The sequence below is a fragment of the Macaca nemestrina genome, chromosome 7, assembly GCF_043159975.1.
Source record: "Macaca nemestrina isolate mMacNem1 chromosome 7, mMacNem.hap1, whole genome shotgun sequence".
Taxonomy (NCBI): Eukaryota; Metazoa; Chordata; class Mammalia; order Primates; family Cercopithecidae; genus Macaca; species Macaca nemestrina.
In genome coordinates, this window is record NC_092131.1 from 71,629,166 (window position 1) to 71,917,523 (window position 288,358).

The following is a 288,358-nucleotide window of genomic DNA, read 5'->3' on the forward strand; positions in this document are numbered from 1 at the left end:
CCATTTTTTACACTCAGGAAACAGGTGCTAGGAGGCTGTGTTTCCTTAGCATTTCTCGAGGCACTGGGGGGGGGGGGGGTTAAAGATAAAAATGGGGCTCACCCTCAAGGAGGGAAGCCAGAAAACACACTGGTTTACTCTGGCTGTGATGGGTGTGACTCTAGGGTGTGGCAGGAGCCCACAAAGGCGGTACTGCACGGCTGGAAAGAGGCAAAGCCAGGGTTCAAACCTAGGACTGACTTCTACTCAGGGGCTCCTCTCACGACCTTGGAATGCTGGGAGATCAAGAAATGATGCAAAAACACACACACAAACCTCCATTACAACCCTCTCTATCTCACTGGATCCTGCAGTAACATCTGTCAGAAAGTAACTACATATTATTTGGGTGATTTATTGTGAATGTGTAAGCTCCGTGTGAGTAGGAGCTGCACCTAGATTAAGGCTGAATTTTCAGGCCTAGGGTAGTCCTTGGCACAGAGCCCTAGCTGAATAAATACTGTTGAGTGAATCAAAAATGGTGATAAAACTTGAAGCAAAATAACACTACCAAGAGACAGAGTCGCTCAGCGCCCTAAAGAGGAGAGGACCACCACAAAGGGAGTTAGAAAAAGCAGTTGTGGAGTGGGGCGGTGAGACAGGTGGTTCCTCCTCAGTTCCACCCGGTCCAAGCTACAGACCCCAAATTAGCCTTCTGTATGAGCCCTCTGTTCTTGTCTAGCAAAGTGACACTGGAGGGACAGAAGGGAGTTTCCCTGTGGCCACGCTGGTGTAAGCAAAGGCTGATGGCGATTCCGCGCATCTAGGGCCGATCCTGGGCCTGCGCCCCCTCAGATTCCCGGTCGAGCCGCAGCCAGCGAAGCAGAGCGTGGTCGGAATTGAGGCAGCGACAGTGTGAGGCTGCGCCAGGGAAAGCTCCGCGAGGGGCCAGTGTTGGGCCCTGCCCTGACCTGCTCCCCACTGTGCCCACTCCACCCCGGAGCAAGTTAGTTGCGGGATAAAGGAAGACGCGCAGACTTCGCGAAGTGGAATCGGGGTTATTCGTATTCATGGAAAAAAAAAAAATCACTGGTTAGCCGGGGTCTGCCCTATTTAGCATGAGTCTAGGAGGCGGCGGAAAGAAAGGACGCTCTTCGGTCAAAAGGAGGTGTTTTGGGCCATGGGAGGGACTCTCGAGGTCTTTGCTTGGATAAGCTCGGAGATACAGATATCCTTCTCTTCCCCACAGGTGCCTTAGTCTCCGGGCTTATTTTTGGCAGTGCAGCGGTACTGGTGAAGAAGGCAGAGCCGCGCGTTGAGAAGGTTAGGGTAGGAGAGGTGCTGAAGCCTGGGCGGCAGGGCGCTGCAAAGGCCCAGGCGAGGTGGAGACGAGAGCTTGCTGGTGCGCGCGAGAAGCACCCCTGCAGGCAGAGGTTGAAGCGCCGTTCCAGTTGGTCCCAGAGTGAAGCGGGAATCTTTGCCCGCCCCAGCCACTTCGAGCTCCGCTCCAGTTCAGCTCCCAGATTCGCCACCTGGCTCCAGTTCAGCTCCCAGACTCGCCACCTGCTGCGCGGTTCTTGGGGAGGGGGTTCCTTGTCCAGAACGGGGAGGGGGGTTTCCTCGAGAACTGCAGGCCCGGTTGCCCCGGGACTCTCAGAGCCGGAGGCCAGGGAGCTGCCAGCCACGTGCGCCTGTGGCCTGCTGAGAGGTTGAAAAGCTGCCGAGGGACGAAGACCCAGGGGCTGTGGAAGATTCACCCAACTCTTCCTTTTACTCAGGTCTGGGGACCTAAAGAGGGGATGGGGATCGTCATGATAATAACTACCGCATCTTCAGTGCTGGCACTGAGCTGAAAAACATTTAAAGCTTTCAAAGCACTTTGATGTGCTCTATCTTACTTGAATCTCACAAAAACATTGTGAAGATTGATCTCCATTTCTAAATGGTGTTGAGACTGGGAGAGATGTACAACATTCTACACTTGGTGTTTCTTAAACTTACCAACAACTATGAAATAATGGCGAGTCAGAGAAAGAAGCTGGGTGACAGGGAAACCCACCCCGCCTTCGAAATCAGACCCCATTCGGGACGCAGGCCCGGCCAGGTCGCGCCTGCAGACAAGGTCTGTATTCAGCGTTGCCAGTTCTCATCTGTGGTTCGCTTAAGCCCGGCGTCGCCTCCCCTCCTTGCTTAGCCACCACAGTAATCAATGCTCAGTTCGTCCGGTCCTGAGAGCGCCCCCCAGAGAAGCCCCTGGGAAGGAAGGGCAAGGAGCGGGGCTTCGCGCTGGTCTTTCGCAACACAAGCGGCGAGCGCGTCTCCCTGCGCAAACGTAGAGTGGCCTCCCCAGCACTGCCGTGGGGACCGCACAAAAACGCGGGCGCAGGTGGGAGGGCGGAGGGTGCCCTGAGCTTTCGCCTGGTAAAGAAGGTAGGCTGTGAGAAAAGCCAATGTTAGTATAGACGTTGGCTTTGTATTGAGGGAGTAAGAGCACTCTTCAAGGACAGGGCTGAAATCTTTAAAAACAAATAAAACTTTCTCTACTATAATTGCTATTAATAATTTTAAAAAGGGAGCCTGGATGAATTAAGTAGCTCAAAACTGCCTGTTCATCATCATCAGGAGCTCCCTCTCTACAAGGAGGGGAAAGAAAATGTGAAAACAAAAACTAAATTCGAGAAGCTCCTTGACCAGCGCGGTTGTCTTGCAGGTACCCGCCGGGCCCGGCCGAGGAGCGCTCTGCCCTCCCAGCCCCCGGCGCGCAGAGGAGGCTAAAACAACCAAAAAGAAAGCAAAACAAAAACAATAATAAAAACGTTTAAAATCCACGGACAAAAACCGGAGTCGGTCTCAAAATCCGCGCCGTTCAGGGCTCCACTCGGTAGTCGACTCGGCTGCAGGCCCCGGCCTGGTCCGAACAACGCGGGGGACACCCCCGACTCCGCTGGGGATCGCAGCCCACAGCTCCCCCTCGCCAGGCGCCCAAGGACCCTCAAGGCGCGGGGCCCACACTTGAAGCCTGGGAACGCGCAGACAGGAAACCCACTTCCTCCTAAGCAGTTTCTTGCTCGTCGGATGAGAGGCGCCCAATTGAAGCAGAATGATCCTCATCTACTAATATCCAGCGTGGCCACAAAGCGACTGGCCATTTACGCCACCACTTTAAACAAAGATATTTGGTTATTCCCGGGAAGCAAGTGCACTTTTGCATGGCTGAGCTGCGGGCGGAGGCGAGCCTCAGCCCAGCCTCCCGCCCGCTGAGCTTCCCGCACCTCGGCATTCGCCCCCTCCTGGCCAGCGCTCCCGCCGCCGGGGTTCAGGCTCAGTTCCGCCCGGCAACAGACTGGCGGGCACTCACTCCGCTCCCTGCCCGCGCCCTCCCTGAAGCATCGGAGGGGAAAACAGCGTGGCTCTGGGCTCGGGTGCTGGGGCTGTGATGTCCTCGGAAAGTCAGCTTCAGCCCCAGAACCCCGCGTGTCTGGGAGATGGGCGAGGGTCAGGGACACCAGGTTTGTTCGAGGTGGGGCAACTTCAGTGACGGACCCTCCCGTGAGACCCCTTCCCATCATCCCAGCTCGGGGGGCCAGTGCTGTGTTTGCTCGGCCGGGGGTGGGGGTGGGGAAAGACCTGGGGGGAGGCGTGTTGGTGGGGGTGGCCCACTGAAAAACCACTGAGCTGCGGGGGCGGGTGGTGGCTCGGGGATCCGGGACAGCCTCCGGGAGGCAGTCGATCCCCTACTCAGCGCCCCCTCCGCCCGCTCGGATTCTCTCGGGTAGGGGGAAAGGGGGCGGGGAGCAGAGGTGTCCCTCTGACGGCGGCAGAAGAGAGGCAGACAGACTGACAGACACGTAGACCAACAGTGCGGCCCCAGGGTTCGTCCCCAGACTCGCTCGCTCATTTGTTGGCGACTGGGGCTCAGCGCAGCGAAGCCCGATGTGGTCCGGAGGCTGTGGGAAGGCGCGGGGCTGGGAGGCCGCGGCGGGAGGGAGGAGCAGCCCCGGCAGGCTCAGGTGAAACCCCCACCCCGTCCCTCGGCCCTCTTCTCCTAAAGACCTGTTCATGTCCGGGGAACCCCGACCGAATTGGAAAGTGGTTCCACTTTGTAACTCCGCAAGTTGGTTGCAAAGCAGCATTCACCTTCCTTCCTCCCAACCATCTCTCCTCCTCGGTTACTCCCCCACCCCACCTCCTGCCCTCCCCGCTCTCGGTTCCCTCCTCCTTCCCCACCCCTCCACCTCCTCCCCGCGCTCCGCTGGTACCCCACAAAAAATGGGGGTGGGGGTGTCCAAGGGAGGGGGGAATGCTTTGGGTCTCGTCTCTGCCTCTCTCTCTCTCTTTTGAGACCTAAAAATCCTGACAAGTGAAACTTAAAGGTGTTTACCTTGTCATCAGCATGTAAGCTAATTATCTCGGGCAAGATGTAGGCTTCTATTGTCTTGTTGCTTTAGCGCTTACGCCCCGCCTCTGGTGGCTGCCTAAAACCTGGCGCCGGGCTAAAACAAACGCGAGGCAGCCCCCGAGCCTCCACTCAAGCCAATTAAGGAGGACTCGGTCCACTCCGTTACGTGTACCTCCAACAAGATCGGCGTTAAGGTAACACCAGAATATTTGGCAAAGGGAGAAAAAAAAAGCAGCGAGGCTTCGCCTTCCCCCTCTCCCTTTTTTTTCCTCCTCTTCCTTCCTCCTCCAGCCGCCGCCGAATCATGTCGATGAGTCCAAAGCACACGACTCCGTTCTCAGTGTCTGACATCTTGAGTCCCCTGGAGGAAAGCTACAAGAAAGTGGGCATGGAGGGCGGCGGCCTGGGGGCTCCGCTGGCGGCGTACAGGCAGGGCCAGGCGGCACCGCCGGCCGCGGCCATGCAGCAGCACGCCGTGGGGCACCACGGCGCCGTCACCGCCGCCTACCACATGACGGCGGCGGGGGTGCCCCAGCTCTCGCACTCCGCCGTGGGGGGCTACTGCAACGGCAACCTGGGCAACATGAGCGAGCTGCCGCCGTACCAGGACACCATGAGGAACAGCGCCTCTGGCCCCGGATGGTACGGCGCCAACCCAGACCCGCGCTTCCCCGCCAGTAAGTGAGGCCGCCCCACTGCGGGGCCGCGGGCTGAGCTCAGGAGATGAGGCGAGAGCCGTCCAGAAGGCGCGGCGCCGGCAGGCTGCGCGCTGGGCATCAGGGAGGGCGGCCCGGCAGCGGCGCCAGGGACTTGGGTGCGGGAGCTGGGGATGCTTCACGCTGCTCGGCTGGGGATCCAAGAGCAGGCACTTGGTAGCGCTGGGGTCCTGCGGTCAGATGCGGGTACTCGGCGTTTCCTAGGCGCGGTGGACTGGCAGTTCTGTTCCGCGCAGAAGACCTCGGGGAGCCGAGGGAAGCGTCCCCGAGCTCAAGGAGCAGGGGCGAGCAGAGCGCGGAGAGGCTAGGCCCGGCCAGGAGGGAGGCTGCCCTGTTGGGAGGCACTCGAGCGCCCGTCCCGGCCCTCTCTCCAGCGGAGTCTGGGCAGGTGGGAGGACTCGCAGTTCCAGAGGGGACTCTAAGGGGCCGAGCAGGTGCCCTCACTGAGGCCGACAGGAGAGAAGCCAAGAGGCAAAGCGTCTGGGGGCTCCAGCTTTTGGAAGTCAACACCCCCTTTCCTAACCTCTCCAAATTGGGGTCTACCGTCGGACCCCAGCTCCCTGCCTGAGCCCAGTTCGCCGCCTGTGGCCAGCTAATCCCATTGCTCTGACCTGGGCTGGGCACGAAAGGAGCAGAAGCGGCCTTTCCCCCAATGCGTCTTTTGGTTCGAAAGAGGGAACTGAGACTGAGGGAGGGCAACCAGGGTTGAGGCTGTGAGCGCTCTAGTGCAGCCCTCGACGGCACGGCCTGGGGCAGGCGCTGGCAGATCCCCGCGGATGGGCCTCTTGGGGCCCAGCGCTAGGCTGCCTGGGTCAGGAGGGCGCCGTCGGGTTGGGGCGGGCCGGGCGGGCCAATGGCGCGGAAAACAGGGGTGGCCTGGCTCGGCCTGGCCCCGGCCGACGCTGTGCGTTTGTCGCTTACAGTCTCCCGCTTCATGGGCCCGGCGAGCGGCATGAACATGAGCGGCATGGGCGGCCTGGGCTCGCTGGGGGACGTGAGCAAGAACATGGCCCCGCTGCCAAGCGCGCCGCGCAGGAAGCGCCGAGTGCTCTTCTCGCAGGCGCAGGTGTACGAGCTGGAGCGACGCTTCAAGCAACAGAAGTACCTGTCGGCGCCGGAGCGCGAGCACCTGGCCAGCATGATCCACCTGACCCCCACGCAGGTCAAGATCTGGTTCCAGAACCACCGCTACAAAATGAAGCGCCAGGCTAAGGACAAGGCGGCACAGCAGCAATTGCAGCAGGACAGCGGCGGCGGCGGGGGCGGCGGGGGCGCCGGGTGCCCGCAGCAGCAACAGGCTCAGCAGCAGTCGCCGCGACGTGTGGCGGTGCCAGTCCTGGTGAAAGACGGCAAACCGTGCCAGGCGGGTGCCCCCGCGCCGGGCGCCGCCAGCCTACAAGGCCACGCGCAGCAGCAGGCGCAGCAGCAGGCGCAGGCCGCGCAGGCGGCGGCAGCGGCCATCTCCGTGGGCAGCGGTGGCGCTGGCCTTGGCGCACACCCGGGCCACCAGCCAGGCAGCGCAGGCCAGTCTCCGGACCTGGCGCACCACGCCGCCAGCCCCGCGGCGCTGCAGGGCCAGGTATCCAGCCTGTCCCACCTGAACTCCTCGGGCTCGGACTACGGCACCATGTCCTGCTCCACCTTGCTATATGGTCGGACCTGGTGAGAGGACGCCGGGCCCGCCCTAGCCCAGCGCTCTGCCTCACCACTTCCCTCCTGCCCGCCACACAGACCACCATCCACCGCTGCTCCACGCGCTTCGACTTTTCTTAAGAACCTGGCCGCGTTTAGACCAAGGAACAAAAAACCACAAAGGCCAAACTGCTGGACGTCTTTCTTTCTTTTTTTTCCCCCCTAAAATTTGTGGGTTTTTTTTTTTTTAAAGAAAATAAAAACAACCAAGCGCACCCAATCTCTTAAGGAATCTTTAAGCAGAGAAGGGCATAAAACAGCTTTGGGGTTGTCTTTTTTGGTGATTCAAATGGGTTTCCCACGCTAGGGCGGGGCACAGATTGGAGTGGGCTCTGTGACATGGCTCTGGACTCTAAAGACCAAACTTCACTCTGGGCACACTCTGCCAGCAAAGTGGACTCACTTGTAAATACCAGGATTTTTTTTTTTTTTTTTTTGAAGGGAGGACGGGAGCTGGGGAGAGGAAAGAGTCTTCGACATAACCCACTTGTCACTGACACAAAGGAAGTGCCCCCTCCCCGGCACCCTCTGGCCGCCTAGGCTCAGCGGCAACCGCCCTCCGCGAAAATTGTTTATGTTTGATGTGAACTTGTAGCTGTAAAACGCTGTCAAAAGTTGGACTAAATGCCTAGTTTTTAGTAATCTGTACATTTTGCTGTAAAAAGAAAAACCACTCCCAGTCTCCAGCCCTTCACTTTTTTTTATGGGCATTGACAAATCTGTGTATATTATTTGGCAGTTTGGTATTTGCGGCGTCAGTCTTTTTCTGTTGTAACTTATGTAGATATTTGGCTTAAAAATAGTTCCTAAGAAGCTTCTAATAAATTATACAAATTAAAAAGATTCTTTTTCTGATTAAAACCCTCCTTTTGTTTGGTTTTGATTTGGCTTTAAATGGCTTTGAGGGCGGGGGCTTGGGAGGATCTTGTCTCTGGTCTGATGAGATTCAAATTGTTTGGGTTTGAGCTCAAAGGATTCTGAACCGGGTAAGGAGGTAAGGAGGCCAGGCGGAGAGTCCTTGCCCCACAGGAAGAGGGAGTTTTGTTCTTCTTTAGAAATTGTGTGGAACCAAACCTGGAGCAGTCCTGAGACTGCAATGGAGGACCGAAATACCAAACTACTTCCACCAAAAGGGAGAGGGAGAGAGAAAGAGAAAGAGACCAAAGAATTCATTTTCTGAGTCAGGCTTCTGTTGATAGGAGTTTCAGAAGTATCTACTGTGGTCTCACAAACCTGAGCCAAAGTTCTAAAACAGTGAGAGAGGACACCCATTTTAAATAACTCTGAGTGAGTTATGGTTTTTAGCGAATGGATCGCCTCTGTAGATTTGAACATCAAATCTTTATTTCTAATCCGTGGCTGAGCTCCTTCACAGAATTCGGTGGGAGGCTGTTTTCAAAAGTGAGGAAGTCATTCTGGGGTTTTATTTCTGCCCTAAAACAGGGATCCCTCTCGGGGACCAGCAGCAGACACCCACAGCCCCTGCTGCTTTTGGCTCCTTTGGCCTCCAATGGAGTAACACTGGGTGACAGGCCTGAGGACGTCCCAGGAAGGACTTTGTGAGCTGAGATTTCACTCTTTGTTGTACCGGTTTTTCTCTCTGGGATCCTAAATTTTTGTAGTAATGAATCTTTCTCCTGTTTGCAGTTCTTCATCTCCCAGCCACTACCTCCCATGCCAAGCAAAAAAAAAAAAAAAAAAAAAAAAATTCATTTTTGATTCCTTCTTCCAACCTCTAATTTCCTGGTTTACTCAGTGCTTAGGGTTTGTGTTGGGAGACCCATCAGGGATGAGAGGGAGGGGAGAAGGAATGGTTTTGAACATAGAAAAACTGTAGTCCCTGGAGGGGCTGTAGCCTCTTCCGGGTCACCCTTGCCAAATCTACGGACGAAAGGCAGCTGAGCGAGCTGAGCGAGCTGCGGGCAGATGGCCCTCCCAGCACTTTCCTCTAGGCCTGGAAGTATTGGATTATGGGCACTTGATTCTTATTTGGCATGTACTCACTTCTCGCCTAGATTTTCAACTTTCTTTTTCTTCCTCTCTTTCCCTCTTTCATTTCATTATGTCTGCATCTCTTCCCAATCCCTCCCTCCCGCTCACCCACCAACAGCTTGTGAGGAAAGCAGACTGGCCGGAGTCCTCGCTCCGGTCCCAGTAGTCCTCTTTGTTGACTTCCTGGAGGCTCCTCTGGGGTGGTGCCTTAGGACTGGGGGCTAGGCCGGGCTTTCTCCCTCAGAAACCTGGGCCTCACTGCTGAGATACAGTTTCCAATATCCAGAGGGACTCGAAGATACCCAAGAGGATGGTTGGGTCTAGTGAGTGTGCTGGTTGAAAGGCGGGGAAGGGAGATTTTAGCAGGTCTCACATTTTGGAAAACAAACAAAAACCCGTAAAGTTTGACCACTTGCGTTGGAATGGTCAGCTGTGGTTCCGGGACCGGGAGTGTAGGTGGCTAAGGCACCCAGCTCAGGCCGGCCGGGAAGGGGATGTGGATACTGCAGCTGCTGTTTGGCTCTAGGTCCGGATCCCACGGAATTGGAGCTTCGCTAAACCTGCCCCAGCTTAGCCCAAACCCGGGCGGGGACCTGGCTGGCAGTGCCTGGCTGTGGTCCAGGCGGCTGCCCCGCACCCCATTCTAACCGGGAGCAAGCCTTTGGGAGTCACAATTTGAGTAGGCTGTGGTACCTTCGGTCTTATCATCTTTGCACTGGATGGAGTTTCCAACAACTACATTCTTCTCCTCGACGTCTAGAGTCGGCGTAGTTCGAAGTCTGTTTACTTGTCCCGGGGAAAGGTGAACTCAGTTGGGTTTGGGGACCGAGACAAACAGGACCTCAATCTCTTTCTCCCCATCAATCACGATAGCTCCATCCGCTCCCGCTCCCGGCTGGGGGACTTGTAGCAGCTGCAGGAAGAGACCTAGAATGCATTCTGAAGCGTTTCATTAGGGAAATAGGTGGCGCTGGGAGCAGTGCAAGAGGGTTCCGCAACCTGGGGACACCCTCCGCCCCTACAGCACCGTCGGCTTCTGGAAAGCCGACCGTCCTCCTTTCCGGGAATCTCCTGCATCAACTCGTGCCCAATTTCTGGCCTCCCCTCTCGGAGAAATCGGCCTTCTGAGGATGCCCCTGGCGCTGAGGTGCTTGGAAGCTTCTGAGGTTTGGGAGCAAGTACAGTTCACCCCGAGATCACTGCGAAGCTTTGCCTCCGCTAAAGTACCCTACCAATCCCTAGGCCCCAACGGCTGCGAGGAGTGGGGGAGATTTTGCACACTGCACCCCCCCTTCCTCCTCTCCCCACCCCCACTTCGCCATGTAAACACGAGGACTTTCTCGAGAGCCTTGGAGAGCCGCTCTAGTGGCTTCGGGCCCTGAAACCCCAGACTGGGCTTGTTTGATGTTTAGCATCCCAAAGCGGCTCCCCACCCTGGCCCCAGCCTGGGAACTGGGAGCTGTGGGCAGGAGAGGAAGGAAAGCAGCTCTCTCAGCTAGCAAGAGGGTCAGGGACTGGGCCAAGCTCAGAAGAGGGGAGAAGAGCCAGACAGATACGCTCTGAGTAGGGGAGACAGGGATCCCGGGCTGTTGCGACTACCAACAAGGGCACGCACTGCGGTCCTCAAGGCCAGGAGGCGGATGGGGGCAGGGAATGCCTCAGCCAACAGGGCAGCGGCTCGGCCCTGCTGCTGGCCCGGTGGGAAGTAGCCTGGGGCCCAGCGAATGAAATCCGAGTCTGGCCCGGGCAGTCTCCGCTAGAAACGCTCTGGGCGCGCACTCCTGGAGACGCGGATGCCCCGGGCGCTCCAGACCAGTGTCCTTGTAGGAGGCTTCTTCCCGAAGCTTAGAGTTTGGCCTTTCATAGGGAAAGACTTGCTGGTGAGCCTTCTAAGGAATTTTAAATCTTCCTGGGCCAGGGCTGGGAGCGAGCTCTAGTGACAGTGTCTTGGTCTGGCATCCAACTCTCCAATTTTGAGGCCGCAGGGAGGAATTCTCAGACTTTAGAGGCCGCACAGCCTTCAGCGCGCTCACCGCGTCCAGGCGTCAGTGAGGGGCTATCTCGAGGCGCGAGTGCACAAAAGGTAGCGCGAATCTCTTCTCAGGCGATCCAGATAAGAGGAAATGAGAGCGAGGTTTTCTGACTTCCAGCTCATTAGGGACCAGGTAAGGTCAATGCTTTCTCTATTATGTCTTTATCTTAAAAGCGGGTCAATTTAAGATAAGGGAAAAAAATCCAGGATCTGTGTGAACCGTGCTGATAAAGACTGACCCCTTTTCTGAACTAAAAGCAAGCCAGGCAGACATTCATTTTCTATAAACAAGAGAGTTGTTAGAAGCTGCCTTGAATTCTGATCGTATGTCTCCAGACATCGCTCTCCCTTCCCTGCTCCCCACCCCCCAATTATTAGCGCGAGGAAGCGGAGTAGACGATTTTATTTGTGGAGAACTAGGAAGCCCATTGGGAGATGAGAATCTGAGATGATATGGTTCTTAGGCATGGGCTACTGGCTTGTTTAGTTCAACTAGGACTTTCTTTTCGAATGGAAGGAAAGTGACAGACACGGGTATTGGGAGGGAGGAGGCTGAATGTTTTCTGTGCTGTTAGATTCTGGTTAGGAGACGCTGGACACCATGTTCCTCTTGCTCTCCCTGCCTTCCTAGCTGGCGCGTTCCTCCTCGTGCAGTTGTGTTTCTGAGACTTCAGGCCACCCTCTGTGGGGCCCAGTTTAGTAGCTTACCTCAACTTGGAGCATAGGAAAGTTTTCTGGTGCCCCTTCGGCCAGTTGCTCCTAGAAGGAGTCTTATTTTCAGTCACCTTCTCTGGAAAGTTTGTCCACCCAAGCTGAGGGAATTGGATATGGATGGGAGTAGATGAAAGTAAGTTTTACTGAAGGGGGTCTGCATGTGCCCTTATCCTCACCTCATGTAGTTGTGTTTCTGAACTTTCTTTAATGAATCTCAAAGGAATGGAGAAAGAGCAGACTCAGCAACTTGGCAGCACAGCTCTTGCCTCAGCTGAAGCCATAGCTGAAGTGGCTGGCTGTATTTCTCTCTGATAGTGACCTAATGCCCAACTTGGTGGGCATCGAGGCATGATCCTGGGCTCCTGTGCCTCTCCTCGTTTGATAATGTTTCCCGTTTGACCTCTGCTACCTAAGCATTTATTACCCTTGTTGTTATGAGTTGTAGCCAAGTTTTGGAAAGGGTTAGATTTAAATCCATTTTGCTGTTTTATCTATTTTTGTTATTTGTAGGACACTTCAACATAAATTGATCACTGTTAGTGTTCTGCCTGAAATATAAATAAAACATAACATAAATGTGGCAGGCAAAAGCACTTGTTAAAGAAAACTCTTGCCTCCCACATAAAATCCACATCCGATTCTGCTTACTCTGTAAGTGATTGCACACAGATTTCTATGTATTTATATATATGTGTGTATAGAGGTATATATACATATGTATCTATCTTATACACACGTATATATAAATATCGATCTATCTTACAAACATATATTTATTTTATAAGACATTCAAAACGAAAAATTGTAGTATAGAATTCTCAGAGATTTTACAGAACCCGTTAGATGCAAGAACATTGAATAAATTCACTACCTCAATTAAGGTGTCTCATTAGTTTCCTGAAAAATTCAAATAGACCAAAACCCTTTAGTTTTACCCACTTTAAGTTAGAATATTTATTTATTGTCATGTGAAACTCTGGATAACTAATTATGTTTTAGGAAATATTAAAATTTTTTCCTAAAGAATTTGAACTTGGTGTCTGAGACACAGCTGTGGATAAGACTTCTTGAGGCATTCTATAACAAAAAAAATATTGTCCCTTGCTGAACTTACCCACCTATAAAAATCATTGGTATAAATACTACTGCCCTGGGGCAACAACAGCAACAAACAAATGAAAACTGTTTCTGCTCTGCATTGGTTGCAAACGTCTTCTTGATTTCAGCCTTTAAGCCTTCACATAGTAGTGGAAATAAGAATGCAGGTCTGAGTGTTGTCTGACAGCAAGGAAAAAGGCAAACTTTTTTTCCTCTCCCTTTTCCCCTCTATTTCACACATTTCCAGAGAATCCGGTCTTTAATTGTTAGACCTTGCTGTTAGTAACAGCAGGCTGTTGGTGGAGTGTTAAACATTCTATTTCTAGAGTATTGGTGATTGCTGATCGTTCATTTCTATAAAATCAGAGATATCAGGCCATGAAGTATCTTTGGATATCCTTCCCCTGTCCCTGTGCTCTGGATCCAGTCTATGGTAAACGACCCACAACAGGTTGGCCTCTACCTTGCCTGTATTCTCCCTCCTAATACTACTGCTCTAAAGGTCCAAAGCTCTAGGAAAACAAGACTTCATTTGGCTCGCGTGCTACTGATTTACCTGATCTCTCCAGCACACGCGGGGCTGAGTGCGCGCGCGCAGAAGTAAACCTGGGAATTACCGTAATGACACGAAGAGGACCGAGAGCTAGTTCCTTTGAGCTGACTGCACGCTCTGCCATAAACCTGGAGACTCAGTCAGTGTCTAAGGAACTGGATATACCTATGTGTAAAGCGAACCTCGCAAAGTTATGGTCCCAACAGAGGCTTCCAGAGCATTAGGTCTCTGAAGAGACTTGCAGCGACAGACTTTTCTAGAGGAGACTCAAGCCGCAGAGGATTAAATCTCTCTCTCTGCCTGGCCACTTGATGGTGCCTCAAGGTCTGCAAGACCTGGGTTACGACTAAGGGCCTGGGGGGCTGTGCAGTGACAGCTTCTTCCTTCCCTTCTGATTCTACTTCAGAAAGAATTGCAACTCTCAAACCACCGTGGTGCACACAGCACACATTCCTACCGCAAGCCACAGCAAACAGAAGTTGTAGCTAGTTCATTACTACCCACTGACCCAGCAGTATTAACTGAAATGTTGATTACTGCTCCCTGGCAGTACTGTTCCCTGGCAGGACTCCTGCGCCTGGGCCTGGGTGCAGTAAACTTTGGAAGTGCTGCGTTGTATCATACCTACAACTCACACAATAGAGAAAGCTCAGACATCTCTCTACACATCTACATAGTCCATTCACTTCATACTGAAATCAAACAGAAAAACTTTTTAGAAGTATTTAACAAAAAGCCAACCGACCTATGGCCATCATTTAGCACTGGGTGGGGGTAAAGAGAAAGAGAAACCCTTTGAGATATATGGTAGCATGCAAACATGTTCACATTAACCTTCCTGTATTAACCATTTTCTATCAATTACAATGCCACATCAACACAATTAGTTGTTGAAAATTCTCAACATGGCTAAATACTTAGATTGCATTGGTGGTGCGCCTGTGAAAGCTAGTTGGGGGTTGTGTATGTGGTTCTGCTCATTGGAAACACAGAAGAGAGAAAGGGGGCTGGAAAGGGGACTGGGAGTAAAGAGAAACAACTGTTCCTGGTGAAAGTGTGTGGGCTTCTGACGGAGGCTGGGGCAGCTGAGAAGTGCTGGTTATATACAGCTAGGTCAAAGTGATGGGGAGGTGGGGGTGATGGTGGATGACTGTGTATATACTGTGCCTGTGGTGTTTAGGGGGTGATCCTAGAGGGAAGGGCCTGGGAGACGGCTGGGAGGTGGTGTGTGTACCATATCTGAGCTTTGGGCCGGTAACACAATGGCAATGTAATTATCTGGCTGAAACACTCTCAAATGGCAAAAAGTTGCAAAATAGATCGGCCTCCCAGAGAAGAGACAGAGCTGGTTACAGAGGTCTGCAGCCATCATCCTTTTTTCAATACATTTTAAACAAGAGGATCTAGCTAGTGATTCTGATTCAATACACATAATCAGTTTGCAAGTCTTATTTCCATTTGAAAACAGGGCCATTTGCAATCATAAGAGCCGGACACGCTGAAAGATACCGAGCGCATTCCGAGCAGATGATGGGTGACAGAATCTGTAGGCAAGCACTAAATATTTTCTTCCAGCTTCAGACCTTGGGCATCAGTCTTCGGTCCCGACGTATTTTAAACGGAATATTACTGTTGAATATATAATTGCTTAGAAAATGGAGACTCCATGGTTGGGAGGAAAAAACCGGCAAGAAAGGTGACAGAGGAACCTTGTTGATTGTGCTTCTCCTCGGTACTGGTTAACAGTCATTTAATGAAGAGTCTACCCATTGGGTAGAAAACTTGATAGAAAAATTGAATTGGTTTTTAAGGGAATGGCCGCCAGAAGGGGTTGCCGGGGTTAACATTCTCAGGCTGGAGCTGCGAATCCCTGGCTGGGTGTGGCCGGGACTGGCAGGGAGTCTGCGGGGCCTTCAGGGAAGCCCAGGGACAACTTTGCGACCTCCCAACGACGCCGCCAAAGACCTGGGGGCCCCTCGCGGCCCGGCTGTTCCAAATGGGTTGCCAAGTGTCTAAACTAGAAGTGTGGGCACTTGAAATCGCGAGCTGTCTTAGGGTCTCTCGCTGCGAAAGTTTGATTTCCAGGACCAAGAGAAGCAGCTGTCCCAGGCGCTTAGTTTCCGGACCCGCAGCCTCATCCTTCCCGCACCCCCCACCTCTCAGTCTCCCCAGTCCCAGTCCTTACCCCGCCCACCCGCGGCCTCTCTCCAGACACCCAGCCGGCAGTCTGGCTCTCGGCCCCCGCCCGCCCCGCGTCCCCGCGTCCCCGCGTCCCCGCGTCCCCACGTCCCCGCGCCCCGCCCCGCCCCGCCCCTGCCCAGGTTCTTCCTCCAGTTCCCGCGCTGGGAACAGCCTCGGCCGCGCGCCCCCTGCGGACGCGGCCCCCAACCCCTCCTGGAGATCACAGCGGCAAGTCTGGTGTGCGGAAGAGTAGAAACTTCCCGGGAATTTAGATCCCAGAATATACAAATATTAGTTCACTAGGTAACGACGATGATGCAAACTCCAACTTGTAGGGCTTTAAAAAAAAGCTCTTAACGCACAATCTTTCTTTGTACAAATAAACGAAACCAAACAAAGCCAGCGAGGTACTGCTGTTTCCCTGGTAAATTTTCTTAAGGAAAAGAGAGATTCCGTCTCTGCCCAGATATCAACATCTAACGAATTTTCTAGGAGACTGAAACTCAAGCTAATAATAGTATGTGCTTAATGCTAATTCCATTTTTATTTCAAAGGGGGGTAATTTATCAGCCTCTTCAAAGTGGTGCCTCGTAGGCAGGTGCTGTGTTTTTGGATATCCTTGTAAAGCATTTTTGCTTCTGGGAAGATCTCAGAAGAACCAATAGATAAGATGTGTGTATGTCGGGGGATGGAGGTGGGATTCTTTACAGCTCATGGCCCTGCTTGTTCAATTTCCTGCAAAACTCATTCTAAAAGCCCCAGGGTTCTCTTTAATAGGGGCCAAATGGCAAGAACCCCAAAGAGTTAAATATTTCATTCTTCCTCCCTATACCTCCTTCATTGCGCCTTCCACCCCCAGCTATAAATTCTAGATTTTTTCTTTCGTCTCTGGAACCCATCCTGTGGATAACTGAGAGTGACCCAGAGGCACTAATCTGCCCTGGGGTGAGGTGGGGGTGGCAGTGGAGGTAAGGCCTCCCACAAGCTCCCTGGTTCTGCAAACTGGGAGGACAGAACTCCTATAACTGGCAGGAGGTGAGGGGGATGCTGGGACCCACAGGACCTAGTCTGCTAGGGGAAAGGGAAACAGGCTCCCATGACTGAGGACACAGCCTCAGACCAGGCGTGGCTGGGTGGACAGGAATGTGGTGCCCAAAAGCAGCAGAGATCCAGGACAGGAAGTTGCAGTCATCTGACAGCCCCATAGAGATATATTGCCCACATGACTATTTCTAGAAGTGGTTGTGATTTGTGTTGATCCCTTCACACCCTCCCGGGCCCAGGATGCACAGGCGCTCGCTAACCCAAATCTTCAGGTGCAATCCTGGTCAGAGAGAAGAAACTTCAGCCTGCCCTTCTCAGGGAGACCCCTTCTGCCTCCCAAGTGTAGGTGTGTGAGACCCTCATTATTACCCCAAGATCATGTGCAGAAGCATCAAGCATCTTATTCTTGTATTTACAGCCTGGTGCGACTTTATTATCTACTTTTCATCTGTTTCTTCATCCTTCCCTATTTTCCATTTCTTTATTGCAATGCCTATGTTTTCTTTGCTTTCTTGTCCAATTCCAGTCATGGCTGCAGTCCTACTTTATAGGTAATTCGGCAATGTTTATCCTAATGTCAGTACTAAAAGGAAAAGTAGAGAAAGTGGATGGGCTAAGTAATAAAGAATGAAAGCCAGTAAGGTCCATATGGGAGACCAGTTGGGGAGTAAGAAGACCAGAGAACAGCCAAGGTCAGCCTATCAGAGGACTAGGGAGAAAAATGATGGAAGCAAAGAGAAGCCGCAGCCTGGAGAAATTCAATTAATGTCAGTAGATGGGGAAGAATGAGTACAGCCGGGACCCAAGGCATATGCCTCCCCTGGAGGGGCATAGAGAGGGATAAGGAGGAAGCAGATGTGTGTATGGCAGTCTGTCTCTGAGCTGAGGGGCAAAACCTAGAAAAGCTGGCCTTCCCTTCTTCCAGGCTTTAAGAAGGGGAACTGTCCTGCCAGAGCAAATTAAAAGGCTGGGGAGTCCAGGGGTCAGGACCAGGAGTTCGCCTGCCGAACCCCAACCTGCTCCTCCACCTTGGACAGCGCCGGGTTCTGTACCCTGTGGAAGAACAGATTCAAGGGAACCTGGGGGCAGAGGGCAAGGCCAAGGGGAGAGGAAATAGCTTCTAGAAACTTCTGTGGAGACAGGCAAAACTCTTTTTCTGCACACGTGTCCCATTCCTCCTCCCTGTAGTTTGGAGAGGGCATTTTAGAAAAAGAGCCCCTTGGTTTTCCCCGACCCTGCGGTTGGACAGCGCCCCCTTTATTCTCCGCGAGCGCGGCCTGGACAAAGGCGTCACTTGGAGGGAGCCTCAGCTGCCTGGGAGCTCCGAGCGGAACCCACCCCGCTTCCCTAACCCGAGTCGTTTCCCAGGATGGAAGGCGGATCCCGGCTCCCTGTGATCAGGCTAGGCCGCAGGTTCTGGCTGGGCTGCACCCCCCAGGTCCCCGCCCCCAGCCCCCACCCCCTGCCCCGCTGGCCGGGCTCCGCAGGGCTCTCGCAGTTTCAGAGCCCGGGGACCCCGGCGCAGGAGGAGGCCTGGGCTTGCCCGGTGGCTCAGCGTGGAGAGAAGGAGAGGGGAGTCCCCCGCCCCCCACCCTCCAGGCTGCTTGGGGACTTCGAGGGGCTTGGAATCCGGGTACTCCTTTTTATGAGGTTCAACACACTGTGAGATATTTTAGCTGCAACACAACCCTTTTAATACCCAGTATGACACCGACTGTGTGAACGAGGCCCTTATTTGCTTGGTGAACGCCCGGGTGCACATCAAGACGCTTCCCTGCCTGGGAGGCACAGAACCCTCTCCATGGGCCCCGAGGCGGGCAACCGAGGTAGCTGAGAGGGACCGCGGCCCAGCACCGGCTAGTCTGGGTGGGAAGGCGGCAGCCCAGACTTCATGCGGTCGACACCCTCTGCTCGGCCCCAGCCTAGAGGCCGCCAGCATTTGAGTCCCCTCCCAGCCGCGGCTCCGCCGTCGGGGCTTTCCCCGGAAAGGCCCAGGCGCCACCTCGCGAAGTCAGCTTGGCCAGCTCCTGAGCCCAGCTCTGTCACCCCAAAGCAAGGGGCGGCACCCGCGTCCTTCCTCGGCGACCTGCGCGCTCCCGTCCCTCCCGGTTAATATTCTCCGATAATTTCCGAGGCAAAGATTTCCATCTTTTGGGCGAATTTGTTTCATCTCTCTTGAATTCAGAAACAGAGCCTTCAAAAGTCTTAATGTGTGTTTATTTTTTCTAGCATTCAAATGAATGCGAAGCCACGGATCGAATCCCGTCACTCTTTGGGGGTTAGCTTCTCCCGATATTTCACACGGAAAACAAAACTGGGTCCCTCTTATTTGTACTTGTCCTTAACCTTTGCAGCAACTGCTGTAGATGCGGCTCTGTCCATTCTCTAATAGATTTTACCAGGGGCTGGTGACAGAGAACTGATTTCTTTTCTATTAGGGTTTAGCACATCTTTGTTGAAGGCCTGTAGAATGACCAGGGATTAGATTTGCATCTCTTAGACGCCCTGTGTGGTCTTTGTGCGAAGCTTGTAACTGTTAAAAATGACTTGTTAGGAAGCGTGTGGGCTCTCATCGCTCTCCTTTTGACAGAATGATTGTGAAATTCAGATTGGCCCTGTAGGATTTAGCCCGCAGATTCCACCTGAACCCTAAGCAATTAGACCCTAATCTCACTGCAATCATATTTGAGTTAGGATTTGTTGCACTTTGTTTACTTCAATTAAAAGCAGTGGAATAATTTTTTTCCAGCTTTTAAAGTGAAATCTCCAGGCATAAAACCTTAGGACTTCTTAGAAATGCTTTTGGTAGTGATGGGGATTTCTTTTCCGTGTGGTTTCCTCCAAGTCCTCATGACCACCCCCTTCCTTCTCCTATTTAAGTGACTCCTTTTTTCCCCCTGTTGCTCGCCAAAGCATCTTCACAGGGGGCTGAATTCGCGGCGCTTGGGAAGAACCGCGTGGAGATGACGTCCAACTGGAGGGGCGCCCAAGCTCCAGCCGTCGCCCAGGGCCCGGATGGCGATCCTATGTCCCGCTGCCGCGCGGAGCTTTCCCGCCCCGGCCCACTGGCTGACTGGCCCCCGCGTGGGTTTGGGCAGTGGGCGCCAGTCGGGCGTCTTTCTTCCTGCGGCAGAGCAGGCGCTTCTAAGGCGCTGGCCGCCAGCCCCCCATACGGCGACTGAGGGGGCGGCGTGGTCAGCCTGACCTCAGCGTGTGTTCCGGTAGCCTCCCGCCCGCGCCCGCAGAGCTACCCGCGGGGACCTGCTGCGGCCCTAATGCGCAGGGTCGGCTCTAGGGGTGGGGGCGAGCGCTCTTTTTGGCAGGGTCTTCCTCTGAGCCAGCACTGGCCCGGCGGCCGTCTCACCTCCGGAGAGCTGGAGACTTGAGTTCTTCATCTCCTCGCTGGGCCCCAGAGGCCCAAAGCCCAGGATTCTGGGCGCAGCCTCCTGCCGGGCGGCACAGGGCCTGTCGCCCAGGTCGTCAGGATCTCTGTCGTTTAACCCCGATGCAGTTCTCAGAAGCTGCCTGCAATTGCTGTCAAGTCAGGTCACCTTAGTAGTATTTCTTGATCTGTGGCATCTATTTTCTACATTTGTTTAGGTGGTACGACTTTGTCACTTTTATTTACCCAGAACATCTCTTCATCTGGGAGACTTGACAATGACTTTGGGTTATCGTTTATTCCATTTTGATTCAGGACCACTTATTTGCTCGTAGTGAGTTTGATTCGATTCCCTAAATTACTGCTTCACCTTTCTCAGTTAATATTCATGAGCGAGCGAACTGCAGGATTTAACAAGAGAAACGGAGGACTTCAATGCCATTTATTGTTGAAGGGGGAAGAGGGAGACACCGCTTTTTAAACTACTCAATAAACTTTTAAATAACAGGTGCTCTCATGGTCACTTGACTCAAAGAAGATATTTTAAAAAAATTCTTTGTATTTAATTCCGTAAGAATAAAGTCAGCCTGCAAGCTATCTCTATCTGTATTCCTGACTAAAAAATTTTGAGGAGGAAATACTTTGCTGAGACTAAGTACTATGTAAATGCAGAGCTACTGTAACTGATTTAAGCAGGGAGTCCTCTCTTCCAATACTTTCTGAGGTGCAGTCTGCTTAAAAACAGATCCACCTCTTTAGATCGTTCTTATAGCTAGTTACTCTTAACTTTATTAAGAATCTTTAAGAATTCAAGGGAATAAATGAGAGAGGTTCTGTCTTGAGATTGGATGGTGGGGAGGTGGGAAAGCGGTTTTAGAGAGGAAGGGGAGCAAGGCCATGGTGTAATAATCTCTTTGAGATCTACCAGGAGAAGTCTTGGTCTGATTGAGGATTCCTGCTACAAACCAATCCTGTGTGCAGTTTAGTGCAGTTTTTCATTCGTGAATAGGAACTGTATCAAAACCCTAGTGTGACCATGACAATTGGGTAATCACACACAAGGCATCTGTGCTAATGGAGAGATTCTGTAAATATGTTTCTAGTGAATACACAGATAACAGTCACAGTGGAAGGGTCAGGTGCCACAAATCATAGATTACTCTGCCAAGGGTTGCCAGCCATCTGAGGAAGGACATTAACTGCCTTTGCATTCTCAGAATACTCTCCTCAGTTCGTGATTTCACTTACTTGACCCTACTTCTGTTATTAAAAAGCTGGCAGGCACAATTAAGGGCAAGCAGGTTGGCTACCTACCCTTCTGGCAGCTCTCCAATATTCCCATTTAGCTGCCAGGAGACATGGAGAGGAGTGAATCACTCATGAAATCCTGTGGGAGCATCTAAAAGGTACGAGGAAAACCAGTGGCAGTGGGCAGGTCCACCAGTCGGCCCCATCTCTAAGTCTGCTATCTCATATAATAAATCACTGGGGGAATTCACTCTGGGAAGGGCAAGGAGGGGAATGATAAGAGGTAACTTAGGTATAGGAGCTCTCACTCAGTTTCCTTGGAAAGTAAGTTTAAGTGCATTACTTGATAGTTCCAGTTTTGAAAACTGTCACAAATAGAAGTAGGATTCTCATTACTAATACGGAACAAAAATCAGGAAGAGTTTCCCTTATCAGACAGTAATAAGGGGAAAAAATCAAGAGCTTTCAATGAAATTTGGAGGACTATCACTTTTTTTCACAGAGCAAACTTCTGGCTTTTAACAATTATACTAATAGAGAAATTATTACTACATGGATAAGATTCAGGTACTCAACTTTCAGAATAATGTGAAATTGAAATTAGATAAACATAGTTCTTTTCTTCCTCAAATTAAAACAAGCAGGTATCTTGCATACAGGGGCATTGCAAAAGCAAAACACATCTCTCTCAAATATTAGCGTTGTGTTCTTGAGGATGTAAAATCTGGGAATGTAACATAAAAGAATCGTAAGGCTGAGACAAGACATCTTGGGTTCCCTTTGTTGGTAGATAGGCTCTTTTCTCATACTCTTACATTGGAAGTGGTTTGGGGATCTAAAATGAACTACCACCACTAAAGGCAAAGCCGTAACACTTATTATTAGGTACCATGGAAAGTAGGCTGGTTTCATCAATGAAGGGGACTGGCTTGTATGAGAGGCCTCGTGGCACTTTTTGAACAGAAAAGAAAGGCACAATTTATTGAAGTATGAGTGGCCAGGATGGCTAGCAAAATGTATTTTTAGAAGAATATTATATTTTCTAATATGCCAAGGGGTCTTTAGATGTGAGATATTAAAAAACTAATTTTTCCCCAAATTATGTTATCACATTATCATATTCTTTGAAGAATAAAGATAGACATTAGTCATCTACATTACCAAGGGAGAAAAATATTTTAAAATCAGATGACAGATTTGTGCCTTGTAATTTAAACAATACTGAATGAGGAACAATCTTCCAAGTTCATTTAAGCAGGAATGAGAGGGAATGTCTATACAAGTGAATTTAAAAAGACCTTATTGTACAAATATGCCTAAACCCCCATTTTATTAGCTTATAATACAAATCATTACTTGCTCTTGCTACTAAAAATCATTTTAATGTAATGGATTCATTTCAGACCTATAAGAAAACCAAAGCCCATTTTTTTTTACATCTTTACGAAGAACTTCAAATGGCCCCACCCAAGTTGGAGACACAGATATACTTTTTCTTATTAAGTTAGAAAGTTGAAACTTATCCTAATGAATAAGAATAAAGCTTTTTCTTTTATGAGAGTGGAGAGAAAGTAGACAGAAGGAAATTCCAAGACTATGTGATTTGATAGGTGGTCACATTTTACATTCTTAAATTTAGAGCTGTAAACAACCGTATTCTTTCTCTCTTTATCTGCTGTAAATCAGATAGTTAGTACCTTCTTATAGAGCCTGGCACATAATATTTGCTCAGTAAATACTTTCTGAATCAAGGAAGTTGGAAAATATTTTTCAGTACTTCTCTTGTTGTAATCCTTTCTGATACACAAAATGTAAAGATAATGAAGTATTATTAGCATTTTTCTTCTTTTTATGTAAACAAACATTATTGAAAGTCTAGATCAGTTTGATTCAAATTGACAGAAAAGAGGGCCAATTCTTTGTTAGTTAGTAAGAGAGGAGTCTTTTATATTTCTCTGGCTACACAAATTAAAACTATGTGAGGTGATGCTGTGCTGTTTAGAACAAACAAAATCCCAGATACAACACAAAATAAATTCTAACAATAACTTGGAAAATCCTTAGAGTTCATCTCTTTCTACATTCCAGACTTAAGCTTTCCATAACACACCCACCATTCAAGACCTTTAAGATTCTAAAGGGTAACTGTCTTCTAAAATGATGAGGGGGTCACAAATCCTATCCTTCTGTAGGCAGTAAAGGTGGGAATTGACAATTTCTTTTCATCGACCAGAAAAGAATTTAAAAACTAGTGTTAATTGTTAATGATAATGCCACATAGGGCTGCTCTGTAGAAGGTGATCTGATGACCAAGGGGAACTCATCACACAAGAGCAATGTCTACTATTACTGTCCTCCTAATTGCTGTCCCTTGGTAAACATTCCTCACATGTGAGTTGGGGCTATTGCCTTGGGGCACAATGGAGCCAATGTCGTGGAGTTGGACAGGGGGGATCATAAGATTGGAAGTGGCTTCAGGATTGAGATGCCCTGTGCCTTATAGTAACCTAAACAACTGAAGCATTTCTTCATTAACTTGGGGGCCTGGTTTAAGATTATCTACATGTCAGAGGAAGAATATGCTGGCAAAATCTTTTTAATTTTAAATGCAAATTATTTTACCAGTAAATATGAGGGTATCATTGCAAGTGGAAAGCGTGTGTTTTTGTATCAAGGGCATCCCTGGCTTCAGCTGAGCAGGCTCCTTTAGAAGACATTTGTATCATTGGCAGTGTCTGTTCAGCAAAATGCGGAAGACTGGACAGAGTCAAACAGCAATTGAACCTCAAATAAGCTAAATCTGAAATCTAAGTTCCATTAGTTTAAATTAAAAATTCTCAGCCAGTCATGGTGGCACACCCCTGTAGTCCCAGCCACTTGGGAGGCTGAGGCGAGGCAGGAGGATTGCTTGAGCCTGGGAGTTAAAGTCTGAAGTGCACTGTGATCACACCTGTGAATAGCCAATGCATGGTAGCCTGGGACCCTGCCTCTAGTAAAAAAACAAAACAAAACAAAACAAAACAAAACAAAAATTCTCTTTTAAAGCACTCACTTGGCATAAAAATTCTGATGCCACTTCATGTTTATACCTAAATGTGCATTTACAGTCTTAATGGGTTGCAGGTTATCCTTTAACTTGTGTTCCTAATAAGAAATGGAGCCGTAAAAGGCAATTCTCTTTTTTAACATCTGGAACAACAGTGGCCCACTGTTTACCTGAGAATTCTCCTCTTCGTTCACATGAAGATATCAAGTCATATTTCACTACCAACTTGATGCCAAAGTCAAGTCAATTCACTATAAAGCAAGAGTGATTTAAAAAGTGTACTTGTAGGCAATGGTTAATATAACAGAAACCTTAAAAAGAGGTTGGTAAAAATATTCTTTTGTCATGTGCACCCATTTTAGACCCATAAAAAAGAGCTGGGGGATATCACCCCAAGGCTTACAGATTTTGTGACAAGAAAACAAAATTGGTGGTCTCTTTACACTGATCCATTTATTTAGTCAGTAAACATCCACTCAGTGTTTACACCAGGCAAAGTAGTAGGCATGGAGGGAAAGATATGTCTTTAACCTCAAAGATAATGCGTGTGGAAAAACAGGCATGTAAATAGACACTTACAGTTCAATGCAATGGGTGGACCAATGTGAGGTCTGTGCAAGATGCCGTGGAATTCCAGAAGTATTTATGTTTGGCAGGAGGAGAAAAGGTGGTGCTTGAGCTCACTCTTCAAGGAGGAGTAGGCTTTTATCAGACATTGCAGGTGGAGGGAACAGCATGCACAAAGGCCCAGGGGCAATGAGAAGGAATATCATGTTCAGGGAATCATACCTAGTTTGCATTGCCACAACATAAAATGTGAGGAGAGTGTTAGAAGTGAAACTGAAGGGGTGGTACAGGCTAAACATTTCAAAGAGCCCTGAATGCCAGCCTAAGAAGTGTAGATTTTATCTTATGTAGCAGATGGAAAGCCAATGAAAAAAACTCAAACATAATCAGATGTGCATTTTAGAAAGGCCAGCCAGTCAGCAGAGTGAAGAATGGAATGGAAATGGGGCAAACTAGTGACAGTGAGACTATCTGGTGATTGTTTTCACCTGCCTGCTTGGTGTAAGTGTGCTAAAGAGAACCACCTTCCATCAAATAAATATGAATCCTCAAAGCCTGGCAAGAATGAAGGCGTAAAGATATTCTCCAAAGAAACATCTTTTTAAAGAAAAAGACTTCACACTGGGTAAAGATGGCCAATTAATTTGGTAAGACCTGCACATACCTTTTACATACATACTTGTTTTGCTTAATTATATGACTGACACCACCTGAGGACATTTTTGTTACTGTATTAAACAAAAGAAAGACTTTGTAGTATTGTAGAAACAGTATTACCAGGACTCAAGAATTGCCTGTAGTTTAACTTTACACCTTCGTCTTTGTAAGACCTTGGGAAAGTCACTTTACCTCTTTTAGCCTCCATTTCCTCAGTTGTAAAATGAGGAGCACAATGTAAATTATTTGTAATGGCACTTTATTTATATTATTGTATATTGGCAGCTTTGTTTGCACTTATTAATCTCTCCTAATGTTTATTTCTTACTCCATCTTAATGATTTTTTTTTCTTTTACAATTTTAAGAGGGACAGAAATATTTGGAAGATAACTTTTAGAGGTGTTATGTGGGGTAAAACTCTGTGTTGACTGTACTCCACTTTATACAGTTAGCCTTTCTCCTGGAAAGAGTAAGGGTGTTGGTAGCCATTTTGAAACACTGGACTGCTCACGAGTCACATTTTATCCTTACATGAACAAAAAGACGACTATTTAATCACTTTTAAGGTCTACTAGGCTAATGAATGATTTAGCTCTAATTTTTAGATTATAGATTTTCCTGTCCAAAATGATTCTATTTCTCAAGACAAATAACTGCATGTTCTCAAAAGGCTAGTGTATGGATACAGTTGTGACCCTTAAAATCATAGAAAGTGTGCTGCTTCTAAAAAATAGCCTCCTTATTTTAAATTCTGCATTTCTTTGGAAATATCCTGTTATTTAATTTTTTTTCCACTTAAGGGCCTGTTTACATTAGTAATATATCTTCTAGAGCCCTGGGAGTTTATAGGGTTTGTACCTAGAAAACATCCCAGCACTATTACTATGCTTCAGAGACATACAGGGGTCCCAGGGCAAATCAAAATGTTTTTAAATGTATGACATGTGTGAAGTTGATGAAAATTCATGACCTCTCTGTCAGAGCTGCTTGAGTTTAAGTCATCAGAGAAAGGTGAGTGCAAAGAATTTTATTTAATACTTTTATTCTGGAATCCTTCTCATTCCTTGCTCATGGTCCCAGGTTTTAGCTCTGTTCTACTTAACAGTCTGATTACAAAAATAAAAAATTAGCAGTGTGTTCTAAATTGCTTTTCAGAATTTTCTGCTTAAACCACTGCTCAGATATATAACTTTTAAAGAGGGATTGAAATGTAGTTCGAGAATATAGTCACATACTACAGAACATGCAAAATACATGTGGAAGACCTCACGAGTGCTGGTAATTCAACTGGTTATACTTTATGATTTAGAAATATTTTCAAACTTGTCTTTTAAAATTGAAAAGAAAACATTGCAGGGAAATTCACAAAAATAAAAAATCCCAAAATACTGTGGTTACTGAGATCAGCTGTTTTTAAGTAAAAATCCATTCAAAGCAAAATAAAAGGCATTGTGTGGTGTATGCCGGCTAAAACTGAGAACACAAGAGCATTGCAGTTAATTAGAACCAATCAACAGGATGCTTTGCAACATTTCTCACATCAGTGCACCATCTGATCTTCATAATACACATTTCCCACAGTCTTGATGCAAAAAGGACTGGAAATAAATATTTGACTCATCAAAAATATATGATGCTTTTTAACTGTGCTTTCTAATAATTATTTTCAAGTTACTGTTATGAAAATAAGATCTTGAAAATCCGCAAAGGCTGTTCTATTTGCATTTTAAGGGGGATAATCTTAGTTACCTTTTTTGTTTTGTTTTAATTTTATCTGTACTTGAACCTGAGAAAAATACTGATTTTTAAGAATAATATTTAGGGCATGAATTTGTTTTATTACATGTTTTATATATGGCTGTTGTACTTATGAAAGATAACTGAGCTTTTCTTGGGTAAACCATCATATTATGAATGATTAACTAGTACACTATAAATAATGAAGCTCTACATTATAGCTGTTTTCATATTAACAGAACACTGAACTAAATTAACTGCATTAACATCTACATCATAAATGTTTTAAACGAATATGCAATATTTAACACTATTCTGTTTCTACAATTTATTCAATGCCTGGTTCAACCCAGAAAAGTTTTGCTTTAGTTTCATTTATTATACTCACAAATTGTTCTACTAGGAAAAAATATTGTATAGATTTTGTCATATTTTTGTTAAGTTCATAATTTGTTCCTTATAGACATTTGTTTCCTTTTTTTTCTTCCCTGCATCTTACTTTTTTTTTCTTTTTTTTTTTTTTTTTTTTTTGAGAGTCTTTGTAACCTTGTCTATATATTAAAGGTAGAGCTCCCTCTGGGCCGCTGAAGTGCTTCAAAACAGATTCACAAAACAGTTTGTTAAAAATATGTTTAACTTGAATCAGAAATATATACAACTTGACAATAGTTTGTCATCAAGTTTTGCTTCCTCTTAAAAGCTAATTTATGGATGTCTAGCAGGTATCGTTTTTAGAGACAAAACTAGCTGTGAAACTGTTGCTATTAAAAAGAGAATTATCTTCCAAATGAGTTGATGATCCATTCTTCTAAATTTATAAGGTACAACTTGCTGATGGAAGTAATTTACTCTTCAAACTCTGCAGTCATCTCTTGCCAAAAGAAAATGTTTGTTTATTTCGTTGTGGTCTATATGTTTTCTCCCTTTACATCACACAAGATGTTTTTCTCCTCCCAACCCCCAAAAGCCCATTGCTAAATATTGTCTTTCTTGAACACTCTGGTTTCCGTAGGAAAAAAAAAAATAGTTTCAAGAAACTGTCTTCACGCTAGCAAATAAACTTTGTTCTTTGTCCTTTTCTTTGAACAGATTTGATCTACTTCCATTGCAGGAGGTGTCTCTTAGCTAGGTTCTCTTTAGAAAAGTTACTCTTTCTACTAATTTACAGAGACAGCTTTGATGACAAATACTTTATTTAGAGCACTCATCTTACAAACACAGAAAAAAGCCCATGTTAGGATGTAAATCTTTTTCTTACTAACTAGCCTTTTAAAGGCAATAATATTTGTGTTTATATTTTAAACATTTGATATATTTGCCCATTAGGATTGAAGCATTAGCCCCAAATGTTAACTGCTCCAAAGAAAAGCAGTTTCAACAAATAACCTGAAATTGGCTCTGTTACACCAGTTTGATTTATAGGAATTTAAATAATAATGGCCTAAAATGCATATTACAATAACTCTGCTTATCTATAATATCTTAAGCAAACAATTTAGGTAGAAAAGTCATTTGATAAAGATAATTGGTTCAGGCAAAATAGAACTCACATTCTTCTGCCAGATAATAATTCAGCGGCTATTCTAACTTCAGTAGTGCTTTATTAGACCCAGTTCTCATTCTTCTTAAAGACTTAAGAAAAAAGACACATTCTTTATCTTTAAACAATAATTTTAAAATAAGTAAACAGCAGGAATGGGATAAAACTTCTCTATCAGATTTACTTGCTGTTATTCAATTTCTGAAAAATTTTCTTAGGGGACAGGAATGTCATATGTTTAGTTTCAGGACAAAGGCACCTTTTAAAATGAAGAGCTTAAACAAAATCTATAAAGAAGTTTGCTTAACAGATAGTAGGCTGACTAAGCTTTTAGTTGTTAAAATTATCAAAACCAGGGGGAAAAAAACTAACATTTAACGAACTTTAAAACTAATGTGAGGCTAATTTTTAATAAAGAACATCTTTTAAAAATAACAGAAGCAATTATGAACAATTTCTGGAATTCACTTTGGATAACATGTCGAGCAGGCACATTGTTTTACTATTCTTCTGTGATTTTCTTAACTTCCTAATTAAGAAAAATTATGTAACTTCAGAATGTATCCTGCTTAAGGAAACATTTTTATGCAGGATGGTACCCAGTTAAAACAAGACAAGACAAAATCTTAGAGTCAAACAACATTAATTAACTCATTTGGCAATTATGTATTATTGTTGCTATTATTATTTTGTTTGATTAATGACCAAGCTATTAAATAATTCAAATAATTCAGATTTCTAGCTGTGTTATAAAATGTTCTTTTAATAATTTAGCAATTAATTATAAACCCCTTGCATGTGATTCATGAATATTCACTTTTATATCTTGAGACATGTATTTAAATTTTACAGTTTATTAATTGCTTTTAGCTGCATGTTGTATTAAGGTGCAAATAATCTATTGTAAGTTGGTTGAGTTCATTTAAGAGAGTGTTTACATTTAATGTTGATTTTTAATAGACAGAAATAAAGTTGCTAAATTCAATACAAGGCAATTGTTAATTTGTTAAAGTTGCAAAAATTTTGTTAAAATGTTTTGGCAATAAAAAATTTCATAGATATTAATAAATCTTCACTTTATGACTTTCTATCCTATACACTTTTTAATTGCTTTAAATATATAAATATATTATTTATTTTTAAAGGAATGAGCAAATTAGAATTCCAATTCACTCTAAGGAGACAGAGTTTAAATTTTTCAACAGGATAATTAACTATTTGCTTGGCTTCAATTTATCTGTCTTGTACATACAGCGATTTGACAGAACTGACTAGTGAAAACTAACCAAAGCTAGAAATCAACGGAGAGAATAGTCAAGAATGGAAAAAGGAAGAGTTTCAGGAAATGATATTTTCCCATCAGTGGATAGGCATGCATACATTAAAGGCATAAAAGGCCGTGGGAGGAGAAACAAAAGCTGTAAGCTAAGGATCCTGCAAGTCTGAATTAACTAAATGGGGAAAAAAATGAAATCATTCTGCTTAAACCTGTTCACTAATAAAAGGAGAATCGCTTTTGTTAAATATGCTTGGTGTGATTATCAAGCAAAATTTTTTTCTCCCAGACATCTATGAATAAAACATGCATTTGAGCACTAGGTAAACAAACAATAAATGGATGAGTTCAGTTACAACATAATAACATTTTATTTGGAAAACATATATAATCATATTTGTATTGGCAATCCAAATTTAATGACTTCTTTCAGTAAAATCAAAGTGCCTCACAAATAACATTTAATGCATAAGGATTGTTTATTATTTGCCCATTTTTTTTTTCTGTTTTCTCAAATAAACAGATTTTTAAGGTCTCTGCTGAACCATACATAAACTAGGTGAAATGTGATTTTTCAGAAAAGACTTTCTTTTGGATTTTCTTAATTTTAGGTTACAGATGCTGTAAAAATAAATTTAAAAACACGTTTTTGAGATGGGGAGAAAATGTTTTCAGTCTGTGTAGCCTGGGCTGATTTGAACAAGACTCTGTGTGTAACCATAGTCTTTGGCTTATTAGCCATTTCATCAACACGACATCATCTTCTGCAAAATATGAATGAGGAGAAACCATTTACAATAAGAAAAGCAAACAACAGAATGAATTTCCTCTGTTGGTGTTTTGTGAGACTGTTAAACAGAAAATGGAGGGAAGAACTCTCTTTAGACGATATCACTTAATTAAGTAAAGCATCCTAATCAGAGTCCCCTCCAATTGTAATGACTGTAGGGAGTCAAGTACATTTCTGTCTATATTAGAGTATCTAACTGCAATGATTTATTGATATTTATTTTAGAAGTGCAACACAAAAGCAATAAAACAGAGGAAGCAGGGAGAGAGGGAACATGCCATTGCTTACTACAGTTACAACCAGAACACAACAAACTTCCTGATTTTCATGTGGGAGGTTTTGCTTTCCAAAATCAGAGCCCACCTTTATAAGAGAATGTTCCTTTTCCTCATTTGATTTTTCCAAATGTTCACTGTGGCGTTTCTTTGTCCATTAGATGAATCATTGATTCACTTTCCTCACTGCAAGAATCACTGCAAATGAGTGGATGAGCACCTGCTGTTTTCTGCAGTGACATTACTGGATTGCATTCTACCCTGATTTTAGTCTTAAAATACAGCTTCTCTGTATGAGAGAGAGATTGAGGAAGGAGAGTAAATATACAGTATAGGCAGACAGACATTGGCTGCCCTCCAAGTTGCACACAGCATAAACCTGTTTATCTGCTACATTTCACAAATCCCAAAAACATGTGAATAATCAGGCAAGCAACTGGATAAGTGATTCACACTAGGGAACCTAACCAATATTCTGATGAGAGGACACTATGATGCTAAGATGTTGAGGCAAATAGGCTTGTATTGTAGAAACTGCATATAGTAAAGTTGATTAGTGGTTCAAAGGAGAAAACAATCTGTACTAAAATGAAGTTGAGGCAGTATCCCACCCTGTGGTCTTTGGTTTGTTATATTTATGTGCAAGTTACCTGGATAATTGAGTTTAAAAATATACATTCATTCATACCATTCCAATAATTGGGGTCAGTATACATCGATTGGCCTTCATGTTAGTTGTCAAGGTAATTTATTTCTGGAGACCAAGATCTAAATATTGAGGGCTAGTGCCTTAAAACCCAAATTATACCAACACATCTATTTGAAATTAAATTACCAAACATACTTAGAACCTATTCATTTTGAAGAAGCAACTTTTCTTGGAAGGCTACAGTCAATTTTTATTATTGTAGAAGATGAATTGTCTGAGAATAAGTGAACTAGGCATGTAAGGCTCTTGTTATAGCTACATCACTGCTTTCTCTATTTTTCTCTTTGTTTCTTCCTCATTTGCTGATCATTTAATCTCCCTTTGTCTTATTCCCATGATTATTGTGCTTTAGCATTTAGCTGTGAAGTGGAAGCTCTCAAAGGTTTTGAGGCTAACCCCAAAAGTATACATTGTTTCTGAAAATTTCATGAGGTTGTTTGTGAATTTTGGGCTTAAATCACTTCCATAAACTATATTTGGTTAATTACAGCAAGATGAATTATCAACTTGCTTGATATATCTGTCTATTCGCTTATATGGTAGACCTGTCATCACAGGTCTATACCAGGAAAATGTAGGTTTCTCTACATTTGCAAACCCAAAATACTATTCCAGAAAGAAGAGCAATAATACAACAAGGCAATTGAATAAACATTGCACATCCTACAGCTTTTTTCCCCCTGCATTGCAGAAAGGCAAATTGCTAAAACTTTTTGATACTAGAAAACTTTGTTAAATTACGGTAACCAAAGACATAATCATCTTAGCAACAGAAAGTCTTGGAGAAGGTAGGTGACCTGGAAATTGATGTTCCAAACAATATTCTGCTACATTTGAGCTTCTTCATTAAAGCTTTGCCTCAAGAGAATGTATGTTGAGTCTACTGCCAATTGCATCTGCCAAATGCTTTTTATTGTCTGAACATTTTCTCATCTTCTTGCTTTTCGTCTCAGGTTCTTTTTATTCAGGATCAGGCACAGAGACTGACTGAATGGCTCCAATTATCAGGATTTGAAAACCCAGTATCAGAATCTACCACTTTGTGTAAGTCTGCCCTGAGCAGTGTTTTCTTTAGCAACAGGACACTTACATAATATGGGATCATCTTTTCTTCTTTACTTCTCTCTGACCTTGTAAAATATGACAAAATTTTTTCATGATTAATAAGTCCACTGCATGGGAGATTTTGCAGGAAATGCAACATAAGAACCAAAAAGCATTCTTTAAAAGATATGTTCAGGTAAGTGACAAATGGAAGTTTATGGGTGGTCAAGGGTGTTACTAAAATTGTTGACAACCTAATCAATAGTCTGAAGACTCAACACATTGATTTTTTAATCATAGAAAATTATACTAGGCTTTCTGTGTGAGTCGGGTTTTGAGTATATGCCCACAAAGCTGAAGTTGGTTCTGTGAACCTCAATTAAGGTCAACCACAGATGTTTTACGCAGCCAAGAAGAACCTTTTAAAAGTTTTTTTTTTTCTTTTTTTTTTTTTTAAAGTGATAGCTATTCTGATTAAAAAATCATCACCAGGGGCCAGGTACAGTGACTCACGCCTGTAATCCTAGCACTTTGGTAGGCCAAGGTGGGCAGATCACCTGAGGTCAGGAGTTCAAGACCAGCCTGGCCAGCGAAGTAAAGCCCCATCTCTATTAAAAATACAAAAATTAGCTGGGCATGGTGGCAGGCGCTTGTAATCCCAGCTACTCAGGAGGCTGAGATAGGAGAATTGCTTGAACCCGGGAGGCGGAGGTTGCAGTGAGCGGAGATCGCACCATTGCACTCCAGCCTGGGCAACAAGAGCGAAACTCTGTCTCGGGGGGAAAAAAAGACCAAAAACAATCACTAGAGCTGGGCATAATGACGCATAACTGTAATCTCAAAACTTTAAGAGGCCGAGGCGGGCAAGTCGCTTGAGCCCAGGAGTTCAAGACCAGCTTGGGCAACATAGTATGACCCTTAGCCAGGCATGGTGGCGCACACCTGTAGTCCAGCCACCTGGGAGTCTGAAGTGGGAGGATCTCCTGAGCCTCAGACGTCTAGGTTGCAGCAAGCTGTGATCATGCCACTGCACTGCAGCCTTGGTGACAGAATGAGACCCTGTCTCAAAAAAAAAAAAAAAGAAAATCACCAAATCCTACATAATCTACATACCACAGGAATCTTAGAAATAATATGTGGGCTGCAAGTGAACTTTTTAATTCTCAAAGGCAATACAAAAAGGATATGAAGTTAAAAAAATAAAAAGTTGTTCCTTTCTTTTCCCCTAGTCTCCTCAATCCCATTCCCCAGTGGTGGCCTTAATAGTCTCTCATATATTTTTACCAATTTTTAAAAATTCATATGCAAGCACATCATCTTTTAAATCACAAATAAAATCATACAATATATTTACTATTTTAAGCTTGTTTTTATTCACCTCAGTGTATGTGACTGTTGCTCCATGCCCTACACATGGGTTTATCTCATTCTTCTAGAGCTGCAAAAGATATTACATAATATAGTATTATATATATAACCACTACCATGTTGATAGATATGTAGGTAATTTCTATTTAATTTCTTTGCTTTTACAAATAATACTTCAGCAAATGTATGTATAGTTTTTTTTTGTTCTTCTATAAGTGTACTTGCAGAATCAATTCCTTGAAGTAGAATTGCTAGATAAAAACACATTTACAATTTTTGAATTATATTGCCACATTATTGACATAAGAAGTTGTAACCATTCATTTTTCACTGACAATTTTCGAGAGGTGAGGATTTTGACAAGCACTGAAACGAGTTCTGTGTGTGACACATCTGCCTTCTAGTCCATGTCTTCAAACTTGGCTAAACAGAGTTCAGTGGCAGCTGGGAGGCTTAGTGATTATCTCGTGGAAAGAAAGAATCTTCCTATGGCCTATGTGCTCGGAATAGCAGCTGTGGCTGGGAGGAGCAGCACTGGGATGGGGAGAGAAATAGCTAAGGAAGTATGGCTGCCATCAGTTTAGGACTGGACTTGAGTTTTCACCAAGGCCACTTCCTAGAAGCCTTCCTGACACGGGTGGGGGCTGAAGAGCAAAACCAGGAGCCATTCCCACAGGCTGTCATGAGAGTGGAGAAGCAGCTACATTAGCACCATCTGCAGCCTCGCTTTCCGCGCACACTCTCCATCTCTGCTCAGATTCTAATCCACGTATGCATTTACCTTTTCTCCATAGCTCATCCTGGCTTTTAGGGAAGTGCTATTCTCAGTCACCTGTGGCTGCTCATCAGCAGGCAGGAGTTCTCTAGGCTTCCTCTCTATTTTACCACTTAGTTTGTCTCTGCGTGATTAACCCAGAAAATTTGCCCGACATTGACCCAGTTCCCTGATTTGAAGAGACAGCCTCATCCTTGAAACTTTGACTCCTTATTCAATACTTTTATCTTTATAAGTCCTGTTTTCATCTTGAAATAGAAACTGGGAAGTGCCTCTTAATCTACACCTAGATCGCAGCCTTTACGTTGAGGGGTTACTTGAATGTTCTCAGGGTTGCAGTTACACTAGAAGTTTGGTTTGTATTTAGCATTAACATGCTAGGCACTATGGTAGCCCCTGTGGGTGCAAAAATGCATAAAACACAGTTCATGCCTTCAGAAGTGTATACCATAGTGAGGAGGAAGCACTAACAAACGCAAGCCACTCTGAGAAGCGTTAGAACAGAGGTATTTAATTAAAAAATTCTATGAAGTCTCAATTCTGGAAATTTATCCTACAGACATACAAAAGGACTTATAGACAAGTTGTTCACTGCAGCATTGCATGTTATGTGAAGAGTTAAGAAACACCCTGTCAACAAGGACATTTTATGAGTCCTATATACTGACATGGAGTGATCTTTGGGATATATTTTATATGAGCAATCAAGCTGCAGAAGATGTATGGTATATGTTGCTTTTTGTGTAAGAAATCTAGGAAATAAAAATATGCATTAATGCTTGTATATACATAAAAACATTGGAAGAGCCCGGAGGAACACAGGGCAAGTGTTAACCTATAGGGGGCATCAGGGATTAGTGGGGTGGATAGGAAAAGGGAACATAATACAGCTTTTCAATGTATATGTTTTAATGTCATTTTAATTCTTGGGCTATGTGATTGTGTTATCTAGTCAAAAATAGCATATTCGAAACTTACATAGTAAAATAAGATTTCCCCCTCTTCAACCTCTGCACTTCCCGAGGTGTTTGGAAGTGCTTGGCTACATTTATCTGGGATAAAGAACATTACATGGGACTGGACAAGGGAGGCTCCGAACAGGATAAAGAAATTTTCTTAGAGTCCACTGAATTTTTCTTACCACATTCATAAATCTACTATCTCATGGAGATGATTTTGAGCAGAGCTAGGAGAAAGAATAGATATTCTTCACAAAATTCTGAGAGATGGAATTTCTGGGTTTTTGTTTTGTTTTGTTTGAGACAGAGTCTCCCTCTTGTCACCTGGGCTGGAGTGCAGTGGTGCGATCTCAGTTCACTGCAACCTCTGCCTGCTGGATTCACGTGATTCTCCTGCCTCAGCCTCCCAAGTAGCTGGGACTACAGGCATGTGCCACCTCACCTGGCTAATTTTTTGTTTTGTTTTGTTTTTTGGTATTTTTAGTAGAGATGGGGTATTGCCATGCTGGCCAGACTGGTCTCGAACTCCTGACTTCAGATGATCTGCCTACCTCGGCCTCCCAAAGTGTTGGGATTACAGGCGTGAGCCATGGCACCCAGCCTGAAATTTCTTATAAACAGGACACATGTAAGATATGGGAATAATTTCGGATGTTTCATTTTTTTAGCATCCTATAGGCAAGGCTGTGAGAGTGGCCACTTCAGGTTTCCCATGATGATGTGGTAGGAAAGGCATGATTTACCCATACCTTGAGTTGACCTGCTTAAGTCATGAGGTTGAGCAATGTGAAACTTTTCTTCCTAAAGCTTTAAATAGGCTGGGCATGGTGGCTCGCACCTGTAATTCCAGCACTTTGGGAAGCCAAGGTGGGAGAATCACTTGAGCCCAGGAATTAGAGACCAGCCTGGGCAACAAAGTAAGACCCTGTTTCTACAAGAAATCAAAACATTAGTGGGGCGTGGGGGCATGCGTCTGTAGTTCTAGTTATACGGGAGGTGGAGGCAGGAGGATTGTTTGAGCCCAGGAGGTGGAGTCTGCAGTAAGCCATGACCGGGCCACTGCACTCCAGCCTGGGTAATAGAGCAAGACCCTGTCATACACACACAAAAAGCTTTAAATAAAGGTCTCATGCTGATCAATGAATAAGAGAAATTGGCTGCCTTACCAAGTAAATGCCTCTTTTATTTAACAAAGATGTGTCCCATAAATTTTCTAGAACATCACATTAAAGTGATTTATAGAAAGGTTGTGGGATAGAATTAGATCTTGAGAATTCTCTGGTCTCTTCCATAAAGTGAAATCAGGAAGTTTTGAAAGAAGGTGGTAGATAATAAATAATTTGTGAGGAAAAATGTTTATGATGATTTCATGACTCTAATGTTAGAAGACTGTTAAAGAGTGATATAATCATCACAGGAGCCACACAAGGACATAAAAGGCCCTTGGTAGATGAGGAGGACTTTACTTCCCCGTACATCTCTGCACCAAAGCTCATTACTACTATGACTTCCCTGACTTTCCAGTTCATTTTAGTCCTTTTTGGCCATAAGACTATACCTAGGTGATAAGCTCTGGTTACCCAGGAAGCATGGGGGTAGGTGAGCATGAAGGGGTGATTCCCTGCCTTCCATTCACCAGTTTCTCTCATTGCTTCCCTCATCCCCCACAAATTTCATCTCTCAGCTGGTCTCAAATCAGTCCTGTGACAAGAGTCTGAAAAATCCTAGTGATTTAGGAATGAGGCTTTCAGATATGATAAAGTGACCACATAACATATCTAGCCTACACCTAGTATCAGTTTCTTTTTTGAAGTACTAGTGAGTCATTTTATTTTTTATGTGATTATCACACAAATGTGAACATGTTAAGCAAGTTATTGCTAGCAATCAGGACCGCTTGTTACATAACATCAGTAAGAGGGACTCAGGTGAGAAACAACTCTGATTATAGGTATTTAGCCCAAATGTACATCAGTTGTAACTCCTTCAATGTATTCTTTTAGCAGCTAATTGAAATACTTTATCAGTGAAAGTCTTGACACAACAGTTACACAAACATACACATAAGAACATGAGGAAATTAAATAAGACTTATAATATACACCTTAACAAAATGATGGCTTAATTTGTACTCCTTTTGTAATTTTAACTAAATATTGTGGTGAGTAGTTCTTACTTTACATCCTAAGTATATGGGCATTTATTACACACAATATGAAAATACTTCAGGAGGCTTGTGATTAACGCTGTGGTATTCAGGCACAGTTTATAGCGACTTTCAATCAAAGACAAAAGGCCCAAGCAGATGATGAAACACTTAAAAAAGATGTATGTATACAACCAAGGACTTAATTCAGACTTTCTCATTTTAGCTCAGTTCTAGTTCTTGGCTTATCAAGGATGGCCCCAAAGAAGTATTCTCTGAGCCTGGCTCAAGGACGCCCTATGGATTAGCCCCTAGGGTAGGTTGACCAGAAAAAGTACAGGATGTTCAGTTAAATTTAATTCCAGATAAAGAGTGAAAAATTTTAAGTATAAACATGTCTCAAATATTGAATGTAACATACTACATTTAAAAGTTAGTTGTTTATTGGAAATTCAAATGTAATTGGACATTTTTTATTTTCATTTTTTCTAAATCTGGCATCCCACGGGCGCTGAAGAATACTCAAATACCTCCTTTCCCTGCCCACCATGACTGAACTTGGATCTTTCAATCATACGGACACATGCTTAAACTCTTATGTACTCACTCTCTGAGATAAAATGCCTTACAGATGTGAAATCCTCAAATACAGAATTTCTTTTTTTTTTTTTTTTTTGGAGATGGAGTCTCACTCTGTCACCCAGGCTAGAGTGCAGTGACGCGATCTCGGCTCACTGCAAGCTCTGCCTCCCGGGTTCACACCATTCTCCTGCCTCAGCCTCCCGAGTAGCTGGGACTACAGGCGCCCTCTACCATGTCCGGCTAATTGTTTTTGTATTTTTAGCAGAGACGTGGTTTCACCGTGTTAGCCAGGATGGTGTCGATCTCCTGACCTCGTGATCCGCCTACTTTGGCCTCCCAAAGTGCTGGCATTACAGGCGTGAGCCATTGCGCCCAGACCAAATCCAGAATTTCAATCTAGCTCCATGGTCTGGATCTCTTATTGGATATTGCCTACTACCTAAGCTTGTTCCCTCCCCATATAACATTTTGTTTATACCATATATTTTCAAAGACATTTTTAAACATTTGTTTTTGAAGAGAACATCAATTGCCTTGCCGCTAAATGCAATACAGAGAACATTTGAACATCTAAGTTCTTCTCTCTCTCTCTTCCTGAACTTAAATGCAATTTTGATTTTTCTTTCTTTTTGTTTCAGACGGAGTCTCACTCTGTCACCCAGGCTGGAGTGCAGTGGCGCTATCTTGGCTCACTGCAACCTCTGCCTTCCAGGTTCAAGTGATTCTTATGCCTCAGCCTCCTGGGTAGCTGGGATCACAGGTGCATGCAGCCACACCTGGCTAGTTTTTGTATTTTTAGTAGAGATGGGGTTTTGCCATGTTGGCCAGGCCAGTCTTGAACCCCTGACCTCAAGTGATCCACCTACTTTGGCCTCTCAAAGTGCTGGAATTACAGATATGAGCCACTGCGCCTGGCCCAATTTTGATTTTTCAAAAACATGTTCTTATGGTTTGGTGCTTACATTTTAAAGAGTAGAGAGATATGAAACGAGATAGGAGAGTGCTTTTCAGACTAAGTTTGTACCTCTAGATTGGTCTCTTGGAACTGTGGTAAAGGTAGCTACTCAAAGGTTTAATTTAAGATTTTCTAAGTCAAACCAAATGCCACTACTACTAAAATACAGGAACTAAAGAAAAGGAACAGCAATTTGGTAGGATAAAGAATAAAAACTGTAGAGTTAGCAGATTTGAGATCAAGTCCTAGCTCTGTACCAGAAGTAGCTGTGAGATCCTAGGTAAGTCATTTAGCCTCTGTGACTTGCCAGTTTCCTCCTCAATACAACAGGGATAGTAGGGCCACCCAAAACAGACATGCTATTTGTAGAAATGATTTGTAACCTTCAAGTCCAATCCAGATGCTTGCAGTGGTGATGATGAAGATGATGGTCAAGACATAAACATTATACAAGTCAATTATTAAAGATATTTAAATTTTGACTCTCAATTTTTTTACTACCTACTTGGTTCACAAGAACTATATATATAAGAGTATTGTTCTTATATGGGTTGAGAAAAGAAAAAAGACACCAACAACTAACCCAATTTCATATACTTTTAGAAAACAGCTAACTAAAATGTTATGTGTCTAAAAATGGGATGTTTAGAGTAAAATATTTAGGATCACATTGAAATCATGGATAACAGAGAAGAACACTGAGAAACATTTTGTTTAAAGCCATTTACTTTTATTTTTGGGTCAATACTCATTCGATAGCCTATTTATTTTATAAAAAGCATTAGCAAGGTCTTTTCAGACTCATTTATTATTATTATTGCCATAATCAGCTTGGAGTTTTCAGTGCATAGTGAAGGCTTTGAGGAGATGTTGAGTGTATCTATTTGTTCAGTGATAATAGAGAGGATGGAGCAAGAGAAGAGGTGGGCTGTATGCCCTAGGGTTCCTTTTTGGCACTTGTGTCCTATGCTCAAGGAGAAGGGTGGAGGGAGCTCCCAGGCCAGCTCTGGTGAAGACTGCGGGGGTGCTGAGCTGTCTGAGCACTGGGTGCCAACTCTGATTGGAGAGTATTTATCCTTGTTGAATTTTACTTCAGGCTTTATGATATAAACAACACATACATGTTACAGAAAACTAGTGAATATAGATAAGCAAACAAAAAGAACTTAACAGTCACCCCTAACTCTTCCCCGTCGAGAGGTTTGGAATGCTCGTGAAATGCTAGTTTGTGTTGCACTGTATCCCCACGTGAGTTGTGAGCTCTGTGAGGGAACAGAGTTCATCCTGCTCTGTCAGAATCCCCAAAGAGGCCTATTATGGTGGTCTGCATGGAGGTGTTACTCAACACACGCATTTTAACCAAGGCATCTAGGTTGGCGCTAAAAGTCTTTGTCACCAAATCCTGAGCTCCATCCTTTACAGGGTCTCGAATTGCTTCTCTTTCACTTCCACTTCCCACACTTGGTCATAAAAGTAAGGGAGTTGGGGTTCCAGCGCTACATTAAAAGTGTCTACCTTTAGAACTCAGGATCATCTGAGGGACTGAGTGGAGAGGGATCAAGTGGGATAAGCCTGGCGCAGTCATCAAACTTTACTTGTTGGAGTGGAGCAGTTACCCTAAGTACCTCAGGTTGTTTGCCTTTGCCCCAGGTGCAGATTTCCATGGACTCAGTTCTGGATCCTGGGACAAAGAGGGGATGGTACATAAAAATCAGAAGACACATCTTCACCCAAGGTGAGGCAGGCAATATTGCTTTGGAAATAACTCGATGGAGAGAATAAATAGAAAGAGGCATTCTTCTCCACTGCACCATAAATCGCTGAGCAGCATTGGCCCATCTGTGCTCTGGGGTATTGGTGGCAGCGCCAGTAGAACATGCAGTGGTGGTGGCCAGCAGAGGGGCAAGTGGCCTGTTGCTATACAGGAGGCAGTGGTTTCCAGAGAGGCACAGACATGGTAGAGCCCTGAAGTGCAGTGGGATCTAGAAGTATTCCAGTTTACAGTAGATGTGGTTGTACCTGTAGGACACAGTGGTAATCAATAGAGCAAAACAAAATCATAAGAATGGCATCTTTCCCAAGAATTATAACCAAGTACTTGCAAGATACAACCCAAGACATGTGTGTTCCATGTGTGTGTCTGTGTGTGTGCGAAGAAGGGCAAAAACTCTAGAGAGGGCTCCATTGCAGACATCTGACCTGACTTCCTCTTTCCTAAAACCAGTCCTAAAAGGTGTTACTAAAGTAACAAAATGATTGTCCTTTCCAGTCATTTGACTAAACTATTTTTGAACTCACAGCCTTCCTCTGGTGTCCTATAATACTTGAATTGGATTAAGGAATCTCTGACTCTCTCCCTAGAATTTCTGGGTTAATAATAATATTGACCTTGTAGGGTTGTTAAGAGGATTAAACAGTGTAATACTTGTTGAGAGCTCAGCACAGTGCTAGGCACATAGTAAGCACTTTTCAGTATTAACTCTAATATGACTGCTGCCTCAGTTCACCTCCCAGACAGGTCTCATTTTCTGCTTAGTGTGCTCACTAAGCTTAAATTGTGACTCATCATTAATGTCCTTGGACATATTACTTAATTTCTGGGTAATCTGAATTAACCCTACAAATATGGAGCCCACTGTGTGCCAAGCATTGTGCCAAGTACTGCAGACCCATGTATAAACAGCTCGAACATGCCCCTGCCTACAAAGCGTGCAATGTCTAGGAGGCAGGGGAGGCAGCGAAATGAGCAATTTTAATACAGAGCTGCAAGGAAATCAGATGTGCATAGGCCCACTCATCCAACTTGTGTTGGACCAATAGTTAATAGACTCATCCAAAAAGTCAGTAAAGTGGAGAGTCATTAAAAATGTTATCTACATGCCTTAAATGTTCTATTTCAATTTAAAGAGAGTAGAGGTTGTTAGGAGATGGGAGCAGGGGAATGTGGAGTGGTTACTCAAGAGTACAGGGCGTTTTTCTGGGGAGATGAACACGTTTTGAAACTAGACAGAGTTGGTAGTGACACAGCATCATGACTGCACTAAATGCCATTGACTTGTATATTTTCAAATGGTTAATTGTACGTTATATAAATTTCACTTCAATAAAATATAAACGTATATTATTTTGCCAAATTTTTGATGCAAGGCTAAGGACTTTTCCTTAAATATATGTCCAGTAATTGAAGTCCCGGTCATCTTTCTGATATAAACCACATCCATAATATATACACGTTTTATTTCTATTTTAATTTCTTTAAATTGGAGCAAGAACTTAGATACTGACAAATCTATGTCAGAGTAGAATCTGTTTAGATGTTTAATGATTTCTTTCCATTTCCAATTTTATATCCATGAGAGTAACTTTTAGAAGCTTACATTTATGTCTTTGTACATTATAGAAACAACTTTCTGTACTTATATTTTATCAATTTACATAAGATTTCCTCAAACAACATAGCTATAACCATAGTAAAACTATTATAAAATAATTTAGACCAAACACATCTGACTCTTGGTAGGCATACAATGCAATTCAACTGGTGAGAGCAGTAGTAAGATGAGTGTATAGATAGCAGCTTATCAGCTTTGAGCGTTGGGGAGGGCAGGGCTGTAGTCAGTGTGCTTTACAAACGAAATTACATGTATCAAGTAAGCTGGTTAAATAGAGGCCACTTTAAGAGCATTTGTAATACAGTGGATGTCCAGAAGAAGGATGCTTAACCTGGACTGGGGGTTGAGAAACGTCTTTCCAAGGGAAGTGACATAAGTTGAGATCTAAAGGCGTGGAAGGACTTACCCAGAAGAAAAGTCAGAAGAACTGTTTCAAGCACTGGAAACAACCAGAGAGAGAAGAGAGGAGCATTGGAGGAACAGCAAGAAGTATTGCTGGAGTGTGGCATGCAGAAGGGGATGTGTTGAAGATGAAACTTGGAGAGGATCATGTTAACCATGTTAAGAAGTTTAGACTTCATTTTAGGGACAGTGGAAAGCCATGGAAAATTTTTAAGTAGAGGACTGACAAAATCAGACTTGTGTTTTAGAAAGATCCCCTGGACTGCATTCCAGGGACCAGAATAGAGATGGTGGTAGGGCAGTGGAGGGGTGAAGGGTAGGGAAGTCCAGTGATGGGGCTACCAAGGGAGTGGTGAAATGAGCCTAGTACTATAGGGATAGAGAAGAGTACACATCAGCTCTGAGAGGCAGGTAGGGGGTAGACTGTACGGGGGTTTAGTGACCAAGTGTATTTGGGGGTGAAGGAAAGAAGGAAGACCAGCTTTGGTGATGGTGTCATTTGCTGAAATAGAGAACATGGAACAAGAGTAGCTTTGGAAAGAAGATGAGGTAAACTTAGAATATATTGAATTTGAGGTCTAATGAAGCTGTGGGATGTCCATTAAGTAGCTAGACATGTAACTCTAAAACTGGATCTCAGCGGTTAAAGGGGCCAAAAAGTCATATAAGGTAAGGAATGGAAAGGATGCAATGAGTTTTATCAATGACGAGGTCCCTGGTAACATTGGTGAAAGCAGCTTTAGAAAGCAGGTAGGCACATTAGCCCAATGGTAATGGGTTGGGGAGCATGTGGGCATGAGGAAATGACCATGGGTACTTAATCATTTAGAGAATTTGGGATTTGAAGGGGAGGACGGAGTAGGGAAATTTCCAGAATAGCTGAAACAAGAGTAGGGGATGAAGAACATATTTAAGCATTAGTAAGATGAGTCAGTAGAAAGGTAAAGGCTGCAAACGTAAGGGAGGAAATAATGAGGGGGTTAAACACAGAAACCGACACTTAGTATGGAACGCTGTTGTGAGGGGATAAGTGAGTAAGCCCATGTAAAGCATTATGCTCTGCCGGGCACAGTGGCCCATGTCTGTAATCCCAACGCTTTGGGAGGCTGAGGCAGGCAGATAGCTTGCGCTCAGGAGTTCAAGACCAGCCTGGGCAACATGACAAAACCCTGTCTCTGCAAAAAACACTAAAATTAGCTGGGCATGGTGGTTCACGCCTGTAGTCACAGCTACTTGGGAGGCTGAGGCATGGGAATCCCTTGAGCCCAGGAGGTTGAGGCTGCAGTGAGTGCTGACTGTGCCATTGTTCGTTCCTTTCATTCTCTATGCACTGCCCATCCCCCATTTTGTTTCATCTGTGCCCTGATATAGTTACTTTGGCCTGTGCCTTTTTGGCTGCATACCTGTGGTTTTGGATAGTTACCCATGCAATTCTGGATGGACATCTAGGTTTAGAAACTAGTAGAGACTGGTCTAATGACTTGCCTGTCCCCTCTTCCCATATATGGCCTCAGCAAATCCCATTTCTCAAATGTGTACTCTCATTTTCACTGTCATGTTTAGCTGCTCAGCAGAGGTGATGGGCTACTAACCACACCTGAGTCATCTCATGTACTCTTTCAGACTTCAAAGTATCTTAGCTTTCCATTTTTTCAACTAAGCTAAGATGGGAGGTTTCTCTTCATTGTGGAAAGAGGCTCTTTTCTCCTCATAGATGTATTCCAATGTTTATCTTTAATTATTAACAAGAATTATTAAATGCTCAGTTCATTGCTTGCACACGGTATTCAAAAAACTGAATTTTCCTTTCCTTAGTTCTGTTTGACACATTTCATTTCCTCATTGCTCACCTCTTAGCCATTTTTCTGCCATACAGGCCCTCCTCCTCATGCCCTCTTTTTTTTTTTTTTTTTTTTTTTTTAGCATTTCGATATGTTTCTTTCCAATTATTTCTATGCTTTGGAAAATATAATTGAAAAATTACTGCATGTTCTTTTTTCACTTGCTATTTTAACATAACTATTTTCCTGTTAAAATTATTAACTATAATTTTGATAACTGCTAGATATACCAGCTATATCAAGCTTCATCTGGCCATTTTCCTATAATCAAACATTTAGGTGCTCATTTGTTTACACATATATTTTTGTTCACATTGTTTATTATTTCCCTACCTGAGGCTTCTAGAAGTGGGATTACAATGGTAAGCATTTTAAGAGAAATACAAAAGCTAGTTTCATATTAAGAACTGATATCACATTAAGAAGTGATACTGCTGTTTTCTCACCAGCAGACTACTAACTTTTCAAGTCCCATTGATATTACAGCAAAAAAGAATGGCTTTACGAATCTCATTCATTTTATAAGTAGCATCATCTTCATTTTAAAAATATAAGTCATCTAATTGTTTACAGTGTTATACACTGTTCAGAGAACTACATAGCTCTGATTCCTTCATTCCAAAAATGTACATTCCAAGGAAGATACACCGATGTGAAGATTCACCAAATGCAGACAAGAACTATTAAAAGTATCCCATGGATGGACCTCCAAATGAGTTTAGGGTAATTGCACTTAAAATATTAGGACCAAAGTACATTTATTTTATAGATGGAGGAGGGGAGGAGATGAGTGGGGACCAGCTGAGACATCCAGTCTTCACCTGGACATATGGAAAGAACAAATGTGTGATCTGCTCATTCTCTCCGAAGGTCTCTGTTGTTACATATTTCCTCCTCTCTTCCAGAGCATAATAACCAATGACTGCTCTCAGAAAGGTACTGTGACCACCACTTGCTTGGCTCTCCAACCTCCTCCCCCATTTCCCTGTTGATTCCTCTTTGCCATATCACCTTCTGTCCCCTAGCCTTGCCTCAGGTCCCTGAAGAATCCTGCCCTTAATCTGTGGGGGTGGTAGGTGGCACTGGTTTGAAGAGCTTACTGGATCTCCCTCAGTGAGTCAGCCTGGAGTTGTGTTTGAAAACCACAGGCCCTGACTGTGGCTTTCAGACCTCCCAGACACCACCTGCTGCTGCCCGTCATCATCTTCAGGAGCTGGGCTCCCCTGTGGGCCTCCTCCTCCCGCCTCTGCTGCAGCGGTCCCATGGGTACCCGCCCTCTCTGACACCACACGAGAAGCCATCTAGATTCCAGGAACAAAGCCATCTTTATTTGCCTCCTTCCCACTGAAGGTAAAAGCAACATTAATAACCACAACAAATAGTGAGTGCTTACTATTATTCATTTAATTGTTGGCCCTTCCATCCCTGGCCATGATGAGAGATGTGCCATAACTTACTCCTAAAGAGACCTGAGGACACACGTGCACAAACATATTGGGTATATCATCACTGGCATCAAAACTGATTTTCCCTGTCTACCCAGAACAGGCCCAAGGGAGAGGGAAAAGTGGATACCCACCTGTGTCGCCATTTGTGTGCCAAGTCCAGGAACAGTCCATGCAGCCCTGCGGCATCCCACGACGCTGTCACAAAGAAGTTCACCCGAGGCTGAGGTGTTGTCATCAGAATGTTCGTTAAAGTAGGAACGCTGACCTTGTTCTTGGGCAGATACTCTTCCTGTGGAGTATCCAGCCTGTTTGCCTAGTTTCCTTGTTCTTCCGGGGTCTGATCTCTATCTGTTTTACTGTATTGCAGCTACCAAAGTGGTATAAGTAAAATTGAAAGAATTCTAAACAGCTTTTTCCCCCATGTTAGCTGCCTCACGTTAATGTGGTCTTATGGTCTGCAAATAAGTGTTTTGATGATTTGGCGACTGCAGTTATCCATACTAGCTCTCCTATCACTGACTACTGACAGCTAATTATTATCGAATACCCACCCACCCAGGGTGAGTTATAAGTTATACCAGGTGTTTTGCTTAACAATACTAATGCAATTAACTTTACTGTTTACTCTCTCATCTTAAAGTAATCAGCTGGTAAAATAAGATGGATTGGATAGGTACTTGAATTTTTTTTGTTTGTGAGGCTTTTCTCCTATTCATATTAAATTTAAACTGCTTTTCAAATTTATTTTGCTATTCATATTTCCTGTGCATGAATCATATAATCATGTCCTTTGCCCATTTATCCGTTGGGAATATTATTAGTGTTCACATGTATGTTTGAATAACTTTTCATATACTTGGTGCTGATAATTCTATTTTTCATGTATGTTGATTTTTTTTTGGTTTTTGTTGTTAGTTATTTCTATTACTTAGAAGTTAAAAACTTATGTAATTATATTTGACCATTTTATTTCATTTCTAATTTCTCCATTTGCTCCAACTGTAAGAAAATTATCACTTTAAATTGAGACTAAAAGCCCTATATATTCTTTTAGGTCTCTATTTCCCACCATCCCTGATATTTTACTCTGACATTCTCTAGGCCTTACAGCCCAGGCCCCATAATTATTCAACACATTATTTTCACAAAGGTTAGATGCTTGTGTTATGACTTCAACTAAGCAGTCACCTTAGAGTCTACTACCTACCCATTTATCCTGTCTTTACAACTATTTGTCATGTCTTCTGTTGTCCAAGGGGCTTACAACATTCACACCCAACTTCAATCATTCACCTACTCATTTACTTATTCACTCACTCACACTTTCATTTATTCATTCATTTACTGTATTTGGCACACAAACTCTAGGATGACCACCAGGGATCCTTGCTTCCTGGTGTGTTCACTCTTGTGTGCAGGCAGGACCTGGGACTTGCTTCTAACCAACAGAATATGGCAAAAGTGGTGGGATGTTCTTCCTGTGATCATGTTACATAATATAAGATGCTGTCTTGCTAGTAGACTCACTCTAGACGCTCTCCTTTTTGGCTTGATGAAGTAAGCAGTCATGTTAAGGAAGCTCTAATGGTGAGGAACCTTGGGCAAACTCCAGCCAGCAGTCAGAAAGAAGTCTGGATCCTTGGTCTTAGAGCAGCATGGAAATGAATTCTGCCAATAACCTGAGCGAGCTTAAAAAGGGGTTTCTTCCTCAGTCAAGTCTCCAGATGAGAACACTGTCCAGGTGTCACCTTGATTACAGTCTTGTGAGACTCTAAGGAGATGGCCCATCTAAGCCATGCCCTTACCTAGAAACTGTAAGATAATAAGCAGTTGTTGTTTTGAGCCACAAAGTATGCAGTAATTTGTTATGCAGAAATAGAAAACAAATACACAATGCTGTGCTAATGATCATACGCATGATCTCTTAGTGCTTCAAGTAACAGTCTTAAGCCTGATACTAATATTATCTTCATTTACAGATGGAGAAACTGAGGCCCAGAAATTGATCTCCAGAATGCTTTGCTCTTAGCCACTATACTATTATGGCATATTTTATCTTTATGTATTGCATTATTTCATGGATTCAAGTTTATCAATGTCCTTTGACAAGTTTAAAACTCTGTCTGCTCACATGCACACGTATGTTCATTGCGGCACTATTCACAATAGCAAAGACTTGGAATCAACCCAAATGTCCATCAGTGACAGACTGGATTAAGAAAATGTGGCACATATACACCATGGAATACTATGCAGCCATCAAAAAGGATGAGTTTGTGTCCTTTGTAGACATGGATGCAGCTGGAAACCATCATTCTCAGCAAACTATCACAAGAACAGAAAACCAAACACCGCATGTTCTCACTCATAGGTGGGAATGGAACAATGAGATCACTTGGACTCGGGAAGGGGAACATCACACACTGGGGCCTATTATGGGGAGGGGGGAGGGAGGAGGGATTGCATTGGCAGTTATACCTGATGTAAAGGACAAGTTGATGGGTGCTGACGAGTTGATGGGTGCAGCACACCAACATGGCACGAGTATACATATGTAACAAACCTGCACGTTATGCACATGTACCCTAGAACTTAAAGTATAATAATAATAAAAAAATAAAAATAAAAATCTGTCTGCTAAAGCCTATCAAATGCATTAAGGAAAAATCCCACTTGGCACATCTCCCAAACAAGGTAGATGTTTTTATAGGTTCAACTCTATAAAGACATTTCATGTAACTGTTTTGTGCTGTACTTATACCATACATCTTGTAGAAATAATATTAGATTCATGAATAGGAAATATTTTTATTAAAAGTGATGGGCTGGCTGGGAGTGGTGGCTCACGCCTGCAATCCCAGCACTATGGGAGGCCGAGGAGGGCGGATCACGAAGTCAGGAGTTCGAGACCAGCCTGACCAACATGGTGAAACCCTGTCTCTACTAAAAATACAAAAGATTAGCTGGATGTGGTGGTGCAGACCTGTAATCCCAGCTACTCAGGAGGCTGAGGCGGGAGAATTGCTCAAACCTGGGAGACAGAGGTTGCAGTGAGCCGAGATGTTGCCACTGCTACACTCCAGCCTGGATGACAGAGACAGGCTCCATTTCAAAAAAAAAAAAAAAAGAAAGAAAGCGACGGATTATGAACTATTTAGAAGAAAGAATAATCATGACAGACATGAGTCCTAAATGCTTTGAATTTATCTGGAATTAGAACGTTCAGAAAAACATTAGTTAAAATGTGCTGCCGCTTGGATTCTGTCTTTAACTTTGCTGTAAGACTAAAACATTTAATCTGTGTCTTACTGTTAACATTTCTGATCAGGTATAGGGAAAAACATAATATAGAGAGATTTAGAAACACTTTTTTTTTTTTTTTAACTGCTAAAGTCCTATTTGGTTCATTGTTCTGAGGAGTTAAGGTGGAATTGTGATCCCGGTACCATGTCTTCTAATAAAAGACATTTTTGCTCTGCATTTATCAGATGTTAATTATTCATACTGCATGACTGAGGATTTTGGAGGCAGAGAGAGATTCATCTGCAATATTTGGAACACCAGTGGAGGTCTACATCAACACAGAATTTATACAGCAGCTGGTGCTAGTCAGAGCTAATGATAGAATTTCAGTTTAATAAAAAGACCCCCAACTGAGCATACCATCTTGAAAAAAGTATACTTATCAAACAGCTTTCAATCAGTTCAAGAGAGAAACCTTAATTGGGAAGAGGAAGAATTGCAGAGTAGTTTGTAATCATGCCAATTCCAGATCAATAACTGCATGTCTGTTCTTTGGTAGACAGCTTTTGCTTTATATTAAGTAATCACTTATATATTCTCTCTATTTGGATAAGGAAACCTTTCCTTTATTTGACAATGTATAATGATATACTCTTTTAATTCACCTCTGTGTCTTTGTAATAAACATGTGAAAAATTTAGACATGTGATGGTAAAGGTCAATATAATTATTTGTTTTTAAAATAAATTTTGTATCTAATAGGAAAACGGTGCTTATGAAATTTTTATATTTTCAAAAATTGTTTTGTTGAAATAAAATGTTATGAGTAAAGTTAAATGATGGTTTAACTATAAGAAGAGTATACTGAACACTGATAATCTGATTTGTATGAAATTACTTCGGGGAAGGCTGTGTAATCTAATAAGAAACAAAAAGAAGACAGTTTACTTTTTGCAGGAAGGATTTGGAACACTAAAGAAGAATATGATTCAGTCATTAAGTCTTAGTTTTCTTTTGTTAAAAGGAGATAGTCATTCAAACTGGTGGCTTTCAACCTGTTTATAGGCTACTAGTCTCAGTGGTGCCTTACAGGGCAGTATGGGGCAGGCAGGGCAGGTGCAGAGGGCAGTGAGGGGAGGTATGGCCCAATAGGGAGGTCGAGGCAAAGCCTGCAGGTGAGGGCTCTGCAGTTCCCTTTCTCATGTCAACCAGGGCATATCTTTTCTTTCTGCCTGCCTGCCTTTTTCCCCCTTCCTTCATTCCCTCCCTCCAAACTGTATCTATTTACATAGACATACATTTTTGAATGGAAATATTGGGCTTCTATATAAAATTTCTTTTTGCAAAATAGGGTTTCTCTGCTAAAATACAGTTTGAAAAATCACTGGACTAGACAATTCTAAGTTTTTTTTCCTTCTATGTTTCAATTACTGTTAGGATTTCAAGATCCAGGAACAACATAGCAAGGGAGATTGAAAATCTTTTAGGACACACAACAAACACCTATCTTGCATAAATGGTAGTTCAGCTAAGAGGCAAAGCTATGGGTGAAATGGCATCTTACAATGCTTTCAGATATACGGGACTGTCTTAGTCCATTTGTGTTGCTTTAAAGGATAACTAAGGCTGGGTAATGTATGAAGAAAAGAGGTTTATTTGATTCATGGTTCTGCAGGCTGTACAAGATGCATGACACCAGCATCTGTATCTGGTGAGCATGGCAGAAGAAGAAAAGGAGCCAGCACATACAGACCACATGTCAAGAGAGAAGAAACAAGAGAGACGGGAAGGTGCCAGGCTCTTTTTAACAACTAGCTCTCAGGGCAACTCCCATGGGATCTAAGAGTGGGAACTCGCTGTTTACTGTGAGAATGGTACCAAGCCATTCATGAGGGATTCAATTCCATGATCCAAACACCTCACACCAGGCCCCACCTCCAACACTGGAAATCAACTTTCAAAATGAGATTTGGTGGGACTAAACAAATCTTAATAGAAACTATGATTAATAGGTTAAGTTTTGTGGGTTTTTTTTTTTTTTGAGTAATTATGTAGAGCAGGGCCATGTTCACTTAGGCACTTAATCTACTCAGTGATGTTTGGGCAAAGGAAGACTATGACCTAATTTTAAAAATAAAAGCCTTTTGCATTTAGAGAATCATATGCTGTTAGAGCTGGTAGGATATTTGAAATCATTTTTCTCATTTTATGTATTTATTTATTCATTAAATTGATAAATTTTTATTGAGTTTGAATATGTGCCAGCCATCATGTTAGGTGTTAGGGATACAGTATATTGTCCCTATCTGTATAGAGATTACGCTTTAGTGGAGGAGATAGGCAATTAAACAATCATACACACAAGCATATAATTACAAATTTGTATAAGTTCTATTAAACAAAAGAAAAGGGTTCCTTGAGATCCTGTGTTGGAGTATACATGAGAACGCTGGGCTGTAGAGAGCAAAAGTGACTTGCCTCAAGTCACTGAGTGTGTGCTGTAGGGCTGGCACTAGACTTGGTCACATGTTCTCTCTGTCTCATTAGCTTAGCTGTGAAGTTTAGGTCCATAGTAAGGGTTAGATAGAAATCAGAAAGCCATGAACTCCCCTCTGGCTTGTGCACTACTTTGGAACCTTGGGAAGCCTGTGAGACACCTTGGAAGATGCCCAATGATCTGCACTAAGAATGGAAACTTCGAACTTTTGAAAATGGTTTTCTTCATTGGTTAAGGTCCCCGTGCTTACGATGTGGTTGACTAGAGGCTGAAAATTGCCTGCAGGGATAGCAATGTCCATGATTAAAGAAGAGCAATTCCTTAGTAGCTACAGCAAGACTATTATTTATTTAAAACTTTCAGGCTGCAACCAGGTTCAACAGCTTTCTCAAATCCATGTTGCTGTGAAACAAGTGGCTTGTTCCTTTTACAAACTTTTGCCCAGATAAGTTTTCCAGACCTATCAATTGGAAGAAAACCTAAGTTAAACCATCATTATTAAAATTATTAGCTAAGAACCACTATGATGAAGCCATTCTCCTATTTGAAGACAGCCAACTGGCATAGCTTTCAGCCCATGTGGCTAATGAGGAGTGTGAGGTTATTTTCTCTGACAAGAATCTGAAGAGTAGAGACAGAGTGAGTCTGGTTGATTGCAGAGCCATAAACTTTGGAGATCCAAAAAATACACAGCCAAACTGGTATCCTTTCATGAGCATTGAGAAGCTTTGCCTGCCTACATGGATGCCATCTACCTCTGGGAGGCACCTGCCATCAGATAGTTAAGAACAATTTAAGTCCTTCCTAGTGTTTGCTGGGATAAGCGATTGACCTTCCTCAGTCTAAAGCCTAAATCATAGTCAAGTGAGCACTGCATTAATGAATAGATGGGATTATAGCACACATGCTGGGGCCTTTTTTGTGCAAACTATCTTTTTTCTTTTTCCTTTTGGCAAACCTCCTCCCTCCCCGTCTCCTTTCCTGCTGCCCCACCCCTGCCACAATCCATGCTACAAAACTAGCATGTATCTTCAAGTATTTTAAAAATCTATGCTCACATAATCCCATCTAAGCATATATATGTACAAAAAAATCTATATACATTCCCACACATAGAATTTTGGGGCCATTTTTTTGGAAAGCAGGGTTATATCATACACTCTTTTCCCAGATTTTTCATTTTCACAAGGAAATATAGTTCTACTTCATTTATTGTATGGATGTATTATAATTTACTTTGTTTCTAGTTTTCTACTACATTGAATAATGCTCAGATTAACTCTCTTGCACATGTGTCCCTGTGTACTGGAACTTTCATTTTTATAAGATAGATTTTCTTAAGTGTAAATTCTGAGTCAAAGAGATGTGGATATTTAATTTTAATAAACATTGCCCATAGCGAGGGATAGTGGCACATGCCTGTAATCCCAGCTACTCCAGAGGCTGAGGAGGGAGGATCACTTGAGCCCAGGAGGTCAAGGCTGTAGTAAGCAATGATTGTACCACTGTACTCCAGCCCAGGCAATAGAGTGAGACCCTAATGTCTAAACAAATTAACAATAATAACAAAATAAATGTTGCCCAATTGTTTTCCAAAAAGGATTGTAACAATTCTTATTTCCACCAGCAATGAGAACACCATTTTCCTCCAGCAGCCATACCAAAATGGATATTATCAAACTTATATTTTTACCAGACTGATGAGTTTAAACCTCATTGTTACTTTATTTTCCATCTTCCTAATTACTAGCAAGTTTAGACACCTTTTCCCAAGTTTGTAGGCCACCTGGCTTTGCTCTATTGTGAGTTGTTTTCTTTTTATTTTGGGTTGTATGTTGGAAGAGCTCATATATTAATATTGTATTTTCCATCTGTGTTAAAATATATTTTTAATTTATCACTTGTCTGATTTTTATTACTATGTGAAACAGACATATTTTAACATATCTAAATCTGTGAGGGGTGTCCAATCTTTTGACTTCCCTGGGCCACATTGGAAGAAGAATTGTCATGGGCCACACAGAAAATACACTAATGCTAATGATAGCTGATGAGCTTAAAACACACACACACACACACACACACACACACACACACAATCTCATAATGTTGTAGGAAAGTTTATGAATTTGTGTTGTGCCAAATTCAAAGCTGTCCTGAGCTGCATGTGGCCCACAGGGTGCAGGTGGGACAAGCCTGCTTCTTTTACTTTTTTTTTTTTTTTTTTAAAACAACTTCTAGGTTTACTGTTTTACTTATGGAGACTTGCCCATATATGTACATTCTCGAAAAACTTCTCTTATTTTTAGGTCTAAGTTTTTAATCCATCTGAAATTATTTTTGTATATGAGTTCAACTTTAGTTTTCTATACTATTTTAAAACAATCACTTTTCCTACTGAATTTAACTATCATTTTCATCATGTATTAAATCTTCATATATATTAGGATCTATTTCTGGGTTCTATGTCCTGTTCCACTGATTTGTTTATTCCTCTGCAAGTACCTGATTTGTTTTTAGAGCCTTTATAATATCTTCTGATATTTGGTAAAGCATGTCCTTCCTAATTATTCTTCTTTTTCTTTTATTTAAAATGATATTTTCAGGCATTTGTTCATTTAAGTAAACGTTAGGGTCAATGAATGTGAGCAGAAGTTATGTGTGTTTCTCCTGGTCAGAAGCTTTAGCAGCAGTATGTGATTTGCTTCCCTCTCTTTTCTTATCTTAGTGATGACAGAAGTACTTGTTGGGATAAAACTTTCAGCTTGGGTTTTTGAGTGACAAAGATGAGCAGAGCCACCCTGATTACCTATGTTGGACACACAGAACGAACAAGAAATAAACTTTAGTTGTGTTAAGTCACAGAGATTCTGAGTGATTTGTTACTGCAGTATCACCTAGCTCATTCTGAGATGAGAATGCTGTGAGACTTATGTAAGATGACATACATAAAAACATATCCAAAGTCACAAATCAACTTACATATCAATAAATACCAGCCAATATAATTAAAATTATGAGCAAATAACAACAATAATAAAGCTACCCTTGTGTCTGGAGACAGGACAGGACTTTCCTGCCGTGTGGTTTAATTTCAGGTGGTTAAGAAGATACATGTACCAAAAGAAGTATCTGCCCTGCCTGCTCAACATTGCTCTATACTGTAGTTAAGAGTTTAATTCCTGCTAAATGCGAGCCACTTCACCTTGCTAAAATGAAAGTCCATGAATATAAGGAAGGAAACTTAAAACACATTTGAAGATAATGATTTATATTAGGAATTGCAAACTAGTAGCCTGTGGGCCAAATCTGGACCATACATGTTTTATTTTGACGGCAGTATTTTAAAAATCAGAGAAGCGCACACACACACACACACATTCACACTCACACACACTCTCACACACACACTTACTTCTGGCTTCTCTTGAAAAAACTCTAAGATCTTACAACCCTAAAATCACATTTCTGCATGACCAAAATCTCTGGAGCCAAGTAACTGCATTGTCTAGTTCACCAGAGTTTCCCTACCCCGCACCCTGTACCCCCTGCTTTTTTTTTTTTTTTTTTTTTTTTTTGAGATGGAATCTTGCTCTTCCACCAGGCTAGAGTGCAGTGGCATGATCTCAGGTCACTGCAACCTCCACCCCCCAGGTTCAAGCGATCCTCCTGCTTCAGCCTTCTGAGTAGCTGGGACTACAGGCACGAGTCACCATGCCTGGCTAATTTTTTGTATTTTTAGTATAGATGGGGTTTCACCATGTTGGCCAGTATGGTCTCGATCTCTCGACCTCGTGATCCACCCGCCTTGGCCTCCCAAAGTGTTGGGATTATAGGTGTGAGCCACCACACCCGGCCCTACCCTTTACTGTCTTACACCCACATAGTTCACCTCACCTGTTTGCATTTTCTATTGGTTCAGAGTTGCATAGGAATAGGTGACCCCTGGGGATGAGTTTGAGTCCTTTGTAGGGACTTGGATGCAGCTGGAATCCATCATTCTTAGCAAACTATCACAAGAACAGAAAATCAAACACCGCATGTTCTCACTCATAGGTGGGAACTGAACAATGAGATCACTCGGACTCAGGAAGGGGAACATCACACACCGGGGCCTATCATGGGGAGGGGGGAGGGGGGAGAGATTGCATTGGGAGTTATACCTGATGTAAATGACGAGTTGATGGGTGCAGCACAGCAACATGGCACAAGTATACATATGTAACAAACCTGCAAGTTATGCACATGTACCCTACAACTTAAAGTATAATAATAATAAATAAATTAAAAAAAAAAAAGCCTGACAAGGATAATAAACACCCCTAATTACCAAGAAAAAAAAATTTGATTACAGTGCTCCCCCCTTATCTATGGGGAATAGGTTCTAAAACCTCCAGCGGATGCTTGAAACCACAGATAGCACTAAGCCCTACATATACTATGCTTTTTCTGTCTGATAACCCAGTTGACTAAGTGACTAACAGGCAGGTAGCTTATACAATGTGGATAGCGTGTAAAAGGGATGATTCATGTCCCAAGCAGGAAAATACAAGATTTCATCATATCACCCAGAATGGCTCACAACTTAAAACTTATAAATTATTTATTTCTGGAATTTTCCATTTAATATTTTTGGACCATGGTTGATTATGGGTAACTGAAACTGCAAAAAGCTAAGCCCAGAATAAGGGAGGACTATTGCGTTTCTTCAGCAGTTGGGTATAGTGAGCTCTAGGTATAAAGAAGACAAAATGCTACAATGGAGGGAAAAGTAGGGTACTGATAACTAAGCCATTTGGTATTGTTTTGATAGAACCAGTCAGTGGAGGAAGAGACATTTCTCTTCCTGCAGAAAAGAATAAAAACAGGTCTTTGATACCTCAGCAGCAATTTTCATCATCAAATCAATTACAGACCACACAGGCTAATTAATTCTCTTGGCCCCCTCATAGGGTGAGAATCCCAGAAATACCATTAGTCAGAAATGAACTTAGGAAAACAGTTGCAAAATATCTTGTTGCCTAGGAAGAATCTTAATACAACAAGCTACTGAATTGCTTTTTAAAGTTGCAAACTGACCCTCCCTCATTTTGTTCATTTAGGAAGAAGGATAACAAAAAAGGGATTGGACCGAAAGGTCTAGAATCTAGATTGTTCAATGTATAATTTCTTATGCAATTGCTTGAGCATTATCTAAAACCTTTCACATTCATATCCCTTGAAATCCCGCTTATGTTAATCACATTCATCATCTGGCTCCATTTTCATTAAAAGAAAAAACATCTTCATGCCACTCCCACCTTAGGGTCTGCTAACTGACCCAGTTTTCAAAGGCAGAGTTTCCCAGTACAAATATGCCTCTTGTTTTATGTTCAACCAATGAAACAAAAACAGCCTTTACAGTTTGATGTAATCTTCCTGCAGATTTCCATGGTACCTATCACAATTTTATTAATATCCTAAATTAATGTAACGCATTGGAAACCGAAGGTGAGTGTCAGATAGTGTGCCAAGGTAATGATTGTGTCTTCTGAATTATCTGGCACTGACAGTGGGTTTGAGAGTGGGGCATCCTAGGATCTTCAATGAGATACGTCTTTCTGTTTCATATTTTAAAGGTCATGAGGAGTTGGCTGAGAAAGAAAGGGACATGAAGTATCTGGTTTTAAAGCACCCAAAACTCAGATTTATCTCATCAATAAAATATCACTTCAGCTCTGTTTCTTTGTTGGACTGGAAAGAGGCAGACATTTAAAAAGGCCTGGAGTAAACTTATAGACTGAAAAGAGACCTCAGATCAGAAATGAGAACTTTTCCAATGACATTTTTCAAACACAGACGTTTTTTTAAAAATCCCCTTAGAAAATTGCATTATTACTGGTAAATTATTAAAATAACTTTTTCTTTTTCAAACAAAATACAGATTGTTTTATAGATCTGTCATATAACTTCAAATGGAATAAATAGAATAGATAAGTGAACATTTTATTTTCATTCTAGTTATAGTGGAGGCATTTTTTTTTTATTCTGGGTTAGCAGTTTCCTTTAAAAATACTCTGGAAACCCTTTATAAATGTAAGGAATGTGTATAGTATGTAAATTCAAAGTGTGCTGTCCTCATTTACCCAGTGGAATTCAAAATAAGCCTCAACTTGTGAACATATTAAAGCAGATTGAAATGGATATTAGCAGGATTTGTAAGGAGAAGCACTCCAGTCAGTCAAACATGCTATGCACGAGAACTTTGATAATGTTGTTTTACTGATAATTACCTGCCGGCTGTCACCTCAAAGTGGGATTTCATGCAGGTTCCAGTATTTAAATATTACGTTCACAGCCAAGCTTGCAAAGACACTTACACCAATCTGGCCATGTCCATTTTATTTCACAATTATCTCTGTCTTTCTTCATGAAAAGCAATGCACTTAACTCCCTTTTAATTGTGTTTGAACTGTGTAGGCAAGAGATCTTCAATATCATGCTCTCTCTTCCCTGCTCCAGAGCAGGTTCTGCACTCTCTCCCTCTCAGATGTCAGCAGACATCAGAATTACTGGAAAGCAGCGCTTTCTAACTTGCATGAATATTCATCTGACCTCAGAAACTAGTCGCTGGGCAAAGTAAACACCCCACACATTAACTAAAGGTGGTTTACGGAAGGACCAACTTATGTAGTCCTCCTGGGCTGCTAATGCCTGCTGGTCTTCCAGCCCTACAGAGAACTTCCTTTTCTCTGCCACCATCACCGTGCACCGCCCCAACAACACTTTTTTTTTTTTTTCTCATACTGAACTCCTAATTAAATTTAACAGTTTCAAGAGTTTAAACTGTATACCTTTTTAATTGTGTCCTACTTTGTATTGGCTGATGCACAAGTCTGAAAATGGATATTACAGCTTTTTATGATATAATATCTTCCTAATTGGTGCTTCATAGGCCGTGACTGAATTCTTTTCAATTAAGCTCTAACATACAGTAACTGTTTCTCTCTGCAAATGCTGGAAAGCCATTCACAAGAGAGGACTGGTACTGCACAATTCCAAAGCACCTTAATGTGTCAAAAATGTTTTGTGAAAAAAGCTACACTGTAAATGCAATCACCTACATTGGTGTTCCCATTGTTAACTGGGAGTGAAAGTATTGCTAATTGTCCTGCGTTTTAGCTGGGTTTTTAAAGCATTATGTAGTAAGTACACCGGAGGGTCAATTTGTGAAGTGAAATACTTAGCATGCAAAGCGTAATACAAGATGCTGTGTAATACTTGACCTCTCAGCATAATAAATGTAGCAGTGAAACGCTGTGCATTCAGTATTCACTGAATAGAGCCTTCGCAGTGGAACAAAACCAGAAAATGTTCTCTTCATTCCTTTTTTTTTTCACTAAGCGAAAATTATTCTTTATAATGGCCATTGCAGCAATTAGCTGGCATTTGGTAGAATAAATGTGCAGAAATAGCAATTTCTTATTTTAAATGAGATTTTGTATGGAGCCTGCAAATTACTTGAGGTATATGAATAATTGTGCCTTAGCTTTATGCTACAGAATAGGGTGTGGGTGGGTATAAAGATTTCCTATTTGCAGTTAAATGTTTAGACATTTTATTATTTTAATTTCACTCACAGTCTGCCTGGATTGACCTGCTTTCCCATTGATCATTTCATGTGTGCCTGGAAGCAAGTGTGCAGATGGCGGGAGACTCCCAATTAGTGCACCATGTTTTTTATGAATGTGACATGTAAGTGCAATCAGGTCTCCTTTGGAGGCAACAGCAGTGTTTAGAGTTTGGGATCCTAAATCAATACAATTTAATAATCTGCATGGAGTGAATACTTATCAATATTCTCTGTGGTCAATTGGAAACTTCATTAAATTTTTATCAAAAGTTTTTCACCTTATTGAAATGCAGTCTTCCAGGCATTCATGATCCATCTAATTAGCCTTAAGTAGGGTATTTTTTTCTCTCTCAAAGTGATTCAGTTAATTATGTCCATATATTCATAATTACAAGGTAGATGAGTTGGGTAAAACTGAAATTATGAAATCTGCAGAGAGATTTTATGAGGCTTAGAATGTGGAATAAAAAAAAAGGGGAGAGTAAAAAATTTAGAGCAAAGAAATACTTTTTAAAAAATCCCCCTCAGCCCACCCTACTCTAATAGCCTTCTTACAAGGTTTTGTGTATTTAATTTTTCATTTATCATTTATAATCCAACAACTTCTGAAAATTGATTTTAGATAAGCACATAGTAAATAAGAATTTAAAAGGCAAACCTACAAATACCAGGAACATTTGACTACCGCCTTGAAAGTTATTTTTAATTTAAAATAATTTAAAGATGAACTATTCAAACAGTTTTTTAAAAGTCCCTTTTGCCCACTGGCTACCACTAGTCCCTAGTTCTACCAGTCCGCAGTTCTCCTACAAGATGTAATCACTTCAGTCAGTTTCTTGTGTTTTTTGTTTCTACATTTTCAAATTCTTTCTTCTTATTCCAGTCCCTCACACATTCTACTTACATATTCTAATTTCACATATTCTGCATCATATCTTAAATTTCAAGAATTTAAAAAAATTCCCTAGGCAACTTTTCTAGCCCAAGAATTATTTTTATCTCTAAACTTACATTTTTAGTTTTTTTCACAAAATTAATTTGTCTATCTTAATTTTCATTTTACTTAAAAGCTAAGCATATACAACTTTTTACTCAGACTACTTTTCTTTCTACAATTGAGTGGTGCCAAAAATTCCTCTGCCAAATGCTATAATGAAGTCACCGATTATCAAATGATGAAACTCATCTGTTAAATCCAACCTGTGTTTCTACAAAATTGGAAATAACCCCAATTAGTCACTGTTAATTTAATCTGGGTAAAGTGAGGTTCTCACATAGTAAGCAGACACCAATCCTTCATTGCTCAATAAGCAAGGCTTATCAACTGGACTTCACATCAGGCCTCAGGGAGGGTGCTGGGCCATTATATTACTGTCTTTGCCTAATGATCATGCTCAAAATCTTCAGAAAATTGCATAGCCACTGGCCAGAAAGAATTGTATATGATTTCTGTCCCACTTTAATGCCTCAAGATTTTTTTCCAATGGGGCAAACACCAAGTCACAATCAATCATATTTTTAACATTTGAAGTGATTTATAGTAGACTCAGGTAGTTGACTACAAGAATAAATTTAATTTTTAAAATTATATATGTGAAATTAGAGAACATGAGATATAACATTTTTCTTTCTAATTATTCCTTTCTGAAATGTTCCTCATGAAACTTTCCAAAGGAGAAGAATGTAGAGGACTAAGAGCAAAATTTCCTCCACATATTTGTGAGGTATAGGTAAGTGCAATATAGATAACTGTATGGGTAAAGATATTGGTACGTTAAAATACAGAAAGAAATGTTAACTGTGTTTTCATATTGCTGCTGTTAAGAAAAAATGCCTTGGATAATTCTTTTTTTTTTTTTCTTTTTCTTTGAGACAGGGTCTCACCCTGTGGCCCAGGCTGGAGTACAGTGGCATGATCATGGCTCACTGCAGCCTTGACATTCTGGTCTCAAGAGATCCTCCCACTTCAGCCTCATGGCATGCACACACCTTTAGAGTGGCTGGGACTAGAGGCATGTGCACGCCCGGTAATATTTGTATTTTTTGTAGAGACAGGGTTTCACCATCTTGGCCAGGCTGGTATCAAACTCCTGGGCTCAAGAGATGTATCCACGATGGCCTCCCAAAGCTCTGGGATTACAAGTGTGAGCCATATAACTCTTTTCAAGATACTTCAGGTCATTTTGGTCACCTAATAGCTCTTTAACATATCCTGAGAGGTAAGCAGGTGATTTTAAGGATAGTTCATTTTAAAAAGGGATGGTACAAGTAGTGAAAATTGGTTGTACATTAAGCTATTATTCTCAGTATCATTGAAAGTTTTACATTGTTGCTATAAAATTGGATGACAGTATTCTCACCTGGAACATTTACTTGGGTATAACCTTTCTTTTTCAAAAGTTGAGCAGAATACCTATATAGGGAGTGCTTCCTGCTTTGAGTGTCTACTTCAAAAAAGAACCTTACTTTTTCTGTACCAAGGAAACTCTAGGAAAGGGCTTTATTGCAGTTTACCCAAATTGAATGGCTCACCATTTCCCCTGTTGCTTCTTGCTCTCCTCATCCTGCCTTCCCTTAGGAGGGATCTCCACTCCGGGAGTGTTCTCTTCATTCCCACCCATGGTTGTCCAGTTTCTTCTCTCTTTCAACACCTAGGTCAAATGTTCTCTCCCCCATTAAGCTCTCTCTACTGTCCTAGTTGGAAGGAATTCCTCTCCTAAACCAGAAGAGCAATTTACCTTTCTTCCTCTTGTATTTATGTACACTTGATAACTCCCCTGCTTGACTACTGGGTTCCTGGGAGTAGGATTCAAGTCTGCACAAATTCCAGTGCCTTATACTTTGTGAGTGTATACAAAATACTTCTTGAATGAATAAATTGGTAAAATTTAATGGGATCCATTATCACATATGGTGAAAAGCTCCAAACAACCAAGGAAATACAAACATGCCAGGAATGACTTTATCCAGTCTCTAGAATACAGCATTGAGCTTTTCTAATATTCTCATAAGTTTTCAGATAGCAGGCAATTTCCGGTGCTTTGGATTTATCTGGACCAAAGACAAACTCAGCTGGAACCTTTTGATACAGAGCTGCTGTGCAAGCAATTCAAAACATAGATTAACAGTTATTTTCAACCAGCCCTCAATCATGAATGTCACAGAGATGGACCTCTGTGACCTTGAACAAGCTATATATCTTGCTAAGCCTTAGTTTCCCCAGCTATAAACTGGAGACAATAATACTTGTTTCACATGGTTAAATTAGATTAAATGAGATAAAAGTGCCTAATGGATAGAAAAATCGTAAAATTATGGCAAGGCTGTCAAAAATAAGTTCCAGGGAATCACCCACTTTTGTGAATACATATCTCATTGTATTATAATAATCTGAAAACAGTCTGTCTCTATCACTAGACTATGTACCATGTGAGGGCAAGGCCAAGCTCTTATTTATTTCTGTATCCCCAGTGCCTGAGTCCTGGCACATAGTAAGTGCTCAGTGAAATCTAGTTAAGTGAATGAAGAGTTGAGGTTGTGCCTCTGCCACAATTTAGATACCTGTTTATTCTCAATACAAGCAAGAGGTAGCAGTTGAGATGTAATTATCAGAAAATAAATCACACCCACAAACTATTATACATCAAAGTGAGAGCTCATTCACATACAATCAAGAAATACAATTTATTCTGTTTTAATCCTGGATTATTGAGAGATGGTACCATTGGAGGAAATCAATCTTCTTTTGTATAGCGTATGCATCCTGTGATTAAAGTATTTTTTAAATGTTTACCAAACAACCACAGGCTACTACAAAGGGCTGTGAATCTCTGAAATTAACATCCTGAATTTCTGCATGGTATCTAGATAGGGATTTTGTCACTTCATTGTCTTAAGGGGAAAATCACATTTCTCTTACTTTTGGCTTTCTGGTCACTTCTCGGAGGTGAGATTTCTGGAAAGAGATCAGAACAAGTTTGTGGTGCATATTTCAGAAGGGAGGCTGTGGAGGTGTGCAGATGAGGCTTATCAAATGGTCTTCCCATTGGACTAGTGTTCTAGGCTCTGAAAACATTTCTAGAGGAGGCTTATCAAATGGTCTTCCCATTGGACTAGAGTTCTAGGCTCTGAAGACCTTTCTAGACTTGGCTTTTCCTTCCCTCAAAATTTTAAACATTTTAAGCAGCAATTTCTATATATTAAATAACAACAAAATAAATCTGAACATTTTTCAATTCATTCCTGATGATTATGCTTTATAGAATCTGGTTTTTCATGCTGGTTAGAGTCTGAAAGTTTCAATTGTGCTTCTGTTACGCTCCTTTCCTCGAGAAATGGTCAGGTTCTAAAGTGCCCCTCTTCCTATGGCAAAACAAAATTGGTGTACAATATGGGGTGACATTGTGGCAGTCTCTCCCCATGGTTTGTTGAAGGCAGACAAACCCTAACAAACCCTAGCTTCTTTCATGAATGTTTATTTGCATTCTGGTCATCTGGCAGAAAATATCATTTATTAAAAAAAAAATAGTAAAAGTTACCTAACAGTGTTTGAGGGTTATGTGGCAGGACTTTACAAAAAATGTCTCACATGGTACTCACAACAGTCACAGGAGGGAGAGATTATTCTTCCTCACACGTGACTGGTGAGTAAACTGAGCCCAGAGGTTGGATGGCTTTCCCAAGTTCTATGGCGACTCTGGGAGAGAGCAGTGCAGGCCACAGGTCTGTGCAAACCCAGAATCTAAGCTCTTAGTCCTTACTCTTCCTTCTCTCTGGTTTCAAAATTTTCACCAACTCCAGTGGCTTATGGGCAATAACACATGAGGAAACCAGGAAAACAACACCATTTTCAATGAAAAACAATTGTCACAAAATCTCATGTTTACTTAATTCTGTGAAGGGTGAGTTGTGTGGGAGGGGCAGTTAGGAAACAAAAGGAGACGAACCAGCTGCGGGGGGTGGTTCCATAGCCCACAAAGAATGAAGGCACAGACATTTCTCTCCATGCCTGAGGGACAGCACAGTCACCCAGATGAGCAAGAAATGGGTTTACACCAGAAAGGAGGGCCCAGGTGTGTAGGAGGGGACTCCCTAGACCCCCTAGCCCAGCTATGGCTCTGAACCACCTGAGGCCCAGGATACTCCAAACCCTGGTGTGGCCAAGGTAGATCCATGCTGACCCACGGAGCCCAGAACTCAGCTCCTGGAGAGGACTTCTAGGTATTAGGAGATAATACTTAATACTTAGAGCAGGTAGGGGGAGGAAGCGAAAACAGTGACGACCTTTGCCCCAAAACACATTTTCCAATATGTGGGAGGGAGTGAAACTGAACAATTCTCTCAAAGAAATAGGTCAGACCCCAGCTGGTAAACCCTGACACAATATTCTCTTCAAGTTTTATTTATTTAGCATTTATACTAGCAGTTCTCAAAATTGAGGGAGCAAAATAACCTGGGGAATTTGTTAAAAGGCATTTACCCAGTTCCTATCCCCTAAAATTCTGATTCTGTGGGTTTGAGGTGGGTTCCTGGACTCTGTTATGGACAACACGCAAAGAGATTCTCATGTCCCTTATCAGAGAGGTAAATGCTGAGAAAACAACCCTGGAGCTGGTGAGTCCTTGGAGAGCTGACATTCTGTGGGACTAAGGTGAAGCCTATTTATTTATTTATTTATTTATTTATTTATTTAGAGATGAGGTTTCACTCTGTCACCCAGGTTGGAGTGCAGTGGAGGGATCATAGCTCACTGCAGCCTAGACCTCCTGGCCTCAAGGGATCTTCCTGCTTCAACTTCCAAAGTAGCTGGGACTACAGGTCCATGCCACCATGCCAGGCTATAAAGCCTAATTAATTATATTATTCTCCAGGAATGCTCGTTTTTGAAGAGCTAGCAGTGGTTGACCATGTCTGTGGCTACTGCCCCAAAGTTTCCTACATTCCTTCAATGTCTACTTGTAGGAAAAGTTTTAGGCAGGACTGAGGGTGGGTGAGATGATACTCTCATGTGTCCCCTGCTGGTCTTGGCTGGGCAGGCTTCCAGGCACACTCTGAATGAGGCAGCACCCCTTAACTTCAAGGAGGACTGTCTTGTGAAGGAGTACTCAGAGTATCTTAAGTCTCTGACAACCAATCATTCATTCATTCTGCAGTTGTAGAGAACTTCTTTTGTTTGCACTATGTTTTAGTACCTGGGCCTTGCTTAAGCTTCTCTTTCTTCCTATCTTCCAGCTTTACCCAGTTAACTTTACTCCTTTAGGTCTGCCCTTCCTAATGAGGTCAGTTCCACCAGGCTGTGCCCTGATGGCATCATAAACCTCTCAAATGTGATTCCTGAGTTAATGCCCTTCTCCCCACTGCTTGTAAACTCCATGAGGGCAGGGATCACGTTATTTTTAACTCCAAGTCACTTAAAAAGAATTTGCTAAAATACAGTTTTCTAAATAACACTTTGCCACATTTAGCAAGGCACCAGTTTAACAGAGTAGATTATTTTTCTGTTTATAAATTAAACACCAAACTGTATTGGATAGAATGTTTTAACAGCCTTTGACGGTTTCTGTGAAGGTTTAGTTGACTGGTTTTAATTTTGCCTTCATAATATCATTTTAAAGAGGTTCATTTGTTAACAGCTAAGAGTGATAAAATGGTTTAGCCTTTTAGAGTACATATTTAATAGTTCAGGAAAGTGTATTTAGAAATCAGTACTAAAAAGTGTACTCAAGATTAGTATCCCAATTCTGATATTTATTTCCCTAAGCATTAAATTACTAAAGAATGATTCAGAGCAACTAAATCAATGTGAATTGCAGAGATTTAGGGTATTAATTATTAGTAATATAAAATCAAGGCTTGGTGAAAAAATATAAAAGTGCTAGAAGAGAAATTGTAAATTACATTTAAAAAGATAGGGAAAAACTCTAAGTCTATTGAAACAATCTCATTCCATGTGTCATGCTGAAATTTAAAATTTTAATTGCTACAGGCTAAAATTAAGTCCACCAGCCACTGAACAATTATGAAAAGCATATTAATCATTGTTATAATTTGAAAAAATTAGAAAAGAAGTAGAAGCTGAAGATGAAATGCTCAGTTTTTATTTTCTAACAAGGAGAAATTGAGATATTTTTACCTGGTTTTAATGCACCAAAATATTTGAAATGAAAGGGCACACATGTTTAAAATGCATAAAAGAAGTCAGGAGAATCACAGGAATTGGCATAATGAAATGAATGATAAAACCTCAAATTTGCTTTATATATTACCATAACTCTAAACTTGCAAAAACCAAAAAAAGATTTTAAAAGATTGGTTTAAAATCCTAAAAATCCTAAAAGATAAGCAAAATGAGAAAGAACCAGGAAACAATGAAGCAATAATATCATATACTAAGGCCACTATCACTCTCAGCAATTAAAATTAAAAATTTAAAAATATTAATTAAAATTAACAGAAAATAACCGTATAAGTGCTAAGTAGTTGACAAAACTGTAAATGACTTTAAAAAGAAATCTATTTAAGGCTGAATATTTCTAGAGAAAATAATTATAATTTTGGGTAAAAATATAAAATATTTTATGACTATAAAATATATTCAACTCATAGGAGTAGAGAGTAAAATGTTAGTTATCAGAGCCCAGAGGAGTGAGGTGGATAGGAAAAGGGGAGACGTTGATCACAGGGTACAAAGTTTCAGCGAGATAGGAGGAATAAGCTTCAGTGATCTAATTACACAGAACTGTGGCTGTAGTTAATAATAATGCATTGTATCTTCCACAACTGCTTAAAGATTGGACTTTAAAAGTTATCACCACAAAAATGATAAGTATGTGAGGTGATGGGTATGATAATTAGCTTGATTTAGTCATTCCACAATACAAACATATAGCAAAATATCACATTATACCACTTAAAAACACGTATATTATCTGTCGATTAAATATATAATAAAATAATTTCATAAGAAATAAAAAATAAATAAAAATAAATAAAATTTATTCATAAGAAACTATTCTTAGTTTTGACAAATAAACTATTCCTTAAAATGTTGCTAAAGAAAGCAAATAACAACTGGTCAACTAAAACAATCCTATACAAATTGTTGCAAATTTTAGACATAGTTAAAAGAAACATGTTTTTGGTAAATCATTGCATTTGGTAACTTTGACAAATTAGTGATTCAATAAATTGATCACTTACTGATTTTGTGTGTTGATTTTTGGCCAACTGGTCAAGTTCTTTTATTTGGGATAGGGTTAAGTTTATTTACCATTGTATCTCCAAAGTCTGCTGTAGTGCTTGGTACAGTAGGTACTCCATAAATAGTTGATGAATGAATGAATGAATGAATGGTTTTGAGTGAGGCGAATACAAAAGGAAATATAACCACCAATGCTCCTGGCTTCATAGAGCTTACATTCTAGTGTAGAGTGAGTTGTAGTCCAACCATTTTTCTGTTATTGGTTACATAACTATAGTGCAACTTCTTCTATATGTTCACTTATTCTTGGATTCATAGGAACATGTTAACTTTACTGTTATACCATATTTGGGAACTATTTGAATGAAACTATAACTCCATTCCATAAAGAGATGAAAACACCTTTTCAAATAGGCCAGAGTGAGGCATTATTCCACAGGGTTGTTTGAGGGTAACATTTCTTTCTTTTTTTTTTTTTTTTTTTTTGAGACGGAGTTTCGCTCTGTCGCCCAGGCTGGAGTGCAGTGGCCGGATCTCAGCTCACTGCAAGCTCCGCCTTCCGGGTTTACGCCATTCTCCTGCCTCAGCCTCCCGACTAGCTGGGACTAGAGGTACCCGCCACCTCGCCCGGCTAGTTTTTTGTATTTTTTTTTTAGTAGAGACGGGGTTTCACCGTGTTAGCCAGGGTGGTGTCCATCTCCTGACCTCGTGATCCACCCGTCTCGGCCTCCCAAAGTGCTGGGATTACAGGCTTGAGCCACCGCGCCCCACCGAGGGTAAAATTTCTAATACAATGTTTAAAACCCTAAAGGTAAGTTCGTGCATACGTGACATTTGCACAGCAATTCATTCTGAAATGATTGCCAAGCTGACTTGCGTGAGAAAAGCAAGCAGAGGAAGGAAGTGCCTGGCTAGGCCCATCTACCTCTGTGAATCAGAGGAAGTGCTCAGGCAAGCATCACGAAAAAGTCATGGCGGGACTTTTTCTTTTATTTTCTTCTACCCCTTCAGCTCACCTCCTTGTCCATGATCAGAAATGAAAGGAAATGAGGTAAAGGTAAGTCCATCCCTAGCTCACAGAGCTGACAGAAGACAGGTTGGTTGTAGAGAGAGCTGGTCACTGTGGGCACAGCCCATGTTATTGTTAGCTGGTGTGCAACTGGTACAGTAAGGGCAAGCAGCTTTTCCTGTGCAGTGAGTTGGAATTAAACATGCTAATTTGAGGTCTCTTTTAAGTATTTTGTTTAACTCCATTGGCCTTTAATTCCTTTATATTACATCATTTAATGTAATGTTATTTATATATGAAGCATGTTATGCTTATTAACCAATGTGCAAAAATCTAAAGTACAGATTTTCTATAATGGGCTAATTACAGGACTTTAAAGCCACCTACTGAGTTTTGCTGAGCTTCACAACAGGTTCACTGAACTGGATAAATTTATTCAAACGTGTGGAAATGAACCCCATTCTAAGTGCAAGGGTACTGGGAAAACACACAAATTATACCTCAATACCAGTTTAATGGGTCAAACAGTGAACCTGAATACTGAACTTATCTACATCTTAAAATAGTGGGGAAGCCAGTGGTAAAAAAGGAAGTGCCCATTCAAGGGAGTTTCTCCCTGTTTGTAAACAGTGGCAATAAAACAATAAGCGTGGCCATTAGGAGCAAGTTCCCCATGCTCAGAAAACAGAGGTGGTTGCCTTTCAATGACCTTTGAAAATACACAACTTTCATAACCAAACCCAAGAGTGGAACGAAGTGACGAAAGCTCGGCAAACACATCCCAAGTGCAGCCCTTTAATCTTTCCTGAGAACAAGAGGCGCGTTTTCTTGTGTCATGGCTTAGGAGGAATTCAGTATGGAGTGTTCAGAGTTAGAAATACAAATAAGGCCTAAATATGCAGTGAAATTAAACACTCTCTTCAAACCAGTTTTTTCCCTGAGCTTGATCAAAACAGAGATATGTTGATCAGTTAGTATTATTTCTTCATTAATTCATCCTCAAAAGTTTTTTTGAGAGTTCCAGAGAACTTTAGACTTAAGCTTCATAGCACCATATTTAGAACTATTATTCTATTATTAATGTAATATGGATTATGAAAATACAAAGATTGGGAAGAAAAAAAGAAAATGGAGGTAGACAGAAGTCTGAGAGCCAGGTTACGAACAGAGGTGAAAGGAAAGACCCTATTTCCTATACTGTATCTTTGTGGATGAAACTTCAGTTTCCAATTTGACATATTCTCTCTCTCTCTCTCTCTCGTATGTGATCATATATGCTATCAGTGAAAACAGATACTGCTTTTATGCTTTTATAGCATCTTGTAGCAATGATCTACTAATTTTGTCATGAAAAGGAAAAGAATGTTATTTCCAAGGCTGCAAGAATTCCGGTACTGTCCTTGGGGCACCCTATTGACAATGTACACTCCACCCCTTGACTGACAGTAAGTAGGGTGTTGATAACCTAATCCATGCTTTTCTCTTCAGGGTGATGCTGGCATGCCTAGCTCTGGAAGTGGTGAAGCCTGGATTTATACAGCACTCTCGGCAAGTGTCACATACACCAATAAAAAGAGAGTTCTTCAGGAAATGAGGTGTGACGCAGGCCAGCTTCGCCAAGACTCTCGGACCAAGAAATAAGGATTTAAATATGAAATACTAAAATTTAACACATGACTGAAACAAAATAAATGGTGTACTACTGAAAGCATTTGAGGTAATTAATCAATGCTGTGTTTGTACATATCATTAAATATATTATGCTCAGTTTAGATTTGATTTCTATGCTCCTTTTATAAAGAGTTAAAAGAAAATACATTTGAATTCACGCTGATACCGAAAACATGCTCCTAGCTTCTAGTTTTTTGGATTTCAAATCATTTCCATTAACAAACAGCTATTTGCCCTCTAATAAAATATGTCATTATGCTTTATTCACATTGCACAAAAGAATCACTGAAAAATCGCCCCGATGATGGCCAATAATTACACATTTTGCTCCTGTGCTAGCGATGAAGAAATCTGTTCATTGGAGAAAGCAGGTGCTAGGGCGTCAAGCTAATAGTCAATGTGTGCCACGGTAATTAGCCACTGCGATCGCTAAAATTAACAATTAGCTAACATGCAATTCTCTTTTTTGCAGGCTGCAGTTTACTTTGTAGAATCCTTGCATGTTCTTAGTAATTATTCTGACAGCTTATTATTTTTATTTTTTCTGGTTTGAACACAGCTTTAACATTTGCATCGGGCGACCCAAATGTTCAACAGGCAGAAGTGAAACAACTGCTTGACTAGGCATTTTTGTGAGGCACACATTTGGTTGTTTTCTGAACTTTTCATTGTTGGGGAGGGAGTGGTAGGGGCGAGATCTGTGATTCTCTCACAGCTATTGTCTTCTTCCCTAGGGCCTTCCTCCCCGGCCGGCACACTCAGCCATCCTGAAGCTTTTAGAAGAAAAACTGCCCAGTCAGCGGCAATTTAGACTCTAGGGAACAACTCCAGGGATGAAGTGCCACAGTCAAGCTGGTCAAAACATCTTCCTTTCATTCTTCTTCCCTGGAGTGTGTCTTTGGTTAATGCATTCACTGCCCCCGCACCCGCCCTTACTGAGAAAATGTAGCATCCTGTGTGGCTTGTTCTCGTCAGGGGTGTATGCTGAGATAATACTGCTAGAGCCTTTTAATGGATAGAATAAGGAAGGCCTCAGCCTACATGCCGAAGGAAAAAAATTAAAGGCAAAGGAATCATTTGTTTCCAGAAATCCTCTGGGAGACAGAAATGTGTTTAAGGCACTCACAGCATTCAAGTAAGATAAATTGTGGCAAAAAAATTTAACAAACTGTAATTCCAAACTATCGTGGCCAAAAAATTACTACAGATTTAGTGGCATAAACAATACACATTTAAGAGCTTACAGTTCTGGAGGTCAGAAGGCCAAAACAGGTCTCACTAGGCTGAAATCCAGATGTTGCCAGGGCTGCGTTCCTTCTTAAGGCTCTGGGACTGAATCTGTTTCCTTACTGTTTCCTCACTCCTTGGCTCAAAGGAGTCAAACACCACTGCATCTTCAAAGCCAGCAACATTGCATCTCTCTCACTATTCTGCAGCCAAGCCTCCCTCTGACCACAGCTGGGAAAATTCTCCAATTTTAAGGACCTTTGTGATTACATTGGGCCCACCTGGGTAGTCCAAGCTCATCCCCTCCTCTCAAGGTCCTTAATTTAATCATGTCTGCAAAGTCTCTTTTCTCATGTAATGTAATGTAACAGGTTCCAGGGATTAGGACACGGATGTTTTTGGAGGACCATTATTCGGCCTGTCACACAAACCAATGAAAATATACATAGAGTAAGTTTGTGCTTTTCTACCCTAGGGAGTCAGTGCACATTTAATGTCAGGGATTGAATTACTTGGAAGTGGTGGGGTGAGGGTGGGATAATGGATTTCCATGGTTTCCATAGACAATAAACTCTTTCTGGCCTTCCTGTGCCAGGTCCCCCAACTGAAGATGGAGCCAGTGCAGGTCGTGTTTTGTCCTACCGCTCCCAGGCTCCTGAGTTTGGAGGGCCTTCTCACCCTCTTCTTGGAAGTGGCACTTTTCAGAGTGCAGGCTTGGCCTGGCTAAGAGCTATCATCATGTGTTCTGTGCTTTATTACAGTGTTGGGCTGCAGCACTCTGGCGTACTTACTGTGAGAATGAGTGATACAGGCTGCTGCCCACAGAAACCCTGAACAACAAAAGGAACTCTGCCCGTTGCAGTCCTAACTACTAAAATGTAGCGACAGAGAGGTACAGCTGCATTCCTGAGAAGTGCTGCCACCTTGTCCAGGTGTGAGTTGATTTTCAGGGCTCAACACAGCTTTGACAGATGTTTCTCAGCAAGGCCCAGAGAATCTGGACCTTGGGACCTGCTGCAGGCTGCGGAGACTCAGGAGGGACCGGCTTAGCAGGAGAGGTCAGTTTGAAGTGAGCTGTGGAAGAGGCTGGAGCCAGCCTTGTGGTGAGAAAGCACAGCAACACATTCTGTTTGTTTAAGTGGGAGGAAACTGGAATGAGTAGGATCTGCCCAGAAGAGGTAGGCAGGCATCCTGAGAGCTAATCACTACTGAGTTTCAATAAGGTGAGACCACACTGCCTAAGATGGTCCTTGTTAAATGGCAAAAAGACATGGGGTATGGAGGTGTGCCTTGTTTTAAGAAAACCTACTCTTCGAAATAGAAATGTATTGGATACTTTGATTTATAAAATAATTCACCACACAGGTTGTTGAAGCTGGGGGTGATGGCTCACACCTGTAATCCCAGCTACTCAGGAGGCTGAGACAGAAGGATCACTTGAGCTTGAGCATGAGCTCGAGACCAGCCTGGGTGATATAGTGAGATGCTGCTTCAAAAAAAATAAAATAACATAAATAGGTTGTAGATACAGTGAGCTTCTCTTATATGTGTAACACAGAATTCCATACACATACAAAAAATGTATTGTCCACTCCCAAAAACACATCTGTTGCATAAAGTGAGCTATCCATATATCCATATAAGCTAAGGTTCCTGAAAAACAGTGGGCCAAGAGAACTTTTGGGAAGGATGGAACCAAAGATTCAAAATGTTTTGCTAAACTCTCAAGGTGTGTGTTGCAGCTCAAGAGGCTGACCAAGGTGTGGGAGGAAAGTTTGGGAGAGGCTACACCCCTCCAGTGGTGAAGCAAGGTATTAGAATGATGGCACTAAAGCAGGGCAGCATGTCTAAGGAAACATGTATTCCAGTTTGAAGGTACCTTACCAGAGGATTTTCATTATCTCACATAAGAACAACTGTGGCTTATGTAGAAGAGCTACAGTGGCTTATAGCATGCAGACAGCCTTTTTCATTCTCCAAGAACTAGCAGTGTTTCTTCACTGGTGACATCTTACCAATATTCCAAGTCATTATTATTATTATTATTTTTAATTTATAGATAGAAATGCCAAGACAGTGGTTTAGAAAATACTTTGGGTTCCCAGATGCTTGGAAGAGTTGGGAAGAGAACCTAGAATTCTCAACTTGTATTCTCATACTGGTCTCTTTGGGCTTCATGTTCACAATATGGGGGTGGAGGAGGTGAAGAAGTTCAGGGTATATGGGCATGTAAGGTGGGGGAGTGGCAGCGGAGAGGGAGAGGATAGTATTTAGGAAACAATGAACCATGCATGCTTTTTCCAAAGCAAGGGGCCATGCAACCCCAGGTCTTGGGGGGTTACAGAAGATTCTTAAAGACAAGCTTCAATGGATACAAATGATTAACCATCCACTAAATGCCACCTTGTGGTCAGGGATGGCTGAGGAGAGAAACTACCAAGTCACTATAACTTGTACACCATAAATATACAATCTGTATTTGTCAAGTAACAAAATAAATAAGTAAAGTAAGAAAATAAAACAGAGGATTCCATTCGGAAAGAAAACAAAAAGTCACCATGAAGAACATGGAAGGACAAGGGGCTAAGTAGCCAGAGAAGGGACCACTCTCCCCACTCTAGATAGTTTTTGTGAGCGCAGTAATAAAAGTCAAGTTTATTCATCCTCAAATAACTTAACTTGCCTACTTGTCAAGTTCAGCACAGGACATAGGCACAATCCCTAAAGTTCTCCACCATAGAAAACTTTGTACCCAGCCTACAGCAGTTTGTTGGGGGACACCATGCTTCCTAGGTATGCACCCAGAACCACTCCCACCTGTGCCCCTGCCCCCACGCTGTTCTGCCATCCTCCTTTAGCCCTGTTATCTCACCCCTCTGCACCAGGAGCTAGTTCACTACGTGGGGACACGGAATGGAACTGGGTAGGCCACTTGAGGGAAAGATGCAGTATAAATGTGTTATAGATCGATTGTGGGTCAAGAGTACCCAGCTCAGGGTGAAATAGCAAATGGAAAGAAGAGGCCAGGTGCAGTGGCTCACAACTATAATCCCAGCACTTTGGAAGGCCGAGGCAGGAGAATAGCTTGAGGCCAGGGGTTTTAGACCAGCTTGGGCAACAAAGTGAGGCCCTGTCTTTACAAAAAATACAAACATTAGCCAGGCATTGTTGTATGTGCCAGTAGTCCCAGCTACTCAGAAGGCCGAGGAAGGAGGATCGCTTTGAGCCCAGGAGGTTGAGGCTGCAGTGTGCTATGATGGCGCCACTGCACTTCAGCCTGCATGACAGAGCAAGACCCTGTCTCAAAACGAAATGGAAAAAAAAAAAAGGAAAAAAGGAGAATATGAAGGAGGGGTGTGTGTGTGTGTGTGTGTGTGTGTGTATTAGGGACTCTCAGAAATGCTTGTTCTCTTGATTCTTTTTCGTCCAATGTCAATCTTGGTTTTTATGGGAGCTTAGTTTTCTCAACTTCCACTTCAGACACAGATTGACATGGCTGCATTTGCTCCTTGGTTTAAGCCAGAACGACAGATAATGTTTTGTCTATGTACATCACTTTTAACCAAGGCACTCTGCCACTTTCCCCTCTTCCTCCCAATTACTACTGTCAGAACAAGATATCCAGCACTATGCCATATCCTCAGGCAGGTTCTCCACATCTTGAGGTTACCTGGGGTGAATCAGGGCCAATGAGGTCACTGGGTTCCTACCTGCCCCATGGTTTGTTGCTCTGTGACTGATGGGCTTCCAGTACCTAGACTGTCCAAATAGTGTTCAAGAATTCTGGAGATTAATGAGGAAAATAATATAAATGTATTTATTACCACTGAACTGTACACTTAAAAATGTTAAAGATGGTAAATTTTATATGTGTATTTTACTTCAATAAAAATAAATAGGCCAGATGTGGTGGCTCACGCTTGTAATTCCAGCACTTTGGGAGGCCGAGGTGGGTGGTTCACCTGAAGTCAGGAGTTTGAGACCAGCCTGGCCAACATGGTGAAACCCCGTCTCTACTAAAAATATAAAAATTAGCCGCGCATGGTGGTGCGCACCTGTAGTCCCAGCTACTTGGGATGTGGAGGCAGGAGAATTGCTTGAACCCGGGAGGTGGAGGCTGCAGTGAGCCGAGCTTGCACCACTGCACTCCAGCCTGGGTGACAGAGTAAGACTCTGTCTCAATAAATTAAATAAAAATAAATAAATAAATAAAATTAAAAAAAATAACCTGGGTTCAAATGAGGACATATTCACTTCATAATAAAGTCATATTGGAAGGGACATCACTACAAAATTTGACCACTGTGGAAACAGGAAGTATTATTACATTATATCAGGAAAAGAAAATTAGAAATTGGCATTAGAAATTTCTAATTGGCCTTAGAAATTTAGTCCTGGATGCACTAACTCCCTATGTCCTCATTCAAGTACAACACATGCAGTGTTGATCAAAGGTGATCTCATTTCATTTTTGCAATAGCACATCGAGAAGCTCAGAATTCTGTCACATACAAAAATCCTGTTGATTTTATATCTCATTTTAAAAACTTTTAGGTAGTTGGGGTATTTTATTGAGATTCTAAATCTAGAAATCTAATTTTAAATCTTACCATTAAATATCTCCATACTAGTGTTTTGGATGATTTAATGAGTGGCACCATTTAGAGGACACAAGGTTCTAATCTGAATTTATGAACTGTAAAGAAAGTGCCAGTATGCTGACTAACTAATGAGCTTTTTAATGATGAGAAATAGATAAAGCTTTAAAATGCAGAATGCTTATCAAGGACCTCAGACAATAGCAAAGTGGAGCAATTTAGAAGTACTTACCAGTGCAACTGCTGTGACAGCGAGAAGTGAACTATTTTCTTTCATTTTAAAGCACTGCTTTTCATATGTGGGAGTAATTTCTATATTTTCTTAACTGAAATTAAATGCCCTGGCATAATCCTCTTTTCAATAGGGTTCAAAATATAAATAACCTATTGATACCACTTGTAATAAAGCAAGAAAAAATGTCTCTACAAAGGGGGGAAATGTCTGAATATCAAATGGGATGATGGGATCCAGGGTTTAGATAAGGTCAGATGGTTGGAACTTCACTCAGGGGAGCTTCTCCTTGGAGCAGCTTTAAACACAGGCATGCTCCCTGTGGGAGATGGCAGGGCTCTGGCTGGGCTGACCGCACATCACATCCAAGATGCGAACACCTATAAAACACCTAAGATGACCCCACATCATCTTAGGTGTTTTATAGGAAGTCTGGACTTCCAAAGAGAAGACCTGAAGTGTGCCTTTACTCCTGTGCTCTGGGGCATAAAAAGAAATAATAAAATAACACTTTCCCTTGCTATAAGGGGATCTTTATTTTGGGGCCTCTAGAACCTGTTGTTCCAGATATCTCTATGATGCAGCACTGGCAAGGAAGAGATGCCCACAGATCCACCACCAGCTACTGAGATCTAAGACTGCCCTCCTCATTTTTAAACTCTTAAGTTTTAAAGTTCACAAGACCCAGAGGTAAATGAAAAGCTGGGATATGTTGGCACGATGTAGCTTTGCTTTGTTGTGGTTGTTGCTAATAAGGAACTAGACTGAGCTTGTCTCTTCCTTCCCAGGAAGTGAGCTTTCCAGCTGATTAATTGAATTGCCCTCCCTTGGACAATGGAAAGGCCCCCAGAGAACAGGGCTTTCAGAGTTTTTGACATGTGGTACAAGCCTATTGGGCCCTGTCAGTTTCCATCCTCTATATTAAACAGGAGAGGTGGCAATAGAAGGAGTAGGTTAATAAATCCTCAGGCATTAATTGCTACAGAGGCAGCAAGATACTGTGTGTCAGCCCTGGATTTGAATCACAGCTCTGCAACTTCCCGGCTGGGCAACTTCTGGCAAATTGCTTAATGTCTCTGAGCCTTGGTTCCTTTATCTCTGAGAGGATTAAACAGAAACCCAGGCAACATCGGTTTCCATTTCAAAAGAATCCGGGCAGAGTGGTGGTCATGAGACAGGAAGTTAGTGAATAAGGTGCTGCCAGAAGCTGGCTTTCCCTGGGTTTTTGGTCAGGACACTTTTCTATGCTTGTTTCTAGCTATCCTCCGTCCTGCTTTTTGACGAACCTTATTCTTCCTTCTCACCCTTTAACTCCCTCTCCTCTGTTTATTCCTTCAATTCTCAAAGTCCTCTTTAATTTTTAACCAAATCATCTTTCTTTTTACTTGCACAGTTTTTACTTGCTACTTCTGAATTTAGTTCAAATTATTTGACTGATAAAAATTCTCTCATGTCACTTAATTGTAATCTCTGCTTGGGATTTACTTGCCACATATAATATGTTGATTTAGGATTTCCAGATAAAATACAGAACAGCCAGTTAAATCTGAATTTCAGATAAACAAGAAATTTTTTTTAGTATAAGTATGTTCCATGCAATATTTGTATTTTTATCTACTAAATCTGGCAACTCTCGTTAACTAAAGTGAACTAAGTTCTCCTTGATAATCTCTATATCACTTTCACATTTTATTAATCTCTGCAAAGATTTTATTCATTGAATTGTAGGTGTTCTTGTAAACTTGCAGGAGTCTTGTAATCAGGTGCCTATAATGCAAAGAAGCACAATTTATTGCTTGTTCTGTTTTGCTTTTGCCAGTCTCTCCTCTCTTCATGTATCATGGTGCATGTGCTTGACTTACATAGACATGAGTTTTATAGATGGGGGGACAAGGAGAGGAGCAAAAGCCTGGGAAGATTTGGTAAAAATCTCTGCTCCATGAAAGTCAGGACAATCATAATGTGGGATGGGGTAAGGTCTAGGGCATCATCAATTGGGCACCTCCAATGCCCATTTCTCTTGGGTTTCTTCTCCCTACAGCTCTGATGACAGTCACCTAATGGAGCACTGGAAGAGGCTAGTACTGCAGGAGGCAGAATCCTGTGGGTTTGTAGACAGAACTTAGGGGGCCCATAAATTTAGATGGAAAAAATTCTATTTATTTTCATAACTTTTTTCAATTATGGATATGGGCAACGAAAACAATCATTATCAGTACCTGTGACTATGTCACCAAGAGAAATCACAGATTTTAAAAATAACACGTAAAGTCATTACAGATATTAACATTTAATTACTCACTCATTCTAACTTCAAAATTCTGGGAGCTGCTACATCCATAGATCTTGTTATTTAAAGCAATAAATTCATTAATAACAAATAACAATAAAGAACTTGCTGAATATAAATTTGTTTTAAAAATATTTTAATAAGTTTATTTCAATACAGTTGGTTTTCTTTGTAATTCTGGGTATTTTGTTTTATGCATTTAAAAATATTATTCTGAGAAGGGGTCCACAGGCTTCACCAGATTGCCAAAGGATTCCACGGCACACACACACAAAGTGAAGAACTTGCACGAGAGAAAGACCTGAGCTCACGTATACATAATTTACTTTCCTATCTCTAAGGCAAAATGGGCATAACTATCCTCATTTTCTCTTTTCAATGCACACTTCAAACTGCAGGCTGCCCTGTCATGACTTCCAAGGAATCTTGAATATCTTCTTAACCTAAATTTTACTTGCTTTGAGTATTTTTTTTTTTTTTTTTGAGACAGTCTCCCTTTGTCACCTAGGCTAGAGTGCAGTGGGGCGATCTCGGCTCAATGCAACCTTCACCTCCCTTGTTCAAGTGATTCTCCTGCCTCAGTCTCCCGGGTAAGCTGGGATTACAGGTGTGCACCACTATGCCCAGCTAATTTTTGTATTTTTAGTAGAGATGGGGTTTTGCCATGTTGGCCAGGCTGGTCTTGAACTCCTGACCTCAGGTGATACTCTCACCTCAGCCTCCCAAAGTGCTGGAATTACAGGTGTGAACCACTGTCCCAGGCCTGATTTATTTTTTTGGAGTGGATTTCTAGAGAAGTACCAAGGCTTCGGGAAGACCCACAGGAGTAAAACTCGTAAAAGAAAAGTAATTAAGACCAGAGTCCAAGTTAACTTTCACTGATTGGCTCCATTTTGAAACCCTTGGCAATCAGTATCATTATAAAATCCAATTCAGGTTGAGCATCCTTAATCTGAAAATCCAAAACCCAAAATGCTCCAAAATTTAAAACTTTTTGAACACTCACATGATGCCACAAGTGGAAAAGTCTTAACACTTTAAAAAGGCTTAATAGCACTTAACACAAACTTTGTTTTATGCACAAAATTAATATTGTATTGTCTAAAATTACCTTCAGGCTATGTGTAAAAGGTGTATATGAAACGTAAATAAATTTTATGTTGAGACCTAAGTCTCATCCCAGGAGACCTTGTTATGTATATGCAAATCCAAAAATATCCAAAACATGTCTAGTCCCAAGGATATTCAACCTGTATAGTACAAAAGCTATATTAAAGAAAGATATTAAATCTATAATACCTTGGGTAGTATGTTTATATCAAAAGTGTGTTTATTTGATCAATTTAAATGTAATCCCTGGGTGTTAGCTACTTTGCAATTTATCAGGAAAAGGCTCCTCTCTATAACCAAGTCAGATTTGAAGCACAGGAAAAGATGGGCTCAGGCTTAGGAAGGAGGTAACTGAAGCAGAGAGAGGGAATCTTTTACTGCCCACACCCCTTTGTTATTTGTGAGCTTCCAAGGGCTCTGGGAAGGTCGTGGGGAAGCAAGGGGCCTAGAGATGGGGGACTTCATGCTGGAAAATGGGCTGCTTGCTGGGTGGGAAGTGGGGGTGCCTGATCCTGGCATGGGAGGTCGGGGGTGAGGGGACTTGAATGAATGCCTGGGGGTTGGACTGGGAGAATAAAGCCATGAAGGGACTGTTCTCATTAAAGAATCCATTTCCCATTTTCAGCAGTTTGCTACATTAACAAGCTGAGCCGTGAAAGGATTAGATCCGCTAAGTGAGTGCCTGTTCTGTGCACCATTGCAAAACACATTTCAGAAAGCAGTGGATTCGTCTTAAATGAGTATCTGCTGGAGGAGCAAAGCCCTAGGAAAACAAAGGGGCACGCCAGGGTAAGCTAATAATTCCTGCTGTGCTTTGAGGGCAATGAAATGACTGCAACCCTGAGAACTTTTTCTCCCTCCCCTGCAGTTGGTATAAACATAAGAGCCATTTTGATGATCATATCGACACCTCAGCAACAAGTGCTTCCCAGGTGCCAACAAAATGTCACTTTCCAAAGGGTTAAATGAACCAAAAGGCCTCACCCTCAAATATTCTTTTTCCGCACCCAATTAGTATGCATACCTATTAAACAAAACAATGGGCATAGATTCATATCCTGTCTACAAATAATCGAATGATACAAGAACAAATCTACCACCAGCTGCTTTGTCCCATGCTATGCTTTGACTGGGAGGGGAAAGCCAAGTTTTGAGCTGGGTCTAGCCTGACTCAGGCCTTAACTTGTGAGTCCTGCTATTCTAACCCTTTCTCTTGATCTGCTTTTCAGCCTGTCTCGGAGCACACAGCTCAGAGCAGCAGGGAAGTTGCTTAGCAAAGGGCCACCCACTTGCCTATTATTTCTTCCTCGCCTGTGACATGACACAAGAACAAAGTAGACATTAACCGCTACATTAAACCCAGAAAGAAAGTAATCAGTAACCTGTTATTCCCTTAATAAAGGGAAACACATGCAGTGTGAAATCCAGAAGACTAATCAATAGCCGCAGACAATGCAATGTGCCAAACAAATTGCAAATCAATTAGAATCCTTGTTTTCTTTGAAATGGTTCACTATATCTAAAGCAATTACTCCTTCATTAGACCTAATTTAACAGCATGACTGCCCTGGCTACAACTGGCAGCGTCTGGCTATCAAATGGAAGAATGGCAGCTTATTTCTGTCTGTCTGTGAGTCTAGCACTAATCAAGAAAAAAAAAAAATGAATTCCTTTATATGAGAGAAACTTTTAATGAATGGGTGGATATTTGTTTTAATCAAAATATCAGTACCAGAATGAGAGTTTCCTGCTCTCCCCAGGGAAGTTAAAAGAGAAAAGAACTAAAGAATTTTTGAATAAAAATCTGTACTTTAAAAATGTAGGTCCTTCCAGCTCTTCAAATCTAACACAACACTTGGTACTAGTTTTTGGACTTTTGAAAAGAGAATCCTGGTTCTTATTGAATTTGGAATATTCTTGCAAATGATCACTAAAAAAACACTAGTTCACGTATTACTAAAGCTATTTAAAAGTAGTTTTATTGAGCAATGTACAACAAAATCCACTCATTTTGATTGTACATGTAGTAAAGGTATACAATCATGTAGCCACCACCTTAATTGTGATGTGGAATCTTTCTGTCACCTCAGTAAATTCCCGTGTGCCCCTCTGCAGTTGATCCCCTCCCCCCAGCCCTGGCGGCAACCACGGATCTGCTTTCTGTCAGCCCATTGCACTTTTAAGAACAGTTTCCCAGATTCTGGAAGTATAAGACTAGAAAAAATAATTGAAATAAGGTTTTTCTACCAGTTTGAGAAAGGTTTCATTCTTGTTTGAGGCAGTAAGCAAAGAACTGAAGGAAATTACAAAGCTTTCTGAAAGTAGATATGCTTAAAGAAAGAAAACCTTTTCTGGAAGCCAACGTAAATACTTCTGAGTAAACTAAAAATTTTAATAGCCATGACTTCTTTTACTTGCTAAACCTATTTGATATTCCTACTTTCTTCTCTTTGAGAATAGTCACAGCTCTGAAGCTTTTTTTAAAGTTAATTTTTCTGAACTGATTTTTTTCTGACTGTAAAAACAATACATTTTGATTATATGAAATTCAAACATTAAAGAATTACAGAAAGTAGTAAGGAAGGCTCTTATATTTCCATTCCCTCCAGTAATTTTCCAAAGTACACAAAGCTATATGCATAAGGATGTTCTTTACAGCATAGTGAGAATAGAAAAAAAAATGGGAAACACTAGGAGTTTGAGCTTTAAATTAAGTCACACAGGAGCCTGTTTCCCTTCTTCCTTCCTTTGCTTCCCTTAAACAGCTTTTACTGCCTTCCCCTCCCCCTAATCCTCCCTCTTCACCTCACATCAAATGGCTTTTTATTCTCTGTATCCTTTGCCTTTCTTCTTTTTTTCTTTAGAGCTCAGTGAAGAAAAATTCTTGCACTGAGGGTACCCGTATCTTTTGCAGGCCAACCAACCCATTTTCCTTCTTCTCCTCAAAGTAAAATATTCTGCCAAAGCTTTCACATTCTTAACATAAGAATCTGTGTTACCTCATACTGCACCCCATCTTGCCCTCTTTAACCTTTCACAATTAACACTGTCACTCAGTCAAATTATTTTTTGTTTCTATTGGTTAGGCTAACACCCATACTTTACCCTTGTCAATCAATCAATTAATCAACGAGCATTCACTGAAGGCCTGCTTCCCAGTAAAACCTGATTGGCTGGTTTGGGGGGGTTGATTTATTATTCTAATGAAAAATATTTGCAATGATGGAGGGTGGGATAAGGAAGTTATGAAGTTTAATCACTTTCTAAAGTGCCTTAGTTTGCAGTTTAGGTTAAGCAAAAACTGAGGTGAAGGTAAGTAACAAAGAGTGCATCCCTCCTTTAACTCTCTCTTTGCTAACTCAAGAGTGGAAAACAGCATTATCAGGGAGGCTGCAGCTGCTCCAATCCCAGGGCTTGGCTAAAACTGGAGTGGCCCTGGGAAGATGCTATAACTATCAGAAGAGTATTTTTTTTTAAACCTAGATAAAATATTCATAAACTTATTGCTATTTGTGCTTTTCACATTTGTATGTGTAGAGAATATTTGTGTAAAGACACCGTTGTTTTAATTATTCTTGTCCACCTCCTCCACTTGTCAGTAGCTGAACATTTAGGCTAGGCCCAGGGGAGTTTCCACATGGTAATTAAGGAAGGGACAAGGGTTGGGCTTCGATCCTCTGACAACGTGGTGACCACTAGATAATTAAAAACTGAGTAAATTGGCCGGGTGCAGTGGCTCACACCTGTAATCCCAGCACTTTGGGAGGCTGAGGCAGGCGGATCATGAGGTCAGGAGATTGAGACCATCCTGGTCAACACGGTGAAATCCTGTCTCTACTAAAAATACAAAAAAATTAGCCGGGCGTGGTGGCGGGTGCCTGTGGTCCCAGCTACTCTGGAGGCTGAGGTGGGAGAATAGCATGAACCCGCGAGGCGGAGCTTGCAATGAGTAGAGATGGAGCCACTGCACTCCAGCCTGGGCGACAGAGTGAGACTCTGTCTCAAAAAAACCCAAAAAGCAAAAAACAAACAAATAAAAAACCTGAATAAACCAACATGAGCTCTTCCAAGGAGAGGAATGGCAAATTCTTTACTTTGTGAGGTAAGGAGACAAGGATCTTTTGGTTGTCAAGCAGTTTCCTAAGAGAGATAAATAAATTAGATTTTTAAAGTTCCCACTAGGGAGTCTTGACAGAAAACTCTTGACTCATGATTTTATGTCCCATTATCTTCACTAGTTAAGTCAGTCCTAGCAGTATTCGAATTGTTGGCAGTCATTTAAGTGTTTTTTGCAAAGCAATGTCCTGCCCAAAGGAACTATCTGGTGGCTCTGGTCCATAGACTACACATCATGACTACACATCATGACTGCACATGGTGTGGAGACCTCATTCTTGCTAATGCACAGATAAAAGTCATAACAGAACAGTGACGGAACAAATGAAGCCTGTCCTTTAAAGTAAGCACTGCCTTTTTGTTTGTTCTGCTATAGAAAAAAATGAATAGACGGGTCTTTTGCAAACTTTCAGGGTGCTGACTTTTTATTTCCTACCCCCACTTCTGGAAATAATCATTTTGATTATTATTTTGTTTCCCTTTAATCTCTTGTTGACTATTAATATGATTGTTTTATCCACCATGAGTGAATGCTTAACTAACACAGTTCCTCATGCAAATGCAAACTTCCTATTTACCAGCCTCTGGTGCTGCGTCTTGCACCAGAGTGGTATCATTCAGCTTCAGTTGCTATAGCATTTTCAAGAACCTCTCTGTTCTTGTCATAAATTATCTTTAAGTGAAAAAAGCTCAAAGGAGGTCTGCAGCAAACTGTATCAAATAATGAATTTGTAAGCGGTGGAAGAAAACACTTATCTTTCTTATGCTCTTCTCCCATCGATTGTTCTGTGACCCTTCTTTGGGATACAGATGAGCATAACCCTGAAAAATGTTTGTGTTGTCTTTCTTTAACTGGCAGCCTGCGGGCTGCATGATCTAATAAATATTGGCAGGGCCAAATGAAATAATATAGAAGAGCTTCTCTTCTTTAAAGTCCACAGACCAAGAGACTCTTGTCACTTGTTAATATCTCCATCAAACACTGAAGTGTTAACATATGTGATACGACCACGCAATCAAGTAAGGACCGATTTGTTGACTAATTAAACCAACACAACAAGCTCTTTAGCACCTACAAGTGACAAGTTTAGAGCAGGCAAGTGGAAACTCTCAATTGAGCCCCCTTTTATGAGACTATCATGCCAAATTCAATTCTGACTGAGTAGTATTTGAATGTACTTGACTTCCACCATGTGCTGACATGCTTACAATAATTCATCAAGGGTGACAATAGCCCAATATTAGAGATTTATGATATATACAAAACAGTTACAAATGAAATGTAGCCCTTACATGGGTCTGCTTTCCTTACCCACTGCCTATTGATATTATAATTAATGGTCAATTACTTAGGGAAAAGAAAATAGAAAATAGTCATTACTGGTTTCAGTCATCATTGGACTTTTTTTTTTCTTTTGGCAAATTCTGGAGGTAAGTGGAACCATTTCCACAGGGTTTGGCAGTTGCTTCAAAATAATAAATGGACACTGAAACCTGGTATTCATGACTCATTTTGGCAATGAGAATGAGCTAATAATAAAATTTTAAAGGAAACTGAGGATACATTAAGTTGCCTGAGAAGTGGGAAAGCACTCTAAGATGTATCTTTGAGTAGACAATACATACGTGTTCTATCTCTGTGCATATGTATACACCTTCCTTCACCAACTGCATGGATGTTCTATATTCGGTTTCCTCATTTATAAAATGAAGCAGATCCACTAGTTGATTTCTAACATCCCTCCAACACCTAAACTTCTCTGGCGTCTGATCTGACCTCTCCATATCCAGGTTAATGAAAAGGGAAGCAGAACTCTTTCTATTGTTTTTGGCATGCAGTTAATCCCTCTCTCCTTCCTCCTCAGTACACTCACTTTTTTATCCTTCCTATACACAAATTCCAATTTGTCATATCCAGCTCCAACCTTCTTCTGACTGACCATATTCTTGCCAGCCAGACAATTCCACTTGTAGGTAACCAAGAATTGACTATTGATATAAACATAACACATATACCTAAGGGTATATGAGTCACATTTTCCAATCTTTTCGTGCTCATGAACAAGTAAGGTGCAGTGGCAGTAGTAGATTCCCTAGGCGGTTTTGAATTAGCAGGGGAAGCTGCAGGTCATGGCCTCTTAAACTGGAAGTGGCCTATAATCTGGGCCCAGCTATAGGTGCTCTGTTTTAGACACATCCCAGGTTCTGTGCATCCCAGAGTTGCAGGTCAGTAGCTTGTATCCCAGGCACTACATGCCTTTTTGGCCTCTCTTGTGGAGAAGTAGCTATGGGTCCAAATACCTGGCTGGCAACAACGGTCAGAATCTGGTAAGATGCCAAATAGATTCCCAGCATACTGTGAGGTTGACCTCCAGACCCTAAGTGACCACCTCCACATCCCATCCATCAAAAGAACCCTCTGATAATTCCCCCACGTTGTGATGAAAATGACTTGTGTTGAAAATGCTGTGCCACCTGGAAGTCCTAGCCTCCTGCTCCCCATGTGGGATTTCTGAGAGATATGCACATGGCCATCCCCATCAGAGAGATAATTCTTATTTTCCCCCTAATCTTTGGCAGAATTTTGTTTATTTTGAATAGACAAAAATCAAAATGATATAAAGATACTCACTGAGAAAATTTGCTCATAGCTCATAGCTGCATCTCTGCCCACTCTATTTCCCATCTCCCCTTTGATAAATCCTTTTATTAGTTTTTGTATATTATCTCAATATTTCTTTAGGGAAATGTAAGTGTATATGTATATTTGTTGTTATTTTGTTTTTCTACTTTCTTTCTTAGCCAAAATTAGCATACTCTACGTTGTTCTAAGCCCAATTTTTCTTCCTTAACAATGTACCCTGGACATATTTCCAAATCAGCACAGAAACATCTGCATCAAAGACAAAAACTTCATTTCTGAACAGGGCTTCTGCCAGAAACCCTGGCCTTCATTCCTTCTCAGAAGAACCAGTGGGAGCATCCTTGAGGGAAACCAGAGTTTCTCCCTTAAGCCCAGGGCAAAACTTTAAAAATCTATATCCTGCTCATGGGCTCCTAGCTCTCTAGACTGTCCTTGCTGCCCAAGACAATTTCCTTGAAGAGATCTTCTGAGAGGTTACTGCAAGAAAGGATGGTGTAGATTAAGATACTACAGATGGTATGAGGTGAGCTGAAATAGAGTCCTGGTCTTTAGAGTAGTGTGACATTCTGAAGGATTCCTCCAGGAATTATAACTTGTTGTTCTGAAGACCTTTTTTCCCTTGATAAATTTCACTAAGTTCAGTGGCAGAGCTCACGCAGTCCTGAGTTTTCTCCATTTGGTCCCTAAAGTCTGGACTAGTTTTTAGCCACCCAGGACACAGTCTCTCCGAACCTACGACCACTCTACTTTTTAAAAAATAGTATTTATTGCTTGTCTAGTTTTCTTCTGATTTTAAAATTGCTATGCTTATCATTTGGAAATTTGAAGAATGTAGAAATATATAAAAAAGAAAATCATTATCACTTGTAATACTGGAAAACCACTATTAATATTTTGGTAATATAGGCCAGTAGCAGTGGCTTATGCCTGTAATCCCAGCACTTTGGGAGGCTGAGGCAGGCGTATCACCTGAGGTCAGGAGTTTGAGACCAGCCTGACCAAGGTGGTGAAACCTTGTCTCTACTAAAAATATAAAAATTAGCCTGGCATGGTGGTGCACACCTGTAATCCCAGCTACTCGGGAGGCTGAGGCAGGAGAATTGCTTGAACCTGAGAGGCGGAGGTTGCAATGAGCCGAGATTGTGCCACTGTTCTCCAGCCTGGGTCACCGCAAGACTCCGTCTCAAAAAATATATATACAAAACATAGACTTTTGACTTTATAAATAGGAATCATACAAAACATACTGCTTTGTAACATTTGTTTATTTATAGTTCACAGAGTTTTTAAAAAATAATAGAGTTTACTTTTTAGAGCAATTTTAAGTTTACAGAAAAATAAGTAGAAAGTCTGGAGAGTTCCCATATCCCTCCCTGACCTTTATATATTGCTTGCTATGTCATGAATATTTTTGTAAATGCTGTAAGTTGATTTTTGAAATATCTTCATAATATGCCATCACATGTATGAACAGCACTTTAATCAATCTCCTATAGTTCAGATTGTTTCTCACATTCCTTATGTTCACTGGTATAAACAATACTGCAATCAACATCCTTATAAATTAATATTTGTCCAAATGTCTGATTCTTTCCCAGAACAGAGTCTTAGAAATGGAATTGCCCAGGAGGCTGAGGCAGGAGGATGGCGTAAACCCAGGAGGCGGAGCTTGCAGTGAGCTGAGATCCGGCCACTGCACTCCAGCCTGGGTGACAGAGCAAGACTCCTTCTCAAAAAAAAAAAAAAAAAAAAAAAAGTGGAATTGCCAGGTCAAAAAACATGTGCATTTTCAAGGCTTTTGATACATATTGCCAAGGTCATTTGGACCCATTTTAAAAGAAATTCAAGGCAATTCCAGAGATCTAGAAAAGCCGACAACTCTAGTTTTCCGTATAGACCCAAAATCACTATAAGAAAGTGAGACACTTGTCCGAGTAAGTGGGACTCCTTGTCCTGAGCAGTGAGAAGCTGCAGGTGTGGAGAACTGCAGGTAGTATGCAGAGCCCACTCTAGGAATGCTGGGAAATATGGTCTTTTATACCAAGACCTCACTGTGGGCCTCTAGCCCAAAGACGGCAGACTGAATTGCAACTCTTAGTTAACTGTGGAAGGTTTAGGACAAGGCTTACCCACATATGCCACGGGCAAACAAGAAAACTCATGTTACTGTTGAAGAAAGGCAAGGAGATACAGAAGTAGCTTCTCAATGCCAGCATTTCCCAAACTAGAATATGTATATCATTGGTTCCTGAGAGTATATATCCATGAAAATAATTATTTTAATGGTTATATCTTTATTTTATTTTATATCAGAAGAATTAATAATGAACATAATCAAACCCATACTTTCATGGATTTTCTTAGGATGAGTCTAAGTTACAAAACAATAACAAAAGTGACTTTGTTTAACAGCCTTTTAAAGAACACCATAATGCAAATAATAAATGACTGATGTAAGATATGGCAAAAAATGTATGCAGCAGGGCCCAGTGGCTCACGCCTGTAATCCCAGCACTTTGGGAAGGCCAAGGCGGGTGGATCGCTTGAGTTTAGGAGTTTGAGACCAGCCTGGCCCACGTGGTGAAATACCCTCTCTACTAAAAATACAAAAAAAAAAAAATTAGCTGGGCATGGCGGTGGGCACCTGTAACCCCAGCTACTTGGGAGGCTGAGGCAGGAGAATCGCTTGAACCCAGGAGATGGAGGTTGCAGTGAGCCTAGATTGTGCTACTGCACTCCAGCCTGGGTGCCAGAGCGAGACTCCATCTCAAAAAAACAAAAAACAAAACACACACACACACACACACAAAAAAAACGTGATATGCAAAAAATGGAGGTTTGGGAAATGTTGTGTCACACAATATATGTATTTCTAAAAAGTACAAAAAGTTTCCAAATTAAATTAAATTGCTTTAACATTTTTAGGGAAGGTCACTAATTTTAAAAACTATAATAAATCTTTTTGTAACTTGAATTATTAATACAATATAATCACTTTATAGTAAAGTCTCAAATTTTCATATTTTGACTTGAAGTTGCTTTAAGAGAAGGACATATGCATTCCAATTTAGAGTCCTAATGTAGGGTGGAAGGATACCTAATGAGTCTCTGCACCGGCACATTATAGTTCCTTTTCTAAAGTGTATGCAAGCCGGGGGCAGTGGCTCACGCCTATAATCCTAACACTTTGGGAGGCCGAGGCAGGCAGATTGCTTGAATTCAGGAGTTCGAGACCAGTCTGGGCAACATGATGAGACCCCCGCCTCTATGACAAATACAAAAATTAGCCAGTTGTAGTGCCACATGCCTATAATTCCAGCTACCCAGGAGGCTGAGGTGGGAGGATTGCTTGAGCCTGGTAGATTGAGGCTACAGTGAACCGTGATTGCACCACCACACTCAAGTCTGGGTGACAGAGTGAAACCTTGTCTCAAAAAACAAAACAAAGCAATACAAAAGTATATACTTCACTTTTTAAAAAGTATATGCAATTCAGAGAACTTCGGAGTTTGGAGCTGATGAGCTATTTCAAAACATTTTTTAGTATGTTTGAAAATATGGCTATTCTCTTCAGTAAATAGAGAAATCAAAAAATTCAGCACAAGGTAAGAGTGAAGTATTAGGTTTTTTATATGTACAGACACGCACACTTTCACTTTTGTTTTTAGATGCAAATTACTGGGAGGAGGGGTCTTTTCATGCTCAAAAAACTGAGAGCTTAGGTTTTTAAAAATCCATTAATTTTAGTTATTTTTGAGGTCCAGAGGATTTTTTACAGACTGCTGTTGAGATCAGATGGTCTCTAAAGAAATCAATCCAATTTCAACAGAAGAGCTATGCCGTGTTGGGATTTTTCATATAATCCAATTGCTAAATGATATCAAGGCTACTTTGATTTAAAAGAGGAAACACAGACATCATTGTTCTTAAACCTCTCCATTCTCACAAGATCAGCTGGCCAAAAATCCTTCCCTAAAGAGAAAGACTGCATTTCCCATGATCAAGAACAATCAAGATTAATAAAATAATATCTGTATGAATATAGAATGTTATTTATTTGATGATATCAAACATAGTGCTAATGCCCTAAGTGAATGCCATGAGAGTAAGGATAAAGCATATGCAACTCATTTCTGCATTGTTCCAAAGTATCACTCAACTCCTGAGAACTACAGGTACTTCTTTAGCCTCTTGACTCAAAGGAACCCATAACTATACTCTCTAGATGTGGCAGAAAGCAAGAGAATAAGGTCATGAATAAAGAAGACCGGCAGTAAATCTAAATCTAAAACTGTGCTTCTATTACAAAGGGAGATGGAAGTTAATTCTTATTATTACAAAGCTTCCTAAATAAAAGTTTTTAACAGTTCAATCTATCAGATTCAACCAAATCTCTTTTATTGATGTGTTGTTGCTCTGGTTTATAAGATTAAGATAAGTACAAATAAGAAAAGGGTTTCTATTTTTCAGATTCCTCAGTTATAATTTTTATTAAAAATTCTTCACCTCCTTCACCTTTGCCAGCCCTTCCTTCCCCACTGCAATGTATTTAATCAGTCTTGTTGCAAGGAGTTTTCTAGAAAGCTTTCGATAGCCGTGATTTGCAATTTTGAAAATGTCTAGATCGGGTTTCACAAATTGGATTTCTTTGAACCCCAGTCCTTGATGATGTTAATAGATGTTTTATAAAAAAGAATTCAATGTGAGATTCCAGATGGCCAAAAGGCACTCCTCAGACCCCTGTCACACACAGTGGTTGAAGGAACCACTTGGGAGGGTCTCGGCTGCCTTTTGTAATAACTCATCTTGCCTGATGAGTCAAAGTTAAGATAGCTGGTGTAAAAGATAAATTTACCATATTAATGTCTTCTTCATTAATTTTTTGTGTCAAGCAGTAAAAATTATACAAACACATGCTCATTATACACAAATATATATATATACATTTTTAGAATAAAGCCCTTATATTTCACCACTTAGAAATAACTACTGTTAACAATTATCTGTTTTTCCAAAGCACATATGTGTATATTTACATTTACACATACATACACATTAAAAAAAAATAATAATCATAAAATGTCCAAGGTTTTACAGTTTAAATTTGTTTCCTCAATAAATGTTTTACAAAATCATCTTTAGTGGCTATATTGTATTCCCATTACAGATGTTCCATAATATAGTTAATCCCCTAGTGTTACATATTTATGACCTTTGAAAGTTTCAATAGCTTGAAAAGTAATTCCATCAGGTTAGTGACTCTAAGAAATTGTCCATAGATCAAAATCAAAAGGAAGAAGACTGTTTTCTCTCTATTTTCTCCCCTAAGATACCAAAACTATATAACAACTAAAAAATCAGACATATTGGACATTGTTATTTATAACTTATGCCTCATCTAGGTCCAACAAGAATTACAATAAAGGATCAATATCTTCCATTATTACTCTTAAACTAAAAGCAATCAATTTAAGTTAAAAGGTTTCTTATGAAATGTCCCCATGGCAGGGCATATATTAGTGTTACCTAATTTTTTTTTCCACTAAGGACCTCTTTCACTTACTTTCCTGGACAACATCCACACTGCCTATGGACACCATGTTCTGAAAGCTATGTACCAAACAAACAGCATTTAGTAAGTGTTGGCGTACTTTCCACTTAAATATCAAGTCAAGTTTTCATGAATAACCAATGGCTATCAGAGTTGCACAATCATGTAAAATAATTAACCTACAATGTGAAAAAGCAATGAAGTTATTGCTTGTGAAATGCTCTGCAGTGACTGCCAGCCTGTTGGTAGGATAACACAGCCAGGTGTCCCAATCCCATCTCACAAATGCCTATGAAGCCAGTAACGGTCAAGCCAAGCTTTTCCCAACAGGATCTAACCAGAGTTTCCCTAAGGAAAAGGTGATACATAATTCTAACCAAAAGCAAAAGAAAAAACTAATGTTTTAAACTTTCTGAAATAGTGAATATAACTCACAGACTGAAACTATTCCCCACTACCTGTCCTCCTTTATTTCTTTTGTGTGTGACAAGAAATTCAGAATTCAAACTGTGAAGAACACATTGCCTATGCTAACCCACTCCTTAGCATTCCAGATATTCCACAAACTGGCTCCAAACTACTGTTGGAGCTCATTTTTCACTCTTCTCCTTCAATGCTCCTTCCATGCCAGCTAAATTCGACAGCTCTGCATTCCTGCATTTTCACCTGCCAAAGTCACTGGGAAGTATTCGCATCTCCATGCTATTCTTCCTGGGCTCCATTCATCAGAATGCCTTTTCTAACCCCATCTGCATCCTGCATTTGTATCTAAATTCCACATGTTGTTCGAGACTTACCACTGTTCCCACAAGTTTGAGGTGAATAACCACTGAGCGTAGGTATTACAAGTGTTGTATGCTTGGATATCCATAAGGCTTAGTACTTAGCATTAAGCACTTCGCAAGTGTCTTTGCATAAGATAATTTCTCCTTTCTAAATTGATACAACACTATGACTCCTTTTCTCTACTTCTCTTTTCTATTGTATCATAATAATTTATCTATATCTCTTATCTCTCAATATAGTATGAACTCTGGTGGATAGAGACTGTCTCCAATTCACTTTTGGGTTACCAGAGCAACTTAAGATTTTTAGGGGCTGAATGAGTATTCAATGAATCATCATATTATTATTCTAGCTCTGCAAAACCTTCAAGGTGCTGCATGTACTTGTAGGCCGAGGTGAGGGGATGGTGATGACTAGAGTCAAGAAGGCCTGAGTTGGTAATCCTGGTTCTGGGTAAACCTGGGCAAATCTATTCACCATTTTTAAGCCTCAAATGCAAGTTTTTTGTACAGATTGAATAAAGGCTGCACATGGATGTCCCAACTCACCCTTGTCTCTACCTGAGTTCATCTCCCTTTTCCTGAATGAGTTCCTCCTCCCAAATTCTCTGTATCAGTTTGGGCACCAATATCCACTGAAATTCTCTCCTTCAGCCCCTAGCTCCCATTGGTTACTTGGTCCTAACAATTTTGTATCTTAAATATTTCTTGGTTCTTTCCCTTTTTTCCATTCTGTATAGCAGTCCCTCCAGACCCATCTCATCCTCTCTCCTCAGGGTCACTGCAGCAGCCCCACTCACTTTCCGACTCCTTTACCTCCACCCCAATCTAATCACCACAGTGATCTTTCCCAAATAGAAATCTTACCATTTTATTCCTTTTCTTTCTACCTTCAATGTCTCCCAGTCACCTCTAGGATACAAGTCGAGGTCTTCCCAAGGCACAGAAGGTCTTTCATGGTGAGCTTCCTGCCTACCTCTCAAATTGCTCCTTGTGCTACTACCTGTCTCCAACTTTTTGGTTCTATTGTGTTGAACTACAGTTTCCTAAATACACAAGATTACTTCTTGTCATTGGGCCTTTGATTGAGCCGTCCTCCTTTCATGGAATACCCACTTCCCTTGGCTAATTTCCATTTACCCTTTCTCAGTTCAGGCATTGTATTTTTTGGAAAACTTCCTTAACTAGACCTTTTCACAGGCTTGGCAAGTTACCCATCTCCTGTTCTCCTTGTGCATGTTTCTACCACAGCTGTAATAATTTTAAATATTATAATCATCTACTACCATCTGTCTTTTCCACCACAATGTGAGCCCTTTAGATTAGGTACCATTTTATTGACTTCCATATCCCCAATGCTTATCAAGAGTCTGGCACAGAATAAGCACCCATAAGCCACAATCCACAGTACCAAATCTCTATGAAAAATCTCTACCCTCTATCTGGGAGGGTTTGTCTTCTGTAACACAATGCTTCACTGGCTCACCTTACTTTTTCTTTCCCATTTAAGTCTAGGGAAAGAAATAGTTGGACAAGGAGGATTTTAAAAGAAAAAAAAATCAACAGATGCTGATTTTAAAGAGTGGCAATAAAAAACTGCAATATGATAATTTTTTAGAGTGATTGGCAAGTTTTTAAAAGCTTATGAAATATATAGGCAGATGTACCTGGAAACCTGTAACAGATGGATGTGCCCCTTTGGAAAATGCTGACATAAACACATGGGCTCTACTGTGTTTATAGGAATATGGTTTAAAAATTGTATTTGCATAGACGATCATACTTAAAAAATTTTTTTTATTATTATAATTTAAGTTCTAGGGTACATGTGCACAACGAGAAGATTTGTTACATATGTATACATATGCCATGTTGGTGTGCTGCACCCATTAACTCGTGATTTACATTAGGTATATCTCCTAATGCTATCCCTCCCCATTCCTTCCACCCCACGACAGGCCCCGGTGTGTGATGTTCCCCTTTCTGTGTCCAAGTGTTCTCATTGTTAAATTCCCACCTATGAGTGAGAACATGCGGTGTCTAGTTTTTTGTCCTTGTGATAGTTTGCTGAGAATGATGGTTTCCAGCTGCATCCATGTCCCTACAAAGGACATGAACTCATCCTTTTTTATGGCTGCATAGTATTCCATGGTGTATATGTGCCACATTTTCTTAATCCAGTCTGTCATTGATGGGCATTTGGATTGGTTCCAAGTCTTTGCTATTGTGAATAGTGCCGCAATAAACATACGTGTGCACGTGTCTTTATAGCAGCATGATTTATAATCCTTTGGGTATATACCCAGTAATGGGATCTCTGGGTCAAACGGTATTTCTAGTTCTAGATCCTTGAGGAATTGCCACACTGTCTTCCACAATGGTTGAACTAGTTTACACTCCCATCAACAGTGTAAAAGTGTTCCTATTTCTCCAAATCCTCTCCAGCACCTGTTGTTTCCTGACTTTTTAATGATCGCCATTCTAAATGGTGTGAGACGGTATCTCATTGTGGTTTTGATTTGCATTTCTCTGATGGCCAGTGATGATGAGCATTTTTTCATGATCATACTTTTCAAAGCTATTAGAGTGGACGTTCACAATAATCTGATGAAACAGCCACTGCTTACTCAACAGCACCACTGGTATCCCTGTCAGACATCGCAAATGCAACATGTCCAAAACAAAACTCCCAATCTTCTCTCCCCAAACTGCTCCTCCTATAGTTTTTATCATTGCAATGAATGGCAATTCTATTCTTTCAGCTGCTTAGGTTAAGAACCTTACACAAATTCTCAACTTTTCTCTTTCCTTCACACCCTGTATCAGCAAATTATATTAATTCTATAGACCCAGAAACAGACCACTTCTCATTACTGCCACCATGGCTACCTACGCTATGTCACCATCTTCTCTTCCCTTTCCTGTTTCATAGCAATAGTCTCCTAACTGATCTCCCTTCTGCTCTTGACCCATTTAATCTTTGCAAACCCAGTAGTTAGAGCGATCCTTTTCCACTATGTAAGTCAAATGATATCACTCCTTTGCTCAAAAACCCAGGGGCTTCTCCTTTGACTCAAAGGCAGAGGTCTTAAAACCCTCTACAAGGCCCAGCTCCCTAAAATCATTTTGAGCTCATAGGCTTCTACTTTCTACCTTGCTCATTCCACCACACTGGCCTTCTTCCTCTGCCTCCCACATCTCCTACTTGATATGGTTTGGATGTTTTTCCCCTGCAAATATCATGTTGAAATGTAATCCCCAGTGTTTGAGGTGGGGCCTGGTGGGAGGTGTTTGGATTATGGGAGTGGATCTCTCATGAATGGCTCAGTGCCTTACCCTTGGTAATGAGTGAGTGCTCATCCTGAGTTCATGCAAGATATAGTTGTTTAAAAGTATGTGGCACCTCCTGCCGCCCCTCTTGCTGCCACTTTCACCATGTGTCATACTGGCTCCCCATTGCCTTCTGCCATAATTGTAACCTTCCTAAACCCTCACCCGAAGCAGGTGTCAGCACTACACTTCCTGTAAATCCTGCAGCACCATGAGCCAATTAAACCTCTCTTCTTCATAAATTACCTAGCCTCAGGTATGTATAGCAATGCAAGAATGAACTAATACATTCCTGCTTCTCCCTTGGGTCCTTATACTCATTCATTCTGCTTGGAATGGTCTTCCCCCAGATACAGGCATAGCTCAGGAGTTTATACAAAGATCACTTTTTTCAATGAGGACTTCTCTGGCCACGCTACCTGTGGTGGATTGAAAAACATGGCCATATTTTGCAGCTCCTCTCAGAAAAAGGTGGAATCTATTTCCCATCACTTGAATCTTATTTGACCTTGTGACTCATTTGGACTAACAGAATGTGGTGGAAGTGATGCTTATGAGTTTTAGAGCCTAGGCCTCAAGAGATTTGGCAGACTCTGCCTTTGCTCTCTTGGGATGCTTGGCTAGATGCTGAAAGATGAGAGGCTACATCAAGGGAGAGGCCTGGCAGACAGCCTGCATGAAGCCCCAGGCACTTGAGTGAGACCATCTTAGACTCTCCAGCCTCAGCCAAGCTGCCAGATGACTGCTGTCACATGAGTGACCCCAGGCAAGATCAGCAGAAAAGCCTCTCAGTTGAGCTCAGTCCTAATTATTGACCCGTGGAATTGTGGAAAAAATAACAAATACTTGTTTAAGTCATGAAGTTTGGGGAGGTTTGTTATATAGTAATAGATAATTGAAGCACGATTTGAAATTTCAACTGTTTCCTGATACTTACTTAATTATTTATCTATCTGTCACTACTAATTTGAATGTAAGTGCTATGAGGGCAGAATTTTTTTTTCTATTTTGTTCATTTCTGTGTTTCTAGTGCTTACTATAGTGCCAGTCAATAGTCTGTATTAAACATTTTTTAAATAAGTGAGTGAATGAATAAATGAATGAGTAAAGTAGATTTGAAGGACCTTATACATTCTCTAGTATGGCCCTTTCTTTTTTAAAATGAGAAAAACTGCAACCTACTGACAATATGATGACTGGAATCTGTATTTTCACTCCTAGTACAAAAAAGCTCAATTTTCCACACTTATTCAATTATTGTGTATTGAGTTTCTTTCTGAATTAAGTCAAACTTTTAGCATTTCACATGACAGAAACCCAGCCAAATTTAGCTTAATAAAAAAGAGAAAAGGTAGAATCTATGGATTCATTAAGCTGGCAAGTTCAGAGGTGCCTCTAATTTTAGATATGGCTGGATCCACAGGCTCAAATGACATTCGTGAAGTTCTGCCACTCTCCTTCCCTTTCTTGGACAGACTCTATTCACTGCCAGACTAGTAACTCCAGAGAACAGACTGGTCTTTCCTGATAGCAATTCCAGATAATTCCTAGGGTCATGTCCAGTGCCCATTCCTGAACCAGTCACTATCCCTTTGGATGGTGCTGGAGAGCAGGGCCAATGTCATCATCATATAGAATGAAGTCCTCTGGGAAAAGAGGGTTCTGTTACCAGAAAAGTGGAGGTAAGTTGTTCTGGATACACTAAAACTCCAGATGTCTACTTACATTCTGTTCGTAGCACTAGCTGTAGGGTTTGTTTAACGATAGATAAACCACTGAAATAGCAGAGAAGATGTAGATACCATTGACTTTTTTCTTATGAAGAAGGATCAGTGTAATAAAGTAGTAGACATTTCATGTTGGACAGAAAAGCAGACAGAAGTGATTGCCAAGCTTGCTTCCATTGTCCTGCATGGCTCCAACCAATATTCTACAGGGCAGGTTCAGAATCTAAAGATAGGGGTGGGGCAGAGTCCACAGTGTTTGTAATCCATGTCAGTGACTATCCTCAGTGACGTCCAACCTGGAATAAAAGTCAAAGTGTTTCAGAAAAGCCTGTATTGAGGAGAGAAATGGGGATTGCGGGGGTGGGAAGAAGGCACTACATTTTATCAGAAAAAAATCACCATGTTTAACAAAGATTTTGAGAACCAGCTAAAATGAGAATATACATTGTCCATTATAGGGCAGAACTGAGATGAGAGAAGGGAATCAATATGCCTCAGCAATACTTAAGAGATGTTTTTCATCTGGAAAATGATCTTAGAACCACTTTTGCTATTTTGAAATCCAGCCCAAGCACTTGTGAGAAGATGACCTTTTATATATTGCATTTTGCAGAAAACTATATATAGTTGGATACAATATTTTGACCTAAAAGGGAAAAATGAAATGGAAAGAAAAATGGTTCTTCCGGATTTTCAACCAAAAAGCAGTACATGGCAGAAGAGAGAGTGCGGAGTCTGCAGACTTGGCCCAGTAGAGCATGCTGGCTGAAATGTCATTATCTGAAGGATTCTAGACATCTGCATTATTTTGCATGAGCCACCATCAGCAAGTAACTTAGGACAGGATATAGAAACATTGCTTTTTTTCATTTCTTAAAACCATCTTGTCCTGATTCTTGGATGTACATGCTTTTGTGGGGGAGGGGCGCTACTGAGGAGAAAAGGTCACTGATTTCCAAAAGGTTAGAGGTTCTTATTTTTTCTTTTACAGAATAACATTTCATCTTGATATTATTTTAGTATTTACCACTCTGTATTGTCTTAGACCTCATCTTGGCAAAGGGCTCCTAAACAACTGCCACTTTTAGCATTGCTGCCAAAAGGCGCCCTTTCACAATAAAGCATGCTGTGCTTTGGCAGGAAATCAATAAAGTGAAAATCTGTTCTCATCATCCATACATTTACCATCACAATCAACAATCAAAGGCAAGACCTGGGTTCTTTATCCACAGGCTCCAGCCTCCCAATTTTCTGCTATGAAAGGCAGCATAAATTAGAACCCTTGGTTCCTGTTAGCTGGGCTTAATGGGTATGATTTATGAACCATTAAATGAGGTTATGTAAATTGATCCTTAGCAGAATGCTAGCGCCCAGGTGACAGGTGCAGCATGCTCGTCCACAAGGGTTCTGTACAAATCAGATTTCAGTGACATTCAGTTTGAGGAAAGAGAAATATGTTGTCAACAAGGAAGTGATTTAAATAGTGCCCTGGGTTTGTCAGCAATTATCCCTTTCTTCTTAATTGCTGCAAACTATATAAATTCTAATAGGAAATAAATTAGTAATTTACCAGTTAATGACAAGGGGTATAAAGGAGAAGGGCTTAAATATTTTAAAAGCCATATTACTAGTGAGGCCATACACTTGGGTGATTTCACTTATGCTGTTAAAGTTGAAGAGATGCTTTACAGCAGGAGTATAAACTTTGACACACGACAATAAAATTACATTCATTGCAACAGAAAAGAAAACTGGATCCACATAGAAAATGTCCTTGTGGAATTGCTTCATGTGTTCCATAGAAATGAAGATGCTTCTATTTTCCATCATCATTAGCATCCTAAGCTTAAAACAAATGGTCTTTTTAATCCAGGTGCAAATACCTGCTTTATGTTTTAAAAAGTTTTTGTAAACCTAGCCTCCAATCAGTCAAATAAAAAGCATGCAGTTGTAAAACTATGATGAAAGTGAAGGTGGGTGATATGACTGATGTTGCAGAGCTTTTAGTTTGCCTGTCTTGCTTAAACAATAGATACCAGTAACAACATACTTTCTGTTACACTCTTCACAGTGAAAGGAACAAGCTTTGTGGTGGATGAGCACCTCACTTTGAGTGATCAAACTAAAGGCTCAGTTAAAAAAAATAAAGAGCCCTGGGAGAGCATGTACGAATTAATTTCACCAGCTTTAAATATGGAAAATAAAACCTCACATCCATTCCTCCTCTTTGACTCAATGCCTCTAATCAAGAATGTGATGGCCTTCTGAGAAAGGATTCTCCCGGGAAAGTCAGTTCGATATCATCCCCGGCTTTTGTCTGAAGCTATTATTGTGCCTGTTTCCACGAGGCTGACCCTGGTAAGAGGACACATATGGATGTGATAGTAGCGTTCTCTGGTCCTTGGCAAAGCCTATTAGAGTTCCCAACGGGGGTCCCACCACTCTTTTTAATAGTCATTTCTACTTCACAAGTGCAGTTGTTTATGGACAGGGGAGATAATTTGACCCACTGTGGTGCTGTACAAAAGAGTGACAATAGGGCAAAGGTCATATGTTTAAAGAAGTTTGAGACTGTGGCCCACTAGGAGAGGCTCTCCCTAGAAAAGGAAATATTAAAATGTCATTTGTAAACTTAGAATAGGGCCTGGGAGGCCACAAGTGAAGACTTATATAACCATTGACATTGATACACTATTTTAGTGCTGGTAGATAAAAATAATTTGGAAGTAAAGAAGGGGTATGAAAAGTAGTTTCATAACTAGTATAGGGAAAAACACTTGGAGATCACACAGCATTAAAGCCCACTGGCTGCTTTAAATACTAGCGCCACTATTTATTAAGTGTGTGGTGGTGGGCAAGATAGTTTACCTCTTAAGGTCTGGACAAAAGCCCTATCTCACAGGATTCTGTTGTGAAGATTAAATAAGGAAATACATGAAAGTACTGACATATAGTAAGTGCTCAATATATGATAGTTTGAAGTACTGAAATATAGATAGAAGATAGATAGATAGATAGATAGATAGATAGATAGATAGATAGATAGATAGATAGAAACTATACCATCAGGTACTGCTTAATAACAGGGATATGTTCTAAAAAATGCATTGTTATGTGATTTCTTCATTATGCGAACATCGTAGAGTGCACTTACACAAACTTAGATGGCATGGCTTACTACACACTGAGGTTCTCCGGTGTAACTTATTGCTGCTCGACTATAAACCTGTAAAGCATGTTACTATACTGAATACTCTGGGCAATTATAACACAATGGTAAGTATTCGTATATCTAAACATGGAAAAAAGGTAATGCATTGCACTACAGTGTTACAACAGCTACGATATCATTAGGTGATAGGAATTTTTCAGCTCCATTATGTTCTTATGAGACCACCATTGCATATGCATTCCATTGTTATGAAGCACATGACTGAATACATATTTGGAGAGAGACAGAGAAAGAGAGGTCGCAGTTTTTCCTGCTTTAGAATTCTGAACTCCCTGCTCTGTAGATGTTTCTGTCCATGGAAAGATGCCTTTTAATGCCAAGTCTACATGTTCCTTTCACCAAACTAACCATGCATCATCTCCATTTGCCCCCTACTTTGGCCCTCTCTTGTCTTCTACCTGCACCTTTGCAGACATGGTATATGCTGATTGAGAATATGATTCGGAGCCACATCAGGATTTGCATTCCAACTTCCCTACTTGTTAGCTTCGTGACCTTGAGCAAGTAGTTTCACCAATCTGTGCCCCAGTGTTATTCCTTGTAAAATGGGGATTAAAGAATAGTACCTACTACATGGGGTTGTTCTGAAGATTAAATGAGCTAATCTATGTGAAGTGCCAAGAGTAGAACCTGGTGCATAGTATTAAGTATTATGTATCATTATTATTACTACTATTATGACGGCACCCCCACCTCTCTTGTCTCTATGTTCAAATATTCAATTGCCTGCCTGAAAGATGGTGTTAATGCATACTGAGCCCAAATCACACACCAGGCACTTTTTACACATTGCTAAGACCTAAAATGTGAATTTTATCCCCACTTGATAAACGAAGTGAAGGCTCAGTGAGATTAATTTGTCTAAATTATAAAGTTTCTGTTATGCAAGATGAATAAGTTCTAGAGATCTATTACGTAACATAGTACCTATAGTTAACAACACAATATTGTGCACTTTAAAATATGTTAAGAAGATAAATCTCATATTAAGTGTTCTTACCAAACAAGCAAATAAAACCACACACACACACATACACACACACGGAAGTAACACAAGGAAATTTTTCAAAGTGATGGACATGTTTAATACTTTGGTTGTGGTGATAGTATCACAGGTGCATGCATTTGTCCAAACTCATTAAGATGTATGCATTAAATGCATGCAGTTTAGGTCTATCAACTGTACCTCAAAAAAGCTTTAAAAAAGAAAAACATATATACTATAAAATATAAATAAATAATTTGCCCCAGAATATAGGGCAAATAAGTGCACAGCCAACATTCAAACCCAGGTTTGACTGATCACCAAGCCCATACTCTTTTCACTGCATTCCTGCTTCACAAGTCCAGGGCAAAATATCCACAGGTGTGGAAAAGAAAGGGACAGAACCTCTAGCAGAACCTCACTTTGATATGGTGAAAAGAGCAGTTGGCTTAGACTCTCACACTTTTTGAATTTAGTTTCCTCATCTGTAAAAACTGAGGTGCTAGACTGAAGGCTTCCAAACCATGATTGCCAAGGCCTTTGGGCTTCTTCAAGGTTGCTCAGGGGCCACTGCAGAAGGAAGACCCAGCAGGAAGATCCCAGACCCTCAGTGAGATGCTCATCCCACCTGAATCGAGTAAGTACTGGGGCTCTGGAAAAGACATTTGACAATATCAAGATCCTTTTCATCTCTAATATTCTGAGGATCTTTTTCAAATTACAGGATGAAAACATGACCACAATCTATACTGAAATAACTTTCAATTTAACGAATATTTCTCTGGTTCTATTACATGCAAAACACCATGTTGACTTGAATAAATAACCTTCCTTTCCTCCCAAAAACTGTCTTATAAGAATTTCTTCCTCCTTGCTGAGTATACTCTCAAGATGCATTTCTTTCAGGAAGTGTGTTTTCAGTGTACTTAAAAGCCAGGACATGAAATGTTCCCCTAAAGCTCTCAACCTTTGTACTGCAGACCCCCATTTCCCTGAAGAGTATTTTTATCCCTTCCATATCTCCATGTCTTATCTGTGTACTTTATCTTGTGACCACAGCTCTGTGTCCTAGAGAGTCCAACACATTGGCCATTTTTCAAGAAATAATATTAAGGTGAACAGCCACTGCCAGGTAGATGGCAGACTCTAAGCATTTCCAGTATTTTCTCTGTTTGCAGTGTGGGTACCAGTCTTCGGGGCTCCCTCCCCAAATTAGTCCAAAAAGTTTATTCTAGGAGAAGGCATCACTTGCTAATTGAATTAACCTCCCTCTTTGTATTTTGATTCAATGGAGATTACCTCAGGGAATTCAGCAGCTCCTCTGTGACTTGGTTCCTGGGACACAGATTCTTCCCTCAGAGACTATTTCCCTCCCCCATTCTTATTTCTTGGAAGAGGGATCAGGAAGGAATGTGGATTCCAGAGAATACTGCAGGGCGGAGGATAGAATGCAAATGAAGGGTTTTCCTTCCAGTTATCCCACAGGACAGTGAGGGAGGGCTCATCTACTCTCAGGAAAACTTATCTGTAAGAAGGTCATGGTGTTTGGGAATCCTATGTCACAATAGTACTCAGGTTTAAGAAAATCCTGGAGACTGATCTTACAATGGTTGAAGAATGTAAAGATTCTGAGACACCAATATCCCCAGAATATCTGTGAACAAACACTTCTGTTTGTATGAAAAAATGAGCAAGATTGATTGGCCTTCCCAGATGTCTGTGTGTGTGTGTGCGTGCACGTGCTCAAGCATATGCAATTTTGTGGGAGACAATTTCAGCTTTACCGTCTAAGTCAGTGGCTCACAACTCCAGCAGTATGCCAGAGTCCTCTGGGGGACCTAAAAAGATGACATACACATAGATACATTTAGGCTCCATCATTGGAGATCAGATTTTGGCAAGGGCCCTGCATCCTCTATCATTGAAAAGCTCCCCAGGAGATTAGGATGCCTCTACCAGGGCTAAGAATCACTAGTCTAAGCAAAAATAGGCACTGGAGACCCTCATCATTACATCTTTGGCTCCACTTGTGCTTTTGTGCCCTGCTGAGTGTCAATCAGCTGCATGCTACAGTGTGGTGACAAGACTACACGTGGGTTGATTGCATATATGGAATATAGTCATTGCTTTCTTGGATCTGTAAATTTACTGCTCGGGGCTTATTTTTGAAATAGTGTTATTTTTTACCAAAATACTGCCCACTCTAGCAAAAGTAGAACCCTCTTAATTAATACAATTGACCTTTTTGTGAGGTCATTTATCCCCTCTGGATAAACATTCTATTTCAGCAGGGATACAGAGCACTAGCAGTCATGTTTAGCAAACTTCAGGCCCTATAAAAACATTTTATTTGGCATAATGGATGACCCTGAGCAGCCGCAATCTCAATGGTGTTTTTTTTCTACTATGTTTTTTTTTTTTCTACCCTATTTCTTGAGGCAAGAGATCAATAGATTGCATCAATTTTTTTTAACTTGAAGAACTGATGCCTACTATACCATACCAGAAAGCTTAATCCTGTGGTTTGGTCCCAAATCAGCAAACACTTGCTTTAGTGTCAGATGGACAACTGTGCTCCTGGGCTACAAAGACAACCTCTGAGCTAGTGCCCTTTCTACCCTTACACACACATAGTCTTTCCTCTTCAACCCATTGGACACAGTTATTAGAATTGGCTTCTTTAGACCCCTTTGCATGATGTCACTTCTCTCTCAAGAACTTCCATGGGCTTCCTAGTGTCAATCATTTGAAATCTAAACTCATTTAGCCAGGCCAACCTTCTAACCTCCACAGTGACTGCTACTTTTATTGTTTCTCAATGTAGACCTCTCCCCTACCCTAACCAGGCCAGCATTATTCAGGGTTCATACCGGGTGACAGCCACCTTGCCTAGAACTTGATGTCCTTCCCACTTCCATCTTGAACTTGGCCAGCCGAGCTAGAAGTGTATTTCCAGAGCCCATTTTGCCTCCATCCCAGAAACAGCTGTTCTGTGCCATGGCAGGATGAGCCTCCTCACTCCCCTGATTTGACCTTGGCAAGTTCCATTTTGACCCCCAAGGAATCTCCTGCTCCCATCTGAATCATCCTCCAAAGCAGCACCCAATATTCATGTCTTCAAGAAACCTTCCTTGACTGACTTCATTGTACTTTGCAAGTATGGACTAGACTGTCTGTACTGTTCTCATTAACTTTACATGACCATAGATTGTCATCTGTTCTCTATTCCACATCACTAGCTAGATCGTAAATTCTACAGTGTAAGCATTTTGTATTATGCTGTTTCTATATCCCTCTACAGTTAGGTGAAAATAAGCTGAAACAGCTGATGCTCTTGTGAGGGAAGTGTCCTGCAGCCAGAACTTGGATGAGGTCCCATCAGCTTTTGGATGCTCCTGGCTGTGAGAATATAGGAGTCCTGTACCTGCTCTGAGGTGAGGCAGAGAGAGTCAGACAGGGCATACCAGCCAATGGAGCTGACAGTAGGAAAGCCTTCAGTAGCACAGCTTTAGCTGTTCCCCTACATGGACCTCACCTCCAAGAGGAGACTCCCATCCACTCTCTCCCTTATCCTACTTCCTTACAACCTCCTGTTACTTAGTGAAATTTACTTCCCATACCTGGAGGGAGAAAGAAAAGGGGATTGCTTTTTGTTATACCCAGGGGCATACAATAAAGTGGGCCTCAGACTTTATGTCCAAGCTCATTTGACTTGTCATACTTCTGAATTTGAAGCTGAAGGATTCAAGCTTCTCTGACTCAACAAGGGTTTTATAATAGCTTTTGACATATCAGACATCCTGGTAAGTCCAAGCCCAAAACTTGTCTTGGTTGGCTTGGGTACCCTGTTCACACCAGTGAATTTTTAATCCTCAGTCATGTCTCATTCAGTCAATCAGGTAAGCTGAGATGCTGTGGATTTTTAAGAAAAGCATCAATAGCTTTTGACACGTAGCAAAATATCTTTGATCTGAACATTTCTCAACCTTGGCATCCTTCTTCCATTCATCCCCTTTTTCTTTTTTCAAATTACACTTTAAGTTCTAGGGTACATGTGCACAACGTGCAGGTTTGTTACATAGGTATAATACATGTGCCATGTTGCTTTGCTGCACCTATCAACTCGTCATTTACATTAGGTATTTCTCCTAACGCTGTCCCTCCTCCAGTCCCCGATCCCTCAACAGGCCCTGGTATGTGATGTTCCCCACCCTGTGTCCAAGTGTTCTCATTGTACAATTCCCACCTATGAGTGTGAACATGCGGTGTTTGGTTTTCTGGCCTTGTGATAGTTTGCTGAGAATGATGGTTTCCAGCTTCATCCATGTCCCTGCAAAGGACATGAACTTATCCTTTTTGATGGCTGCATAGTATTCCATAGTGCATATGTGCCACATTTTCTTAATCCATTCTATCATTGATGGACATCTGAGTTGGTTCCAAGTCTTTGCTATTGTGAATAGTGCCACAATAAACATATGTGTGCATGTGTCTTTATAGTAGCATGATTTATAATTCTTTGGGTATATACCCAGTAATGGGATTGCTGGGTCAAATGGTATTTCTGGTTCTAGATCCTTGAGGAATCGCCACACTGTCTTCCACAATGGTTGAACTAATTTACACTTCCAACAACAGTGCAAAAGCATTCCTGTTTCTCCACATCCTCTCCAGCATCTGTTGTTTCCTGACTTTTTAATGATCACTATTCTAACTGGCATGAGATGGTATCTCATTGTGGTTTTGATTTGCATTTCTCTGATGATCAGTGATGATGAGCATTTTTTCACATGTCTGTTGGCTGCATAGATGTCTTCTTTTGAGAAATGTCTGTTCATATCCTTTGCCCACTTTTTGATGGGGTTGTTTTTTTCTTGAAAATTTGTTTAAGTTCTTTGTAGATTCTGGATATTAGCTCTTTGTCAGATGGGTAGATTGCAAAAGTTTTCTCCCATTCTGTAGGTTGCCTGTTCACTCTGATGGTAGTTTCTTTTGCTGTGCAGAAGCTCTTTAGTTTAATTAGATTCCGTTTGTCAATTTTGGCTTTTGTTGCCATTGCTTTTGGTGTTTTAGTCATGAAGTCCTTACCCATGCTTATGTCCTGAATGGTGTTGCCTAGGTTTTCTTCTAGGGTTTTTATGGTTTTAGGTCTAAATTTAAGTCTTTAATCCATTTTGAATTAATTTTTGTATAAGATATAATGAAGGGATCCAGTTTCAGCTTTCTACATATGGCTAGCCAGTTTCCCCAGCACCATTTATTAAATAGGAAATCCTTTCCCCATTTCTTGTTTTTGTCACGTTTGTCAAAGATCAGATGGTTGTAGATGTGTGGTGTTATTTCTGAGGCCTCTGTTCTGTTCCATTGGTCTATATATCTGTTTTGGTACCAGTACCATGCTGTTTTGGTTACTGTAGCCTTGTAGTATAGTTTGAAGTCAGGTAGCATGATGCCTCCCACTTTGTTGTTTTTGCTTAGGATTGTCTCGGCAATGTGGGTTCTTTTTTGGATCCATATGAACTTTAAAGTAGTTTTTTCCAGTTCTGTGAAGAAAGTCATTGGTAGCTTGATGGGGATGGCATTGAATCTATAAATTACCTTGGGCAGTATGGCCATTTTTACGATATTGATTCTTCCTATCCATGAGCATGGAATGTTCTTCCATTTGTTTGTGTCCTCTTTTATTTCGTTGAGCAGTGTGCTTTGTAGTTCTCCTTGAAGAGGTCTTTCGTATCCCTTGTAAGTTGGATTCCTAGGTATTTTATTCCCTTTGAAGCAATTGTGAATGGGAGTTCACTCATGATTTGGCTCTCTGTTTGTCTGTTTCTGGTATATAGGAATGCTTGTGATTTTTGCACATTGATTTTGTATCCTGAGACTTTGCTGAAGTTGCTTATCAGCTTAAGGAGATTTTGGGCTGAGATGATGGGGTTTTCTAAATATACAATCATGTCATCTGCAAACTGGGACGATTCGACTTCCTCTTTTCCTAATTGAGTACTCTTTATTTCTTTCTCTTGCCTGATTTCTCTGGCCAGAACTTCCAACACTATGTTGAATAGGAGTAATGAGAGAGGGATTCCTTGTCTTGTGCTGGTTTTCAAAAGGAATGCTTCCAGTTATTGCCCATTCAGTGTGATATTGGCTGTGGGTTTGTCATAAATAGCTCTTATTATTTTGAGATATGTCCCACCAATACCTAGTTTATTCAGAGTGTTTAGCATGAAGGGCTGTTGAATTTTGTCGAAGGTGTTTTCTGCATCTATTGAGATAGTCATGTGTTTTTTGTCATTGGTTCTGTTTATGTAATGGATTATGTTTACTGATTTGTGTACATTGAACCAGCCTTGCATCCCAGGGATGAAGCCAACTTGATCATGGTGAATAAGCTTTTTGATGTGCTGCTGGATTTGGTTTGCCAGTATTTTACTGAAGATTTTCGCATTGATGTTCATCAGGGATATTGGTCTAAAATTCTCTTTTTTGTTGTATCTCTGCCAGGCTTTGATATCAGGATGATGTTGGCCTCATAAAACAAGTTAGGGAGGATTCCCTCTTTTTCTATTGATTGGAATAGTTTCAGAAGGAATGGTACCAGCTCCTTTTTGTACCTCTGGTAGAATTCGGCTGTGAATCCATCTGGTCCTGGACTTTTTTCGTTGGTAGGCTATTAATTATTGCCTCAATTTCAGAGCCTGTTACTGGTCTATTCAGAGATTCAACTTCTCCCTGGTTTAGTCTTGGGAGGGTGTATGTGTCCAGGAATTTGTCCATTTCTTCTAGATTTTCTATTTTATTTGTGTAGAGCTGTTTATAGTATTCTCTGATGGTAGTTTGTATTTCTATGGGATTGGTGGTGATATCCCTTTTATCATTTTTTATTGCATCTATTTGATTCTTCTCTCTTTTCTTCTTTATTAGTCTTGCTAGCAGTCTATAAATTTTGTTGATCTCTTCAAAAAACCAGCTCCTGGATTCATTGATTTTTTTGAAGGGTTTTTGTGTCTCTGTCTCCTTCAGTTCTGTTCTGATCTTAGTTTTTCTTGCCTTCTGCTAGCTTTTGAATGTGTTTGCTCTTGCTTCTCTAGTTCGTTTAATTGTGATGGTAGGGTGTCGATTTTAGATCTTTCCTGCTTTGTCTTGTGGGCATTTAGTTCTACAAATTTCCCTCTACACACTACTTTAAATGTGTCCCAGAGTTTCTGGTACATTGTGCCTTTGTTCTCATTGGTTTCAAAGAACATCTTTATTTCTGTCTTCATTTCATTATTTACCCAGTAGTCATTCAGGAGCAGGTTGTTCAGTTTCCATGTAGTTGTGTGGTTTTGAGTTTCTTAATCCTGAGTTCTAATTTGATTGCACTGTGGACTGAGAGACAGTTTGTTGTGATTTCTGTTCTTTTCCATTTGTTGAGGAGTGCTTTACTTCCAATTATGTGGTCAATTTTAGAATAAGTGCAATGTGGTGCTGAGAAGAATGTATATTCTATTGATTTGGGGTGGTGAGTTCTGTAGATGTTTATTAGGTCTGCTTGGTGCAGAACTGAGTTCAAGTCCTGGATATCCTTGTTAACCTTCTGTCTCATTGATCTAATATTGACAGTGGTGTGTTAAAGTCTCCCATTATTATTGTATGGGAGTCTAAGTCTCTTTGTTGGTCTCTAAGGACTGGCTTTATGAATCTGGGTGCTCCTGTGTTGGGTGCATATATATTTAGGATAGTTAGCTCTTCTTGTTGAATTGATCCCTTTGCCATTATGTAATGGCCTTCTTTGTCTCTTTTGATCTTTGTTGGTTTAAAGTCTGTTTCATCAGAGACTAGGATTGCAATGTCTGCTTTTTTTTTTGTTTTCCATTTGCTTGGTAGATCTTCCTCCATCCCTTTATTTTGAGCTTATGTGTGATTCTGCCTGTGAGATGGGTCTCCTGAATACAGCACACTGATGGGTCTTGGCTCTTTATCCAATTTGCCAATCTGTGCCTTTTAATTGGAGCATTTAGCCCATTTACATTTAAGGTTAATATTGTTACGTGTGAATTTGATCCTGTCATTATGATGTTAGCTGGTTATTTTGCCTGTTAATTGATGCAGTTTCTTCATAGCATTGATGGTCTTTACAATTTTGCATGTTTTTGCAGTGGCTGGTACCAGTTATTCCTTTTCATGTTTAGTGCTTCCTTCGGGAGCTCTTGTAAGGCAGGCCTGGTGGTGACAAAATCTCTCAGCATTTGCTTATCTGTAACAGATTTTCTTTCTCCTTCACTTATGAAGCTTAGTTTGGCCGGATATGAAATTCTGGGTTGAAAACTCTTTTCTTTAAGAATGTTGGATATTGGCCCCCACTCTCTTCTGGTTTGTAGGGTTTCTGCCAAGAGATCTGCTGTTAGTTTGATGGGCTTCCCTTTGTGGGTAACCCTACCTTTCTCTCTGGCTGCCTTTAATATTTTTTCCTTCATTTCAACCTTGGTGAATCTGACAATTATGTACCTTGGGGTTGCTCTCCTTGAGGAGTATCTTTGTGGTGTTCTCTGTATTTTCTGAATTTGAATGTTGGCCTGCCTTGCTAGGTTGGGGAAGTTCTCCTGGATAATATCCTGAAGAGTGAGTCCCAACTTGGTTTCTTTCTCCCCATCACTTTCAGTACACCAATCAAATGTAGATTTGGTCTTTTCACATAGTTCCATATTTCTTGGAGGCTTTGTTTGTTTCTTTCTACTCTTTTTTCTCTGAACTCCTCTACTCGCTTTATTTCATTAATTTGATCTTCAATCAGTGATACCCTTTCTTCCACTTGATCGAATTGGCTACTGAAGCTTGTGCATACATCACATAGTTCTTGTGCTATGGTTTTCAGCTCCATCAGGTCATTTAAGGTCTTCTCTACACTGTTTATTCTAGTTAGCCATCCATCTAATCTTCTAATCTTTTTTCAAGGTTTTAGCTTCCTTGCGATGGGTTCATACATCCTCCTTTAGCTCAGACAAGTTTGTTATTACTGACCTTCTGAAGCCTACTCCTGTCAACTCGTCAAAGTCATTCTCCATCCAGCTTTGCTCCATTGCTGGTAAGGAGCTGCAATCCTTTGGAGGAGAAGAGGCATTCTGGTTTTAAGAATTTTCAGCTTTTCTGCTCTGGTTTCTCCCCATCTTTGTGGTTTTATCTACCTTTGGTCTTTGATGTTGGTGACCTACAGATGGGGTTTTGGTGTGGATGTCCTTTTTGTTGATGTTGATGCTATTCCCTTGTTAGTTTTCCTTTTAACAGTTAGGTCCCTCAGCTGCAGGTCTGTTGGAGTTTGCAGGAGGTCCACTCCAGACCCTGTTTGCCTGGGTATCACCAGTGGAGGCTGCAGAACAGCAAATACTGCTGCCTGATCCTTCTTCTGGAAGCTTTGTCCCAGAGGGGCACTTGCCTGTATGAGGTGTCTGTCGGCCTCTACTGGGAGGTGTCTCCCAGTTAGGCTACACAGGGGTCAGGGACCCACTTGAGGAGGCAGTCTGTCTGTTCTCAGAGCTCAAATGCTGTGCTAGGAGAACCACTGCTCTCTTCAGAGTTGTCAGACAGGGATGTTTAAGTCTGCAGAAGTTTCTGTTGCCTTTTGTTCAGCTATGCCCTGCCCACAGAGGTGGAGTCTATAGAGGCAGTAGGCCTTGCTGAGCTGCGGTATGCTCTGACCAGTTCAAGCTTCCTGGCCACTTTGTTTACTTACTCAAGCCTCAGCAATGGCAGACACCCCTCCCCTCGCCAGACTGCAGCCTCACAGGTTGATCTCAGACTGCTGCGCTAGCAGTGAATAAGGCTCCATGGGTGTGAGACTTGCCAAGTCAGGCACAGGAGAGAATCTCCTGGTATTCCAGCTGCTAAGACTGTGGGAAAAGCATGGTGTTTGTGCAGAATTGTCCCGTTTTTCCAGGTACAGTCTGTCACGGCTTCCCTTGGCTAGGGAAGGGAAATCCCCTGACCCTTTGTGCTTCCCAGGTGAGGTGACAGCCTGCCCTGCTTCAGCTCACCCTCCATGGGCTGTACCTGTCCAACCAGTCCCAGTGAGATGGACCAGGTACCTCAGTTGGAAATGCAGAAATCACCTGTCTTCTGTGTTGATCATGCTGGGAGCTGCAGACTGGAGCTGTTCCTATTTGGGCATCTTGGAACAGACTTGCTCATCACCTTTTTCAAATGTGTAGGCTGACAACAATTAATGTGAAACTAAGGATGTAGAACAAAACTTGGGGAAAATGCCTGTATTTTGAGCCAGTTAGACAAGATTTCCCTAGGCTGGGATTAAACACCCCCAAACGAACCATGGAATCTCTGAAGGCCTCCTTAGCTCATTGAACCAAATCCTGCAGTCCAAGACTGCTACCCTAAGGCCTACATGCTTGCCTCATGGGTCTTGATATTGACAGGATATGGGATACAAAGGAGGAACAACATCTTTCTTTTCTTATTTCCTATAGTTAAAGTGTAAATGCTTTCATCATTTCCTTTTGTTTTGTCCTCATATTGCTATTTAATACTATTCGCATCAGGCAGTGTTGTCCAACACACTCTTAATATCCTCAAGCAATTTTCCATTGCTTCTAGAAGCACCTTTTCCATGGCCATGAGGACTCCACCTTCCTGGGTCACATGCAACCTGACTGCTGATCTTTAACCAACAGAGTATCCTGAACACAGCCCTAGCATGTGAGAAGCAGACAGATTTCAATAATTACTGCTTCTCATTTCAAGTACATTTCCTCTTTCGGGGTAACTGGTGAGAAAGTGCTGACATACTCCTTACAAAGAGCGAGTCTCTCTGTAATAGAAAAAAAAAATGTATCTGGAAAATGCAGTGATGAAAAAATCAGAACAAATACTTAATCTAAAACTCTTGTACACTGGAGGGGATGGCTTTGGTTGAGAGAACAATGGTCTTTGTGAAAGAAGACATAATAAAAATCCCTTCCACCTAGTGACTTTCTAGGAAATTGCCATTATAGTGCCTTTAAACCTGGCCACAATTTTGAGCTTCTGCTTATGGGAAATAGAGCACATGATGCCACACTGTAGGCAGCACTGAAGTTGTCTGTTCTGCCTAGGGTTGATGCCCACCTGTCATAAATTAGGAGCTTTGGGGTTTTGTTTGGAGAAACAAACTATCTGACTAACAGTGTCTCATTTATTTTCCCCTTAACAGGGAATGTCATTCAGATGATTGAGAGTACTATTAAAATATCACCAATATTACATTCACTGACTGTATTATTATAGATAGAGGAATTTGGAAAAAATTTGCTCTAGATGAACCAAATGCTGACAGTAGAATCAGTGAGAGTCTACTTTTAGGTGCTTACAAACAAAATTAGAGAAAAAGATATGGATAAATTCTATTGGTTTGTTTGTTTGTTTTGAGATAGAGTCTTGTTCTGTGCCCCAGGCTGGAGTGCAGTGGTGCGATCTCGGCTCATTGAAACCTCTGCCTCCCAGGTTCAAGTGATTCTCCTGCCTCAGCCTCATGTGTAGCTGGGATTACAGGTGGGCGCCAACACACTTGGCTAATTTTTGTATATTTAGTAAAGACAGGGTTTCACCATGGTGGCCAAGCTGGTCTCAAACTCTGGACTTCAAATGATCCACTCACCTTGGCTTCCCAAAGTGTTGGGATTACAGGTGTGAGCCACTGTGTCCACCTGATAAATTCGAAAAGAGGGATTTTTGGTTTTGTTTCTGTTTTTTTTAAGGGTATATATAATGTGGAAATAATAACAAATCTCATTACACACACACATATATATACATATATATAAATTAATCTGCCAAATAGTTGTGAAACTTAAGACATGGAAATAACATGATGCCTCATTCCCAGCTTCATCCTACTTTTCTACCCTCTGTTATCTCTGCCTCTTCTTCCTTATTTAATTTACTTTTGATCTTGTTGCACACATACACATATATCATCTCAAATTCTTTCTTACTACAAGCCAGATATACATAAAATAAATAGGGTTCATGCGATTGGTGGCTTTAGAACCAGCGTAGGAAGCTTGACATTTCAGTAGGAAAATCTTTTATAAGCCACCTCTGGAATTTAACATGGAAGTGGTTTCCTACCAGAGCGATGGGAGGCAGGCTTCTCAGATCATGTGAGTCCCCTAAGGCAGCTAGCTACACATCATCATACTCTCATTTGTCTTTTCTGCATATGCTATATAGCAAACTGTCAGGCATGAGGTACTGGTTGACTAATAAATGATTAATTTGCATTACTTTATGGCATTTCTGCTCAGAACTACAAACATTCTATATTATTTCAAGGTTTAGTCTCAAGCAATCTAAAGCCAAGTGGGTTAAAAAAAAGATGTGGGCATATAAACATGCTGTCATATTTCTGATAACCAGTTGCTTTAGAAGAGGGCTAGTTGCATATAAATTTTAGTGAAAGAAAATTAATATAAATCATTGTTTCACTGTAGCAGGATTTTAAGCAGCTGAAATCCACCTTCCTAGCCTTTGGATTCTGTCTGTAAAAGGTTGCCATCAGAAGTGAATGTTAGAATATTTTTTTCTGTATTTAGCTTGGGAATGTGACCTTAGAAACCTGGATTAATTTCTCTTCCTTCCACTGCTTGCAACCTCCAAACAGACTTTGCTAATTTTAAGCTATTCTAGCCATACTCTGTCCCTGGGTTGACTTAAGGAGGGTGTTCTTCTGGTACATCTGTAACCACCTTGGATTAGAGCCTAGATAGACACGCCATTCTCAATATTGTAATGGCAAGGTACAGTGTACTTCATCTGTGCATTCTAAAAGGGTTTTAAAAACAATGAGTTGGTCATAGAGCAGTTTGGGATCCTCGGCCAAAGAATAGTTGATGAATATAATGCTAATCACACCAGGGGCAGTCGTAATAAGACACGATGAAGTTCCTTCCCAGAGATCTGAAGTTAATTCATGACTGGAATTAGACACACAGTGCTATGAGAGGCATTGTTGAAAGAAGTGATGTTTAAGCTGAGGCTTCAAAGGTGAAGTGAGAAAGGATCCATCAATGAAGGCAAGGGGAATCATGTTCAGTCAGTGGGACAGAGGAGGCAAGTACTGAACACAGAAAAGTATGGTGCATTCAAGGAACCAAAAGGTGATTATTGCAGGGTGACAAGGAAAATGGGTATGGATAAGGGTGGGAAAGTGGTAGGGACCTGAGTGTGAAGGTTCTTACAAATTAAATTGCTTGAACATTTAAGGGTTATGGGAAATCATGAAGCTCTTTAATTACCTAATCACATTTATATTGTAGAAAAGGCATTCATCCATCTAGGTAGGATGCTTCTTCTCATTTCCACACTTTAGTTGTCTGTGCTGGAGGGTGGAGAGGTGCTGACCCTGCTCATTGCCATAGAGAATAAGTTGGCTTCTCTTAGAGTCAAAAAGACATGCCTTTCTTCCTGGGTCCTTTGCATCTGCCTGCAGTGCTCATACTCTTCACTTGGTTGACTCATTCTTACTCTTGTAGTCTTACCTTGAAAGTCACCTCCTTAGAGAGGTCCTCCCTGACCACCTCATAATTACAATGCCCTCTCCCCATATTCTCTATTTCAGCACTTTGCTAATTTCCTATATAGCACTCATGACAATTTGCAAGTTGGGGTTTTCTTGAGGAACCCCTTTTTGTCTTTCTCTCACTAGTATAAAAAAGCTCCATGGCATTGGAAATTCATACCTTGCCTGTGTTACTCACTGGCATATCCAGAGCACCGTCACGAGAGACTGAGTGTAGGGAGACCAGTTAGGGAACCGCTGTAATCATTCAAGTGAGAGGTACTGGTGTTCTGGGCCTAGGTTAATAGCAGTGCATTCATTTAGGGGTATTTTTAAAACAGGCAAAACAGGTCTTGATAATTGATTGGATGGTGGGAAAGAGAAAGGTCAAGAGTCCCCAGACTTCAGGGACTCTCAGAGTTCTAGATGTCCAAAAGGATTAGAAAAAAAATCAGCTGTTACTAATGGAAATCATATAATAAGCAGTTTCAGAAAAATTGTTCCACAGCTATTATAAGGGTTTTAAAGCTATTATTAATAGTAAAACTGAAATAGTAGGTAGTAAGCAGAAAAAAGAGCACTGATTTACAGCCTGCAGAAGGATTACAAAGTGTTGCAATAAAAAGCAAGTGATAAATGGTTTTTAGAAGTATAGCAATCCCTTGTTTGAGACTGCTCAACTGTAATGATAATTCTTCAGTTACAGAATAGTATAAAAGTAGGTGTAAGGTGGGCTTTTTTGTTTGTTTGTTTGTTTTTTGCTGTGTGGGGTTTTCCTGTAAAATCCAGGAGAACTGCTGGACAAATTCTAGAAGAGCTGTAACTGGTATAAGATTTAAGTAACATCAAATCAGCAGACTTCAGTAAGATTTTAGAATAATGCTAATCAATATGCTCTATATACATATTTATAACTATAGATACCAACAAAAATGTCTTCTATGATTTTTGCAATGTTTGGAAAAAGAAGTCATAGTACAAGACACTTTCTATATATATTATGTTGATTACTGCACCTCTTTGCAAAGTGAAATTTGTTGATTTTATTTTAAAATTGCAGGAACTGGCCTCATAGAGGCCAAATGACTTGTCCGAGGACAATACAGTTAATTAATCACTGAACAGGTCTTAAAGTAGAGAACAAACTAGAACCTCCATTTTACAGATCAGAAAAGTGCTCCAGAAACACTTGCCTGTGGCCACGGGGTTTGAAATTGGTGGAAGCAGAACTAGGAAACAGCTTACCCCTTCAGTCTACTTTTTCCTCTGTAGGTCAGTACAGTACAATATAGCCCTGTCACATTTGGGTTTGGGAGGCTCTTTGGAGGCAGATCAGGGACAAGTGTCGTCTCTACGCATAGGGCTCACTCTCTGCTGCTCAGTTCTCCTGGTGCCCTGTTTTCTTTCTGTGCTTCTTTCTCCTTGGGGTCCCCCGATACTACTGGCAGTGTTTCCATGGACTGGTGAAGCAATAGAGGAGAGGAGTCCAGTCCACATGCTACCTGTGTGACACTGCTGGTCTCCCCATCACTCTCATGGCCCACATAGACTCTTGAGTTAGGGCCCTTTCCTCAGTGATAGCAGCTCCTGACAATTGACTCATACAAACAGTATGAATCAATTGAAGAAACAGTGCTTCTTCCTAGAAATTTCCAAGAAAGAGAGAAAGAGAAAGAGAATCTGATGGACCCAGTTCATCTTTTCAAGCTAGGGCACATCATAGGGCACTGGCCTATGGGTTGGCCACCCTTGCTTCAGGTACCACTCCTGGTCCATCACCTGTGAGGATATCACAGTATTTACAAAGGGCTGATCTACATAGGGCAGGGCTACAGAGAGGGCAGTTCTCCCAAAGTGGGATGTGGGCCTGGCAGGTATTTTGTTGTTTGGTTTTATTTTTTGAGACGGAGTCTCTCTCTGTCACCCAGGCTGCAGTGTGGAGTGCAGTGGTACAATCTCAGCTCACTGCAGCCTCTGCCTCTTGGGTTCAAGTGATGCTCCTGCCACAACCTCCTGAGTAGCTGGGATTACAGGCACGTGCCACCACACCTGGCTAATTTTTGTAATTTTAGTAGAGATGGGGTTTTGCCATGCTGGCCAGGCTGGTCTCGAACTCCTGACCTCAAGTGATCCCCCACGTCTTGGCCTCCCAAAGTGCTGGGATTACAGGTATGTGCCACCACACCCAGCCTATGGCAGGTATTTTGAAGCTTGGTCTGTCTAGGTCAGTCCAAAGGGGAGCTACAGTTTACAGGGACAAGAGGTTACTGTGGTAGAGGGTGGGCAGGGGACTCCCCAGGACAAAAGGGTTTGAATTGAATCTTGAGGTATTGATTTTTGGTTGGCCCAATGTACTAGTCAGGATTCTCCAGAGAAACAAAACCAGTTTATTACAGGAATTGGCTCACATGATTATGAAGGCCAAGAGGTTCCACAATCTGCCATCTGCCAACTAGAGAACCAGGAAAGCCGGTGGTGTAATTCAGTCCAAATTTTAACCGGGGAGCTGATGGTGTAACTCCCAGTCCAAGACCAAAGTTCTGAGAATTGAGAGGAGAGGGTGCTGCTGATGTAAGTCTCAGAGTCCAAAGGCCTGAGAATGAGGAGCTCTGACATCCACGAGCAGAAAAAGATATATGTCTCACTCAAGAAGAGAGACAGAATGTGCCCCTCCTTCACCTTTTTGTTCTGTTTGGGTTCTCAACAGATTGGATTATGCTCACCCCCATTGGTGAGGGTGGATTTTCTTTACTCAGCCTACTCTCTGCTCAGAGAGAGTAACGCCTTCCAGAGACAGTCTCACAGATACACACAAAAAGAATGATTTACCACTATCTGGGCATTCCTTAGCTCAGTCCAGTTGACACATAAAATTAGCCATCACCCTCAGTAAGGAGAGGGGTGACACGAGGGACAGAGAAAACGGCAATGTGCAAAGGCACAGAGGCTTGGCTTGAGAGAGCACAGCACACACAGGAAGTGCAAATCATTCAGTGTGGCTGGAATGTCAAGTCTATGGAGGAATGCAGGGAGAGATGGGGCTGGAAAGGTAGGCAAAGCTAGACTTGTGATTCTCAGCTAGAGGCTGTATTACCTTACAAGTAGCATTAGGAAATGTAGATGATCTTTTTAAATTTGTTTATTTGTTTTCCTGTTATGATGGGGAATGGGGATTGTTGTTGGCATTTAGTGGGTGGGACTAGAAATGAGAAGGGCAATCCTGCAAACAGAAGAACTGTTGTGCCCTAACTGCCAACACTGCTTTCATTGGGAAACATGGGGCTAAACTGTGAAGGCCCTTCAATGTCATGCCAAGGGATAAGGATTTTAGTCCCAAGAAGGGTGGTGAGTAGGAATAAGGAGTCTAGAGAAGCTTCTAGATTTTGACTTGGGCAGTTGGGTGGAAGGTGGATCTAATCATTGAAGCTGGGATTATAGGGAGAGGGGAACAGAGGTAAGAAATTGCCAGAAAGATGAATTCACATTGCATATGTCAACATATAGGCGAAGTTGCCCGAGAGTCTGTTCAAATGCACTGCATAGCTCAGGAATGAGACTGGAGGAGCGATGTTGATGTGGAAGTCCTCAGAGCATCAGGAATAGGTGAAATTGTGGGCATAGATGAGATCACTCAGAATGAGTGTGAATTTTGGATTATCCAAGGCCAATTTTTAATCTTAGACAGGCTTTCCTGCTTTCTACTCAGTGTGTTCACAGGAAATACCAATTAGAATTAATTTCAACATAAGTAAAACATAATTAGGAAGATAAATTTCCTGCCAAAAATATAATGAACTCTAGAGTGAAATGTAAAATGTTTTTAGCTCACTTATGTGACACTTTTATATGATGCTTTACCTTTCTTGATTCTATGAAGCCTAGTAAGTTAGAGCAGAAAATATTTTAGAAGTTTTAAGGAGATTAGTAACAAAAAAATGAAGGTTAGTTCTTTCTCCTCTTTCTTAAGAGCTCAGATGATCTGGACTGTGTATTTCTCTGGTTCCTCATTTAGCTGACGGTTTTCTGACCTATTACAGAGGGAAGTTGTCAGCTAGTTAGAAGGAAGGAATATACCAGGACATAAACTTTGTTTCTCCTCCCTCTTGTCATAGAAATTATATTTTCCCACTGTTGTTCATCTGAAGCATGCCTGCCCAGATAGAAGGGGCAATGCATTGTATGATTTTTTTATGATCTAGTGATTTAAATCTTAAGTTTCAATGGAGAAAACTGAGCAGCCTAAATTATTGGCACATAAACCCATAGAGAATAGTCATTGATTAAGATCATCAATAGATGTTATTTTCAATAACAACAGGAGTGTGTTCTTCACCACTTCTAGAAGCACGTGGAAGTTCTTGGGAAGAATACTATTACTGCGGTTCAGACTAGCTTAGATTTTCAGATTGTTCTCTACTGAGATGGTTTCACTGGGTTTCAGCAGAATGGAGTCATGACTGTTTTCTAACATAATACTCAGCTTCCCTTGGGATCTCCCTGGGAAGGGTATGGAAACAAAGATTGAGTAGAAGCTGTTAATTTCCTCAGATGACCTGCCATTCAGTTAACTGTCAAAGGCCCATTTGTAAATAACAGCACAGATTATCTGCACTCCAAGTTCTTGCCAAGTGACTGTCACTTGGAACACTCTGTGGACAGATTCTTATCAAGAACTTAATTGTGAGAAACAACATTCACACAGGGTTGTCTGTAGACGTGCAGTCCATAATTTCCCTAGAAGACTGTTTTCCAAAGTGTCATCCTTAAATTTCCCTGAAATGTAAACAGGTAGTATATGATAAAATGATCAAATTGTTTTGGTAACACTCTAGATTAGACAAAGTTTCTTTACTGAAGAACTTTTTGAAACATTAGTATATGTCAATGTACATGTAAATATCCAAGAAATAAGAATCTGAGTAGGCAGTATTTCTCAAATGTACTTGATCACAGAGCTCTTAGATAATATTATGAGAAATATGCATGTGTGGCTGGGCGTGGTGGCTCATGCCTGTAATCCCAACACTTTGGGAAGCCGAGGCGGGTAGCTTACTTGGGGTCAGGAGTTCAAAACCAGCCTGGCCAACATGGTGAAACCCTGTATCTACTAAAAATACAAAAATTAGCTGGGCATGGTGGCACACACCTATAATCCCAGCTACTCAGGAGGCTGAGGCAAGAGAATCGCTTGAACCTGGAGGTAGAGATTGCAGTGAGCCGGGATCACATCACTGCACTCCAGCCTGGGTGACAGAGCAAGACTCTGTCTCAAAAAAAAAAAAAAGAAAAGAAAAGAAAAAAGAAAGAAAGAAAGAAAGAAAATACTCATGTGCCTCAGGACACACCTTATACTACTGGATATTCTAAATTTTATGCCAGGTCATCAGCATTCTGGGCACTTGATTACTTTACTCTGGTCTCCCTTCTCATAGAATTACTTTAAATTTATAGTATGTGATTAGCCTATATTGAAGGACATTGTAAAAAATAGCCCTATAGCATTCACTATTATAAAGATGGCCTGTTAGACATTGTCTGTGGCCAAGCCAGTAACACTCTGTTGGGGTCCATGGAGACATTTCTCTTAAGTCAACACAGTGATACTTATACTTCATCTGAGCAGCTTATCTTTTAAAATCCTACAGTCACTATAAATTTTATCACTGATATTTTTTCTTTGCTTTCACTGGTAGGCAGTTCAGAGTGAAATTTGCAGTCTACCTCTAGCAATAATACATGACTGTATGGTATGCACTTTGTACAAATTTTATCTTGGTTTACGTATGTTTTCTTTCCCATACTTCCCACTAACTTAATTCCCAAATTTAAAAATCCTGTTCATTCACTCTTCCAATAAAAATTCATTTAGCACCCTCTCTGGGACAAGCACTAGTCTAGGTGTTGGAACTATAATGATGATAAAGATATATATGGTCTTTGCCCTCCAAATCTTATAGTCTAGAGCTGGATATAGACTAGCAAATATACAATACCCTGCATCCAGTGTGATAAAGGACATGATGGAGAAGTACAAGAGGGATACCTAACCCCTGTGAAGAGATTGGGGAACACTTAAGCCTACTATATACAACCATTAGAAATAAGCTTCTTCAAGCACACTGACTGACCTACAGCTTTGGACCTCTCCTTTATCCTATGGTCAAACCCCTTTGTGCCCATCCCCTGTCCTAAGCTGCATCCAGCATGGTGTCCCAGGGCTGCACTGTTATGCTGGATTCTTCTGCTTTGGTGTTTGGGCCAGTGCCTACTCTCATTTCCTGGTAGGAGATTCTGCAAAGTCTCATGGCTAAACGTATCTGGCTTTGGATAGTCTGTGTTTCCAATAGCCCACTGTTGGGGGAGGGCTTCCATATCCAATAAACTAAACATAGTTAGGAAGATGGTAGAAGGAGAGGGAAGAAGGTCATGAGGACATATCCATTGGATGTACCTGCATTTAGGAGGAAGAAGGAAGAAGAGCTAAAGAAGCATCCAGGGAAGGAACTGCCAGGAAGACAGGAAGCCTAGGGTGGCTCGGGGTCACTGAAGCCTCAGGACGAGAGGATTTTAAAGGTACAGAGTAGTTAAGAGGCCTAAAGATTATTGTGTAGCCACTGGATTTGGTGATGAGACAGGTAAAAACTACCTCCAAAAAGCAATTATACCTGGGTGATGAGGATGCAAAGAGTTAAGAATTATACAGTCCAGTGTGATTGTGGGTGGGGAGGCAGTGGAAACAGCAAGTATGGACTAGTTGACAATTTGGGGAGTAGGCGGAAAGTGAGAGCTAGGGTGGTACCTTAAGGTAACAGCAGGGTTAGGGGAAGTTTGGTGCTTTTTTGAAAGACCAAATGCTTCACCCATATATATGTCTCATCACAAAAGACTGCCTAAATGTAGCTATGCCACGGTTGCTGGGCACTGGGATAATGCACACAGTCAACATTCTGAAATGTCTCTTAAAAGAGCACTTGAATCATAACCTAAATTTTTAGGAGGGGCAGTGATTTCTTATCCACCATATCTTGATCAAACTTCAGATAGCCTTAACCTAATATTTGTAAAGTGAATAGTTTAAAGTCATTTGTTGAGTTGTTCCTTTGCAGTAGGGTAATAACCAAACAGTGACAACTAAACAGAGGATTTTGCAAGCAGGGCACCTCTGCTGGCAGCAGCAGCCCAGGGTGGCAGCTGTCCTGAGGGAAAGACATGGGTTTGACACTGAGGAGAGTGAAGGGAAAGCTCAAAGGGTGAGGATGGTCCCCAAAGTCTTCTTAAACTGTAAGTACAGAATATAGGACAGCACTTCAGGTAACAGGGTAATGGGACAAAGAACTTCCTGGTGACTTCTGCACATACACACATGCACATGCACATACACACACATACCTGTGCTACTGATCTACCTCTATGTGTGTCTGCTGAGGCCCAAGCTTGCCCACACTTTGAGGTCATTCTGTTTGTGGTAAGGAAGCAGACAAGAAGTCCTGGAGATTTTCCTCAGATTCTTTGCTTAGCTACCTCTGGGAGTCCACTGCGCAGAAGGGCCCTGAGCCCTGCTGCCCTCTCTACTCCTTCATTGCTAAGGCCTGGCCTCCTCTAATCCTCACTGTAGATGCTTGCCCTAAAGGGGATCATCTTCTTCATTGCTCATCCCACTTCCCCTGTCATCCTTGCCTGGCCCGTCCTTCCAAGGACCAGTGTTAATTCACTGGGTCAGGGAAAAGCTAATAATAATATCAGCTAACTTTAGAGAGTGCTTATTATGTGCCAGGCACTGTTCAAACTGCTTTACATGAATTATTTCATTTTATCATCCTAACAAATCTTTGAGGTGATGGGTTTACAGATGAGGAAGCAGGACAAACAGCTTAAGGAACTTGTCCAAGGTCACACATCTAGGAAGTTTCAGAGCTGAGATGCTGGATTCAGAGTCCATGTTCTTAGCTCTTAGGTTATATTATATCATGTATAAGTTTAGATGAAAAAGGCCAGGAGAACAGACAATTCTTCCACACCACTACCTGTCAGCAGCATAGGCAGAGGCTGGGTATTAGCAGAGCCAGAATCCAGGCCTAGAATCTGGGCAACAGGCCCAAGCCTCAGTAGACAGAGGGAAGCTCCCCTCCAGCCTAAGCCAATAGGAGGCTTCATTTGGGAAAGCCCATCCATGGGATGGCTGGGTGGGGGTAGAGAAAGAAACACCTGGCAGGGCACGAAAGTGGGAGATTAAGGCTGGATCTGCACAATCCAATGGCTTATATCATTTTCCTTGGACCTACATTAGAAGCCCTGTTATGGGCTGAATTATGTCCCCCCAAAAGATTTTAATGTCCTAGCTCCCAACCTGTGAATGTGACCTTATTTCGAAATAAGGGCTTTGCATATAATCAAGTTCAAATGAGATGATTAGCATTGGGCCTAATCCAATTGACTGTATCATTATAAAAGGGGGGAATTTGGACCCAGAAACAGACACACATACAGGGAGAATGCCATGTGAAGATGAAGGCAGAGACTGGGATGATGTATCTACAGGCCAAGAATGCCAAAGATTACCAGGAAACCACCAGAAACTAGGAGAGGGACATGAAAGTTTCTCCCTCACAGCTCTCGGAAGGAATCAATCCTGCCAACACTTTGATTTTGGACTTCTAGCTTCCAGAATGGTGAGACAAGTGATTTCTTTGTTTAAGCCACCGCATTTGTGGTACTTTATTACAGCAGTACTAGGAACCTACTACAAATCCTAATGCCAAGATCCCAGCTTCATGTGACGCTCAGGATGGCTGAAATGTTCTGGCTGTAGTTCACACTCACAAGTCAGAAGGCTCTCTCAGGGATCCCTCTTTTTCATGATAGAGACCCTGGAACAAGCAAGAAGGAAAGGGAAAGGAAGGGATATTTGTGAAAACTGCAGACTGTCAGAAGATACAGGCACATTAAGTCAGTATTTGCAGACTTAACACAAATTCAACTGGTACTGCATCAGTCATCAGCCGTTAGATTTTGTCATCTGTCTCTGGCAACACAAATCTGCAACTCCTTCATTTAAAGAAATACGCACATTGCTTACTAATCAACATGCACTATCATCTGGTATTGCAGAGCAGGTGGATTAGTTAGGATGAGTTGCATATATCATTCTAGAGGAAATGCCTGAATCTCATGCTCACCTTCACCTCCCAAACTGGACTTTTCAAGACATACAGAGAACTGGGAACTTAGCAGTTATGGAAAAGTCCTGTGAAATAAAAAGTAAGAAATATGCTCTCAAGGTTAGTGCTTTATTTTGAAGGTCTCTGTACCACTTTCAAGGCTATACACTAAAGATGGGAGCTTTTTCATACAAGTTACTTGTATCCTGACCTTTCTGGCTGTCTTTTCACCATTCTAGACATTGGAGTATACAGAGCTGGATCTGTAGGGTTAGCCTCAGCAGAACACATTGATAGCAGAATGATAGATTCTTGGTAGAAGAAACCATCCAAGCCATGGCAGAATGAATGCTTACCATTATGTGGGAATCTAAATAAAATGAGACACAGGAATCTCCACATACATTGGTATCTATTAGAAGTTTTAGAAGTCTCACTAGGTGATGCTGTCATAATCACCCTCTAAGGTCCGCAAGGATTCTGGTCACTGGGATGTGAAAGCCAGAAATGCTGAAATTTCCAGCCTGTATGCTGGGAGTCACATGTCAATGAACTTTATTGAGTCAAGGTAGTAATCAGGTGTGCCTAAGGGTCAAATCAATCTGAGATTCACACTGTCTGAGTGTTTCTCTGAACCTAGTCTAGTCAAAAGGCATCTAAGCCTTTCTTTTTTTTATTTTTAGCCAATGAGAACGTTCCACTAACATGTACATATAATATTAATAACCAGAGCAAATGTTTCTTCCAGTGGAAAGACGATTGCCAGGGAACTATAGGCCTGGATCACTGTCCTGAGAATAGAAACCCGAGCAATTCAAACCCTCTTTCCTCATTTGTAAAAGATGGACTTGTACCTAGTAATCTCAAAGGTAACCTATAAGTCTAAAATTTCACAGTTTTGTCTTAAACCCCCAATATTCATATGATTGAATAAATAGTATGTGATTTTTCAGCACATTCTCATATTTTCAAGTAATCATTTTAGAAATCAGAAAGAACAAAATTATTGCTGTCACAGTAGAAAACACTCACTCCACTTTTCCCTATTATCAATTTGTGACCTAATTTAGCATCTTATTATAAATGACCTGATTATTAATACTGAATAAAACACTCTAATCATAATAACACAATAATGCAATATTGTTCAGTACACATAATAAATAAACGTCAGTTTGATGGCTATCAGTGGATGTGAATTGGGAGTGGGGTGAGAGGGGAAGACATAACTACCCATGTTGGGACCAGTTCTTTAACTGTTCTTGTAGCTTCAATGACACTTTTCTTTTTTTTTTTTTTTGAGATGGAGTCTCGCTCTGTCACCCAGGCTGGAGTATAGTGGTGAGATCTTGGCTCACTGCAACCTCTGCTGCCTGGGTTCAAGTGATTCTCCTGCTTCAGCCTCCCAAGTAGCTGCGATTACAGGTGCCTGCCACCACGCCCGACTAATTTTTGTAGTTTTTGGTAGAGATGGGGTTTCACCATGTTGGCCAGGCTGGTCTTCAACTCCTGACCTCATGATCCACCTGACTTGGCCTCCCAAAGTGCTGGGATTACAGGCATGAGTCACCGTGCCCAGCTTCAGTGGCATTTTCACAACATTCTTGCCCAGAACTTCTGAGTAATTTTCTTAGTTATTGTCAAAATGGTTGCTTTGCTCCATTCTAGAAGAGGAAATGTTTCACTGAAGATCAAAACCTCCATTTGTATCTACGAAGTCCATGGCAGCATTTTATCTATTGTTGTTATTATTATTGAAAATTAAAGGTGCAATATTAAATATTTTCAGTGGTGGAAGCTATAGAACTTTTGCCTTCTTACAAAGAGGGTGCACAATGTAACTCTGATTACTAGCCGATTGTGTGGAACAGCCAAGGCTTTCAGTGAAAGGAATTTCTGCTGACAAGCTCTTAAAAGGTCATGTGCTTGGCCCTTAGCCCTTGAACATGGTGAACATTTGCCATGGATAGCAGCCTTGAAAACCCTATGGCCCATAATAAAAGAAGAGTCTCCCCCCTTTTACAGGGTCAAACATATGCTGCATGCTTCCCTGTCAGCCCTGGCAGCATAAACAGGTTCCTTTCATAATGCAGCATATAGAAAGCCTGTAATTATCAGCTGCAGGTAGTGACCACCTGCCCATGGAATACACAGAACTGGAAAAAAACGTGGAAGAATCTGTAGTAAGAAGGATCCTTTTGAATTGTTCCTGAGAGGCCCCACCTTTGAGGGTTTTAGAATAGATATGACTTTAATCAGCCTCCTTTTGCTTACTGAACTGGCAATTTCAGTCAGAAGGTAATCATACACAGACAATTATGGCTTCAAGAATTTTACTAACATATTTAGCCAGGGCACTACTCCATTGAATTTCATACTACTGTATTTTCTGGGCTAACTTTCAAAACTAGGATGCCTTTGTTTGGTATTCATTTTGGCATTTGATTATGGAGTGGATCTTGCACACTGCCAAGGATCCCCAGTGAGGACCAACCTACCAGCTTACTCTCACAGCCACCAGGAGCACTGCCTGGGGAAGACCTGCAGCTGAGTCCCTCCCCAGGATTTGCCTTCAGCCTAAGGGAGCTGCCTTACACAAGGTTATACCCACTTTCTTTGGCAGCTCATATCCAGTGATTGGTCTATCGAGTGGTACAAGGCACACCCCCTTATCTCAATTTTGGAAAGCTCTGAAGGGTCATCTTAGGTTCAGAGCCTCCCAAGGGATGAGATAAAGTCTCCGTTGTGACTGAATTATAGTTCAATATCTCCTTCTGCCCCATCCTGTCTCCCTCACTCCCTTATAGGTACTATTACTGACAGCATCCCTACAATAAACTCTGCACACAACCTCATATAGATTTTGTAGAATTGTTTTATTTTTAAAGTCTTCTTATTTTAAAAAAATTCAGATTGGTGATTAGACATTTCAATGACTATCTCAGATTTAGGTTTCTGTAATGAGAGGATCCAACTATCCATTGGCAATTTCCCATGTGTTCCTAGTCTGGAATGACTTGGGTCTTGATTAATTCATTAGACTTTGTCTACAACTCTTAGGATTAGGGAGTTGAAAGTCAGCTTTCTACCCACATAGCTTCTATTGTTTTTAGTCATTTCAAGATGTCTAAAATAAGGCTTAACACTATCTGCCCAACATCTCTCTCTGATGTTAGTCAAAGGATACAAATTTCAGTTAGAAATAATAAGTTCAAGAGATCTATTATACAACATGATGACTATAGTTACTAACAATGTATTGTATTCTTGAACATCACTGAAAGTAGATTTTAAGTGCTCTCACCACACAAATGATAAGTATTTGAGGTAATGCATATGTTAATTTAGCTCAATTTAGCCATTTCACAATGTATACATACTTCAAAACAACCAGTTGCATGCAATAAATATATACGATAATTGTTATTTGTCAATTAAAACTTTTTAAAAATAAAAGGCTGAGGTGTCCCTGTGCTTTTCCAATTTAGTGTAAATTGCACCTATGGTATGAAAAAAAGTAGGAATCTTTTCCCTTGCTTAGAAAAAAAAAATACTATCTGGATGAAATCCCATCTGCTAGAAGAATAATGTGACAGGAATAGGCTACCATTTATCCTGCTCCCGGGAAGATGGATCTAAATGTAGAAAAGGCCTGGAGTCATGTCCAATCTATTCCAATCTCAGGGTGGAGGTCAACCCTTGGTCATCTCCAAACCAAAGAAAACTAAGAAGGCCAGTCATTTTGGGGGATGGCTTTGGGGATTTATTCTATCCTCAGATGTGGTCAAGAGTATTTGGAGGTAAGAAGTGAATGCTAATAGTCTTCAGGCTCTTGAGAACTGACCCTAGCTTCCTCAGTCACATGTATTGGTTACTATGTGGGACTGGGCTAGAGCATGGTTATTATGCATTCTCCAAGACTAGGGTTAGGAATGTGAGCGAGGGCACAGTTGCTTATTCAACCGCCCTCTATTTTATGCTATTAAGCAGAGATTGAATTGACGTCAACTTGATTGTGCTTAAAAGTTTCTGTTGTGTTTTAGGACTCAACAAATCACACTGAAATGGCTTCTTGCTCCCCTTAGTGTTGAAGGGATTCTGTGGGGCAATTTTTCCCTATTACCACTAAACACTTACTGAGTTCTAGCTGTATGAGAGAGGAAACCTCCTAACCCCTAGGCGTGTACAGTGCAAGAAACAGGACACATATAGTTGGATTGGTACTTTGCATTACCAACTAACTGACTGCTTTTAGACCATTGTCCAAATTACCCATAATGCTGGGTGTTTTGGATTGCCAGATTTATGTGAAATATTCACTGACCTGAACATTCTTCTGGAACAAGTTGTTTGTCTTCCTTATCAAAACTATTTTTTCATTTATTATTTATCATAAACTACTGTAGCAAAATGCCCTCTCCTCCCCATCAGGAAAATTACTTGCATTTCTTTAGGAAAAGAAATCAGTCATCTAGTTTTGACATTGGTAATATATTCATATGGTTCAAACATCAACTGTAAAAGATATACAGTGAAATCTCCTCCTGCTCCTATTCTTCATCTGCTCAGTAAAAATCATCTCACTCCAAAACTACCCAAAACAGGTAGCTTTTCTGTCCTTTGTATGTGGTTGGTAGCATATCATAGTTACTTTTCTGCGCTCTGTCTTTCTCACTTAATAATATGACTTAGAGATGTATTTTCTCAGTTACTATACTTTTGATAAAAATTATTCTTCTTTAGGAACCATAAGACTAAATACTGGGAGACCTTTAAGAACTGCAGGGAACTTTCCAAGATGCTATAACAAAGGAAAATTGGGAAGTTTCTTGGGGCTCGGCTGGATGTGAATAGAGCCAGAAATCTTTCTCAGGAGGTATCCAGTAACTGGTAGAAATACTGAAGAGGAAGTAGAAAAAAGATGAGAGCAAATCAGCCAAGGCCATAGAATTAAAAAAAAAAAAAAAAAAAAAAAAGGAAAAAGAAGAGTTCAGAGCTGGCTATGACAATGGCTAGGGAGGAAACCACATCCTGAGGGGAGACACAGCCTGAGTTAACAGCAAGACAGTTGACTATGGCAGAGGTGGCCTGCAGGGCAGGGCAAGGTTCTTAGATCCCCAAAGATAGAAAAAGGAAAGGGAACACTCAGATTGTGCTTGTAGCAGGGATGTAATGCTGGGTCTATACAGGGAGTGAGGGATCAAAGCATACACAGGTGTTGCAGACACTGTGTTCAAATTCCACATGAGTGAAACACCTTTAGGCAAATGACTTAATTTTCCTTAACCTAAGTTTTGTTATCTGTGAAATAGGAGCAGTAGTAACCATCTACAGGGTTGCCCTGGCAACTAAATGAGGCAACTTATAAAGAAGTGCTGCACACAGTGTCTGGTACACAGCAGCAGATTAGTAAATTTGCAGCATAATATATTATTACATCTATTAATTATATTTAATATAATTATATATATTAAATGATATAATTTAATATAATTATATATAAATTTAATTAATTATAATTAATAAGAGAAAAGATGATTTCCTAGAGGTCAGAGAGAGGGAAACATCAGTCATAAGGTGAGAGGTTTCTGCCTCGGCTGGCATGGTGAGCTCAGGCCCTCAGGTGAGGAGGCCTTCTTACTTGGAGACCAGGAACCACGAAGCACTAGGGGTAGTGGATGTGAACACAGCTGAGGGCCTAGCAGGAAGGACCTCACTTGACTCATAATGACTTGTTCCTCTTTGGATTGGAGAGGTGGAGGATGACTTTCAAAATGGTATACCTGGAAGAGGCATGATTTTGCTTACATTAGATATCATAAAGCTTTTTGGAAAATCTAAGCACTAATAGCTGCAACTGCTGATGTAATAGGGATTTTTTTTTTTTAAACACAGCCACCCACCACTTCTAAAGGTATGTGTCTACCATGGGCTCTGCTGGGCATGGCTATGCGAGTTTGGAGGAAGAGTTTGGCAAAGCACTGACTTGTTCTGTCTAGTAGGAGGAGGAAGCCTGTGAGGTTGAAGTACAATGGGGAAAAACAACTGCAGGAAACAAATATGTTAGATCCTGAGTTTTACATGGCTCACCCTCCCCTAATATGCCTACAAAATCTTTAGCAAAATCCACATTGCTCACTAATGGTCGTGGTGTGAATGAATTGTTTTTTGGGGAATGTAAAGGTGTTGAGCTTTGTGTTAATATTGGTGAAAGGTAGAAACAGAGACTGCATCTGGGAAAAGCTGCCCTTAAATTTTCTGACTTTTTTTTGAGCAACAAATGAAATGAGCAGCTATCATGAGCTGGATGCTGTGCTATGAACTAAGAACGTAGTGATAACAGAAACATGGTTTATATTATCCAGAAACTCTCAGTCTAATGAGGAAGGAGGATGAGAAACTGTGGTCAACGATATGATGAGTGCATGCACCGTGTGCTATGGGAGCGCATGAGGTACCAGGAAAGACACTAGGACAAAGGGGGAACTCAGTGCTAATGAGCACATAATACACAATTAAACCATTTCATTGGAAAACATTAGTATTGCCTTGTGAGTTGACAATCCAAGATGAAGCAACTGAAACACAACCATTCTGAAGAGTAGCATTTGAATATTGTTCTTTCGGCCTCCTAGTTTCCCTATTTTTTTTTTTAACCCACCTATTCTCACGGTATCTGTATTTTGTTTCCAGAGGAGCCTGTCCCTAGAGAGAAGTTCTGAAAAATACTATAGAACTGGTGAATTTTCAAAAGGGGCTTGAAAGGAAAGAGGTAATTAAACAGCAAGAAACAGACTCTCAGATGACAGGTTAGTTCTTAGTACAATGAAGCTGGCAGCCAAATTGACTTCGTAATGAGCTTGCTTCTTTACTATCCATTTTGAATAATAGAATTTGTATAAATCCAGACCTGAAACATTTTAGAATAAAGAAATGTATGTATTTGGGTGCCTTGTTTTTTATAGTACAGCACTGTTATTCAGTAAGAAAAGGGAGATGACTTGACTAAACTTGAGACATTTTATAATTAACATAGCAAAATTTATATATTCAAATGCAAAGTATTTTTTATATATAGATTTGGAAAGATTACATTTATTTCAGCATTTCTGAAATTGACTAAAACACTTTTGATATTTTCTTTAGAGACAGTTGGAATTTAAACCAAGAAACCAGTAACATGGCTTTATACTACTGAGAGGCAGGTGCTATAGTCAAAAGAATTGAAAAGACCTAGGTCCAGTCTTGGCTCTGCCCCTTGCTAACTGCATAACCTTGGAAAAGCTTAGCCTCTCGGTGTCTCAATTTCTTCATCTCTAAAATGGGAACGGTAATGCCACAATTGTCAGAATTTCCAGGGGTGATGAGATAATGCTAGTTTCTAGCAGCATGAGAGGTATAGGCATCTTAGCTGCTCAATATGCCTAGTCCCTAGTCACCCCACTTACTGTCAAGTTTTATTTTGAGCAAAAATACTTTTAAATGACTTATTAGTCTTAAATTTAAAGCTTTGCTCACATTGAGGATCTGCAAAGAATATGCTAGGAATTTGTCCTAATCATTTATTTTCTAGAAATACTCAAACTAATGTCCAAATCAATATGTATAAGGATTTTAGTCACAGTTTTGTTCATAAGAATGAAAAATTATAAAAACAACCTAGGGTTCATCAGTAGAAGACTTCTTAAATATATTATGGTGCATCTATATATTGAGTGACTATTATATAGTCACCTAAAAGAATACTATGTCTTTACCAACACAGAAAGATATCTATATTTAAGATAAGCATCGAGCTGTATGTCTCTTAAGGAAGTTGTACAATGTGGTTCCATTCTGGCCTAAAAAATATGCGTAAACAGAGACATGTTTAAACCCTGAAAGGACATATCACACACTGTTAATTGTTTTTGGGGAAATGATTGTGAGATTTTTGTTTTTAAAATTGTATATTTGTGTAATAATAAATTGTTTACATGAGTACCTATGTGCATTACCCGTGCAATTAAAAAAACAAGAGAAAAAGAATAGGAGAAAGACTACCTCTAGACTCTGAAGAGAATGCCAATAAAAGGGTATTATAAAATGTTTTAAGCAATATCTACATTCAGAAGTAGTTGCTTGGCCAGGCTCAGTGGCCAAGGCCAAGGTATGTTTACACCATACTATAGCTTATTAAGCATGCAGTAGCATTACATCTTAAAAAAAGTACATACCTTAATTAAAAAATACTTTACTGTTAAAAAATGCTAATGATCATCTGAGCCTTCAGCAAGCTGTAATCTTTTTGCTGATGGAGGATCTTGCCTTGATGTTGATGGCTGCTGACTGATCAGGGTCGTGGTTGCTAAAGGTTGGGGTGGTTGTGGCAATTCCTTAAAATAAGACAACAATGAAGTCTGTTGCATCGATTGACTCTTCCTTTCACAAAGATTTCTCTTTAGCATATGATACTGTTTGAGAGCATTTTCCCCCACAGTAGAACTTCTTTCAAAATTGGAGTCACTCCTCTAATACCCTGCCATTGCTCTATCAATTAAGTTTATGGAATATTCTAAATTCTTTGTGGTAATTTCAGTAAGGTTCACAGCATCTTCACCAGGAATAGATTCCATCCCAAGAAACCACTTTATTTGCTCATCCATAAGAAGCAACCATTCATTTGTTCAAGTTTTATCATGGGATTGTATAACTTCAGGCTCCCCTTCTAATTATAGTTCTCTTGCAATTTCCACGACATTTGCAGTGACTTCCTCCACTGAAATATTGAACGCCAGAAAAAAATCATCCATGAGAGTTGTAATCGACTTCTTCTAAACTGTCAACATTGATATTTTGACCTTCTCCCATGAATCATGAATGTTAATGGCATCTAAAATGGTGGATCCTATCCAGAAGGTTTTCAACTGACTTTGCCCAGATCCATCAGAGGAATAATTATCTATGGCAGTAATATCCCTATCTTAAATGATAAGACTTGAGGTCAAAATTACTGCTCAATCCATGGGCTGCAGAATGAATGTTGTGTTAGTAGGCATGAAAACAGCATTCATCTCCTTGTACATTTCCATCAGAGTTCTTGAATGACCAGGTACAATGTCAATGAGAAGTAATATTTTGAAGGAAATCACTTTTTTTCTGAGCAATAGGTCTCAAGAGTAGGCTTAAAACATTCAGTAAACCATACTGAACCATACTGGTGATAGATGTGCTATCACCAAGGCTTTGTTGTTCCATTTATAGAGCATAGGCAGAGTAGATTTAGCATAATTCTTAAGAGTTCTAAAATTCTTAAGAGTTCTAAAATTTCCATAATGATAAAGAAACATCGGCTGTAACTTAAAGTCACCAGCTGCACTAGCCCCTCACAAGAGTGTCAGCCTGTCCTTTGAAGCTTGGAAGCCAGGCACTGACTTCTCTCTAGTGATAAAAATTCTAGATGGCATCTTATTCCGATATAAGGCTGTTTTGTCTACATGGAAAATCTGTTGTTTAGTGTGGCCCCCTTCCTCAGTGATCCTAGCTAGATCTTCTGGATAACTTCCAATAGCTTCTCTGTCAGTTCTTGCTGCTTCACTTGTACTTTAATGTTATAGAGATGGCTTCTTTCTTTAAACCTCCTGAACTAACCTCCGCTAGCTTCCAACTTTCTTCTGCAGCTTCCTAACCTCTCTCCACCTTCATAGAATTAAAGAGAATTAGGGCCTTGCTGTTGATTAGGATTTGGTTTAAATGAATATTGTGACTGGTATGATCTTCTATCCAGACCACTGAAACATTCTCCGTATCAGCAATAGGCTGTTTCACTTTCTTACCATTCATGCGTTCACTGGGGTAACACTTTTAATTTCCTTCAAGAACTTTTCCTTGCATTCACAGCTTGGCTGTTTGGTACAAGAGGCCTAGCTTTCAGCCTATCTCAGCTTTCAACATGTTTTCCTCATTAAGCTTAATCATTCCTAACTTCTAATTTAAAGTGAGAATACTTGAATACTAAGAGGCCATTGTAGGGGTTATTAGTCAGCCTAATTTCAATATTGTTGTGTCCCAGGGAATAGGGATGCCTGAGGAGAGGGAGAGAGATGGGGAAAGGCTGGTCGATGGAGCAGTCAGAATGCCATTTTATATGGACACGGTTCATGGTGCCCCAAAACAACTACAATAGTAACTAACATCAAAGATCACTGATCATAGATCACCATAACAGATATAATAATGGAAAAGTTTGACATATTAACAGAATTACCAAAATGGACACAGAGACTGGAAGTGAGCACATGCTACTAGAAAAATGGCACCAATAGACTTCCTGGATGCAGGGTTGCCACAACCTTCAATTTGTGAAAACCACAATATCTGTGACATGCAATAAAGTGAAGCACAATAAAAGGGGGTGTGCCTGATGCACATATTATACACATACCATCGTTATACCCTCAGGTAAGACACTGCCAATGTTGTGTGATTTAGAGGGCCTTGGGAAGGCTTCCCTGCCAATACCTCCCTTACTGGTTTTTTAGGATACCAGAAATTCCACCCTTAAGGAGTTTAATTTCTTCAGATTAAGAGATTTCTCAATATTAAAATGCTGCATTGAGGGCCCTTCTTGTGTGTTCCTGCAGCATGCTGTATATACATCTGATTTTTAATGAATTTTAATTGCTTTCTATTTTCCCAAGACTCAGCTCATCCCAGAAGGCTGGATGCCCGATGCCTCTGTCCCCCAGCGCATTCCTCAAGGCCAGGCGCAGAGAGGGCTCTCAGAATGTGTTTGTCAGTTGAATAAATGCTCCTAGGAGACAGAACATAAAGATTAGACCTTGTATTTCTACTCAAACTATTGAGTAGAAAACTGTTGAATTGAGGAAATATATGTGAAGGCATTTTGTAGACTATCAACCACTCTACAAATGTATATTATTATCATCGGAATGCGAATTATTTTCTTAGATAATTTCCAAGGGATAGGTTTTGATGGTTAGGGGTATGATATTCTAAGTCTTCTCTACCTACTAATAATTTTTAAAAATCTCTGACCTGTTCTCCAGCTGCTTGCATGCTAAAAAGTTCAATTTCTTACAGGACAAAGGACGGCTGGGAAAAGAAATTAATGAGGAAATGTTTCACTTCTGTAAAAACAGGCATGAGTGAATGGGTCAGGATTATATGGGAACGAGGTATAGAAAAATACATAAAGCATGTCCTGAAAGCCTCAAATAGTACTTTTCATCTATTCCAGAGTCTTTGGTCAATGACACTTCTTTATATGAGATGGAGTTCTTTGGCGCAGGACTTTTGTCCTTGTGAAAAACATGGCTTCTCTCTCTAGGATGCAAAGAAAATGTTTTAAAATTGGAATTTTTGTCATTAGTTTCCCAGGAAACCATTTTGGTTCTGATGCTAATTTGTGTATCTGACTGTTTTGATTGAAATGAGGCCTCTTGCTCTAAGGGAGCAGAAGCAGAAGGAAAGGCTGCTTTGGGTTCCTGCCCACCAAGAGGGTGCCAGGATGAGAGTGCCAAGTCGTCTCTCAGTTCCACCCTATGCTTGGTGCCAGGTGGCACCAGGCTTCTCAATTGAGGTCACCAGAGTGTGGGGCCGGGAGTTGGAGAATCACTTTCTTTTTTTAGTTCTGACTCCAAGAGAGTAGAGGTTGGGCCCAGCAAACACTCACTGCCGTCTGAGTTAGATGGAGCCAGCAGACAGGCCTGAGCAAGATAAACAGTTCACATCTTGAAATGGTTCTAAGTTTCCTGCTTAAGAAATGTTCTTTATCTCCTCCCTTAGATGGAATGATGTCCCTAGAGGGCGTGGATACATCTCTACCAAGGCATCTACAAATGAACTGTATTTACATTTCTGTGGCTTTTTCTTTTGGTAAGTAGAACCTCACTGATGATGGCTTTGAAGGGTGTGGCTTTGCACGCCAAAGAATGTCGCATTCTCATCTAATGCCTTTAATGTTCCCGAAATAGGTTGTTTGTGCATTTCAGCTCCAACTGCCTGGTTGAGAAGTAGGTTTGTTAGCTGCTGACAGTCCTGCTGACTTTCTGTAGGCCGTGCATAGCTCACACGCAGGACTCTCTCAGTCAGACCTGCTCTTGCATTTACATGCAGCACACAAAGGAGACCAAGGTTAACACAGTCTTGGTAAAAACCATTCAAGTGCCATGTAACCACCAAGTATGAACCCTGGACTAGACTACTGCTTACTTTATAGGCAAAAGCTCTCACAGATATCTCAATAGCATCTTCTCTAGTATAGAATCATGCTGTTTAGTGATTCCAATACGGTACTCACTAGCCACATGTGGCTACTGAGCATGTGAATTTGAAATGTGTTCAGTATGAAAGCATACTAGAATTCTGAAGACTTAGTAGGAAAAGATAATGTAAAATATATCAATACTTTTTTGTATGAGTTGCATGTTGAAATAACAATATTTTGGATAGATTGGATTAAATAAAAACATAATTAGAATTAATTTCACTTGTTTCTTTTTCTCTTTTTAATGTGGTGGCCAGAAAATTTAAAATCACACACGTTTCACATTATACTTCAATTAGACAGTACTGACCCAGAGTGAGTATCATAATGCTCATTCATTCCCTCAGCCAGCATTTATTGAGTGACTAACATGCTAGAATAAAGACCCGGGCTGTGCTCTCAGAGGGCTGCCATTCCAGGAGAGAGGCAGGTATCTACAGGGGAATAGCCCAGGGGTGAGGTTAGGAACAGAATACCATGCAGAATAACAGGGTGAGTGCTATGGAAGCCCCAAGGAAAGGAAGACACTGGTGAAGAACATAATCATGGAAGGCTTCAAGGAGAAGCTGAGTTTTAAAACACACAGCAATTTTAGCAGTTAGAGGAAAAGAAGGCAGTAATGTGTGAAGAGGTGCAGATATGGGGACATGTTTGGCATGTTTCAACAAAACACAAGTAGTTCAGCTGGGCACAGCTTTTAGTACAAACAGGAGAGTGAATGGTGGAGATGAAGCCAAGAAGATAGGCTGAGATTTCAGTTTCTGAAGGGTACCCTGTGCCATGAAAAGGAGTTTGCACTTAGAATAAAAAGGAGTTAAGGTTGTCTAACTGTAATTTTTAAGTGCCATACGCCCAGAGACTTTGAGCCTGATGAGTTAGGACTTGGAATCAGCATTTTTGAAAAGCATACCAGATGCACACCCCATTTTGGAAAATGTTACAGCAGGTGAGAGGTGTTTAGTTCAGCAGTGACATGCTCATGCCTGCATTTATGAAAGATACTCTGAGAACACAAGGAAGATGTATGGGGAGTGGTCTCCCGAAGCTGTAGAGAGTGTCCGCTATTTCAGTTATCAAGGTGAAAAATGATGAAGGTCTGCCTTAGTCAGTTTGGGCTGCTATAACAAAAATACCACAGCCTGGGTGGCTTAAACAACAGAAATGTAAGCCTCACAATTCTGAAGACTGGGAAGTCCAAAATCAAGGTGGTGGATGATTCTGGTGAGGGCCCTTTTCCTAACTTGCAGAGGGATACTTCTCTATGTGTCCTCACGTGGCAGGGAAACACACACACAAACACAAATGTACACACACACACACACACACACACACACACGGGGTGATATCTGCAGACATTATGATTATCAAGGGGGAATGCTACTGATATTTAGTACTTAAGAGGCTGAGATGCTGATATGTGTCCTACAATGCACAGGACAGCCTCCCTCCTCCAAGAAAGAGCTGTCTGGTCCAAAATGTCAATAGTATTGTTGTGGAGAAACCCTGATTTAACCAAAGGAAGCTGTCTTGCCCAATGTCACACTCCCTCCCCAGGTCCAGTCCACATCTAGTGCAGTGGTACAAAAACATGGCCCCCTTGGCTCAGTTTGGGATAACTCAGAAGGGCCATCCCAGCACCAGCATTTTTTATGGGATTGGCTGATGTCTCTATTGCAACCACACTGCAGTTCAGCTTCTCCCTCTGCCCAATCCTGCTTCCCTCACTTTCTTACAGGTGTTGTTTCAATAATATCTCCAATAAACATCCTGCAAGCAACTCTTCATCTCACAGTCTATTTCCTGAAACCTGATCTAAGACAGATGGCACCAAGAATGGTCCTAGGATGCTGATCATAAAATAGAATTTTTAAAAAATTGTATTTCAACAGCGTTAGGGGTACACGTGGGTTTTTGTTATGTGGATAAATTGTATAGTGCTTAAGTCTGGGATTTTTAGCGCACCCATCATTGAAATAGTGTACACTGTACCCAATAGGTAGTTTTGCATCCCATAGCCCCCTCGCAACCTCCCTCTTTCTGAGTCTCCAATGTCTATTATATCACTCCATTTTAACTTTGGATACCCATAACTTAGCTCCCACTTATAAATGAAAACATGCGGTATTTGGTTTTTGATTCCTGAGTTACTTCACTTAGAATAATGGCCTCCAGTTTCATCCAAGTTGCTACAAAAGATATTATTTCATTCTTTTTATGGATGAGTAGTATTCAATTATATATAGATGACAGACAGAATATATAGACAGATAGATAACCACAGTTTCTTTATTTATCCATTGACGGGCCCTTATGTTGATTCCATATCTTTGCAACTGTAATTGTGCTATGATAAACTTATGCACACAGGTGTCTTTTTATACAGTGACTGACTTTCCTTTGGGTAGACACCCAGTAGTGGGATTGCTAAATCAAATGGCAGATCTACTTCTACTTCTTTGAGAAATTTATATACTGTTTTCCACAGAGGTTGTACTAATTTACATTCTTACCAGTAGTGTATAAGTGTTCCCTTTTTATCGCACCCATGCCAACATCAATTGTTTTCTGACTTTTTAATAATCGCCATTCTGACTGGGGTAAGGTGGTATCTCATTGCGGTTTCAATTTACATTCGTCTGATGATTAGTGATGTTGAGCATTTTGTCATATGTTTGTTAGCCATTTGTATATATCTTCCTTTGAGAAATGTCTATTCATGTCATTAGCCCACTTTTTGATGGGATTTTTTTTTTTTTTTTTTTTTTGCTGATTTGTTTGAGTTCCTTGTAGATTCTGGATATGAGTTCTTTGTTGGATGCATAATTTGCAAATATTTTTCCCATTATGTAGGTTTTCTGTTTAGTTTGGTGATTACCTCTTTTGCTGTGCAGAAGCTTTTTAGTTTAATTAGGTATCATATATTTATTTTTGTTTTTGTTGCATTTGCTTTTGGAGTCTTGGTCATAAATTATTCGCGTAGGCCAATGCCAGAAGCCAATGCCAGAAGATATTTTTCTAGGTTTTCTTCTAAAATTTTTATGTTTCAGGTCTTATATTTAAGTCTTTAGTCCACCTTTAGTTAATTTTTGTATATGGTGAGAGACAGGAATCTAGTTTCATTCTTCTACATGTGGCTATCCAATTTTCCCACCACCATTTGTTGAATAGGGTGTCCTTTCCCCAACTTATGTTTTTGTATGCTTTGTCAAAGATAAGTTAGTTATAAGTATTTGTCTTTATTTGTGGATCCTCTATTCTGTTCCATTGGCCTAGGTATCTACTTTTATACCAGTACCATGCTGTTTTGTTTCCTATAGCCTTGCAGTATAATTTGAAGTCAAGTAGTATGATGCCCCCAGAATTTTTTTTTTCTTAGGATTGCTCTGGCTATTCAGATTCTTTTTGGTTGCCTGTGAATTTTAGGATTTTTTTTCTAATTATGTGAAAAATTATGTTGGTATTTGATAGGATTTGCATTGAATCTGGAGATTGCTTTGGGCAGTATGGTCATTTTCACAATATTGATTCTTTCAATTCATGAGAATGGGATGTATTTCCATTTGTTTGTGTCATCTATGATTTCTTTCAGCAGTGTTTTGTAGTTCTCTTTGTAGAGATCTTTCACTTCCTTGGTTAATTATATTCCTAGGTATTTTATTTTATTTTATTTTTTGAAGCTGTTGTAGAAGGGATTGAGTTGACTTGATAATCAGCTTGGTCATTGTTGGTGTATAGCAGTGTTACTCATTTATGTACATTGATTTTGTAACCCGAGACTTTACCGAATTCATGTATCAGATGCAGGAGTCTTCTAGGGGAGTCTTTAGGGCTTTCTAGGTATAAGATCATATCATTGGCAAACAGCGATAGTTTGACTTCCTATCTTCCAGTTTGGATGCTCTTTCTTTCTTTCTCTTGCCTGATTGCTCTGGCTAGGACTTCCTGTACAATAGAATTTTGAGGCTTCCAATTGGCTGCGTGATTCACTGTCCAACTGGTAATAAGGACACCATAACTTGTAGTAAGTGAGGTACTGGTAGGCCCTGGCATGCTGTATCCATGCAATTCTTAGAACTTTTACAGGTAGTGAGTAAGAACTTTCACAGGTAGTGGAAGGGGATGTACTGACTGGTACAAAATCTTAGGTGTTTGAGAGGTACAGGAAAAGTACTACTTATAGTACTTTTTTGGAAACCAGTTGATTGGTGCTGGGTATTATCAATGTATTTAAGAAAGACAATGAAAAACAGAGGATAATTAATCACCAACTAAAGGCAAAGTGTAAAAGTCAGAAGGTCTCCTTGGCCATATATAGTTTCTCATTTCCTACAGCTGGAGGGCAGACAATGCTGAGGATCAGGACCAGGACCCAGTTTTAAGGGTGGAAAAGTCTCCTACACCAAGATTGATTGAGGAGTGGGATCTTGGAACTTCCTGGGCCATTGTTCTCAAGAACATTAAAAACAGATCAGCCTAAACCATGTAGGCCTACAGGAGAACACTCCTCCCCACTAATGGCCAGTGCGCCCTCACCCCTCACTGAAGATGACGCAGGCCTCTGCTTGCCAGATCACACAAATCCTGCTCAGGGTCTACCCTCACCTTCCCTCCTGACCACCAGGCCAATAACTAGGATCAAGTCACAACATAACCCAACCGAGGAAGTGCTGGGCCGATAAGAAAGGAAAGCCTATATACTAAGAATCTTTGCAATCTAGACAAAATGTACTTGCAGAAGCCAGGACAGTGTTATAAGATTGGATCCTGAAGACTCTGGATAAAGAAGAGTGGAATGTAAAGTTGTATGAAGGAGAATGTATCGGTATGGGAACACTCACCTGGGACACAGGATTTAATTTCTGACAAGGACCTCACTAGTATGCTGTGGGAATCTGGGAAAAAGCAATTGCCCACATTAAATGAGAAGTCCATGACAGTTGGTGGAGGATAGGTTCAAAAAGCACAGAGAAAGGGACATGTCACGGCAGACATACTTCAAAGGGCCAGAAATAAGCACCAATAGACAATGTGTTATGGGATGGCCTGGAGGGCGCTCTGTTTGCCAAAGTGATAAGGAACATGCTGGTGAGAGGGAAGGCTAGCATTGCTGAGACTCTCAGAGATTATGGCTGTCTTCTGTAGGCCATGGCTCATGGTAGGAAATTTATTACAAAACTGGTAATGGTAGAATGGGGCTAATAATATCCCAAAGGTGCAGAGGCTAGGTGGTAGCACTTAGCTGTCAAAAGCAAGGTGAACACAGTTCTTATAATGAACAGTCATGTTAGAGTGGCAACCAGGGTGGTCAGAGAATTAAGGAGACAGTTGCCCGACAGATGAGCAGCTGACGAATATATTACTTAACTTATACACTCAGCAGAAATCAAGGATGAATGACCAAGAAGCTCAGGGTAACCACCCGAATAAAAAAAACAACCATGATCCCCTGTCTAGTTTCTGGACCTGAGCCAGTTCTCAGACTTTGAAGTCCATTTGTTAAATAAGGGGCTACGACACTGCAGCATCACAGCTGGTACATACAGTAATGACTCCCCTAGTCCTTCCCCAAAGGGACTTAAGACCATATATCAATACTAAGGTAGTTGCAGAGCAGATATGGGGAATACCTAGACATTCTGATGACAGTTAGACATGGGGTTTGAGCTGACACTGAAAACTGAGATCTGAAATATTTGAATAACCCTTTTGTTACTGGGGAATGTGTTGGGACTAGATAAGAAATGGGGTCCTGACTAGCTCACTGTAGGACCACTGAGACTGACCTAGCTAGTGTTCATTTTGCCAGTCTTTGTTTTCATTTGTTTGTTTGTTTTGCTTTGGAAACAGGGTCTTGCTGTCACCCAGGCTGCAATGCAGTGGTACAATCTCAGCTCACTGCAACCTCTGCCTCCGGGGCTCAAGCGATTCTTGTGCCTCAGCCTCCCAAGTAGCTGGGACTACAGGTGTATGTCACCACACCTGGATAATTTTTTGTATTTTTAGTAAAGACAGGGTTCACTATGTTGGCCAGGCTGGTCTCGAACTCCTGACCTCAAGTGATCTGCCTGCCTTGGCCTCCCAAAGTTCTGGGATTACAGGCATGAGCCACTGCACCTAGCCTGCAAGTCTTTGAATGCTCATTTGTAATGAACATATTTGGTAGTTAGAACTCTGACTGTGGTTCATTCTTCTGTGGAGTAAGAGCTATTATAGGTGGGAAGGCCAAGTGGAAGCCTTTAAATCTGTTTCCACACTTGCCAACTAATCAACAGCATTATCATATCCTGGAGAGAATGACATAAAGGATGCACGGGCAGTGGTGTATTTTTGAATTCCCCTGCCCAGTTTTGGCAGCAAAAGGACACATGCAGCAGCGATGTGGCAGAGAAGTGCATGGTGACCAGGGGCTCATCCCCCACAGGGTTGAGAGTCTAGATTATCCCACCAACTAAGCTCCCTAGACCAGCAGAGGTGCTAGCCAAGGGTGAAAGGAATCTAGAATGGGTAATAGAGGAGGAAGACAAAGAGTATCAGATATGATCTTTGAGACCAGCTGCTGCAGCAGCAGGAAATGCCATTTTTTTCCTATTTTCATTCTGTAAGTGTACCCAAGAAGCAACACCAACCAGAACCCTGGAGAAGCTGTTTCCACGTAAAGTAAACTTACTGTAAGAAGCAAGTAAATCCAAGAAGCATACAGGTTGGACTATTGGGGATGCTATAGTGCAAAAGTCCCCAGTCCCCAGGCCATGGACTGGCACCATTCAGTGGCCTGTTAGGAACCGGGTCGCACAGCAGGAGATGAGCAGCAGGTAAGCAAGTGAAGCTTCATCTGTATTTACAGAGGCTCCCCATTGCTCACATTACCGCCTGAGCTCTGCCTCCTGTCAGATCAGCAGAGGCATTAGATTCCCATAGGGTTGTGAACCCTATCATGATTTTGCATGAGATGGATCTAGGTTATGTGTTCTTTATGAGAATCTAACGCCTGATGACCTGTCACTGTCTCCTATCATCTCAAGATGGGACCATGTAGTTGCAGGAAAACAAGCCCAGAGTTCCCACTGATACTACATTATGGTGAGTTGTATAATTGTTTCATTATATATTACAGTGTAATAATAATAGAAATAAAGTGCACAATAAATGTAATACACTTGAATCATCCCCAAACCATCCTCGCTGCTCCCTGGTTTGTGGAAAAATTGTCTTCCATGAAACTGGACCCTGACGCCAAAAGGTTGGGGATTACTGCTATCATGCACCACCTAGAAACCTCCCTTCAGGACCAAGGCCCTCATTTCCTGTAACTGCTGGGAGTGTTGCCTGCTGAAGCCTCAAGGCTAACTCTCTCTCTGAAAATTTCCCTGGGCCAAAGGGAACTGTCTCACTCAAGACTATGCTCCCTCCATGGGGAAGCCTGCATCCAGTGACCAGTCAAGGCAGGGAAGTACAAAATCCAGGCTCATTTGCCTCAACTTGAGACCACTCTGAAAGATCATCCTAGCCCCAGAGCTCCCCATCAGACCAGCTGAGACCTCTATTGAAACTGCAACGTAGCTCAACTTCTTTCTCTGCCCAATCTTGCTTCTCTCACTTCCTATACTCTTCCAATAAACCTCCTGCCCACAATCTTCAATTCAGTCTGTTTCCAAAGAAACTGCCTTAGATAGTCAGTTGAGAATAAAAATAATGCACTTACAGGATAATTTAACAGAGTGTGTGTTTTTCTAGCAGAATTAGACCTGTTAGACTGCATTCTCCAAAAATATGGTATCTTATTTTCTATTTCTTTATTGATGCCTTGCATTACCAGCTACCATATTATAGTGCACTCAACCGGTACTGCATAGATAACTTGCAATGGCTACTTTATTAGCCAGCTCTGTGCTTGGTTCTCAACAGGATGTATGGGATCCATATATTGTCCCTGATACTTCTAGAAATCTCCACCTTTCTTTCAAGGATTCACAGAAGCCTTGAAAGTCAAACATAAAGCATTGCTAACATGGAGGGAACGAGAAAAGAAGATACACCTTTTCTTTTCATCTATGGTTAACCACTTAGAAGAAGGCTTTTATTTAAAAAACCCAGAAAGCTAGTCTCTTAACTGTGAAAAAACCTTTAATGCTTCAGTGTAAGCATACTTAGTATCTAGAACAGAAAGAGAGAGATAATGAGAGATTGTATGCATTTTATCTTTCTTTTGCCACACTCATTAAACCATGGAAATTATTGAGATTCCCTCAAATTTAACAGACATATCCCTCCAAAATTTATTGTGATCCATAATCAAGACTGATTTAAGTTTCCTTGCGGACATGGCATCGTGTTGAGGGCTGTTCTGAGCAAGTTAAGCAACTGTGAATGTAGCTACAATGAGAACCCAAGGATAACAACTTAGTCAATGAAAATCACCACTCTCCTATTTGCTCACACTAGGCCTGCCTCTAGCCTAGGGTCTAGACCAGCAGTGCACATTAACCCTGCCAAACATCAGCAGCTTGCCCCACTGCCACCCTCACCAAGTCTGCAAATAAGTGACAGGTGATCTCTCCACAGGCTTTTAGCAAACTATCAGGTCACACACAGTACTTTGCTCAGAAAAACTCACTTAGGTATCTCATCTCTGATCAAATTCAAGTACTTCATATTTACAGTTTAAAAGCCCAAAATGGGTTAGTTTATCATAGCCCAGCTTCATGACACTGATGCATGTGCTTGTAGCGAGTGACTATGAGCTTGGTGCTCTTTGATTTAAGTGCAGGAAGCTTTTATTTTTGAATTTCTACCTACTCATGGCAATACATCAAACAATCAGTTTTAATATCTTTAGGGTTAAGTGCACTCATGTAATTTAGAATTAAATGATTTTTATTAAGCACTTTTACAGACTATCTACATGCTATACAACTCCACTGATTAAGGATCATGGTGACTGGTAAAACAGCAGCCCCCATGAATTAGGGAAGCATTAGTGAAATGCATTTTCTGAATACATCACAAAATGCATTCAGTACTAAGTAACTCAAATGTCATGAGAGAGTTCAAATGAAAATTTCCCCCCAGAAAGCAAATACACAGATGAGCCCCCTAGGCTAGATTGGATTCTGACAGTGACATATCCCTGGTTTGTGGTCTTTCTGCTTCTCCTGGTCTATATTCTCCACCACTCTACTCTTACCTCAGCCCCACTCAGAACTCAACTTCTAAGTCTCGCAGGGTTATTTATCTTTGCGTCTACTAGGAGGTGGGGCTGGGAGAAGGGAAGAAGTCAACCAACCCAGACTCAGTCCTCCTTGTAAAATATTTGCAGTAGAGCTGCTCACCAGCAGAGGGCAGCATAAATCTGTTGCCTTGCACATGCTCAGAGAGGCTTTGGGCTTCATCCTGAAGGAAAGGCAGACTGGAAACCGGGGGTGTGTCTGACAAGTGCCACTGGGACGCCATGTGATTGTGCATGCTGTTGAACCAGATCATATCTCCAGCTCATGGCTTCTTGATCAAAACTAATACAAGCTTCTCTTACCTATTGTTTCAGCTGGGCATGGCTGTAGAGGCCATGGGGAGATACCCGAGCCTACTCCAGGATTTTTTTGCAGAATCACAGAGGTTCATTTTTGGCTTAGAGATATTTGTTTGGCGGTTTTTGGTTTGTTTGTGTTTTCTCTTGTTTGTTGGTTTTTTTTGAAACTCTACTCCCCTCCCCGAAAAAAGGTAAACCAAACTTAAATACTTGAAAGAGAAATTATTCAACTTGTAGCTGTATGAACTGGCAAAACTTTCTCTTCACCTCCACCAGAAGGATCTCTAGAGTCAAAAGGATCTCATCAGAGCTACTCTACGTGAACTAGCACCCATTCTTTCAACAAGCTTAACTTGGTGCTTCTGTAAAGCTGTCAGGTCTCAGTTGTAAGAGAAAAATGTTTCTTGGCATAATGATGGCAGGGGCTGATGGTAGTGGTGGTCCCTAAAGGTGAAGGTCAAAACCAAGCTAAAAACAATGTTCTTTTCCTTTATGGAGTCTAGGAAGATGAACGATTGTTGTTACAAGTTGCACTTACTTCACTGAGAACACATGTCTCACCAGTGGGGAGCCTAGACTGTCATTAAATTTTCTTTCTTTCTTTCTTTTAATTTATGAAGAAAAGGTTTAATTGACTCACAGTTCCAAGGGCTGTACAGGAAGTGTGGTTGGGGAGGCCTCAGGAAACTTACACTCATGGCAGAAGGCAAAGTGTAAGTGAGCACCTTTTTCATATGACAGAGAGGGAGAGAGAGAGGGGAGGGGAAGGTGCCACACACTTTTGAACAACCAGATCTCTTGAGAACTCTATCACAAGACAGCACTAGCGGGATGGTGCCAAACCATTAGAAACCACTCCCATGATTCAATCACCTTTCACCAGGCTCCACAATCAACACTACGGATTACAATTCAACATGAGATTTGGATGAGAACACAGATCCAAACCATATCACCTTATGTTTGGTTATCTCCATCTTTGTGAATTGACATATCTAGTTATGTAGCCATTTTATCTTGGAAGAAAATGCCAATGATGTTCTATTTAATAAAAACAAACTTCATACTCAGTCTTCAATATGCTTGCCTGCCAAACCTGATGGCCCTAAAGGATTGGAACTGAGGAGAGGCATATTCCTGAAAAATTCAGTGCTCAAATGTATTACAGCTTATCAGTTGTACACTTGTGGGGCAGGCAGATTTTATCAAATTCTGTAAATTTTCTTAAGGGAATGAAAATAGTCTTCTGGATGCTACAGACTGAGTGGGGAACTTCAACTTACGTCCGGACCAAGCCCTGCTTGAGTTTGCAAGTATGAGAAGGAGCCATAGAAAGTAGCTCCCTCCTGAGAAAAAAGGCAGGGTTTCTCCCAGAGAGCACTGGGGTCACCTAACTGAGAACTTAAAGACAGATCTGAGATTAGGAGGGGTGGGGAAACCAGAGGGAGGAAAGGGAGCTCAGATGAGGAGGGCCCCTCTGGCAAAAGCCAGCAGGTTGGAGAGCTGAGGAGGGGTATCCGTCAGAACTCCTAATACTGGAAGTCCCCATTCCTTAGTTGGTACAAAGGAACAGTTAAGTTCAACTTTTATTTCTCCTAGCTACACTACTACACTACATCTGCCTGATTCTTCAGTCAAAGACTTTACTTTTGTGTATTATAGTCTGGAAGGTTTGGTTTCACGGAGGCTGACAGGCTTGGGGCAGCAGGAGGACCACTTCCTTGAGAACTGTCAGGGCAAAGAGCAGGTGGATACTGGCTGTTTTCTGTGAATTTCCTTAGATTATCAGAAGCACAGAGACAAATGACCCTGAGAGGTACCAAGACTAGTCTTTGTAAATTATCTGCTGCTTCCTGCTTGTAACTTCTTTAAGATCACTTAAAGTTCTGAAGCAAAACAAATCTGATTTTGTTTCTGACCTTCTTTCCAACCCAACTATTTCTCCCCTGTGGGTTTGCTTTTTTTTTTTTTTTGGTTAGATGCCCCTCCTCTGTACTTCCATACCCTATGCTTAAAGCTGCCATAGCATTTATCAACTGTATTCAAATTTCCTTTCTAGACTGTGAGCTTCATGAGGACAGAGATATTGTCAACTTTTCCATGGTTCTAGCCCTAGTGAATACTGTAATCCCTATATAAAATAGTTGGTCAAGAAATATATGGGTGTGTGTGTGTTTTCTTTTGAGACAGGGTCTCACTCTCTTGCCCAGGTTGGAGTGCAGTGGTGTGATCAAGGCTCACTGAGCCTCAACCTCCCAGGCTCAAGTGATCTTTCCACCTCAGCCTCCTGAATAGTGCCTGGCTAAATTTTGTACTTTTTGTAGAGACAAGATCTCATGATGCTGCCCAGGCTGGTCTTGAACTCCTGGGCTCAAGCGATCTGCCTGCCTCAGTTTCCCAAAGTGCTGGGAATACAGGCATGAGCCACCATGCCCAGCCAAGAAATAGATGTTGAATAAATGCATGAGTAGGTTTACTCACCTTATCACACTTAATCTTTATGGTTTCTATTATATCTCATTTAACAGATAAGAAAACTGAGACTTATACAATTACATAAACATTTCAAGGTTATAGGGGTAGTATACAATTTAGAAGGAGGTGTTATTTGAATTGGACCTTGAAGGATGAGTAGAATTGCAACAGGTAAAGATGGAAAAATGGCCTTCCAAGTAGACATAAGCACATGAATATAAGCATGGAAATAGCAAACCATATGGAATATTTGGGTACTGGTTATTACTTGCTTTAATGGTTGTAAAAAGGTTTTGCAGTGATGTAGTGAAAGATAGGGCCAGAAATGGTGGTTGGAGTAACAGTGGAATAATAATAAGAGTAGATAACATTTATTGAGTATTTGATACATACCAACACTATTCTAAGTACTTAAATGTAAAAAATAAATTTGCAAATAGCTAATATAAAACCATGGTTAAAAAAAAAATTTTAAAGAACAGAAGCATATGGAGTGAAAGGTAAGACTCCCTCTCATGCCTATATCTTTCCCTACCTCATTTCCCATTTCCTAAGGCAACCACTGCTATACTTTTTGTATATCCTTCTAGAGATACATCATATTCTGTGCATATGCAAACATATACATGTATATGTTTTTACACAAGTGACCGTGTACTAATATACTGTTATACTTCTTGCTTTTTTCATTTTCAATGTATTAGAGATCAGCTCATACTGCTATTGTAGAGCTGCTTCATTTTTAAAACTGCTTCTTAGTATTCCATTCTACAGATGTGCTATAATCTATTTAACCACTTCCCTCCCGACAGATATTTAGAACATTGCAGATGCTTTGCTGTTACAACCAACTGTATTGAATATCCATATATGTTTTGCTTTGAATTCATGTGTGAGTATATATGAAGTTAATTCCTAGAAATGGAATTTATGAGTTAAAAGGAATGTGCTTTTTAACTTTTCACAGATATTATAAAATTGCTCTCCAAAGAAGTTGTGCTACTTTATACTCGCCTACAATGTACTATCAAATTTTCTGATCTTTGTCAATTTGATCAGTCAAAAGTCAGCTTTCACTGTTTTAATTTGTATTTCTCCTGTTATGAATAAAATGATCATTACTTAATGTATTTTAAATACAATAAAATTTCAGTTCATAAAACTATAAATAGAAATGTATAACAAATATATGTATTTAAATTAAAAGAAATAATATCTAAATCTTATTAAAATAATAAAAATAAAATAAGCATTACTTGATGTAGTTTTCCTCTTTTCTGTAAATCGACTGCACTTCTTTTGTTTTTATTTTTATTTTTTAAATTTAAATTTAATTTGAACTTTTTTAGAGACAGGGTTTCACTCTGTCATCCAGACTGGAGTGTAGTGGTGTAGTCATGACTCACTGAAGCTTGAACCTTCTGGGTTCAAGCAATCTTCCAGCCTCAGCCTCCCAGGCAGCCAGGACTACAGACTTGAGCCACCATGCCCAGCTAACTTATTATTTTTATTGTTTTCAGATATGGGGTCTTGCTATGTGGCCCAAGCTTGTCTTGAACTCCTGGCCTCAAGTGATCCTCCTGCCTTGGCCTGCCAAAGTGTTGGGAATACAGACATAGGCCACTGTGCCTAGCCATTTTCTCTTTTTAAAATGTCACTTTGTTGTTCTTTTTCCTATTGATTTGTTGGCTTCTTTATATATCAGAGAAATTAGTCCCTTAGGTGTTATATATCTTACAAATATCTTTTTTCTTAATTTGTCATTATTCTTATGATATTGTCTATGGTTTTTAAATGCTTTATTTTTACTTTTAAATGTTTTCGTCAGAAAATTTCAAACATACACAAAATAGAAAGAATAGCTTAATAAATTCTTATGGTCCAAATACCTACCCAGCATTATCAAAATATATCAAAAACTTAATTCATTTAATACCCATCCCCCACTCCCACCACACTGCTTCTCTTCTGCTGTCCTGTTGAATTATTTTAAAATAAATATATCATCTTGTATCATTTTTATCTATGATCATTATAGTCCTGTAGCAATTTTAATTTTGTGTAGTCAAATTTATTAAACTTTCATTTTATGGTTTCTGGTGTTTAGATCACCCTGAGAATATACATAGTCATGACAAACTTTTGAGGTGAGTAATGTCTTAAAATTGAGCCACAAAGAAGCTAGAGTAACTTGCCTAAGGTGGCACAGCTTATAAAGGGTAGGAGTTAGGACCATGCCCTAGAGTCTAATGTAGGGCTCCCTCTCTTGACCATCACACCATACCTCTGCCCAGGGAGGCTATAACGGCCAAGCTAAGCAAGACAGACCTCAGGTTGGCACTGAATGGTGAAATCATGCAGAAGTCTGGCACAGTGGCTGCTTCCATAAACCTTTTAAGTCAGCGCACTTTGGAGGGGCAAAGGGTCTGTCATAGATCCCCTTTAGAATCTCAAGAAAGCTCCTGGATTCTGTCCATAGGAAGTAAGCATATTTACACATATAGACACAAACACACACATGCACACACACACAGTAACACACCAGGCTGCAGGGACTTGCTTATCTTCATTCTGTTATCTCTGTATTAGACAAAGAAACAGGCCTGGATTGGACACTTACTAGAGGTTTTTTGCCATTCAGTTCCCTAGAGAACAGTGCAGTTTGATTATATTTGTATTTGTAGGCAGGTGAGGATGACCTATTTAATCAATACATCTAAGGGCTAAGAGATAAGCTATATTATTCAGGTTCTGTAACAAAGCTTATGCTAATTTAACTTGACATGTAGCGTGTCAGGTTAATATGATTTAGATTACATGTATCATTTTTAGAAATTGATGTTTTTGTTGCTGGTTTCTCCTGACATTTTTGAACTATAATATGGAATGCAATACTTCTCCAACAAAGAAGGTAATTCTTACTAGTGAATGTAATTAATGGTTATCTGATCATATTACAGCATAGAAATGATGTTTTTGCCACACAATAGGTTTCCTAATTGGTGATCTAAGGATGACCACATTGATTTTCTGCCCATAGAGATTTCCCACTGTGCATGGGATTATCTCTTAATATTGTGATAGCAGCAAATAATGGTTATAGCCAGTAAGAAAATTAATTTACAATGCTTCAACAATCATTATAAAAGACCTAATAATGCTAATTTAGGTGTAGGATGAGTCATCCAATTAGTTAATTAAATAGAACCGTGCTGCCTGTCTCCTATAATGGAGCACACTGTGTTGTAGGTGTTTGATAGAGATGAGCAATGCCAAGGGAAGGTAAAAGAGTACACACTGGCCCCCACAAATGCATGCAATGTTTATATTTATGAAAGCACAAGCAAAGGTAATCACTTTGCCGAAAATCAGAAACAGCCATTTTTTAAATAGTTATTTTGCTCTTATCTTATGAAGAAAAAATTTTGCCGGTCTATTTGTTAGCTTTATAACTTCCAAGAATGTTTTTAAATCTTGATTTGATTTCTCAAGTCCAAAATGCTCCCATAAATTTATTACTCTTTGGTTTTTCTTAAAGAAAATAATAAAATCACTGCCATTGGGTTGAACACTACCAATATCTCCATCTATTTAACTTCTTTTAGTTGCAGTAACTTGCATCTAATTTATAAAACTCGTATGCCCATGTGGGCCATAAAAAAAAATGGGGGCTGCAAATTTTAATTAGCTTGTATAGCTGGTGGTCCCACATAGCTTGGGATTCAGAGGTTCTAGTTATTTCTCCCCTTTCAGCTTTTGTTATTTCACACTAATAGGTTTTTGTATTTTTAGTCTGTCTTCATGTGAGAAGTACCCTGCCCCTTCAGTGAGTTTAGCTGCTTTTTCCTAGGCAATACCAGATGTCCTGATCATCTTTGCGGGGAAGAGGCGGAAAGCATTGGTTTAACCAGAAATCACATATTTCTCATTTGAATACAATGTAATTGCTCAGAAAGAACAACTGTGTCTACCAAGAGAGTGAAATACTCCTTTTCTAACTGCCAGCTTGGAATAATTAATTTTAAATGTTTTGTGCTATAATGCAGGAAATGTTTTTTGGTTTTTTTTTTAAATCAAAAAGAGATATTGAACATGATTACAATAAAAGTTATCTAATGATTGAATGGAAGTTCAACATTTTCTTGAAGAGTTTACAAACCACAATAGATTTTCTTCCTGTCAATTCAAATATTCACAGGTCATACAGGCTGGCCTTCTGCCACAGCGTACCTATAATTCCTTATTTTAAAATACTAATTAACTTTTAAGCAAAAGTCTTTTAGCTCTGGATACAGTACTGCCTATATGAAGGAAATAACATGACTGAGGTGAAGAATGGTGTTTCTTGGAATAGGTATTGTTTGCCAAGCTCTATCCAAGAGCCCTACAGAAAGTAGAAAAAGACGTTATAGAAGAGTAAGCAGACATTTTTACAAGGTCACTTCATTCAGACTGGAAAGTGGCCAGCACAATGTCATTATTTACAACAGGATCTGGGAACACTTGAGGAAATTACAGACCATTTAGTTTTGATTCCATTGTAGGGGGCAACGTCTTAGGAAGTATTTTAGGAGATTAAATGGGGAACACTGAGAAAAGCACAGCTTGATTAAGGATAGCCAATGCAGTCTCTGGAATGAAAAAGTCATGCTTCGATAATTTTTTGACTTCTTTAAGGAAGTAAATGCCAAGAAAATCAAATGAATGCCTCAAAATTCTCTATTCTAAATTTCCAGGAGGTGTTGGTTAAAGTTTTGCTTGACAAATTAGCACACACAAAGAAGTGGTTCGAGAAATGCAGGGGACAAAGATTAATTGTGCATTAAATTGTCTTTAAAATGAGATGGAATCACAGGACCAAAAGAATTTTACTGAGACAAAGACATTATAATAGTCTGAGTATTTATGATCAGCATCAGCATCAGCATTATGTTTTTGTGCCTTTATGATGTAATTAGAATTTTTCCAGTGGAAAAAATGGAAATCTTTGATTTTCAAGAATACACGGTCTAATAAAGATAACACTGATTCAGGTTTATCTAAGTAGACAGAGAACTAGGCAAACATAACAAAAATTTAGTAAGACTACCTCTTAGATGGCTAATAGTGAGGAAAACATGTTGGTTTTTAAAATTCAGGACAAGCATTTACAGAACTTCTCTTTGGGCAAGGGAGGCAAAGCTGCTATGTTTGCCGGATGGGCAAACCTTCTAACCATCAAAGGAACAGCACAGCAGGGCCTTTTCTGGGCATGAGAGGGCTTTGTCTGGAAGGTTATCCAGGTTCCCAGTCTAGGTGGCTGGTAGGAGGGTGACTGTCCTTGAAGGATAAGCTTCAACTACACATTAATCAGAAGTTAGCTGAAAATGAAGAGGGAGTAGACCAAAAATGAGCAAACAAAATTGGGGTACTGGATTATAAGGCATCTAAGTCCTTTCCAATTCTAAAATACTGTGATCTCCCAGGGGATCTTCAAATAATCTTTTCAGATTAGACAGGAAAGATTTCCTGCTGAATAAAGTGAACTAGGGATGTACATAAACATCCTCTAGAAGGCAAGTTTGCTGATATAATAATAGGGGAGAAGAGTTCACTATATAGCTGACATTTATTGAGTACTTACTCTGTCCCAGGTGATTTGCTAAGTATTTAACATACATTATCACTTATTTTAATCCTCTTTAAAATCCTAACAATAGGTAGGTACTATAATTATCCCCATTTTGCAGTTGAGGAAACTAAATTAGAGAGCGGATGTAAGTTGCTCTTCATTCAGACTGGAAAGCCCCATGTGAGTGGGGGTTTCACATGGGGCTGGGCACGGTGGTTCACACCTGAAATCCTAACACTTTGGCAGCCAAAGCAGGGGGGTCACTTGAACCCAGGGGTTTGAGACCAGCCTGGGCAATATAGTGAGACCTTGTTGCTATAAAAAATTAGCCAAGTGTGGTGTCATGCACCTATAGTTCCAGCTTACTTGGGAGGCTGAGGTGGGAGGATTGCTTGAGCCTAGAAAGTAGAGGTTGCAGTGAGCACCACTGCACTCCAGCCTGGGTGACAAGAGAGACTGGTCTAAAAAAAAGAAAGAAAGAAAAAGAAAATATTCACATGGCCAGTTAAGTGTAAGTTACTGCAGCCAGTTATTTCAAGCCAGTATATGAAAGTGTTTCAATTTGCCTGATCATAAGACTTGTCTGAGGCTCTTGACAAAAAAACAAAAACAAAAACAAAACAGACATTCTAGGTCCTTCCCCTGGAGTTTCTTTCTAGAGTAAGGCCTGAGATTTAACATTTTTACAAGCAATCAAAGTGGGTCTTATGACCAACCCTATTTAAGAAACAGTGCCGTAATACCAGAAAAGCCTCCCAGAAAATCAGAGTTGGGTATTCCAAAGCCTAGCAGATGCCAGCAGCTAAAGGCTATATGATAGAAGTCATGGAGTATCCACCCTCTAAGAGGGCCAGGAGCCTACAGCCCCCACAGCAGCATCACTCCATGAGGCTGCAGTCCTCCTAGGCCTGCAAGGTGCACACACCCTTCTGGCATGATTCCATACAAGGAAACTCTCTTTGGCTTAAAACAGATCCTCTTGATAAACCACAGTTCAGAGAAACAGATTGCAACATTCTCTTTCAAATTCTTACACAATGTCAAGACAATAGGAAAAACAGAACCATGTGGAATTATCTAGGAAGGAATCACTTCTGATCAAAAGGAAAAAAAAAGAATATGAAACAGAAAAGAGAAGATTTTAAAATATCTAATTTTTGGTTGACTAGAATTGGTAATTACTTGGAACACCTGTTATTTCTCATCTCTGGTATCTTTGTTAACCGAATACTTAAACAGATGCATAGGTCTTTTTTTGGAATGAACAATGAATACATTATAATATGCAATCCATTTTCTTGGTACAAGAACTCTAAAAAGATAACACATTTAATTAAATGCACCATAACTTCAAAGAGCTGCTAAGGTATCAACACACTCTTGAAGGGATCCATGGGGAAACTACCAATTATACATTCAAATAAACATATCCATAGCAGACTCGGGCTTTTTAGTGTTCACACTTTAATCAATTCTACAAACATTTATTGAGTCCCCTACTATGTGTCAGGCACTAGGATTCTATGGGGAATACAAAAATGAATACAAAAGCCTCTATCTTAAAGAAACTTACAATCTAATACATGAAATAACACAAACACACAAATGACTCTAGTGCAAGCTCTATATGTGATGAAAGAATATAAGCATTCAGTGAGTTCAGATTGCTTCCAACTCTGAAAATTTCTCAGGAAGGAAATGACATTTGCGAAAAGAATGAAAGGATGGGCAGGATTTGAGAGCATAGAACGTTCTCAATTTGAACCATTATGTTCTTAATTGTAAAATAAGGATAATAATAATACTCACCAGTGACTCTGCAGTAATGTTTACAGGGTCAATCTAACGTCATGAATAATTCATCAGCAGGAATAGTTACTGCTCAAGAAACATGTACACTTGCTACTACCTATTGTTAACTCCTCTTTAAATGTTTCCGGTGTCACCTTTCAGAGGACTTCAGCATGATAAAGCACAAGCCTCATGGTGGAGAGGTTACCTTTTGTGAACCCCACAAAAGTATACCATAAGTATGAATGTGCTGTGCACCTGTGTATGAATCCCTGATTATTTGTATATTGACTATGCTATGTGTTAAGGTGAACCAGGTGGGTAAGCTCTGTTCTGAGTACCCAGTAAAGAACCTATCATCCTCTTGGCTTGTTTAACAATATGCCTCTCACATCTGTCCTGACTTTTCTGCTACCACTGCCCTAGTTTGGTTCAGGCCCTTATCACTTCACCTCTAGAGTACTGCACATTTCCTTCAACTGATCTCTTGGTGTCTAGGCCTTCCCTCTGCTGTTCTTTCACACAAGGCGCCGTCAGGTTGATTTTCTTAAGCGGTGGTCTGTTCACATCACATTGCTCAAAAGTCCTTCAGTGGGTCTCTCCTGCTCTCTAGAGAGAATCCAGATTCCAGGGCCTGCAATTCTGAACTCTACAATCTGGACCCAACACACTTCTCTAGCCTTAAATCCCACGACATTCCCATATCTGTACCTTTGCTTTTGTACCTCTTGCTGACCAAAACACCCAGTCTGCATCTCCATATGTCACAATAGTAACCATCCTTCAGTGCCTGCTCTGCTCAACTCTAGCCTTCCATCGGCTTTCTGTACAGACTGTTTGATATTGTACATATTTGAATACAGGGCTATATTTATCAAGGTAAGTAACATCAGATGCTTACAATACAATACACAATACAACACAACAATATTGCTTCCTGCACAGAACTTTGCCTACTTCAGGCACTCAATAACTTGTTTAATTATACACAATATTTAATAATACTTAACATTTATTAATAATAATACTTAATATTTATTAACCATGTTTCAGGTACCATTTAAATTCTTTCCATGCATTTTATCTTCTCAAGAACCCTCTGAAGTAGGTACTGTTATTATCTCCATTGAAGGAAGAAGAAATAGGTACAAAGAGCAACCTGCCCAAAGTTACATAACTAGTAAGTTGGACACAAGTAGTTTTACTCCTGATGTTCGTAATGAACATGCAGTGGGGACTCTAATATTTTCTAAGGTATTTTGCAATCTATAAAACCTCACATTTACATGATTTTCATTTTATCTTCACAACAAATTAATGCGGTTGGTATTATTATCCTCACTTTCCAGAAGTCAAAACTGAGGTTTAGCGACAGGCTCAAAGGTATCTGTTGAGTCATAGAGTCAGGCTTTGAGCACTAAAGGTCATTCCTCCTCATTGCTGTTCTGTGTCACAGCAACATGTCTCCTCAATAAAAAACCAAGGTAAGCACATGCCAATAACTGGGAATGTGGTCCAGATCCTTTTCAAGACCAGTGTGTGGCACTGGTGCACTCCTGGTGCCAAATGGTCATCTGGCAATGTGACACAAGTAACAAAACATGAGGGCATACCCAATGAGCTCTGAGCTTGCCTTTCTAATCTCCCCTGCCACGATAGGGGTTTAAAAGGGAAGCATTTATTCCTAAACTTCTAGGAAATGCCTCTGTCTTAGTTTGGGTTCCTGCCTAAGAAGTATTTGGGTGCAGGTAGTTTACTTGGGAGATGAACCTGGGAGGCAGGAGTGAAAGAGTAAAGAGAGCAGGGCAGGGAAGGAGAAGCTATCAATAAAAGGTTATCAATGCATTTGCTGGGCAAAGGTGGCTGGACCTTTGAGAAATTACACCTGGACCTTTGAGAAATAAGCCTTCCAGAATGGCCCACCCAGTGGCAGAAAGCTAGAGCATTTGTCCACTAACCTCATGATTCACTGGTTGGGAGTGTCATGACGGCATTAACTCCCCAACTTCCAGGCTTCCCTTGCAAGTGGGTCCAGCAAGCTCCTGCATCTTTGGAGAAGACTCTGGGGCAGAAGGCTGAAAAACACACAGTGCATGCTTGAAGTGAGACACTATCAGACTAAGACTAAACTTGCATCAACTGTCCACCACAGTCATGGCTGAAATCAGCTGAGAGGATACAACCTGAGGTACCAGAGGCTTCTCTTATACCAAATGAATTTAACCTGAAAAATTTTCAAATCCCCATAAGCCACCTAGGGATTTAATTATTTGGAGGGTAACTCTTTGGCAATATCCTAAATAATTCTCCTGGAGTGCTAATACTGTCTCTTTCTCATTTAAAAAGCGTAAGCAATATATCCTATACCAAGATAGCTCAGTCCTAAAGTTACCAGTATGGATATGTCAAGTTTATTAGATTTTATGATAAATGCCCAAGGACACTATTAAAAGATGATGGTTAAAATACATATATATATATATATAAATACATATTTATAAACAGATATATAAATACCTATATACACAAATAAATATATATACATATAAAAACATATTTATATATAAATATGTAATGTAGGAAGCAAAAATAAGTTAATCAAGATACTGAAAAGATTTCAATTAACACTAATATTTTTCATAACTGTAGACTGAATTGTGTTATAGTAGTATAGTAAGTAATAAAGAGGACAAGTTTTAAAGTGAAACAGACCAATTAACTGAGAGTATGATTTTTAAGCCAGTTTATCAGTCAGCTATTGCTGCAATAATGTTGTGTAACAACTCCAAAATTTCAATGGTTTGTGACAATAAGCATATATTATTCATTCACCAAGTCTTTGGGCAGATTGTAGTTCTGGGCTCAGCTTGGATTGGGTTGGTTTGGCTTGGCTTCAGTCTCTGAATTAAGTTTAGGTCTACTCTACATTTTTCATTATTCTCCTCAAAATAGTAGCAATACAGGTAGATTCTTTAAATGGTGAACAGCAGAAGCACAGGATGAAAGAAGCTAATTCACACAAACATTTAACCTATGGTTCACATCATGTCTTCCCACATATACTTAGTCAGAGTAAGTTACATGACCAATCTCAACATCACTGCAGTGAAGAAATAGCCTCTGCTTTCTCTTGTGGGAAATAATGAAAAATCACACAGCAAACGGAGGCAGTGAAGAATTGAGGATGAGAATCTTATCTACTTGATCTACAAAGGAGGGATAGTTACATTTATTTTAGCACGTGTTGTGAGGATGGAACTAGATAAGTCACGTAACATGGATATTACACTTGTGGCACATAGTAACTGATCACCAAATATTAATTCCCGCTATCTTATCCCCTTCTCTAACCATTAGAAGGAAGCCAAAAGGAACCAATGCTTAATTAGCTCTGTCTACAGGATACCACATTATTTCTTTAATTAATCAGAAAAATGGTCAATCATGTTGTGCACAGTGTAGGAAAAAACAACACTCTCACTACATATTTTTCATTCTTGAATAATTTTATGTTACTTCCTATCACATTTTCCTCTACATAATCGCAAAACAACCATCAAAATCAAGAAAATAACATTAATATACTGCTACCATCTAATATGCAGACCCCATTCAAGTTTTTCCATCTGTCCCAAGGATCCAGTTCAGAATAATTAAATGCATTTAGTTGTCATATTACTGTAGTTTTGTTTAATTGGAACAGCTTCTCAGTCTTTCGTTGACTTTCTAACTCCATTCATTTTCTATACTTCATAACAAATTACCATAAATTTAGCAGCTTAAATGTATTATCTTAAAATTTATTTAAGATAAAATTTAACACACATTCATTATCTAAAATTTCTGTGGATCAGGCTTGACAGGGTTTTATGTCTTACCAGGCTGAAGTCCCTGTGTCAGCCAGTGCTGTGGTCTCATCAGAGCCTTGACTTAAAAAAGATCTGCTTCCATGCTCCCTCAGCTTGTTAGCAGATATTTCTTTGCTGCTTCAAGACTGAAGTTTTAGTTTCCTTCTAGACACCACCCTCAGCTCTTACAACCTGTCCACATTTCCTCGTCATGTGGGCTTCGCCAACATAGCCACTTACTTCAGGAGCTTATTTCTTCAAGGACAGTAAGGAGTTGTCTCTCTAGCACCTCTGTTAGTAAGCTAGAGTTATACACACACACACACACACACACACAGACATATATATGTGTATATATATCACTTTTTGTATGATTTTGCATACATAAAAATCATAATGTAATTATGGGAGTGACATTTATCACCCATGCCATATATTACTGGTTAAAAGCAAGTCACAGATCCTCACCTAACCGAAGGATAGGAGATTATACAAAGGCATGAACACCAAAGGGCAGGGATCACTGTGGGGGTCAGGGAGGCAAGGGGGAGGAAAGACTGATCATCTTAGGTTTTATCCACTATAGTGGCCTTGACACTTTTGAATATTACCTTCTAGAATCTTCATTAATTCAGGTTTTTGTAAAATGTTTCTCCATTCGGATTTGTCCAAAGTTTTCTCATGATTCCTCACGCCCAGGTAAAGATTCTTTTTCCAGAATACCACAAAAAGATGTTTAGTTCTTCACACTGTATGGTGGCTTGTAATTTCAGTTTGCCCTATTATGGAGTTCATATCTATTATTTAAATGAAGTATTATCTACCAGGGTTTACTCTTTTTCTTTATGTAATTAATAAACGTTTGGTAGAAATATGCTTTAAAACTGTTAAAATCCCATTCCTCATCACACTTCCAATCAATCAATAAGGTTATGTATTTAATCAGTGTGTGTTCATGGTTCACTATTTAATAGTTTATAATCAATTAATCAATTTTTTAAAATTTTGGTGGTCAACTTATCCCCGATTTATCCAGTGGAAGTCCCTTCAGTTTGGCTTGTGTGTTCTTTAACATACCTCTATCATTCTTTGAGCAATTTCTATTTTTAGGCACATTAATCCAAGGAGCCTTTGCTCTTTGTGTGGATTTAAATTACAGTCTGAGGTCACTTACTTTCAGCATGAAGAACTTCTTTTAGTATTTCTTACAGGGTGGTTTGCTAGCAACAAATTATCTGTGTTTTTGTTTATTTTGGAAAGTCTCTTTTATCTTGAACTTTGAAAGATACATTTGCTGAATATAAAATTCTTGGTTGACGGGGGTTTTTTTGAGCGCTTTGACTATGTTCTTTTATTGTCTTTTGGCCTCCATTGTTTTTGCTGACAAATCAGCTGATAATCTTATTATTGGCTCCCTTATAATTGATTCATTTGTTTTATCTTGCTGCTTTCAAGATTTTCTCTCATGTTTAACTTTCAGCATTTTTTACTGTAATGGGTCTGTTTGTGAATCTCTTTGCATTTATCTTACTTGGAGATTGTTGATCTTCCTGGTTGCACAGGTTACTATTTTTCAATACATTGAGAGAGCTTTCAGCTATTATTCTTTGGAATATTTTTTCTTCTCTTTCTTTCTCCTCTTCTGATATTCTCATTACTTGTACATTGGCATACCTAATAGTGTTCCACGTTTCTTTGAAAATCTATTCATTTTTCTTTTTTATCTGTTCTTTAGCCTGCATAATTTCTATTAATCTATATACAAGTTCACAAACTCTATCCTCTACCAACTCAAATTCAAATCTACTTCTGAGCACTTCTTCAAATTTTCATTATTATATTTTTCAACTCCAGAATTTGTTTGGTTATTTTTTATAATTTCTTTATTGATATTTTCAATTTGATGTGCCATTGTCATCACACCTCCTTTCACTTCTTTAATCATGCTTTTCCCTAGCTCTGTGAACATTTTTACAATAGCTACTTTGAAATATTTTTTTGTCAGAATTTGATATTAGTTTTGAGCCTAGGAGGTCTCCTCTTGGCTATCTTATTCATCCTTTTCTCCTACAAACTAGCCACCCTACAGTCTTGTTTTATCTTCATTAGTTTAACAAATCTCCTCATTACCTTTTACCACATTCTCTCCTGTTCTTCAGATCATGTGTAGGTTAAATTTTTTCACACTCTCTTGCAAATAAAGTCAGTTCCTTTGGGAAGAGTTTAGGAACAATCTGGTTTACGGGTCTAACTCTCAGGCAAAATCTCTGAAACAGGACTTTGGAACTGCAGACAGGGAGAATAGTGCTTCTCTCTGTTTTATACTCCTGCTGTAGGAGCTGAGTGCTTGGTGGTGGGGGTCAGCCTGAGGTCCTCTCAGGTTGTCTGGCATGGAACCACCACTTCAGGAGCCAGAAATAGGGCTATCAGGGTCCCAGTAGTCTCAGCATGCCACACACAAAGTAGAGTCTGTATCTGTGAGATAAAAAGTTTAATTTTAAACTGCACTCCTAGAACTTGGCCTCAGCAACAGCTGCTAGGGAAAGGATGAGAAATACCAAAATCCTGCTCCTTTCAGGATGTAAGCACTCTACCTGAGACCCAGTGGAGAGAGAGAGCCCTGTGTTCTTGGCTGGAGTAGAGTTTCAGGGGTACATGTGCAGGTGTGTTACATTGATAAACTTGGGTCATGAGGGTTTGCTGTACAGATTATTTCATCATCCAGGTACTAAGCCTAGTACCCATTATTTTTCCTGATCCTCTCCCTCCTACCACCCTCCACCTTCCAAAAGGCCCCAGTGTGTGTTGTTCCACCTGATGTGTCCATGTGTTCTCATCATTTAGCCCCCACACATAAGTAAGAACATGTAATATTTGGTTCTCTGTTCCTGTGTTAGTTTGATGAGGATAATGACCTCCAGCTCCAATCATGTCCCTACAAAGGACATGATCTTGTTCTTTTTTATGGCTACAAAGTATTTCATGGTGTATACGTACCATATTTTCTTTCTCAGGTCTATCATTGATGGGCATTTAGATTGATTCCATATCTTTGCAATTATGAATAGTGCTGCAATTCACTCAAAACCATACAATTACATGGAAACTGAATAACCTGCTCCTGTGTAACTTTTGTGTAAATAATGAAATCAAGAAGTTATCAGAAACTAGTGAAAACAAAGATACAGAGTACCACAATCTCTGGGACACAGCTAAGGCACTGCTAGGAGGGAAACTTACAGCACTAAATGCCCACATAGAAAACTTAGAAAGATCTCAAGTTAAGAAATTAACATCACAACTAACAGAACTAGAGAACCAAGGGCAAACAAATCCCAAAGCTAGCAGAAGACAAGAAATAACTATAGAGTTTATAGAATATTTGTTTCTTCACTTGCCACTTGCCCTTACGACCATTTCCAGATATTTTGAATGGTTGATTTTTTGTTTGCCTTAAAAAAATTTTTTTTTTTTCTTTTTTTGAGATGGAGTCTTGCTCTGTGTCCCAGGCTGGAGTGCAGTGGCATGATCTCGGATCACTGCAAGCTCCGCCTCCCGGGTTCACGCCATTCTCCTGCCTCAGCCTCCTGCGTAGCTGGGACTACAGGCGCCCACCACTGCACCCGGTTAATTTTTTGTATTTTTAGTAGAGACGGGGTTTCACCGTGGTCTCAATCGCCTGACCTTGTGATCTGCTCGCCTCGGCCTCCCAGAGTGCTGGGATTACAGGCGTGAGCCACCGTGCCCGGCCTGTCTTTAAAATTTTAACCAGTTTCACTGGAAAGTGGGTCAGCAAAGCTCCTCATGCTATCATGCCAGTTGATTTCCCTAACTTAATGCTTAACTTCTTAACTGGCTACATTCTTTTTGAATAGGCATGGCCCATAGCCCATATACATTTCAGAGTGTCTAAATATGAGAGTTATTTTGCATTATCCACAATTGCAGCTTTTTCAGACCTTTGCATTGTCTCTTCTCTCTGTATAGAACTCCCTTTCCCTAGATAGTCACAGGGCTTACTCTCTCTCCTCCTTCACATGATTGCTCAAGAATCATCTTTTTAGCAAGGCTTTCCCTTAACACCCGATTTAACATTGAACTCTATTTCCAAACCGGCACTCTTATCCTCTTTTGCTTTTCTTCCCCCCATTCATCACTATCTATGATACTGTATATTTATTTGGTTTTTGTCTTTCTCACTCCAGCAGAATACAAACTGTGTTTGGTCAGAGGCTTCTTTCCCCTAATCTCTTTTGCTCACTGCTGAATCCTTAGCACCTTCAAGGGTCCTGCACATAGTGGGCACTAAAAATATATTCAATAAGATAACATTCTTGGCATCTTACATGTATTAACTCATCTAATGCTGACCTATGATCACTAATAGTAACAACAATCAATGAAAATAATTATTAATAATGTTTCCTGCTCTTCAGACATGGAAACTGAGGTACAGAGAAGTTAAATACAATCAGACCATGGTAGAGGCAGGATGTGAACCCAGGCCACTTGACCATTAAACTTTCATTCTCATTCTCCTCACTCCCAGAAACTGGTTTCTTTTTCAGAGCACTAACTCAACTATTTCCAGTTTACATGTTATGACATTGGTTGATATTAGTTAGTTATTAAGATTTCAGAGTACTCATATTTTAATAACGCAATCTTAAGAATCGAATCCCTTTAAATATCACGTGAGTCTATATTTTTAAAGTTGTATTTCAGAAAGGAGGTAAGGAGAATTGTTTTTTGAAGAAAAGGAATTTGATTGATGCTTCTTAAATAAGCAGTGGCCTATTTTCCCTGCTTATTGGTATCCAGCAATTAAATTAAATGAGGTATAATAGCTGTAAAATATATAATTAGTGCTCACTCTTAGTTTCTAGGAATTATGTTAATGTAGCTTGGTGTTGCATCAACCAGTCTCAATGGAAATTATTAAAAAAAAAACCAATAATGTACTGAAAAGCATCTCTTGGAATTTAAATTGGAATAGAAACTCTATAATGCATTAAAATCAACATTCTCACATCTGCAATAAATAGAGAAATATAACTTGATGGTATTACTGTTCTACCTGACATAAATTAAAATGATAAGATTATAACATGAAAGGGATAATAAATATTATCAATGGATATATGTAGATGATGGAGTTATGAGTAATTTAAAATTTTCTGTATTTTTTATGTATTTAAAACAAATGTATCATCTCTGGAATCAGAAAAAATAGTGGTTAAGTGTTAGAAAAGACTAAGGAGGGGGGCGGAGCAAGATGGCCGAATAGGAACAGCTCCAGTCTCCAACTCCCAGCGCGAGCGACACAGAAGACCGGCGATTTCTGCATTTTCAACTGAGGTACTGGGTTCATCTCACTGGGGAGTGCCGGACAATCGGTGCTGGTCAGCTGCTGCAGCCTGACCAGCGAGAGCTGAAGCAGGGCGAGGCATCGCCTCACCTGGGAAGCGCAAGGGGGAAGGGAATCCCTTTTCCTAGCCAGGGGAACTGAGACACACAACACCTGGAAAATCGGGTAACTCCCACCCCAATACTGAGCTTTAAGCAAACAGGCACACCAGGAGATCATATCCCACACCTGGCCGGGAGGGTCCCACACCCACGGAGCCTCCCTCATTGCTAGCACAGCAGTCTGTGATCTACCGGCAAGGCAGCAGCGAGGCTGGGGGAGGGGCGCCCGCCATTGCTGAGGCTTAAGTAGGTAAACAAAGCTGCTGGGAAGCTCGAACTGGGTGGAGCTCACAGCAGCTCAAGGAAACCTGCCTGTCTCTGTAGACTCCACCTCTGGGGACAGGGCACAGTAAACAATAACAAACACAGCAGAAGCCTCTGCAGACGCAAACGACTCTGTCTGACAGCTTTGAAGAGAGCAGTGGATCTCCCAACACGGAGGTTGAGATCTGAGAAGGGACAGACTCCCTGCTCAAGTGGGTCCCTGACCCCTGAGTAGCCTAACTGGGAGACATCCCCCACTAGGGGCAGTCTGACACCCCACACCTCACAGGGTGGAGTACACCCCTGAGAGGAAGCTTCCAAAGCAAGAATCAGACAGGTACACTCGCTGTTCAGAAATATTCTATCTTCTGCAGCCTCTGCTGCTGATACCCAGGCAAACAGGGTCTGGAGTGGACCTCAAGCAATCTCCAACAGACCTACAGCTGAGGGTCCTGACTGTTAGAAGGAAAACTATCAAACAGGAAGGACACCTACACCAAAACCCCATCAGTACATCACCATCATCAAAGACCAGAGGCAGATAAAACCACAAAGATGGGGAAAAAGCAGGGCAGAAAAGCTGGAAATTCAAAAAATAAGAGCGCATCTCCCCCGGCAAAGGAGCGCAGCTCATCGCCAGCAAAGGATCAAAGCTGGACGGAGAATGACTTTGATGAGATGAGAGAAGAAGGCTTCAGTCCATCAAACTTCTCCAAGCTAAAGGAGGAATTACGTACCCAGCGCAAAGAAACTAAAAATCTTGAAAAAAAAGTGGAAGAATTGATGGCTAGAGTAATTAATGCAGAGAAGGTCATAAACGAAATGAAAGAGATGAAAACCATGACACGAGAAATACGTGACAAATGCACAAGCTTCAGTAACCGACTCGATCAACTGGAAGAAAGAGTATCTGCGATTGAGGATCAAATGAATGAAATGAAGCGAGAAGAGAAACCAAAAGAAAAAATAAGAAAAAGAAATGAACAAAGCCTGCAAGAAGTATGGGATTATGTAAAAAGACCAAATCTACGTCTGATTGGGGTGCCTGAAAGTGAGGGGGAAAATGGAACCAAGTTGGAAAACACTCTTCAGGATATCATCCAGGAGAACTTCTCCAACCTAGTAGGGCAGGCCAACATTCAAATCCAGGAAATACAGAGAATGTCACAAAGATACTCCTCGAGAATAGCAACTCCAAGACACATAATTGCCAGATTTACCAAAGTTGAAATGAAGGAAAAAATCTTAAGGGCAGCCAGAGAGAAAGGTCGGGTTACCCACAAAGGGAAGCCCATCAGACTAACAGCAGATCTCTCGGCAGAAACTCTCCAAGCCAGAAGAGAGTGGGGGCCAATATTCAACATTCTTAAAGAAAAGAATTTTAAACCCAGAATTTCATATCCAGCCAAACTAAGTTTCATAAGTGAAGGAGAAATAAAATCCTTTACAGATAAGCAAATGCTTAGAGATTTTGTCACCACCAGGCCTGCCTTACAAGAGACTCTGAAGGAAGCACTAAACATGGAAAGGAACAACCGGTACCAGCCATTGCAAAAACATGCCAAAATGTAAAGACCATCGAGGCTAGGAAGAAACTGCATCAACTAATGAGCAAAATAACCAGTTAATATCATAATGGCAGGATCAAGTTCACACATAACAATCTTAACCTTAAATGTAAATGGACTAAATGCTCCAATTAAAAGACACAGACTGGCAAACTGGATAAAGAGTCAAGACCCATCAGTTTGCTGTATTCAGGAGACCCATCTCACACGCAGAGACATACATAGGCTCAAAATAAAGGGATGGAGGAAGATTTACCAAGCAAATGGAGAACAAAAAAAAGCGGGGGTTGCAATACTAGTCTCTGATAAAACAGACTTTAAACCATCAAAGATCAAAAGAGACAAAGAAGGCCATTACATAATGGTAAAGGGATCAATTCAACAGGAAGAGCTAACTATCCTAAATATATATGCACCCAATACAGGAGCACCCAGATTCATAAAGCAAGTCCTTAGAGACTTACAAAGAGACTTAGACTCCCATACAATAATAATGGGAGACTTCAACACTCCACTGTCAACATTAGACAGATCAACGAGACAGAAAGTTAACAAGGATATCCAGGAATTGAACTCATCTCTGCAGCAAGCAGACCTAATAGACATCTATAGAACTCTCCACCCCAAATCAACAAAATATACATTCTTCTCAGCACCACATCGTACTTACTCCAAAATCGACCATGTAATTGGAAGTAAAGCACTCCTCAGCAAATGTACAAGAACAGAAATTATAACAAACTGTCTCTCAGACCACAGTGCAATCAAACTAGAACTCAGGACTAAGAAACTCAATCAAAACCGCTCAACTACATGGAAACTGAACAACCTGCTCCTGAATGACTACTGGGTACATAACGAAAGGAAGGCAGAAATAAAGATGTTCTTTGAAACCAATGAGAACAAAGATACAACATACCAGAATCTCTGGGACACATTTAAAGCAGTGTGTAGAGGGAAATTTATAGCACTAAATGCCCACAAGAGAAAGCAGGAAAGATCTAAAATTGACACTCTAACATCGCAATTAAAAGAACTAGAGAAGCAAGAGCAAACACATTCAAAAGCTAGCAGAAGGCAAGAAATAACTAAGATCAGAGCAGAACTGAAGGAGATAGAGACACAAAAAACTCTCCAAAAAATCATTGAATCCAGGAGTTGGTTTTTTGAAAAGATCAACAAAATTGACAGACCACTAGCAAGACTAATAAAGAAGAAAAGAGAGAAGAATCAAATCGACGCAATTAAAAATGATAAAGGGGATATCTCCACCGACCCCACAGAAATACAAAGTATCATCAGAGAATACTATAAACACCTCTATGCAAATAAACTGGAAAATCTAGAAGAAATGGATAATTTCCTGGACACTTACACTCTTCCAAGACTAAACCAGGAAGAAGTTGAATCCCTGAATAGACCAAGAGCAGGCTCTGAAATTGAGGCAATAATTAATAGCCTACCAACCAAAAAAAGTCCAGGACCAGATGGATTCACAGCTGAATTCTACCAGAGGTATAAGGAGGAGTTGGTACCATTCCTTCTGAAACTATTCCAATCAATAGAAAAAGAGGGAATCCTCCCTAACTCATTTTATGAGGCCAACATCATCCTGATACCAAAGCCTGGCAGAGACACAACAAAAAAAGAGAATTTTAGACCAATATCCCTGATGAACATCGATGCAAAAATCCTCAATAAAATACTGGCAAACCAGATTCAGCAACACATCAAAAAGCTTATCCACCATGATCAAGTGGGCTTCATCCCTGGGATGCAAGGCTGGTTCAACATTCGCAAATCAATAAACATAATCCAGCATATAAACAGAACCAAAGACAAGAACCACATGATTATCTCAATAGATGCAGAAAAGGCTTTTGACAAAATTCAACAGCCCTTCATGCTAAAAACGCTCAATAAATTCGGTATTGATGGAACGTACCTCAAAATAATAAGAGCTATTTATGACAAACCCACAGCCAATATCATACTGAATGCGCAAAAACTGGAAAAATTCCCTTTGAAAACAGGGATGCCCTCTCTCACCACTCCTATTCAACATAGTGTTGGAAGTTCTGGCTAGGGCAATTAGGCAAGAGAAAGAAATCAAGGGTATTCAGTTAGGAAAAGAAGAAGTCAAATTGTCCCTGTTTGCAGATGACATGATTGTATATTTAGAAAACCCCATTGTCTCAGCCCAAAATCTCCTTAAGCTGATAAGCAACTTCAGCAAAGTCTCAGGATACAAAATTAATGTGCAAAAATCACAAGCATTCTTATACACCAGTAACAGACAAACAGAGAGCCAAATCAGGAATGAACTTCCATTCACAATTGCTTCAAAGAGAATAAAATACCTAGGAATCCAACTTACAAGGGATGTAAAGGACCTCTTCAAGGAGAACTACAAACCACTGCTCAATGAAATAAAAGAGGACACAAACAAATGGAAGAACATACCATGCTCATGGATAGGAAGAATCAATATCGTGAAAATGGCCATACTGCCCAAGGTAATTTATAGATTCAATGCCATCCCCATCAAGCTACCAATGAGTTTCTTCACAGAATTGGAAAAAACTGCTTTAAAGTTCATATGGAACAAAAAAAGACCCCGCATCTCCAAGACAATCCTAAGTCAAAAGGACAAAGCTGGAGGCATCACGCTACCTGACTTCAAACTATACTACAAGGCTACAGTAACCAAAACAGCATGGTACTGGTACCAAAACAGAGATATAGACCAATGGAACAGAACAGAGGCCTCAGAAATAATACCACACATCTACAGCCATCTGATCTTTGACAAACCTGACAAAAACAAGAAATGGGGAAAGGATTCCCTATTTAATAAATGGTGCTGGGAAAATTGGCTAGCCATAAGTAGAAAGCTGAAACTGGATCCTTTCCTTACTCCTTATACGAAAATTAATTCACGATGGATTAGAGACTTAAATGTTAGACCTAATACCATAAAAATCCTAGAGGAAAACCTAGGTAGTACCATTCAGGACATAGGCATGGGCAAAGACTTCATGTCTAAAACACCAAAAGCAACGGCAGCAAAAGCCAAAATTGACAAATGGGATCTCATTAAACTAAAGAGCTTCTGCACAGCAAAAGAAACTACCATCAGAGTGAACAGGCAACCTACAGAATGGGAGAAAATTTTTGCAATCTACTCATCTGACAAAGGGCTAATTTCCAGAACCTACAAAGAACTCAAACAAATTTACAAGAAAAAAACAAACAACCCCATCAAAAAGTGGGCAAAGGATATGAACAGACATTTCTCAAAAGAAGACATTCATACAGCCAACAGACACATGAAAAAATGCTCATCATCACTGGCCATCAGAGAAATGCAAATCAAAACTACAATGAGATACCATCTCACACCAGTTAGAATGGCGATCATTAAAAAGTCAGGAAACAACAGGTGCTGGAGAGGATGTGGAGAAATAGGAACACTTTTACACTGTTGGTGGGATTGTAAACTAGTTCAACCATTATGGAAAACAGTATGGTGATTCCTCAAGGATCTAGAACTAGATGTACCATATGACCCAGCCATCCCATTACTTGGTATATACCCAAAGGATTATAAATTATGCTGCTACAAAGACACATGCACACGTATGTTTATTGCAGCACTCTTCACAATAGCAAAGACTTGGAATCAACCCAAATGTCCATCAGTGACAGATTGGATTAAGAAAATGTGGCACATATACACCATGGAATACTATGCAGCCATCAAAAAGGATGAGTTTGTGTCCTTTGTAGGGACATGGATGCAGCTGGAAACCATCATTCTTAGCAAACTATCACAAGAACAGAAAACCAAACACTGCATGTTCTCACTCATAGGTGGGAACTGAACAATGAGATCACTTGGACTCAGGAAGGGGAACATCACACACCGGGGCCTATCATGGGGAGGGGGGCGGGGGGAGGGATTGCATTGGGAGTTATACCTGATGTAAATGACGAGTTGATGGGTGCAGCACACCAACATGGCACAAGTATACATATGTAACAAACCTGCACGTTATGCACATGTACCCTACAACTTAAAGTATAATAATAATAAATAAATTAAAATAAATAAATAAATACTGAAAAAAAAAAAAAAGAAAAGACTAAGGAGCCTTGTGTTCATGAGAAGAAGCTTTAATTGCTAAACATGTAAATAAACCTATTTACTGCCATGTTATGGATGTTTCTGCATATGTAAATATTTTAACAACTTGTAGATTCATTTTATATAGGTACAATTAAGTGGATCTAGTACTTCTGAAACTTACTATATAAAGAATTTAATATGATATATTAAGTATGATACTTTCTCTTTAATTTTTTGACACATAAAAATTATACGTATTTCTGAAGCACATGTGATATTTTGATATATGCATGCAATCTGTAATGATCAAATCAGGGTATTAGGATATCCATCACCTCAAATATTTTCTTATATAAAGACTCCTTATTATAAAGTTTGAGTCTTCAGTACTAGAAAAGGCAGCAGAGGTTTAGAGCTTGGGCTCTAGGGCCACACATCTCAGGTTTTAAACCCTAGCTTCATCATTCTTGAGCTGTGGGACAGTGGACAAGCTATGCACAATCTCTGCGACTTGGTATCATCCTTCATAAAAAGAAGGCAATAATTACTCCTGTTTTACAGGATTGTTGTGGGCATTAAAGGAATTGACAAGTTAAACTTAGGGCAATACCCTGACATGCATTTGCTAGCATGGTTAAACTGTAAGCCTCTTGAAGTTAAGGGGAGTTATTTTATTTACTTCTGCCCCTTACACATGGAAAAACATCAATAAATGATTATACAACTAATGATGGAATTCATTCATTTGAGAACTAAAATAAACATGAGAATTACACAGTCATTAAAACAAAAATGATAATATTTTGTGGACTCTCACATGTGAGCTCTGTCAGGATTTCTCTTTGGTTCCCAGTTAAGAGCTCTAGAAAGAGAAAGTTCTATTTTTTCACTATAAAAGCTAGAGATTTTTCTCAGGCTAGATAAATAAGAAAGAGAATGTTTTAAAGCTACGACTTTGTATGAAAGTAATAGAACCTCAATTATAATTAGTTTATGTAACAGAAAAAAAGGAGACGTGCTTGGCTTATGCAGCTACAACACAAGGAGAGGCACTGAAGCTGGCCTTTGGGATAACTAGAATCAGGTTATCTCAAACTAGAATTTGTGTCCATCTACAAATAGCAGAGCCCAGCTGTTTCTTGCATGCTTTCTCTCTTGGTCTTGCTCCTCACCCTTTGCCTCTTGCTCTATTTCTCTCCTGCATGTTAGCTTTGTTGTTTCCCACTGCAGGAAGTTTCCGTGTACGATGGGCGACATGGTTGCCAGCAGCCCTAAGCTCACATCCCCAGATCCTCTCAAAAAGAGAGGAGAGAAATCTTACCCAACATATCCCATCATAAAACATGTCAGGGAAGGCTTTTTTTGGCCCTGCTTTGGTATTTTGCCCATCTCTGGATCAACCATCATGTCTAAGAAGGAGGATTACATAAGATATGTACTTTTCTCCCTGCTCTGGGTTTTGTTATTGTTATTTGCTTCTTCATTTGGACTGGCTAGATTATTTTAGTGAATTCCTTCCCTTCTATGCCCCAGTGTTCAAACTCTGATGTTGCTCTTCAGGGAGGAAACCTCAGGGTATGCCCACAGTCACTCTTTCCATGACCACACTCAGATGTTAAACTCCACTAATGTCTAGAGGTGGGGAAGAAGTGGTTCCCCCCAAGACAAGTGGCAGATAGCCCAGACAGGCTGTTGCAGAAATGCCAAGTGTCAAGCAATCTTCTCAATTTGTGCCTACTATATGAAATAACTTAGATTTGGGAAGTTAGAGCCTATGTTAAATTATGACATTACTAAGGCAGGTCACAGAGGCCTAATTGAAAATATTCCAAAGTAGAAATGTCTCAGCTCTCTGTGTGGGTTAGATGCAGGATTTATATGATCCGTTAACCTTTCCAAGTTTTTAAGATTAATGATTATGGTTATAGTACCCTACTCAGAAAGAAGGTAAAGCCCAGCAATATTTCCAACATCACTTACTATCCCTGATTTTGTATTAAAGCAAAAATGTTTCATATTTTATTATTAATGCAAAACAGAAATGAATGTCTTTAGTCTCTCTAATTCCAGAGTCTTCTTGGATTAGCCTGGGAAAGAATGAAGATTTTAGATTAATTTTTGTGTGAAGCATAGGAAGAACTGATGTACCAAAGGAATCCTAAGTCACAGCTAAGGCCAATTGAAACTGGATGGCTTAAACTGGAAACAGTTAAAGCCTGATGGCCTTTTCACTCTTTAAATGAACTCACCATTTAATATGGTGTAGTATTAGTTTTAAAATATACATCTAATACTTAAATGTACATCAGGACTCTTTACATGTATAACATTTAAATATATACCAGAACTGTTTCCACATAAGTGTCTAAATAATGGCCCGGTAACCGTGGATATTTATACTGTACTGCTTGGCACTGCATTGTTTTTTTTTGTTTGTTTGTTTGTTTTTTTTTTTTTGGAGATGGAGTTTTGCTCTGTTGCCCAGGCTCGAATGCAGTGGCGCGATCTCAGCTCACTGCAACCTCTGCCTCCGGGTTCAAGCAATTCCCTTGCCTCATCCTCAAGAGTAGCTGGGATTACAGGCGTCCACCACCATGCCAGGCTAATTTTTTGTATTGTTAGTAGAGACAGGGTTTTACCATGTTGTCCTGGCTGGTCTCAAGTGATCCACCTGCCTTGGCCTCCCAAAGTGCTGGGATTACAGGCATGAGCCACTGCGCCCAGCCCAGGCACTGCATATTTTAAGTGCAGTGTATAGATCCTATTTATACCAAAAACCTTATGTTTTTTATCAGATAAAAACTGATTGATTTCCTAGTTAGACTGAAAGATCTTGTTTTACTCACAATTTAGTATTTTATGTGAAACTCTTGACTTTTAATTCAAAGTCTATTAACAAAATATGAGACCTAGATGAAAAGAATTAAAAATTTCATGCTAAAGGTATTTTCCTTCTTTATGAAAATTGTCTTAGAATCTGTAGCTTCAATTAAAATTGGAGAGGTCATTTGATCCAGCATTTCCACTAGCAGTGACAAGCAAATAAAATCATAGACTTGGGAAAAAAAATCTAGCTACATGCATATTCATCACAGTATCATTTATAGTAGCAAAAAATTGAAAGGTAAATGTGCACTAATAGGAAGTTCTAAAATATGATAGAAATAAAGTATGGCATATCCATGCACTAGAATATTGTGAAAGCACTGAAATTGATGTTGAGGAAGACTATGTACTAAAAAGATATTATAAATATGTCATGAGGTTTGTTTTAAAAGATTATAAAATAGTAAAATTCCATTGCTTAAATGGGATTTTATATGTATATAAATGGAGAAAAAGTAACCATGATACACACAAAAATACGAATAAAGTGATTTGAGCTTAGGTAGTAGAAATATGGATTTTCTTTTTTGTATTTTAAATGTTTCCTAAATTTTCTATAAAAAACAAATCATACATTCATGTAAGAAAAATAAGAAATAAAAATTATTCACAGTTGAGACTTTTGGTGTTAAAAATACTTAAACATTACTAAGAGTGGGTACTATGCGGAAATAATTTGTCGTTAGCAGATTACCTATGCTCCTTTGGAGTGATTTCTCTGTGACTTTTTACACTATTTCACAATTCTGTCCTAGGCTTTATCAAAGTCCATGGACATCTGATCGAAACAAAAATTAACAGAAATCTGCAAAAGAGCTATTAGGGACATTACTCTTGTGAATAGATAGTCAGCACTCTGGGGACAGACACTGTGTTATCTTTCTCATCTTAAATTTCACTGCTGGGCTTCATGCTGCTTTGTGCCTACCAGTGCTCAATCATTGGATCAACGTTGAATGACTGTTAAACTCCTTGATGTCAGAGTCAATTGCTGACAACACCCTATAGGGTTTGCTATGAGATATATATAAATTGCAATCTGCCAAAATGGGAACCCAAAGCTGCTTCTGGGGATCAAAATTAAGGGCAACCCATCTTTGCTTTGCTAGCTGTGAATTAGCTTTAAAAGGAAAAACAAGCAAACAAAAAACCCAGAGTTGATTCCAGAACGGAATATGTGTAAAGAGTTCACATCTGTTGTATCTTAGTTGGTATTCCACAATACGATTTTAAATAGATCCTTCATTTTGATCTCATCTGCTATGAACTAATGTGACTAAACAGGTTGGATAAACTGTCACTCTCCTAGAAGAATGAAGCAGTGTAGAACAAATGTCTTGATTTTAAAGTAACATTCTTTTTGCCTAACCCATTGTCCAGTTGTATTTCAAGTGAAGACATATTTTCTAAATTAAATTTATTTTTTAATACTATAAAGAGTCCTTACCTCCAGGCATGCTTTTGTACTTGCTATCACTTCAATAATTTGAATCACCTACACAAGTTCAAGGAAAGCACTGTGAACATAACAAGTCGTTATCCAAGTCCAGGGTATTTTGTTCACCTAGTTTACTGCTGTACCATCTGCCCTTTACTTCTGGAGGACTTTCAATAAAGCAGGAGCCAAAGTAAATGCAGATACCCCACTGCTATCTATTTAACTTTCATTAAGTGAGTTGGTGCAGTGCTCAGGCGCCTTCTCAAAACCAGCCCATCATCTAAGAGTATTTACATAAGACTCTTTGCATTATATTCCAACCTCTGCAACACTAGTATTAACTACTGACATCTGCCAACTCTGACTGGTAAGTGCTTTACAGTATCAATTCATCCCAAGCAAAAAGCATTTCTGAGTGCTGCAGTGCTCTTGTTAATGCCAATAAGAAGTATCAAGGCTCATATGACACCTAGAAGAAATTAGTACCCACATTCAAAGAAAAGTCTTTGTTATTTTCCAGAGTATTATGTGGACTTTATTGAGATGACTGCATCTGACACCTGCTGTAATATAAAATGCAGCTATAATTAGCCAACTGATGCTCACTGCAGTTTAGGTCGAATCCCTTCTGTGGGAATTATGCTTTAAAATATTCAGAACTCCAAGTGGCTCTCATTACATTTAATTTTAACTTAGAATTAGGTGGTCTAGAAAAAAAAATTTAGGATTGTAATAGCCCCCTGCTGAATGCCACACAGCAACGTGAAAACCCATAGGGTTTTTTCCCCTCTAAAAAAAAAAAAAAAAAAAAAAAAAAATGAGAGCAGCAGACTACACTACAGCCTTCAATTGAAGTCTGGCTTTGCTTAATTGTACTTTTTGCACTCATCAGTCTCTCCTCTTCAGAGCAAGCTACAAAAATTGCCTGAATAGCCAAAGAAAAGTTTCCCACAGTCACTGGCCACAGAAAAACACTATTGTCCTTCCTCACAGTTTGATGGACAACATTTCTATAAATGGGTAGCCAGGCTGTCAATGGTACCCTCGCTGAAAAGGCAAAAGAAGAGAACAGATTCTGCCAATATCTGACAAAGCATGTTAACACATAATCAGGCATTCACTAGTCAGGCAGCTGCCCCTGGGACCTTCATCACACAGGTGCCTTTAAGCCATTTCCTATTCACAGATAAAGGAAACAAACAGGAGATACCTGGGAAAGGAGCAGTCCATTATGATTTGCCAAATGTCCATCTTTTGGGCTGTGTGTAAAACTAGAAAGATGAAAAAAAAAAACAAAAACCTGTAGTTTCAACTGAGAAATGATAAAACAGCCAAACACTTACAAAATCTTTATATTAAGCTGTAGAGTTTTTTCCTTTCCTTTTCTCTGGTTTTTTTTTTTTGGGGGGGGAGTTGATTTCTGTTTGTTTGTATTGCATAACAGCACTCAAGTATTAACAACAAAGGCCATCTTTTCCTTGGTGGCTTATCAAACGCATTTGCCCAGCCTTAGTGTGAAACACTAAGGCTGAAATAAATACTTACCTGGTCCAACTGAGTCACAAAAGGGTTTACTTTGTCACTTGAAGCCATTTTTCCTATACACTTACACATTCACTCTCTCTTCACTTCAAGATCTGGGATCAGTAATGCCAGAGGGGTAATGGGGTGAATGATTCTCCAGGAAAGCAGAAACTCTGGACCATTTCTTGAGGAACCACCAAAGTAAATACTTCAGAAAAATAATTAGCATTTTTTATTTTTTTATAAGTGCTCAGACTCATAACATTATTTCCACACTGTGGATTTCTATCCAATCAGAGGAAATATCAGACCTTAATACTTCATTACGCTAATGGCCCTATTACCATATATGACATTAAAATGTGCATACTGGTATATGGCTGTTCTTAGAACATTTTCAAATTAAAATTTCATGATTACTACCTTTAAGTTGTTAAGTAAGAATTTCTATTTTATTTCTTCATTTTCATTTTAGTGATTATCACACTGTCAATTCTTCTATATTTAAAGTGTGGTACACATATGAGGAAGGAACCAGGAAGGCAATTTTGTGAAGTGGTGAAGTTCTTAGGAATCTCAGATTGACTAAAATATAGTTGTTAGGATACAATTTGAAAATCGACACACTCAAAACTACAACTTTTAACCTAAAAGGCAAGTACTATAAAACTACTGGAGAAAAAGAAATCAAGATACTAGTTAATCCAAACCAGTGGCAAAAGTTGAAACGACTGCTTTTTCAACTAACTTTGTAAATAAGCAATTATTATCTTGTATAGTTTCCTCATCTGCAAAATAGGAGTGTAATGCTTAACATTCCTATTTGTTGAATACAATGCTAAACAAATGGAACAAAACCAATAAAGACTCACAAATACCTCAGAAATATAACAATGTATTCTCTGACTTAAGCTTTATTTTCTTATTTCTTTTTACATATTTAATAAAATATAAATAAAATTATGAAGTCAACTTTAGTTAATAAATAGCAAATTAGGATTTATTAAGTTTATAATCCTTATAAAGACATTAAGAAACCTTTCCTTAAATTTAATTCAATTAAATAATATTTAGAAACTGCCTATATATAATCATCATCATTACTGCCAGTATGCCTATTCTGTGCTAAGTATTTTATGAATGTTTTATTATTTAATCCTTACAACAACCATCTGAGTCAGGTACAATTATTTTCCCTATTTTACAGGTAGGAAACTGAGTTTTGGGATATAAAATGAATTAACCTTCTCTACTTTTCTACTAAGTGCCAGAGCTTGGATTTGGATTCAGGTCTGTATCCTTCTAAAGACCATACTTGTCCTATGAAACCATGGTTTATGTTTTAATAAACAGAACAAAATAAATTTGTATTTATGATTTGAAAATGCAACATGCTCTTTTATTAGGTAGCATGTGTACATTTTCTATTTTATGATGTATGTGTGTATTTTTATCATTATGACATAAGTTAAACCAACCTCTTATCTCCAGGAAAAATAATCAAAACTTTTTTGGATAGTTGAATTAGGGTTTTGTTTTTCTTAACTATTTAAAGTGAAAGAGTTTCTCTCCATGACCAAATTTACACCTGAAAATTTTCACTCAAAGACTAAACACTATCTCCCCAACCAGACTGAAGTTCTTTAAGGTTGAAAAGGAACCCTGTTTTCAACTTTCTCAAGATTCGTGACAAAACACAGCCTCTTAGGAGTCTCATCTTTACATGTACCCCATAAAACTCCTACAACTTAAAACACTTTTTTATTCTGGCTTTGGTTGAATCCAGAGTTTGTCAGTGTTGCCTACCAAAACAAATCTTTTCTAAACATCTGAACTTTTTAGCCTCATGTTTCAATTCATAGAAAACTTGATCTGAATTGATATGCCACTTCGATTCTAATCTCATCCTTGCCCAACTGAGCAAATCTCATCTCTGTTTCTTCCTTGCTCATTCCCATTTCTGGACTCTTAAGTCACTGTGTTTCTGACTAGAAATACCCTCTTTTCTTCTTTCTATCAATCTAAATCTAGTCTTTCGTGTCTACTTAATGGTGTACTTTCTCAACAAAATGTTCTTAACTGATTCCACTTAACACTAATCTTTCATGTAATTTCATCTGTCCTTATTTTTTCTTTTTCTGAGATGGAGTTTCACTCTTGTTACCCAGACTAGAGTACAGTGGCGTGATCTTGGCTCACTGCAACCTCCGCCTCACAGGTTCAGGTAATTCTCCTGCCTCAGCCTCCTGAGTAGCTGGGCTTACAGGCACCCACCACTATGCCCAGCTAATTTTTTTTTTTTTTTTTGGCTTTTTAGGAGATGGAGTTTCAACATGTTGGCCAGGCTGGTCTCAAACTCCTGACCTCAGATGATCCACCCGCCTTGGCCTCCCAAAGTGCTGGGATTACAGACGTGAGTTGTCCTTATTTTTCCATTATGTGGCCTATCACCATTCACTTGAATGATATGATGGCTAGCCTCACCCTCCTAATTGATTCATGGAGCCTAGACCTATATTTTCTACCAAATTATATCCTCCTTGTGTGTCTGGAATTGGTTCCTTCTGGTGGATTGTTGGTCTTGCTGACTTCAAGAATGAAGCTACGGACCTTCTTCCCGGTGAGTGTTACAGCTCTTGAAGATGGTGAGTCTGGAGTTTCTTCCTTCCAGTGGGTTCCTGGTCTCGCTGACTTCAGGAATAAAGCCACAGACCGCGGCGGTGTGTGTTACAGCTCATAAAGGTAGTGCAGACCCAAAGAGTGAGCGGGAGCAAGACTTATTGTGAAGAGGGAAAGAACAAAGCTTCCACAGCATGGAAGGGGACCCCAGCCAATTACTGCTGCTGGCTTGGGTGGTCAGCTTTTAGTTCCTTATTTGGTCCTGCCCACGTCCTGTTGATTGGTCCAGTTTACAGAGTGTAGATTGGTCCATTTTACAGAGTGCTGATTGGTGCGTTTTTACAGAGTGCTGATTGGTGCATTTACAATCCTTTAGCTAGACACAGAACACTGATTGGTGCGTTTACAATCCTCTAGCTAGACAGAAAAGTTCTCCAAGTCCCCACTTTACCCAGGAAGTCCAGCTGGCTTCAACTCTCACTTGGGGGCAAAAGAAAGACCATATAAATAAATGAATGAATAGTAAAACAGTTGATCCTAATGCTTCATATACTATTCTCTCATAAATCCCTGAAGAGAGTTATCATCCATTGTTATACTCCTGGAGTTCTACAACGAGAAAAGGAAGAAATTCCACACTGAAATCTGGCTTGAACTAAGAATGGGTTAGAAGAGTTGCCATCTCTAATCTTTCCTGTGGAAATTTCCCGTGGAAATCATTAGTGCACTAAACATTCTGGCTTTTTTCCTTCTAGGCACATGAGGGGATTACTCTTCTTGACCCCATTTGAAATTAACATGGCCATGTGATTTGCTTTAATCAATTAGTGTGATCAGAAGTGACAAACAGTCATTCTAGGGAGAAGATTTAATAGTCTGTGTGCTATTTGCCATTTTACTTTTTCTTTGCTGCAGTATTTGTGGAAGAATGAAGATGGAGCCCCCTCCTCAGCCAGGGTCCTTAAATGAGGAAAATGTAGAGCAGAGTTCCTGGTCAACTTACAGCCACCATGTAAAAGGAGTAAGAAACAGACTTGCCCTGTTTTAAGCCACCAACATTCATTACTGCAGCACAGCCTCTCCAATGCTGACTAATAACTTCTTAATGTCCAGGTGGGACACAGTATGCCAAAATGGGAGAAGACTGAAAAACAAAATGATTGGCTAAATTAAAGCATCTTCAAATATGATCCAGAAGTATATTAGATTAGGCATTTCATTTCTGAAACTGGTAGGTAAAGAATTAAGCTCTATAGATCCTTTCATCTTCTGAGTTGTTCACAATTACATTTCTTTCTCCCCTTTGGTATGCATCGCCCCTTCACACTTGGCACATTAATTTGAAATTTTAAAATTTTATAAACTCCACAGACTCCACTAAAATCTTAAACCACCAGAAAATTTAGTGGTAGATTTCTGTAACTTTTGTATGTAATATTTCTGATTGAATATTAAAATATCATTTGTGTCCTCATAGATGCAGCTGTAAAATTATATGCCTATTTTTGACTTTATTTTGCTATTGGTATGTCCATTTAGTCAAGATAAGAAATCGCTGGTCTGGCTCTGCTGATCTATTTAAGAGTTGTTTTTACCTATTTATAGCATAAATAAATAAATGTTTTCATGTGTTTCAAAAAAGGAACACATATCTAAAGTTTCAAATATGAAATATGAGAACCTACTGAGTATACTGATTTTTTTACTTTTATTCTCTTTTATATATCAATATGCTGACAGATATATTCCTCTATGACTACATCCTTCACCACACATAAGTACTGTATAGTTACGAATAATGAAATGATTAAAAAGCATAATGAAAGAATGGCACAACTGTTTTTTTTTTAATTTCTCACTCTTGAGGACTCATTGCAATATTTCCTACTCCATATTAAACTTGAGAGCTTCTAAGAAGTATTCTTAGAATTCTGATCTTTTGGAAAGAATAATGATTCAATTAGGGTTTTTTTAATCATGATGATTACTTTATGATAATGATCTTACACGGCTAAGACGTTGCACTTACATTGCACTTAGATGCAGCATTTCATTTTAGCAAATTCCAAGAACCATTCACAACTTTATTATTGTACCTGATTTTTACAAGTTCTTTATCCAAGAACCTCTTCATTCTTAGTCAAAATGGGGAAGCCATTTGAGAGGTACAGTGATACCAGCACCAACTGAAAAACATAACAAAATGAGGAACATCAGAACCATTTGAAAGCAAACCAGAAATCCTCATTTGTAGTCTTAAGTAATATGTCTTGGAAGTGGTTCAGAAATCAGTCTTTCAGAGGTCCTTTGAAATTGTCTTGAAGTTTTATTGGATAAATTGAGTCTTTTGTAACACATATTATATTAGACATTAGTTTCCTCCCACAATAGAAGGAAGGAACTAAGATGATATCACTATCACCATTTCTAACAATGTCTGGCTAGCTAAGACTGAAACCAGACAAATTTCTGAAAACTTCATTTGAGTGATAAGACATGAATACAAATGGCATTTAAAATTGTTTGTTGGAGTTATTATACAAAAATATGTATATTGTAAAACTTTAATCATTTTTTTCTTTTGCTATTCTCATTGAAGGTATTCAGTTTATCAATGCTCATTCAACCAATATTTATTGAACCCTGATTATGTTAGGGAAATGAAATCTATGACATTGCATGGAAATAGAAAACAGATGCTATGGTTTGAATGTCCCCTCCAAAACTCATTAAATTTTAATTGCCATTGTGACAGTATTAAGCCATGGGACCTTTAAGTAGTGATGATGTGTTATCTCAGGAGTGGGTTAGTTTTCACAGGAGTGTGTTAGTTATCTCAGGAGTGGGTTAGTTATCACAGGAGTGGGTTAGTTATCTCAGGAGTGGGTTAGTTATCACAGGAGTGGGTGGAGTGGGTTAGTTATCATAGGAGTGGGTTAGTTATCACAGGAGTGGATTCCTTATATTAATAAAACAGATGAGTTTGGCCCCCTTCCTGCTTGCTTTTGCTCTCACACTCTGTGCCCTTCTACATTCCACTATGAGATGACACGGCAACCCCTCACCAGATGCTGAGAAGATGCCAGTGCCAGCCTCCAGAACCATAAGCCAGATAAAATTTTCTTTATAAAGTACCCAGTCTGTAGTATTCTGTTATAGCAACACAAAACAACTAGGACAGCAGGTAATGATATATGTCATAAGAATAGCACAGACAATGCTAGCTCTCTCAAGGAAGCTTCCAGTTATGAGGGGGCCAGAGAAAGCCTGGTGGAAAGGGTGAGTCTCAAGCTGAGTCTTAGAAAAAATAGGTGAGATTTTACCTATTTTAAATATGAGTAATAAAACAGAAGTAAAAATGCAGGGAGACAACATGGATGGCAAGGAAATGAGTATACTGTAGAAACTGCAAACGACTTATGCAAAATAGAACTATGAAAATAGGATGTTTCCAGTCAACAAGGCATGGTAGAGGTTTAGTTGTTGAAGCTGGTGGTGTATAGTGTGTGAGCATATGAGTATATGTGTTCAGGTATAGTGAAGATGTCCTCCTTTGGGAGAGACAAATCAAGTTCACAGAGGAAGCATGAAGGGATGGTATGAGTTTAGTCTTGGAAATAAAAAACACTTCTTCCTTTGACAGCAACAATCCTACTTTACCATGAAAGAGCATCTGAGGAGGTCACAACACCTATTGCGTGCTTCCTTACTTTCCTTCTCCTCTAGCTAAAGCATCTCAGCCACTAGATCTATTTTTTCATTCATAGGTACCTTCATTTTAATATTTATTGGACACCTACTATGTACCAGGAACTGTTCTGGATATGATGGGTATGAAGACAGTCAGCTACATCACTATTGGCATACCATTGCCTAGGATATGGTTGATACTCAATAAACATTTGCTGCTTTAAGGTAGAGATAACAGAAATGAGAAAGAACACACCAGTTACCTGTGAATTTCTCAGTAAAGTAGGATGGTTATTATCTGGTGAGAATGGAAAGGGTAAGTAGTGAATTAGACGTGTGAGCAATGAGAGACTTGAAGCATCGGCTAAGGGAAGTGTGCTGGGGAATAAACAGGAGATCAATATCAAGATAACCTAGCAGCAATGAGAACCCAGTTGGAATAGGAGAGATTGATTTTTGTAGTAGGCCAAGGTACATATGGTGGTATGACTTTCTCCAAGAATACTGTTTTAACAAAATTCTCTATTGTACGGGAAAAAGATCAGGGGAAACACATAGGTAGGGTGGTGGTGGAAGGTGAGAACTGGCCTGGAGAGAAGATAGGGATTTAATAAAAGGAAAGTGGAGTTTTACATTTTGCTAAAGGCAAGCCCTCTCTCCCTCAAATAACTTGATGCTACATATTTCCCTCATATTATTAACCCATAAAAAAATGGATTACTGTCTTCTAAACTGTTCTATTCTAAATTGCATTTCAACATGACTTCTGAAATAGCAGAGTAACATTACTAAACCTACTGCAGAATTCTTTATTTTTATCAGGATGTAGACAGAAGTGTCTTTTCGTGACAAACTCCTACCCTGAACTTTTGTAAAAGTATATAAATGTTAAATGCAAGATATTATAAAAATTAGTATTAAATAAATAATATTTACTTCTTCCATTATGAGATTTTGGAAATTCCATACAACAAACCCTATAAATTCCCTTTTTGAATAAATGAGACCATTTTAGAGGACATTAAATCTATAAAAATTAAAGAACAGCCTCCACTGATTTAGCTACTATGATTTTTATTTATGCTGTTCATTATCTACCTAGAATTTACATATTCCATGTGTCTGCATATTTGAAATGACTGTAAGAACATATGGCAATATGGTATTAGCTTATTCAAAAATGGTATGATTGAATCTAGCACAATTTTAAAACTCTTTGTGGCAGAGTTAGTATCTTTTATTTTATTTTACTTTATTTATTTATTTTTTTTGAGACGGAGTCTCGCTTGTCGCCCAGGCTAGAGTGCAGTGGCCGGATCTCAGCTCACTGCAAGCTCCGCCTCCCGGGTCTACGCCATTCTCCTGCCTCAGCCTCCCGAGTAGCTGGGACTACAGGCGCCTGCCACCTCGCCCGGCTAGTTTTTTGTATTTTTTTAGTAGAGACAGGGTTTCACCGTGTTAGCCAGGCTGGTCTCGATCTCCTGACCTTGTGATCCGCCCGTCTTGGCCTCCCAAAGTGCTGGGATTACAGGCTTGAGCCACCGCGCCCGGCTGTATCTTTTATTTTAACCAATCTTCTGACACCTGGATTTTCCTCAGTTTAAATAGATTCCTAGTTTTAAATGAAAAGAAGCTGACTGACAGTGTTCTCAATTCCCCTCTCTTAGAAAACTAGGTGGATGGGTCAGTGTAAGTTGCTGTGAAGTTCTCAGGAAAATACCACTCAAGAGGATAAGAACTCAGAAGCTCTTCAAGCACATGGAGTATCTTTTCCTTTAAAATTCCCAGGACAGGGCCAGACTCACACCAGACACTTGAATATTTGTGTGACTAGACTCTGCACAACCCAAGAGTAGGGCTGTATCTGACTTGTTCACAGTTGAGTCTCCATTGCCTACCAAAGCATCAGACATATAATTAATGTTGAGGAGAAAGAAAGCCTAAAGGCCCAAGACAGTTAGCTTCAGTTCTAAGTAACAACATTCTCTTAGACAGTATACTGAAAGGGCCAGGCACTGAACAAAACATCTGCACTTTAACAACTGTCTTAATAATAGCACATGTTATTAAACACCAAAGAACTTTTGGAACTACTCACATTAAAAAAATTTAGAAAATTGCATTCAAATTATAGGTAATTTACATATGAAATTGCTTGCAGTTAATGTGTTGCTTAATAGGCACGCATTTGTTCGTATAAATTTTAGTATTTTCTTTGCCCATGATTTAACTAACTTACCTTTTCAAGAAAGTTGCTGTAAAACTATACTTTAATCTCAATAGTTTTTCCTTTTTTCTTTGTGAAGGAGATGATGCTGCTGTTTCGGTGTAAGGATAGGAGGTAAAGCCAGGTGAAAGGGTTTAAAAACAATAACAAAGGAGATAATACAGTTTATTTTCTTCAGGGAGGTTTTCCAAGCGTTTTGGAAACCCATTCGTATTAACAAAAATAAATGAGATGAAATTGACTGAAAAGAGAGCTCTCATTACAAAAGCTCAAAATATAAATTGTATTACCCTTCAGTTATTGATAACAAGAATTTACCTATTTCAGTTTATCTTTATCTTTCACCCACCAGACCCCTGATTGTCTCTCATTCCTGCAAGAGGTACACAAAAAGACACGTCCTGATCTTGAGGGTTGTTGTAGAATCTATACTTAGAGACTACTAAAAATGAAAGAGGAAAACAATTAGCAGAAGGAGCATGACTTATTGAGTACCCTTTTTCTTTCTTTCTAAAATAATAGATGGCTGAAAAAAGAAGAGTAAGAATGGGAATATAAATGAGGATCTGGCCAGGCACAGTGGCTCACACCTGTAATCCCAGCACTTAGAGAGACTGAGGCGAGCAGATCACTTGAGCTTAGGAGTTCAAGACCAGCCTTGCCAACATGGTGAAACCCCTTCTCTACTAAAATTATAAAAATTAGCCAGGCGTGGGGTCATGTACCTGTAAACCCAGCTACTCAGAAGGCTGAGGCTCCAGAAATGCTTGAAGCTGGGAGGTGGAAACTGTAGTGAGTGGAGATCATGCTACTGCACTCCAGCCTGGGCAACACAGCAAGACTCTATCTTGAAAAATAAAAATTAAAAACAGCTGGGCATGGTGGCTCACGCCTGCAATCCCAGCTCTTTGGGAGGTTGAGGCGGGTGGATCACTTGAGGTCAGGAGTTCGAGACCAGCCTGGCCAACATGGTGAAACCCCATCTCTACTAAAAATACAAAAATTAGTTGGGCGTGGTGGCGGGTACCTATAATCCCAGCTACTTGGGAGGCTGAGGCAGGAGAATCGCTTGAACCTGGGAGGCAGAGGTTGCAGTGAGCTGATATTATGCCACTGCACTCCAGCCTGGGCAACAGGGCAAGACTCTTTCTCAAATAAATAAATAAATAAATAAATAAATAAATGTGGATCAAAGAAAGGAAAATAATCAAATGTCTTGAAAAAAGTGATAAAATAGTAGGCTTATTATATGTGCCAATCACTATGCTGAGAAGTTTTTTATGTTATCTAATTTTCATATTCACAATGCTATGAAGTAAGTAAAATTATTCCCACACAAACCAGGGAAGAAACTGACCAGCAAATGCATTACAGGGTACAGAAGTCTGGGTTGGGAAGGGGAAAAGATGGCTGGGCAAAAGTGAAATAAATGGATATATAAAATTTTTATTAAACATAAACAATTGAGACAAGGGGAGCCCTAAAAAGATAAACAATCAGAAATAAATGTCTTTAAAAACTGAATAAAATATAGAAAGCCATGAAAATTGTTTGTCCTTACTCAATACCTGTCTATTATACAAGTTTTTTTTTTTTTTTTTTTCCTGTAACACTGGGCTAGTCACCATGGAAAAAGAACAACTGAAACAAACGACATGATCCCTGATCTTATAAGCCTACAATCTTTTAGAGAAATAATAACAATTATTTATTCATTTAATTGCCTGCCATTATACACACATCTCATTGAATCCTTAAAATATCCCTGTGAGGCAGGTCTTATTGCTCCAACCCAAATAATGGGGAAACTGCCCCTTAAAGAGGCTAGGTAAACTTCCTAAAGTCACATGGGAAGTTAATGCAGGATCCAGGACTCTAATTCTAAAGTCCTTAAACACCACTGTCTTTTAGAAGACTTTCAAATGTGAAGTATTTAGAAAGGAAACAAGTCAAACATAAAGTAGAGCATGAAATGCATTATATTCATTTATATTCTGTCTTATTCTATATAATTGCTGTATAATCTATATGATTGCTATATTATAGATATAGCAATCTGACATGACAAAACAGACAATATAAATAATAAGGTATCTGGTACATTGCAAAGGACTGTAAGAATTAGTTTCTTGTTATATATGGACCTTGAGATAACCTTTAAAAGGACCGCAAGTCTTGGACTGGCAAAAAGTAGAGCATTCAAGACTTCAGGGCACAGCAGAAAGCAAGCCCCAAAGACAGTAAAAATGAAAGAAAGAGAGGGAGAGAGAGTGACATAGAGAGACAGAAAGAGAGAGAGAAGCTGGAAACTATCATTCTCAGCAAACTATGGCAAGAACAGAAAACCAAACACCGCATGTTCTTACTCACAGGTGGGAATTGAACAATGAGAAAACACTTGGACACAGGAAGGAGAACATCACACACCAGGGTCTGTTGTGGGGTGGGGGGAGGGAGGAGGGATAGCATTAGGAGATATACCTAACGTAAAAAAAAAGTTAATGGGTGCAGCACACCAACATGGCACATGTATACATATGTAACAAACATGCATGTTGCGCCCATGTACCCTAGAACATAAAGTATATAAATAAATACATAAATAAATAAATAAAATGAAATCTGAGTATAAAAATAAATAAATAAATAAAATTTGGTATCTTATTGCTAAAAAAAAAAGAGAGAGAGAGAAAGCAAGCAGGCAGGCACAAGTAGTTCAGTCAAGCTACACTTGCAAATATATTTTGAGATAATGAGTGTATAGGAGGGTGCTTGAAGATCGGGTTGGAATGGCACCAGCAGTTATTTCAAAAATGCCACAGGCTATGCTTGTCTGGGCTAAGCTGAGAAAGTAAATGTATGACATCCATGGTTTATTAATGGCATTACCAGTAGATAGAAGCTAATGTATTTTACTAGCAAAAGATGGACTGAGACAAAAAAAAAATCATAGAATGGTTAAGCCAGTGAACTTGAAAATAAGTATTTTTAAAAATTGAATGTCATATCCACATAAGATTTTCTCAAATTCTTCTTTTAAAACATGAATTTATTTTTATACTATAAAAAGGATGTGCATAAGAATGTGAAAATTAAAATGTACATACTTAAGTAATCTGCAGATTCAAATATGCAAAGGTAAATCAAAGATAACCTACACATTTAGAGGAAAATCAATCTACCCTCTTAATTGAACTGCTAGTCAGTCCCTTGGTGCCAGTGCTCTGCCCTCACTGATATGCACCATTAGGAGTTGCAGGAATGAGAGACAATCAGGGGTCTGGTGGGTGAAAGATAAAGCATGTTGACTTTCGAGGCTATATTTAGGAGAAAAAAAAGGACATGAAAATGTACCTAGTAGGAGGAAAGATACCCATTATGTACTGTGTTGTTTTATAGTAAGATTTGTGGCAAATGGAGACTGTATTAAGGTGACATTTACCTGTAGCAGAAAGTTACTGGCTAGGAAAAATCAATAGGAAGAGAACTACCAGGTCTGAAACTGAGCCTGTTCCTGAATGTAGGTAAAGGGGGTAATTTCTATAGTAACAACTAGACAGGGGTAAAGTACCACATTGGCAACAGACAGTTCTCATATCAAAGCATTCATGGGCACTCAAATGCCTTCTGTATATTCTCTGTCATATCTAAATCCTTGGGCAATGGCTTCAGGAGAGAAAGTGGCAGGGCAGAGAAAATATCACTTTACTACCTGAAAGCAGGACCTATCCTCCACATGGTCATTTACATGTGTTAGATCATGCACAGACAGGGTTAGGGCTGAATAAACTAGGCACATGGTTAGTGCTTAATAAATGTTACTTTATTGCTATTATTCCCCAGGATTACCACAGTGATTTCGACCTATGCATTTGAAGGACCTGTCAGGTGACTTTTGTTCATCACTAGGACTAGCATGATCACAGAAACAAGTTGTAGCTCCAAGATTTAAGGGGGTGACTTTGCCCTATGTTCTTTTGCTGATATAGCAAGCCTACCCTCACCCCAGCCTTACCACTGTCACACTAACCACAACCCATAATGAGCACACTCCCTTTACATATGCTCTACCATTCTTAATATTCCAGGCAAGATTTTCTCAGGATGGCCTTTACCTTGAAGGCTGAACATCATTCAACACATTCTACCTAGTGAACTCTGTGATTAATTCATTATCAGTTTCTGCTGCTATTTTGCTTGATTCCACGTATGTTTTGCTCTGAAAATACATACCATGCTTAACCTGTACAACTCCTTTCTTTATTTACCTAGAAAGATTACTGATCCCATAAAGCAACCCTCATCAGATATGACTTCAATTGCTACTCCCTGCCACATGAACTTGTGATTGCTGGTCTAATTACCAACATATTTTACTCTTCTAACAGAAAATTCTTTCCCCAACCTGAATTATGATTAGTCACATATATCTTAAGTTCTCCAAAAAGGAAATAAAAAGTCATAGCTTTTACTGGTGATTTTTGTGCAAAGCTTTTAATGTTGTATGCTGAAAAACACCATAATTTAAAAGTAACAATTGGATAAAGAAAATGTGGCACATATACACCATAAAATACTATGCAGCCATAAAAAAGAATGAGATCATGTCCTTTGCAGGGACATGAATGAATGGATGAAGCTGGAAGCCATCATTCTCAACAATGTAACACAGGAACAGAAAATCAAACACAGCATGTTCTCACTCATAAGTGGGAGTTGAACAATGAGAACACATGGACACGGGGAGAGAAAGAACACAGGGTGGAGAGCAAGGTGGAGAGCATTAGGACAAATACCTAATGCATGCAGGGCTTAAAACCTAGATGATGGGTTGATAGGTGCAGTAAGCCACCATGACACATGTATACCTATGTAACAAACCTGCACATTCTGCACATGTATCCCGAAACGTAAAATAAAATAAAAAATAAAAATATATAAAAAATAAATAAAATTTTAAAAGTAATGGTAACTAACATTGAGTGCTTACTAAGTGCTATGATTTCTAAGCACATCACATGTATTAAAAAAAAAATTGGCTGGGCACAGTCGCTCACACCTGTAATCCCAGCACTTTGGGAGGCCGAGGCAGGCATTTCACTAGGTCAGGAGATCGAGACCATCCTGGCTAACAGTGAAATTCCGTCTCCACTAAAAATACAAAAAATCAGCCAGGCGTGGTGGCGGGTGCCTGTAGTCCCAGCTACTCAGGAGGCTGAGGCAGGGGAATGGTGCGAACCAGGGGGGTGAAGCTTGCAGTGAGCCAAGATTGCCCCACTGCACTCCAGCCTGGGTGACAGAGCAAGACTCCGCCTCAAAAAAAAAAAAAAAAAAAAAAAAAGAAAGAAAGAAAGAAAACAAATTTACTCCTTACACAACCATATAAGGTCGGACTATAGTTATTCCCATTTTACAGGTAAGGAAACAGGCACAGAGAGGTTATCTAACTCAGCAGTCCCCAACCTTTTTGGCACCAGGGACCAATTTTATGGAAGACAGGTTTTCCATGGGATTGTCAGGCGATGAGGGAAGTAGGGGACGGTTTCAGGATGAAACTGTTCCACCTTGGATCATCGAGCATTAGATTCTCATAAGGAGGGCGCAACCTAGATCCCTCACATGCATGGTTCACAACAGGATTCACACTCCTATGAGTAGTGAATGCTGCTGATCTGACAGGAGGTGAAGCTCTGGGGGCAATGCTCACTCACCCACTGCTCACCTCCTGCTGTGTGGCCTGGTTCCTAACAGACCAGTACTGGTTCACAACCCAGGGGTTGGGGAGCCCTGATCTAACTTACTTAAAACCGTACTGCTATTAAGTGTTAGAATTAGCAAAAGAAGAGACAGGAAAAATAAATACAACAGATAAACCAAAGGTAGATACTTACATATAGAAGAATGATACTAAGATGCTAAGTTTTAAAAAAATGGTTAGTGTATTAGTTTCCTAGGTCTGTTGTAACAAGTTATCACAAACTGGTAGCTTAAAACAACATACATTTATTATCTCACAGTTCTGGAGGAAAGAAGTGCAAAGTCAAGTTGTCAGCAGGGTTGGTTCCTTCTGGAGATTATGAAACAGAAACCATTCCCTGCCTTTTTTCTAAGCCATTGTCAATCCTTGGCATTCTTTGGTTTGTTACTACATATCTTCAATCTCTGCTCCCACGTTCAGAGGACCTTCTCTCTCACTGTCTCCTTCTTTTCTGTTCCTTATAAAAATACTTATCATTGGATTTAAGACTTGTCCTAATCTAGAATGATCTCATCTTGAGATCTTTACCTCAATTAGATCTACAAACACCCTTATTTGAAAAATCTTAATTTTAATGCAATGTGCAATCTCTGTTTAGATCATTTACATTTAATATAACTACTGATATGGCTGGATTAAAATCTACTTCCTTTTCTATTTGTCCCATCTCTTCTTCTGTTTCTGGGATTTCTTTTCATTACTTTTTGAATAAACTATTGTCACGATTCTCCATTATTAATTTATAATTTATATCTCTTAAAAATATTTTTAGTTACTCTAGGTCTTACAATATATATCTTTATTAGACTACCTTCAATTAATATTATATTGCTATATTGTAGAAACCTTACAACTGTGTACTTACAATTCCTCCCTCCAATTTGTGTGCTATAGTGTAACATATTTCTTTATATATGCTATAAATCCACAATAATGTGCCACTATATTGCTTTAGACAGTCAATTATCTTGATGGCAAACAAAAATAAAAATAAATATCTCATGTGTCACTTCATCATAACCATTTCTTAAGATTTTGGTTTCATCATATAGATACAGGTGTCTTCCTCGTATCATACCCCTTTTGCCTGAAGAACTTCTTTTAACATTTCTTATAGGGCAGTTCTACTGGTAATAAATTATATTAGTTTTATTTTTTAAAAAATCTTTATTTATCTTTCATTTCCGAAATGGAGATGTGAAGTCTAATTTTCCTTCCTTTGAGTGTCAGCCAGACACAATTACTTGCTTGCAATTACTAAAATCCAACAATGTGTGACTTGAGAGACTAGATCCTAACAGATATGGCTTATGTCTTGCTAGTTTTTTTTTTTCAGAGTGGGTGATAATACACCAAGCAAAGCCACTCCTGAATTTCTGACCCACAGAAACTACGAGATAAGAAATGCTGTTTTAAGCCACTAAATTTTGAGGTGATTTGTTGCTCAGTAGTACATATCTAATATTGAGGTTCTCCAAACTTCTTGGATCTGTGGTTTGATGTCCTTCGCTATTTTTGGAAACTCCTGTCATCATCTCTTAAAATATTTATTTGCCCTGTTTTCTCTCTCTAGTCTCCTTTTAGGATTTCAGTTACATGTACCTCAGACTGAATAATGTCCGTCAGTGCTTAGATGCTCTATTTGCAGTGTTCAGTACTTCCCAAATCATTTCTTATGGTGCCCAACCATCTGTAGCAGAGCAACACCCTCTTCTCTGAGGGACTCCACAGGGCTGTTCTTCTAAGTTTCACAATTTTAATAATTCCTCTTTCTTTTGTTTCCCCCAGCCGTAGAGGTTAAATGCTTCCTGAATGTACTACCTCTGTGATACTTTGTTTTCTTATTGGCTTTTCAGTTAATTAACCACTTACCATAATTAACAGTGTTTATAGTAAACTTTCTCTGTTCAGATAACATGTATGGCTTGTTTCCTGATTAAACCTCAACTGATACAGAAATTGGTATGAGATTTATTTATCCCAGTAAGCAAATCTTCAAAAATCGGAGTTTGAGATTGGTTTAGTTATGTCCTTGGGCTTGACTGCACTGCTAAACTCCTTGCTGACAGGAAGATCTATTGCATGAAATGGCAATACCATTTGCCAATTGTTATCCCAATTTACTTGATCATGAACTACTTTGTTAAAATTAGCACCTTATAGACTAGCATTCCATAAAATACACTTTAGGAAATGCTTGCATAGCCATACTTCTCTATTTAATGTATCTTCCCTAAACATAGTAAGCATGTTCAAGTTGCTGTTCATGTTTTTTATAAATTCCTTGAGAATTCTTATTTATCAATTCATATTTTGATATCAAATTCATATTTTTATCAACATCAATTCATATTTTACTTTAAGTGTTTATAGCTTTTCCTGATTCTGAACCCAACCCCCACCCCAAAGGAACTAATTGGCTGTACTGGCTGTATTACTTTATGCATACCTTTAATATGGCCATTGTCACATTATATGAATAGTTGTTTGTTTGTATATTTACCTATCCCACTAGAACTGGAGCTCTTTAAGGAACAGTCCTTGTCTGATTCATCTTTGCAGGTCAACGTCAATTAGAGTGCCTGGTATATAGTGGGTACAATTAATTTGTATGGGTAAAATTATTGAGAATGGTTATGAAGGCTAGCTATACTTACTCTCTTAAGAAAACTTAGAACACTTTGAATTTGCTGCCACAAAAGAGAATAAACAGACATGTTTCATTATTTAAAATAAATTGTTTATAGCAGCCTATATGTTACAGTTTTCCTCCAACAACAGGCACTTGTCTACTTTTTTCCATTTTATAAATCTGTTCACTTATGAAGGCAAATAAATTCAGCTCAACAGGCATATACTGAGCAATTAACTCTGTGCCAGAAACTATGCTAAGCCTTACGTACACCAACATATAAATGCTTATAGTTCAATAGGGAGACAAATATAGTCAAATAAATTCAAGTATCACTGTGATAACTACAATAATAGAAGTATATACAAGTTGTAGGAGTAGTTTAGCAGAGGAGAAAATAAGCTCTTTATGAGGAGGGATTTCCCAAAGATTTTCTAACTGGAGTTTGAAAATGGAAAAGGAGTTTCTCAAGCAGACAACAGGCACAGGGTAAAAATCAAAGCATGGAGGCAAGAAATAGTAAAGTGCTGAAGACATAAAAGCAGTTTCAGCAGAAGAGTTAAGCACCAGATGGTTTGTGGCAGAAAATGAGGCTGGAAATTTAGGCAAAGGCCAGATCAAAAGAGCCTTAATGTCACTCTAAAGAACTTGGACTTATGCAGCAGGTGATGGGGAGACAGGGATGACAAATACCATTTATTTTTACTCTTCTGCATTGAAATAAAATCTGTATTATTATATATGCAACAAACATCAGTTGAGCCCTTATAATACCTCAGGTATTTTGCTGGGAACTGAGTTATTTAATAGAGCTGTGCCATAAAAGCTCACTATAAAAGACATTTTTGTTGATAAGGTAAATAGCCTAGATTTCATTTATAGTCTCTATCCTCCCAATTGATTCTTGGCATAAGCCTGCAGGACAGTATTTCTAACTCTGTTGCTAACGCCAACACCAACACTTTGAATCATTTCTGCCAGGCAGCAGATTTTTCAGCAACCCACTTTATAAACTGTAATTAGTTTTCCATAAAGAGAAAATTATTCCCTTTATTCCCTTTCTAAATTTCATAGTTTGTATTATACTTTTGTTATACATACATACACACACACAATATCTACACATTTCTATTTTGAGTTAACCCAGAGGAATCCAAATCTTTCAGGCTACAAACTCTTCTATTTAAAATAGAATTTTCTATTATAAAACAAGAAAAAGAGAAAAATTTCCAAAATGAAGGTAATAGGCATCAAGAAGGAATAAGAAAGGTCCTTAGAAAGAAGAAAGAATGCACAAAAGAGTTAACAAATTCTAAGTATTACTGGTTGAGTATCCATCCCTTATCTGAACTACTTAGTATCAGAAGTGTCTCAGATTTCAGACCTTTTTTAGATTTTGGAATATATGCATACATATAATAAGCTATCTTGGGGATGGGACTCAAATCTAAACACGAAATTCATTTATGTTTCATGTATACTTTACACACACAACTTGAAGGTAATTTTATATAATGTTTTAAATAATTCTGTGCATGAAACAAAGTTTTGACTACATGTTGACTATGACCTGTTATGTCAGATCAGGTGTGAAATTTTCCACCTGAGGTATTGGTGCTCAAAAAGTTTCAAATTTTGGATCATTTTGGATTTTTAATTTTCAGATTAGGAATGCTCAACCTGTACCTAAGTAAAGAATACTAAGATACAAGTGCAGGTCTGGATATCAAATCACAGAATTACATGGAGAAGCAATACACAAATCAAATGGTCATCAGTTAATTATATATTAGAGGCTCAAAAGAACAAGTAAAATTTGAAAATTCAAAATCAGTGATGGCAAAGAAAGGAATGAGCAGCACCTTGTTAAAGACAACATTTTTTTTAATGTACAAAGCATATTCCCAAATGTGCTGCATATCAGTGTTCTCCATATTTGAAAAAATATGAAACACCTCAATGCAAACAAGTGATCTGAAACTGATTGCTAATTTGGTACAGAACAAAAACCTACAGTTACCCCATTACAATTATTCTCTATTAACAAGAGAACCAGAAGCAAACAAAACATGCTAACATGGCAAAGAATCATGAATTTAGGCTAGATATGGGGATGAGTGGCTTGAATAAGAAGGTTGCTCATTTTGAGATTGGACATTGCGAAGTATCTTTCCAGCTGTAGACATAGGCTGGAATATCAGTTGTATATCTTGCTGCCAACAAGGGAACAGAAAAGATTTTCCAAGATTCTGTCAAGCCTGGTGATCCCATTTGTCTTTGGAAATGAAAGCCTAATTAAGAGACTCCCTAGGGACAGGTCAAAGGAGTTCTTTTATCTCCATCGTCCTTATCCTAGTTCCTCGATGCGTTAGTCCTTCCCTTTAATGTAGTCTACCCTAAAACTAAAGAATACACATTGTGCAAGTTTCCACCTTTGCTTTCTCTACTGTAAATGCATTAGACTATTAACAGAATGAAGAGTTTTAAATCCCACCTTCCTTATCTCTAAGCTGATGTTTATTTCTTAAAGTGTTTTTGAATAAAATTTAACACTAAAAATTCTTATAATACTTTTTAAAATTGGATAACACTTTTTAAAAATATTGGAGTCTGACTAAAAGATTACAAAACCCCACGAACATCTTTATAATAAAGCTATTATGATAAATAATACTTTGTAAAATTTCAATTCGGTTTTATGTCCTAATTTCAAAGATTGTGGTTGCATATTATTTATCCAGGTTAAATTCCTGTTGGATTATATTGACAGTGTTTCATTTCTTTGAAACAATTTTAGGGTTAAGAGTCTCTACAGTTATAATGGAGAATATCAACTGTAGTTTCAGTTACTCAGGAGGTTGAGGCAGGAGAACCACTTGAAACTGGGAGGCGGAGGTTGCAGTGAGCTGAGATGGCACAACTGCACTCCAGTCTGGGCGACAGAGTGAGACTCTGCCTCCAAAACAACAACTTAAAACTTGAAGAGATGAAAATGTTCTATCCAACCATGACAATTCCGTGTGAGTTTTCCAGTGTTTAGAAACACTTGTGGGCACCACTCCATCCCTGACCAGCAAGCTTCCTCCAGAACCACTCCACACCGCCATGTTAAAATGTCAACTTTTAATTTGGGGACTCAAACTACAAAATTTAACTATGTCTCCTCTTACCAAGATTCAGAGTGAACATCTGGGAGTCAAGGTAGGCTTCATAACGCTAAACAGACCACAACGCTAATAACCACCTCAAATATAGCCTTCCAGCCTAGCTTTGGTCTGCAATTACCCACTTCAGAGCCTCGGCGTAATGTCGCAGCTGCAACTGATTGGTGTAACGTGCTTGTCAGTCACATAGAGAGGGTGGGGCCTCAAAGCCTGATCTAAACGAGACGCCGTGTCGTACGTCATCGCCAAGCGACTAAAGCTGGAAGGGAGGGAGCGGGGTTGTGAGCAAACGTTGGTGGTGGTGGTGGTGGGGCGGCCTGAAAAGGCATCATGGCTGCTGCCACGGAGCTTAGTCGCCCGAACAGCGGTGACAGGAGCCTGGAGCGAAGATGCAGCCCCAGCCTCTCCCGAGAGGTGCTCTACGAAATCTTTCGCTCCCTACAAACCCTGGTTGGACAGGTGAGAGGTGGCCGGAGGGACTGGGAATATGGAAGCCATCCGGCCCATCCCTCCATTCTTTTCCTCTAGCAGGGGCCGGGGGCAGCTAGGCCTGCTGTAGTGTGGGATGCCGTCCCTGAAGCCGAGGTCGGGGAGGAGCGCGGGCCCAGCCGCCTCGCTCGGAGTGAGGAGGACGGCGGTACCCGTTGCCGAGTAGTTTACCTTGCAGCTGTCCTCCCCAAGAGTGGGTGAGGTTGGTCTAAGTGAAAACCCGGCTCCGAGAGAGGCAGGCTTGGGGAGAATGAATGTGGAAAAGCTTCACTGCGAATTTAGGAGGCGCCTAGCGCTCAGGGTCCTTTTTCCTCCAACTTACTCTTTATGGGAATTGGTTGGTCAGTAGGCCTGAGATTTATAGAAAAGCGCGCGCTTATTAGCTTTTTCTTGGCCGGGGGGGAGGAGTAATTTGTTCTTATGAGTTACTTGGTTTTGTTTATTTCTTTTTTCCTTCGGGCTGTTTTGGGCATCTATAACCCTTTCAAATGGGGAGGAAAGTAAAAGGAATTCGTTTAAAATACTTCTAGCGTAAAGTTGGATGAGTTATCCATCGTTGATGCTGTTTGCGTTTAGAACTGTCGTTATTTAACTATTAACTAGTTTAACTGACTGATAAATCGCTTTTGCAGAAATGCCATAGTAAAATTGGTTTTGAATTTAGTGGGCTTCTTCGATCAAGTCACTGTTTCGTTTCACGGTGTAAAATTAAAAGCAAGTTTTAAATGAGAAACAATTTAAAAGTACGCTTGTTTACCTGCCTTTTAAAAGGAAATATTTTCTATCTTACATAGACCATTTTCTAGCCGTAAAAGTTTGTTTTGAGGCTGGCACTAGCGCATGTGGACACGGCAGGCATTTGTGTCAAAGATAATGGTAAATTCTTATGAAAATAGAACATTTGTCTGATTTGTGAAAATTATTTTTAAAGCCTTGAGTAGATGGAGAATCAGCTTTTTAAAAAGTTACTATTTTAAAAAATCATAGTGTGTTGTGTCTTACAAAGAACATTACTGTAAGTTAAACGGTTTTATGTAATGACGCAATTATTAATGGAGTCTGCTTAAAGATATAACTTTTAAATTCAGTTGTTTGCCAAGTGCTTACCGAAATCGTTTTTTAAAGGCTTGGGGTGTTTTGTTATATATTCCAGTCTTAAGACCCAAGACCTTTTAAATGGTTTAAAAGTTAGAGAACTTTTTATGGCGACGTTGGAACTTAAGTTTGTTTATTTTCTAATGTCAAGATGAAAAAAGTTTATGCTCACCTATTAACAGAAGATGGAATATTTTTAAAAAATACTGAGCAATGATTTAAACGTTTCTTTTGAAACATTTAGCATACTGAATTTTTCAAACTCATTAGAAAATTTTAAACATTCAAGTACTCTACAAGTAAAGAAGCGATTACAATTTATTTGTGTCACCTGTCAAAAATGTTGACAGTAAATATTTGGTTACTTTACCATGACACAGTGAAGGGACCTCCTATACAGGTGTCAAAAATATGATTGTTTCATCAGTTAAATACAAACTGTTTTCATAATACTCTATATTTTGAGAAGTATTAAGAGTGAAAGCCAGAGTTCCACACTTGCAAAATTGCCCCCAGAGAAATCAGTATTTTCTTTTGCAACCACTTTAAAAGATTACTAGAAGGTATGTTGTAACATGCCTAACTTCATCCTGTGTCATCCCTAAGTATCATTGTATTATTAGATCTCAGTAGGAAACATAAAACTGAATGTTAAAAAGAATTTTTTACTTAAGATCACAAAATTTACTAATTTTAACCTTTTTGCTTGCCTCTGGATGGTCCATCTTACGAAGCTAAACACTTACTTATTTTTAGCTTGGATTTTTGTATTAATTTAGTAAAGTGTTTACTGAAAATATTTATTTAAATAGTCTATATTAATAGCAGACTAATAGAGATTTTCGAGTGAATGGTTTACTCTTCCAAGTTCTGTAGGGCAAAATGCATAGAATTCATATTACTAATAATGAATTTGTTGAATGAATAGTTAGATGTATTAGAATAGTTTTAAAATTAATTTGTGACATTATTATGTGAGTTTCTTAAAAGACCAGTTATTCTTAATTGCACTTGAAGCTTATGTAATTCTGCTGAATTGAAATGACACTATGAACGAAACATTAAGACTTATTTTTCTGTAAGTTATTTTCTCTAGAAAATGTGATACTTTGCTTTGGTTGAGGATTTGCCTGCTTTATCCCCAAGCTGTATTCTTAAGTTTTCTGTGATCAACTGTAGATCTCTTTGAAGACTATGAAAGTACAATAATAGGTTACTTCCATACATAATACAGGTTGTTGTCTAACAAAATCTTTATAGGAATTAAAATAATGTAAATTAATGCATTCACTTTAACGTAAAATCTTAACATATTATAATCTTTGCCAGTGCAGCCTACATGAAATTTCATGTATCTTTACGCTTGTCTAATATGGACTTCTAAATGCTTCTGTTCTCATCTTCATTTCTGTCACAAAGTATTCAATATATTATCTTTTTATTGGTAACCTTACATCTTTTTGATCTTTGTACAGTGATTCATCTTTTTTATTATAATTGTGACTAATAAAATCTGTATTTGAACTCATGTAACACCTTTATTTTGTAGAAAAGATGACTCATTTTGAATAAATTATGTTAACTTGATTCCACTATGAAGTGTATTCTTATACTATGCTATAAACACATGTCCCTAGAAAAGTTTGTGATGGTTCACTTTTATTTACTCAAAAGACTGCAGATGGGCGCTCTCATTGTAAACTTTTCACTCATTTTGATGATAATCTTATATTCAGGTTGTTGGTAGTTTTCTGGGTATGATTTTATTCTATTAGATCACCAACTGATAGAAATTTCCATATAATGAGCACTGATATCTTAGCATTTAGCAAAAGATCTGGACATTTCATCCAGTCTGGCAACTTATGTCACTATAGTGGAGAAGTCTTTGTTTTTCAGCTTCAGACTTCTGTAGCTAAATAATAGTTTTTCATTTGAAATAAACATGTTGCCATTTATCCCTACACTTTATATGTATGAATAATCTTGACTTTTAAATTAGTTTAAAAATTGGTTAAAAGTTAAAAAACTAAAAATGTGATTTGGAGGACATCAGAATAATGATATATTTCTGATATGTATTTGTGTACATAAAGAGAAAGATGCATGTTAAAACTTTCACAAAACAGTTGTACTTCCTCTGTTTAAGGCTCTGAGCTAGAAGTAGTAGGATTCTGAATAGGGCAGGCCTATATTGGACTCCATCCAAAGGTTTGTAGATATTGAAGTATCAAAAGAGCCTTCATCTTTTCATCTTTCATGAATGGTTTTTACCTCTAAAATGGTCGCATTACACAGACCCAAGAATAGAATTTGAATGACATGTCATGTTGTTTTTGTTTTTTATGAAAATCTGTAGCTTTTTTGGCCTCTTAAAATGGTAACTGCGTAGAGCATTTCAGTGTATTATTAAAAACTTGATAACTTAGAGCAAAATAGACCCGTTACTCTAGAAATCTTATTTTTGTGACAATTCATATGTACAGCTTAATTGTGTAATTTTTGTGATGTTGCTGGTTTGCCCCTTTGAAGCTTAACCTCAGAGATGATGTGGTGAAAATTACAATCGATTGGAACAAGCTCCAGAGCCTCTCGGCATTCCAGCCTGCATTACTCTTTAGTGCACTTGAACAACACATTTTATATTTACAGGTAAATTTCTTGCTAAAATGATAACCCGATATTGAAAATAGACATTAATTGTGGTTAAATTAGTTGGAGTATTTGACAGTTCTAAACACTATATTAATAGTGTTGCTAACAAAAGGTTATTTACATCCAGATTTAATCTAAATCTGTTAATTTCAGTAGTGATCAGGACAGTTAAGGGAATATAGCCCAAAAGACCAATGTGGGTATGAGAGTGAATGAATGCAATTCTATTCAATTCTAGACCTGCACTGAAAATTCAATACAGTTCCATCTATGGTGGGTTATAATTAAGCAATAAGACACGGCAGGTGTGTGTCATGCTATGATAATGATTCCATGCCTTGGGTGAGTTTGGAGGCTCATGGAGTGCTTTCAGTGGTTCAAGAAGGGGCATTATCCCAGCATGACACATCCTGGAGTGTCTATTGCAATTAAACAGTTTCAGCATAGTTTTTAAAAAGAAAGTAATTTCTGTGACATTAATGTCTCATCTTTGTAAGTAGCCAGTCACTATTTTATCATTTCTTTTCCTTAACAGTTTGAAATAATTCATTCTTTATATTAGAAGTTAATATTGAATCTGTATTTATAATAATGTTGTTATATTTTTAAATATTTCATGTTAATAACTGAACAGTATTATGACCTTGCTGGTTTCTAATTGAACATCTTTGCAATTATAATTGATGTAAGTTTGCAGTTTATCTCTAATCAAAGTGTAAAATGTGAAGTGTCAAGACAAGTGGAAGAACTGTTTGGATTGGTCAGTTTACTGTGATTAAGGTGTTACAAGGTTTCAAAGGAGTAGTATAGCAAACAATGGAAGCAAAATTGTGGGTATGAAAAAAATAATTGGAACATTATCAGTGTTAGTGTGTTTTGACTAATGGAATAGGCATTAATTTTCAGCCCTCCATTCATTGACTTTGTGGGAAATTTTAACTGTTCCATGTTAAAAGTAATAGTTAACCCTGTTTTAAAGGGCAGAGCAGTGAGCTGTAGAACTCAAATGAGGCCTAATTGTGGGGAGCGGGGGAGGGGAACAGTAAATGGGTAATATAGTTTATAGTCTACAACAGGGGTTTTCCCCTGTAGTATAGTGATAGGCCTCTGCCTGTTTTCAGCTATAGATCTTTTTTTTTTTTTTCTTGTTCATTTTCTTTTTTAAAATTTAATTTTATGACCCAAGAAGAGATCTTGCCATGTCAGGAAATGTCTGAGTGTTCACTCAACCTAACACCTATATATTTCATGTCTATCTTCCTCATTCACATTGGCCAACTGCAGTTTCAAGTGGAGAATCTCCAGTGATATAGTGATAATGCAGGGCTTTGCTGAGTGAGAGCACTGGCTCTCATGTTAAGGAGGAAAAATACTAAGCCTTAGTGTTCTGAGGAGGCATTTGAATGACATGTTAATTAAGTGGCATTGGTGCCAGAGGCTGAAGGCTTTGATTTGGCACAAAATAAAAGATGAGTGACAGAATGATTCTCTCAAAGAAAATTTTAAATTTCCTTAGGTTTTCTTTTCTTTTTTCTTTTCTTTTTTCCTCTCTCCTTTTTTAAAACTAATTTATAGCAAATGATAATGGTTACAATAGCAGAGAATAGTAAATACTTACATGTGGTCAGATCTATGTGTCTTGGTATACCAACTTTTTATATTTATTAACTGATATTAAGTATTTCATTTACTTTGCAGAAATTTATGTAAATATATTAAATGTGTAATTAATTTTGGTCAGTTTGAACCTCAGCAGATGGAATTGTGTTGTTCTCAGCCTTTTTTAGCAAAACTTCAGTCTCCAATTAAAGAGGAGAATACAACTGCTGTTGAAGAGATAGGAAAAACAGAAATGGGGAACAAAAATGAAGCAAATGACAAATTTTCCATTGGTGACCTACAAGAGGAAGAAAAACACAAAGAAAGTGATTTAGGAGATGTGAAAAAGACACAGATCCATTTTGATCCAGAAGTAGTTCAGATAAAGGCTGGAAAAGCAGAAGTAAGTTTTTCTGGCGGGGGTGAGAGGGTATTATTTTTAAAAATCTTATGTTTACACTGTTAAAACTTGTTGTTTGTAGATTGACAGACGAATATCTGCATTTATTGAAAGAAAGCAAGCTGAAATCAATGAAAACAACGTCAGGGAATTTTGCAATGTTATTGATTGTAATCAAGGTAACTACCTAGAAATTAATTTTCATAGGGTTTTAAGCACAATTTTTATAGTTGCTCTAATCTTTTATTTATTTTTTAAATGAATAGCTTTAAGAACACAATTCAAGTTATTTCACAGGTTTAGTTAGTAACTAAGATAGTAGAGTTTCCTTCTGCTTAATAATAGACTATATTGCAAACTGGTTTTCATTTTGGTTACACAAAGTAAATGCTAACATTAAAAGTGTTTATCACTGGCGAAGATTATTTTAAAGTTCCTTTAGGAAATGAATGTGAGGTATGAGTGACAAGGTTGATCTATCCCACTAGTAAAAGGAACTGAGCTCTATGAGTTTCAAACCTATACATGTACTGTGAAATCATGATGTTAATACATAAGTGAACTTAAAGTTAATATTCCTCCAGAGGGAGCAGTTTTCTCACTACTCCTGAGCTGTTTGAAATGTCCTATGTCACAATACAACCAATTTATCATGAAGACTATGGTGTCTTGCTTTTTTCCTTTCTGCCATAGTGCATACGTTTGCTGTTTTTCATCAGATTCTCCTTTACCTCTCTACTTGATGCTAGAGTACATTTACAAATCTGCAGTTACGCTGCAGAATACAAAATATTGCAAAGCAGTGCCATAGATCATACTCAGGCACCATAGTAATAATCAAAACAACTAGTTCTTAGGAAAAATTATGGAGAAGAATTCATAATTGGGATGAACATGTTTCATGTTGCCTCTAATATCTCATGACTAATTATTATGAACATAGAATTGTCAGATGAACCTAAAACTGACTCATATCACATTGGTACACTGATTCTCTTAATAATGAAATAATATAGGCTGGTATTGGGTCCTGAATTTAGCTGTGTGCTACTATTAACATTACACATGTGCATCTCTAAATTTGGTATATTTTCCTATTAGCTTTTCAGAACAGGTGCAACAATGGCAAAATCTCAGGTACTACAACCAGCTATAAGCGACTATGAGAAAGGGTTTGTTGCGAGAGCAAGCACATGTGTCACTAATGTTATTCCTCTGTTCTCCCTGCTAACTCTATTATTATAAACCACCAGGGGATAGAAATTGACAAGAATTGAAATGCTCAGCAGGATTCCTTGGCCCATTCAATTCCTTGCTGGCTCAAAACAGTGCTAGAAAGAATTGCTGTGGAGAGTGACTAGCACTCATATACTCACACCATGCTGAATTTCTCACTGATGGGTCAGTTAATCTATATGTTTGGAATATAGTTCTGGAATGGATGATAGCTTCTTTTTTTAACCCTTAGCCCCATGAAATGGTAGGAAGAGAATGGAGAAAGGATGGCCTTTTAAGCATATTTTGAGGTGCCTCCAAAAAAAAAAAAAAAAAGGAAAGATGACTGTTTAGTCTCTGGATATAAAAGCTAAGTGGATTTGGAATTTTATGCATACTATTTGATTTATCAACAGAACTACTAAGGAAAGTTCAACTGAAAAAATATAAATGTATTTTAATATGTTAGTGTGTTCCTTTTTATTAAAAGGGATTTTAATAGTACAAATCTAACTATAAGCAGTGGAATTTTTAAAAATCAAATTTCATGGTGGGGGAAGGAATTTTTTTTTTAAGAATCTCATTTACCAGCCATTTTTTACAAAATATTCAAGGGAATTTTACAGGAGACTTACTGCCAATGTGTGGCTTTTAAGCATTGTTTCAAACACAAGTATATATTATTACTATGTAGTATCATATGTTAATATATAACAATTATGTTAATATATTAGTTGTATTATATGTTAACATCTTTCCAATTTTCCCCCTTTGTAATTTATGCATTGATATCTAATTTGAAAGAAACTATACTTTTCAGCTTGGAAAAAAATAGGAACAAATTTTCACAACAGACCTTTCCTAAATTTAAACTTTTTTGAAAGTGGTAGGATGAGAAGAAGTAGATGACTTTTGTGATGACGGATTTCTAAAATGAGCACTGGAAATCTAGGTAGAGTGGAAATGTGTGTGTACTTGAGGTTTTGAGGTCATCTTTATGTGGAGTTCTGAAATAAAAATGTGTTAAATACATAATTCTTTTTGTTGGGTGTTCACTAATTTGGCATTAAAATAAAACATGCTGAATTAAAAGAATTCTAGTAAAAATGATGAGTTCTAGTTCTACGATGAAGTAGAATTTAAATACTCTACAGTAGATTATTTTCTCCAGAGGCCCGAATAGTGACATTGGTTTTCAAAATTGTATCAATTTGTGCCACTTAATGTTGATGGCTTTTCTGTATATAAATCTGAATATTAGGTAAGAATATTAGATATTACGATAAATTTTGACAGGTAAAGAAGGTCACTAAATTCTATCCTGTGTGTGATGGTAATTTATTGTTACTATTATTTATTAAAATTATTATGAGTAAAATGTTAATATGAATGATTGGAAGTTTATTAAAATCTCATACATTTGAAGGGAAGAATATATTTAAACTTATATTTATCTAAATTCTCCTTAGAAAATAGTTGTGCAAGAACTGATGCGATTTTTACTCCTTACCCCGGATTTAAAAGTCACGTAAAAGGTAAGTAACCACCACATGACATCTGAGTCACTGACAGAAGTCTAGATTATTAGCAAAATGGAATAGAAATAACTTTCCCATCTAAATTTTATTTTAAAACAAAAACATCTTGCCGTCCTTCATACTTGTGGTTAGATGGTCTTTATGAAAAAAATACAAAGTGCTGTTAGGGAATAAGAATTTCTGATTTTTGAAATATAAATGTATATAGGCTCAAAAGTTTGTTAATTTAGTTTCTAGAGTTGTGAATACATACGGACCACAGACTAGACCTGAAGGAATTCCAGGGTCAGGTCATAAACCTAACAGCATGCTTCGAGATTGTGGTAATCAGGCTGTAGAAGAACGACTACAAAATATTGAGGCCCACTTGCGGTTACAGACAGGTAAGCAGAGTGCTAAGTGGACCTCATAATGAACCTTTGCAAATGGTTAAAAAATTGCAGTTCATTTAGTCACCAAATTTTCCTTTAGCTCCTAACATTGTTTGAACGATAAGTGCCAGTCATTCAGAAAGTGTTATGTATATGTCAGTTCACTTAAAAGGTCATAGTACCCTTTTGAGGTGTTGGTGCTGTTATAATTGTACAGATAAATAAATTGAAGTTTAAAGAGCCCAAGCAACACGCCTCAGATAGTAAGTGACAACTCTTTAAAAAAAAAAAAAAAGGAAAAGAGATAGTCCAGACTTGCCTAGGCTGGACTTGAACTCCTAGGCTCAAGTGATGCTCCTGCCTCAGCGTCCTGTGTCAGTGGGACTACAATCATGTGCCACTGCACCCTGCTCAAACCTAAATCTTCACTGGATGCAGAGCCTGAGTCTCCCTCTCCGTTTAGTCACCATGTCTGTTGATTCTGTTTTCTGAATAAATATCTCTCAAATCTGCCCACTTCTGTCTTATCTCTACTGCTGCTACCAGAGTTGAAGCTGCTGTGATCTCTTGCTTGGACTGATGGAAGGATATTTACTGGATTCTTTGCCACTAGACTTCCTCTAGATCATTCTCTATGCTGTGGCCAGACTGCTTTTTCTAAAACTCAAATTTGATCTTGTTTCTTCCCAGCTAAAAATTTGGAGATTGGGATTGGAGGGGGTTGTAATTTTAAATAGTATTGTCCACATCTGTAGTTCCAGCTACACCTCTGGGCTTCCCATCTCCCACTCGTTTTGCTGCTTTAGGATCTTTATACTCATGCCCTTCTGTCCATGCTTTTTCTTCCTAATCCTAGACCAGTGCACATTCACCTTTTGTATAATCTTATATAGCACTTGGTATTCCCTGCTGCCCTTTAAAGCAGTTATCATGGTTCTGTTTAATGTCTGTCTTCTGCTAGATAGTCCGTGAGAGTGCAACTATGCCTGTTATATTCATTACTTTGTACCTGTTACAGTGCCTGGCACAAAACAAGTGCTCAAATGTTTACTGAATGAACAGTTGCTCATTTTACCTTTGCGGATATATGTAGGAGGGACAGAAAGTTAGTGTTTCACTCTCTCAGGGTAGGTCAAGGGATGATGGCATCCTTGTGAAGTGACACTTGAGGCCTTGAAGGATTACTAGGAATTTTCCCAGAGCAAAGCATTCCCAAAAGAGGGAACAGCAGAAGCAAAGCATTCCAAAAAGAGGAAACAGCATTTGCAAAAAAGGACAAAAACACAAAATATGGTTCAGGAGATATCTGAATCCAGTATAGCTGGAGTATACTAGCTATCTGAAGCTATACTAACCAGATGAAGGTAGAAGAAGAAAACAGAATGAGTAAATCTTTGAGAGTAATAAGACATTGGCATTAAGAATTAATCTCCTCCCTCAGAAGTGGATGGGTTTAAAATGCCACTGTATAAAAGGATTGACTGGTTAAGTCTCAATAATATGAAATAGTTAATTTTTTGGAAAAACATCTGTTGAATGCTTACTATGCTCCAAGCACTATTTTAGGCACAAGGGATACTGAGATGATATAATCATAGTCCCCAGCTTCAAGGACTTTATAACCTGATGAGAGAAAGATTAATAGTGAAGTAGAGTTTTAAAGGAGTAATGAAAGGCTGGGTGTAGTGGTGTGTGCCTATAATCCCAGTTCCTTGGGAGGCTGAAGTGGGAACAGAGCTTGAGTCCAGGAGTTTGAGACCAGCCTGGACAATATAGTGAGAGTCCGTCCCAAAAAACTCGGGAGCACTGAAGAATGCAGGGGGGCACAAGGAGCCTTTATGCGAATGAAGAGGTTTAGGCAGTGCCTGCGTCACCCAGTGAAGCTTGAACTGGCTCTTGACAGATACAGAAGTAAGGCAGAGGACATTGTAGGTAAAGGGAGCAGCAAGAGCAAAGTCAAATGAACAAGTTACTTTATTCAAGAACAAGAACAACCAGGGTCCTAAGATTTTTTTAAATCCTCAAAAAAACTTTCTAGAATTTTTATACATAACAGGTTGACAATTTTGATATAAAAATGTACCTGTATTCTTTAATTGCATAATGATTGGCTAATCCTGTATTCATTCAGTCAGTAAATATTAAGCACCAGCTCTTTGCCAGGCATTGTAGTCTTACAAACTAATGCTTCCTTGGTTTGTCCAGTGCACAAGCTGCACAGCTCTACCTAATGAACAAAACAGATAAAACTGTCCTCTTGGAGCTTACATTAGAATGGGGAAACAAACAATACCGAAAGAAAATATACTGAATGTTGGGTGGTAGTAATGGAATGGAGAAAATTAAGGTAAGGAGGATAAGGGAGTGCTGGGTAGGGGAGTCGTTCGTAGTACTGGTGTTTTTAACAGGATAGTGAGAGAAGGCATTACTGATAAGGTAACTTTTGAGCCAAGACTTGAAATTGACTTGGGATTATGGAGGTGGAGGGAACTAGCTAAAGCTTACAGGGTGCTTGACCTCGCTGAATAACAGAAAAAAGTAATCAAGTGGCTGGAACCATGTGGGCATAGGGAGAATGTCCAAATTGTGTATGGCCTTGTAGGCCATTGTGAGGGCTTTGGTATTTAATCTGAGTGAAATGATCAGATATTGGAAGGTATTTAATCTGAGTGAAATGATCAGGTATTGGAAGCAGAGAAATGACGTGATCTAACTTACATTTTTAGAGGATCACTGGCTCCTGTGTTGGGAATACACTCTATGGAAGCATGACAGAAACAGGGAGACCAGTTTGGGGGTTGCGATAATCCAGGGAGAGGTGGAAGTGGTCTGGACCAAAAAGGCCGCAGTGTGGAGGGGGTGAGAAGTAGAAGGATTCTTGATATAATCATAAATTTAAAATTTGGCCATAATTTACTGTTCCCCTCCTCAGAAAGTTTGTTAGTTTAAAATTATGGTAAAGCCTCTTTTTTACATTCTTTTAGGTCAAAGGAAAAAATATGGCATGTAGGAAGAAGTATTAATTGAAGAAACTAATGTGAAATATTGCAACCACTGCATTGAATTATCATCATTTGTCACTATTCATTTTTGTCCTCCCATGTTATCAAAGCATATCAGAAATATAAATTGTTCTATATGGAAGCTATTCACAATATCTTGTAAAATGAATTTAACATGAAACTCCTAGAATATAGGAAGCATAAATGGGGTTTGGAGAGAGGAAGTGTAGTACAATATGTCCAATAGTGTATAATATGAAAATATGACCTAAGGACTTCATTCTGTTTTACTTTTGTTTTTTATTAAGTATTTTCCATTCCTTTGCATAAGTGTCTTTGCATGGTATTTTAAGAATAAAAATTGTAAGAAGAAAGAATTATTCAACAGTATCTCAGAATTTTTTTTAATGTATTTAGGTGGTCCAGTGCCAAGAGACATTTATCAGAGAATTAAAAAGCTTGAGGATAAAATCCTTGAATTGGAAGGCATCTCTCCTGAATATTTTCAGTCTGTAGTGAGTATAAGTGTCTTTTAAAAATAAATTAAAATGTTATTCTGGATTCGTTGTGGTTTTACAGTCACTCATTGATCTATAAGCAAAACTATTTTAATAATTCAAAGATGAATGAACATAGTCCTGTGTAGGGGATATATCTAGTTCCTTAAAAACTCTGGTTCTGAATATTTTTAAAATTTAGAATTTTTAAAAAGGGGTACTTCTATTATATATTACCCACATTCTCAAACTTAGGCCATTTTCATGGCATAGTAAGTCAAATTGGGTGGTGGTTGGGCCTTTTACTCTGAACTTGCTACCTTGTAAAACAGAGGCTTCCTCTGGAACCTTGCTCTGTCAGTGATCCCTCTGCCTCTTTAATCTCTCTTCCCCAACAGGCTCCTTCCCTCAGCTCACATGCAGTTAATACTAAACAAACGCACACCTCAAGCTGCCATTCTTACTCTTTACCTTAACCACCAGACTTTCTATGTTTTTGTAATTCCTTAACTCTAGCATTCATTCATTCTTACCCCTTTTTCCAAGAACATTAAGAAACAGTGTTGTGCTAGTAAGTTAGTATCTTTGGCACATCAGCTTTTTTCAGAAAAATGATCCTGAGCTCATTGTGTTTACCTCAGTCTTCTGAGGTGATCATATATAATACCTGCCTTCTTTAAGTTTTTTTTTAAAGCAGTACCATATTGGAACTAAAATAATATCAAAGTGAGATTATACCAAAACTCCTATTTCTGAAAAATTATGTGAGATAGCCCATTTTAGCATGGATCATGCAAGTTAGTGGTGAAAATATATTTAAAATTTATTTTAGGTATGACAGCAATCTTCCAAAGTTATAGATGGAGTATTAGATGAGTTACAGAAAAGAAGTATTTCCAGAGGAAGAAGGCAGGTCACGTAACAAAAGGGAGCAGCAAGTCTTTTTTTTTTTTTTTTTTTTGAGACGGAGTCTCGCTCTGCCGCCCAGGCTGGAGTGCAGTGGCCGGATCTCAGCTCACTGCAAGCTCCGCCTCCCGGGTTCACGCCATTCTCCTGCCTCAGCCTAGCTGGGACTACAGGCGCCCGCCACCGCGCCCGGCTAGTTTTTTGTATTTTTTAGTAGAGACGGGGTTTCACCGTGTTAGCCAGGATGGTCTCGATCTCCTGACCTCGTGATCTGCCCATCTCGGCCTCCCACAGTGCTGGGATTACAGGCTTGAGCCACCGCGCCCGGCCGGGAGCAGCAAGTCTTAAATGACAAAATTTCAGAGAAGAGTTTTAGTGATTTATTGCTCTCAAATGTAAAATGAGGTTTATAAAAATACTAAGGGCTGAAGCAAAGATCAAATGAGATAATGCCGATCAAACACTTAGCATACTGCTTACCACATGGTAAAAACCTCATTGGCACTTATTTAGTTTCAGAACTATGAAGTAGCTGTATAAACCTGGAAAAGTCACTCCATTCCTCTGGCCTTCAAGATGTCTAATTTTAGAAAATGTGTTGGTTGTACTACATAATTACAAAGGTCTTTTCACTTTTGGGATTATTCTTTGAATGTCTTCCTAGGAAACTTCATAAAGATTTTTAATGACTTTTCCTACAGTAGTCTACCATAAGTTTTTCCCATTCTAGTAACCTAGGAAAGTTATTTTTCTAGTTCAATTTCATACCTTGTTAATATAATTCTTACTAACAATAGAACTGATCTTTCAATAGAGTATGGTAGTATCAGATGCCTCCAATGAGAACTTACTGCAGTATCATTCATCTCTTTTCTCTGATTCTGATTTATAAAAATTTAACATAGGCCAGGAACAGTGGCTCATGCCTGTAATCCCAGCACTTTGGGAAGCCAAGGCAGGTGGATCACCAGAGGTCGGGAGTTCAAGACCAGCCAGACCAACATGGAGAAACCCCATCTCTACTGAAAATACAAAAATAAAATAAAAATAAGCCAGGCATGGTGGCACATGGCTGTAATCCCAGCTACTCGGGAGGCTGAGGCAGGAGGATCACTTGAACCCAGGAGGCTGAGGTTGTGGTGAGCCAAGATTGCGTTATTGCACTCTAGCCTGGGCAACAAAAGCAAAACTCTGTCTCAAAAAAAAAAAAAAAAATTAATAGATTTGTTTAACAAAAGAACAAGCCTTCCACATCATAATCTTTTTGTTTTGTTTTGATCTGTTACACATAGGATAGAGTGGGTAAAGAGGTAAAGTAGCCAGATTGTTAGGACCTTAAGTGCTGTGCTCAGAAGTTTAAAATCTATTTTCCAGGCAGGGAGCAGGGGGAATCTACTGAAAGCATTTGAGCAGAGAAGTAATTTGTGAACATGATATTTAGAAAGATTTATCTAATACAGTTGTGGGAGACAAAAGAGAGAAACTAAGGACAAGGAGATAGTGTTATGCTAGCTTAGATGTGAAGTTAGATCCTAAAATAGGGACGTGAGTGAGAATGGAAAAGATTAATGCAGGTTGGAAAAAAATGGACAAATATTGATGATTGGATGTGGAAATAGAGAACAAGGATAGAGTCCAGTTTCTGGTTGGAAAAATGATACCATTGATAGAAATAAGAAAATCTAGAGAGAGAGATACTTTTGGGGGAAATGTGAATTTGAAGGCAGAGGAGGTTATGAAGGTAAAAATATCAGGTAAGCTTTTTGAGATATAGCACTTACACTTGGGACAACTGGGAGAGTCTGTGTAGTGGTGAGAGTCCATCGATGGATAGGAACACTGAGATTGTCTGAGGCCTGAAGTATGAAGCTTGGTGACTGCCTAATTTCAGGGGCAAGAAGCATTTGTAAATGTAAACAGGATTGGCATATATGTATTAAGCATTCAGAAAAGGATGGATGGTGGCAACCTGTGATAAAACAGGTGCTTTTTAAAAGTATTTCCAAATATGTTAAAAAAATCTATATATCTTTTAGAAGAACTGCTTCTGGATTAGTGTTGGAAGTGACATATCAAATTAGTAGTGAGCTACAAGGAAGAACAAAACACTGGAAAGGTTTAAATATTCAGACTCATTCTGTCCTTTAGGCCTGTGAACATACATGACACAAGCCCTATGGGAAAGAAGATTTCATACTCACCCTTCTATAATAGGATGAATGAGCCATCTTTAGGAACCTCACTTGGAATACAGCTAGCTCTAATAGTGTCCTTGCAAACAGGAGGAGTTGAGCACATACTTTACAGAGGACATAGTACATTATTCATCACCCTCACCATCATGCTGGGAGTACATGTATGGTAACTGCATAATTTTACATATTTATCCCTCAAAAGTATACAGAAGAAACTACATATGTAGCACAGTCCTATAGCTTCTAAAGATAGAAAAGTTGAGCCCATTAAATTTATTAAGGATTGAACTTTTGTTGGAACTCCTGAAATCTGAAAAGATTTTCATTCAAATGTGTTTATTCAGATTCACATGTAGATGAATTCTAAACATGGGGAGCTTCTTACAGTTGGATAGAGATTGATTATCGTGGGTAACATTGAAGGCTGGCATAGAAAAACAAATATTTGTCGGGAAAAAAGATGTCATTTATATTTGTTTTATAAAACGTAATCAGATTATATAAAGTTCTCATTTTATGAGCCAGACATAAAACTCCAAAATATGTTATAATGTGTATAGAACAGGATTTATGGCAAAAGTTAATAATACTTGTTGGACATTTTGATGTAAGAATTCTAAAGGTCTTTATTCTTCGCATTAGCCATGGAAAGCTTTAAATGTAATGTTTTCAGAAGTTTAAGGGCATGGCCTTAACAGTTCATTTAAAATATATGATCTTTCAGTATTTCCAAAGACTTACTGATTTTAAAGTATGATACTTGAAAACAGTACCAACATTCTTTTATAAGTATTTTGTTCGTTTTATAGCATTTATCACTTATATGTTTATACATATTTTTCACTTTATATTTTGAAATTCTCAAGGGCAGGAACTGTGTCTTGTTCATCTTTGAGACACAGAATGTAGTAGATATCAAGTAGATGTGCAAATGAATGGATAGGACTTGGCTGATAGCTCATTACTGGACTTTGAAGGTGTGTTAACTTTGTTCAAAGCACTGACTTGGTGTAATTCTTAGTCCGTAACAGTAACTCCTGGTTCTTAAGGAAGCATCGGGGGAGGGGAATCTTGAAAACCAGGTCAACACCATGTACACAGGCCATGTGCGTGTGAACATGTGCTGGGTCTGAAGCATGAGTGAACAACTGGATTCAGCTAGAAAATTAGATTGTAAACATATTTCAGGGGGCCTTGAAGGTCATACTAACCAGTTTGCACTTCTAGTATCATTGGAGCACAATTAAGTTTTAGAGAAAGAGAGAAACCTGTAATTTAGGTCCCTGTCTGGTGGCATTATAAAGTCTGAGTTGGAGAGAAATTGGAGTCAAGGAAACTAGTTTAGGAAACATGTCATTATCCAAGCCAGAGAGAAATGAAGGTCTGAATCAGGGCTCTGGGACTAGAAGGGAAGAAAAACATTTTAGATACTGCACGTGTAGAATCAGTTGCCTTTTACAACTGAAAGAAAGAAAGTAGCCAGTCATGGAAGAGGCCTCCTTACCCTTAAGGTTCCTTAGAGCACTGGTTCCCTGGATTTGCGTGTGTGTGTGTATGACAGTCATGCTCTGCATAAGGATGTTTCAGTCAACAGTCAACTGCATATATTACAGTGGTCTCATAAAATTATAGTGTGGTATTTTTACTGTATCTTTTCTATGTTGAGATGTGTTTAGATACACAAATACCGTTGTGTTATAGTTGCCTACAGTATTCAGTACACAAACATGCTGTACAGGTTTGTATGCTAGGAGCAATAGACTATACCATGTAGCCTAGGTGTGTACCATCTAGGTTTCTATAAGTATACTCTATGATGTTCAAACAATGACAAAATTAACACATTTCTCAATATATCCCCATCATTAAGCGATGCATGACTAGGAACATACTAAGCTAAAATAGTGGGTGAGGAGAGACAATTTTGCATTACCTTTCTCCAGCTCTTTCTTTAGTGTGCTGTGCTCTCAAGTATTTTCTCTCAGGTACCAACACCTGTTAAAATGTCCACCTTTTATTTATACTTCTATACAGATGGGGTTATGTCCCAATAAACTCATCAAGAACTAAAAATATTATCAAGTCTAAAATGTATTCAATACCTCTAACCTACCAAACATCATAGCTTAGCATAGCCTACCTTAAACATGTTCAGAATGTGTACCCTGACCTACAGTTGAGGAAAGTCACTTGGCAGCACAGTACACTGTAGAGTATCGGGTGTTTACCCTCAGAACCACATGGCTGACTGGGAGCTTCGCTCACTGCCACTGCCTAGCATCACAAGAGAGCATCGTATCACATGTCACTAGCCCAAAAAAAGATCAAAATTCAGCATCTGAAGTACAGTTTCTACTGAATGTGTGTCACTTTCACAGCATTGTAAATTTGAAAAGCCTTATCTAGCCATCGTTAAGTCAGGAACTGTACTGAGATTTCCTTACACCTAAAACAAATAGTAAAGTTAATCTGGTGTACCCATAGTAGATATGGTATTTCTAAGTGTTCTTCTTATCAAAATATTCTGCTCAGACGTAAAACAAGCCCAAAAGGCCACATTTTACTGTTTTTAAGTCATTGAACCACTGATGACCTTACTTTCCTCATTTTGATATTTCTTGCTTTGGTTCTATGATACAGTAGTAATCTGACTGTTTAATAGCATAGAAACTATCAATATATTACAGGTTAAACGACTAGGAGAACAAGGGGAATTTTTTTTGTTTTGTTTTGTTTTGTTTTGTTTTAGACGGAGTTTCGCTCTGTCACCCAGGCTGGAGTACAGTGGTGCGATCTCAGCTCACTGCAACCTCCGCCTCCCGGGTTCACACCATTCTCCTGCCTCAGCCTCCCAGGTAGCTGGGACTACAGGCATCCGCCACCATGCCTGGCTAATTTTTTGTGTTTTTAGTAGAGACGGGGTTTCACCATGTTAGCCAGGATGGCCTTGATCTCCTGACCTTGTGATCCACCCACTTCGGCCTCCCAAAGTGCTGGGATTACAGGCATGAGCCACCGCGCCTGGCCAAGGGGAATTATATTTGCATTAAGTGTATACAAAGCCACCTCTTAGGAAGTCAGGAGACTGATCAATTGCCAAATTAAACATTGATTCCTTATTTGCCCATAGGCCCTACCACAGGTATGCAGCTTGGTTTGGCAAAGGAAGGAGCATAATTATCTGAACTCTATTATTTCATAATTACTAATTCTAATACTTAATGATTTCCAACTTATTGTAACTTGATAAGAAGCATACCTAGATGTTCTTTGAATCAACTTTTGACACAAAGGAAAATGTGAGTTTTAATGCTATCTTCAAAATTTCAATAGTCAGAAATGCTCATGAGAACATTTTGTCTCTGAGATTCAGTTTGTTAAATATACTAGTTTACTAATTTGCCATTTAAAAGCTAGTGCTTGTGTGAAACTAAGAAAAAGTCTAGGAAGAATTCATTAGACCAAGATTTAAAAGGCTCATTAGTGGATCAATGAGAATGTTGTCAGCTTCAACTGTAAGAAATTTGAACTCAAAACTGGCTTAAACATTATGTAAACTATAAAATAGGAAGTCCATGGTAGCACAAGCTTCAGATTTAATTGATTCAGTGACTAAATCATAATTGTAAGAAAATAGGTTTCTTTCCCCTCTTAACTCTGCTTGGTGTTACCTTCTTTCCCAGGCAGATGGCAAGATGGCTACAGCACTTTCAGGTGTCTTACCCAGATACGGCAGTATCCTGAGAAACTGCCTTCTTTGAGGGCTTTCTCTCAAAAGATGTGAGGAAGCTTTTTCCAGAAGTTCTCCTCTTAATCTCCAGCAGTCTTCTCCTTTACTCATTGGCCAGAACTGGACCCATGCCCATTTCAGTCACTGATAAGACCAGGAAGCCATTGGCTTGGGCCACACAGAGAAGCAGTGGATAGGTAGCTCCTTGCATAAACAACCACAGTGTCCATTATAGTCAGTCCAGGGTGTGTGTGTGTGTGTTTTCACCTCTTGGCCTCATATACCAGATTATATTTTTCCTTTGTCTATTGTCACTTCGCTTGTTCAACACCCTGGGATGGAAAGGTTATAAAAAAAAACTAAGCAGAAAATCCCCAGAGCACCTCTTTCCACAATCACCCAGGCTCATTAGAAGCTGGTAATTGATGGGAAAATATGTATTGCCAAAGATAAGCATGTTGCTGCAGTATTATTATTATATATAGTTAATGTCATCCTCTTTAGAGGGTAACTTGCAGAATATAAGGTGGATGTTGGTTACAGACAATAATTGGTATTGGTAAATTGGTTGGCTTTCTTTCTGTCAGAGTTCCCAAGGCTGTACGTAATTTGTACGGTATTTCATAAAGAAAAAAATAATGCTTAGATTTTTTTAAACGTTGATTACTTTTTTTTTAAATCTAGAGCTTTTCTGGAAAAAGAAGAAAAGTTCAACCACCTCAAGTAAGTTACTGCATTTTCATTTTGGTTTCTGAAATAGTTTGATTAGTTTTATACCTTTCTTATTAATAAAAGTTTCTACTATGGTTGCTTTTAGGTCATACCCTGGTACAATTTACGACTGAAGAAAAGGGCAGTATAAACTAATATACTTAAATAGAAAAATTCTTTTAAGGGCATGGAATGACTCAGATAGGTTAAATAAATAAAACCTTTGTCCTGCTTTTAGTAGTACAAGGATGTGTCATTCATTAAGTGCTTAAAAATAGTAAGTGCTCAAGTAATTTAAGTCTCCCCCCATCCCTTCCTTTTGTGAACACTTCTGATTAGTAGCATCTACATCAAAAAGGGTGTTTGGCAGAGTTTGACTTCAGCTGGCCCTGTCTAAAGTGCTACTTTACTAATTAGTTGAACCTTAAATAATAAGGCTTTGCTAGACTTTAATAGTGGTAATGTGAATTTAAAGTTGGAGAAGACTTTCTAATTTTTAAGAGTAGCATTTTTTTTCTTAAAAAATTCCGAGTAAATTTTTTGATAGCAATTATTTTTTCCAGAAGTAAATTATTGTAGTTGATCCCTCAGGAGAGAATTTCTAGGTATTTTAAGCAGTTATTTTTAAAGTTAACTTTTTTTACTATTGATTATGAGAATAATCAGGTTTTTAAAAGTTACTCTCTTATGTAGTAAACTGTAACACTTTGTTGCTGCTTTAAAAATACAATTCACATAACATAAAATTCATAATTTTAAAGTGGCTATTAGTATGTTCACTATGTTGTGCAACCATCACCACTAAGTCTAGAACATTTCCATCACCGCCCCAACCCTGTACCTATTAGCACTCAGTCCCAATTTCCCTTTCTCTTTACCCCCTAATAGTCACCACATAATACTTGTGTCTAAATTAGAAATATTAATGCAAGTGAGGGTGTTCACATAGATAGACTTGAACAAATCCAATTTTTATTGGAAAGCAAAAGGAGTGTTTTCTTCACTGTTTTCCACTTCAGGTTAACTTTAGTAATCAACATAGAAAGTTTTCTATTAAAAGGGATAGCTGATATCTCAAATGATTTTTTTCTCCGGGTAGTAGTATAATTAGCATTTTTCTTCTTCTTTCCAACTTTTACTTAAGCTCAAGGGGTTTTCAGGTTTGTTACATGGGTAAATTGCATGTCACGGAGGTTTGGTGTACAGATAATTTTGTCACCCAGGTAATCAGCATAATACCCGATAGGCAATATTTCAGTCCTCTCCCTCCTCCCATCTTCAAATAGGCTCCAGTGTCTAATAATCAGGCTTTTTTTTTTTTTTTTTTGTAAACTTATTCTTTCAAAGTATAAAAGGTTCAGGAGAGCTTAATCATTAGAAAAGAGAAATATTTAAGCCTTGTTATTTTATGCCTTTAAATTTATGATATAGTCAACATATATAGTTGTGCAGTTTTAAGATTATTCTCATGAGGGAAAAAAACCCATTTGATCATGCTTTTGAATATTTTAAATATTTATAGTTCATTTGGCACTTTATCTGCATTAAGATACTTCAGAATCTTATTCAGCAATTTGTGTCGTTATTGTTTACAGCAGAACTATTCACTGGCTGAACTTGATGAGAAAATTAGTGCCCTCAAACAAGCCCTCCTCAGAAAATCAAGAGAAGCAGAATCCATGGCAACCCACCACCTTCCATGAAAAACTCCTCTCCATCCTTGTCATTTTACTTTTTTGTATACATATGTGTAACTTACACTGTTATTAATTCAACGGATATATATTTATCAATGTAGACTTCTCTGTGAAGTCAAGGTTTATTTTCACGAGTCCAGCTTGCAGCAAGTAATCTTCAGATATTCCAGTAAGTTTTTAAATAATGAATGTGTTGAAAATAGCATTGTTGGAATTTATTCCCTTCTGTTTTAAAGGAGGTATTTTGGAAATTGAAAAACTTAATTTAAAAGTGCTGGTACATCTTTTTTCTTTTGTGGACCACAGAAAGGAAAATTTATTTTGATATTGATACTTTAAAAGGACTTTATATTTGTAACATTGGTGTTAACCAGTTTATTAGTTTAAATCAGTACTTTGCATATAATAGGCATTCAACAAAAATTTATTGACTGAAATGAATTTTAAATGGATGTATGAACTTGTTTTTCTTAATTTCTAAGATGTCAGTATTCATGTAAATAAACAATAGATCCAGCTTTATCCCTTTATTGACTGTGTGACTTTGAACAACTTACTTAATCTGTCTTTGTCCTCATTTCCCAGTCTGTGAAATGGGAATGACAGTAACAGAAACTACCTTATTGTTATGAAGAAGAGGTGAGATCATGTATGTTTGAAACTGTCTGTCCCAAGGGAATTGCTCAGTAAATGTTAGCTAATATTATAAAACCAGGTCTGGTTTTGGACAGCAATTAGGATGTTACAAAGAAATTATAGTACCTCTCTTTTGAGAGCCTCACCTTTACAATACCCCAGTTATTAGGCAGTACATACATTATTGTGTCCAGAATTGGTGGGTTCTTGGTCTCACTGACTTCAAGAATGAAGCCGCAGACCCTTGTGGTGAGTGTTACAGTTCTTAAAGATGGTGTGTCCGGAGTTTGTTCCTTCAGACGTTCAGCTGTGTCTGGAGCTTCTTCCTTCTGGTGGGCTCATGGTCTCACTGTCAGGAGTGAAGCTGCAGACCTTCGTGGTGAGTGTTACAGCTCTTAAAGGCAGCGCATCTGGAGTTGTTCATTCTTCCCAGTGGGTTCGTGGTCTCTGCTTCAGGAGTGAAGCTGCAGACCTTCGTGGTGTTACAGTTCATAAAGGCAGCATGGACCCAAAGAGAAAGCAGCAGCAAGATTTATTGCAGAGTGAAAGAATAAAGCTTCCACAGTATGGAAGGGGACCAGAGCGGGTTGCCACTGCTGGCTCGCGCAGGCTGCTTTTATTCCCTTATCTGACCCCACCCACATCCTGCTGATTGGTCCACTTTACAGAGAGCTGATTGGTGTATTTACAATCCTTGAGTTAGACAGAGTGCTAGACAGAAAAGTTCTCCAAGTCCCCACTAGGTTCAGCTAGATACAGAGTCAGCTATAAACAGAGTACCAATTGGTATAGTTACAAACCTTGAGCTAGACACAGAGTACTGACTGGTGTATTTACAAACCCTGAGCTAGACAGAGTGCCCACTGGTGCATTTACAATCCTTGAGCTAGACACAGAGTGCTAGACAGAAAAGTTCTCCAAGTCCTCACCCGGCTGAGGAGCCCAGCTGGCTTCACCTAGTGGATCCTGCACTTGGGCTGCAGGCAGAGCTGCCCGCCAGTCCCCAGCCGCACCTCCCTCCTCAGCCCTTGGGCGGTGGATGGGACCCGGCACCACGGAGCAGGGGGCGGAGCCCATAGGGGAGGCTCAGGCCACACAGGACCCCACTGCAGTTGGGGGGCTCAGACATGGCGGGCTACAGGTCCAGAGCCCTACCCGGCGGGGAGGCAGCTAAACTCGGTGAGAATTTGAGTGCAGCCCCCGCGGGCTGGCACTGCTGGGGGACCAGGTGCAACCTCCACAGCTGCTGGCCCCAGTGCTAAGCCCCTCACTGCCCTGGGCCAGCAGTGCCAGCCGGCCGCTCGGCGTCCATATGGGGCTCCCGAGCCCTTGCCTGCGCCTGCCGGAACTCACACTGGCCTGCGAGTGCCCACGCAGCCCCGGTTCCCGCCCACGCCTCTCCCTCCACACCTCCCCGCAAGTGAGGGAGGCGGCTCCGGCCTCAGCCAGTCCAGAGAGGGGCTCCCACAGTGCCGTGGTGGGCTTAAGGGCTCCTCAAGCGCCGCCAGAGTGGACGCCAAGGCCGAGGAGGCACTGAGAGTGAGGGCTGCTAGCACATTGTCACCTCTCATTACACGGTTACAAATTAAACATTTGAAAGATGCAGCTACTGTTATGTGGAAATTCTTTCATGGAGCAGTTGTTGAGGTCAAGAATTGTTTGGTGGTTCATTCCTGTAATCTCAGCACTTTGGGAGGCTGAGGTAGGAGGATTGCTCGAGCCCAGAAGGTCGAGGCTGCAGTGACCCACTGCATTCCAGCTTAGGTGACAGAGTGAGACCCTGTCTTAAAAAACAAACAAAAAAGGTTTGGTTACAAGAGTCAGAAACCTACCAATAGTTTGGAAAAGAGGAGTTGTTATAAAGGAGCAGAAATCTGGAACTTCATTGCAGGAAGTACAGTGAAACATTGTAGGATCTAGAAAGTCACCAGCAATTAAACTCTGTGTCTCTGACTGCCCCTTACTCTGTTTGTCTCTGTCCTCTAATCACCTTGTTTCTGCTCTCCCTCTGCCTTTGTCTCTGTCACTCTGCCTTTGTTTTTTTAATCTTAAACATAATCGTCTATATATCTACTGTATTATCTTTCTGTGGACTGGTTTCTCCGAAGACCTTTTTATCTCTGCTTCCCCACATGGAGTGTCGTGTTAGTCCTGTCTTCAGAGCCTCGGCTTGTTAATGTGTTTGAGCTGCTATGGTGCAAACTCTGAACTCAGCTCTAGAACTTCACAACTCCAGTGACTGCTGCTTAACTCATGTTTTGTGTTTCTTAGCTCATATTCTCCAGAGATTAAATCAGAGTCAGTGTGACCAGGCATCTCAGTCAACTGTGGCCAGATGGGGCCGAACCTCTTTGTAGAAGTTTGCAATTTACATACAACCTTGTACAACCATTTGTGGCAGCCTTGAAATTGTGGTCACCTCATAGAAAATGTAGGCTTCGGAATCATTCCCAAGAAGATGTGGGCTAGGTGGATTCCACCAGTGACTTACCACTGTATTTCATTTCTGCAGAGCAAACTTATCCCTCAAGATGTTCTTTTCTAACATGATCCCGTATTATAAGTACAGCTACAAATACCTATTCCCCACTCTGCATCTGGTCCATGTGATCATCATCCTGTCAGAATGACATCCTCCACATTTAGTGACACATTTTACTATCAGCACACCAGCCATTCAGTAGGGAAAATGAAAATTAAAAATTATCAGTTAGAAAAGGAGGTTGACTTGGTGGTAGGGAAGGAACTTAGAAAACAGGATCATACACTGATCACTAGTCCAGACCAATAAATGCCATGAGTCTGTTTCTTGCCTGGGTAATAGAATAACTTCCTAAGTCATGCTTTGGGAGTCCTAGGATCTCACTAGGATTCCCTCTTTCCATTGTCCTCAGGCCTACCCTTCTTAGGGACCTAAGAGAGGAGTCTTCTCTCCATTTGAGTAATTATTGTCTGGTGCCAGCAGCCTTTTCTACTTGAGTCTGGAGCCTGCAGAAGAGGCTCAAGATTCAACACCATCTTGATAGGAGTTAGGATAGGTACTTGTCCAAGACTAAGGTTCTTCTGGTGATAACTACTCCAGAACATTAGTGGGCTCTTAATCATTGTCCTGAGTACATCTTTGACTGAAATGTGATGCCAGGAATTTCTGTGGGATAAATTTGCTCCCTTCATCACGAGGCTGCCTGATGATGTTTTTTCCTTCAGGACTTTCCTTATTCAGCTTTCTGTCCCCATTGTTTCTTTCAACAGCCTTGTCCTCGAGAGAATAAAGGAGCACAAGTGATTGGAAAGAGGCTTGTTTGCAAGGACTGGAAAGCGCCTCTTCCCTACTCTGCTCTATAGATCTCTCCCTTCCACAGGTTACATTCCAGTCTATAAAGGTGTTTTACAAGGGGTTGGTGGGGTTGGGATTGGGCATCAACATGTTTATCCTGTGGGAAAGGCTTAGGATTCCCACACTAGTCTGGGTACTGTTAGATATTCTCCTTTCAATTGCTGGCCCCTTGAGCTTTTTCAAACTCATGAATAATATCTGGACCTGGTCTCCAGCAATCTCAGCAGATTTCCCTTTTGAAATAGGTCATTTTCCCTGCCTTTCTCTTATCTGCTTTTAGTCAGACAACCTGCACATGTGATTTGGGTCCCAAGAGATAATAGGCCATTGCTCAGCTCTTTTGTTATCACTTACCTTCAAAGCACCAGTTTTCCATAGAACAGGGTATCCTCTCTGTCCACCCCCAACCCCTATCCCTCCTCTTGGCTTTAACTCCACGGTTAGTTTTGCATTTTCACTGAGGATCTGTTGCTTGAGCAATCCTATTCCTGGCACTAGTTTCTGTTTTAGAGATTTGCTGTTTTCAAGAAACAGGAGCCCAATTCTAAAATAAAGGGGTGGTGGTATAAAGAATGTAAAGAATCCAAACTGCAGGAAGTTTAGGCAGATTTTGTTACCCTTTATCCCTCACTGGGCCACATTGTCTGGATTCTGCACACCCGCTTCTTTCCCTTTGGAGCTTGGCTTCTCTGAAGATTTCCTCCTTTCTGCTTCCTTGCAATTTAGGCTTTCCCAGGGCTTTGGGCCCCGTGGAGCTATTTCTGACCTAGCTCTTTGCTTCCAGTATACCCTGTTTGTTCCTTATGATTCAAAATCTGAAACAGGAGTTGATATTCTCAACCTGGGCCAACTGTCCACCCCAGAACAATGACCTGTGGCTCAAATGGTAGAATCTCCAAGAACAAAATAGCCTCATGTGCCCAGACCTTTGGGGAATGAAGGGCACTTCCAACAAAGAAAGCATGAGCTAAGACCCCTGACCCTGTTACCTAGACTGATGAAAATGCAGCTGGCCTGAAAAAAATACTGTTTTTTCAGTGATATTAACTGGAAATACTTTCTGATCCAAGAGATAGCATCCAGGTTCATTGTAAAAAATTTTAGTTTGGGGCTTCTTTTTTCAGCAGTTCTAACTGTAAGAATTAATATTTCACGACTTTTACTCTTTCTTAGCTATCCTCCAAATGACAAAGAGAAAATTTACTTTTTAAAAATAGAATAAAGCACCTATTTTGTAAATCTCATATGGGTTCTTTGGATTCATAAATCTAAGACATATTATGAGATCTTTTCTGTATCTTTCAAAACTTACTATCTCATTATCCTATGAATTATTTAATCATTACTAATCAATTATTCCAAACTATGCTATAAAAATAAAGACTAAAATAAAAAGGAAATGGAACATTGATGGAATTACCTAAAAAGATACAGTGATAGGAAAATAAATGATCATTATTATAACATCCTTCAGTTTTAATATAGCATTGCCAAAGTATTACATCATCTTTCAAAAAGGTATGAAAGTCTGGAGAAACACCATCTTTAGAGTCCTTTTTGTTTAATTTTTAGTGAATACAGTTAAGAGTTCAGAATTTTTCATGTTTTGCCCATAATAGCAAGTAGAAGAAAACAGAAGAATTTCCACCATCATTAAAGCAGCAGGTGAACACAGAGAGACAGAGGGCAGGCAGTATTCTAGACCCTAGATGACGTTGGTGAAATTGATCATGTAAGCAAAATCTCAGACCATGAGTCTAAAGATGCACGTTCTAGGTGAGTTTTCTCATACTCAAGGATGAGGGAGTGAACCATATATTTCCAAGGACAACAAGGAAATAGTATTTCCAGCCAGGTACTCAATGAGAAGAGCTTAATCATGCAATATTTTGTGACAAGAACCTGGACCATTTGATTTTGCTAAATGCTGTAACAGTATTTGATCTTTTATGATGTTTATCCACCAAAGTTTACTTGACATAGTTCCTAAGTTGAAAAATGCTAAAGATAGCTATGTGCACAAAGGTGATTTAAAAAATCAAAAGATTTAGAAATGAAAAAAAATCATTCTAATTGGTGCTTATAAATCTACAAATGAAAATGCTTTACAATAATCGCCATCATTCAATAAAATTATGTCATTAAAGCTTTAGACTTTATTTTAAATTTTTTTTTTTTTTTTTTTTTTTTAAGAGATGGGGTCTCACTCTGTCATCCAAGCTAATTTTTGCATTTTTAGTAGAGATGAGGTTTCACCATGTTAGCCAGGCTGGTCTTGAACTTCCAACCTCAGGTGATCCACCAGCCTCGGCCTCCCAAACTGCTTGGGTTACAGGCATGAACCATTGCACCCAGCCTGTTTGCTCATTTCTTCTGAGCACTGAATCACTGTCCCTACTTTTTACACAGGGAAAGCAGTTTGCCAGCCTTGCATGTTGACTTTTTTAAAAAGCAGAGGCATGTGAACATTTCACAATCCTCACATTTTCTAACACTTTTATACATTCTTTGTGGCTAAGGTTTCCTGGAGGAAGTGTCACGGGGAGGGGGAAAAGCAATCTCACATGTATTCAAATTTTCTGGAGCCACTTTAAAAAAATAATCCTTTGAAAGTGATTTTATGTTGCCTAAATATAGATTTTTTAAAAAAATTTGATACTATTTAAAAAATTTAATGTTAGGCATTTGGACTTTACCAAGATCTTCAGATTTAAAAAATATATCTTAACTCTCATGCCAGGAAAAATAGTAATCACCATTTACCATCTAGTTCCAATGAATCTTAAAACTTTAAAAAATATATATTTTAAGGTCATGCCTCTAATCCCAGCACTTTGGGAGGCCGAGGTAGCCGGATCACAGGTCAGGAGTTTGAGAACAGCCTGACCAACATGGTAAAACCTCGTCTCTACTAAAAATACAAAAAATTAGCCAGGCTTGGTGGCAAGTGCCTGTAATCCCAGCTACTCAGGAAGCTGAGACAGAAGAATCACTTGAAACCGAAAGGCAGAGGTTACAGTAAGCCGAGATCACAACACTGCACTCCAGCCTGGGCAACAAGAGTGAAACTCTGTCTCAAAAAATAAAGAAAATATATTTTAAGTTATTTTATGAATAATATACTGAATTATAAAGAGCTAGTTTAAAAAAATCAACTTTATTAGAAATTTTAGTAAGAATTTAAACACAGTAAACATAATTTTTATTTTATATTTTCTTAGTGTTGAAGGTAAAAATGGGCAATGTTGGTTGAATGTAAGTAACTGCTCAATATGTGCCGTGAATGAACCTGGAGGATATCCACCTTGTAAATAATGATTCCATATCTCAGATATATTTCTTTTAGGTCCCAGTTCCTTATTACTTCCATTTCTTCTTGTGCTTGCATTGCCAAAATGCAATACCTCTTAAAACTTTGAGCCAACAAAACCACAATGAGATACCATCTCACACCAGTTAGAATGGCGATCATTAAAAAGTCAGGAAACAACAGGTGCTGGAGAGGATGTGGAGAAATAGGAACACTTTTACACTGTTGGTGGGACTGTAAACTAGTTCAACCATTGTGGAAGACAGTGTGGCGATTCCTCAAGGATCTAGAACTAGAAATACCATTTGACCCAGCCATCTCGTTACTGGGGATATACCCAAAGGATTATAAATCATGCTGCTATCAAGACACATGCACATGTATGTTTACTGCGGCACTATTCACAATAGCAAAGACTTGGAACCAACCCAAATGTCCATCAATGACAGACTGGATTAAGAAAATGTGGCACATTTACACCATGGAATACTATACAGCCATAAAAAAGGATGAGTTCATGTCCTTTGTAAGGACATGGATGTAGCTGGAAACCATCATTCTCAGCAAACTATCACAAGAACAGAAAACCAAACACTACATGTTCTCACTCATAGGTGGGAATTGAACAATGAGAACACTTGGACACAGGAAGGGGAACATCACACACTGGGGCCTGTTGTAGGGTGGGGAGAGGAGGGAGGGATAGCATTAGGAGATATACTTAATATAAATGATGAGTTAATGGGTGCAGCACACCAACATGGCACATGTATACATATGTAACAAACCTGCATGTTGTGCACATGTACCCTAGAACTTAAATTAAAAAAAAAAAAAAAAAACCTTTGAGCCAAGCATGGTGGCTCAAGCCTGTAGTCCCAGCCATTTGGGAGGCTGAGGTGGGAAGACTGCTTAAGCCCAGGAGTTTGAGGCTTCAGTGAGCCAAGATGGCACCACTACACTCCAGCCTGGACAACAGAGTGAGATTCTGTCTCAAAATATATATATATATATGTAATATCAAATGATGAAGAGACATGGAAGAAATTTAAATGCATATTACTAAGTGATAGAAACCAAGTTACAAAGGCTACATATTAAATGATTCCAACTATACCATATTCTGAAAAAGGCAAAACTATGAAGACTGTAAAAAGATCAACAGTTACTAAGGGTTGAGTGGGGGAAGGTGAAGGGTAGAGATGAATAGGCATAGCACAGAAACCTTTAGAGGCAGTGAAAATACTCCCTGATAATATAATAATAGGTGCATGCCATTATACATTTGCTTAGACCCATAGAATGTACAACACCAAGAGTGAATCAATGTGAAGTGTGGACTTTGTGTGAAAATGCCTTGTTAGTATAAGTCCATCAATTATAACATATGTACCACTCAGATGAAGGATATTGATAATGGGGGAGTCCTGCCTATGTGGGGGAAGGGGGTATATGGGAAATCTCTGTACCTTCTCATTTTTGCTGTGAACCTAAAACCTCTCTAAAAAATAAAGTCCTTTTATGTAGGGACACTTTCAAAAATAACCCATCCTTACATGACAGAATGCTTCAAATGTTCTTATCCTTGTGACTTGTAGTTTTTGGTAACCACAGCACTATCTGAGAAATCCAATTTATTACAAGTACTATTTTCTTGTCTTTAAATGGCCTTTGTAGGATGGTCTTTGTCTACACTGCTTTAAATCACTAAGGAATACAATTTTCTTCCAAGTTATCTTAAAAATTAAAGTTTGAATTATGTATATAATTTTAGATTATCAAGTTAATAGATTTTTTTTGCCATTCTAGAACTGTGAAATTAGGAGTCCATTAAAAAACTATAAACTTTTCAAACATACAGAAAAGTACAAAAAAATCATATATCAAACAACTGTGTCCTGACACCTAGACTTAATAAATGTTAATATTTGCTTCAAGTTTTTAGTTTTAAAGAACTAGGCCAAGTGCAGACATAGATAAAATCTAACCCTTTCTCTTTCTCTCTTTTCCTCTCAAACATACCTCCCCCCCCCACCCTTTCTCTCTCTCCAGTGAGAATCACATTCCTGAAGTTCATATGCATCATTCTCAGGCATTTTTAGCATTGTTTTGTTTTTAACATATTCTGTTAATTATATCATATTTGAAACTTGCTACATTGCACTAAATATTGGTTTTGAGTTTTAACCATACTGATTGATGTAGCTCTACTTTACCAATTTAAATTGCTATTTAAATATCTCAAATATATGAATAAACCAGAGTTTATTTATTCATTTCCCAAGCAGGAGATACCCAAGTTGTTTCTACTTCTTGTATTTCTTACACAGGATCCTGACCTGTATGTACTAGCCTCTGGAGTGAGTAGCTATCCCAGCATATAGCTTCCAACTATGGAAAAAAAGCTACCTAAAAGATTTACTAGAATGTAATTTTAAAAGAGGGATGAAAATTAACAAGTTATTTATGTATTACTGACAAAACCATACAAATATCTAGCAGTATACAGGAAAGTATAACCAATCATAAAGTGTAGTTTTGATTTTTAACTATGGCAATTCTGTTTCTTTCCTATATCATCTCAGTTAATTTAAACATCTAGGCTTTAATAGCCTGGGAATTATGCTTTGAAATTCACTGCATTGCTAAAGAACTCCAGCCTTCATGTGGCAGCCTATTAAATAGCAGCTTTTCACTGCCTTTTTTTTTCTCCTGCTCTCAGAATCCTGATCTCATTTTTCTGCCTCAATAGAAAGACAAGGGGTAGATGAACTCTCATGCCAATTAACAAATCTAGAGAAAAAAATATGACTGATGCTTGAAAGGTCATGGCCTCTGACCTTTATTTACCTGTATAAGGTAAAATCCAAACAAAGGAATTAAAAGAGCATTCATTCTGTTAACCTTCGTCACTTGGCTGAGACTATCAAATCAATGTGTTATTGTGATTAAAAAAAGGAATTATAGAAAGTCTATTCATTCAACATGTATGGAATAACAAGGACTGTGCTGGGCTGGGAATACACTGATGGAATTTCTGCCCTCCTAAGCTTTAACTAGTATGTGTTCTTCCCCATAGCACTGACAACAGCCCTAGTTGCTTCAAGAAAATTAGGGGGTTCCAGAAACACCCAAGAAGCATAATTAACAGGATCAAGAGGAGGCATGAATGAAAACAAGCAGGAGAGGTAAACATTATTAGGGTTTGTGTATAGTTTAAGTATCCCCTATCTGAAATGCTTGGAACCAGAAGACTTTTCTATTTCATAATTTTTCAGATTTTGGAATATCTGCATATACATAATAAGGTATCTTGGGGGATGGGGCCCAAGTCTAAACATGAAATTCATTTCTGTTTCATATACCCGTTATACACACAGCCTGAAGGTAATTTTGTACACAAAATGAAGTTTTGCATTTTGACTGACATTCCTCACGTGAGGTCGGACGTGGAATTTTCTACTTGAGGTGCCATGCTGGCGTTCAATTTCAGATTTTGGAACATTTCAGATTTCTAATTTTGGGATTTGTGATATTTAACCTGTATTCATTATGCAGCTTTTGTATGCAAATTACAGAAAACTTCTATTCAACTGGCTTAAACTACGGGAGGGCTTATTATTATATGTAAAGAAAAGTCCAAGTTGGTTAATTCACAAGCTCTATAACATTGTCACTGAGGACCTAAGTTCTCATGTTTCTGATCTGAAGCCTCTAGGCCACTTCATGGTGGCAAGATGGCTGCCACACTTCCAGGTACCACGTCCAGATAAAACAATATAGGACAACAGAAGAAATAGACCTCTTATGTCTCATTGGCCAGAATTGTATCACATGTTTCTTCCTAAACTAATTACTGGCAAGAAGAATAAATGTTTATGATTAGCTTAATTTAGCTCAATTAAAAATGATAACCCACATGCCTAATGTTCTCTATTTGTAACTGGAAAAAACAATACTGTACAAACCAACTGAAGGAGGACAAGCATTGTGTAAAACTCAGGGGTATTCAGACACTGATATGAATGGGAAATTAAAATCTCTGTGTTAAACAAATTGATTAACAGATTTGCATTTGATATTTCTAGCTGAAGATACTAGTTACCTGCAATAGGGAGACAAGATTAACTTTGGAAGGTGCCTATTCTTCCATAAACCACAAATCTTCCTGATATTTTCTTGCTCTCAGCAATAATTACAAATCTGAAACTTCAAATGGGAAATATAACAGTAATTAGGCATCACTCAATAGTTAAACTCTTATTCATTTCATCAAGGAAACACCGTTACCGAAAGGACACTCTTCTCCCTCAAGAAATAAAAGTATGTTCCTGTTTTATATTTTGCCAATGAGTCGAATTTTATGTTTTATGTTATTATAGTAGAAGAAATTCTTCTTGGATAAAATGATACTGCTGACAATACAGCAATAATCCACTGAATTTGTAGCATATTTTATGTTTTCAAAGTGCTTTCTCATACAATAATCTGAGTTACATCTCATCTTACTCCGGGAAGGAGTATGTAACAGTGCTGATTCCTCATCTTTTAGATGTGAGAACTGGGACATGTCAAGAGTTAAAAGATTACCCAAGCTTCATGGCTAAGTAGTTAAAGGATCAGGATTAAAACTGAATTACTTTATTCCTAATCCAATGTTTTTGGACCAATTTGGCAAGATCTTGTGTAATTTAAAATTATGTGATGCTATGCAAGGCTATTTTAAAAACTAAAAATAATCAGAATCTCACTTCTGAATAAATTCAAATATAAAAATCTTCTTTCAGATTTTACCTTCTCCAATCTAGCCCCAGCTATTAGGTCCCTGAAATTTAGGGACCTTAGATTTTTTTAGGTTCAAATGTTCTTTTTCCAAATGGTTCTATCCCTTTTCCCTCTTAGATACATATTCCGTATTAACTCAGAATTCAGCAAGCCTCAGCCTGGACACTTGTGTGACTTTAAATCCTACTTTAAAAGTTCTGAAAATATTTGGAAAGAGTCAAAAGTCAAAATGAAAAAGACCAAGAGTACCTAAAATTGGGCTGGAAAAGGCAAATTTGAGAAAAATCTCACTAGAAGGAATCTAGTGCAGGAAAAACAACTCTCCCACTTTCCTGGATTTCAAGGAGCAGAAAAGCAAAGAAATGTCATGAAGCATCAAACAGCCCCTGTCTTTCAACAGTGATGGATGGTTGATAGGAAGCTAAACAAAGCAACAGGTTCAAAGAAAGATATATTTTTTTTAACTAAAGCTAGAAGGGAGGAACAAACATTTCCTTGGGAGAATTGTGACATGTCTTTTCCCTTTGGGAACGCTGATTTAAGTGGAGATTATAGAGAACATAAAATTTACATCTCCTGCTTGGACCGGACTCCAGTATCCAGTGGCCCACTCAAAATCTCCTCCTTGGATGTCTGGAGTCATGTCAACTCTGCACTTTGAAGACCGAACTCCTGATCTTTTCCTCTGACCTGCTCCAGTCACGTCTTTCCCATCTCAGTGCATGGCAATTCTCTTCTTTCCAGGCCCTTGGGTCAAAAAACCTTGAGGCCGTCTTTAACTCCTATCTTACATTTTGTCAGAAAATGCCGTGGTCTCTACATTCAATATATATTCAAAATCTAACCCTCTCTCATTGCTTCGCTGCTACCACGCCAGCTTGAGCCGCCATCATACTAATCCCCTGGATCACTGCAAAAGCCCCCTGTGGTCCCCCTGCTGACCTTGCCATTCGGCTCTCTATTTTTAACACAACAGCCGGAATGATCCTTCACAATCGGAAGTCAGTTCACGTCACTTCTTTGCTGAAAATCCTACAATGGATTCTCAGTTCACTCAAGAATAAAAACCAAAGTCCTTCCAAAGGCCTAGGCCCCTACATGATCTGCCTGGCCTGCACCACCCCCCTTCCTCCTCTGACAAGTCCCCTTTGACTCCTGAGCCCCACCACACTAGCCTTCTCACTGCCTAGATGCTCTCCTGGGTTACTGTTCCATATCCCCTCGTATCTTAGCTGAAATCTTACTTTCAATGGGATAGGATTGCCAGACAAAATACTGGGCACCCATTAAATGTGAATTTCAGATAAGCAATGAATAGCATCTTAGCACATGCCCCAAATTCCCAAATTTAGCATGGGACTCACATATACAGAAAAAGTTTTGGCTGTATATCTGAAATTCACATTTAACTGGGTGTCCTGTTGTTGTTTTTGACTTTTTTCCTCCATTTGGTAGCCTTACAATGGTTTCTACCCTGATCCGGGCACATCCCACCTCCCCTTCACCCCAACTCCAGACTCCTCTTACCTGCTCTATATTTTTTTTTCCCTTGTAACACTCAGCATCTTCCAACAAACTACCTAATTTACTTAAATATCATGTGTATTGTCTGTCTCCCTCTTCTGGAAAATCATCTTCAAGTAACCAGTTCCAGCAGAAAAGCAAGATTTAATTTGTGGTGAAATAATTTTATTTTTCGGCATATTTTTTCCCACTGTGTTGGAGTTGGAAGTTTTTTATGAAAGCACATGGGAAAACATAGGTGTTTCTATCTTTCCACTCTTAATATTGGTACACATCTAATACATAGGCACATAGGTTAATATAATTGATTCCCATTCAAAGCTAACCATGTGCTGTGAACTGTAGTAAAGAAGTATGTCTTCCAAAAAACACACCATACACATAGTTGACAAAAGAGAGAATTCCAATGGGGGGGAATAATGGTTGCCTTTAAAAAAATCCAAAACATTTTGATTGAATTGCCCAATTATGTCCCTTCTTTCATAGCAGCCAAATACAGGTAATTATTATATTTAAAATTAATAAACTTTTTTCTGCAGTAGAAAGGCCATCTGTTGAACTCTGTCATTCAGTAAAAGCTATAGAAAATGTAACCACCTTGTTCTTCATTTATTCATTGAACTTATTGTCATTGTTTAGCTGTCATGCATGCAGCACTGTGTGATACGATGGGGCAGGAAGAGTGTGAGAGGGACCTTTGAGAGGGAAGAAGGGTCCAGATTTTAAAAGCCTTGCAAAACACTGGCTTAAGGAGTCGGTGGGAAGAGCAGGTGGATGGCCGGATCAGAGTTGCTTGTTAGAAAAATCACTCTGGCTTCTGGCTACAGTGTGCAGAATGGATTACTATGCTCGGGTACATTACATTTGGTTAACAAGTTATTATTGTAAACAGGGTCTTAACCTCTAGGCCTCAAAGCAAAAATTTCAGAAAAGGGTATTGAATAAGCCACAGACCTGTTTTTAAATATCTTATTATCGTCTGTTTAAATGTAGTTTTTAAGGTAATTATCTGTATAGCAAACATCTGCAATTTTATTCAATTCAGTGAATTTTTACTAATAGATAAGAGGCAAAAATGGAGAAAAAGGAAGAAAGAACTGGCAGGAACTAACAATTTTGAGTAGTGCATGAGGACTTCTCATGCATTATCTTGTTTAATCCTTACAATAAGCAAAGAGGTTACTGTATTATTATCTCTATTTGCAGACAGGAATTTGAGACTCAGAAAGGTGAGAAGGCCTCTGTAAGAGACAGGGCTGGGTAGCCTGCCCTTATCCTCTCCAAAGGCCATGTTCTTGCCTCTGTAACAAATGGCAGATACATTTATAGAACTGCTAAGTTAGGCAGCAGATGAGTAGGAGAAAGGCTGAGATAACCTTGAGTAAAAACAGAATAACAGGGAAAATGTATAGGCCAAAGGTAGGAAAATTAATCGGCAAAAAGAAGTATGAGAAATTACCCTCTTGAAAAGACCAAAAAGGCAACTGGCTTCTCAAATGAAGAGATATAGGGATGATCAACTTTGAATTTTTCAGCACATTCCAAGTACAACCATAACAGAATTTCCATTGAACTACAGAATTCAAGAGATGGTCTTCTTGCTGAGGTACTAATATTAAAGATGAACTGCTACAGAAAAGAAGCCTACTTATTAACTTATTTTACACAACTCCTCTCACATGCCCTGGTATTTGACATTTGCGCATGAGGCTTGATCAGCACCATATCCTCTGAAAGCTAGCTTTAGTAGATATGGCTGCCTGGCAGGATAACACTCCTTGCTATAGGGAATAGAAGGTATCCCATCCCCAAAAGAAACTTTCACTCAGGTTTATGCCCCCAAACTCTTTGGAGGGAGATACTGTCACCCTGACTGCATGCCCTTTCTAAGACATAGGCTAATCCAGGGTTAGTTGGGCAGACAATGGTCACCCATATATTGAGATGTGAAGAGCATGGGAACTGTCTCCTTCTTTAAAGCAGCCTCCCTCCTGCCCAGTAGAGATCTTGAATTAATCTGTGTGGTTGAGTCATTACCCCACTCACTTCATTCACTGGGCACTCAGCTACCAAAAACTCCAGGGAATGGAGCACTAAACTGCTGAGCTCTGATGGGGAGAGTGTGGTGGGGAAGGCACTGGCCCAGGGTAATCAGGCTTAACAAGAAGGCCAGCTAGGCAGGAAGCAGGTGAATCTATTTAAGTAAAGAGGACAAGGCTGCATATCCAATGTACCACAGAGAGTTGTGTACATAGAGTGTACAATCGATGTTTCTTATATAATTGTTGAGGTGTTATGAGAAGTAGGAATTAGGGGTCAGTCCCCAAACTACTGCTTATTTGACAAGTTTTTCTCTAGCTGTATATGAACAGGCAAAAAAATTGCTTAGTTGAGCAATGTGGTGGTGAAGGTAATATATGCCCTTCCCATGGGATATGCTATGAGCCATGTGTGAGCTTTTGTCTTCCAAGTATGAATGGACATGTTTGTGCCTCTCTACTTATTATTAACAAGGTACCAAAGACAAAGGTGGAAGAGAAGGAGGAGGAGAGAGGCAAGGAAAAAATATACCAATACTCTTAGCTCCTTCCTGGCCTCTAAGGCTTGTGTGCACCTTTGTCCCGGAGGCAGCGTTTATTGAAGAATACATTTTTGCTGAGAGACTTAAAATCTAACTGGCATTAGCTACCTAGAGATGGAAGGGGGAGTCTCTGAAAATGTTGATTTAGTAAACTAGCCAGCAGTCAGTACACTGGATGAGAACAGAAGGAGGAGAGAGAAACATTCCCTCTGCCAGAGCATTTTGCAGATAATTAAAGTAGAGACTTTGATTCATAGCAGGGCAATTTTAGCATACCTGACACAGGGCTTGACTCGAGCTCCCTCAATGTCTCTTCCAGTGCAGTTATGCTATTAGCTTTCATAATATTCTACATAAGGGAAAACATGTTTCTTCAAGCTATTCCAATTTTCAATTATTAAAGAGCTTTGAGTTCAAAAGTTCACCAAAAAACCCATCATGACCCATCTTGGACATTACCCTTGTCTAATGGGTAGTAACAAGATCACTCTTTCAGACACTCAGTCCACATTACTTAAACATTCATCTGCCCCATTTCACACTTGGAATGGGCTGTGCAATAAACGTATTTGATCTTTTCTTTATTGTCTGCTTCAGGAATGTATGCAGCATTTTCTTCTTTGCTGCATAGGAGCAGATTTCTTCTTTGCAGTGTAGGAAGTGATTCACCTCTAGGAGGCTAATTTTTTACAGTTGAGTGCAGGATCTTAATAAATAAACCAAAAAGTGAAGTGCTACTTTGAACAGCCCTCACACCAGCAGGGAGAATCAGTGAATGAGGAACCATGGAAGACTGTTCACTACATACCCATTTACTCCAAAATATTATTTGGATCAGCATTGGATATTTTTAATAAATTATAAGTGATTCTTCTTTCTGTATTAATTAAGAACTTACACTACTCTTCAAGTGTTTTAACTCCCCCAGTGCCAAGCTTACGTCCTCTGGATTAATCCTGATGCATGAAGAACTTTGAAAACATAACAATGGTAAGCAACAACCCTGAGTGATTAAGAAATCAAGATGTGTGCAGGTGCTGGTAAAACACACACACACACACACACACACACACACACACACACACACACACAAATACGGCAAATGGAAATCAGAAAAATTGCCCGGACATACTGTCAGAACAAGCTAAAAATTTAAGGCTTGGAGTATGCTAGATTTACATTACATCTCACTTTAGAAGAATGTGTTAGAGGAAGAAGGCCAGGAAGACTATGAAAAAGCAAAGCTCTTAGCAGAGGGCCTACCGCAGAGGAAGTACTCAAGAAAAATTAGCATGAAACAAAGAAAAACAATGACAAAAGATAAAGATGAAGAGATAGCAATTAAAAGAAAACGACTTTTCCGTGGTTATTTTCTACAGTAGATTTATAGCACAAAAGGCGGGACTCAAAGAATCTTTTGTCCAAGCTGGTGACATCTGATGAGGTATCCTAGATATGGCTATCGATGTACGCAGCCTATTTCACTTTAACCAGTCAAGGATTAAAATCATTCTTTGTAAGCCAACATAATACTCTCTTTCTGTAATACAAGACTGTTTCTCCATGCATCATCTCAGTTTGGAGAACTGGGAGCAGAAAAATGGCCTCCTCCAAAGCATTTCTTTTCTGTTTTGTTTTCTCCAAAGGAACTCTGAGAGGATGGCCACTGGGATTTTCAGCCCAGATCCTGTAAACCAGAGGCTTCCTTAACAAGGAAGGAGACAACCAACACATAGTGATACTAAAGTATCTCCACTTAACAGAAACAGAGAACCAGGACCAGAGAAAACAGAACAGAGAACTCCTCCCTCAGGGTTTCCCAGCAATGATCTCCCTAACAGTCTCATGGTTAAAACAGTAATCCCATTAAGTCATACTTTTATGGAATAAGAACATCCCCTACAAAGCTAGATGCTTCTGATTTTGCTTACCTTTTCCACAACATGCACGATCTCTTCACTGATAAATTTTTCGTGGCAATAATACATAATTTGATAAGACTTTCTTGAAAAATGCCCAATGGAAAACTTAAACAGTGTTTCCTTTGGTCTCTCGCAGGGTAAGCCCCTATCCACAGGTTCAGTTAGTTCTAAGAAATCATCTTAAAACTAAATATGTATACACTTCCTTCCTGACAGCCAATGTTCACTTTTACCTAAGCATAACTGAGCAATTGGAGTTTTTCAGTGGGTTACAGAGTGGAAAACAAATACAAGCTAATTTCATGGAATAATCTCTCTGGGAAGAAAGATACCATATCAAAACAATCCCTTTGGTAGATCTTCAATTAAACTGTACTGTATCATGGACAAAACACTCATCATAACTAGGAATAGATAGGTTTCAAACGTATTATGTACAAATCATCTAATTTTTCCAGGTTAATGAATATAATTTATCCATCTTTGGTTACTGAAGGGGTTACATAGGATGAACAAAACTTAAGAGTTCATCCATTTCATTTCTGTTGATTTGCCTCTATTTGTTTGGCTTTTATGTCCATGTAATTGATTTGTATAAATCTGTCCAAAGCAGATGGGTAACTGCTCATGACACTTGCAAACCATTTAGATTATTATTGTACTAATGTTTATTCAAGGCCAAATAGGGAGAATATAAAAGGTGTGATGTTCAACTTAGCATAACAATATCATGAAAAATTGATTTGGTCTCAGCAGCAAAATAGATACTCTCTAACAATCAGTTTCATAAGTGCAGGTGAATTGCTTCTGTCTGTGTGGCTGGACTAGTTACCCAAATTAATTATGGCACCATTTTCCAGTTTTACAACATAATGCAAACTGTCCAAGAGCATAATAGAAAGACAGTCATCTCCAATGCTACTAGATGTTAACATTTACATTGAAGACTTATATCTCTCCTCACACTTTTGAACCAGAGGATTAAAAAAACAATCATCTGCTAAAAATAAGTAAATAGATAGATACACATTTGAGAACCCAGAGAGAGCCATCGTCTACTCAAATAGCACACTGATAGCATTGATTCTATTTTTTTTATTTTCAAGGAATAGACTGTGATTATAATTCACTACACAAAAGTATATTTTGTTCTGTGTTTCGATTTGACACTTGCATAGATCTAAACAAATTTAAGTGCCATTGTTTAACAGACAAATAGAGATACATTGTTTTCTTTATGCCACCAGAAGCTAATTAAAACTGTTTCCTTAAAATCCTGATCAGTTAAAATGCTTTGGAAGCACTGGAAAATTATTTTAATTTTTTCCCCCAAGTGCTAATGATCAACTCAGCCTGTGACATAGACCAGAGATGTCACAAAGACACTTAAGATGTGTGCCCAAGTAAGTCCAACTTGGAAGTGGGTATGCCTAAGTGAGAGGAAAACCAAATGACCTCTAATATTTGACCTCACTGTGGTTGAATCTGTTAAGGTCTGACTAGTACTTTTTTTTCCTCTGGACAAAAGGGAAGACTACACTTCCCAGATGCCTTTGCAGTTTGAGAGGAACCATGTAACTGAGTTCTGGCCAATGCAATGTGCGTGGAAGTGAATAGCATGGTGTACGCTATTTCCTGACCTAGCCATTACCCTCCTGGTTCTTTCTTACTAGGTTTTGTTTGAGGCCAATCCAAATTTACATGAGGAAACTTAGGTTTACTTTAAAAATCAGATAGAATTTTAGGTGATTAGGCTGAAACTCTCTAACCAAAAAGGGTTTAGAATCCTTGAAGAATGAAAGTTGTCTAGGCCAGTCTAATAAAAGCTATGAGCATCACAATAAACTCTGTTTTTTAAAGACTATGTGTCTTGGAAACTGAAAGTTCCACCTATAAAACACACATTTCTGAGTATCAAGGCTTAAGACACAGTCATATAGAAAGGTTTTTAAAAACTCTACCACGTATAATGCAATTTTACTTTTGATTATTGTGAAGTCAGAATTCCAAATGCCTGAGATTCACCATTCTGAACATCAGTGTTCTTTGAACAGCACTTCTGATGCAGAAAGTATGGGTGACAGCTGAATTTAGAGCAGCCCATGCCATTCCCTAAATTGCATTTTTAATAAAACCCTTAAATACAAATTTTTATTGCTTCTCTCTTTCTATGATGTCACCCAGACAAAGCCACTTCAGTTATTTTAACTTTCCTACATATTTATTGCAGATGAACAGGAATTTATTTTATATACATTACTTCAAAGTATTCTTATCATAAAATCTGTATTTATACCCTTCTCACAAAGACCAATTAATAGACTCTTTCCATAAGTAAAGGGCTATTTAACTTACAGAAATATAAATGATGCCATGCCTGTACATACTGATTTTTTAAAACCTCAATTTAAAAGGTGACAGGTTTTAACAATGATGGATACGGCATTTAACAACTAACTCTAAAGTATACTTTAAGTCCCACATTTAAGTACTGCATAAAAGTTACTTTCTTTGTTTCCTTCTTTTATTCATCTATTTATAAATTCAAGGTCTTTGAAATGTTTTTCCTCTTATACTTAATGTAGCTTGATCTTTGCTTAGAAAAATACATTGCTACATTTATCAATTTTCTGATTGCTTCTTAAACAATGTTAGCTTATAAAATGCTAGTCCTCTAATGTAATGGTAACACTACAAAAAGTTATATTTTTTAAACCTTTTCCCCTTAAATGAATAATTATTGCTTAAAGAATAGTTTCTTCCAAAGGTGGTATTTGAATGGTATGGTCCATAATGCCACATGATAACCTCAGAGAGTGAATGAGCTTGTCACTAAGGCATCTAATCCTCTAGGCAAAAAATAAGAAAATGTGTTAGGACATAATTAAATACTTACTTTTGGGGAAAATATAGGAAAAGAGACTTCATCTTTTGTCAAACATACTTTTGTTAACCCAGACTTTGCCAGATTTGCAGCATGTCAAAACTGGTTCGTTCCTTAGCCATTTAAGAACCAAGAATGCACACTCATTGTTCATGACTAGTTTCCGCTCGCCTGTGACAAAACAGCTAGTTGGAGAGTCAGCCTCGGTCAGTGTCTATTTAGGGCAAAATGTCAAAAAAGAATGTCCTGCATTTGGGCTCAACAATAATGAACATGGCTAAATCTGAAAATTAACAAAAGAAAGTGAACAGCTTTTTAAATTCTGAGAACATTAGATTCTGGTGTCCTTTTTGTTCCGATTGTTGTGGCTTAACACTCTGAAAAGACCACCTGTTGGGCAGCCATTTTGTGATTGTATTGAATGCAGTGATTGCATAAAAGAACACTTTCCAAAATAACCTGGCATTATTATTCACTTATTTTGTAGTAAATCTGCATTCAAAACCTGCATTAAAATATGAGGCTTTTCTCCTACGTGAAATTTAAAGCTATAAGTTTGATGGAAATGCATACTCAACTGCAAATGCATGATTTTGTGGTCAAATGCATTATACTAAAAAATGAGTTCGAGTAAACCTTTGATATGGCAATTAGAGAGTACGCTGAATAAAGTGAAACAGTTGAAAGTGGTGCATAGCAGACAGGGAATCCCAGAGGAAATGACAGAAAACTGATAGCATGTAATTATTAGACTGACACAGATAATGTAGTTGGAGAAAATTACTGTTGTCTATTAAAAGAATGTGATATCCTCAGCAATCCTGAAAGTATATTTTACTGGTATAATACCTCCGCTTTCATGAATAAAGGAAAATCCATGTCCCAAATTCACAGGCTTTGTAATTCATTTATGCTAAAAATCTCTCCTAGAACACAGTGTAAACAAAAACATCATTGTTTAAGTCCAACTGGTGGAAAATGCTAGTTAATGCTGCAAGTGACAACTAAGAAAACAAAAAATACTCCAAAGAGAAACTGTTCCTAAATAAAAAGATCATTTGTTATAACTATCCAATAAATGTTTTAAGAGCATGCATTTTGACATTGAAAATGACACGTATCAAAAATCATCTTTGGTGCATGAACACGTTTTGGATGCTTGATCTGATTTTCAGTTTTGTGGCTACTTTAGGATAATGTGAACAACAACAATTCTCTATTTCATGATTTTTATTACTATATGAGCCTGTAGAATTAATGCATGTTCTGAATTTGGAAAACACAATAACTTTCAAAATGTTTTTAAAAATTACATCAAATAGTTTCTAAGGATTCTTAAATATGTTACATATCAATTTAATCCTGATTATAGTCTTTTTCTCAATATAATTTCATTTATTTTAAATTTGCTGTATGTAATGACCTAAGGTATATTATGAGGAATGAATGATTATATTGTCACAAACATCCAAAAGTTTTTCCTAAGTTTTTTATACTCACTCATCGCCTTACTTCTATACATTTTTAAAATAGTAAAGATTTTGCTGCATTAAAAGTGAATTGTAAGCCCTGGGCAACATGGCAAAAACATATCCCTACAAAAATCACAAAAATTAGCCAGGTGTGGTGGCATGCACCTGTAGTCCCAGTTACTTGGGATGCTGAAAGCTGGGAGGATTGCCCAAGCCTGGGACATAAGGCTGCACTGAGCTGTGAGATGACACTACTGCACTCCAGCCTGGGTGACAGAGACCATGTCTCAGAAAAAAGAAAAAAGAAAAAGTGAAGTGTTTCTTTAAAGAGAAAAAAATTAAACATGCTTTCCCGAAGCCTTATTTCCAAAGTGGAAAAGACCACCACCAAAAAAAAAAAAGAAATTTCCAAACTGATTATGTTTGTAAAAAATTCTATTGTTGATTCATACAAAATATTTTGCTACATTCATCAATTTTCTGATAAGTTCCTTAACGCACAGAGACTCCAGTATAGTGTAAGTTCTGAATGTTTAGTCAAAGCATGAGTTTTAAAAAATTCCTTTCTCGGTAGATATAAAGGAAGACTTCCTTTTCTGATAAATAAGAACACTTGACTGTATTATCTAAAGAAAAGCTTACATCTTCCATATCCACAGGCAAATATGATTCCTTGTTTTCAAGAAAACTATTTTTTTCCCTTGTGTTTCAGGTCCTAACACAGAGAAATATAATGTCAAAATATAACCATGAGGAAAAATACAGCAAATATTCTGAAATAGGGAGGGTATTATAAATAACTTATTCATAAATTTGGGATTTTCATGGTGAAAAATTATGAATGCATTCAAATGTCATTGCTACATGCCTAGAAGCTCAAGATAATGAAATTATCATTCAACTTTAAATTTTAGTTCATCTCTCATATATTTAACTCCCTAAAGATCTGTTTTCTTTACATAAATGCCACTCATTGGAATACGTACCGCTCCTCCACAAGAAAAGCCATATGAAAAAATGACAAAGAATATCATGTAACGTTTAAATCATGTCCTATTCTTGTGTTCGAGACCCTAAGAGGTCCGTGACTTAGCAAGTCAATGTATTAGAAAGCTGTTGGTGGTGCTGTTCTATGCTTAGACTAAAATATATTTCATTCTCCTAAAGAAAATAGCTTGTTGCAAACGCCCTCAAAACAAAGCCAAATTATATGCTATATAATAAATTAATATGAGTTTCCTGTTTGCTAAAAAGACTGAGTTCATGAATTTAGTTAGAATCGTGGATATAAACTTGAGTTTATGTAGAAAAGTAGGTTAGGCTTGGGAAAAGAAAGAAATATATCTTTATGAGAATCACAATATACTGGGGACTGTGAGGGTTAATAAGAGGTAAGGAGGAGGTGAAGGAAAAGGAGAGATGGAGGAAATAAGAGAAACTGAGCAGATGAAATAAAGGATTCAATGGAAGGTATTGTTGGTCACAGCTAGGTGTCAGAAACAAAACTAGAAAATGGGAACTGCTTCAACATTGGGAAGAAAGTGAAAAAAAATGAATGTATACCACATAGTAAAAAGAAAAAGAAAATAAGAAATAATAAAAAGGCTTTCAGGCTTTCCACAGAGCATATCTGTGAAAAAAATAAAGCAAGCATGAAAGAAAAGAAACTGAAATTGAAATTTTCTCCAAAGGTATCTCATCCAGAAGGCTTCATTGTGCCTTCCCTTTCACATCAAGAATTTAATTTTGCATTCCCTTTGTCTGTCTTGAGGCACACTTCTAGTTTATTCCATGAATTTCTTTTTCTTTAAAATTCTCCTTATTGGCTAAAAGAAAGGAATAAAATTCAGATCTTTGCTCAGTCTCTTTTGTCCCAAGTTTAGGAAAGATGGGAATGTCTTATTCATGGACACTTGGGTATTTGCTCATTTTCTCTGCTATACCAGTAAGAGCCACCATTTTCATTGTCTTTAAGACACTCTCCTTGTGACATTAATAGACTAGCAGACTATTTACTCTCAATTTACCATTAATCATTAAAGCTCCTTCTTTAATGATTATGGAATAGAACCTTTAATGTTCATGAAAAAGGATGTAAGAAGTCATAAGTTAGATTGCTCTTATTAACCCCGGGGTTGTGTTTCTAGACCGAGGACACACATTATTTCTGATCCAAAAGTCTGTTCAGGTTGCCGGGAAAGCTGGACCTCCATCAGGAGGGGTGATTTATTTGGCGATATGAAGGCAACTCTAGAGCTTTACCTGAATAATCCTAAATTTGAGATTTGACTCTGGAAGGAGTCCTTCCTGACTCTTTTGCTGGTTTTGAGCTTACCAAATTGAGCTCACCAAATTTTGGGTTGTATTTGCATCTTACGGTTCATTCTGACCCAAGCTAACCTGCATCCTCAAAGGATGTGTGGCCAATAACTTCCCTAAGGTACAGCATACAGGAAAAGGACTAGGACCTGGGCAGCTACATGGGCTCACCAACTGACTCTCCAACCCTGCTCATATCGCCTGGCCCAGGAACTTGAGTTTATCACTCTATAAATTCTAGGGCATTGGTTATTTCTCACTTCACAGGATCACAAGCATATAGACTCATTGTCTTCCACTGACCAGCAATAGTACAACAGTATGGGGCATTTGTTGGGGCCCCATAGAATGAAGACACTACCATTCAGCTGATGATGCTGCCCCACATATTGTGCATCCTAGGCATGCCCATCCCCCACCAGTAACCTCAGGCAGCAGTCCTTATACTGAGCTTCTCTCTGGTGCCCATGGCAACCCCAGCTTTTAATGCTGAAATGTTACCACAGGGTTGCTTTTTGGTTTGGAGTTTTTTTTTTTTTTTCTTCTTTCTGGAATCTTTTTGAAATGAACTGTTGATGTTGCAGTTTTTGCACATCCTTCAACTTGTGCAGAATTCACAGTCAGAACTTGTAAGCCTGAATTCAATCAGGTTTGCTAAGACGCACTATCTAAAAGCTGACTTATGCAAAAAAATAAATAAATATAAAAATAAAAGCCGACATGCACTCTTACTGATTAAACTTGCCTTTTAACGAAAGGACTTGGTATTTCAGAATTAATTTTCCTCCTTTCATATTTTTTCTTATTACAATAGAAAACTATTTTTGGGAACAAACTTTTGCAAATCTTTACTTCAAATTTATGTGAACATACACTGTATGTGTGTGCACATGCAAATACCCAAATGAATATAAAAGTACATATCCTGTATCTAAAAAGTTCTGTGTACCTTTCTTTTCAATTTATTAATTCTCTAGGCTAGCATACAAAGTGGATTGGCATTAGTTAAGGACAGAATCATAAAAATCTACTGTGTACCAATGTATTTTTTAAATTACTTATTACTCCTTTGTACATTCTTTAAAATCAATTTTTGATTTTAAAAAGAAGACACAAACATCAGTTTCTGAGAAGAAATTTGCTAGGGTCCTGGCTGCATTTAATAATATTTCCTGGTTTAACATCTTTCCTCCCAGAGTGCACACTTAACAGCACACTGATTTAGGGCCCTCACACTTTCACTGAAATTATTTATCCATTTTTGCTTCTCTGATACAATTATTATTGTTTGAGCCTTTAAAAAACTGTTTTAAAATTGTATTCATTTAATGTGTCTGTCTTTAAGATATTAAAAATCTTTCACTTGTATGTCACCTGTTAAGGGAACGTATTCTATAAACTGCAATATAATGCCAAGTTAATTAGAAGAGCCAGAACTCTATTCTGGAAGCACCCATCTCTGAAATGCAGCCGCTTCTTGGATAAAAAGCAACAGCTGTGTGAAAACATAGTGCTGCTAACACTGCACACCTGCTTAATGGAAAGGCTTTCTCTACCTGAATTTGCAGGGGGCAATTTTTAAAGCTGGAATGGGATAACCCCACATGGGAATTTGATCCAAACACTCAGGAGTAAATCTTGCCTTATAACACATGATGGATAAGGACATCCTTATCAAAGAGAGGCAGGTCCTTGCGGTGAAGAGAAAGGCTGCCTCCTATGGCATTACTGAGGGTAGCAGCCACAGGGCAATTTCATTCTCTTCTTGTGTCCACCCAAGATTCAAGTTGAACCTACCAGGAGTTTAGGCAAGACTTGGTGGCCTGCAGCAGTTGTAGGGAGGCAGTTACATACAGTCACTTGCTGCATATGAAGAGGAGCTTTCTGGCTGCTTTTAGGAAGGACTAGCCCAGGCAGGAGGAAGTTTAACCTGACCGGTTTGCTAAGCAAGGCCAGGTAGTTACTATAAGAGAGAGTCTTGGCTGGGTGCAGTGGCTCAGGCCTGTAATCCCAGCACTTTGGGAGGCTGAGGTGGGAGGATCTCTTGAGGCCATTAGTCAAGACCAGCCTGGCCGACATGTTGAAACCCCATCTCTACTAAAAATACAAAAATTAACTGGTCATGGTGGCTCATGCCTGTAATCCCAGCTACTCGGGAGGCTGAGGCAGGAGAATTGCTTGAACCCAGGAGAAGGTTGCCGTGAGCCGAGATCACACCATTGTACTCCAACCTGGGCAATAGAGTGAGACTCTGTCTAAAAAAAAAATAAATAAATAAAAAGAGATGGTCTTTTCCTGTGAAGGGTTCCATTAATTATCCATGTGGGCTGGAATTGTTTCTCTTGAACAGTTACTGATACAGATATTCAAACAGTTAATGAGACTCCATCTGTATAGGAGCTTCCAAGTGGGAGTGCAGGCTGAATTGATTAGTTTTAGATGTGAGGCTTTTAAGCAAGAAGAAAACCCAGAGTCCAAACAGCATTTGTAAAGTTCTGAAAAGACATTGCTACTAGAAATGGGGAGAGGAAAAAAAGAATACTTCTGAGCAAACCCTATTTTCTTTAAAATGAAAAACAATGGTAAAGGTTTCCATATGTAATTAAAATCTCATTCTGAAGTTACCACCGCCACTGGCTCCCAAAGAACTCAATTAACAGGAAATCGCAAAGAATATGGTATTTTCTTTGAGATGCTTTAAGAAATGCTCCTAAGTAGACAATGGGTTGGATAGTAACTGTTACCTACAAAAGGATAAGCAATTATGACTCATTCTAGGGAAAAAAGGGGAAAGGATAAGGCTAAAAAAAGTAGGTTTATAATATGGAAATTAGATTTTCAAGTGTGCATATTTATCATCAGATCTATACTGAAATCTGGGCTGTACAAAGTCTAACTTTACTAAAAAAATTACCTTACTTAAAAAAAAAACTGCACTCTCTTCCCTCCTCCTTCTTTTAAAATATTTCATCTGAGAAAGGAAAGGTGATCACTGTACTCTCACCTCAGGTCTCCTTTCCCAGACAGGCTTTTTTTTTCTTACAGTTGAAGACTAAATACACAGTCCTGGGGACCAGCTCACTTTCCAGGAGTTGGTTCTCCCGATGTCCCTGACACTGGCAGGTTTAATTTCAAAGTATAGAAGGAGGCCTCCGCAGGTGTGTAGTCATTGTGGAAAGAACGGAAGAGACCATTTAGGTCACTCTGCATGTTAGCGAAGTTGAAAACCAAGCCAGTAAGCAGTGAGTGATTTGATGAAGCAATGCTTCAGGTGTCTGCCTCTTTGAGTTCGCTGAAAAGTTGCATCTTAGAATAGCACCTGAAACAACCGAAGGCTTACGGAGGACCTTGACAGACTGGGGCGAGGAGGGTCTCTGCCTTCCCTGAAGACCCGGACCACCCTCCACACCTGGGCAAGGGCTGCAGCGGTGCCTGCTATTAGAGTTAAGCAGCAAGGGCAGCGACACCTGGGATGTAAAATAATAAAATAATAATAATTATAAATAAATAAACACTAGCAAACTACCTGTTAGTTTCTACCTGTGAGGACTTAAGAAGACTAAACAGCTCCTTAATTTCTGGACTTTCCCTTGGATCATAAAAGGAGACCCTGGGAATTTTCTGATTCCTTCTTTTTTTTTTTTTTCTTTTTTTTTTTTTTTCTGTCTTAATGGAGATCTTGAACTGCAGAGCCGCCGTGTCAGAACTCAGATGGTTAACATTCACTTCTTGCTGTTTTATTGCATATTACTGTGCGCGCCTGAGCAGCGGGAGCAGATTCGGGCAATTACAATCAAGTCAGGGCACACGCCGCGGCGGAGCAACACGAGCATGATGAGGATACTGATGAGGCACTTATCGAAAACCCCACATCATCCACACTCATCAGCCACAACATGTCACCCCAAATGAGGCATCAGCTGCCTTCAAAAGGCTCATTGCACAGTGTTTACTGCTTCCCTCGGACCCACTTTTGATTTTACGGTCACAACTGGGTTCAAACAGCAGCTGTCTGGCAAGGGCAGGTCTGCGGCTCCTTGCAGCTTCCGCGGGAGTTGGGAGTCCTGGGGCTTTGTCTGGGGAGCTTTGGGGAGCAGGGGCTGGCAGGGCGAGGGGCGCGGAAGGCAGAGAAGTGTCCAGTTCCGTTTCTCTCAAAGCGGAATCCCTTTCCCAGAAGGGGCCCTTGATTAATTTCAAGCACTAGCACACAGTGGTGGCATAATGGGGGGAGTGGGAGGGAAGCAAAATAAGGAGCCTTTCACAGGTCTCCTTAAAATGGTGGGACCTCTCACGCAGACAGAAGTCCTAGAAAGATCAGTCCCTTTGGAAAAGACAGATCCAACCAGTAGAGCCTTTCAAGTGGTCACAATTTTTAATTCTTTCCATCATCAACTCCTTCCTGGGTGGTTGGGGGAGGCATTCGTTAGCAATATATAGGAGGACTTCCCCCCACTCCCCCGCAACATCTAGTTTTTCTGCTGTAGAAGGAAGATATATTCCTAGTAATACTCCTTAAAACTATTCTTTGTTTTTACTCCTTGAAACTCTTCCTTGTTGCTTTGGGTTAATGCAACTTGCAGCTAAACACTTGTTGGGGGAATCTAATTGTTTACATTTAAACAAAGAATGTGAAATGTTTCTGTGTCTTTCCTGATAGGGGGATTGTATTAGTCTGATACCATCTTTGCACATAGTTCTAATCACTGGATTAATCAATGCCATTTATTTTAAAGCTAAATGTTTATAATTTTGTAAAATTCACCCTACAGTAAAACATTTTCCAGTTAGATCTAGACCAATTGATCCAATACCAATAAAAGCCACATAGACTTTCAATTTTCCACTCATTTGGGACGTTTTCAGCTCCCTCCCCTCAAGCCCCAGTGAGTGCTATCTTAGCTCTCCAAAGTAAGAATGAAGAGCAGTGTGTGGCAGGGAAGAAAGGTGAACCTCCTGCTCCACAGACATATGATCTGTCCTGGAGACAATGTCACATGCAGAGCATTGTTCAGCAAGGGGGCAAGGGAAGATTAGGCAGGTTCAGAGAGACAATGTGGACATAGGGTAGACCACCAGGCAGAGCGACACACACTAACCAAGGTCCAGGATCCTGGAACTTAGAAACAACCCCAGTGTAGCTGTAATAAATCTGGAGTGTACCTTTGGGTATAGGGTGTCATGAACTCCAGTCTTTTTCAGTTTCATCACATCCATTGCTACTTTCTTTTTACTGTTTTTTTCTACATAATTCTACAGCAGTTGGCATTTGGCTTTTAATAGGATTTTAACATCTTTACAAAAAATAGGGAACCACAGAAAATACTTAAGTAGATCTCTAGGTTTGAAGAGTTTTAGTAGTTTTGAGAAACTAATTTACTTTTTCTGATAAGTCATTTTATCTACCTTTAGATATTAACAAACTAGAGCTTCCAGGAACTTCAGGAAAGGCGTTCCTTTCTGTCTATTCCATCTCAGGGGTTCTGCTTGCCTTCTTTCCTCCCAGATCCCTTCCTCTTCTAAACTTTTTAACTCTCCTTTCATGTCCCTGACCTGATAATATTCTAGTTTGGCCCATTTTACCCAAACTCTTCTCTAGCTTCTGGGTTTTTTTCCCTAAGTTGAATCCCACTGCATGCTGGGATTCAAGGGAAAACCCCATGACAGGGTCTAGGATGGTGACCATAAACCTCAGAGCATCACTCAACTTAATAGCTCCAAAAGAGTCAGGGCAAAAGGAGGCAAGTTTGTGCCTACATTTCCTTTATCATCCTGGATCCCTCAGGGCCTCCAGGCTTCATGCACCAATAACCTGTGTTTATTGCATGATGTCAAGTGAATACTAAAGGGAATAGGAAATGTGAATGCAGAAAAGAAAATGGGTGGGTCCTACGGGATAGGAGTTTGGGAAGGTTAGATTAAAAAGTAATTCAAAGCTGAGATTCATCTTGGTCCTTCTAATTTTTGCCTATGACGCATTTTCACAAAGTGATATCTCATAACCTTTAACTTAGTATTTCCCTTTAGAGCTTTCCTAGTAGGTGACCTTTATTGATGATTTAGAAAGAAAATGAGTATTTAATTAGAGTTCAGCTATTGATTATGGAGAGGATTCATTAAACTATCAGATGTATTTATATGGACTTAACAACCTCTATCAATAATGCCTGCCAAAGTCATTGGTTCTAGGGGTTGCAAATATTAGTCATAATTCCTTAGGAAATTTTAATATTGGTGGTGTGTCTGTTTAAAATTTTTCATATATTGGATACTCTTCAATATCTTCCTACTGATAGAAGTCGATGCTGGGAGAAGCAGAGGGAAGACTGCAAATGAAAATGCAGTACGATAAATTCTAGACAATTATCCAAATCAAATTAAAAGGAATTATTCATGTAGAAGATCAGAGGAATTCACTGGTCAGATGGCTATTGAGACCCCTAGTTCTCAACCTCTGGTTTAGGAATCTAGAGAAAAGCAATCTTGCAGGATCCTTGCTGGGAGCTTCAGAGAAGATCTAGGCCAGAAAGAGACAGTTTTCATGTGTATGTGTGCACGCAGCATGGAGTGTGTGTGTGTGTGTGTGTGTATCTCTTTGTGGGGTCATCATCTAACGCTCTTTGTGATGCACATTCTAAATTAGGCAAAAGGGATGCATCTTTCAAATGCAGATCATGTTTGCATTAGAAGAGCAATGAGAACACTTGTCAGTTTCAGAACATTTATGTGCTAGAAGTACTGTTAGCAGAAGAGCAGTTTAGATAAATTCAAGACTTTTTTTGCTGATCACAAACATTAAGCTTCACACCTGAAGCCCTCAACCCCCTGCTGTGCTCTAATCCTAGCACCATTCACCCTTAGAGACTCAGAGTGCTGTGCCTCAGCTCTCAAACCTTTGATTGCCCTTAGTTTGAATGCCACCACCTGCAAAAATGCCTTTTTATTCCCTTTGAGCCTCTTGAGAAGGAAGTAAAAATGATAATTCATGACAAACATTAATTAATTGTTTACAAGATGATCTTTTCTTTTTCCAACTTCTGTTCAGCAGACATGTTGAACTGCAAGATTCCACTCGCGACGCCAGAATTCGTCAAGAGGCCTGCATTGTTGTTTCGCACTGAGGCATAGGACCGGCTACAGGCCATTGTTTCTCCAGCTCAAGTGGGCCTGTCTGGTTCGTGTTGGAAGAATGGGGGTGACATGCGTGAGTTCCCGAGTATAAAAGAACTACTCGTTCTAGGAAGGAACGGGAGGTTAGCCACTAATGCAGAGTAAATAAACATTTTTCACCACCTCTTGCTCCATGTGATTTTTAAAGGTCAAGAGCTGCCATTACAGTATTTTAAAAGCTTCAAATTACATTTAAAGAATGTATCACTAAACTCACAGAAACCTTATCAGAATTTAGGAACCTACTGTGATTGTTTGGTCCTTGAGTTTATCATCCCACTGGAAGGTGGATTGTAAAAGGAAGGCAGATACCCCGTTGTTTCTGATATCCTGCAATTTGCTCAAAGTGAATGCTGTTCAAGTTCTTCCAAATTTCCCTTCAAAATATGGAAAGTGTTAAAGACACTTCAGTTTCAAAATCTTATACAATCTACACTGCAGGTCAAACATTTAGGGCAGGGCAGAATAAGGCTCTGGGGCCTTTCACGATAAACACGTTCAAAATGCAAAGAGATGTTCATGTTCCCTGGAAACTTCCAAATGTATGTGTGTGAAAGAAAAAGAGGTAAAAGGCAGAGGGAGATTTCTTTTTTAAATTAAAGAATAAAAAGCTTACTTCAAGGAAGTATAGAGTAACAGCAGAAAGACTTCCTCAGCAACTGAGGTTTTCAGATTTCAAATTAGGAGCCCTTAGATCACGGCTGCTAGGCTAAAAATCAATTCTATATTTTCTGAGTTAATACTAAGGATTGCACTTAACAGACATGGAGACTAATAAGGTATGCAGAAGGAGTAAAAGCAGCGCACACACACAAATTCAGGCCTTAGTTTTGGCCATGATCCAGCACAATGATGTTTCAACCAGATTTGAAAAAAAATCAATAACATCTGTGGTATAATGGTTAATTAAAGCAGCTCTTCAGCAGAGCTCAGGAGGAGAGGCTCAGCCTGAAATTCAGACAGCTGAAGCTTGATTATCAGGAAAGAATGCTTTTTTAGCTATGAGTGGATAGGCCAAAAGCTGCAATGTGCCGAAATGGGGAGAAAAATTGCTTTTATTTTAACTTTCTTTAAGTAATCAATACATGCTTTCACCTGCATTAGGACACTGCTCAGCTCCAAAGCCTGTTACTCCACTTCAGCATAAATTCTAACCACTGTCTTTTAAAGCTTCGGTTTAAAAAGGAGTCCCCATCCCCTGTAAAGCAAAAGAAAAGAATTTGCAGGTTTGGGTGCGTGTTCTTGAGGCCAGTTAAAGCTCAGGCTATAGGATGGTCCCAAGGGTTTAATCCATAAGCTATGTGCAAAGCTGACCCAACCTTGGAGTACACAAAGGTCATAGCCAGAGTACTAAGGCTTCACAATAGAACTACTAAAAATTCTCAAGGAAACTGTGAAAAGCAAGGTCAAATTTCCCACTGCTTTTGGTCTTCCTATTATTTTGAGTACTATGCTAGGGATATTTTCTTTACCTTTTTGAAGGCAAAGCTCAATGAATCAACAACGATGCCTCTTGCAAGGTTAGTGGGTGACTCTTCTGAAGAAAAAAACAACACCTCATCTATTTTCTTAACACTTTGCTTTGGCTTCTATTTCTGATATTGTTCCTGGACAGTGGAACCTGTGTATTCACATCGTCATTGTCAAATTTCAAGCTGCATTTGTAAAATGACATTGTCCCCTCTGGATTACACTAGTCCTCCTACAGCATATGGTTAGTCAATTGGTTATTTATTTTTTCATTCAGCAAGTTTTTCTTCAGTGCCAAGCATGTGCCTATCACTGTGTTGGGTGGTTTCTGCCCTAGGAAGCTCATACATAGCCTGTTTGAGGGCTGTGTGCTTGTGAACAATTAATTGCAAACACAGTGGGAAAATAGCTCAAATATAAGTGTCTAAAATGGCTAAAAAATTTTAAGCAACCCCCACACCCCAAGTCAACTGCACCTGGGAAGAGACAGAGGGAAGGTTAGGGAGCATCAACAGGGAATATTCTTGGAGCAAAATCATGGAAGATAAGGAAGTGTCTCTAGGAAGACAAGGAGAGAAAGGCATTCAGAATTTATATATACAATATACATATACATATAATGTGAATTACAAGTATCAATTCAGAAGAATATATATGAAAGAAGTGATATAAATATCTTATAAAATCTTCTAAATTAATCCTTTAAAAATTGATACAGAATAGATATTTGTATTTTCAGGGTATGAATGACATTTTGACACATTCATATACTATGTAAAGATCAAATCAGGGTAATTGGAATATCCATTACCTTAAACATTTATCTTTCTCCTAGGAACATTCAAATTATTCTCTATTAGACTGGTGCAAAAAGTAATCACACCATTTCGCCATTACATTAAAAGTAATGTAATGTGATTTTAATATCACATTAAAAGTAATTTGCACCAGCATAATAGCTATTTTGAAATGTACACCAGATCACTGTAAACTAGAGTCACCCTACTGATCTATCAAACACTAAGTCTAACTGTATATTTGTACCCTAATCGATGTCTCTTCATACCGTTTTATCTCTGCCCTTCCCAGCTTTTGATAACCACCAGTCTACTCTATCTTCATGAACTCCATCTATTTGCTCTCACACGAGTGAGAACATGCAATCTTTGTCTTTCTGTGCTTCGCTTATTCACTTCACATAATGAACTCCACTTCCATCCACGTTGCTGCAAATATGTTTTACATCATCTATCCTCATTTTAAGAACCATCAGGATCACAGATTCCAACACCTTCCTTTATAGCTATCACAATCAAGTAGTTACGTCCTTCCTCTGACCACACTCTCACTGGAAATTCGTTGGTATCGTCTCTTCTCTAAAACACAGCAACTTTGCCTTTTTCTCAGGGATCCATTTTTTCATCCTATGACTTTTCTTTTAACCTATTTCTGGGTTCTTTCCAGATTCTCTTTCTCCATAATTTCAAAATGTGAAGTAGATTTAAAGGAGCCAAGAAGTTGATCTGCCCATCAGTAGGCTATACTCTACAGTATACTGCAGAAGAACTAATAATAATGCCCAACACTTTTCATCTTAAAAATGTTGGTCTTTGGGTAAAATCCTGCTCCCTCACCTACTGTGTGATCATGGGCAAGTAATATGATCTCTCTGGGCTTCAGTTTCCCATCTAAAAAATGGGCATAACAACAATAACTACCTCATAATGTTATAATGTGGATTCAGTGAGTTAATATTTATAAGTGTTTAGAACAGTGCATGGCGCAGAAGAATTGCTGTCAGTGATTGTTGAATAAATCATAGTTACCAGCACCTATTTTGCACATGATTTCCTGAGTGAGGCCTTATGTCCCCACCCAAATCTCATCTTGACTTGTAATCCCCCTAATCCTCATAATTCCCACATGTCAAGGGAGAGACCAGGTGGAGGTAATTGAAATTTGGGGGACCGTTTCCCCCAGGCTGTTCTCATGATGGTGAGTGAGTTCTCACGAGATCTGATGGCTTTATAAGGGGCTTCCCCCCCCCCTCTGCCCCCGGGCCCTTTTCTGGGCACTTCTCCTTCCTGCTGCCTTGTAAAAAAGGGTGCCTTGCTTTCCCCTTCACCTTCTGCTATGACTAAGTTTCCTGAGGCATCCCTAGCCATGCTGAACCGTGAGTCAATTAAACCTCTCTCCTTTATAAATTGCTTAACCCTTCCCTGCTTTGATATAGATCAATTCTCAACTATCATTCTGAGTTTGATTTTTTGTCCTTTAATGTATTAGCAACTCATATGTAGAGCCAATTATTTACTTACAATTTTTAATTTTTTTCTGTCTTAAGATACTTTTAAAATCATGTTGCCAGATTTTCTTCCTTAGCAAAGGAGTGATGTTGCCTGTGTAATTTCTATGATTTTATATCTTGAAGACTGACTTTCCATTCTTGCATTTGTTTTCCTGATTTGGTCTTTATGCTTTTCCTTGGTAAGTTGGTGTAATTTCAACTGTTGCAGCCATTTAGCACCCTATCTTTAATTCTTTTTAAAATAAGGTAGATTTAAAGTAAAGTGCAAATATTTTGAGCAACTACCAATGTAGGCGCCATACTCTCTGTTGGGAATACACAGATGTGATGTATATTGGTGAGGCTTTGTTTCAGCCACTATTGACAGAAACTTAACTGTGTGGCTTAAACACACTCAGGTTTATTCTTCTGTGTAAATTAAGGCTGAAGTCAGCTCAGGGGATGATTCCAAAGAATCATCAAAAAAACCCCAGAGTCCTTTCTCTCCCATTTTGGTTTTCACTCTCAAGGCTATCTCGTAGTCCAAGACAGTTGAAACATCAGCTGCCACCTGTATCCCAGGCAGCAGGATGAAAGAATAAAGGAGTTTGTCTCAGAACTCTCAACAATTCTGCTCATATCCTATTTGTCAGAACCTATTCACATACCTTGCTACAAGGAAGCCTGAGAGACATAGACTTTATTCTGGTGCCACTTATCTAGCCAAAAGTCAGGCTTGTGCTAAGGATGAATGAGAGAGTGAATTTCAGTGTCCAAATAACAGTCTCTGCCACAAAATGGTTTATGGCAATGAGGAGCTCAGTGTTTGGTGGTAATGACAGACAGATAATTACAATCTAATGAAATAAGTGCTAGTTTTACATAAAGTTATTGGTGTCTTTTTATTTCTATTCATTGATATGATTTACTCTTCTTAAGGGTTTTCTTCTTCCCACTTCCTGCTTCCATCCCCACTCCCACAGGCTGAACAGGCACAATTAAATGTGGTTTTATCAGATTTCCCAAAGGCCAGTCTCCATTGATTTGCAGGAACTTATGTAAGTGTGTCTCACCTACAAGTCACAAAGCCACTGAAGGGTAGGGAGGAGGCCTTGGTTATTTTTATAAAGAGAGCGTGCTTGGCTTGGGGGCTGCTCAATGGTTGCCTGCACTTGAAAAAATGTTTTTTTAAAGATCATTCGGTTCCTCCAGGCTGCTTTTCCACTGAAGAAGAATGTGCACCTCCAATATTTCTACTGATGTAGAATAACTTTCCTGAAGTTCTGGCCTCATTCTGTTTACCAAATAGCATATAACTTTAGGCATATCCTTTAATCTCTCTGGCCTGGTTTCTCCCAAATATTTCTATCTTGTTATTTTGAGCATGGGAAAAAATGTAAGTGGCATTATGAAAATATTTCATGTTTCTCTAAAGACCTTATAAATTGTAATTAGTTAGAATTTTTCCATTTGGCAAGGAAAAAATTGTGTACATATATACAATGTAGATTTTTTAAATAGGAATAATACCTTAGTGAAGATCAAATAGGTTAAAAAATGCTTTGAAAATGGTATTAAATAAGATGTTTGTGTAATATGTTAATTTTTTGTCTGTCTATGTAAACATAGAAGGCTATATTATGTTTGTTACATTAATAAGTTTCCGACTTACAAAGAATGTAAAGGAGGTAGCTTTTGTTCTTGTAGTTAGGGAGGAAATGTATACACAAGAAACTACAAGAAAAATTTCATTGCAGTATGTAACGATAAGCATGATAAAGGGGCTTATATTGTGCAGAGAGGCAGTTCATAAATGTTGAAGCATTGGTTGAAAAATCTAGCAACACATATAAAGAATAATTTATTCAATAATAGTTATTGGTAGGAAATAATGGGAAAGCAGTAAGAAGGATTATAAAGCTAGAATGAATTAATACAGCAAAGGTGATATTGACACGATGTAAAATCTTGCTGCTTAAATAGGTCAGATAAACTCTATCACTAAATTTAGTACACTTCTAAGTGACACTCATTTAATTTTTATTTTCTGAATTCATTTCACTTGAGAGAATACTAAAATAGACTCATGGCCATTTAGCAATATCATCAGCTAAGTGATACCTATTACAGAGAATTTCAACCTTCTATTAGTGTTTTGTTTTAGAGGCTTAACCATTATACACTAAATATACCATTAGAAGAATGAATAGTAATGCCTAGCACCTTTTATCTCAAAAAGCCTTTTATGCACATTAACAAATTAATTCAAATAACTCTTGGCAAACTGTATACAAAGTAATTCCCATTTTACAGATAGGGAAATAAGGCTAAATTACTTAAGGGAATATTCACACCAGAGAAAGGCAGGGGTTCAGATGGTTATATCCACAGTGAAATCAAAGTTCTTGGATTCCCAAAATGTGTTCTGGATACTGTGTCTTTTACTTCTGAAATGCTCTTTTACTCTTAGACTAGATAGTAGAATCAAACTCAGTAGTAACAGGTGTGACTGGGAACAAGTATTAAGGACCTGCTGTGCTGTGCCTAGCTCATTACTAGTTATCTTTGGGCATCACAAATATATCCTGACTTGTGATCACTTGTCTTCTTTATAATTTATTAATAGTCTCTTGTTCTCAATTTCATCATATATAAAATTTGCAGAATAGCTTCATACTTATTAATCATATACACTTACCTCACATTCTCATATGAAATAAAGGATGTGAATGTTTGAAAACTCAAGGAACTCCATTTCAAATGTCTTCTGCATAGCACACTCGACTGTATCCACTCCCAACTCCCCTAAAGACAGAGAAAGAAAACCTCACACTGACTAAAACTAACAACTCTGCCAGTATCGTGGAAGAATTTTTTTCCCCCTTATTATAAGCCTAACGAAGCTGGAATGAGAAAAGTAATCAGCCTACAATATGTCTCAACAGAATAGGCCCTGCTCACCTGTGACCAATATTTCTGATTGGCTTATACAATAGCTATACCCAAGTCCCCTCTCCTTTGCCCCAGAAAGACTTGCTTTCCAGACATGCCAGTGCAGTCCCCTCCTCCTTCCTCTTGCCTTGAATGTGAAAGTGAGAGCACAGCCATTTTGAGACCATGTGGGGACATGCATGTCGATGAAAATCCAACACTCGAAGGACAGCAGAGTAGAAGGATGGAAATTGTTCCATTGGTCTATATCTCTGTTTTGGTACCAGTACCATGCTGTTTTGGTTACTGTAGCCTTGTAGTATAGTTTGAAGTCAGGTAGCGTGATGCCTCCAGCTTTGTTCTTTTGACTTAGGATTGTCTTGGAGATGCGGGCTCTTTTTTGGTTCCATATGAACTTTAAAGCAGTTTTTTCCAATTCTGTGAAGAAACTCACTGGTAGCTTGATGGGGATGGCATTGAATCTATAAATTACCTTGGGCAGTATGGCCATTTTCACTATATTGATTCTTCCTATCCATGAGCATGGTATGTTCTTCCATTTGTTTGTGTCCTCTTTTATTTCACTGAGCAGGGGTTTGTAGTTCTCCTTGAAGAGGTCCTTTACATCCCTTGTAAGTTGGATTCCTAGGTATTTGATTCTCTTTGAAGCAATTGTGAATGGAAGTTCATTCCTGATTTGGCTCTCTGTTTGTCTGTTACTGGTGTATAAGAATGCTTGTGATTTTTGCACATTAATTTTGTATCCTGAGACTTTGCTGAAGTTGTGTGGCACATATACACCATGGAATACTATGCAGCCATAAAAAATGATGAGTTTGTGTCCTTTGTAGGGACATGGATGCAGCTGGAAACCATCATTCTTAGCAAACTATCACAAGAACAGAAAACCAAACACCGCATGTTCTCACTCATAGGTGGGAACTGAACAATGAGATCACTTGGACTCAGGAAGGGGAATATCACACACCGGGGCCTATCATGGGGAGGGGGGAGGGGGGAGGGATTGCATTGGGAGTTATACCTGATGTAAATGACGAGTTGATGGGTGCAGCACACCAACATGGCACAAGTATACATATGTAACAAACCTGCACGTTATGCACATGTACCCTACAACTTAAAGTATAATAATAAAAAATAAATTTAAAATAAAAAAAGGATGGAAATTGATACCAGTTGAATCTCTAGGCCAATCCTGAAATTACCTACTTTCCAGAGGTAAATAATTAATATTGCTACAGCCTATTCAACTGTTAGACTTTCTGTTACTCATAGCTGAAAGCACTCCTAACAGAAATACCAGGCGGAAGATGGTGAGAAGGTCCAGGGTTTCACCATGACTATCTCCTCTCTGGCTTGGGACGAAGACCTAGCTGGCAGCTTTCCACTTCGGTGCAGATGCTGCATTTTAAAGTAAATCATTTTTATTTCTGATTATAAAAGCATCAATGTACATTGTAGAAAATACAGAAAGTCAGAAATACACAAAGATGAAATAACCCATAATCTCACTAGCCAGAGATAATAACCATTAATATTGTACTACATATTTTTCCTATGCATAAATATACATATATCCTTTTAAAATTTTAAAACAAATTTGAGATAATGCTGTATGTACTGGTTTGCAGAAATCTTGCTACTTTTCAATATTTTTCATATTTCCTATGTGTTTACATATCTACGGCATTATCTTAATGGCTAAATGGTATTTTACATGGAAACAGCATTTATTTAATCAGTATCCTATTAGTCATACAGACCATTTCTAAATTTTCACTGTCACCAACCCAAACAAAACTATTTGCATATGTCCAAGATTATTTTCTTAAGGTGTGTTCTTAAAAGTAGAATTACTGTGGTCAAAAGAAGCATTTACACTTTAAAGGCTTACAACGTCATTTCTAAATAGTATTTCAAAACCGTGGTTATAATTTGTATTCCTGCTAACAGTGTAATAGGGATCTATTTCCCTGAAGCTGGTATACATTTGGAGGAAGATAAAATATTGTCCCACATTGACTCCATATTTCCTTAACTGTTCACATCCTGAAATTCCCTTTCTAAGAAATCAATCAGAAACAAAGTGGGGAGGTGGGAGAAGATTAGCAGTGGTGCACAGGGATGTGGCAAGTGCACTCACTGCTGACATAGTCAAGGCTAAGGCAGAGTGGGCCGAGGCAGGTACAGCAACAGCACTTGCTGTAGAGTATAGATATTTGTGTGTTTCAGAGTTTTGGAGTGTCAGCAAATTAGGCTGCAGAGTGGTAGAAGATCCCATCTAAGTGTATTACAACCAAAATAGGACCACTGCTTTGAATGAAAAATGATATCAAAAATATTCTCCCCACCCTCTATTTCCCCCCATATAAAAAGAAAGATGGCATTTTCTACAGAGAATTAAAAAAAATGGCCTCATATTTCTGCTCTTCAAAGTATGTATCAAAATTATATATACAAAGTGAGAGGGGACAATGTTAGTGTCCACATGGGTTGTACTTGGTGCAGAACCAAGTTGTCCTTCATATGTGAAGCTATTAGAATCTTAGATCCAAAGTATATTATGGTGCTGCTCCAGTAGTGATGCATCCAAAATATATGAACATGCAATACATACTATAATATATGCCTAGAATCATCTTTATCAAATCTAATATAAATTCCATCAACGATTTCTATTAGCAAACAAAGATTTTTTAAACAACAAAGTCTATTGAGGGAGCCAGTCACATATGGTAGCTCAGCTACAAGCGGGAGACATTAATGCAGTTCACAGATCTGGAAACTCTCTGTAACTCAGAACTTCATGGGAGGGTTTATGCCAAGCTCCCAGGCACAGGAACCATGTTTCTGAGCTGGCAGGGAGTCCTTCTCCACCAGAAGTCTGCATTTTATAGCTACTAGCCAGGGAAGGCTTATCCAGTTAAGCAGAGTAGGCACAATGCCTATGGCACACAATACTTTTAGGAGCCCACAAAAAATGTTAATGTTAATTTTTTAATATACTTTAAGTTCTGGGATACATGTGCAGAATGTGCAGGTTTGTTACATAGGTATACATGTGCCATGGAGGTTTGCTGCACCCATCAACCCGTCATCTACATTAGGTATTTCTCCTAACGCTATCCCTCCCCTAGCCCCCCACCCCCCAAAAGGCCCCGGTGTGTGATGATCCCCTGCCTGTGTCCACGTGTTCTCATTGTTCAACTTCCACTTATGAGTGAGAACATGTGTCTGGTTTTTTGTTTCTGTGTTTGCTGAGAATGGTTTCCAGCTTCATGTCCCTGCAAAGGACACGAACCCATTCTTTTTTTATGGCTAATATTTTTTTAAATCAGAAAAAATATAATGAGCTCAGACTTGTTTATATTCATAGCAATGTAGTCATAACATTTTTAGTTTTTGATTTTTTTTTTTTTCCTAGAGATAGTCTTACTCTATCACCCAGGCTGAAGTGCAGTGGTGTGACCATAGCCCACTATAACTTCAACTCCTGGGCTCAAGAGATCCTTCTCCCTCAGCCTCCTGAGTAGTTGGGACTACAGGTATGTGCCACCACTCCTGATTTATTTTATTTTATAGAGAAAGGGTCTCACTATGCTTCCCAGGCTAGTCTCAAAATCTTGGGCTCAAGCGATCCTCCTGCCCCAACCTCCCAAGGCACTGGGATTGCAGGTGTGAGCCACCATGCCTAGACTAGTTTTTGCTTTCTGATTTTTTTTTTTTTTTTAATGGAAGAAGGTACCCACAAAGGTAAAAGTGCCTAAGGCTCATGAAAACATTAGTCTGGGCCTAGCTGGAGAAACAAACCCTGATCAGCCAGGCAAAAGCCATAGCCCCTCAAATTCAGCCTTGTTCCCAATCTCAGCAACCTTCCTTTTCCACTTAATTAGAACCCCTGGATTGACAGCTGCAGTTTCAGTCCTACTCTTATCTCAAAGACTAATCCCTCTTCTAACCCCAGGCTGGTCCCTGAGGAAAAGCACTCTGGGGAGGAACCTAAGGATACTAGAAACTCAGTGTTCAACCACCCAGTGAAGTACAGGTTGAGTATTCCTAATCCAAAAAGCTGATGTCTGAAATGCTCTAAAATCTGAAACTTCTTGAGCAGCAGTATGATGCTCAAAGGAAATACTCTTTGGTGCATTTCAGACTTTAAATTTTCAGATTTGGGATATTCAACCAGTAGATATAATACAAATAATCCAAAATTTAAAAATATCTGAAATCTGAAACACTTCCGGTCCCAAGCATTTCAGATAAGGGATACTCAACCTATACATCTCCAATTGAATGCCACATTCTTTCTACTACATAACACTGGTACTGAGGCTGGGATTCAGTCTTGTAACTCTTTAGAACTTCACATACTACACACTTGATAAATATGAGATGTCTGGCTGGATGGGTACAGGGATGGATGGATGAACATACGGGAATGCTAAGGATCAGAAGCCATCTTCAGATGTCTAAACATTTAAAGACCTGAGACAAGGATCAACACAATTTTTCAGAACCACATAGCAAATATCTTAGGCTTTGCAGGCCATATGGTCTCTGTTGCAACTACTCAACTCTGCTATTGTAATGTGAAGAAACCATACACAATATATAAATGAGTATGACTGTGTTCCAGTGAAACTTTATGGACACTGAAATTTGAATTGCTTTTAAATTTCACATCATGGAGTGTTTCTTTTTCAGCCACTTAAAGAAACATTCTTAGCTCTCAGGATTGACCAAAAACGCAGTGAGCCAGAACTGGCGGTGTGGGCTGTAGTTTGCTGACCTATGACCTGACTTATAGGGTGGGACTGGCTGGGAAAGGCTTGCTTCAAATGAAAAGGCCACAGTTGCTACTGAGGAAGCAGAGTCATTGGCACCTCCTCCCCCATCACTCTTACAGGCTTTGGCGCATCTGCCTACGTTTCTCACCACCTAGACCACTGAATCAAGTTTTAAACTTTCTAGATCACCAAGGCTAAAACTTCTATCATTCTACACATTCCTTTCCTTTTCACAGAGATTTTAGCCTTTATCATTCCAAGAATCTTGATCTATCCAGGCCCAATAGACTTGATGTTCTGCCATCATTTTAAACTCAGCAGGTTTAATATGAAACTCATTATCCTTCCTTTAATGTGGGCTCCCCATATTTTGTAAACCACTCCAGTTCAAAACCTCAAGCATCTTTGAATTTACCTTCACCCTCCAGATCTGGTTTTCCCTTCATGCCTAATTGACCACCTCCTCCCAGAACTGAGGTAGGGTCTGGCAAGAAAACAGTCCTGGATTCTAGATCCTACCCTGCCACAAAGTGGCCAGATGATCTCTGAAGTTTCCGAGTTCAGACTCACTTTAAGGATGCTTTAAGAATTCAGAGAAGAGGCTGGGCATGTTGGTTCACACCTGTCATCCCAGCAATTTGGGAGGCTAAGGTGGGAGCATCACTTTAGCCCATTAGTTTGAGATTATCCTGGGCAACAAAGTGGCCCGCATCTCTCCAGAAAACTAAAAAATCAGCTGGATGTGATGGTGCAGCTGGGTGTGGTGGTGCATGCCTGTGGTCCCAGCTACTCTGGAGGCTGAGGTAGGATCGCTTGAGCCTGGGAGTTAGAGGATGCAGTAAGCTGTGATCACACTGCACTCCAGCCTGGGTGACAGGGTGGTGAGATACTGCTTCAAAATTTAAAGAGTTCAGAAAAGAGTTGTATCCTTGTGAACTGAGTGTTCAGGAAACACGATCTGCAGTTGCAGGGACCTTGAAGGAATAATAGAACCTAAATTGGTCACTGCCAAGTGGCATATATATTTAGGATGGTCAGCTTTCTAATTATCTAACTTACTGCTCTTTCTCTTCTTCAGTGCCTTTTGTCACTCCAATTAGATCTTAACATTATCTATGTATTCTAAGCAGGGATCCACTTAAAAAATGTAGCCATGCCTTTTAGCACCAGTTATTCACTAAATACTAGAGTTTAAGAATTTCTCCTTTTCATTGAAAAGGAACGTACAATTCTTTTGATTTGTAGCCTGTCTGAAATGAAGGAGACCAGACTGGCAGCAAAAGGAGGTAATTTAGCCAGAATTCCTGTGCTCTGTACTTGAGTTATAAACAGGGTCTTCATAAGAGCCTTGTGCACTTTTAAACTTTAATAACTCATGTTGTGCGTGTTAGAGAAACAATCTGTAAATGGCACTCAAAAGTAAATGTATTAAAGTTTAGGACAACTACATTACACAATTGCACACAATATGTACTCATTTTAGATCCTGTGACAAATGAAATATGGCCAGCAGAATTGAAGTTCATGACAGCTCTAAGAAGAAAATTGAATTTGCCTTTAAATTCCATTTACAGTTTACTATCATGTCTACCTCATATGCTTTTGAAGTTAAGTTTTAAAATGGCACAGGGACTTGATAAAGATCCTGTACTTGAACTCAGTGATAAGTATAGTTAGAACATCATACCATCTCTTAGCAAAGATAATATACCTGCCTACTTTGGTTGCTTTTAAAACAGCTCCAGAAATAGAAAATATAGTGAGTTTCCAGTTAGTATAACTCAGTAAACAAGAATAAAATAGAAAAAGTCTAGTTCCAAGTTGTGCCAATCAATAGCTTGGCTGAGTGATTGAGGAAAATTAGGTCTTGCTCCTGGCCTTTAGGTTTTTTTTTTATCCTGTGCTAAAAATAGGGTTATATGGGCTGCCAATTCATGGTCACATGGTTTTTATAAGCCTGTGTGTGTATACAAGGAAAGGAGAGATTCTCTATATTTTTGTAGTTAAAAGTTGGCTCCACTGTATCTCAATATGAGGACAAAACACTAAGAAAAAGCACAAAACAAATGTAATGTTACTATTTTCTGCTTGTTCCCAAAAAGAAGAGATTGGAAAATTAAAGCCCACAAGTCTACCAAAAAAAAAAAAAAAAAAAAAAAAATCTGGGTGTGTGCATTTGAGAAGGAGAACAAGAATGAGGTTTCTCTTGAACTCCTTGCTGAATACATAGAGCCAAGAGCTGGGACAGAATTGCACAACTAGCAAATTGCTTTGGCTGGTCTCCGTGTTCTTTGCGAAGTAATTCATTTCCTGTATTTGGTCAAGATAGAGAAAAATTGGGCACATACAAATTTGATGTGGCTTTTGATTAGAATAGTTTATCAGATAAGTAGGTGAGATTTCATGATGAGGATGAAGGGCACTTTAACACTTAAGACCAAGGCCAGCCAGAAAAACATGGTGTAATCTGAAAGTGTCCATATTCCTAGTCTCCCCTTCAGGAAATCTTTTTCTCCTCCTCTCTGCTTTCCTGCTTTCCTGGAGGGGCAACAAGTGTTCTTTTGCTCAATCACAACCTTCTTCATAAAGGAATCTAATAAACATCTTCACACTGAGTTGAAAGTTGCTATTAACTCCCCCAGTGGTATTACATTTTAACAGAAGCCTAGCCCAAGAAATAAATCTCCAGCTGAACAATTTCAGGCAACCTGGAGTTTGAAGTATTTTGGGCAAGTGAATGCAAAAGGATAGGGAGGCTTCTGAAGGCCCTGACATTCTGGAGTAAGATGTCCTCTTCCGAGTCAACTCCCCACTCAGCAGCCAGGCTTGAGCTGAAGTCAGCCAAAGGCTGCATGTAGAGTTTTGAAGACAACCTGGAAAGGCAGATTTCTGGGTGATGGTGCTGGGTTTCAATATTTGGAAACGTGGAGATGACATTGCTCCTCTGGTTTGTTTTTTTCCCTGGAAGTCCTTAGTTAAGGCTGTAGCAACCTGAAAAGTTAGAGAAGCAGCTACAGTTTGAACTGCTGTTGACTGTGGAACCGGCAGTGGACTTGGCATCTTAGATCCAGGACTGGAACACGAGGGGACCTTGGCTCAGCCAAGACAGGATTTACTCCACCTTATAGAACCTAGCAAAACACAGAAATGTATATATTGGGTTGTGTTTTTGCAACTTTGAAGGTATGCAATGAAAAATGTCATCTCTGCTGGTCCTAGCTTTAAATGATTTTGTTGAAGATTCTCCAAGCTTTGGAGTAGTATCTTTTTTCAAAGTAAAGAATTTGGATTACTGACATATGTTGTTGCCTCCATCTCATTCAGGTTTTTCATTAGGAGCTTTTCAAAACTGTGATGTGATTTATCGTATCATTGTTTGATTTGTGGTCGTGGATTTGTACCATCACTCTAAACTCTCTTGGTTGGCCTATCTTAGATACGTTTTCCCCTTTCCCCTCTTTAGGAATGGGACAGGTAACCAGAATGTCTCAGACAAAAAATAAAAATTTAGCCTACATGAAGCATCAATCAAAAGTGCCAAAGCCAGAGCTCTTTCTTCAAGCTGTCCACTGTCATTTGTGAGGAGGAGAACATCTACTGCTTCAACTTGGATACACGTGGTCTTGCCCTCATAGGAAATACTCTCAGAATGCCTGGGACAACTCTACAGCATTCAGAATTGTTTAAAACTTGAAATTTGAAGTGCTAATTTGTATTTTTTAGTTTCTTTTTTATATCAACTGGAAAACTTAAAGATTGTATAGACTTCACAGGAACTCATTTGAAGAATACTCTCAAATTTTGCTTTCATTTCTGCTCCACCAAAAGCACTGGTGTCATACATTCTAGGCCTGGGCCTTCTACCTCATCTCTGAACTTCAGTTTCCTCATCTACAATAAATAAATAAAAACAGAAAAAGAGACAATAGCATCCATGTGTATCACTGGAGATAAATTCCTAATCAACAGGGAAAGCTCCTACACTCAAATGCACACACCAACTGTAACATGGCCATGGATGATAGAACCTCTCCCACTGCAGCCCACCACGGCTCAGCTTTTCCCTGAACACTTGGCTCATCATGGGGCATTTCACTGACATTAACATTCCTTCCAGCTGGGGCACTGAAAGGGTTGAGAAAGAAACTAACACCAGAAAAATGTACTTGAACTAACTTTGCATGTTTCTTTAAAGAAATGATTACAAATCTCAAGCTCTCTTAGTTCTTGAGGTAAATGCAGCACCAACAAGGACCCCTCACACGTGGGGGAAGAGTCAGTGCCCAGGCATCCCTGAACAATCTCACTGCCTTCAGCTTTGCAGTATCTGGGAAATCCTGTCTCCCTCTACAGAGTGTGTCTTGGGGTTGGCATAGAATTACATAATACATGTTGAAGTGCTCTGCTTCCTCTAAAACACTTTGCAAATGTGAGGTGGTACTACTATTCCTTTATACCTACAGCACAGCTGAGACATTAAAACAACTCTGGGTGTTGAGGAGGACTTTTCTGTTACACATCAAACCAAGTTGTGTGGATGCTGTCTGGGAAATCTCAGATTAGCACTTTTGTTTTAAAAAAAAAAAATTGTTTTTTTGGTCAGGAATTTAGTTTTAGTACCAAGTGTTTTTATTTTCAGAGTAGTACTGAATTTGGAATAGATTAGGAAAACTCAAGAGGCCTTTTCATTTCTTCAACATTTTCTGTTTCACATGTCAAATCTCAGAATTTGAGGATAGCCTAAAACCCCTCATGCCTTGTTTACACCCACTCTCAGATATTCGTACCTGTGGTCTTCCAGCCTGGGTCAGGGTCCTTGGAAGATAGAAAACCTTCCTGCCATCTTAGAGATCTATTCCAGCTGCATGTAGTTCCAACCATCGGAAAGTGTTTCTCTATGCTCCAAGTTAAAATCTGCCTCCTTGAAACTATTTTAAAAATCTTATGGGATAAATTTTTTTTTCTGTTAGTAGTCTTCTACACTTATTGTAGAAAGTATAGAAAATAAAAAATTTACACGTTAGCACAACACCCCAAGATAACGATCGGCTTTTCTCTGTTAGTGCTTTTTCACTCTCTCTAAACTATATCACATCACACATGCAGCATTCTATCCTGCTTTTCAATTTGACAATGTATCTGAATTTCTTCAAAAACATGGTTTTTTCCAACAAGCTTAAAAAATGTTGAAACCTACAGCAAAGTTAATTTTTGCACACCACCCAGGTTATATCATTGCTTTACTTTTTTTTTTTTTTTTTTTTGAGACGGAGTCTCACGCTGTTGCCCAGGCTGGAGTGCAGTGGCGCGATCTCGGCTCACTGCAAGCTCCGCCTCCTGGGTTCACGCCATTCTCCTGCCTCAGCCTCCTGAGTAGCTAGGACTACAGGCGCCCGCCACCGCGCCTGGCTAATTTTTTGTATTTTTAGTAGAGACGGGGTTTCACTGTGGTCTCGATCTCCTGACCTTGTGATCCGCCCGCCTCGGCCTCCCAAAGTGCTGGGATTACAGGCTTGAGCCACCGTGCCCGGCCATATCATTGCTTTACTATGTTTGCTTCATCATATATCTATTCACCCCTCCAGACATTGAAGACATCACTACACATCCTCCTAAATACTTCAGTATTCATATTTTTAACTAGAGCTCAATAGTAATACTTTCTATTAAGATAAAATTTACATGCAATGAAATGCACAAATCCTAAGTACATGCACTGAGTTCTGATGAATTTGACACCTTTGTAACTCATAACCCCTATCAAGATATAGAACATTACCATCACCCCCAGAAAGCTCCTTATGTTACTTTCCTGTTAATCTCTGCTCCCCTCTTCCCCTTCCACCCATAGATTAGTTTTGCCTCATCTCTAACTTCACGTCATTGGGATCATACAGTTGGTACTCTTGTGTCTTATTTCTTCCTGCCTAATGTTTTTGAGATTTATCCATTTTGCTGTATTCATTGCTTGTTCCTTCTTACTGCTAGTTACTATTCCGTTTCATGACTATACCAACTTAACTATTTTCCTATTGATGGAAACCTTGGTCTGAGTCCCATTTTTGACTATTATGAATAAAGCTGCTATGAATATTCTTATACAAATCATTCTGAAAATATAAGTTTTTATTTTTCATGGGTAAACACCTCAAAGTGAAATTACTGGATCTAAGGTAGGTATGTGTTTAGTGTTTAAGAAAATGACAAACTTTGTCCAAACTGGCTGTACCATTTTACCCTTCTAGCAGCAATGTATGGGCATGTCAATTGTCCCACATCTTTGCCAACATTAAGTGTTATAGTCTAATTATACCCATTCTGGTGAATACCTAGTGATATTTTGCCACATACTCTAGTATATGGTATGTGCTTAATAAAAGACATCTTTGGTTATTTTTTTCCATTGCTTTTATATTTCAATATTCGTGTTTGTTCTTACCAGTTCTAAGACCAATGAAATATCTTATAGATTTTGACTTCTTAAACTTTAAGGCTGGGCATGTGGCTCATGCCTATAATCCCAGCACTTTGGGAGGCCAAGGTGGGAGGACTGCTTGAGCCCAGGAGTTTGAGACCAGCCTGGGCAACATGGTGAAATCCCATCTCTACCAAAAAAATTTGTCTAAGAAATTAGCCAGACATGGTGGCATGCACCGGTGGTCCCAGCTACTGGGGAGGCTGAAGCTAGAGGATTACTTGAGTCCAAGAGGTCAAGGCTTTAGTGAGCCATCTTTGTGCCACTGCACTCTAGCCTAGGCAACAGCACAAGACCATGTCTCAAAAATTAAAAAAAAAAAAATTCATTAATCTACCCATATAATCTTCAGAAAAGATTATCTGTGTCTCTTCCACTTCCATAGTGATAATTCATTTTATGAATCATCTAGTTGATATTTACTAGTATCTTTTGAACAAAGGGATATTCATTCAATATCACTGTGTAACAGATTATTCCAAAAACGTAACAACTTAGAACAACAAAAACTTATCTCTCACTTTCTGAGCCTCAGAAACTCAGGAGCAGGTAGTTTTCATCCAGATCCTCTCATGAGGTTGCAGTCAACAAGATGTTGCCTGAGGCTGACAGTAATTTGAAGGCTTGGCTGGAGAATCTGCTTCCAAGTGAGCCTCAGAAGAATTTGTGGGCATATTTAAAACCATCAAAAATGGTCATAGCATTAATATTAGACATTTTTCTGAACCATATCTTAAATAAAAATACCTCTAGAATTTTATGATTTAGTTTGAGAGGGGTGTTCTTTATTGTTAAATTTTAAATTATGGGACTTCTAATAGTTCCTTTTGTGAATGGATAGTAAATTTTGTCAGATCCCTTTTGATATAACCATATTCCAGCCTGGCCAATATGGCAAAACCCTGTTTCTACAAAAAAAAAAAAAAAAAAAAGCAGAGTATGGTGGTGGGTGCCTGTAATCTCAGCTACTCAGGAGGTTGAGGTAGGATCACTTGAGCCTGGGAAATTGAGGCTTTACTGAGCTGTGATCATGCTACTGCACTACAGTCTGGGCAGCAGGGTGAAACCCTGTCTCAAGACAGACAAAATCATGTTTTCCTCCTTTAATCTGCTCATGTGACAAACATTGACAGATTTCTAATTGTTAGACCATTCTTGTATTCTCAAAATAAACTGTACCCGGTTAAACAGCTCTTAATTATACTGCTAGCTTTAATTTGCTGATATTTTAGTCAGGAGTTTTGTTTTAATATGTGTATGTGAATCTATCCTATGAGTCACTGATTGTTTTACATACATGTCTTTTAAGCAGTGTATTATTAGGACTTGATATCTGACTTGCAGGTCGCACAATCTATGCTTTAGCCATCAATATTTTCTGTGGCTTTAGGCCCAGATTTATGTTTAAAAATATTTTTGAAATATTTCTTTTTAAATGTTCTACATATTTTATTTCAGAGGATCACATTTCCGTTGATCACTTTTGTTTAAATGGTTCAGATGTTTATTGTTAGTCCTCTTATGCCACAATTTCTACTATTTTTGATTCACATTTTGTTAGTTGGAGTACACTTTCAAGTAAACATTTCAAAAAGGATGGTAGGTCTAGGTGCTGTCGCCCAGTAGCACAGCAAGTGAACTGTGGGTCAGAGGGCTCCAAAGAACCATGGTAGCTTGGGTCTTATAACCACAGGGCTCTACCTTATCAATGGGCAGTGACTATCGGGTGAGGTTTTGCAGAGTATGCAAAGCAGGCAGGCTTTAAGAGGTTAAAAATTTGCTGGTTTGGGATATTTTAATAATTGGATATATAAAAATTTGAGTTTGGTGCTAATGAATCTCAGTGTGCGGTGAAGAAATAATCTGGGACCCAATACACAAAGGCCATGTTTGGCTCATTTATGTAACGATTTTTAGTGACTTTCCTGAAGTAATTTTGTCAAGTCTGTATCCTTTGTCATGTGTGGCCGCTGAAATCTCTACTCAACTGTCTTAGTGGTCAGCTAATGTTTGGACAGATAGTTCCTTAAATGTCTGGAACCAATAAGTCCCCCAGCCTTTGCTGAGGGACTCTGCATGTTGGGACCTGCCTTCAATGCTCAGGTAGGCAGTTTACAATTCGGCCTTAGCCTGCACTTCCTGCCAGAGCCTCAAGATCAGTCAGAGGTAAGAGCTTGGGGCTTCCTCAGATCTTTCCTGGGTATGTGCACAGCCCTGAACATGTGCATGGGCTTCTAGACTTCCAGGTATACAGTCATCCCTCAGCATTCATGGGGATTGGTTCCAGGCCTACCATGAATTAAAAAAAAAACAAAAAAACATGGATGCTCAAGTCCCTTATACATCGTGGTGTCATATTTGCAAGTAACTGATGCACCTCTCTCTGCATGCATTAAATCATCTCTGTAATGTAAATGCTATGTAATTAGTTTCATATTACTTATTTGGTTTTTTTTTTAATACTTTAAGTTCTAGGATACATGTGCAGAATGTGCAGGTTTGTTACATGTGCTGTGGTGGTTTGCTGCACCCATCAACCCATCATCTACATTAGGTGTTTCTCCTAACGCTATCCATCCCTCCCTTAGCCCACAACCTCCCGACAGGCCCCAGTTTGTGATGTTCCTCTCCCTGTGTCCATGTGTTCTCATTGTGCAACTCCACTTATGAGTGAGAACATGTGGTGGTTGGTTTTCTGTTCCTGTGTTAGTTTGCTGAGAATGGTTTCCAGCTTCATCCATGTCCCTGCAGAGGACATGAACTTATCCTTTTTTATGGTTGCATAGTATTCCATGGTGTATATGTGCTACATTTTCTTAATCCAGTCTATCAATGAGCATGGTTCCAAGTCTTTGCTATTGTGAACAGTGCTGCAATAAACATACATGTGCATGTGTCCTTATAGTGGGATGATTTATAATCCTTTGGGTATATACCCAGTAATGGGATTGCTGGACCAAATGGTATTTCTGGTTCTAGCTCCTTGAGGAATCACCACACTGCCTTCCACAATGGTTGAACTAATTTACACTCCCACCAACAGTGTAAAAGCTTTCCTATTTCTCCACATTCTCTCCAGCATCTGTTTCCTGACTTTTTAATGATCACCATTCTAACTGGCATGAGATGGTATCTCACTGTGGTTTTGATTTGCATTTCTCTAATGACCAGTGATGAGCTTTTTTTCATATGTTTTTGGCCACATAAATGTCTTCTTTTGAGAAGTGTTAACATTTTTTGGTCCACTTTTTGATGGGGTGGTTTGTTTTTCTTATAAATTTAAGTGCCTTGTAGATTCTGGATATTAGCCCTTTGTCAGACAGATAGATTGAAAAACTTTTCTCCCATTCTGTAGGTTGCCTGTTCACTCTGATGGTAGTTTCTTTTGCCGTGCAGAAGCTCTTTAGTTTAATTAGATCCCATTTGTCAATTTTGGCTTTTGTTGCCATTGCTTTTGGTGTTTGTCATGAAGTCTTGGCCCATGCCTATGTCCTGAATGGTATTGCCTAGGTTTTCTTCTAGGGATTTTATGGTGTTAGGTCTTAGGTTTAAGTCTTTAATCCATCTTGAGTTAATTTTTGTATAAGGTGGAAGGAAGGGGTTCAGTTTGTTTTCTGAATATAGCTAGCCAGTTTTCCCAACATCATTTATTAAATAGGGAATCCTTTCCCCATTGCTTTTGTCAGGTTTGTCAAAGATCAAATGGTTGTAGATGTGTGAGGCTATTTCTGAGGCCTCTGCTGTGTTCCATTGGTCTATATATCTGTTTTGGTGCCAGTGTCGTGCTGTTCTGGTTACTGTAGCCTTGTAGAATAGGTAGAAGTCAGGTAGCATGATGTCTCCAGCTTTGTTCTTTTTGCTTAGGATTTTCTCGGCTATATGGGCTCTTTTTTTGGTTCCATATGAAATTTAAAGTAGTTTTATCTAATTCTATGAAGAATGTCAGTGGTAGCTTGATGGGGATAGCATTGAATCTATAAATTACTTTGGGCAGTATGGCCATTTTCACGATACTGATTCTTCCTATCCATGAGCATGGAATGTTTTTCCATTTGTTTGTGTCCTGTCTTATTTCCTTGAGCAGTGGTTTGTAGCTCTCCTTGAAGAGGTCCTTCAAATCCCTTGTAAGTTGGATTCCTAGGTATTTTATTCTCTTTGTAGCAATTGTGAATGGGAGTTCACTCATGATTTGGCTCTGTTTTGTCTATTATTGGTGTATAGGAATGCTTGTGATTTTTGCACATCGATTTTGTATCCTGAGACTTTGCTGAAGTTGCTTATCAGCTTAAGGAGATTTTGGGCTGAGACAATGGGGTTTTCTAAATATACAATCATGTCATCTGAAAACAGACAATTTGACTTCCTCTATTCCTATTTGAATACCCTTTATTTCTTTCTCTTGCCTTATTGCCCTGGCCAGAATTTCCAAGACTATGTTGAATAGGAGTGGTGAGAGAGGGCATCCCTGTCTTGTGCCGGTTTTCAAAGGGAATGCTTCCAATTTTTGCCCATTCAGTATGATATTAGCTGTGGGTTTTTCATAAATAGCTCTTATTATTTTTAGATGTTCCATCAAAACCTAGTTTATTGAGAGTTTTTAGCATGAAGGGCTGTTGAATTTTATCGAAGGTCTTTTCTGCATCTATTGAGATAATCATGTGGTTTTTGTCATTGGTTCTGTTTATGTGATGGATTGCGTTTGATTTGCGTATGTTGAACCAGCCTTGCATCCCCGGGATGAAGCCCACTTGATCATGGTGGATAAGTGGTAGATAAGCTTTTTGGTGTGCTGCTGGATTCGGTTTGCCAGTATTTTATTGAGGATTTTCACTCGATGTTCATCAGGGATATTGGCCTGAAATTTCCCCCATTTTTTTTGGGGGGGGGAGAGGGGGGCATGGGGGTGAGTCTCTGCCAGGTTTTGGTATCAGGATGATGCTGGCCTCATAAAATGAGTTAGCGAGGATTCCCTCTTTTTCTATTGTTTGGCATAGTTTCAGAAGGAATGGTACCAGCTCCTCTTGGACCTCTGGTAGAAATCGGCTGTGAATCAGTTTGGTCCTGGGCTTTTTTTGGTTGGTAGGCTATTAATTACTGCCTCAATTTCAGAACTTGTTACTAGTCTATTCAGGGATTCAACTTCTTTCCGGTTTAGTCTTGGGAGGGTGTATTTGTCCAGGAATTTATCCATTTCTTCTAGATTTTCTAGTTTATTTGTGTAGAGGTGTTTATAGTATTCTCTGATGGTAGTTTGTATTTCTGTGGGATCAGTGGTGATATCCCCTTTATCATTTTTTATTGTGTCTATTTGATTCTTCTCTCGTATTAGTCTGGCTAGTGGTCTACCTACTAATCTTTTCAAAAAAACCAGCTCCTGGGTTCATTAATCTTTTGAAGGGTTTTTCGTGTATTTATCTCCTTCAGTTCTGCTCTGATCTTAGTTATTTCTTGCCTTCTGCTAACTTTTGAATGTGTTTGCTCTTGCTTCTCTAGTTCTTTTAATTGTGATGTTAGGGTGTCAATTTTAGGTCTTTCCTGCTTTCTCCTGCGATCATTTAGTTCTATAAACTTTTCTCTAAACATTGCTTTAGATGTGTCCCAGAGATTCTGGTACATTGTGTCTTTGTTCTCACTGGTTTCAAATAACTTATTTATTTCTGCCTTAATTTCGTCATTTACCCAGTAGTCATGCAGGAGCAAGTTGTTCAGTTTCCATGTAGTTGAGTGGTTTTGATTGAGTTTCTTAATCCTGAGTTCTAATTTGATTGTACTGTGTTCTGAGAAACTGTTTGTTTGATTTCCATTCTTTTGCATTTGCTGAGGAGTGTTTCACTTCCAATTATGTGGTCGATTTTTAGAGTAAGTGCAATGTGGTGCTGAGAAGAATGTATATTCTGTTTATTTGGGGTGGAGAGTTCTGTAGATGTCTGTTAGGTCTGCTTGGTCCAGAGCTGAGTTCAAGTCCTGGATATCCTTGTTGATTTTCTGTCTTGCTGATCTGTCTGATATTGACAGTGGGGAGTTAGTCTCTCACCATTATTGTGTGGAAGCCTAAGTCTCCTTGTAGGTCTCCAAGAACTTGCTTTATGAATCTGGGTTCTGTATTGGGTGCATATATGTTTAGGATAGTTAGCTCTTGTTGCATTGATCCCTTTACCATTATGTAATGCCCTTCTTTGTCTTTTTTGATCTTTGTTGGTTTAAAGTCTGTTTATCGGGATTGCAAACCGTGCTTTTTTTTCTTTCCATTTGCTTGGTAAATATTCCTCCATCCCTTTATTTTGAGCCTGTGTGTGTCTTTCCATGTGAGATGGGTCTCCTAATACAGCACACTGATGTGTCTTGACTCTTATCCAATTTGCCAGTCTGTTTCTTTTAATTGGGGCATTTAGCCCATCTACATTTTAGGTTAATATTGTTACGTGTGAATTTGATCCTGTCATTATGATGTTAGCTGGTTATTTTTCCCATTAGTTGATGTGGTTTCTTCATAGCGTCGATGGTCTTTACAATTTGATATGTTTTTGCAGTGGCTGGTACCGGTTGTTCCTTTCCATATTTAGTGCTTCCTTCAGGAGCTCTTGTAAGGCAGGCCTGGTGACAAAATCCATCAGCATTTGCTTGCTTATTTGTATTTTTGTTATTCAATTATTTCTTCAAATATTTTTGCTCCTTGCTTGGTTGATTTTACAGATGTGAAACCTGTGGAAACAAAGGGCCAATTACATGTCGGAGCTCTTCAAATAACTCCATGAACATCTCATTCCCTGGCTTTCCCCTTGTTAGTTTTTTGATAAACTTCTTGTTTGCCCCAGCTTTTTTCACCACCTCAAGAAGCTGCCATGTTGAACAATTGCCAGTGATTATTTCACAAACCCTCCTGGAGAAACAACTGTTTGCACTAAACAAGATTTGAATTAGGTCAAATAAAGACAAGCCCTGTGAGTGAGAATTTCCAAGGAACTACCAGGCAGGTCAAACAACCACAGCTTTCTATTGTCTGGGAGTGAAGCTCTGAACCCATTCTCTCCCTTCCAGTGGCTGCTAGACTGCTGTTCTTACCATAATTGTAAGGCTGTTGGTTCTCAAGGCTACCATGGAGCTGGGGACAAGGAGACAGAAATAGGGCATGTAAAACACCACAAAGGTCACTGTGATTAGATTCAGACTCTTCTTGAATGAATGTTCTTCAAACTGTTCCAAGCCTCTGGTTAATTTCTAGAGCCCTGAAAAAGTTAATTTTGACAATTTTGCCAACATTCTCATGGCTTCTGTGGAGGAGCAGTTTTTTGAAGGTCCTTACCATTCCGACTGATGTCGTTCTCATTCACTCCTGAACCCACTCCAATCAGGCTTTTGGCTTCAGCATGCCACCAAGCCACCAAAACTGCATTTGCCATATCACCAGTGACTTCCCCACTGATAAATCCCGTTCTCATCTTACTTGACCTACTAGTAACATTTCAGTTTTTCCTTCTGGAAACACTTAATTTTCTTCTGTTTTTTTTTTAACTTTTTTAAAATTTTTAATTTTTATGGGTACATAGTAGGTGTATATATTTATGGGGTACAGAAAATATTTTGATTCAGGCATGCAATGTGAAATAATCACATCATGGAGAATGGGGTATCCATCCCCTCAAGCATTTATCCATTGAGTTGCAAACTCTTTAAGTTATTTTAGAGTTAACTTGCTATTGACTATAGTTACCCTGTTGTGCTGTCAAACAGTAGGTGTTATTCATTTTTTCTAACTTTTTTGTTATTATACTTTAAGTTCTAGGGTACATGTGCACAACGTGCAGGTTTGTTACATATGTATACATGTGCCATGTTGGTGTGCTGCACCCATTAACTCGTCATTTACATTAGGTATATCTCCTAATGCTATCCCTCCCCCCAACCCCTCCCCACAATAGGACCCAGTGTGTGATGTTCCCCTTCCTGTGTCCAAGTGATCTCATTGTTCAATTCCCACCTGTGAGTGAGAACATGCGGTGTTTGGTTTTCTGTTCTTGTGATAGTTTGCTGAGAATGATGGTTTCCAGCTGCATCCATGTCCCTACAAATGACATGAACTCATTCTTTTTTATGGCTGCATAGTATTCCATGGTGTATATGTGCCACGTTGTCTTAATCCAGTCTGTCACTGATGGACATTTGGGTTGATTCCAAGTCTTTGCTATTGTGAATAGTGCCGCAATAAACATACGTGTGCATGTGTCTTTATACCAGCATGATTTATAATCCTTTGGGTATGTCCCCAGTAATGGGATGGCTGGGTCAAATGGTATTTCTAGCTCTAGATCCTTGAGGAATCACCACACTGTTTTCCATAATGGTTGAACTAGTTTACAGTCCCACCAACAGTGTAAAAGTGTTCCTATTTCTCCACATCCTCTCCAGCACTTGTTGTTTCCTGATTTTTTTAATGATCGCCATTCTAACTGGTTTGAGATGGTATCTCATTGTGGTTTTGATTTGTATTTCTCTGATGGTGAGTGACGATGAGATTTTTTTCATGTGTCTGTTGGCTGTATGAATGTCTTCTTTTGAGAAGTGTCTGTTCATATCCTTTGCCCACTTTTTATGGCATTGTTTGTTTTTTGCTTGTAAATTTGATTGAGTTCTTTATAGGTTCTGGATATTAGCCCTTTGTCAGATGAGTAGATTGCAAAAATTTTCTCCCATTCTGTAGGTTGCCTGTTCACTCTGATGGTAGTTTCTTTTGCTGTGCAGAAGCTCTTTAGTTTAATGAGATCCCATTTGTCAATTTTGGCTTTTGCTGCCGTTGCTTTTGGTGTTTTAGACATGAAGTCTTTGCCCATGCCTATGCCCTGAATGGTATTACCTAGGTTTTCTTCTAGGGTTTTTATGGTTTTAGGTCTAACATTTAAGTCTCTAATCCATCTTGAATTAATTTTCGTATAAGGAGTAAGGAAAGGATCCAGTTTCAGCTTTCTACTTATGGCTAGCTAATTTTCCCAGCACCATTTATTAAATAGGGAATCCTTTCCCCATTTCTTGTTTTTGTCAGGTTTGTCAAAGATCAGATGGCTGGAGATGTGTGGTATTATTTCTGAGGCCTCTGTTCTGTTCCATTGGTCTATATCTCTGTTTTGGTACCAGCACCATGCTGTTTTGGTTACTGTGGCCTTGTAGTATAGTTTGAAGTCAGGTAGCATGATGCTTCGAGCTTTGTTCTTTTGACTTAGGATTGTCTTGGCAATGCGGGGTCTTTTTTTGTTCCATATGAACTTTAAAGCAGTTTTTTTCAATTCTGTGAAGAAACTCATTGGTAGCTTGATGGGGATGGCATTGAATCTATAAATTACCTTGGGCAGTATGGCCATTTTCACAATATTCATTCTTCCTATTCATGAGCATGGTATGTTCTTCCATTTGTTTGTGTCCTTTTATTTCACTGAGCAGTGGTTTGTAGTTCTCCTTGAAGAGGTCCTTTACATCCCATGTAAGTTGGATTCCTAGGTATTTTATTCTCTTTGAAGCAATTGTGAATGGGAGTTCATCAATGATTTGGCTCTCTGTATGTCTGTTACTGGTGTATAAGAATGCTTGTGATTTTTGCACATTGATTTTGTATCCTGAGACTTTGCTGAAGTTGCTTATCAGCTTAAGGAGATTTTGGGCTGAGACAATGGGGTTTTCTAAATATACAATCATATCATCTGCAAAGAGGGACAATTTGACTTCCTCTTTTCCTAACTGAATACCCTTGATTTCTTTCTCTTGCCTGATTGCCCTAGCCAGAACTTCCAACACTATGTTGAATAGGAGTGGTGAGAGAGGGCATCCCTGTCTTGTGCCGGTTTTCAAAGGGAATGCTTCCAGTTTGCCCATTCAGTATGATATTGGCTGTGGGTTTGTCATAAATAGCTCTTATGATTTTGAGATACATTCCATCAATACCGAATTTGTTGAGAGTTTTTAGCATGAAGGGCTGTTGAATGTTGTCAAAGGCCTTTTCTGCATCTATTGAGATAATCATGTGGTTTTTGCCTTTGGTTCTATTTATATGCTGGATTACATTTATTGATTTGCATATGTTGAACCAGCCTTGCATCCCAGGGATGAAGCCCACTTGATCATGGTGGATAAGTTTTTTGATGTGCTGCTGGATTTGGTTAGCCAGTATTTTATTGAGGATTTTTGCATCGATGTTCATCAGGGATATTGGTCTAAAATTCTCTTTTTTTGTTGTATCTCTGCCAGGCTTTGGTATCAGGATGATGTTGGCCTCATAAAATGAGTTAGGAAGGATTCCCTCTTTTTCTCTTGATTGGAATAGTTTCAGAAGGAATGGTACCAACTCCTCCTTGTACCTCTGGTAGAATTCGTCTGTGAATCCGTCTGGTCCTGGACTTTTTTTGGTTGGTAGGCTATTAATTACTGCCTCAATTTCAGAGCCTGCTGTTGGTCTATTTAGGGATTCAACTTCTTCCTGGTTTAGTCTTGAGAGAGTGTAAGTGTCCAGGAAATTATCCATTTCTTCTAGATTTTCTAGTTTATTTGCGTAGAGGTGTTTATAGTATTCTCTGATGGTAGTTTGTATTTCTGTGGGGTCAGTGGTGATATCCCCTTTATCATTTTTTATTGCATCTATTTCATTCTTCTCTCTTATTAGTCTTGCTAGCGATCTATCAATTTTGTTGATCTTTTCAAAAAACCAGCTTCTGGATTCATTGATTTTTTGGAGGGTTTTTTGTGTCTCTATCTCCTTCAGTTCTGCTCTGATCTTAGTTATTTCCTGCCTTCTGCTAGCTTTTGAATGTGTTTGCTCTTGCTTCCTTAGTTCTTTTAATTGTGATGTTAGGGTGTCAATTTTAGATCTTTCCTGCTTTCTCTTGTGGGCATTTAGTGCTATAAATTTCCCTCTACACACTGCTTTAAATATGTCCCAGAGATTCTGGTATGTTGTGTCTTTGTTCCCATTGGTTTCAAAGAACATCTTTATTTCTGCCTTCATTTAGTTATGTACCCAGTAGTCATTCAGGAGCAGGTTGTTCAGTTTCCATGTAGTTGAGCGGTTTTGATTGAGTTTCTTAGTCCTGAGTTCTAGTTTGATTGCACTGTGGTCTGAGAGACAGTTTGTTATAATTTCTGTTCTTGTACATTTGCTGAGGAGTGCTTTACTTCCAACTACAGGGTCAATTTTGGAATAAGTGTGATGTGGTGCTGAGAAGAATGTATATTCTGTTGATTTGGGGTGGAGAGTTCTGTAGATGTCTATTAGGTCTGCTTGCTGCAGAGTTGAGTTCAATTCCTGGATATCCTTGTTAACTTTCTTTCTCGTTGATTTGTCAGATGTTGACAGTGGGGTGTTAAAGTCTCCCATGATTATTGTATGGGAGTCTAAGTCACTTTGTAAGTCTCTAAGGACCTGCTTTATGAATCTGGGTGCTCCTGTATTGGGTGCATATATATTTAGGATAGTTAGCTCTTCCTGATGAATTGATCCCTTTACCATTATGTAATGTCCTTCTTTGTCTCTTTTGATCTTTGATGGTTTAAAGTCTGTTTAATCAGAGACTAGGATTGCAACCCCTGCTTTTTTTGCTTTCCATTTGCTTGGTAGATCTTCCTCCATCCCTTTATTTTGAGCCTATATGTGTCTCTGCATGTGAGATAGGTCTCCTGAATACAGCAAACTGATGGGTCTTGACTCTCTCCAATTTGCCAGTCTTTGTCTTTTAATTGGAGCATTTAGTCCATTTTCATTTAAGGTTAATATTGTTATGTGTGAACTTGATCCTGTCATTATGATATTAGCTGGGTATTTTGCTTGCTAGTTGATGCAGTTTCTTCCTAGCATCAATGGACTTTACTTTTTATTTTATTTTTATTTTTTTTACCTTTTTTTATACCCCTTTGTCTCTTTTGGTGATTTTCTTTTCTTTTTCTTTTTTTATACTTTAAATTATGGGATACATGTGCAGAACATGTACATTTGTTACATAGGTATACATGTGCCATGCTGGTCTGCTGTACCCATCAACCTGTCATCTACATTAGGTATTTCTCCTAATGCTATCCTTCCCCTAGCCCCCTACCCCACAACAGGCCCCGGTGTGTGGTGGTCCCCTCCCTGTGTCCATGTGTTCTCATTGTTCAGTTCCCACTTATGAGTGAGAATATGCAGTGTTTGGTTTTGTTCTTCTGTTAGTTTGTTGAAAATGATGGTTTCCAGCTTTATTCATGTCCCTGCAAAGGACATGAACTCATCCTTTTTTTGGTGATTATGTTTTATCTCTTCAACCTCTAGGGCATAGTCCTTGGACTTCTTGTCTAACCACATTCACTTTCTTAGTGATATTCAATCTTATGGCTTCAAATCTATATTCTCCCTTCAATTTGACACTTATAAATCCAGCTGCCTACCTGACATGTCCACCAGGGTATCTAAGAAGAAATTCACACTTAATATGTATGTGTAAAACCTAACTCTTAATTTCTCCCTAACCTTTACCATTCTTGCTCCTCCCACAGTTTTCCCTGCTTCAATGAATATCAATTCTATTCTCCAGTTACTGAGACAAAATTTTGAGGTCATCCTTGATTCCTCTATTTCTTTTGTACCATGTTCAATCTGTTAGCAAATGACATTGGCTTTACCTTCAAAATTTATTCAGAATACTGTCACTTCTCACCACTTTCACAGTCACTTTCCTGGACTATTACAATAGTCCTAACTAACCTCCCTTCCTCTGCCCCTGTTTTCTCCCTCCAAAGTCTATTCCTCAATATAACAGCCAGAGCAAGGCTTTAAAAATCATATCAAGACACTCCTGTACCCCAAACTTTCCCATCTCTCTCAGAGTAAAAGTCGAAGTTCTCTGAATGGTCTAGAGTCTGCATGGTCTAGTACCCATTATGGTAACCTCATTTCTCAACTTCACCTCCCCCTACCCCCCCACCCACCCCAAACACACGCGCACTCTATTCCAGCCACACCTACCTCCTTGCTGCTTTGCGAACATACCAGGCATGCTTCAGTTTTACATATTTGAGCTTGCTGTTCCCTCTCCCTGGAACTCTTGCCCGGATATATTCATGGTTATTTCAGCTCTGACTTTAGTATCACCTTATCAAGGAGGCTTTCCCTGGCAACCCTTTCAAAAAGTGACCTCCCCGTCTCCTTTCTAGGCATTCTTTGCCTTTCTTCTCTACTTTATTTTCTTATTGCCGTCATTTAAAAAGTACAGTTTTGATGTTTAGTAGTCTCATCAATATAAAATATAAGTTCCCAGAAAGAAGCAGTCTCTATTTTGCTTACTGCTTTAACTTCATTGTCTAGAACAGTGCTTGGCACAGAATGGATACTTAATATTTGTTTTAAAGCTAGCTATGAAAACACATGTCTGCAGGAAACATGGATTATAGAATAATGAAATATCCCACCCTCCCTTAACCTACATCAGTCTTCTTCTCTTCAGCTGGCCAGGCAACACAACTTTATCCACATGCACAGGTTAGTCCTTGATTTCAGCTAAGAGCAGGTGCTCAGCCTCTATACTGATCAGTGTCTGTGATAAAGATGCAATTAGATAGCCTTAAGATAGTGCCATTTAGTACACACAGTAAGAGAGGAGCCACAGCTAGAACTTGGGGTGCTTGGCTGAGCTTTGCAGGACCTAGATTACTTCAAGGCACTGTCACCCACCTCTCTCATGCACTGACTGTGGATGAACAAGAACCTGCCTTGCCCATCTCTATAAACCTAATCACTGGTTGTTACAATTAACAAAATATAAATTAATGTAAAAGCACTGTTGAATTCTTTATGGCCTTATATTCGTAACAATGGTACTAGTTTGTATATATTTATATATACACATGCACATATTCATTCCTTTAAGTTTATCGGAATAAATTTCTACTTCGAACCAACACCTTAAAATAGTTTAAGCAAGAAACACTTATTTTAGGAAATTTTGAACATCAAAGAAAATATAAGAAAAAAAATTACTCCTACTATTCAAGTGAGACCACTGTTTAATATTTTGATTCTTTATGTTCTTCGGTCTACTGAGATAATTTTTTCTACATAATCTATACTGATTCTTGTATTTTTTCATTTAAAACATCAGGTATGAAGGTTACATTTTTTTTTTCTTTCCTTTTTTTTTTTTTTCCTGACAGAGTTTCGCTCTGTCACCCAGGCTGGAGTGCAGTGGCGTGATCTTGGCTCACTGCAACCTCCACCTCCCGGGTTCAATTGATTCTCCTGCCTCAACCTCCCGAGTAGCTGGGATTACAGGCACCTGCCACCACGCCCGGGTAATTTTTTGTGTTTTTAGTAGAGATGGGGTTTCGCCATGTTGCCCAAGCTGGTTTCTAACTCCAGAGCTCAGGCAATCCACCCACTTCGGCCTCCCAAAGTGCTAGGATTACAGGCATGAGCCACCACGCCCAGCTGAAGGTTATGTTTTCTAAGTACACGTAAGTAGCTACAACAGTTTTGGAGGATTTAAAGATGGATTGGCAAACACTCCTTCAACCATTCTTTTTGAAGAAATCTGGGACTGAGAAAACTGTTTTCCCTAGGCTTTCTCTAGGAAAAGTACGTAAGCCGAAGAGGTTAATAATTACATTGGAGCCTGTACTGTATGGTTTTATAAAAGGGTATCAGGTATGCCATTAAAAATTATAATTAGCCCCATGCCTCTGGAGTTAGAGCCCTAGGGCTGACCTTCTCCCATTTCTTACCCATACCTGCTTGAGTGTGGCTTTGCTGGGATGGGGCTTTACCTCTTCAAGGTGAGTTAAGAGGGAGCTCTCCTGCTGCCGTAAGTGGAATTACCACTTTAATTTAATTACAGGTTGTCTTCAATGAGTTGGATGTTGTTGGAGTGATTTTTGTCTCTGTCATTCCTTCTGAAAGTTTGTGATCGGTTTGGTTATTTCTTAGAATATTAATAATCTCTTTCTTGATTCTAATTAAGTCACTAGTACCTAAGCAAAATAGCCATTAAGAGTTATGGAAATGTAATTGCTCCACCAACTGGTCAGCTATAATATTATAGCAATGGAAATAAAAGCACTGTCTGCCTATGGGATGATTTTTAAAAAAATAATTGTACATAAAAATAGCAGGTTTTTAAAAATAAGTTACTTTTGGGAATCCATAATAGTGAAAAAACTGCTTTTTTTTTTTTTTTGCTTTATGTCGATAGATTCTTTTAAAACTTATTTTCCTTTTCAAATTAGTCAAATCCCCATATGTTTATTAAATCCATATCTTTGTTCCTTGTGTAAGCTAATGACTGAGGTGGATTTAAAGTAGGACCTTTCCCAAGGGAGCTTAATGTTATAAGGGAGGCTGTAATTAATCTCAAAGCATACTAAATAATCTAAAAAGCAAAAAATGCCACCAAACTCTCTTAATATGTGTGGTCTCCATAGATATCACTCAATGTCCATGTCCTTGGCTTATAATTCAAAAGATTTTCTTTTTCTTTTTTCTGAGTCCAAGTCTCGCTCTGTCACCCAGGCTGGAGTGCAATGGCATGATCTCGGTTCACTGCAACCTCCTTCTTCCCAGGTTCAAGCAATTCTCCTGCCTTGGCTCCTGAGTAGCTGGGATTACAGGTACCCATCACCACGCCTGGCTAATTTTTGTATTTTTAGTAGAGATGGGGTTTTACCATGTTGGCCAGGCTGGTCTCTTTGGCCAGGCTGGCTTTAAACTCCTGACCTCATGATCCACCCGCCTTGGCCTCCCAAATTGCTGGGATTACAGGCGTGAGCCACCGCGCCAGGCGCCCAAGAATATTTTTCATAATTATCTTTTTATTTTTTCCCAATCCTGGCCGTCACTAAGCCCTCTTATGTGAAAAGAAAACAGTCCATAATGTTTTTGCTTCTTTGTGAGAACTTCCCAAGACTGACTGCTCTGTGACGGTCCCCTAAAATGGATGAGCTGCTCAAAGATCTCTGGACTGAGACACAGGAATCGGGGAGTTGAGTTTCTCTTCTGCCATTGGCTTCCTGTGTAGATTTGGGAGCTCATTTCACTGTTCTAGGTCTGTCTTTTGTTATCTGTAACTTGAGTCCCTACTTGAGAATATACTGCTTCCAGCATTAAATAATCCATGACTTTAGCTTGTCCATGAGTCACAATTAAACTTATGACAAATCAGTCAATTCTTCATGAAACATGCATGCTCTAGAGCCATGTCTGTCGATTATAAAAGTATGTCAAATATAGTGATATGAGGAATGGTTGGAGAGGTGTGTGTATGTGTATGTGGTGGGACACACATGTGAGCACACACACCCACCCACACACACTATCCTTCTTCCCTCAACCCACTTCCCACAATGCTGACAGTGGAATACATTGTCACTTTTTGGAAAGTCCTTTGAATGTAGGTCTTTAAATGTTCAAGGCCTAGCAACTAAAGGGATTTTAGAAAGTCATCTATCTCCTTGCCTCCAGGATGGAGGTTAAACCATCTTGAAAAGATTCGTGTTATCAAGAGATGATTCCTTCATTTATTCATTGATGACATATTTGAGTACTTACTGAGGGCCAGCCTGTGTGCAAGGAACGATATTCTCAAAGAGGAAGAACAAACGAGGAAGAGAATTCCCCAGGACAAAGTAACAGGGATGGGGCAGGTTATTCTTGAGTTCATCCACTAAAATTCTGGGTGGGTGGGTTGGTTGGTTGGTTTTTTAGTTTGTTTGGTTTGTTTTGGCAGCCTTGCTCTGTTGCCCAGACTGGAGTGCAGTGGTACAAACCTAGCTCACTGCAACCTCTGCCTCCCGGGCTCAAAAGATTCTCCTGCTTCAGCCTCCTGAGTAGCTGGGATTATAGGCACCTGCCACCACGCCTGGCTAATTTTTGTATCTTTAGTAGAGATGGAGTTTCACCATGTTGGGCAGCCTGGTTTCAAACTCCTGGCCTCAAGTGATCTGCCCGCCTCTCCCTTCCAGAGTGCTGGGATTACAGGCATGAGCCACTGTGCCTGGCCCAAATTCTGGTGTTTGAAATGTGATGACTTTAAATGCTGACCCTGCCAAAAAAAAAAAAAAAAAAAAAAAAGCATGAGAATGTCTTCTGTAAATGTTTAGTTAGAAGAGGGGGTGGTGATAAACAGAAGGTGGTGGTGGTGCTTCAGGGTGTGTAGGCTGCCACGATATTTGTCTGAAAAAGAGATGATGTCACTTAAAATGCAAGGCATTAAGTAAGTCACTGTCTGGGGAGCCAGACGGCAAGGAGAATAAATCTGGGTAAACCAGAAGTCAGAAGAAACATAAGTGCCAAAACACAAGGCAATTAGACCCTGAAAAATGTTATTTCATAACAATGGAGTATCTTAGATAGCAGGAGAGAATTCACAAAGCCTCAAGGCCCATGATTTCCTTCTATTCTTTCGTTACCCAACTTATTACCCACAGATCACGAGTTCTGCCCCTTCCACCCACATTGTCCCTCACACCCTCTTGTAGTTTCAATGTGCTGGCCGTGACTCATCCCACACCTCGTTTTCCTTTCAAATCACCCTACACAATACAGTCTTGCCCTACTTCAGGATACCGTTTAGCACGCATGATTCAGGCTGTTTCCGTTTTCCACGTTTATCTTTCACTATCTGGGGACTGGCGCCTCCCCTCCCTTCTGTGGCAGCTGGATCTGGGTGAATCCCAGGGCCACAGGGTGAATGGTTGCTTTTTCTCTTGCTGGATTCTGGGCCATTTCTAATGTCCTCACAGGGCACAGCTTGCCTCCCCTCTGTGCTTTTCTGCAGGGTCATATGTGAAATAGCCACATCGCATGAACTGCTTTTGTAGAAACGGGCACTGAGGAAGGCATGGAACCCACTGCAAACTGCCTCAGAGGCCGATGCCTTTTTTATTATTTATTTATTTATTTATTATTATTATACTTTAAGTTCTAGGGTACATTTGCATAACGTTCAGGTTTGTTACATATGTATACATGTGCCATGTTGGTGTGCTGCACCCATCAACTCGTCATTTACATCAGGTATAACTCCCAATGCAATCCCTCCCCCCTCCCCCCTCCCCATGATAGGCCCCGGTGTGTGATGTCCCCCTTCCCAAGTCCAAGTGATCTCATTGCTCAGTTCCCACCTATGAGTGACAACATGCGGTGTTTGGTTTTCTGTTCTTGTGATAGTTTGCTAAGAATGAT

The 288,358-nt window shown here is 39.6% G+C and overlaps 4 protein-coding genes, 2 long non-coding RNA genes and 1 other non-coding gene across 55 annotated transcripts; 4 read left to right on the forward strand and 3 right to left on the reverse strand.

The window, feature by feature from the left end:
* Positions 1-933: 933 nt before the first annotated feature.
* Positions 934-4,435, reverse strand: LOC105477995 (uncharacterized). The gene is made up of 2 exons (XM_011734937.3): positions 4,361-4,435; positions 934-1,767 (listed from the first exon to the last, which is right to left on the reverse strand). Exons 1-2 carry the CDS (start codon positions 4,372-4,374, stop codon positions 1,104-1,106), a joined length of 678 nt encoding a protein of 225 aa, XP_011733239.2. The 5' UTR covers positions 4,375-4,435; the 3' UTR covers positions 934-1,103.
* Positions 3,668-49,675, forward strand: LOC105477991 (NK2 homeobox 1). 18 transcript variants are annotated; one of them, XM_071100309.1, is made up of 9 exons: positions 3,668-3,989; positions 4,670-5,055; positions 6,018-10,943; positions 32,582-32,672; positions 36,582-41,192; positions 45,998-46,028; positions 46,261-46,442; positions 46,636-46,791; positions 48,520-49,675. In XM_071100309.1, the coding sequence occupies exons 1-3, from the start codon at positions 3,913-3,915 to the stop codon at positions 6,758-6,760; spliced, it is 1,206 nt and encodes a 401-aa protein (XP_070956410.1). In that variant the 5' UTR covers positions 3,668-3,912; the 3' UTR covers positions 6,761-10,943; positions 32,582-32,672; positions 36,582-41,192; positions 45,998-46,028; positions 46,261-46,442; positions 46,636-46,791; positions 48,520-49,675. The 18 variants fall into 18 exon arrangements, 17 of the variants coding, with proteins under 17 accessions (XP_070956410.1, XP_070956405.1, XP_070956401.1 ...); XM_071100304.1 differs by adding an exon at positions 48,099-48,223 and having other exon boundaries at positions 36,582-46,442; XM_071100300.1 differs by having other exon boundaries at positions 36,582-46,028.
* LOC105477994 (uncharacterized) lies at positions 34,022-198,357 on the reverse strand. Of its 24 annotated transcripts, none has more exons than XR_011625940.1 (7): positions 198,176-198,351; positions 182,795-182,884; positions 177,766-177,826; positions 176,565-176,612; positions 158,912-159,028; positions 114,223-114,271; positions 95,264-98,678 (listed from the first exon to the last, which is right to left on the reverse strand). XR_011625940.1 is itself a non-coding variant. In XM_011734936.2 (6 exons), the coding sequence occupies exons 2-5, from the start codon at positions 182,830-182,832 to the stop codon at positions 158,936-158,938; spliced, it is 240 nt and encodes a 79-aa protein (XP_011733238.1). In that variant the 5' UTR covers positions 182,833-182,884; positions 198,176-198,351; the 3' UTR covers positions 34,022-34,110; positions 158,912-158,935. The 24 variants fall into 24 exon arrangements, 10 of the variants coding, with proteins under 10 accessions (XP_011733238.1, XP_070956425.1, XP_024647349.1 ...); XR_011625939.1 differs by lacking the exons at positions 95,264-98,678; positions 114,223-114,271 and adding exons at positions 123,383-124,991; positions 125,301-125,368; XR_011625941.1 differs by lacking the exons at positions 95,264-98,678; positions 114,223-114,271 and adding exons at positions 130,831-131,065; positions 133,499-133,657.
* On the forward strand, positions 80,830-144,633 carry LOC105477993 (uncharacterized). 3 transcript variants are annotated; one of them, XR_011625953.1, is made up of 4 exons: positions 123,328-123,405; positions 137,070-137,159; positions 144,154-144,362; positions 144,573-144,633. It is a non-coding gene; the product is annotated as an uncharacterized lncRNA (long non-coding RNA). The 3 variants fall into 3 exon arrangements; XR_011625952.1 differs by lacking the exons at positions 123,328-123,405; positions 144,573-144,633 and adding an exon at positions 80,830-81,018 and having other exon boundaries at positions 144,154-144,549; XR_011625951.1 differs by lacking the exon at positions 144,573-144,633 and having other exon boundaries at positions 144,154-144,549.
* LOC112425982 (U7 small nuclear RNA) lies at positions 116,892-116,952 on the reverse strand. Its single transcript, XR_003017213.1, has one exon. It is a non-coding gene; the product is annotated as a U7 small nuclear RNA (small nuclear RNA).
* LOC139364313 (uncharacterized) lies at positions 149,561-153,637 on the forward strand. Its single transcript, XR_011625954.1, has 3 exons — positions 149,561-150,443; positions 151,659-151,698; positions 153,402-153,637. It is a non-coding gene; the product is annotated as an uncharacterized lncRNA (long non-coding RNA).
* A 74-nt stretch (positions 198,358-198,431) lies between the features above and the next one.
* MBI (MAP3K12 binding inhibitory protein 1) lies at positions 198,432-220,791 on the forward strand. Of its 7 annotated transcripts, none has more exons than XM_011734924.2 (9): positions 198,433-198,628; positions 202,286-202,405; positions 204,186-204,410; positions 204,490-204,586; positions 207,092-207,157; positions 207,391-207,543; positions 210,951-211,048; positions 218,546-218,584; positions 218,679-220,161. In XM_011734924.2, the coding sequence occupies exons 1-9, from the start codon at positions 198,500-198,502 to the stop codon at positions 218,721-218,723; spliced, it is 972 nt and encodes a 323-aa protein (XP_011733226.1). In that variant the 5' UTR covers positions 198,433-198,499; the 3' UTR covers positions 218,724-220,161. The 7 variants fall into 7 exon arrangements, with proteins under 7 accessions (XP_011733228.1, XP_011733226.1, XP_011733230.1 ...); XM_011734923.2 differs by lacking the exon at positions 218,679-220,161 and adding an exon at positions 220,171-220,791 and having other exon boundaries at positions 198,434-198,628; XM_011734922.2 differs by lacking the exon at positions 218,679-220,161 and adding an exon at positions 220,168-220,791 and having other exon boundaries at positions 198,435-198,628.
* Positions 220,792-288,358: the final 67,567 nt, after the last annotated feature.

Coding starts and splice junctions, on each gene's coding strand:
- LOC105477991 (XM_071100304.1), top strand. CDS start 3,913: ATGTGGTCCGGAGGCTGTGGGAAGGCGCGGGGCTGGGAGGCCGCGGCG. Junction 3,990..4,669: donor AGCAGCCCCGGCAGGCTCAG/GTGAAACCCCCA, acceptor TTCCTCCTCCAG/CCGCCGCCGAATCATGTCGA. Junction 5,056..6,017: donor AGACCCGCGCTTCCCCGCCA/GTAAGTGAGGCC, acceptor TGTCGCTTACAG/TCTCCCGCTTCATGGGCCCG.
- LOC105477994 (XM_011734936.2), bottom strand. CDS start 182,832: ATGAAGAGGTTCTTGGATAAAGAACTTGTAAAAATCAG. Junction 176,613..177,765: donor ATGGACTGCTCCTTTCCCAG/GTATCTCCTGTT, acceptor GAACTTGTGTAG/GTGATTCAAATTATTGAAGT. Junction 159,029..176,564: donor GTACAAAAGCATGCCTGGAG/GTAAGGACTCTT, acceptor TGTGTTTTTCAG/CCTTCTGCCCCAGAGTCTTC.
- MBI (XM_011734922.2), top strand. CDS start 198,500: ATGGCTGCTGCCACGGAGCTTAGTCGCCCGAACAGCGGTGACAGGAGC. Junction 204,411..204,489: donor TAAAGGCTGGAAAAGCAGAA/GTAAGTTTTTCT, acceptor TGTTGTTTGTAG/ATTGACAGACGAATATCTGC. Junction 211,049..218,545: donor CTGAATATTTTCAGTCTGTA/GTGAGTATAAGT, acceptor TTTTAAATCTAG/AGCTTTTCTGGAAAAAGAAG.